Source organism: Pygocentrus nattereri, chromosome 14 (genome assembly GCF_015220715.1).
Source record: "Pygocentrus nattereri isolate fPygNat1 chromosome 14, fPygNat1.pri, whole genome shotgun sequence".
Classification (NCBI taxonomy): Eukaryota; Metazoa; Chordata; class Actinopteri; order Characiformes; family Serrasalmidae; genus Pygocentrus; species Pygocentrus nattereri.
The window spans coordinates 10,184,340-10,472,697 of record NC_051224.1 but is presented as its reverse complement, the minus strand read 5'-3'; the positions used below and the strand labels follow the sequence as shown (position 1 = coordinate 10,472,697).

The 288,358-nt window shown below is 39.7% G+C and overlaps 9 protein-coding genes across 12 annotated transcripts; 3 read left to right on the top strand and 6 right to left on the bottom strand.

Moving 5' to 3' along the window:
- Nucleotides 1-7,109: 7,109 nt before the first annotated feature.
- mosmoa (modulator of smoothened a) lies at nucleotides 7,110-38,530 on the bottom strand. The gene is made up of 3 exons (XM_017685160.2): nucleotides 37,588-38,530; nucleotides 18,376-18,588; nucleotides 7,110-9,390 (listed from the first exon to the last, which is right to left on the bottom strand). The coding sequence occupies exons 1-3, from the start codon at nucleotides 37,691-37,693 to the stop codon at nucleotides 9,206-9,208; spliced, it is 504 nt and encodes a 167-aa protein (XP_017540649.1). The 5' UTR covers nucleotides 37,694-38,530; the 3' UTR covers nucleotides 7,110-9,205.
- Nucleotides 38,531-40,465: 1,935 nt separating this feature from the next.
- On the bottom strand, nucleotides 40,466-52,071 carry LOC108412913 (cytochrome b-c1 complex subunit 2, mitochondrial). Its single transcript, XM_017685151.2, has 14 exons — nucleotides 51,914-52,071; nucleotides 49,244-49,342; nucleotides 47,751-47,900; nucleotides 47,153-47,217; nucleotides 46,964-47,020; nucleotides 45,002-45,126; nucleotides 44,799-44,896; nucleotides 43,726-43,783; nucleotides 43,328-43,423; nucleotides 42,196-42,395; nucleotides 42,014-42,094; nucleotides 41,491-41,567; nucleotides 41,033-41,186; nucleotides 40,466-40,736 (listed from the first exon to the last, which is right to left on the bottom strand). Exons 1-14 carry the CDS (start codon nucleotides 51,989-51,991, stop codon nucleotides 40,653-40,655), a joined length of 1,422 nt encoding a protein of 473 aa, XP_017540640.1. The 5' UTR covers nucleotides 51,992-52,071; the 3' UTR covers nucleotides 40,466-40,652.
- A 1,181-nt stretch (nucleotides 52,072-53,252) lies between these two features.
- LOC108412268 (small nuclear ribonucleoprotein 13) lies at nucleotides 53,253-55,702 on the top strand. The gene is made up of 3 exons (XM_017684225.2): nucleotides 53,253-53,514; nucleotides 54,776-54,896; nucleotides 55,026-55,702. Exons 1-3 carry the CDS (start codon nucleotides 53,512-53,514, stop codon nucleotides 55,286-55,288), a joined length of 387 nt encoding a protein of 128 aa, XP_017539714.1. The 5' UTR covers nucleotides 53,253-53,511; the 3' UTR covers nucleotides 55,289-55,702.
- An 879-nt stretch (nucleotides 55,703-56,581) lies between these two features.
- On the bottom strand, nucleotides 56,582-70,486 carry si:ch211-256e16.3 (kelch-like protein 20). 3 transcript variants are annotated; one of them, XM_037544760.1, is made up of 11 exons: nucleotides 70,373-70,486; nucleotides 67,754-68,040; nucleotides 66,599-66,925; nucleotides 66,134-66,277; nucleotides 63,121-63,307; nucleotides 62,242-62,388; nucleotides 61,853-61,981; nucleotides 61,180-61,356; nucleotides 60,948-61,094; nucleotides 60,674-60,839; nucleotides 57,398-57,569 (listed from the first exon to the last, which is right to left on the bottom strand). In XM_037544760.1, exons 2-11 carry the CDS (start codon nucleotides 68,021-68,023, stop codon nucleotides 57,398-57,400), a joined length of 1,866 nt encoding a protein of 621 aa, XP_037400657.1. In that variant the 5' UTR covers nucleotides 68,024-68,040; nucleotides 70,373-70,486. The 3 variants fall into 3 exon arrangements, with proteins under 3 accessions (XP_037400658.1, XP_037400657.1, XP_017540626.1); XM_017685137.2 differs by lacking the exon at nucleotides 70,373-70,486 and adding an exon at nucleotides 70,063-70,160; XM_037544761.1 differs by lacking the exon at nucleotides 70,373-70,486 and having other exon boundaries at nucleotides 56,582-57,569; nucleotides 67,754-68,023.
- Nucleotides 70,487-76,301: 5,815 nt separating this feature from the next.
- Nucleotides 76,302-81,110, bottom strand: anks4b (ankyrin repeat and sterile alpha motif domain containing 4B). Its single transcript, XM_017684212.2, has 2 exons — nucleotides 80,853-81,110; nucleotides 76,302-77,917 (listed from the first exon to the last, which is right to left on the bottom strand). Exons 1-2 carry the CDS (start codon nucleotides 81,011-81,013, stop codon nucleotides 76,786-76,788), a joined length of 1,293 nt encoding a protein of 430 aa, XP_017539701.1. The 5' UTR covers nucleotides 81,014-81,110; the 3' UTR covers nucleotides 76,302-76,785.
- Nucleotides 81,111-83,391: 2,281 nt separating this feature from the next.
- LOC108412891 (peroxisomal membrane protein PMP34) lies at nucleotides 83,392-92,679 on the top strand. The gene is made up of 9 exons (XM_017685124.2): nucleotides 83,392-83,684; nucleotides 84,532-84,592; nucleotides 84,739-84,805; nucleotides 85,246-85,400; nucleotides 88,594-88,710; nucleotides 89,154-89,299; nucleotides 90,284-90,379; nucleotides 90,491-90,573; nucleotides 91,273-92,679. The coding sequence occupies exons 1-9, from the start codon at nucleotides 83,610-83,612 to the stop codon at nucleotides 91,418-91,420; spliced, it is 948 nt and encodes a 315-aa protein (XP_017540613.1). The 5' UTR covers nucleotides 83,392-83,609; the 3' UTR covers nucleotides 91,421-92,679.
- Nucleotides 92,119-99,932, bottom strand: dxo (decapping exoribonuclease). Its single transcript, XM_017685113.2, has 6 exons — nucleotides 98,974-99,932; nucleotides 98,296-98,522; nucleotides 97,833-98,052; nucleotides 97,320-97,455; nucleotides 93,450-93,544; nucleotides 92,119-93,358 (listed from the first exon to the last, which is right to left on the bottom strand). The coding sequence occupies exons 1-6, from the start codon at nucleotides 99,414-99,416 to the stop codon at nucleotides 93,223-93,225; spliced, it is 1,257 nt and encodes a 418-aa protein (XP_017540602.1). The 5' UTR covers nucleotides 99,417-99,932; the 3' UTR covers nucleotides 92,119-93,222.
- Nucleotides 99,933-101,635: 1,703 nt separating this feature from the next.
- Nucleotides 101,636-220,519, bottom strand: pitpnc1a (phosphatidylinositol transfer protein cytoplasmic 1a). The gene is made up of 9 exons (XM_017685106.2): nucleotides 219,797-220,519; nucleotides 155,682-155,830; nucleotides 143,383-143,471; nucleotides 141,922-141,929; nucleotides 132,880-132,951; nucleotides 113,820-113,915; nucleotides 106,802-106,957; nucleotides 106,014-106,077; nucleotides 101,636-103,626 (listed from the first exon to the last, which is right to left on the bottom strand). The coding sequence occupies exons 1-9, from the start codon at nucleotides 219,842-219,844 to the stop codon at nucleotides 103,313-103,315; spliced, it is 996 nt and encodes a 331-aa protein (XP_017540595.1). The 5' UTR covers nucleotides 219,845-220,519; the 3' UTR covers nucleotides 101,636-103,312.
- Nucleotides 220,520-226,800: 6,281 nt separating this feature from the next.
- On the top strand, nucleotides 226,801-288,034 carry helz (helicase with zinc finger). Of its 2 annotated transcripts, none has more exons than XM_017685098.2 (31): nucleotides 226,801-226,949; nucleotides 230,262-230,468; nucleotides 230,952-230,988; nucleotides 231,618-231,742; nucleotides 232,771-232,827; nucleotides 233,073-233,121; nucleotides 233,293-233,368; nucleotides 234,771-234,969; nucleotides 235,260-235,367; nucleotides 237,992-238,292; nucleotides 239,440-239,707; nucleotides 240,485-240,824; nucleotides 243,228-243,358; nucleotides 244,396-244,575; nucleotides 244,823-244,924; nucleotides 247,026-247,204; nucleotides 251,522-251,640; nucleotides 255,003-255,148; nucleotides 256,026-256,173; nucleotides 256,776-256,959; nucleotides 260,838-261,066; nucleotides 265,808-266,012; nucleotides 273,742-273,793; nucleotides 279,848-280,032; nucleotides 280,704-280,905; nucleotides 281,599-281,681; nucleotides 282,431-282,899; nucleotides 283,160-283,403; nucleotides 283,956-284,466; nucleotides 285,905-286,151; nucleotides 287,113-288,034. In XM_017685098.2, exons 2-31 carry the CDS (start codon nucleotides 230,280-230,282, stop codon nucleotides 287,466-287,468), a joined length of 5,721 nt encoding a protein of 1,906 aa, XP_017540587.1. In that variant the 5' UTR covers nucleotides 226,801-226,949; nucleotides 230,262-230,279; the 3' UTR covers nucleotides 287,469-288,034. The 2 variants fall into 2 exon arrangements, with proteins under 2 accessions (XP_017540587.1, XP_017540576.1); XM_017685087.2 differs by having other exon boundaries at nucleotides 226,802-226,949; nucleotides 280,704-280,911.
- Nucleotides 288,035-288,358: the final 324 nt, after the last annotated feature.

Sequence of the window (288,358 nt, the reverse complement as noted above, 5' to 3'; positions counted from 1 at the left end):
TCCAAGACTTCTTTGTTGTCTAAAGTTTGTGTCTTTAGATTTGTACAGAAGCTATAAGAGGCTAATTAGCTAACAAGTAATGAAAGCTTGCCAGAAGCATCGCTGGAGGGCCATGGTCAATGCTGCTAGTTTGTCATGTTGTTCTAGCAGCAGAATTACAAGTACCTCCAGTGCTTTCACCTCCGGTGTGAGACACAGATGCGTTGTCATGCTGTTTCTTTTGACGTCTTACCCAGCCAGCCGCCTCGCTCTCGTCTTCTTTGCCATCCGCCTTTGAGTTTGTTAATGCGTCGCTCTATTTCTTCTAACTTGGCTGCCGCCTCCTGCTTCTGACACCAATGTAACGTTGGCATAGAAGAAAACACAGAAAACATTGCACATACAGGCAAATGCTTTTTTTTTTTATTTTGAACAACCACGTCAACAAGTAACAAGCACCAAGAAATGCCCAGCCCAGTGCTAACATGATACACAGGGAGGACGCAAAAGTAGGAGTAGACACTTCTAACCTCTAGTTAACTGAAAAGTCCATCCTCCTCTGACAAATTGCACTAATAAACACAACTACACTTATCCATCCCCTCCTATTACCTTCATCTGTTAATGTTGATGAAAACTCATCAGATAAAATATTACAGCAGTATCGGTGCATAATGAGGAGACAGAGCTGGACATGTTGCTGCTTATAAGTAGGAATAACTAGGAATAGCTGAAGCATTTGGGAAATGGAAACTGAAACTGGAGAGCAGCGACTCTCTGATAACCAGTAGGAAGTGCTGTCACATCCCTGTCACTGTTCTTGCCCTCAAATTTTTGGTGTTTTAGTTTGTTTGGCCTTTTTTACATCAGTAAAGTTAGCTAGCTGACAGGCTAACTGGCTTGATTACTTTGTTAACGTTTCAGGTGTGCGCATATGGTTGGCTAGGTAACAGACATGACTGACTACTTTGATCAACTAAGTTAAGATTTCCTAATTGGAGTTAGAAGAATATTATGAATGTTAGAACTGTTGTTCTGTAATAGCTTCTGTCCTAAACTGAAGTTGTCATGGTAACTAAAAATATAAGATTTCAGAGTTTCTGTAATATGGCTCCTCTGAATGGAGAGACTAAGATACTCAAACCTGAAGGCCAAATTACTATTTAAAAACATGTTTGAAATCACTCATAAAAACGGTGACATTTTCAGAAATGGCTTGTAACGTTTTGCTTAATATCGCAAATAAATAAATAAATAATTTAAAAAAAAGGGGGGGGGGGGCGTTCTGGCTACTGCACTTGGACAGAGGAGTTGAGCATTACGAGCTTTCCCATTCATATTTCAAGCAGTGACTGGTCTCATTTACCACGTCTCTGGCTTCTTTTTGTTGATCATGTTTAGTTTACTGACCGAGTTGGTTAGTTATTTACCTTCTGATTTTCCTTCAGTTCTCAGTTGTTGCGCGGTTAGTGGAGGTTTTCTCTACTCGGTGACGCACTGAGTGACTGCGTTCAGTTCCCGCATGGCACGCCGTCGTTGGCTCCGTGTTGCTATGGAAACCGGCTCCATCCACGTTGATCTACAGCACCCACTGAACGGCAGTAACTGGCTACCTAGTTAGCATGATCGCCTTCTCTCGCATTCAAGTAAACTGCCACTCCAGAGTGTTTTTTATCAGTGAAAACTAGGCTGTAGTAGGATAATTTATGATCGTTCAAATTCATCAGTGGGTCGTTTTGTAAAAATACCTAAGAAAGATGGTGAGTGGGGTGGGAGCGCGTTCGACCCACTCCCAATGCGTGAGAGTTGGCAACCCTGTCACTTGCCTACAAACTTGTCATATAGACCTGCTTATGGTTTCTGACACTGTGTGTCATACTGTTACCTGAAAAAGAATATTACCCAAACTAAAAAAACGAATAAAATAAAAAGTCAGGCTTCAAAATGGTAGCAATACTGTTTATAGCTGAGACACACTTTCATCCAGTTTTATAGGCAACAGTATGTCATTGTGTCTAAAACTGCAAAAGCCTATTAAATTATTATTATTATGCTTAACAGCTCAGCATGGTTTAACGCAAGCGTGTTATGATTTCGATATTCATTTAGCTAACATTGTCAACCCATTCACTTCCATATCTACTTTAGCCTTGTAGCACCAGTACAGAGCTAAAAAAGCAAAGATTGTCTCTTTTGAGCGACCGCATTTAAGGATAAGATAGATTAAGGATAAACTTGTTCTCCAAACCAGTGCAGTTCCTGTTGTGCTCACTACAGGTACTCAACTGGTGCTGCTACAAAGCAGCCTTTCCTCTTATCAAACCTCTGAGCTGTACAATCAAGGACTGAAAAAAGACATTGGTAAAGAATTGGATGAAAGCAGGCAATCACTGCAAGACGTGGGAAGAAAGGTTTGTGCTGTTGTTTTTCAGCCCTCTACCCCAGAGCACCAATTCAGCTAATTTTAGCAGCCTCAATGAGAAACTGATTGATCCACTCAGAGACTTGAAGATGGGTCTGAATGAAGTGGATATGAACATGTAAAAGTGATGTGTGAGAAAGCAGTGCACCGTTTCTTGAGCCTGCTGCAGGACACACACTTCACTAGCCTATTCATGGCTCGTGACTCACAACAGCGAGGCCCGGCAGAACAAAGTCCCTGAATTCTGTTCTCTAATGGTGCTCAGGTACAATTCACCATGAATAAAATACAAGTGCAATAAAAACCTGATTTTGTAACATACTGTGCCCTTGTGAGAAGATGCCGCCTTCTAGAAAAAAAGATGTTTTGACATTCTTTGTTCAATAAAAATAAAAACAATTAAATTTCCACCACCAGGTTTCACTGGGGATGCAAACTAAAACATTCATTGTCTGTAGCATTTCAGCACTTCATCCGTCCATCTTCAGCCGTCATGATTACTTGATTTTAAAAAAAGATCAATTAAAATGAACCATCCATGACAATAATGGACGCTTTAAAGGGCCCATATCATGGAAAACTGGGCTTTCCTCATGAAAGAATTTGTACTATGTAAACATTATAAAAGTTTTTAAAAATGTACCATATATAGAATCCATGGAAATTAAACTACTAAAACAGCCTGTTTTGAACTTATTTTTGTGATGTAATAAAAACCAACATATTTACATATATCCAACTATACAGCCTATAGTACTTCACAAAGATAAATCAAGAAGCAATTAAAAAGACACCTTAAAATATGCATGTTAAAAAAACTATATGACCAAAATGCATATTTTTTTTTCAGTCCTGACTACCTTTGAATGAGGCACAATACAAGGCAGGCAATCAAAACAGAGCTCATTTGCACATATCTTAAAGGTACAGTAACAAATACAACCTTACTCATTCTAAAGGAAACAGAGATGTTGGAAAGTGGTCATGCAATTTGTTTTACTACATAAATTAACTCATATCATAGGTGGAGAATATAACTGAAAATGTGGATGAATATGGATCTTTTTTACATTAAGACAAAGATCATGATGGACATCGTTTATATGCATTCTGGCCATGTAGTGTTTACACACACATAGTTTAAGATGTCTTTTTAAATGCTTCATGACTTATCTTTCTCAAATGAAGTGCACTTGGTATATTTAAACAGGATGGCATGGTCTGTTATTTTTTCATTAAGGCTATTTGTACTGTTTAGACTGTACTTAGTTGATTAATCATCAAAATAATTAGTACCATATCTGATTACTAATATAATAGTAACAACCCAAATTTTGTATGGTGCTTGTGTACAACGGAAGGACACTAAAACAGACTTTGAACAAGCCGATCTGCAGGCCTCAAAATAGACATGACTGAGATCCTTTGAAACACAGCAAATCAGAAACCAAAATACTCCAGAATTTATTGGAGGTTTATTTTTTCCATGTATTTTTTGGCATTGGCCACCCCTGTAGAAAGAGGCAGATTGGTGTCTATTCCCACATCCAACACAGAACAGTGGAGCGGTTCAATCTGTCCCTCTGCGGTCCCTCGAGGCTCCCGGGCGACTAATAGAAGCACAAACTGTTCTCAAACTCACCCACTCAGCCAACGAGTCCCGCACAGTAAAACAGCCCTATCACCATCAGATATCAAGCTTCAGAGAAATTAATGAGGGATGAAAATAAGCTTCCTACAAGATTAGCATCCAGCACTACGCCGATGTACGTCATGAATTACGTAAAACATCGAGTTATAAACATATTCAGTTAACTCTTTCAGGTAGCATTATACTGAGCTTGGTGCCATCAAACAGAACAGTTCACAGTTACCACAATGAGCCTTTGAACAGAAACTGAAGTCAAGTTACAGTGATGGCTGATGATTTAAATGCCAAGTTGTCAAACATTACTGCTTATTCTTAACTGCACACTCTGAAGGTCCCCAACTTGTCATATGGAAGTATGATCATAGAAGAAAAAAAAATTCATTAGTATAGAACATACCATTATTTAAGTGGTATATTACATTACGTAATGTTAAAGGGCTCATATCCCCCATTTTCTTGCATACTATTCTTGCCTGAGGTGCATTTATTACACAGTGTGGGTTTATAATTCATTTATATATGACCATTATCTAACCTCTCTTTATCCTTTAGAATTAAACTGGCTGTTTGTTAATGTCTCTTTAAGAGTGATATACAGTATCTTTCAAGAGTGAGTACACCCCTCACATTTCTGCAAATATTTTATTATATATTTTCATGGGACAACACTATATATGCACACTATGAATCTTAGATATAACTTAAAGTAGTCAGTGTACAGCTTTTATAGCAGTATAGATTTACTGTCCTCTGAAAATAATACACAGCCATTAATGGCTAAATACCTGGCAACACAAGTGAGTACACCTTTAGACATTAATGGCTGTGTGTTGAGTTCTTTCCAGAGGACAGTAAATCTGCACTGCTATACAAGCTGTACACTGACTACTTTAAGTTATATCTAAGATTCATTTCTATAGTGTTCTCCCATGAAAAGATATAATAAAATATTTGTAGAAATGTGAGTGTGTACTTTTGTGAGATACTGTACACGACCTCTGTTCTGATTGGCTGCCCTGTACTGTATCACATTCAAAACAACAATCCAACCAGGTCCACTTCTAATAACTTCAGCATGAATGGGTGGGGCTAAACTGCTGTAGGCTGAATAGGTAGATATATGTAAATACTTTGATTTATGACATCACAAAAACACTAACAAATATTGGCTCTTTGCAGCTTAGTTTCCATACATGGATTGTGTACACTTGAATGGTACACTTTGAAACTTTAACAGTGTTTACATCCTACATCAAACTCATATTTTGAAGAAAGCGAGAAAAACGTGTTTTTTCACAATATTGGCCTTTTAAATGGTTATTCACACTCAGAGCTCATAAACTGACCCAGCTATTTACTTATATGGTGTAGTTCCAGAAAAAAAACAGCATCTGCCCTCCTGAAAGAACCCTAAATAGGCAGGATATACAAATATACAAGTCAAAGAGAAAAATAACAGACAATTTGATGTTGCACATTTTACAACATCTTGCTATGAGGATCCACTGTTAATTTGGTCACCTTTCTTCAGAGGTTTCATAAAGCTTGCCTGAGAATTCTGGTTTGGGTTTTTCTGACCATTGCAAAACATCTAACAGCCAGAACCAGAACAGTGCATCAGTATTTGTGATATTAAAGGAAGCGTGAAACAAAAACCTTTCATGAACAAATTGAATTGTTATTGGATCAGAGATCCTAGAAACCTACACCAGTTGGATTCGTGTTGGATTTGTTCTCTGTATGATGCCTGCATACAAAGGAAAGTTATTAACACAAATTTGAAGCTGATCGCTAGGCTTCTGCAAGCCCATCTTCTCTCACAGCCCTGTGATTACCACAAACAGAGAAAACCCATTTAAAGAGAGAGCACTCAGACATCCAGTACTTAACTTATGATCACATCACCTAAGACCACAAAGCATTCAGAGAGTACTACAGCACAATGGTGTTCAGCAGCTCTGCAGTCACTGTAATGGACACTGGCACATCACTTCTGTCAGAAGCTGGTATTGGAGAAAGAAATGGAGATAGAAAAGGAATCTCTGGTTGCAATCTGAAAGAAAAGAAAGAAAAAAAAAAAAAAAAAAAAAAAAAAGTCCAGTTAAGGCCAGGGCACAACAGTAACCAGACTGCTGAAGAAAGATGGGCTAGAGTGTGCTGGGCTTAAAGTTTGATGAGCTTAAAAAGATCTTGGCAGCTGAGAATGATCCTTCACATTGCTTTCTCAGAAACACAAGGCGTCCTGGGAAAGCAGCTTGGTTTGAGATTCTTCACTGACAGTACTGTGCAAAATTCAAAGGGCATTTAACTTCCCCTCAAAACGGCAATTACATCATACATCAGTATCGGGGGGAAAAAAAAAAGAAAAAAAAAAACCCTGAAACATTTTAACAAAAAAATTACACAAAACCCAATATGACTAAATACAATTTCAGTATGTAGTGTGTCTACCCTGTGCCTTTACTTCCATTCATATGTCCACTTTTTGGGTAAAGCCTTCCCACAACAGTGGAGGCTGTTGTAGCCAGAAAGAGGGGACCAACTCCATATTATTGCCCATGGTTTTGAAATAGAATGTCTAACAAGCTCATACAGATGTTGGGCTCAGGCGTCCACATACTTATGGCCATAAAGTGTATACCATGATTACTAACAGTAATGGGAACATAATGTTGTATTACTAGACATAATCTGTCATGACAACATACGACATCTGCTATATGTTTAAGGCATGGTTAAGTCTGTCATATAGCAGGGTTCAAGTAAAGTGTTACCCATTTTCTGAGTAGGCTATATTGTAGAAATCAGTACTTCAAGAACACTGACAAACTGCATGTTTCATTACGAAGACAGAATAATAAAGCCTGTTTAACTGGATTTAGCGCAGCCCTGTTATATGAAAGTGAATAAAAATCACTTAACAAAAGCTCAGAAAAACAAACTTCAGTGTGTGTTGTGAAAATGTTGTAGTGACGTTACATTTGTTGCCATATCACGCACCCATATTTACCAGTGAACAAGTATCGGTTTAAGTAAAGCTCACTTAACAGCAACCAGTAAGGCTTTTTAATGCCTTTTATTGTATACAGTGAAATATCGAAACAAAGTGAAGCAGAACAAAAACAGTTGTTTTGCCAGTAATATGAATCTGTTAACAGTAACTGTGCACAAGGAATGCTAAAACATCCTTCGATAGATAATACTGTTATTCATACATTTATTTTTCCCTTATGTAACCATAAATAATAACTATTCAATACCCTTTAATGTAAAGTCATTTTTATTTCTTTGAATTCAATTTTATGACTTTTTTTTTCCTAAATTCAAAGCAGGAGAAGCCAGATGTATGTGATGTCTTCCACTCCTGCCTAACTCTTTTCCATTATACATTAGAACAGACCCTGCAGCTTATTCTCAAATACTGAGGTCCTATAATAAACAGATCATTTATTTTGCCAACTCTACAGGCCCAAGAAAGGAAGCTATGATCTCCTGTACTTGGGGTTCAAAACAAATGCAGATTGGCTTTTTCGCCAACCATGAAAACAACACAAACACTCCCAGGAAAAGGACACTCTTACAAAAGAGCTTGTGAAATTAAATAAAAAGTAATGTAAAGGCAATTTTTAAAATGACTTTTCTTAGATAAAGGTTTGGGGTGGTGGAGTGGGTCAAAAACGAAGCAATAAGAACAATATATTTCATGAAGAACGAAACTTCTCTAGGGAAATGTTAACCTTCATTTGATTAATCCAAAATCAATCATCAAAGACCATACAAATCATGTTTCAATTGATCTTCAATATACATGACACACGGTTTTAAAATAGGGATTATTTCAAAAACTGAAGCAAAGCAAACAGAACTGATGTCACTCATACACATTGGTTTTCTCCTGTTATTCAGTGTCAGATAAATAAATTGCAATGATCACAGCATTTTCAGCAAAATGTCTCTGACCAAGGCAAGAGATAACTTACAGGGAACACGCTGTCATCGTCAGCAAAGAGAAAAAGTTGAGGTAAGGAGTTCTGTTTTTTTGTACATCTGCGATGCTTCACCTACTAATGGCTATACCTCACAGTGCTCCCTATAACAGAGTCCTGCCCTTAGTATTCATACAACTAAAATGACTTATGGCACATTAGCAAATGAAAAGCAAAACAAATTCAGAGTCAGAAGTACAAATCAAGACAAGAAAAAGGTGACTGGGTTAAAGGACAAAGCACATCTCTTTCTCTCTCTCTCAAAGACTGAACTTATAGGGCCCAGGATTCACATGAGGGCAGGTAGGAGTTTCATTTTGGTCACCAGATCCAGAGGTGTGTCCATATCGGTATAAGTGTATGCATGTGTGTATTTATGTGTTTATGTATGTATGTATGTAACAGGTTTCCCAGGCAACGAGGTTTAACACGGTGAGGCACGGCCTCATAGGGTCCTGACCGGCAGTCCTAGTGCTTTTGTCTTTTGTCATGTGTTTCTATCAAAATTTGTGTTTTTCACTTTGTTCTATCATCACATATTCAAACACTGTTCCCTTTACTCTTTCGGATCTCAGGCTGGGGTGACTCCAGTGAGTGCAGTACAGAGACTGAAGGGGGAGCTGTGGCTCCACTTTCATCCTGAGCGTCTCCTGTTCCTGTGGGATGGAGCTCTGCTTCAGGGCCCCCCTCATGCCTCAGCCTGGCCTTTTCACAGCAGCCAGCCATTCCTCTCCAGGGGGGGTGACAGATCCCTACAAAACTACAAAGCTGGAGTGAATGAGTGGGAACTGAGCAAAACTCCTCGGAACGGAAAAATAAGCATGAAATCTCAAATGCCTTCGCAGGTCACGAAGTAGAAGACCATCCGAACTGCATGACGATGCAAATACCACTGGCATCCACCATCGCTCCCTGTCCGCACGTGTCCTCAGATCCTCCGAAGTGCAACAAAAAGGAAGATCTAAATAAGCTCAGGTTGGTTCTGGGCAGAGTAGACTAAGAGGCGTTAGCTTTGCAGTGAGTGCATTGTCATTGTGTGAGTTTATCGGTTATTCGGTTGCGTTACCACCCCAATTCCGAAGCCCCTTCTCGGTGAGCGCTGCTAGTTTTCGTTCCTCTTTGCAAACAAAAAAACAATCCTCAGCTGATTCCGGAGGAGATGTGTCCTCAGCCAGGCAAGCAAACTTTCCCCGCAAACAGTAGCCCTACTATTGTGAAAAAGATGGACAGCACAAAAAGCACGTAAGAGGAGCCCACCACTGTGTTGTTGGGCAGCTTATAGGGCTGCCCACCCACTTCGTTAATGTAGAATCCAATAGGGAAGATGAGAGCCGCCATACAGAACAAGATCACTGTGGAGAAAGAGAGAGAAAAGAAACAGAACGTTACAATCTCAGCACTGAAAACATCTCAAGTATTCAGACAGTAAATCATTCGATGTTGGCCCGACTCTAAGAATGAGCAGAGCTCCTAGAGAGAATGTAGGTTTTAAATCATCCAGCAGATGACAGTGCTGACACCAAGCAAACACCTGGAATGTCCGAACTAGACCTTCAGTGCTCCAAACTCTGACCTCTTGCATTTTAGACCCTTAGAAACAGTCGCTCAGGATAAGCTAATCTACAATGGGCATGAAAGCTTTTAGAAAGGATTGAGGATCAGCAGCTGCACAAAGGCACTTAAGTGGAGACTCAATTTAATCTCAACGCCCATTAGCGAGATAATAACGTCTTTCAGGAAGCCACTAAGCTACAATTAAACATGTCAGCCTTGACGGGAGAATGGGAGAGTGAGAGAGCGAGAGAGAGAGCGAGAGCGAGAGAGAAAGAAATTTACCTAAAATAACCAAACAGTAATGAAAACACTGTCTTCGGAAAGAGGGTGTTTCATAAGGCACTTCAGCTGCTTCAGTCTCTTCAGACAGCATGAGTGGGAGGAGGAGAGGTCTGAAGGACTGAAGGTCATGCTTTCACCAGAGTGTAAAAGAGCCACTTCCTGCAGCACAGAATGCCTGCTGCAGTGCTGACCCAACTGCACAGGTAGCACCTCAGCTGTAGAGCACTTTCAAAACAGACATGCTCAATGCATTTACAATCAGTCCCACAAAACAGTGCAGTCAATTCATAACTTGCACAGAAAATTAAAAAAGGGCAGAAGAAACATTTCAAAATAAATAAAAGCATGAAAAGATATATGATGGATCATGACAGATCATTATGTCTAGGTGGCTATTCTCATATTATGCAGGACACCAGGGGCCTGTGTGATAGGGTAATGTTATCAGGTATTGTTGATGACAGAAGTAACCTGATGGTGATGTGTAAAAGGCAATAAATGCCATTTTGGTAAAAGAACTGAGAGAATGACTAATTTACCATTAAACCGCTTGAAAATACATTGGGAAACTAGGGTTCACATTTAAGAAGCGTGCAGGCTTGCGCACCAGTAGTCAGAGAGCGAGAGAGAGCAAGAGAGTACGAGAGAGAGTAAGAGAGGCTTAAAAAACTGCCTGTGTTATTTCTCTCTGCTACACACTGTAATGCTAGCTTTACTGCATGTGTTCCCCTTAATTTAATAAATAAATGCAGATGTGCTGTGGAACTTCAGCTCACCTCAAAGTGACTCGATGCAGTTAATAAAAGAAGCTAAAATGGCCGAATGTTAGCATAGAGTAATTAAGTTAACTCTAACCTGTAGAGAAAATTCCTCTGATACTTGTCTACAGCCAGTGTGCAGTATTTTCTGTACAGAATACATGTCCTGGTGTTTAGTGCAATGATGAAAATGCTGCTGTAATTATGGAAAATGTGTTTTTAAAGTGGAAAGCGTGTAGACATGGCTTTGGAAGTCACTTACAGTCTGAAGTTTCTCCAGCAGGGAGTGCTATTAGCACACAAGTTGCCATGATTCTGTGGCAGAAGAAGCTCATGAACACATTTGGTGTAACATTCATCATCATGACAGACAAAGTAGTTCTCAAAACATGTTGGGCTCCTAAGTATCATGTTACTTAATATGTTAGTTGTATTGAAGATAACTAGAAAACGTTAACTAGAAAATACCACAGTACTTATTTTTCAGCTATCAGCCTGGCCAAGTACTGCAAAATAGCGATTATCTCTGCAAACAAAGAATTAATTACCTATATTTTGAATAATTATAAAAATGTGAAGAACTGACTAACTGTTTCCTCTTACTTTGCCACCATCACTCCATCTGGCAACACAACTGCTCAGAGATGAGCATTTTTCTAGGCTTACGAGACGGTTTCTATTTGCATCCACTAGCCAACTGAAATTGTCCAGGAGGCTGATATTACCCTACTGACTGAAGATATGATTTGGTAAAAATCAGCTTATAAATTATTTCTGGTTAAAATAAAATGGGCAAAGCTGTCTTAAGTTACCCTACAGGCTACTGTTACTTTAGCCTACTACTGTTATTAGGCTGGGCCATATCAATTTTTTTTTGGTGACTCCAGAGAACCATGTTAAGTCAGTAAAGCGAACTGGCATGTTTCACAACGAAAGATATTCTGTATGAAAAGGCTGCAGCACAGCTTTATCTGTTAGGCTGTGTGCCTTACTCTAAGGAAGGACTGAGACTAGGCTGCCAACATCTGGGACTGAGTCAATCAGGCCCATCTCAGGAAGTGCCTCATTTTTCTTAGCCCTCCAATCACCGCTTAGCGACAATTACCAGCCACTTTGCAGTATTGTACATTTATATTTTGGTCAAGAGATGGACCTGTGTGGCTTTTAAAAGACACCATACCATGACAGAGGGCACAATGTAGTTTTCTACCCATCTCCAAAGCCAAAAATAAACTCAAGCATGTCAGTTTGGATTCATCGTTATGTCAAATCTGCTATATTCTGTCATCTGGTCCTGCCTTACACACACTGACTGCTGTGAAAGGCTCCAGAAATTCATGGTCACACTGCATACTACTGCTCTCTCAAACACTGTCACAGGCTACATAAAAAAAGAAAAACAGATGAGATGTACATGCTTTCCTTTTTGTGCATCTTAAAGCCATGGACGGTGCTTTTTCTGACATTTAAATTGCCCAACTTGAAAGCCATTTTAACAGATGCAATCTATCAGCAATTTCCAGCACTCTATAGCAACAATCTATAGCCTTTCAGCTTTTAACACTCAATTCAATTAAGACATGACTAGCTAATGAGGTGAGTCAGATGTGTAGTCAGGCAGACTGCTGCAATACTGTGGCCCATTAAGACGGGTCTGACACGTGTCATTAAGTTTTATAAATGATGCGTGGTCTCCTTAACTGACATCCTCAACAACAACCATCAGCTCTGTTAACTAATCACTGCTGCCCTACAGGACAACTTGGGCACAATTAGTCATATATATCTATATAATAAATGTAAACTGACCTCTGCACTGGGTCAATCTATGCTTCAGCAACCTCTTAGCTAATTTTATCTACCTAGATAAGAGGCCTACATCCTTCTTACCTTCAGGTTGGTTCTGGGTAGCACTGCCAAGAGGGAGAGCAGACGACAGCTAATATTTATGTCTGTCTCTGCTGACATGCCATATGTTTGCCTGATGCAGGCCAGGACGGCGGCGGAAGCCATGACACCTACAGGGCCAGCGTGAATGTGGCCTGTTCAAGGAAGGGTTAGGGCCAGGCGTGGCAGGCTTGTACAGTGGGGGTCTGTGCCGCACACACAAAGCACCTCTTTCAGTTGAAGGTGGCCCGTGGCCAGCAGCTGCCATGGCTCTGCTACCTGTGGAAGCCCTCCCTAGAGACTGCGGCTCTACTCAAGTCTCAAATGAACATTTCTAAAGACCCTCGACCTGACCTTCCTGTCGTCTGCTTCACAGCTTATCAGTGTTCTTTGAAATAATGGTAATGGACTAGGGTTAGGGTTAGGGTTAGTGGCCAGTGCTTCTCTTTATAGGTGACTACTGGACATACAGCATTTGGTAGTAGTGAGATTTATAACGGTATGTATCACATGGGGGGTACAACAGTGCTGGGTCTGAGCCAAAAACCATTATGTCATCAGTATAGAAAAATGCACTGACTGTATTCCTTGAGTGGAAGAAAAGCAATAACAGAGTACAGCAGGACATAAGGCTCCATAGAACATAGCTGGGTATGGTTTTTGTATCCAGATAAATGTGCTGACCCAGAAAACAGCTGGGTAGAGCTGGACTTGGTGTGAACTTCATAATTAATTTTTCCCTTGATTTGCTTGTTCTGTTGACGGAACATGTTTATGAACATGTTCGAGTCCAATGCTCACACCACACTGTCTTCTGTACATTTTTAAATCCCCTCTGTCTACCTCACTAAGAAAACAAAGAGGGAGCAAAATGTTCCTTTAAGAAAAGTGTTTCAACTGTGCTGGACACAGCATTTACATTTATTTTTGCACTGTCCTGAGGTGAGCTTTGAGACTCACTGGCCTTTTCCCAGCAAGCACAGCATTCAATCTCACATGACTGTAAGGGTCCTAACACACTCCATGTAATTCTCTCATCATTGCAAGGAACATAGCTCAGTCCTTGAAGTGGAATAACACTCATTTTCACCTTCCACTTATGCATCACTACACAATAGGGACAGTAACTTTCTCTTCATGATATTAGCAACCAAACCGATCAGCGTTTTCAGTAATATCACAGTATTATCAAAATGTACTTGAATTTCTGCCTACATAACAAGATGACATCTCATTACATGTCAGGCACACCTCCAAGCTGCTCAACAAAGAAATAATGGGCTCATCAAGCAAAGATGACATTTACTCAAGACAAAACAGGGATATCCGTGTGAAACGGTTAACCAAGCTACTCATAATAAACACTCATTAAGCACAACATAAGAGTTAGAAAACTACACAGTCTAACAGTTTTTTTGACAGGCTAATTTTTTTGTGCAGCAATTCCAGTGCTCTCCCAGGCTTCTCCTTTACACATGTTCCCCCTTTTCAGATCCATGCTTCTGCTTCACAGCACTACAATAACCACAAGTTCTTCTTTCTGAACAAATTTTAACAGAAAGACACTTACTGTAAAGCACTAGAGTCTTACTCGGTCAAGTGAATCACGAAACTCATGTTCTTCAGTACTAAATAAATACAGAGAATTTGGCAAAATTTGACTGACTATTAGACAGTGATTAATTGTTAACCAATAAATATCAAGACTACAGACATGACCCATGGAAACATCAAACAGCTCTGTACTGTATTACAATCTAGGCTTTAGTGAATGGGGGAGGGAAAAAAAAACAAACAAAAAAAAAAAAAAAAAACCACAGCCCAATATAACAGGTGAGATGGTAACGTAGCCTACTTACTTTGATTTACCACATATTATTAGCCCAAGTTAGACACATCGGTGCTGGTTTCATTTAAACATCAATCAATATGAAGTTCTTTTGAGCCTTTTTTTGTTATGAGACCAACTACACAGGCTAACCATTAGCTAAGAAACATATTTGTGGTCTAAAGTTTAAGGCTACACTCAGCAAAAGCAACACTGGGGGGGTGGGTCAGAAGCCACAAACTACATTCAGGATGGTTTCATCTCCGCTATATCATCAGTGACCGCACTGCTACAGGATTAAATTAAGTGGAATTGAGGAGTCAACTCCATTGTCTCCAGCAGCAGTAGTTGGGAGTTGGAGTAGGTTCCAGAAAACCTGGAGTTTTGCATCATTGATTAGAGAGTTATCAGAACAAGCTGTACTCATGTATACACTTCAGAAAAGGCCCTAAAGTTGAATGAAAAACCTATTTTCTATCTGAAAAATATCTGAATTTCAATTATTGGATTTATTTAATTTATTGGAAATTAGATGAAATTTTTAACCAAAATGCATTGGTTGAACATTTATATACCTGTCTGGTTTACTAACAAAAGATTTCAGAAGTGGTGTAGTCTGTTTGAACTAGGGTTGCACAACAGGCTGGATAATTTTTTACTGCAGCATTGGCCTGTACAATACTGATATTGTAGAGGGCTGTAACATGCAATTGGCCTCTGTCCAATCACGGTCATTCTTTGAGTGTTTCAACAAATCATGGTATTGATCCCACAAATGTAAATAATTTGTCAAAATAACACAAGCCCGTCTTTAATCATATTACATCAGGGGTTTTAACACATGACAAGGCACATCATATGGCAATAATACGCAACACAATGTTTTGTTCCCCTTTGACTCTCGACTCTGAAACAAAGGTCCCAAAACGATTCCTTGTCTGAATGTACATTTCTAAAACCTTTAACTACAGAACCTTTCCATTATGTAGAGGTTCAATCAGATTGGAATCTGTCATACCCACTCTCATAAGCACAGATCAGGACATCAAAGAAAAATACAATACACTAATTGTCATTTTCAGTGTATACAACTCAAAGATGTTCTAAAGAAAACGGTTAATAGTGGACATTTCTACAATCACACTCCCCCTCTCTACTTAAAACTACACTCACTTAAACCTTAAATCACAAATATATAAACTTATAGCCTCAAAGGACAACACTATCTTACTCCCAATTGAAAAATGGACCGCAGATATAAAAAACATGCAATGTCAACTGGCAAAATACATGCAGTGACATCCTCTCTGTCCAGAAATTCAAAACTCCATCTAATTCAATATAAAACCCCTCACAGAACATATATTACAGCCTCTAAACTACACCATATGGTATTCAGTCACAGTGATAAATGCCAACATTGTCCAGCTTTAATAGACAACTACGATCATGCTTTCTGGAATTGTCCCCCGATCCAGCAGTTTTGATCAGAGGTCATTGACAGGCCATCAGATATTTTTGGCCTCATCATCCCTTTATATCCCACTGTAGCGCTACTTAACCTTTCTTCACTTTCAGCACCCAATCACCTCAAATCCTTTACATTCATATCACTTATCATTGCCAAAAAAGTTATACTGCTGAACTGGAAGGACAGAACCAAAATTTCAATAAAGCTTTGGCTTAACCTCCTCACGGATCACTGCAACTTGAAAAGACTTGCAGCAAATTTAAAAAATAAAATAACTGAGGAAACCTAGTCACAATTTTTACAATATATTGAGAGCTGACTTCTCTCTCCAAACTCATCAGGTTTGGTGTTTGGAGGGGTGCTGGGTGGTTGTGGTGCCACAACACCTTACATCTATATAATGATTAATAAACGATGAGTTGTGACATTAATAGTGAAGTGAAAAGGAGAAAAGAAAAGAAAAGAAAAAAAAAAAATAATAAAAAATGTCCCCTGGAACGGGGGGGGGGGGATTGCGAAGGGTGGGCTGGTGTGGCCAAGGAATGTTGGTCCAGGAATATATTATATAAATGATGAAAGAAAAAAAAAAGGTTCTTTAAGTTTTAAAACCTTCTTTAAACTCACATCTCACTTACAAATATTATTCTTTAAAGAACTATACAGTGAAAAGTGGTTCTTGTACAGAATCACTCCAAAGGACTTTCTGGCACCTATATTTTTAAGAGCATCATGCAGCACTATTTTAAACCACTGACCTGTTCCCATTAGCTTTGTTGTGGCCTTTGAAGCCTCTTGAAAGAGCTGGATGTTTGCGTTGTTATCAGCTGAAACAGTTTTCTCTTGGCGTTAACAGCAAGTTTTAGCATTTGTATATAATACTGATATTACGATGAGGTGCTAAACGGGTTGCATTTTTGATACATCACTGGACAGTGGAATAGGAAAACGGACCTATAGCCTAGCCCTTAAGGCACAGCGATTAAGAACTGTCCTCAAAAACCTGATAATAGCTATTTGCAGCAATTATTTCTTTATGGCACTGCTTGGGCAGTCTGCTACATGTCATCTGGCACCACGAGATCTGATTATCTGATTACATGACCAAAAATAACTCGACATTTACACTCACAGAAAACTATTAATTTCAGCTGATGTTCTTTGTACTAACCAACAGTGATGCCATATTTAAATAGAGATCCCCTTTAAAGCCTACCACACATGGTCATGTTGATGGTCCTTGCCTGTGGGGGGTGCTCTACTTATAGAGCTGTTAGACTTCAAAACAGGCCAGTCACCACCCCCACATAATGACCGGCGAGGAAAAGACAAGTGAGTCATTGAGGATCGGAGATAGTGAACTGAACCTGGACAATTGGGAACATTTCTTTCCTGTTGCCAAGGCAACCATGCCACTATGTATGTATCTCTCAACATGCACTGATGGCATAAAGAGGGAAAAAAAAGAAACAGAAAATCTGGATCTCTTTGTGAAATTCAGCTGTATTGGTTAAAGCACTTTGATGAAATGATATGTTAAAATGTGGAGCTTTATCTTAGTAACTTTGTGTCAACCGTTAACAAATTCCTGCCATTCTGTCCATCTCATTCTCTTTATTTCCCATAAAACGCTATAAGTTCAGCCAAACATTATTGTATCCTGAGGGATGAACACAACTGAAAAGTTTTTATAGGAAAGACAAAGTGGCCCTAAAACAGCTTGAGAAGAGCGAGTAAAGACAATAGCTTCCAGTGAAGGGGCACACCAGATGCCATCCACATGGGCCTCAGATGCACAAACTCACACCTTAACACATTGCAGAATAACCAATTCAACACACAGTAGACCCAAAACACTATTTTTCAAAAAAATGTAAGTGTATGTTAAACCTGATCAATCTAATTTGCACAGTCGCATCACTAGAGGCAGTGAAAATCCTATTTTGGCAAGCAGTCCCATCCTGGGGAGAGTGGGCTAGAGCCCAGCTGCTTGGGGAGGGAGAGGCTGGTGTTGAGAAGAGTGTTATTCCAAGGAAATGATGCCATGTTACAGAGAAGGGGGGGAGGGGTCCCTGCTGAGAAACAGCCACTGCCTGAGATGGAGGAACAATCAAACTGCAGGAGTGGCAGACATCTCAGTTTTGGAAATGCAAAGATCATTTTAACAGTATCCAAATCGCAATCAAATGTTCAGCCTTGGTGGGAATTTGAACACTAAATAAGCAATTAGCACAATGGTTCTGTTCACATTAGAGTTGCACAAATGAGTTTTTTGCCTAAATGTAGACACACCTGAGGTTTTCAAATCGGATTTCAGCCACTTCTGATGTAATCCTAGAAATACTTGAAATAAGGCAAAACATGCAATTTTCATTCTATTTTACCTGTAGACAGGTACATACCATCCAGTATTAGAAACGTGTTCGCAGCAGGTAACTTGCATCATGAATTATCAGATTTGGTGTTGTGCGGGTTGCAGATCCCTAGTTATTAATGCACACAAATAGCTGAAGTAAGCCTATTCATGCATCAGTATGCAAGAGTTACAATAGACACTTACTTCCTGTGAAGGCGATCCACCGCGCATACTTTGTGGCTTCTCGGCGCCAGTGTGATGCCACCAACAGGCCACAGGTGACTGTGAGGGAGATGATGCCCATGATGATGAAGAAGAGTGTGGTGACCCACTCTGGAGGCAACCGAGGGGGGATACAGGTTCTGTCTCGCCCGTGGATGGTCTGACACTGCCTCACCAAACCCACAGTCAGTGCACCTGAAACAGACCCAGCAAAGATTAGATGAACTGTACAACGCTCTTAATTATTACATGTACGCAATCAAACACTCCTAGCAATGTTCCAACATCTAGTAAAGCCTTCCCAGAAGAGTAGAGGCTGTTAAAGCAATATACCACAAATAAGGGCAGACAATGTAATGTAAATTTAGGGATGTTTTAGCAGTCTCTCTTCTCCCGCTGAGTAGAACACTAAGGAAACATATGGAAGGAACATCCAGTGTCTTTGGGTTAGCATTTAACCTAGTGCAGACAGCAGCCCTGCTAACTGCGCTTCATTTTCCTTTTGCACCCCCAGTGCTGACACTGCATCGGCTGCATCAGATGATGCTCTAGTCTGCAGCTTCTCAATTCTTCTCATCCAATAGCATGAATGACTGATAGCATAATATTTCTCAAATTTCAGCAGTGTCTGAGAGTTACAGAAGCATCTAAAAATGTTTTTTAATAAAACAAAATAAAAACACAAAAAACATAAAACACACCATACTGAGATATATAATGAAATTGTCAGGAACTTTTTATATACCACATAGATTTTTGGCCTGAGGGTGAAAGGCTGGAAGGGTAAAGGCCCAGAAAACACGTGGCACAGAGAAGCTCTTGATCATAAGCATACTTTCAAGTAAGAGTAGACCCGAGGCAAAGAGAACAAACAAGATTATAAATAAATAAATAAATAAAAGACAGACGCAAGAGAGATGGAGCTTGTGACTTGATCATTCACGAAGCCCCAGGAGACGAGAGACCTCAAAGTGTTGCTGCTGACATGCACACCCATACAAATGCACTCACAGAAAAGATTTAAAATGAGACAAGCTTAGAATCCGTCACTTGCTCATGAAGAGATTGTCTTCACAACCTGCAGGTCAATAAGATGTCACAAAAGTCTTACAATACAGAGACACAGAGCAATGAAAACAAAGGGCATTCATTACATCTTAAAACCTGTATAGAGAGCATGTAGGGTGATGAAAACCCAGTGTTTGACTGTTTTCACTTTTAGCCCAACGTTATTCTCATGTCTATTGAGAGAACTAATGAATTATGCAGTGTCTGGGAATAACCACGATAGCCATCAAAGCTTACCAGGACAATCTGAAGAGTAGTGTTACATGCCATTTGCTAGAAACATCTAAGCATCTGAAAATAAGTACACTCTCCTACAGAGAACACTTTTATATCACATTTAAGTGCATTCGTTGTGCCATTTAACACAAACGTTTGTGTATGACCGTATGTTGTGCCAATCAATATGCCTGTATCAATATTCATGAAATTACTTTCAGGTAAATGTGAAACAGTTGCTGCACACAAGCCTGAGAATGCAATATTCACAACCATTGGTCAACACTACCTATTGCCCAGTACCCCCTGGCCACGCATTTCACATTTTTGCCACTACAAATGCAGAGGCTGTGGCCACATGCCTTGGATTTTTTTCTCCTTTTAGCAAATCACCAGGTCAGCGGACAGCTAATTTTCACCCTCCAGCATGACATCCAGAGCCTGTATGATTGGATACAGAATAAAGTGCATCGAATCATATTTACCAACTTTAACATTAACCTTTCCGCTGCAAAAGCTAATGTGACAGAAGCATCAACTTATATCTAGAACTTCGTTTTAGCAATGTTTTATGTAATGTAATCAGATAACGAATGACGACTGGAGGGAGAGGGGTGAAGAATGAGAAAGCTCAAAGTGGCCTAGAACAATGAATTCATGTGGCTGGAGTGTGACTTTGAGAAGGGTGTGACGTTCTCTTGAGAATTTCATCAGTTTCCTCAACAAGCAGATATCACAACTTCATTCTTTACCAGAAGAAACTCATTTAGTAACAACATTCAAAAGCCCGGCCAGAAGTGGGGCAGCAGGATTGAATAATGAGGAAAAAAAAAAATCCATCTGTATTGTGGATCATTCTCTGGTTTGGGGAAAATTAAATGAACATATGTTTAAATATGATTGTTATATGTTATAAGTAATGTCAACTGTTAATACTATGAATACACAATATACATGTCTGCAAATGTGCTCCAACAGTCAATTACAGGACATTTGCAGTCAGCTCCTAGTATTTTTCCAAAAGGCTGCATTGGAGAAGGTATTGCATTCTGATCTGTCCTGCATGTTGTGCTTTCAGGAGAAACTCAGCACAGACTGAAGTTAATTCTAATGACCAGGTTTTGTCTGAACTAGTAGAAATGAATTAGTTAGGAACCAGTTGTTATTAGCACTCATCCATAAGTATTTTGCTTAGGTAGTATCTTGCTTAAGTCTTTGTAGTGTTGATTTGTGTTGTAGTGCTGTGTTAATGAGCTGTAAGTGATCTATGGCATACATTAGTGAGCATTTTGTTTTTGCTGATAATTTTACAGCCACTTACTCGTTCACACATGCACAGGATATGAGGCTGTTTATGTGGCATCAATATGCGTTTTAGGTAATCAGATCACAGCCGGTCAAAAAGGCGTAAAGGCAAAAATGTGAAATCATGATACCTCTAGATGTTTGTCATAACAGCTGTAATTGACAAAGTAGTGCCACATTTAAAAATACTATCAAAAACTATGAATAAAATGTGATTATGAATAAGATGATTTCACATACTGTGCTGTACTAAACCAAATAAACAGGAGTAATTAAGCTCTTTTTTTAATCAAACATGCAGTTGGTCAGTGTGGTTGGAATATTGTCATAATGTCCACCCCACATGTAAACAGACAGGACCTTTTGCAACTGGATTAGATCAGATTGCAAACTACATTCAGAGGTGGTCAGAGACAGGTCTCTGCCATGCTCAACCCCAGTGGAAGTGTACTGCATTTTCTCTATCTGCATGCAACTAACCACAAATTCATCTGCAGAGAGAGGATAAACAATGAAACACCAGATGAAGGATGTGAGGCTGAAGTTATTTGAAGGCATTAATGAAAGCTCCACACCAAGCTAGCTGAGCTGTATCGCAAGAGGAAAAAGAAAATAGAAGTAAAACTAAAAAGACATATGCTTGGCTGTGCTAGGAAAAATCCGATGCCATCTGGTCATAAAGGGAGGTATAATAGTAAAAAGTGTAAACAGAATCCAGTCAAAATGTATCCAGATATGATCCAGACATAACATGCATGATAAAATAAGGTGTAAACCGCCTGTGAGTCTTCATGCTGACTAGTGCATGTGCCATGATTATGATTAATGATTAAATGGGAAACATTTACTTCACTGTCTCCTCCTTCTCAGAGCAAACCACACCTATTACAGAATTGTTAAAGCAATATTTATTTGTTTTATTAATTATTATTGTAGTAAACAAATCATTATGGTAAACACTTCAAAATTGTAAAAACCTTTCCCCCTGATTTATCTCTTAATCACTGCAATTATTTTAAGTTTGCATATAAGTTTAAGTTTGTTGTAGGTCTGGGATGCTGTGCCATCATATCATTTCGTGGCACCTGTATGCCGATATTTATCATATTGTGAAGTAGTCAGCCCCATTTCTGACACACACCACTGAACTCCCTCCAGATTAGTTTTTATTACAGTTTCTATTTACTTGCAAGAGGAAGACCAACACAAATAGTACATGGAAGATACGTTATAGCCTCTGAATGAAGACCGCATGGCAAATCAACCAGGTAGGTGTTTCTAATAAAGCGGCCAGTAAGTATTCACAGTGAGTTAAAAACACCAGCAACACGAGCTAGTATGTGTGTTTCAGCCACAACAAACACTTACCAACATGCCACAAGTATATTAGCGCTGTGCTAAGAACCCAAATTATATCTGCTGACTGGTGGCCATATGGTAGCTCCTTTCCAAAAATGGACGATGTAGCGGTGAGCTGATATTGTGCAGGTTGACACAGGCTACAGTCTGTTCTTTTAAACCTTTACTGTGCACCATATAAAGCAGACATCTATAGTAAAACTGTACACTGTATTTAATAAACAGGCAAACTGGCAACTGTGAAATGGAGCAGGTGGACGTGTATGGCTTCACACGCTTTAATAGAACTGTACTACTGGTCATCAGGAAAGTTAAAACATTACTGAAGAAAATAAGGTTATATAAAAAGTCATGCATTATGCAAGTTGCTGTTGCTTAAAATAACTAAGCACTCTCTGAATGCAGTGTTCTCAGGACATGGGCAATAATTTTGTCCACATTTGTTACAAGGGTGTCCTTATAATGAACTGCAGCCTGACAAAGATTAATCCTCACAAAATTATATAACAGCTTCTTGACAAAGTTGCTCCTTTACAAGTGATGGTATTGGAGCATTGGACATGCTGCTACTGGTGACCCTGGAAGATAAAGACACAGCGAGCTAATGTAGCTCTCCCAGATCACATAGTGAGATTTCTGTAGTGCTGAGGTTGCATAAAGTGGAAATATCACAGGAACTGTTTAGTGCATTATATAGAGAAAACTTCTGCTAGTTTGCAAGTCTGCAAGTTAATCTTTAAGTTTGATTAAGTGTTTGTTTCAGCTGTACGCATATTGACAGTTGCTTGGTAACAGACATGACAGTTGACTTGTCTGTGTAGGTTTAGACTTCTAAACTTTTAAGACGCTGTAAGAAAAGGCGCAATTCCTACATCAAGATAATATTTACTTCTGTAATATGAATTTGGGAAAAAACTTCTCTTGACCTATCAGATCTGAAGACATTTACGTTATTACTGACATTACTGATTTGCTTTGATATAAGGCTATGTTGTATTACCATTATTTTAATAATTACATTTAATGGTTTATAGTGTCCAAAAGCCTCAACTGGGTCTCAGTGTTTCAACATTTACACAATATAGGCACGCAGTAGTTTTGATGGTGCAAAACAGATTCAACAGAAAAAATTAGTTGGGTTGAAAAGAATTTCTTACGATAGCAAAGAAATGCAGTACTGCACCCAGAGGGTGTTTCATAATGCACTTCAGGAGAAAGTGTCTGTGTTACTGTAATACACTTAAAAACAGCCAGAGGATTCAGTGGAATGGTGGCACACAGACACACAGAGGAATAGAGGAAATCCTGGCCTCCTCTACAACACCCTAAAACACAGCTGGGAGAATAACAACTTTGCAGCTCAGTCCTTCCTGCACTTCACCAACTGGAGAGTATAGCAACAGTCAATATGACGAGGACTTGACTTCTCTGAGGCATCGCTCAGGCATAGGATGACAAAAGTTTACATCCGTTTAGAGTTTATTTAAAAGCAATGTCAATGTAGATCAACAGAATTTATTTTTAGCGGTGCACTGATTAGGCATGCATGGTATCATAATCATATCAGTAATGTAAAGAATTCTTTACATTTAAAGAATGCTTTACAAGCGTCTTCGCTATCACAATGATCTTTTGACAGATGATTTAACCGAAATTTGTTTATGAATTTATTGTACTTAACACTTTTACTGCATTTGTAACACCATAGAAATAAAATGTTTATTCTTCATAATGCTAATCCACACAGATGTAATCCTCATTTACACATAAGCTTTAGTAACAGCATCAGCAGATATGTACATGAAAAATAATGAATATCAGCTTTTTTGGGGGGAATCATATACATCACATTTGTTTTCTTTGAAGCTCACACTGTGTAGCCTAAAAAAACACACACACACACACACACACACACACACACACACACACACACACAGTACCTTCTTTTAGCCAAAATGGTAACATGCATAACATTATACTCATTGATGGGCCACCCCAGCATATCAATGAAAAAAATCAGTTGACTACTAACAGCTAGCATTGATCAAATAAGGCACTAAAAAGTAATAAACGCTGAAAGGGGCAACTCGCTATTTAGCAGAATGAATTATACATAATTATGCTACTGTGGGGTAACTGTAGAAATGCCATTCAAATAAATCACAGAAAAATAAAATGACAGATCGACATAATACTTGTTAAATGTGTGAAGCCAAAAGTCTCTTGGCTTCTTCCTTCTTCCATCTACCAACATCCAACCTGAAGATGCCCTCTTCCCTACATGCAAAAACCTTCAGATTAATGGACCCCTCAAACAACAGCCTCGAAGACCAGTCCTATCAAAACACCTCAGACAAACAAAGCCATGAGACAATTTGGATGACCAGCACCTTTATAAAAGAATACTGTATAAAGTGAAAATGTAACAGTCTGCTATGCACTGTGATTTACCCTGACTAACTTACATAATCTAAAGCGTAGTTCTGTTTTTGGCTTGAAGGATTGGTTCTCCCCGTCATCCAGCCCCTCAACTCATTATGTCCATGCTCTAATGCTTTCCTCCAAACTCAGTCATGTAGACCTATGTTGGAGTTTGATAATAGGAAAAAGTGCCTGGTGAAAAAGAAGTTTAAGAGCTTGATAAAGACCTGTGTCTGCATCCTGTAAACATTCCCCACAGCACCCTGCAGTCCTCCCGCTGCTTCACAACTTCACTCAAATTCCAGCCTTACAAACAGCTGGCATGCCACAGTGCAATTTCAGACAAGCAGGCTTTAAACACAAACACACACACACACACACACACACACACACAATTTTGGATGAGCTTTCTGCAGCTACACATCTGGATAAATAAACCTGGAACATTACATTTGAAGTCAAAGCACTGAAGCAGCATAATTTCCCAGCAGTCCTCACCAGCAAGAACACCTGTCATTGTAGGGAAGCCTCAGATATGAGAAATGACCTACTGACAATAACAATTAATAAATATTATTGCAAAAATTTCATCAGCACTACTAATTTGACAGGGGTCTATAGCAATGGCTCTCAATCCAATACCTCAGGGACACCGATGTGTCGATACTTATGAATTTACTTTTACATGGCGCATGTATGAGCAAGTGAAAGACACTGCATTCAATCCAGAGACTGGAGCATTTTGCAATATTCAACACACGTGCTCTAAAAATTAGTGGTAAGCTCTAGTTTTATTTGTATAAATGGCTGTTGAATTATTCATTTATCATTCTGTGCAGGAATGAAATCAGTATATTTAACCACTTGTTATAGCATGCACGATAGTTGTGTACTCAAGTTAGTTTTACAGATTCAGTTTAGTTCATGGTTATAGTGAGTTATTAGTTTGTAGCTGCTGTGATTAGCTCTTAGCATTTATGGTTTATCTTTACCACCCTGGGTGATACTTTAATGCTGTTAAATACTAAACAAATGGTGTGGTTGCCCTGCATGTGATCTGCAGCACGTTAGCGAACATTTAATTGTTCAGTGATCATTTTATAGCCACAGATTCTCTTTCACATGCATATGCCCAAAAACAAGCACTGAGCAGTGCTGAAAACAGAGTAAAAGTGCAGAAAGTTCACTCCTCTGCCTCTCTGTGCTCTGACTAGGACCTCAGAGTGAACCACAAAAACATGAATGTAAATATTCATCAAAAATGTGATGTTTTGCTATTGTATCGTGTCATGCCACTTGCATCATAATACATATTGCATCAAGAAGCTGCTAACAATGCCCATCCCTGCAGGCACCATAGTTTCACTATACGCTGGAGCAAAAAAAAAAAAAAAAAAAAAAAAAAATCAGCACCGTATGGCAGTCCCTGAGAACTGGCTTGAGAATTTTGAGAACCACTGGCCTACACAATTCAACAAAGCATACAGACCTTATATTCACTTGAGAAAACATGTAAAACACAACTAAAAGTATGTGTGCGTGTTGAAAGGCTGAAAGGGGTGGGGACAGCAGGGAGCAACCTCACACATTTTACTTCAAATCATTTTAAAAAGTATCTCAGCAAGATTGGTATTTTTCTTCAGTGAACCTGCAAATCTCTGCTGCTATACTGCTTTAAACTTTCCCCATGGGAGGTGGTTAATTTTAACAGTCACTAAATTCAAACAGTATTAATTCAACATAATTCTTTTTTTTAGATTTTGTGAACTGTTATACCTCTATAAAATAAATGATTAGTGAATAAATGATAAAATAATCAAAAAAATCTAATAAAAAAAATAAGAAGAAGAAAAATAGGAGAACTAAAATCCGCATGATAAACATATTACAGTAGCAGTATGTTAGGGATTATGCATGGAAGCTTATGAAAAAGTGATTTTTAATTTACACAAAAGACATATGGTCTTCTCCCATTGCGCCTCTTAGAGGTTACTGTTTGGAGGCTGTCCTTTAGCCTGGTTAGCTCTTACAGCTGTGCACAGTTGTGCTTCAAAATGGTGCTATTTTACAGCCACCAACTAAAATACCATAGGTGTAAATTCTGTGACACAAACAACTCTGCAATAAAAAAATAAAAAATAAAAAAAAAAACACTTGCAATGAAAAACACTACTTTTAAAGTTAAAAAATTATCTTCAGGGTGAATACTGAAGTATCTGACGATTGCTGTCTTAACTCACAGATGAGGTTGCTAAAGGAATAAGAGAAGATGACCAAAAGCACTTCAACCTGTTTATCCACATTAAAAATCTGTTATGTTTCACCTGTAAAATTGCATTTATTAAAAATGTTACAATAATATTCAAGTGCAATAATTTTCAAATTAATAAAAAAAAACTTTTTAAAATATACACTCGTGTATTCAAATTGAAATCTACACGAATAAATCAAACTGTGCTGAAATAGCAGATTATGATGCACTGAATCATTTCCTAATGACTTTAAATCAAAGTGAGGTTCGGGAGTTAGTGAGGTCAGGTAGATGCAATTCACAAGAACGCCTTCTCCCTAGCCCATCCTGACAGGGTCTAATGACCTCATCACCAGATCAGCCTCCTGCTCAGCTCCTGCATTTGCTGCAGCAGGAAATGCTTCCTGAGCATTGCTATTCTCTCATTAGTGCTGGGCGAGCTGAGCTGGAGATAGGAAGCGCTATGGGGATGAGTCAAGCCGCCTATGTGAACCCTTGTGGGTGGAAAGCGGAGGGTGTGCGTGTGTGTGTGTCGCTCCAGGCTTTCGCTTTTTACCTCACCGTACAAGAACATGGATAGACACGCACATATATTCATGAACCATCAATGAGAAAGAAATACATGTCATTAAAGATGCTGTACTTTAAATTCCAAAAACAGACTTACAATGATATCCAAACAAGAATAAACAATTCTTTGACTGGTAAGTACCAATGAGTTTTCTCGCTGACAGAGGACAATCACATGCATTTGATGAAGTAATGCATAATGCTTCAGTGAATATTTTGATCAGTGGAATAATGAGTCAATGGTATTTACAAAAATGGTCTTTTCGTCTCCTTCTCAAATCCTACCTCTGAATCTCTATTTATCAAATAGAATAGAGGTTCTTAAAAGACTCTTTCATATGCTTTTATGCTCCATCTACGGTCAAAATCAAATAGGAACACAATTTCCTAAATCAAATTGAGCCTCTTATATTGTACCAATTGCATATTTTATATGATATGAACACACACAAAATATATGTGTGTTTTATATATATATAATATACACACACACACACACACACACACACACATACACACACTGCTCAAAAAAATAAAGGGAACACAAACAACACAATATAACTCCAAGAAAATCAAACTTCTGTGAAATCAAACTGTCCACTTAGGAAGCAACACTGACTGACAATCAATTTCACATGCTGTTGTGCAAATGGAATAGACAACGGGTGGAAATCATTGGCGATTAGCAAGACACACTCAATAAAGGAGTGGTTCTGCAGGTGGGGACCACAGACCACTTCTCAGTACCTTTCTGCTTTCTGGCTGATGTTTTGGTCACTTTTGAATGTTGGTGGTGCTTTCACACTCGTGGTAGCATGAGACGGACTCTACAACCCACACAAGTGGCTCAGGTAGTGCAGCTCATCCAGGATGGCACATCAATGCGAGCTGTGGCAAGAAAGTTTGCTGTGTCTGTCAGCGTAATGTCCAGAGGCTGGAGGCGCTACCAGGAGACAGGCCAGTACACCAGGAGACGTGGAGGAGGCCGTAGGAGGGCAACAATCCAGCAGCAGGAACGCTACCTCCGCCTTTGTGCAAGGAGGCACAGGAGGAGCACTGCCAGAGCCCTGCAAAATGACCTCCAGCAGGCCACAAACGTGCATGTGTCTGCACAAACGGTTAGAAACCGACTCCATAAGGATGGTATGAGGGCCCGACGTCCACAGATGGGGGTTGTGCTCACAGCCCAACACCGTGCAGGACGCTTGGCATTTGCCAGAGAACACCAGGATTGGCAAATTCGCCACTGGCGCCCTCTGCTCTTCACAGATGAAAGCAGGTTCACACTGAGCACGTGACAGACGTGACAGAGTCTGGAGACGCTGTGGAGAGCGATCTGCTGCCTGCAACATCCTTCAGCATGACCGGTTTGGCAGTGGGTCAGTAATGGTGTGGGGTGGCATTTCTTTGGAGGGCCACACAGCCCTCCATGTGCTCGCCAGAGGTAGCCTGACTGCCATTAGGTACCGAGATGAGATCCTACAGACCCCTTGTTAGACCATATGCTGGTGCGGTTGGCCCTGGGTTCCTACTAATGTAGGACAATGCTAGACCTCATGTGGCTGGAGTGTGTCAGCAGTTCCTGCAAGATGAAGTCATTGAAGCTATGGACTGGCCCGCCCGTTCCCCAGACCTGAATCCGATTGAGCACATCTGGGACATCATGTCTCGCTCCATCCACCAACGCCACGTTGCACCACAGACTGTCCAGGAGTTGGCGGATGCTTTAGTCCAGGTCTGGGAGGAGATCCCTCAGGAGACCATCCACCACCTCATCAGGAGCAAGCCCAGACGTTGTAGGGAGGTCATACAGGCACGTGGAAGCCATACACAATACTGAGCCTCATTTTGACTTGTTTTAAGGACACTACATCAAAGTTGGATCAGCCTGTAGTGTGTTTTTCCACTTTAATTATGTGTGTGACTCCAAATCCAGGCCTCCATTGGTTAATAAATTTGATTTCCATTGAGAATTTTTGTGTGATTTTGTTGTCAGCACATTCAACTTTGTACAGAACAAAGTATTCAATGAGAATATTTTCATTCAGATCTAGGATGTGTTTGAGTGTTCCCTTTGTTTTTTTAAGCAGTGTGTGTGTGTGTGTGTGTGTGTGTGTGTGTGTGTGTGTGTATATATATATATATATATATATATATATATATATATATATATATATATATATATATATATATATATATATATAAAAAAAACACACACACACACACTCTGTCATAACCCAGCCTTGCAACTGTGGCAGGCATGAAGAGCATTTTACAAACTTTCAATACTTGTTGGCATTTCTGACCTGTTAGTTCTCAAAATAACCCTTGTAAATAATAATTTTCACATTTAATAATTAACCATTAATTACACAATTTTAAGCAGGTTTGTTCAAGTTCAAAATCCGGTAGAACACAACAGCATATCAATAGTCAAGCCTAGGGATGCACTGTTAAATAATCAGTAAATGATGCCCTTAATGAAATACAGCTTTTTGATGAGTCATTTCTCTCAATTAAATATTATTTGTTTTTGAGTTTGTGTTGTTTTTACTATTCTAATCAAGTATTTTTATTTGCCTAGGTGGCCACTTTTATCATCATAAAAAACTGCATTTAGTGCAAGATGCAGGCTGAGTTAAGCTACGTCATGCGGCTCTCAGTCCAGTCCTGGTCAGTCCTAAAGCAGGGGTTCCCAATCCCAGTGTTGGTGATCCCATGCTCTGCACATTTTTTTGTTTTCCTTAATTCACTCCCGTACCAGTCTACAACGAGCTTGTTAATTATTCCAGGAGTTGAATCAAATATGCTTCATCAGACAAATCACAAAAAAGTGTATATTATGGGGTTGCCAGAGCTGGGAATGGACTCCCCTTGCCTAAGGAGTCACTGGCTAAAGTTAATTTTACCCCTACACCAGACTCGTGTAGACAGAGACTGACCACAATGGCAGCAGAGCTGGTGTTTCCCTCCTTTAGCACTGCCAGAACACACCACAACAAGCAGGACTGAGGCTCTGAGCTCCAATTTTGTCATAACCCCCTTACCAGAGCCTTGTAACACTAGACGATTGATAAAACTTGTCGCGTCTCCATGGTATACCAGCCACTTATGGCACATTTGCATTGAGACAGGTGTCAAGGCAACATGCCTCAAAATACTTCAAACCCAACATGTAAATGCCACAGCTCAATTGACTGGTTTTAAATCTGGAGACATGTGAATGGTCAACTAGCAGAAAAGTAACTTGCAGAATTCAGAAACGAGTGCAACCACCTTGCTGTTTTTTCACTCACAGTTGTGCAAGTGTCCTGTAGGCTACATATTAGAGAGCAGCTTGAGATCAGTGGGAGGGATTGGCATTTACATGGTGGCGCTTATTTCACCGTGGATAGAAATGGCACCTTTAAAAATGCCTGACAGATCCAAAACAATATATTACTGTACACAATCAAGCAGCACATAGCAAGCAGAGAGGCGTATTAATCATTCTGCTCACACTGAGTGCTACCGGGAACGAAAGGCTGGGAGGGATTTTTGTTTTCAAAATGTCACGACCACCAACTCGCGTTTTGTTGCCGTGAGATCGCAGATTGTTAGTCACGGACTGGGTTTGAAGGGTTTCTATTGTGTAATCTCCAGTGTTTGCTGGAGCTCTTGTCTGTACACTGCCATTTCTATTTCAATGAAACAACAGAACAGGTACACACTCTAAACTTGGGATGGAAAAGACCATTTCCCATTCAGTTAACAGGTTTCAGCACCTGAATAATACTGGAGTCTCATTACTGCATAGCTGGTCTTCAAAGGGGATGAACTGGAAACCACCTCAAAGCAGTGGGGGACTGTGTTAAAATGGCTGTCAAGAATTACTTTAGTGCTGTCAAATAATAAAAAATTTTGATCAATTTGATTAAGAGTATTGTACTTTTGTGGCAGAACTATTTTTCCTCATACCAAATAAGAATAAGTGTAAATTTTTATCAGATACCCTTTGTCACAGCCCTGCACTACACAACCTAAAGTGTTAGCCCAAACTACCAATACCAGTACTACTAGTATTGTGGAGTACATGGATTATAAACATTGGAGCCCCTGCTGTCAAAAATGTGTTTTTTTTATTGTTAAATCCTCTTGGATGGCTTATTATTATATAGACTGATATTTGTATAAAATGTGTAACCATAGTGCAGAGTTCACAATTTCCCTTTAAAGCTTTCATAGTATATCTGAAAAAGTCATTTATCAAGCACCACATAGAAGCTTAGTTTTGTATGTCACAAACAAGCTATGTCTGCGCTCACAGCTTGGGAACATGCATTCACAAACAGACTGAAATTGGACTGTTAGCTTTAGCTACTTTTACTTCATATCTTTTGACCACCAGAGGCTACCATTAGCTTAGCAAGAATGCTAAACCACCAACAATTCCAGTTCACTGACACCACACACAATTTACAGATGCATGTTTAGAGGACAAAGACTGAAATCTGAGCAAATGAAACAGAGTGACTGGTAATGGGGTGACAAAGGCAGCATCTCTGATTATTAAAGTTACAGTAGGAGCTTTGTTTTTGCTCTGCCTCGTCTTACTTGCTCAGTCTGCTACAAGACAGCTGCAGGGTAGTAAGTGCAAGGGTGGGTACAGAAACAGGGCAGCAAGGGGGCATTGACAATTTGCATAAATGTGCATATTCATAGATCTTTGCATTCTTAATGAGTGTTGAGGTTTAGGGATGATCTTATGCCATTTTTAGTAGCTCCTGGGGCATTACAATAATACAAAGCATTATTCTACTTTTTTTCACTTGACAGATTTGTTTTAAACTATGATTTTAAGGTATTTAAAACACTGCTTTTGACAGTTTGTGGCCCATCTACCATAATTTAGCAAATGCTAACAGTATTGCATTAGCCACAGGCAGTAAGCAGTTAAACTTTACTTCTGTGTTCCACTAATCTAAAGAGAATCAAAGCCCAAAACCTGCCATTAAAATGTTCCAGCTGTCTGATTGCTTCTGTAGCTACCCAGTCCTGATCAATCAGGGCAGTTTATGAATTAAGGATATTTTTCCTTCCAGACATAACTGGCTTCATGAACCAAGTCACATGTCACATCTCTTTAGCTTTACTGAGATTTCTAAAATCTACAACTGACCTGACAGCTCCATTAAAAGTAACACACTGGCAGCAAAGCCTATAACAAGAGGCATAATTAATCTGCAGCCTGGCCTAGTTAAAAAAGCTATGCTGAAGGCAACATTACAGTCTACCAGTCACGCTAAGAATGTGCATGTGTGGGAGTAAAATCATTGTGATACATCTATGGTTTACCAAAAGTGCTGACCTCAGAGGCAGGGAAACAGTACTCCATTTAAAACGGCACATCACAGTCAGACATCAAAACAGCTGATGAAACCAGTGAAGGAAATGAGGTTAAGATATTCTCACTGATACACACCATTCTGAGGTGAGAAAAGCTCAACAGACAATAATCATTTGAGGCACTGACTTTAACTCTCAGTATTACTTGTGTGTTGGGTCCTCTGCATACAGTCAGGTGACCGTGTGATGTTTCACAGTTTCTGCTTCACAATATTCAAAGACCAGAAGGCAAAGCAGCAGTAGCAGCACTGAAATAAATCACCCACGCGTTCCAAAGGTCACATGCGAAAGTTAGGCAAAACGGCATAAAAGCACTACAGGGGAGTAGCAAGTAGAAAAAGAACAGCAGAAATGACCACAAGCTGCTGCAGAGTTGACCACACAGGAGTACAGGCAGGAAGCAATTGGGCTGCTTGGCCAGTGCTGAATTCTAAGTAAATATGAACATCATTACACACTCAGTCATATCAACAGCACTTGCACAAGGTCGATTCTGACTGTACTTTAAGAAATGGAAACGTTTCCAAAAACATTATCAATATCACACTTGAAGACACCTTTGTACCGAAAATGCTTCCAGCAAAAAAGGACAAAGATATGGATTCAAGTGATATCCATAAAAAGTGAAATTAGTAAAATATTTGCAAGATCAGGTTTTTCCTTTTTGTATTGTCTCAAATGGGCATTTAATCAGCTACATCATAAAAAAAAAGCTTTCTTCTATCTATCTATACATATTCAAATGTAAGTCTTTTTTCACATCCACTTAAATGCAGATCAATGCTTCACAGTATCCGTTCAGTCCCCAGGCAGTAACAACCATGACAATTAGATTTCACACAGAAACTAAATGACATCCACTACCACATTTTTTGTTAAAAAAAAAGAGGGGAAAAAAGGCAAGTTAAGCTTTCAAGGCCCCAACAAGAGCAACATTGTCTTCCTTGAAAACCTTGATGTCTAAAAGCAACTCTCAAATTAACAGGCATTAACCATTAGACTCTTTAATAAACCATGTGATCAGCAAAATGTGATTCAGGCAACATAACGTTCTATCGTTCACCCAGGCCTATGTGGACATCAAACATTGGGATAACTTGGGATTTACCTACAGCCATCAGCACTTCAAAAATAAGCAGGAATAAAATAACTAAAGGTCAGATTAAAATAGGTCCACCCACAGCCTCTAGAGGTAGACTAGTCGGCACAAAATTACTTTCTATAAAATGACGTTAACTGTCTCCGGAGAGAGCATTCTAATTTTGCTTCATCCCGGTCCTCAGCAGGAAGGGCAGAGCCACGGACACTTCACTGTCGATAGCTGGTAGAGGAAGGAAAAAAGGTGACAATGGCTTATACAAGGCTCATTCATTGAAGAATTTCCTTCAGAGATGCTGCATAATGTGAACTAGCTGCCTGAATTATGAATCCTAATGGTGACGTTGTATGCACAAGCCATTTCTTCTAAGTATTGTGACTTTTCAAATATTTCACAGTATTAGATGACTTCTGAAGCTTACATTAATGAAGTTAAAATGAACCTATACTTCATGAGTGCTACTATTCTATGTTGAAAGAACCTCTTACAAGACAACAGTCCACTGACTGGAGTGTTTTGTTGTCTTATGCTTCTTTTAAAAGGGATCCATGAGAATCTTACAAGGCACAATCCAGAACAGACACCTACTACTTCATATCTTGATTCTTTATGATTTCCACTTTCAAAAGAATCTGAGGCATACAGTAAAGGATATACACCACAGTTATTTTTTTATTTCTGCACAATGAAATCATTAAGCTATAAACAAAGTAATTCAGAGTGGGTTGATGTCAAATGCTCAGTTCTTTAAAAAAAAAGAATTCTTCACATAAGAACCAGAGCCCGACAGAACCAGACAACTGAAGAATTTACCTACCTCAGAGTAAACCTACCTCAGAGAAAGTTATACTACCTGGAGCCGGAGACATTATTTAACAACACTTGGGACAGCGTTTCAGCCTAAAACATTTCTGCCACAAATGGAGGCGAAAAAGGTACATTTTTTTCCCCCCAGACTTACAACTATTTTACCATCTTTATTGATATTACCCATATCAATATTACTAAGAAGACGTGCAGGTTCACTGGTCATTTTGAATAGTAAATAAAACTACACAAGTTTACAGTCTACACAAAACAATTTCACATAATTTCACTCAATGACTGTTTACATCTCAACAACAAAATTATGCTGAAATCCTGCCAAATTGGTGGATGTCCCTTTTGAATGTTAGGTCCTGGATTCCATGAGCAAAAGGCCGCAAAACAGAACAAAAAGGTAAGAACAAACTGCTTGGGCAAAGGGAGACCTATTTTACTGGGACTATAATATCCTGCTAAACCAGAAAAGCAGTTGTAAATTTCATTGTACACAGATGCAGCCAACTGGCCAGTACTATTCAGGTTAATGGAGACTGCTAGTTCTGTTTCTGTCAGCAGTTACAGAAGAGAGAAGCACTCATAGCCGCTGCTTGTCACTTCAAACACAAACTATCACACCATCAAGTGCAACTATTACACCAACTCTGTGGTTTCACAATGAGTAAAAACTCTCCCAACACTGATCTTTACTCAGCAATTGATACAGACATAGAAGCATGAAAGTACTGTCATCTACAAGGTACATTTTGGTTTTGCAAACAGAATAGTTTCAGTACAGAGTTGCTGACTATAATATTAGATCGACTCCATCACAAGCTACTATAACATTTAAGGGGGACAAGAAAGGATTCATTTAAATAAATGACCACATGCAAAAATGTATTTTTTTTTTAATGGGGAAGTCTAAATTACAGAGAAATTTTACAAGGTATGTAATCATTGCGATGTAAACAAGGTCATTCAGAGTGATTTGATGTGAAATGAGGCATTATACAGAAACTTGCTGACTGATTTTTTTACAGTGCTGATGCTAGCAACCAGAGATCACGATGTATGCAACGGTAGTAATTTTATTTACCATCAAAAATCATAGTAAATCCACATGTCTTCCAAGTTGCTATTTGTAATGCTGATAATAGTAAAATAGAGAAAAATCTCTCCACCATGACTGAATTTAACAATACATGTTTTAGGCCAAAACCTCATCAGATCACATATTTAAAACCATATTATACAAAAGCTTTCTGTGACATGGCTTTTAAAGTTAGCTAATGCTACAGACATCTGGTTCTAAACAGCAGCACTGTGAGCAAGTCTGGCACTGTAATATTTTTTTAGAAGAGTGCATTTCACATCAAACCACTGAGAGGTGCTTTGTTTACATCTCAACGGCAAAGTATTTTTATATTTAAAAAAAATTAATAAATCAACGTAGTTCCCTTGACATGCAGCGCAATAAAATGCAAGTATTCATGTCAGTTACCATAAACCTAGATTATGTGTTATAAGGATTAGATATTACAAAATACAAAAAGGACAAACCTGGGGTCATGGTCACCTTAAATAGTACCTGAATGCTGGAACCCGAAGCCAATAGCATAAAATAGTTTTTTCTGAGGCTTCAAGTGGTTTGCTCGTTTGCTTGCCTGTGTACATTGCTGAAAAACTGCCAATGCAGATGCCAAAGAAGCACCTGAAAGGCAAGAGGCCTATACAAAACAGCTGTATAAACACCAGGTCTGGCTACTAGTTCATATTCTGTACAAACATGCATGCTCTAAAACGAAAATTAGTGGACAACAAATCATAAGGCCCTTAAGACTGAATCAAGGAGAAAGGTGTCAAAGTGGCACATTCTTCTTGCAAATGAAAAGAGTCAGAATGAACCTGACCTGATTCATCACGACACCATATGACATGTAAATGAGCAAAAGAGAAGCCTTGGTGCAATCCGGCTGAATTCACTGGATTGTGGTTGAACCCTTGCTGACCCACTTATAGGGCTGCCCAGCATAGCGAACAAAGCGCATCTGTCTATCAATAGCCAGCCTCTGTTTTGAAGTAAATAAAAACGAACAACTGTATATGGACATCGAAACGCATTTAACGTATGTATTTAACTAGGCCTCTCCGATCAACACCGTGGAATGTCTTAAGATTTTAGTACCACTACTTGAACGTAGCAGTCTCTCGGGGATAAAACTGAGGTAAATATTCTGTAGCTGGACGAATATAAGCTCTAAAACGCCTGTTCTTTTTTGGAGTCCATTTAGGAAAAGTGACCGTTAATGGAGTTCAATAGAAAATAAATAAAAAGCATCTGGCCTAAGGGTCGTGACAAATCGGACCTTTAAAGGAGGCGTGTGCTGCTAGCACAGGCCTACAAATGCAGCACTGTCTTAAGACACAGTGCCGTCCTATCAGGTGTCTGGAGGAGACAATGGAAAAATAATGCTGATGGAAAGAGAGATAAGAATTGTGTAGATTTGTCTTAAAGATTAGGCTTGTTACATCCGACAGGGAAAGCCTCCCACATTAGAGACTAGAGCTATGGGGATGAGGTAACCTTTTTAAATGTGAAAAATACTTTTCAACAGACAGATGATGCTGATACTCCGGGTTAAAACACACACACACACACACACACACACAATAACGCTGCTTAGCACGATAAACAACGACGACTCGAATGGCTTACCTGCCGACTCGCCTGTGTTGATCCAGTCTGGATTTGCAATGCTAGCTATGGCAAAAATATCCGCAGCCAGAAAGAGGCACCCTGAAATTATGGTCAGTTTATCCATCTCAGTTTGTGTCGAAACTGGAAATGTGTGAGGAAAATCTGAGGAGAGCCCTTTCACCCCACCGGTTCGTCAGGTAGCCCGATGGTTAGCAGTTCGGCTCGCCTCCCTCCCGACAAAACAGACCCGAATCTGAGGCAAACCTTCCCATCCAGTTTCGCCACATTATCGCAAGATATGGCTTCCGCGGTTACAGTCCATCTTTGCGCCACACTCAGAGAGCAGAATTACATCGCCAAAACGGTATTTTCTCAGTAATATGTCGCTAACAAAAAGCCAACAGCTGGCGCCTAGCACAGCAGCTAAGCTAGCGCGCTATGGAGCTGCTGCTGCTTCGGGAATCCACTGCGCGAACGGCGGGCCTGCGGCGGCTCGACGCCCAAATATCCATCCGGACAGACGTTTTAAAGGAGGTCGTTTGACAGTAAAACTGTATGGACGATGTAGAAATATCAGAATGGCACACTGGAAGCCGTTCCCTTACGTTCGGCGATACCGTTAGGCGAGCGGAGAGCCATCCTCCTCCCTCTCACTCGGCTTATTCATGCCCCCCCACCCCCCATTTTCCTCTGCTCGAGTCGCATCTGCATGAAGAGCAAAGCAGGCTGCGAGCTGTCCGTCCCGCCGTATCCTCGATACCGCTCACCACAGAGGCACTGAAACTCGGCCGTGTTTGTGACTCAGCTTTCATCGAGTGTCTAAATGGACAAAGCCTCCAGTTTAGGCAATAACAACGCGAAGCATGAGGGGGGGGTACAGCGTGAGATAGAATCGCCCGATGCCCGAGCCCGTTCTCAGATGACATGGAGCAGCAGCCTGCTGGTCTCTCTTACACACATACAACGGTCTTCCAACATCGCGTTCAGCGACTCTTGTTCTCGCGAGATCTGAGAAAATGGCTATAATATTGAGTTCACTGAGCCGACTTTTCTAGCTGTCCTATTCAGCAAATCACTGGTCATCAAGTCAAATCAATTTTGTTCTTACGTGCTTATAATGATAAAATTACTAGCAAAAATCAGCCACGCTATAAGAGGGAAAAAAGGTAATGCTATGTATTTAATAAAAATAGATAATTAAAAAGACAGTCCAGCCAAGAGGATGTTACTATTGGAGTTAGCACGTTTAAAAATGTTAGTTTTAATGTGTTTCACAGCGTTTTGTCCATGGGTTTTTCTGTAAGGACTCTTATTCTGTAGATGGGGCTAGCCCGCTGGCTGTGTTCTGTGTAGATTAAGAACTAAGAGCCAGTCTAATGCTGTGTCTGAAATGGTTCCCTATGTTGGAAAATGTGGATCACCAGATAGGGAACAGAATTTGTGATGATAGTAAACAGTTATGGAAACTAGCACTATACGTGTTTGCTCAGTACTTACAAACATATCAGTGCATTACCGGTATCCACTATCCCCCAAGTGTACTCCTACTTATTGTGGAGTACTGTGGGATTGTTGGAATGCACTGGATCTTCTGAACTCTTTTCAGACACCACTACAAAATGATGGAACCCCAAAAATAGTGCACTGTACAGTGAATAGGGCAGTTTTGGACGCAGCTTAATGCTGACGACTGAAAGAACAGGATGTAGCTTAGGCTTAGAGCGAACCGTTAGACAAAACCCTCTATGTACAGAGTAGCTGTGGCCAACAACAGCTCACTAACAAAGCAGCACTTCTTGTGTGTAAGTTGTATTTTCTTTCATTGTAATGAATGGCACAATATATTATACTGTGAGATTTTATGAAGTTAAATATAGTGAATTATTATTACTCAAATTGTATTAAAAGTCTTCAGTCTATAGCACAAAACATGTGTAGGCCACAAAAAAAGTTTCATTCAGTTGGCCTGCTTTATCAAAAAGAACGGAAACAATCTGCTCACAAGTTGGGCATTACTACTATTATGTGCACAAGGTCTTAAAATCACAAATCAGCTTTAATATTTTTCCATTTGTACATAAGTCTGGTGCAGGCTCAAAGTTAAATTTGACTCAATTTTCACATCACTTCATCATTATATATATATATATTCACAAAACAATCCACCAAATTCTCCAAATCTCCAAATTAGAGGATTTTAGAAGAAGCTTGATGGAAACATCCATCTTTTTTCACCTTATTCATCACTATTGATTCAGTCTGGGATTCCTTTAATTGCAAGCCTTTTGTGCATAAGGGGTTCAGCATCAATGATAATCTTAGTTAATGTTAGTTACTTCCTTCACTTTCTGAGCCAGCTGGCATATTTAGCCGTCATCGTCAACTGAACCATCCCCATAGGTCACAACATGCCCATTAGTTTGGCTTAAAATGGCTGCCTATTGAGGCCAACAGCAGACTGAATTCACAGAGCAAAACAAAAGAACGATTCAGAAAGGAGGAACACTTAAAATAAAAAAACTGAACATATGAAGTCACATTTTGCAATACTTTCACACGAGTTCAACTTCAGAGCCCCCCCCCCCCCATGTTATTTTTTTTTTTAGAGAGTTCAATCTTCATATTTGGACATTCCCTGCTTGAGCATTTAGAGAATAATTACTCTTTTACTCTTAATTGAGTCAGATCCTTACTGAAGTGGAATGAAGCAGCAATGCATATTATTATATAATTGGTGAATCCATGAATGCAGCCTAATACAGCAGCAGTGATGACTCAAACAGTGTTTCCCCCTGGTGGCAGAGAAGCCTTATACTCAGCAACTGCCTTAGATGTGAGTTTATATCTGAAGCATAAATACTCCAGAAGGTCACGGAGTAAAAGAACAAGCAAAAACTTATGTAGCCAATGTAGAGTTTAATGAATTTACAACAGATATACAGTGAAACTGGCAAAATGTATATTTCCTACACCTGATAAACATTTTTTTCAGAACAAACCTCAACCAGTAGTGACAAGTGACAAAACCACTGTCAATAGCAATGATAAGTTAATGTTCTGGTATTTTTCAATATTGTTCACCCTCATAATTCATCCACAAATGGTGTATTTACAAGGTGCCCTCTGCTTGCCATCGTCTTCTTGCTCTGGACAAACTTCTTCGCAGCCTACATTAACAAAAAAAGACAAGATACAGTGAGTATGACACAGGATTTAGATTTTGCAGATGCTGCAGGGATTTGCAATAAGCTCAGATATGCATAACAGCTCTAAAGGCATTTACAAAGACAATAAGATCCACCAAATAAAAGCAGAAATGATTAAAACAACTAAACACACTCACATTCTCACATTTTTTATGATTATTTGGCCACAAATCCTTTTTTTGTGGACTAAGTAACATAATTTAAAATAATCTTAAAAAAACAACAAAAAAAAAAAAAAAAAACATTAGTTCACATACATTGATAACGTCACTGGATGTCACAGAGTCAATGTCCTTGGCCACAACTTCTGGTGAGCTGTAAGCTCCACTGGTCAGAGCCTGAATGCCTATCTCCTCCAGCAAACTATCTGAACTCTCCAGAACCATGAGGTACTCAGTCTTAAGCTGGCCCCTACAACCAAATCAAAAGAACAGCAGACATGTTATTTAACTGGCCTTTTCTTCTACAAACAAGCAATTCACTGTAACAGGGTACTGCCTTGTTTAACAGCTACACTGTTAATTATTTAGCAATTCTCAGACTGGCACACTAGCATTTGCATTCCAACATGGAGTCATGCAGTTTTGATATAGGAAATCTCATCCGGATACATATAGGGTCCAGACATCCACAAGAGGTTAGTGGGAAGAGGCTTACTGCAAGAGACTGTAATGGAGAACAGTCTCCGCACTGAATCAATAGTAATTGTGCTCACTTTGCTCTGGTGAGATCCTCTGCAGAAATGGCTCCCCCAGCCACTGCACTCACCTGGGCCATGGCAGCTTTGATGACCTGCAGAGGTTGGATAGACAGATACAGATACAGATAGCATTCAACAATTTACAAATTTCAATGTTTGATTCGATGCAGTGATGTCTTAATGTGATACTTTTTATACAGCAAAAAACAGCATTCGACATTATAAAAGCACGTTTTCCTTCACTAAAGTTGTACTCTATAGTGTGTAATATGTTACACAAGCTTGCACTCTAGCCACAAGCTAACATGCTAGTCATAACGATACAATACAATATGATATCTACGGTTTTGTTACATTCCCAATAAGCAGACAGTTAAACAAATAAATTAAAAACTTTTTATGAACTGATCTCTAACCTGACAAGTTTATAAAAGTTTCTAAAATATAAATATAAAAATGATTTCAGATCAGTTTTACATTTGATGCTAAAGGCTTTCAAAGGCTTTATGACAGCAAAAAAACAGAGTTCAGCACTCACCTCCCTGGTGGAGTCAGCTTGTGCAATCGTATACAGTCCAAAGAGGCCTGAGTCAGAGTAAGAGGCATTGAAAGCTGTGGCCTTCGAGAGAGGAACACACAATTGATTAGGAACAGCTACATCCGAAAATCACTCATTTCTGTGGATTCATGTCTAAAAACTGTCTATTATGTATCACTGACATCAAAGGGCTGCGTGGTTGTCTTGGCAATGCCCTGGCTGAGTTTGCTGGTCACGTTGGAGCCTCTCTTGACCTGAGGGCCGGCTCCCAAAAGCTGCTGAAGCAGGCTAAAGGCGTTGGCTTCCGCTGTGCCACTCGCAGCCCCCTCACAAGCTATTAGTGTGTGCGTCAGACTGTCTCCATTCTGGACACGCAGCTCACCTACACACACACACACACACACACACACACACACACACACACACACACACACACACACACACACACACACACACACACACACACACACACACACACACACACACACACACACAAACACAAACACTAACTGAACTACCTTGTTAACTAAACAATTGAGTGTTAATTAACTGGAGTAATAATCAAGGCTGAAACAAGTACAGTTCCATGGTTTGTTCAGTTGAAAACCTCCCTTTTATAGCATGCTTTCTCTGACTGATACCGTCTGCATAGTGGCTTCATATTTCCACATACACTGTATTTCTGTACACAATCTCATTGTGATTCATACTTTGTGTTGTATTATTGTTTTATTTCTCCTTTTATATTTTCTGATATTAAATATTTGTTTATGTACATTTTTTGTTCAATTTTACAGTGACCTTGGAAGGATATCATGAAAGACACCCATGAAAAAAAGTTGTCATTATCATCATCCATTTGTTCAATGCATTCTTAACTATGCCTTTAGAAATGTAGCAAAAATTGACTGCAGCTGGGAACCATCCATGTATTTCATTATTTTGAATCATTGAATAAAATAGACTTGATAGACACAGTAAATATCAAAATCACCAAAAAATTCAATCAGAAGTACACGTGCCTAAGGTGAATAAATTCAAAACAAAAACAACAAAACAGCAAATAAGTTGTTCAGACCAGCTGATGGAAACTATGCATAAGTTGGACAGAAACCTGGCTAGTGATGTCTTTTTGCATTTTCAGTCTAATGTAAAAAAAAAATATCACAAATCATCACAGATACAACCATTTTTCAAGGCTGTATAAACAAAAGCAGTTATTCTCCACACTAAATCTTAACCAACCTCATAACACCCTGATTTGAGAGCATTCAAGTTCAAACATTATACTATTCTGCACAGTGGTGGCCTCACCTCCATGGTAAATGGCCTTGTCTCCAGGTGTTCCTTCCCCTTTGTGGACATCAAGGTACTGCTCTGCAACCTGCTTCAAAGCAGAATGGCTGACTCCTATATAAGGAGAAGGAAAAAGAGATGAAATTACAGCAGGGAAATTAAGCTTTATCCTGCACACAGTATCGACAGCAGCACTGCAGCTCCGGAAATACACTAAGTAATGTAATTTAATACTCATACTCCATGTTTACATATAGATCAACTCAGAAGCAGACTCCCATTCCAGGGTAATGAGAAAATCAGAATTATGAGAGCTGATGAATGTAGCACAGTTACATATCACAGGAGGCTGTATGCTAAACACCGTTTATGAAAAGGAGTTAAGATGACAACAAATGAACAAACAAGATACCCACCTAATCCAACTAAAGCCATTCTTGCACTTTTGTAATTGTTTGCAAAAAATTCTTGCATCTACAAATAAGTAAAAACAAAATGTTATTCAGTTACAGTTTGGCCAAAAATTAAACATTCACAATTTCTTTACTCTTGTCTCAAAAGTACTCTAACAAAGCAAGTTTTATGTCTGAAGTTTTCCATGATTTATGAGGCTAAATGAAGCTAACTAGTAATGGAAGCCAATATTTGCACACTTGACTGACTACATTAAGCTGTCAGGTAATCTTAAACAGAATTTCTGAAATGTACATTTTGACATTGCTTAATGTACTGTAATGTTATTTTAAAAGGTGCAATTTGTAAGATTTAGCTACTAGAGTTAGCATGCTGTCCAGCTTTCCCTGGACTGTCCTGTTTCATTATACCACTGTGTACCTTAAGAGGTGATAATGAGTCACCGTAGCATTGAGTGTGCTATCAGTCCAACATGAGGGAAAGAAGAGGTAGCACTGCCTCGGGCCATATTCTAAAATCTTGCCAATCATGTGGAATGTACCTCCCCAGTTAAACCAATTAAGGATATATAGCCAATGAAAGGAACAGTAAACATAAAGCTTGAAGCTTTTGGCAAGCAACCATTTTCACCACCGCCACCCCTCCCACCTAGAAACCATGTTCGGGAGCAAAGAAAAGAAGTGACATAAACAGAAGCAGAACAAGTATTCACATTGGCATTGATTTCCACTACTGGAGACAGCTCTTGGTAATTAAAGGGATGAAGTTTGATGCTAAACTTGCAATGTTTCTTCTAGACTGGTAAGGAGGGGAGAAGTAAAAAGGGATGAGGATGGACTGTGCATTTCCCCGTTTCTTACGACTGGGGTGGACACCACACCTTTCTGGTGATATGTTGCCCGTTATTTATTTGGAGTGTAGAGTATGAATGACAGGTTGTGTCAATTTAAATTTTGGTGAACAGACTTTTTCTGGAAGAATCAAATCCCCTTTGCTCTTAACAATAGCCTGTATTTATTCAGATGCATCTCATGGTAATCAACAGCATAATCAACAGTACTTCATTAAGACTTACATGGTCTCCAGTGATCTTTCCAACCCTGTAGTCTGGACAGTACAGAGAGTTTGACAGGGCATTTTTATATGCTGCTTGATGCAGCTTCTCAAAGATACCTAGGCAAGCAAAATACATCATAACTAACCATTTCAAAAGCGCACACAGAGAACCAAATATGTTTGTATGTTCTTCAAAACAAAAAGAGTGTAGAGGACACTGACTTGTCTGGACACATTGCTCCGCCAGGGCCTTGTCTATCTTCACTCTGGACGTGAGCTCAGACACTTCCCAGGGCCTGAATTCAGGAGCAGTCGTCACACTGATCAGGTATTCTATGACGCTGTCACTGTGATGGACACAGAAAGAATGCACAATAAACGTGGAGCATCAGCAACAAGCACAATAGCACAGGCTATTGGATAAAAGCTTAGAACACACACACTTGCCATTGTGAGCCAAGAGTTGCCACAGTGTATTTACACTGATTAACCATATAGGTGGACTTTGTAGGTATACAATTCTTGACTTGATCTGTCGTTGCACAATTTATCAGCCACCCTATACCCCTTCTGTCAACTTAAAGGGTAGTCCACAGAACCAGCACTGGCCAGATACAATTCAAGTGGTGGAGCATTCTTGGCACAGCAGTGTATGCTTACTGTCCACTTAATTAGACACACCTACTATATGTTTGTGCAAATGGTAAGTCTACAGTTACCTTTTCTCCATGAGCTGTGTTCATCAGCAGTCATCTTCTAGCCCCAGAACCACTGATTTTTTTTTGGTTGGCAGACTATTCCCAACCCAACATGAATAGTGAGGTGATTAAAAACCCCAGCAATGCCACTTCATCTGATGTATGAAACTGCTGTGCTGACAATGATCCATCAAGTAATGTCTAGTCAGTGGTGGTCCTATGATTATCCTTTTCCACTGATGGACAGGGCAGACATGGCTGATTTATTGTGCAGGAAAAGATGGGCCACAGTTAGGGTGTGTTCCCACAGGTTTGGTTTGATTAAAGTAAACACTGGTGTAATCGCTCTGTTTACAAGGTTCGTTAGATCAAGTGAACATGCTGCCATGCAATCCCTCTGTGGTACACTTAATAAGTGGGCTGAGACCCCTTGAGGAGGTCTATTTCGATTCACTTCCAAATTAAAGGTGACGCAGTTTGTTTGAAATATGGATGCAAAACAGACCAAACACAGTAAAAATCTCCAGCTCTTCTCTATACATCTTCTTGGGTACGTGGAGCAGACGCATTTTAGACACCATTTTGACATGTTTATCACGTCCTTATAAGCTCAGTAATCACAGAACAGATAATTAAAGTATTGAAGTGTGGCTTAGGCATGTTTCAAGCATTATAAAATATGCTATATAGGCTAAACACATATGCCTGTACAATTAAATTATATATTATCACACTAAGGGTTCAACATTTTCTGAAAGCAGAAAGACACTCAAGGCCATTTCTTTTTACGTGGATCAGACTCAAAATATTTACTGGACATTATCCCAGTTATTGTCACCAAATGTACATGACTTTTTTGTCCACACAACTTTTGTTTACATCTATTGGTTAAGGGGTGTGACACAGCCAAAATAGTGCATCACAATACTTAGACTTTTTTTTTTTACAATAAGCGATATGCATCAAGATAGTTTTTTCGAAGTTTGCTAAGTTGGAACAGACCAAAAAAGTTACACCAGTGCCAAATTTAAAAAATACAAACAAAAACAATGAAAACTTTTATTTAATGTTTTCCTGCACTCACTGCACCAAATCCAATTAAATAGGCCTAATTATGCTCCTCTTTGTAAGTTAGTCAGTATTCAAGCAGCAACGATATTCACAATATACTCAGAAAATAATACTGTGATATTATTTATTTAAAATATGGTTATATTGCTTCTACCTCTAATTTGGTTCAATGCAAAATATGCCAATGTGAATCCTAAGTGAACCACAACTAAAATGCAACAACGTTTTGGTCCAGACCAAGAGATCTGAACTACAACTGTAAACACACCCTCAGTATTGTACCCATATGCTTGATGTTCCTAATAAAAAAGATAATTGATAAGTGTACCTATAATACAGTACAATATATATAATATAATATAATAAATTGCAACTCTGTATAGTAAATGTTGTTAAACAGGACACAGATACTTACAAATCATCCCTTAGAAAGTCTAGAGAATAGACCATGTGTTCCCTTGTTGATGTTACACTGCAATCAAAAATGAGACAGCAGTAAGACAGTAAGAGAAGTGAAGTTGTTCTTTATCCTAATCAGCATGAAAATGTGCCTATGATTAATTTATAGCAGGCCACATGAAAAACATGGAAGGGCTGAACCAACCTCAAAGTGCTCCCTAAAGCCTCCAACCCTCGACTGATCTTGAATGCAGACACTCCTTTAGTGGTCTGAAAATTAAAAAGACATTTGCTTGTTTTCTGGTGAAATGTAATTTTTACCTTGTGGATGGACACAGATTTGAAGCTGTTTCGAACCATAGTACTCTGTCATTAGAGATTTCCTTCTGAAAATCTTTTGCAGCCCAGGAAAATCTTAATCTATGTGTGGAAAAGGCAAGTTTAGGAAGTTGTCTCAAGGCTTGAGAGATATTATTCTTAAAAAATGTTTTAAAGTACCACATGATTATATGGAGTAAATAATCCATATAAATATATGGAGTTTAATCATACAAAATAAGATACAACAAGAAGGCAACTTAGCTGCAAATGGTTCTCTCTGCAGGGCTGCAGGTCTGGTGCCCATTCCATTTCAAATATGAAGATTAATTGTTAATTTGAAGACTAAACTGTTAGTACCCAGTTTCTATTCACAGCTACTGAATATTCCAAAAGCCTCCTCTTGAATCTCATGCTTTCACACAGTGGCAACTAAAGAGATCCTTCAAATGTAAAAGCTTAAAATGTAAAAGCTTCAATTGTACCAGATTGCTTGCTAAGCGCAGTAAGTGAGTGACTCCAAGGTTCCCCACAGGTTCATAGCGACTGCCGGCTTTCACAAATACACCGATTTTGGAGACGGGAGAGTATGTCTCAAGGGAAGCAACAATAAGACCACTGGGAAGCTTAGAGACCTAAAACACAGGACAAACAAAAGCCTTTAAAACATAAAAGGATACAAGCAAGCAAAAGCTTGCACTGATCTGAACTGCATACAAAAAAGAACCACTTAACTAGTGTTGCACATGTATCATAATACAATAATTCACAGCTTTTTCAATGTTGTGATAGGTAGGTAGGTAGGTAGGTAGATACTTTATTAATCCATAAGGAAACTTTGCAAGATGTGGTATATACAGTATCAGTATGTGGTATATACTGTAGTATGTGGTATATACAGTATCAGTATGTGGTATATACTGTAGTATGTGGTATATACTGTATCAGTATGTGGTATATACTGTAGTATGTGGTATATACAGTATCAGTGCTCCACCATTTGATGTTCAATTTTTTATTTATATAAACTAAAATTACACTGAACTAGTATTGTGCCTACTGGCCAGTCAAATTAATCGCACTGATATGATAGGCAGAGACACTCTATTAGCATATCTAAAACAGGGGAGGAGAAGACTTGACATATATGACCTTATGCTTCTAAAAACAATCAACAGATACAACAGAGTCTGTTTTTGTTTTAAACACAGTGCGATGAATGATAAAAATACAAAACCCAAACCCTAAAGCTAACGAAAGCTAATGGAATACTAAATCCATTTAGTTTTCTATACATTATTAACAGGAGACCAGGATGTAGCAGAGGATGAAATAAAACGTACAGAGCACTCATTAAGAGTTTGGATTCCTCTTTCTTCATGCCATAATTCCACAAACATATGATTGGTTTTATGCAACAATCTAAGTCATAAATCATTTTAACACTACTATTTTTGATCCATTCAACCCAATTAAAAACAGTCTGTTTTTGTTACAATATATATATATATATATATATATGAAATATGTCATTGATTTTTGTTGTGATTGGCTGCTCTGTATTGACTGACATTCAAAAAGCAGTCCAGCTTGAAACATAACTTCAGTGTGAAGCGACTAAACTGTGTCTAAATAGGTGTTAGTTTCTGTGACATCACAGAAACAATGTATTCAAAAAAGGCTTTTTGGGCCCTTTAATGTATTGAAGGGTAGCACTTACTGCTGTCCCTAACAGACACTCGTAGCTGACAACACTGTGTCTACATGGAAGTGGAACTATCATCCTTCACACCTAATGATGGTCAAATGTAGTCTCAAATAACTGGCCATACCTGACCAATAGAAACTCAGAATAGAATATACAGCTAGTTGCCTAATTAATGGAAATGGAATTTGAGATTTGTGAAGTGAGTGGCAACAGTAAACTGTGTTGGGAATAACAAGTGTGGGGTAAAATGAGGAGAGTAAACAGCTGTACCTGAACACCCTGTGCAAGGCGGCCAACGGACAAGGGCGGCTTGGGAGAAACCAGTGGCTCAGTCAGAGGGGCGACCCTTGTGGCAGCATAGCATCGTTTCTGTGGTGAACAACAGTATAACAGTTTCGTACAGCTAACTTATTTGCTGGATGCATCAAGTAAGATAAGTAAAAAAGCAATTCCTGAACAAAATATCAAACTGAAATCTGTTTGGAGCAAACAAACCAAACCATGGCTGTGAATCACCTTTTTAGTCAATGCTTATCTATAAAGGACATGAGAAATACAGTCTGAAAGCAGACAACCAACATCTGTGGAAAACTCTTTAAATAGCAATATTACATTCACTATTTGTGCAATATAGGTGGATTAGGCAATGTCACAGATTACAGTGGTACTTTTAAACTTGTGCACTGGTAAAAACACCGGATTATTACAGGGACTTGTAAAAAGACTGCATCACAAGGTTCATCACAATGCATTATTCATATGATGGAACGGTTCTTCTAAGATTACAATACTTTATAGACGTGGACTTCCGCTAATTTCACAGGCATACAGAGTGTTTCACTGCTAGATGGTGCATTATAGTTGATAATGGTAAAAGAGTAATAAATGTGAAGGACTTTGTCACATGGTGCGAGCGGAACCACCTGCAGCTCTATGTTACAAAGACAAACGAACTGGTGGTGGACCTGAGGAGGTACAAGGCATCGGTGACCCCTGTGTCCATCAGCGGGGTCAGTGTGGACACTGTGGATGATCACAAATATCTGGGTGTGTATATTGACAATAAACTGGACTGAGGTAAGAACACTGATGCCCTCTACAGGAAGGGCCAAAGTCATCTCTATTTTCTGAAGCGCCTGAGGTCCTTCAACATCTGCCGGACTATGCTCAGGATCTTCTATGAGTCTGTGGTGGCGAGTGCTATCCTCTATGCTGTTGCATGCTGGGGAAGCAGGCTGAGGGTGGCAGATGCCAACAGACTCAACAAATTGATCCGCAAGGCCGGCGATGTTGTGGGTGTGGAGCTGGACTCGCTGAAGGCAGTGTTGGAGAGGAGGACACTGTCTAAACTGCAGGCCATTATGAACAATGGCTCCCACCCACTCTACGACACAGTGATGAGACACAAGAGCTCATTCAGCTCAAGACTCATCGTACCAAAATGCACCACAGAGCGCCACAGGAGGTCATTCTTACCTGTGGCCATCAAACTCTATAACTCCTCCCTCAGTGTGTGATTCACAAAACTCAATACGAAACTGTTCATATGTGCAATAATAACAATTGTGTGTGCAATAACTCAGAGAGACACTAACTTAATTTAAATAATTGTAATTGCTTTATACCTGATGTTTCACATTACTATTACAATCACTGCCACCTTACTATATTCTTAAGTACTTAAATCTGGTGTATATACTGTAAATTCTCTATATTGTCTTAAATTATTAGTAAAGTGTTTGTTTTTACATAAATGGCTGCAACTGTAACAACTGCAATTTCCCCCTGGGATCAATAAAGGAATCTGAATCTGAAATCCAAAAACATGTTTTCTCTGGATGCCATCCTGCCTTCCAATAACTTGCATGTACCTGGCGATTATGAACTGATTAGAATGCATACGTTTTAGGCCCAAACCTCTCAAAAGCAGCAGAAAACAAGCTCTTCAGCATCGGGTAACCGTTTTATACAGAAGCTACCTTTCTGTGAGGCAGTTTTTAGAGGCAATAACATGAGTCATACATCTGGTTTCTGTCAACAGCACTGGGAACTACACTGATTCTAACTATGTTTCTCAAGAAGCATCAACATTTGCATAGATATTTGCATGTAATTGAACATCAACTACATCTTGCATAACTCATTCACAGGGTTTTCACTAAAGACACTTGATAAAACGCAGTAACAGTAGCACAGTTTTCCTCGGATGTTCACGGTCAGGTTCACTTCCGATTTTTTCCCCCACCCATTCGGTAGTTTTTGACAAGATTGAAGAGTTTGCACCGAAGAGACTTAGTTTTCCAGCGTTTTGAGGCTGTTATAAAGACACATTTCCAAAAGTTGCACTTTCTTGTCATATCTCAATCCAGTCAAACCGTAACACTAACACAGACTTTCGGTTCGCGATATCGAACCAGCTGACAGGAGCCTCGGCTAACAGCGAGTACCAGCGTCCTCGATGTCCCTCATGACTTTAGCTAGCAGGCTAACTGACGCTAATCTGTGTTCTTTCATTGTAGGAGTTTGAAGGAAACCTAACTTCGAGAAAACCGAGGCGTTGTGTAGCAGTAAGACTAGTTTACCGGCTAACCGGTCTTTTTCCAGAAACACAAGACGTGCAATGACCTTCAGCGAATGAAACTCGACATTTCGCCGCGCTTGAATGTAAATCACAGTACATATGGCACTTTTTTGGGCTCTCGCCTCAAATGTACTCTAAACAGCTCTTTTTGGCGGTTGTAAATGTCGATATTTAAAACAACCAGCAAGATAACTGACACCGGTTAGCAGATGAGCTAACCTAGTTAGCGGTTAGCTGCCTAGCCTTTTCTAGACGGACAGACTAGCCTGCAGCTAACGGAATACCAAATCCAGCCTTATAGTTTTCTATATCGTATTATCTGCATACTGGGATGTAGCAGAGGATGAAATAAAACGTACAGAGAGCTGATTAAGAGTTTGGATTCCTCTCATGACTGCGGTCCCTTCTTTCTTCAGCCAGCAGGCAAAGGCAGACATAGACGGGCGACCTGACACGGAGCAGTCGCAGCTCTCATGAGTTCCGCAGTGACGTGTGGAGACGGTACATTTACAGGCTGGACTGGAGGAGCGCAAGCCTGAACGGCCCTGTGCAGAACGATGCAAATTCCAGAGGATTTCTATCCAGGAGGTGGCTATTTATCATTTATACGCCAGTGCTTTGCGTATTATGCACATTTTTTATGTATTATGCGCCTGCCGTATGTAGTATACATCTTAAGAGGCTTTAGACTCCTGGCTACGAATGACTGGTGAACCTCTTCGAGTCAGAAGCGTCAGAAGTTTGCATGGTTATGTATGTAGTTAGTATGTATGCAGCATGCATTATTAGGCAGTGTGCCTCTGTAGTATGTAGTACCTTTATATTTAGGTATAGGATGCATCTACACAATGTAATTTAGTATGCATTATTATATGGCAGGCAGTAAGCATCTTTAATATGTATCATGTTTCTAGCGTGTGTATATTTGTTAGTGTAGTATTAATCTATCAAGTGCATTGTGCATTATTAAATTACACAAATATGGTACGTAATATGCACTTTTACCATATAGTATGCATCTATAGAATGTAGTATGCAATAATATGTATGCATCACATGTTATTACGTATTATGGTTTATGCACTTATTCGTAGTATGGCTATAGAATGCAGTATGCTTTAATCTATAATATATTCATGTGCTGAACAGAGATTGGATTTTTATGTAGTGGGTAATATACTTTCTGTAGTGTGCGTTTACATTTAGTATAGAATATATATATATATATATATATATATATATATATATATATATATATATATATATATATATATATATATACATATATATAATGCATTATACTTCATTGTATAGTACATAGTATACTATATGTAATATGCATATTTAGTATGTGTACATGTATACAATGTATGCATACTTAGCGTATAGTATGCATTAATATTTAGAATGCATACTTACGATATAGGTCGCATCTATAGAATGTATTATGTATGTATTCGTCGTGTCAAGTATTAATAGAAAGCATACATTTCTATTTAGTATGTGGTAGACATCTATGGGACGCAGATGATGCTACAGGGCATTCAGATGATGCTGAATGAAACTTCCTTTTCTGTCTGCTTTCGTTTATTTGTCCTGATCCTCAATGCACACTACGTCTAAGTGACTACCGCAGGGCTTTAGGGCGCCGTTTGGGACAGGGCCTCAGGAAGGACGATGTGGGGATCCAGACCCACGTGAGTGCAATACCAAGAAGCTCCACAAGAGAGCAATCTTAGCAAACTCTGCGAAACCCACACGCCGAGAAAAATCCAGAGAGGAACTGATCTGCGATACCAAGTAACGCTCGTAGCGCTGCTGTTAAATCACATTAATAATCACTTTCAGCGTTTAACTCGGTTCTCACTTGAAGCAGATTAATTGTCCTCCGTGAAGCACACGCCGAGAGGACGACCAGACACCTTGTTCGCGTGATCTACGAACTCCAGCAGGAATAATGGTGGGTCATCTTCTACCGCGTGTGGAGCTCGCACGTTGTTCTGAGGCCGGTAGCTTAGCTTAGCTTAGTTAGCTTTACTGTAGATACTAACAGGCATGGCCAGTGTCCTCAGGTCGTAGTTTATTAACTTGAACACAGTTAGATCGTGTTAGTTATGAATTTAGAGTCGTTGTAAAATGATTAATCTGCCGTTTCGTTTAATTAGCTAGATGTAGCTGGTTTGTTAATGTTCTGTGTTTGCGGGAAATCTAACGCTAACTTAGGAAGTGAGCCTCGAGGCATAGACACTGATACGAAGCTGGAGTCAGCTTTTTGTCCGAATTCTCCCTTTCTACCTTAAATAGTGCAGCATTTACGTTTTGGTGCCTCAATGTAACGGCTGCGCGATTTAAGGTGGAACTGGAAAATTCAAAGAAGGAGCTGGTGAACACGAAGCGTCGTGGAATGAACTTTGGCAGCATTAGAAAAAGATTAACTAGACAATAATACACATTCTGGACAATCTAGGTGAAGTAATGACACAGTAATATTATTGCAAGAAATACGAGTTCTATACTATTAACGTCGGCCAAGACTTTGGGTTAGGTGTCCAGATTTTGCTCCTCTGCGTTAGCGCTGGAGCCACGAGGGTAACGATTCTAACAACCATTAGCTGCTTAAGCTAGCCGGCTAGTTAGATTTTTTCCAGAGAATATGTTTTAAGTGACTGTCGAATTGCGTGCTGTATTCAGTTTGCTGAACAAAAATGACGGGGGAATTCACAGAGGAAAAATATAATTAAACGACGTAAAATCCAGAGTGGTTTGAGTTGAAATGCTCTGTTCTAGAAAAGCTCACCAAGTAAGAATTGTTCACAGTGGTGATGATGGGAACCAGGCGTCCAACGCTAAAACTCCCTCACAGAAAATGACTACTTGCGGTTACAGATATGTCCGAGGCATTTTTAAAAGAAAGCATAGCATGAAATGTTAGACTCCAGTGCTAAATTAAGGAAAATATGTACACCAAACATGTTTTGGTTGATCGACCGACTACATGTAGGGTAAGTGTATCATTGTAGAAATTGGTTCTTTCCCTCCTCACAAAAATATTGTTTTAATATACTTTGCCCACCAACTTGTCACAATGTCCAACTGTAGTTACCTGGCTAACATTTACCTGCCTCATTCTCAGATTATGTGCTTGAAATGGGTCGCGTTAAATGCGTTAAGCAAGCTAAATGCAATATTGTATATTAATATTTAACACAATTGCCTTGCAGACTGAACCAGAAGTGAACCCAAAGGCGTACCCTCTGGCTGATGCTACTTTGACCAAAACCATTCTAGACTTGGTACAACAAGCAGCCAATTACAAACAGCTGAGAAAAGGAGCCAATGAAGGCAAGTGGAACATAGTCTATACCTAAAGCTGCAAATGTGTTTCTAATGTCCTAAAATTTCTTATCACTGATATTTGATGCTTTGTGTCGATCGTTTTATATCTAATGAAGGCTGTGTTCTTTTCTTTAGCCACTAAAACTCTGAATCGTGGCATCTCAGAGTTCATTGTGATGGCTGCCGATGCAGAGCCTCTGGAGATTATTCTTCATCTGCCTCTGCTGTGCGAGGACAAGAACGTCCCTTATGTGTTCGTGCGCTCAAAGCAGGCCTTGGGCCGAGCATGTGGGGTGTCCCGGCCTGTGATAGCCACCTCAGTCACCATAAAGGAAGGCTCACAGCTGAAGCCTCAGATACAGTCTGTGCAGATGGCCATTGAGAGACTGCTGGTTTAAGGCTGTGGGAACTCATCAGTCTGTATGATTTATTTTATACAGCACATATGCTTATATGGCCTCATGTTTGTTTTGTTTTTTTTATTTGCTTTTGTTTTTTTCCTCTCTTATTTTTAAGATGGGACACCACCAGGAGGTGGTGTTTTTCTTCCCCTTGTTTTCTCATTCTATTCAGTTATATTTTCCTTTCTTTCAAAATGGCCAGATTTTAAAATGTTCCCTGTTTTTTCAAAGCATTGTGCTCACATGGAACCATTTTTGTTTTTGCTAGCTTAACGGTCCTGAAAGCTGTTTTATTTTATTTTTTTTAATTGTAAAACTAGTAGTATGTCAACATGGTGATGCATACAAGTCTACATGAATCTCCTCTGATGACATTATTTTCATATTTGTAATAAACAAAATTCTCACCTATATTGTGCATACATACTTTAAAGCTAGTGAAAACGATTCCATTCTGGAGAGGTGGCCCTGAGGGGCTGTGCCCATATCTGTGCAGCATAATTCCAAAATATCTTAAAGAACAAACCACTTTGAAGAAGCACCTTTTTTTTCAAGAATATATACATTGTTGGGAGTAGACTTGCACACTTTACACATTTAAGAAATATCACTACTACAAACAATATGAAAAAGTAACTATCGCTATCTTTATGAACATGCTTATTCACCTTGTATGTTGTACCTTGAAGATGGGTGGACGTTTCAAAAAACAGTTTTGGGGTTGATTTTTGGTGGTGGGCTGTTTGCTGGCAAATGCAGGCTAACATTACCACCAGGAAGGCAACTGTCTTATTGCAGATGTATATAAATAGAAATCATTTCTATAATGTAGACTTGTCAGATTACAGGTACAACTTATCAGATGAGGAGAAATGTAAGTTGAAGGTTAATTCAGAAAGGTAGCTTGCTATCCAATAACGTTATTTCAGTTTTAACTTCTTTTCTCTAGCCAAAAGGTAAAACCATGTCTGTGGTGCCTGTTCAATTCTAAATGAAGATTTGAACCCTAGCACTTTGGACTGGGTGAACTTTGCAGAGATTTCTAATGATTTTGATGTATTTAAGCAATGCATGCTGGGTATTGTAGTGAGACAACACAAACAAAACATTTGATGCTGAATTTTGCCATACCAATGAAGCTATGATGTAATGCAGCACTACAGAACAGAGCATAACATGACAAGCAAGATATCTGACTAGTTTTGGGCTGGAATGTCCCTTTAAATAGTAGAGGCTGCAGGAAACTACTTAATTTCAATTCTGAATATAAATACACGTGACACGCCAACATTAACCCTGAATACTTTTTTATTAACACATACTACTCAAAATACATCACTGACAAATTTTGAAGACATAATACCATTCTGAATGTGTAGGCTATGTTCGATTACTCGTAGCAATCTTGAATCGTAATGGAAAATTAAGAAATTTATCAGGTAATTTGAGAAAGTACTGCTGATTAGAAAGTCAATTCACAAGTTCAGTGGCTGACATCAAGTGTACAGCTGTATATAATATATACCTATATGTGAAAGTGTTTGTGTCAAATTGATGTCACTTAAGTTGAAATGCTGTAAAATTAAAGTTAGTATTAATTGGGAATGGTTCCTATATAATCAACTAGATAACATACTTCCATAAAATGTCTAACATATCCTAATAAATACAAAAACCACCATTCAAATAGGGGTACAAAAATACTTCACAACTGCAACTGATAAGGGCAAAACCACATCAGTATTCCACAATCATGGTGCTCATAGCTAACACATGTAGGAACCCTGTATACCTTTTTTCACAGATTCAGGTGGGTGATGTACATGACACTGTGGGTAAACATACACTCTTACACATGACCACTGACTTCTATCCATCCATGGTTGTGGAATGGACCCAAAGGACAGATTACCACACAACTAGTTTCTTAAGACCTGTCAGTGGGTCCTTTTTCCACAGCCAAGCGGCAAACTGAAAACTACATTCGGCACGAGCACTTCAAGAGCAGCCCTCCTGGCCTTCTCTTGCACACGCAGATGCAGTGTTTGCTGGGTGTGGTAGGCACACAGAGCATGAGGCTTAAATGCACCAGGTACCTTGATTCCCTCAGTCCACAGGGAACTCCGTCTCAGATGCAGCACCAGGGTGACTGGCAGCATGCGTGTCTTTCCTCAGCTGTAGTGACACACAACTCAACCAGCTCCGACTGGTTGGCATCTCACCCACAATTTCCCAGGCGTCAGTCTCTTCACAGTACCGCTCAATGGTGTCATGGTACCTGAGTGGGAAGAAGTATGCACATAGCTTACCATTAGAGAATAGACACATTTTAGAAGATTAGATCAGTTGCACAAACCTGAGTCCATTACCCAGAGAAACTTTGGTTGCTTTTTGAAGTGTCCGCCACAATCAACAAGCTTACAAAAGTTACATCGAGCAGCAACTTCATTAAATCTACCTATCTTGCACCTACACTTTGTCCATTTTATCAGGTCCACTTTCTAAATAGGTACACTTGGTAGTTCTACAATTACAGACTGCAGTCCATCTGTTTCTCTGCATACTCTAAAAGCCCTCTTTCACTCTGTTCTTAAATGGTGAGGTTCTTAAATGGTGAGGTCCTTAACGGGACCACCACACAGCAGGTATTATGTGGGTGGTGGATCATTCTCAGCACTGCAGTGACCCTGACATGACGGTGGTATGTGTTAGTGTGTGTTGCGCTGGCATGAATGGATGAGATACAGAGCTATTACAGGAGCATATCACTGTCCACAGTTAGGCACACCTACTTTGTTGGTCCACCTTGTAGATGTAAAATCAGAGACAGTAGCTCACCTGTTGCTGCAGTTTGTCAGTCATCCTCTAGTCCTTCATTGGTGGACACTGTAAGCTAAATATTTCTGGTTGGTGGTTCCCCATTGTGGGACTTATAAAGGATTATTTTATCTTATTCTCAATCCAGCAGTGACACAGATGTGTTTAAAAACTCACACTAACACACCATTACCACGGCAGTGTCACTGCAGTGCTGAGATTCATCCACTCTCCAAATAATACCTGCTCAGTGGTGGTTCTGTGAGGGTTCTGATCATTTAAGAAGTTATGCAGAGAAGCAGATGAACTACAATCTGCAACTGCAGAACTAAAAAGTGCACCAATATGGTAATGAGTGTAGATACAAGGAGATATTTTTAAAGTAAGTGGCTAGTTGGTGTAAAAAGGTAGACAAATGTACAACCCCAATTCCAATGAAGTTGGGACGTTGTGTAAAACATAAATAAAAACAAAATACAATGAATTGCAAATCCTTTTCAACCTATATTCAATTGAATACACTACAAAGACAATATATTTAATGTTCAAACGGATAAACTTTATTGTTTTTTGCAAATCATTTTGAATTTGATGCCTGCAACACGTTCCAAAGAAGTTGGGACAGGGGCAACAAAAGACTGGGAAAGTTGAGGAATGCTCAAAAACACCTGTTTGGAACATTTCACAGGTGAACAGGTTAATTGGAAACAGGTGAGTGACATGATTGGGTATAAAGGGAGCATACCTGAAAGGCTCAGTTGTTCACAAGCAAGGATGGGGCGAGGTTCACCACTCTGTGAACAACTGCGTGAACAACAGTTTAAGAACAATGTTTCTCAACCTGCATTTCATCATCTACAGTCCATAATATCATCAAAAGATTCAGAGAATCTGGAGAAATCTCTGCAAGTAAGCGGCAAGGCAGAAAACCAACAGTGAATGCCCGTGACCTTCGATCCCTCAGCACTGCATTAAAAACCGACATCATTCTGTAACGGATATTCCCACATGGGCTCAGGAACACTTCAGAAAACCACTGTCAGTGAACACAGTTCGTCGCTCCATCTACAAGTGCAAGTTAAAACTCTGCCATGCAAAGCGAAAGCCATATATCAACAACACCCAGAAATGCTGCCGGCTTCTCTGGGCCTGAGCTCATCTGAGATGGACTGACGCAAAGTGGAAAAGTGTCCTGTGGTCTGACGAGTCCACATTTCAAATTGTTTTCGGAAATCATGGACGTCATGTCCTCCGGGTCAAAGAGGAAAAGGACTGTCTGGATTGTTATCAGTGCAAAGTTCAAAAGCCAGCATCTCTGGTGGTATGTGGGGGTGTTAGTGCCCATGGCATGAGTAACTTGCACATCTGTGAAGGCACCATTAATGCTGAAAGGTACATACAGGTTTTGGAGCAACATATGCTGCCATCCAAGCAACGTCTTTTTCAGGGACGTCCTGCTTATTTCAGCAAGACAATGCCAAGCCACATTCTGCACGTGTTACAACAGAGTGGCTTCGTAGTAAAAGAGTGCGGGTACTAGACTGGCCTGCCTGCAGTCCAGACTTGTCTCCCACTGAAAACGTGTGCTGCATTATGAAGCGCAAAATACGACAACGGAGACACCGGACTGTTGAGCAACTGAAGTTGTACATCAAGCAAGAATGGGAAAGAATTCCACCTACAAAGCTCCAACAATTAGTGCCCTCAGTTCCCAAACGCTTATTGAGTGTTGTTAAAAGGAAAGGTGATGTAACACAGTGGTAAACACGCCCCTGTCCCAACTTCTTTGGAATGTGTAGCAGGCATCAAATTCAAAATTAGTGAATATTTGCAAAAAACAATAAAGTTTATCCGTTCAAACATTAAATATCTTGTCTTTGTAGTGTATTCAGTTGAATATAGGTTGAAAAGGATTTGCAATTCATTGTATTTTGTTTTTATTTATGTTTTACACAATGTCCCAACTTCACTGGAATTGGGGTTGTAATATTAGGAGTCTTGCCCAAGGACTCTTATTAGTGTGGCAGTAGTTTTCCTGCCTGGACAGTTAATCAAACCTTAAGTCTACTGTGTGTTTTCCTCTATGCCATCACTACACTGGCATTCATACCCATACTATAACCTCTATACTTGGTGTCTACGTCCATCCAGAGTCCAAAAAACTCAAAAAACCTAAATTTAACTCGACAGATCTGACTTATGAATTGTCGTATAAATATTCTTAGCTGTTCCAGTGCAAGGACACCATTTTTTAGTGCATTTTTTCCCTACAAAGTAACGCTACAAATAACCATTAACAAAAAAAGGCTTTGCAATCTTTTGCAAAGATTAAGAGTAGCACCAGACCTAATTAAACTTTTAAAACATCCTCCGAGGCCTATAGAAAAAATTAATGCAATCTGGAAAAACTCAGATATCTATCACTTCAAGGGGATATGGTGGTACAAGAACTACATACTGATAAACATTCATATAAACATACACAGACTAACTATGACTGGAGAAGACAACAAACATAGAAGTTGGACACTCAGTTTTATTACTTTATCTGGCATCATGTCTGACCTGTCCCAGCCCTCTTCTCCTCCCAACACATAGATCTTCCCGTCCACAACTGCCACCCCAGGCCTATAGCGCCGTTCCTTCATCGGAGCACACATAGTCCACTTGTTGCTCTTCGGGTCATAGCATTCCACTTTGTCTGTGTTTTCGGTGGATGCATGCCAGCCACCTTGGCAGAAGAAGAACTGAAGTAAATGCCAAATACAATCCAAATAGGAGGTAATGGCATACAAAATAACTGTCAAGCATATCTCATAAACAACTGTTTCCTTTTCACCTATTACATAGATCTTGCCCTTCAGGGTGCAGGCTGCGGAGCCGGAGCGGGCAATCTGCATGGAGGCAACTTCTGTCCACACATGAGTTTTAGGGTTGTAGACTTGTGCTAGGTCAGTTCCGTCCCCATCTTCCAAAACAGCGCCTCCTGCATTTTATTATGACTTTTCATTAGAGCCCAAAGACACCTGGTTTTGAAAGGCCAAGCAACATGTGTAAACTGAATACACTACCTGTGACATAAAGTAAACCATCCAGTGCAACGACAGCAGGACTGGTGACAGCCATTTTGACAGACTCCAGAAACTGCCAGGTGTTAGTGTGAGGATTGTAACACTCGACTGAGTCCAGACGAGAGCGACCCTCCCAGCCTCCTACCGCAAAGACATATCCATCCAGCATCACCAGACCTGTGGGGAGTCAAAACAAGTTAAACAACTCAACCCTCTACAACACCAGACTCTGAAACAGAGACTATTTCTGTTCAGTTAAAGTGCTACCTGTTTAAAATTGTCATAATAGAGTTCAGTGCAGGTAAAACAAACGTTAGCTAGATTTTACATGTAGTAACAAAGTGGAAATTTAGTTGCCGGAAGTTTTTCCATCAAACTGAGTTACAGAAAAAGAGAGTCCTTCTTATATATTTATATAATTTCCTGCAAAAAACCTGCTGCTGCATACCATTTTCTTTTAAAAACTCATCATCAACGTTTTCATCAATAACTTTTTTAGCTGTGTACACAGTTTTGTTCGGTTTTTCCTACTTTTTCCAATCCTACTAATAAAATTCCTGCCTGAATCCCTGATTAAAATGACAAATGCAGCTAAAATGCGTGGAGTGACTCTGTAAGAGACTATGAGAGTAGAATGCCTGAAGAAACAGGTGATATGTTTTCTCAGCCTCACCTAATTCTGATCTTGCCACATTCATGGGGGCCATCTCTAACCAAGAATCAAAGCAGGGGTCATAGCGCCACATCTCTCTGCTGGCTGAGCCATCTGGGAATTCTCCTCCAGCCAGATACAGCATGCAGCCTGCTCAGACACAAGTCAGGATAACCAACATCACTCAGAAAGGCAAGCTGGAAAATAAAACACTTCAGAATGAGAAATGGTCATAAGTAGCCTTTAGCTTAAGTTCAACACCTGGCTTGTACAACAGAGACTGAGTTTGATCAAAGCTATGTAGTTTGACAGTTGAAAATGACTCAAAAACAACACACAACACACTGCAGTAACAGTGTAACAGAGCTCAAGTGACAAGAATTAGACAAACTATGTAAACAAACACTCACCTGACACCACTAAGCCGTGCTTACTCACAGCAAAGGGAAGGCAGGCCAGGCTTTTCCATTGACTGGTTAAAGGGTCAAAGCTCTCCACACTCCGCAGCACGACCTTATCATCCTCCCCTCCTACCGTCACTATTACTTCAGCTGTGCCTGTCAGAGAGAGAGAGAAACACACACTGAGTCTGGGTTTGAACTCTTTGAACAGCTGTAAACTTAACACTAATGAAGCATAAACCACAAGGTCAAATATAGACATGACTTCTCTTAAAGCAACGACTCAGCCCATAATCTAATTCACACAATTTTCTCCAAAAAGAAATTTCTCCAAGAGATTTGCAAATGATCAGAAAAGTGTATTGTGGTGCAATTTATTATAATACAATAAAATACTATCATATTTCCACCACTAATTCTAATGTAGACATCAAGTAATAGACGTTTAGTGGCAACAGTTTAGCATCATGCAAACTGCTTGTCTAAAGAATTACAAATTTGCCTTAAAATGTATTGAATTAAGTAATCTCCAACAGAAAGGGCTGTCATGATAACTCAATCATTTATTCTCTCAATAAAACAGCTGTGATTACTTCATAGTTTGAATGATACACTGGATGTCTGCAGGTCAATAGAAACTGTTTTCAGCAGTTAGAAGATTATACACAAGGGGGAGCTATTAGCACGCAAATCGCTTCTGTGAGCATCACTGAAAGGGAGGAAACCCACACGGTTTCAAATACACACAGTAGTTACAAATTAGTGTATATAAGGTAATATTAAATATTTGAGTGCATAGGACATGAATCTTCAAAATAATCACTAGATTCCTGTATTAGTAATATAATCAATAGTGACAGGCCTAGCGTGAATTGGTGTTTGCCATACCTGTGGCCCTACGAGGCCGAGCGCGAGGGCTGTAGAGTTCTCCTCTGCGGTCCTGGAGCAGAAGGTAGTCCTTGGCTTCAGAGATCAGTTTTTGGCACTTCAGAGACTCCTTCACCACATCCAGAGACTCGATTACATCATGAATGTAATAGGGGCTTATGAACGGCAGTCGGATGTGTTCAAGCACCTTCAGATCACACACACGCACCACACGTCATCATTATACACTCTGGGTTCATAAGTGTACTAGAAAAGCAAAATGCACTGCTTCTTAAATGGAAAAATCATTCTTGCGCAAATAATACAAATGTGATAAATTGTGATTAACTAAACAAAATAATGTGATTTACAGTGAATATTTCAATCCTTTGACAGACCAACAAAATAATAAAGCTGTATTATTAACAAAATAATAAAAGGTGCATTGATCAGAAAGTGGCTATTCAACTTGATCAATTATATTACATCATAACAAATTAGATTCAATACATTACAAATACATTTTTGCTTTTATTGTGGATATTCCACCACGGTTTTAATAGTTCCTCCTGTCACATTTGTGTATTCAGTGTCTTTTATTAAAAAACTATGCACTGCACCAAAATAATGGAATCAATGGTGGTTGGACTCCATTGCGCAGCAAATGATTTTTTAATGAATTGTAATTGAAATCAAGTTATTGTGAGACATCATCTGATATGTTTCAAAGTATAGTTTAAGTATACAAACAAGCAAACACAAACACCCTTATGTGTATATGACTAAGTTCATACACCAAACACCACTGTGTTAATCCTTCACATATCCCCATGCCTCAAAAGAGACAGCTGCACTCATCTGCCTACGGTGATCCTGCTTCTCCATTGAGTTGTATGGATCTGGGGACTAAACATAATGCACTCCTCTTCATGCTGCTGCACTACAGTAAAACTACACTGCACTCATCAATCTATACTATGACACATATTTGAGGCCTCTTTAATTTTGTGCTAATGTAGTTAACAAGTGATGGAAGCTTACACCCAGTAATTATGCTAACTGTATGCCTCAGTCATCAAGGACTCCAACACAGTTTGTAATATTGTTTCTAACACTATAATACTGCGCAAAAGTCAGAGACCACCCTTTACTAATGTCAAAATGGCCATTAAGCACAAGTAGTTCATTTTTTAAGAGATCTTTCTGAAGTGATTCCATATAATACACTTGCATAATGAAGGGAAAATCTAATGAAATTAAGTGGACAAAACCTAGATTTCTAGAGACATGGTAGACCCTGAAAACTGTCAACATCAGATAAACAGTCCTTAAAGCTTTCATCTTTGAGAGAGAGGAGAATATCGAACTCCACTCTTCATTCAGATCTGGAAAAAAAAAATCCACAGATGTTTCTGTCCATCCTTCCACTGAGAGAATATCACTCAACACTATGAGTCTGGAAGGATGTACAGATGTCAAGGAGCCATTACTGAGAAATGAAAATAGAGCAATGGACTGACCACAACAGAGTTCAGACCTCAACAGCAGTAAATATGTTTGGGATCAATAGGAGAAGCAGAAAATGCAACTAACTTCTGAGACTGAACTGTAGAGGTGTAGAAAAATATCTCTGCAGATTAGTCTGAAAACAATTCTCCAGAAAAGAATGCAAGCTGCAATAAAGCCAAAGGGTGAACACATTAATACTGAAAATGTGATACTATGTTTATTCATATGGATTCTGCGTAATTTTCTGTTAAATATATTTTCCATTTTGGTCCTAGCCCAGAAAAGGATGGCATGCCCACTCTAGGTAAGGGGAAAGGACTTGCCCCAAACGCAAAGCGGGAAAGTGTCCTGTGGTCTGACGAGTCCACATTTCAAATACTTTTTGGAAATCATGGACGTCGTGTCCTCCGGGCCAAAGAGGAAAAGGACTGTCTGGATTGTTATCAGTGCAAGTTCAAAAGCCAGCATCTCTGATGGTATGGGGGTGTTAGTGCTCATGGCATGGGTAACTTGCACATCTGTGAAGGCACCATTAATGCTGAAAGGTACATACAGGTTTTGGAGCAACATATGCTGCCTTCAAAGCAACATCTTTTTCAGGGACGTCCTGCTTATTTCAGCAAGACAATGCCAAGCCACATTCTGCACGTGTTACAACAGCGTGGCTTCGTAGTAAAAGAGTGCGGGTCATAGACTGGCCTGCCTGCAGTCCAGACCTGTCTCCCACTGAAAACGTGTGCCGCATTATGAAGCACAAAATACGACAACGGAGACACCGGACTGTTGAGCAACTGAAGTTGTACATCAAGCAAGATTGGGAAAGAATTCCACCTACAAAGTTTCAACAATTAGTGTCCTCAGTTCCCAAACTCTTATTGAGTGTTGTTAAAAGGAAAGGTGATGTAACACAGTGGTAAACATGCCCCTGTCCCAACTTCTTTGGAATGTGTTGCAGGCATCAAATTCAAAATGAGTGAATATTTGCAAAAAACAATAAAGTTTATTCGTTTGAACATTAAATATCTTGTCTTTGTAGTGTATTCAATTGAATATAGGTTGAAAAGGATTTGCAAATCATTGTATTATGTTTTTATTTATGTTTTACACAACGTCCCAACTTCATTGGAATTGGGGTTGTAAATAAACAAAGGGCTCTGACTGTTGCACAGTATTATATGTGATACTGTAATGTAAAAATGGACAAACATAAGATGAAATTAAACCTCCAATACAGTTACAACTAAAACTGTTTAGTTATGCAACATACTTTTGTCCATTTTTATAGATTGCAGTATGACACACAGAGCTAAAAGCCACATAAGCAAGTCTAGTGAGTTTAATAAATTTAAGATGAACAAATTTTGACCATCACTTTGAGCCTGACTTCTACAGCATGAGGAGGCCTCTTACCAAGCCTTCCTCTATGGGTCCTCTTCTCCATTAACATAAATATCTACTTATCCTCAAAGCAAGTTGCTCTCTTCATTATACTCCACTGGATATAAGGCATTCACACAGAACTCACCTTTTCAAAGCTTTGCCTGCGGGAGGCACTTTTCTCCAACCAGAGCATGGCAGCTTCAAATACAGTCTCCTCCTTTGGCACGTTGAGGTGATCACTGGAGATAATTTCAGTGAGTTTATCGGCACACAGGGAGAGGAATTCCTCCTGTAAGAGCAAACCAAAATAGATAAATGAGATGTGCTGATTCTGAGACTGATGCATTAAGACTGATAATAAACAAAATTCACCTGGATATATATATATATATATATATATATATATATATATATATATATATATATATATATATATATAAAAAATATAATTTTTGTTTTAAGCACAGTGTTTTAGTTATATAATTTGTTATGACAAGTGTGCGAAATACTGTTAACCATCGTCCATTGGTGAAAACACAATGCTTCTCAAAAAAAACTTAGTATTTGGTTTCAACAAAGTATCTGTGAAAAACTGTCCTGTTGATCTCACCTGCTGGCAGACAGTGCTAAAATGCTGCTGGATGTATTCCATACTGCGGCGCTCCAGCTCCTTACATGAGTGAGCCTCAGCGAAGCAGTGAATGCCCACACAGTTGATTTCATCCATCTGGCGTTCCATAAACCTGCAGCAGGCCTCACGCACAGCCCTCACGTCCAGAAGGTTGGCAGCAGCCAGCAGGGCCTGCACGTTGGCCTTGGAGATCACTACCTCCGCCGTATAGGCATAGCTGACCAGCATGCCAATCATCTGCGGCTCCACACCATTGATGGCCACGCGCTCTTGCCGTGACTCCATCAGGTCAGTGGAAAACATGGCCTGTGAGAGTTGTGGAGAGATAGCTATAACAGAAATTGAACAGCAACTTCCTGTCTATCGGTATTAGCAAGGTTTTGACCAATAAGCAAATTCACTTCAAACCATTCACAAATGTCAATGTCCATTAGACAGTGCAAAAAACTTTGGTGGGTATGCCCCACAGAAAAATGATGAATCAATATACTTTGAAAACTAAATTGTTACTCTTGAATTCAATGCTAGATTAAAGAAATATTCAGGAATTATTCTTTGGATTCCGCTGTGCTTAACCGTCAGATCTTATAGAATTTGGTAAATCCTACTACTTTGGCAACTAGGCATTTGTTTTATAGTAATAAAGGTGTCTGCATTATAAGATATTATACATTAAATGAAACACATCATATTTCAAAAACACACTGCTCGTGTTTAACAAAATAATTTATACTAAAGGAAAAGACACATTTCAGTTACAATGGCTAACTTCTCTATATTGTCTGCATGGCCAAACTGATGCCCAGTCTAGCAGGTACTTTGCTGGGGTTGATGGAGTGAGAGAAACAAAGTTATTCTTCCTACACTAAGTACAGACACACATCACCCAGGGCACATGAACTAAGCTTCTGCTGCTGGAGATCCCAGTCATTTTCCCCAGCATTTTCTATCAGTGCATTCATCAAGAAATGTTTACATAATGTAAAGAGCTGATAAACTATGCTTGGGACAAATGATTATCTGGCACACATTATGCTGTCAAGTTGAGTTTAAACTGTAATTAGTTCAGAATCCACTGACATGAACTCCACCTTTGTGGCTTCCCATTTGCTTGCTTCAAGAACAGATTTTTACCTGAAAGTAAGAGCTGAAGGAGGCCAGCACGATGCGATGACATGGAAACTCCTGTCCTCCACAACAGAGAGTGACATCGCAGAAGGCGTTGTTAAGCCGTAGGCTGTTCAGTCCTTCCAGCACCTTGTTGGGGTGACGAGGCTCCACAAACACATAGTCTTCATTGTCCAAACTTCCGAGTGGCAGGCCAGGGTCCTCAAAACATGGCGAGGGTGGCAGCGTAGCCGTAGCAGGGGAAGCAGTCAGCATATTTACGGCCATGATTTCCATTCTGACGCTATTGCAGGCTGTAAGAGCAAAACAGAATATTTTGACTGCATATAAAAAACATTGCTTGTAGTGGTCGTTTCCAATTACTTTCCTTATGATGAAGAACTACAGTAATTCTACATGAAATTCTACAGGATCTAAGACTACAATATTACACTACAAAATACTGTGCAATTATAATTAGGGATGATCCTACAGTTATTTCATACACAGGTAAAAATGTTAGAGTGTTATATATGTTAAAAGTGAAGAAAATTTCACATGATATTGGCCTTTAAAATATATTAAAAATGCCATTCAAAATGTTCGTAGCCTAACCACAACGAGCCACTTACAAGTAACATACACACAAACACTTACAAAGCAAATAGCTTTTCAACATATATATTTAATTTACCATAGGATGAAGGCTTTCTTGTCAGAAACAAAATCTTTAATAAACAATCGCTTGAATTTGTACACAGATTCTCCCCCACTGTGTCTGACCTAATGCTTTCTGCCTTTGTCTTCTTACGACATCAGTATGTTGACACATAGCGTTATGGAAAATAAGGGATAACCTACATCTACACTGCCTTCAAAAGACAGCCAAATGACACAACCTCAGCAGGCAGTGCTTTAAACATTCAGTTCAGACATGACCGGGTGTTATACTGATGTGCCTAAACAATATTCAATACATAAATACAATAAATAAATACATTCTTATGATATGCTTCACAATATTCACTTTTTCTGGGGTTTTTTTTAAGTCAGAAGAGACAAAAAGGGCCAACAGTGCCACATAAAAAAGAAAAAATAACTACCAAGAACTCTGCATTAAGTCCAACTAACCAGGAATAACTAATACAGAGAAATTTGCTGACCCTGATTTTCATTACAGTAGTAGTGACAGAAACCAGAGGAACATCTGAACAAAACTGATTACTATTATGAGCCACAGTGGCCATGACAGCAGCTCTTAAGGGTGTGAAAATAGGTGAGCATCATAATCCAGAGTATATATATATTGAGAGAGAATATTTTGTGACCAGCACATATATTTTGCATACAAGAGAAGTTCTTTCTGTTTGATTTTTCTTTTTTATACAATCTTACACAAAAAATAAAAAATAATAGTAATAAAATAAAAGGAAGGTGTTCAGACAGGTCAGTCCACTCAACACTGGTGGAATCATTAAAACGTAAGGTGGACAATATGACCAGTTACAGCACGTTATGTCACAATTTGCTTTTCTGAGCATATTATGGATACTGTCATTACTTACAGAGCACTGACTTGCTTCATTTTTATAAGAGAGTACGAATAATTCTAGTTACTTGGATCGGGATCAGTGGTGAACATGAATAGCGAATAAAAATTACAATATTTTTCATTTTAGTTCTTTTTGTCTGCTTCAAGCACAATAAACCCTAAATATCATGATATTCGTCATGTATCAAGAAAAGGTTTTGAGGTATCATGATATTTTTTTACAGGGAGCAACACAGAAATCTTGTAGTTTCTGATAACAATGCTGTGGGTCATTGAGCAATGCTTTCTCACAGTTTTAAGATTTTTCACAGGTCTACACTGATCTAAATCAATAGTACTGATGAAAGACATTAAAGATGTGCTACAAGTCAGCGTTCGTTCTTTATTTAAAGCCTCTAAACACACAGATGCTCTCCTCAACTGCCTGTGGCTTATACATGTCAGACCATGGGCGTGCACCGTAAACACCCTGCCGTAAGAAATGATTTCCCTTATATGTGCAGTCAGCACGTTAGTTACCCTTACGCCGTTAATACACCTAATTAACTGAGGACCTGCTCTAACATGAGCCGATAAACTCGCAGATAAACGGACTAATGTAGAGGTCTGTCCGCCGTTAAGCTCCTGGTCCAGGGGGAGCTGACACGAACTGTTACTACAGCTGCTGATCCGACACATTAAAGCTTTAATGTTCGTTTGAACCTCTTCATTTACAGATGTCGACGACACGACACGCACGAAAACCCAGCGATAAAACAGCCACGACAACACAACGTGGTCTTACCTGAAAAACGTCATTTTAGTTAACAAAACAGAATATAATCCTCACATCTCGACCTCAAACTGTTTGTGAGTCGTGACGCCATCTCTTCTTCAATGAGAGCAGAAAGTGTTGAGTACAAACACACGCGGCTGCCTAGCGCCACCTACAGTTTCTAGAAACTACAGGTACAAATAACGCTGTTTTTGTTGTATTTAACTGCAAATTAAACCTTAAACCTTAGTGGTACAGTGGCAAAAGAAAAGACAAGGGATGCTATAACTTCAGTTCGAAAATGCTCTTTATTTTTGTACAATGCAGAAAAGCCACTCACCTCAGCATCGGTGTGTGGGGGGGGGTCTCATGGTGACCCCGACCCTCCTTTACACCAAACAACCCATTTCTCACCCCCACCCTTCCATAGCACAGAGAAAACACGCGCTCACAACTGATCGCGCAAACATAAACAACAACACAAAGAGGCCGCCCGGCAAGGGGCGGGGCTACGGCGGGGCTATACTTTGCATACCACGCCCCTCTCTGAAAAGAGCACAAGGCTGTATATGATTTACATAAATTGGAGCTCTAAAGCGCAAAAAACAACAGTTTTACGGTGTTACAGGACAGGTTTGAGTATTAACATATATGAGCTAAATTAACTACCAGACAAAAAAGTGAAGACAGCTCCCGAACAAGGCAAAAAAATGATTACAAATTGTTTTACATGATATGGGCCATCACATTATTTTCCAAAACACAATTAAATGGTCTCAGTCTAACCATAATAAATCGCTTATAAATAGTATGTAGACAAATGCTTAAAAAACACATTGTTTCTAAACCGCTCACCCCTCGGAGGGGTGGTGCTGAAGCCTATCCCAGCGGAAGGCGGGACACGGCCTGGACAGGTCGCTTACAAAACAAAGCTGTTCAAAATATAGATTTTATTTACGACAGGATGAAGGCTCTACTAGCTATTTCTTTCTAACTTTTTATTTACATATCCAGGGTGCAACTGAAAAAGATTTTGGAAAAAATATGAAGTATGTTTTGTAAAGTCTGTATTTGTATCTGTTTACAGAAGGACAGTTTACAAGGCGCTCGAGGGGCCTCTCCCTGACCTACATTTACATTTACAGCATTTAGCAGACCCCTTATCCAGAGCGACTTACAAGAAGTGCTTCGTCTATCTTTGACTATCTTTGCTAGATACCAATAGGTTAGAGAGACCTCTCTGTGCACAGGGCTGAGGCAACTTATATAAACTTTGAGCCTCTATCCAGGTCTTTGGTCTGTCTGCATCACAGGAATGTCTGCTGATCTTTATGAGTGGCACATGCTCTGCAAGCCGAGACTGAGAGGCTTGTTATGTTCGGGAGTTGTCTTCAGCAAGTAATCTGCCTGAGAGAATGCTCAAAGGTGCAGTACCAACAGCTGAAATGAGGAGGGGTCTGGAGATGGAGGCAGCAATGGAGTATGCCAAGATAAAAAATGTAAATTGTTACTCCTGTGGCCTCCTGACCCACCCTGACATCCCTTGGCTTGCTTCTTCCCCATACGACAAGGTGTCTGGCCCTCTTGGAAACCCACCATTTGGTTTAGTGGAGTTCAAGTGCCCTAATGTGCCCAGCTTTGTGGACTGCAAATACATTGTAATGAAGAATGACTCACTCATCCTGAAAACACAGCTTGCCTATTACTGGCGAGTTTGAGGCCAGCATCTCATTTCAGGCTCAGAGTGGTGTGATTTTGTTGAGTGCACACATTTGTCTCAGAAAGTGTCTATAGGAAACCACAGGTGTTGTCACAAATAAGACAGAATGGTGAACGCTTCTACTATTATGTGTATTCACTGCAGGCTGCTACATTTCAATACACTCTTGAACAGTGACACGAGTTCTGCATTAATGAATTTGAATAAAGATTTGTTTTCTTTTTGAATGGAAACGATGTGATTCTTCAAGAGGTTCGTACTGATAGCTGCTTAGCAAACAAGTGACAATCTATAAAGTGATGATGCTTCCCATGCTGGAAATGTGGACTTCAGACTGAAGCCAAGGTGTGAAATATTCCAAACCCCCTAATTAACCTCTTGGACTTCCTGAATGTCTCAAAGTGAAATTCTGAAAATCATTTGCATGATGCAAATTCAGGGAACGGTCATTGTCAGCCCAATTTCCCAAGAGCCTGGTTTCTCAGAAAAAGACAAAAAAGAAGGTGTAAGATCTCAGTTAATGTGTAGAAGTGCACATTACCACACTATAAAAGAGCATTTTCCAAGAGAAAAACTGTTAAACCAAACATCTTGCTGCCATTAAAACTAGCATTAGTGCTGCTATGGCGAGTGAGTTAGCAGTCAGTCAACATGGGACCCTGTGGATACCAGGGAGTATTTCACACACTGGCTGGAACAGCTTGTTTAGTTTCTTCCAATTAGCCTCTCAACATGAACTCAAAGGTGTGCCACCTCCTGAGTTTTCTGTACCTGTCCTCCTGGTATCTGCTGCTCTTTTGAGAGGAATGGTGGATAGTAGAGGACCCTTGTCTGCCATCACAGCCATGTCCTTTCTTAGTAGGTCTTGAACGCCTGAGCACCTAAACAGTTCCTTGTCCCTTTGGATCCTACACAGATGTTTGATACAAAGGTAACTGCTCCATGTGGCACTATCACAATCAGGCCCTTCAGGGTGTTATGTGATTTATAGCTACAGAGTACATCACAGCAGTAGACTGGTTTGGTGTTGGAGATCTGTGCATTGGAGGATGACCTGTGGCAAACAACATGACTTTTTCTCATTTTTTCTCCCCCTTGTACCCTGTTCATCTTTTAGGATATTACAGTAGCTAACACCATCATCCCACACGCAAGCAAGAATGCCACTGTTATTTGTTTACCTGGATGCCACTGCCAGTTGCATACAATCACTGATTATAACTTTACTGGTCTTCATACTTTGTTATCCCCTTTTTCTTCAATGGCAAGGACCACCACAGAGCAGTTATTATTCAGTCTGTCTTGTCAGTTAATGCTTTATTAGCAGCTACTTAGTTTGCTGTCAATAAAATGTTCCATTCTTTCAGTACAGCCAGTATATTTCTCTTAATTTTGTGAATTTTACAGTCTTTAGCTCCTCCACACATCCCACTGCAGCTTGTGATCTGCACTATTTCACCCTGAGCAACGTGAATGATGCTGCTACACAAAGGCATTGCATTCTCTCTAAAAATGTCAGTTATGCAATTTTTCTATAGACACAAAACATAACATATGTACCCCTAAATGTGGACTGTTGCTAGTTTTTTACTTTCTCTTTTTTACTTAGAAATTCAAATATTTTTTGTTTGTTTTCTCTCAGTCTTTTTTTTGTTTGTTTTTCTTGATTTTTTTTACTCTAGTGTTTTGCATGACTTGTGCTGTTAATTGTTACTGCACTATTTTGTATGATATGTCTACTGGACCCCAGGAATAATAGTGTCTTTCACAATTGCAGCTAACGGGGGGTCCTAAATATAAACAAAATAAACAAAAATACTGCACAAGACAGTGATGGCATCAGTTATATATAGAGTTGATGGTGCAAACCCCATCTCCAGAAAAGTTGCAACATTTTGTAAAATATTACGATAAAAATAAGAATCTATGATTTGTTCATTCTCTTGAACATTTCTTTAACTGGCAAAAGTACAAAGAAAAGATTTCCAATGTTTTCACTAACCAGTTGTATTTTGTAGATAGACGTTAGGGCATTACAAAATGTCTCAGCTTTTCTGGAGATGGGGTTTGTACATTAATGAGGCAAAATTGAAATCAACCAAACAAGAACTCAAGTTAAATGACTCAGCGCACAGGCTACCAGCTTTAAGCTTAAACCTCAGAACTAGAGCAGCATTAATGTATAATTCTCTCCTTCCAACTGGACTTTAACTAAAGTTAATTAATTTGAATGCTCCATTTATAGCTTTTGAGGGACAACTGTGAAACATAAGGCAATGGCAGTTGTATAATTTCTTTCAACTAATGCTTTTCTATTGATTTAAAGGCCAAACTATCCATATAGGAACTGTTAAATCTGTGCACAATTAAATGTAATCCTTTTTGCATTCAAATCACTTGTGTGTTTGCAGTCACAAAGTGCGTACACATGAAGGAAAAGGGAAAAGTCTGCAGTTACTAATTGCATGTACACTATATTGTCAAAAGTATTCAGTCACCCATCCAAATCATTGAATTCAGGTGTTCCAATCAGTTCTATGGCCACAGGTGTATAAAACCAAATACCTAGGCATACGGACTGCTTCTACAAACATTTATGAAAGAATGGGTCGCTCTCAGGAGCTCAGTAAATTCTAGCATGGTATCATGATAGGATGCCACCTGTGCAACAAGTCCAGTCATGAAATTTCCTCGCTACTAAATATTCCATAGTCAACTGTCAGTGGTATTGTAACAAAGTGGAAGCGATTGGGAACGACAGCAACTCAGCCACGAAGTGGTTGACCACACAAAATGACACAACAGGGTCAGCGGATGCTGAGGCACATAGTGCTCAGAGGTCGTCAACTTTCTGCAGAGTCAATCACTACAGACCTCCAAACTTCATGTGGCCTTCAGATGAGCTCAAGAACAGCATAGAGAGCTTCATGGAATGGGTTTCCATGGCCAAGCAACTGCATCCAAGCCTTACATCACCAAGTGCAATGCAAAGCATAGAATGCAGTAGTGTAAAGCACCGTCACTGGACTCTAGAACAGTGTTCTCTGGAGTGACGAATCACGCTTCTCCGTCTGGCAGTGTGATGGATGACACTGGGTTTGGTGGTTGCCAGGAGAACAGTACTTGTCTGACTGCATTGTGCCGAATGTAAAGTTTGGTGGAGGGGCAATTATGGTGTGGGGTTGTTTTTCAGGAGTTGGGCTCTTAATGCTTCAGCAGACCAAGAGATTTTGGACAACGTCATGCTTCCAACTTTGTGGGAACAGTTTGGGGATGGCTCCTTCCTGTTCCAACATGACTGCGCACTAGTGCACAAAGCAAGGTCCATAAAGACATGGATGAGTGAGTTTGGTGTGGAAGAACTTGATTGGCTACCAGAGAGTCCTGACCTCAACCCAATAGAACACCTTTGGGATGAATTAGAGTGGAGACTGCGAGCCAGGCCTTCTCACCAACATCAGTGTCTGACTTCACAAATGTGCATCTGGAAAAATGGTCAAAAAGTCCCATAAAAACACTCCGAAACTTTGTGGAAAGCCTTCCCAGAAGAGCTGAAGCTGTTATAGCTGCAAAGGGTGGGCCGACATCATATTAAACCCTATGGATTAAGAATGGGACGTCACTCAATTCATATGCGTGCAAAGACGAGTGAATACTTTTGGAAATATAGTGTATATTTAATTAAACTGTATTTGAAAGTAAAAGCTGTCATTTAAATCAGCCTAGACTGACCAACTCAGTTTTAAAGTATTAAATCAATATTAAAGGATTCATATCCTTGATTTTTCTTGTATTGTATTTTTTTTCTGTGGTCCACTAACTATATTTGTGATATGTCTTATTTCAAATCTCTCTTTATTATTTAGAATTAAACAGGCTGTTTTTATAAATATTCCTTTCAGATGTAAATGACCTCTTTTCATGTTTAATATGTATTGCTGCCTCATTCAAAAAGCAGTCTAGGCTGAAACACCCCTTTTAACTGAAGTCTGAATAGGCAGGGTTAAACTGTTGTATGCAGAATAGGTGGATAAATGTAAATACATTGGTTTTAGTGACATCACAAAAACAATAAATTCAAAACAGGCTTCTTAATAATTTAAGTATGTGTAGACCATCTATAGCTAAGTGAGACTTCTTTAATCCCACAAACGAGGAAATTCCACCGCTGCTTTTAACCCATCCATGAAGTGAAACACCACATACACACAAGTGAGCACACACACACACACTAGGGGGCAGTGAGCACACTTGCCCGGAGCAGTGTGCAGCCCTATCCACAGCACCCAGGGAGCAATTGGGGGTTAGGTGTCTTGCTCATGGACACCTCAGTCATGTGCTCTTAGCACTGGCAATTGAACCGGCAACCTTCCGGTCACAGGGCCAGTTCCATAACCTCCAGCCCACGACTGCCCCCGGGACCACTAAATAGGGGCAGGTGATAGGAGACCATCAAAACTGTATATGGATGCCATAGCTGTGTATAATCATCAGCATAGCTCTTGAGAAAAATGGGTAAAGGAGAGAAAATGTACATATGTCAGATTTATTTGTAAGGAATTTTAAATGGCAAATAATACAAGACAAGAATTTGCTGATTTTTTTCTATAATAAAGTATTTTACATATTTTATTACCAACATCTTACATTTACAGTAAATTATTTCAATATTTGAAAAGCTGTGAAACAGTGTGACGAGGAATAAGCAGTTGAATCACTTAGAGTTTCAGATAAATGACACTGGAAACATTCATACACAGTGGTGTACAGACGTTTGGGCACCTCTGGTTAAATTACACATTTTGTTGACTTTTTAAATGAAAAAGAGTTAGATGACACACCCTCTACAGAGAACACACTTCTGTACATTTTACTGCATGATTATTGTTTATCTGCTTAACAAATTCTCTGCACTAAAACATTTGCGGAAAAATATTTCAGCTTATTCCCTGGAGAGAATTTGTACTTATTTTCACAAATAAAATCAGCAAAAGGGGTTCAAACTGTTGCGTATGAATGTACGTATGGTGGCATTACAGGAAGGTGTCCTTAATGACACCAGGCTGCTCCAAGGCTGCTTTCCTTCTAGCTGCTGCTTCTAGAATCTTCTTGCGAGGTCCCAGCTGGATCCGGATGCTTTTTAGATCATCATCTGAGCAGAGCATGAGGGCTTCAAGGTCCAACTGCTCACGGACGAACACAGGGGCAAAGTCCAGTAGGTTAACAGAATTAAGGAAAGCGTCCAGGGGTGAAGTCTCCTCTTCATCCTCGTCCAGTCCGAGCTCCTCCTGCTTCCAAGGCAGCTGCGAGTCCTCTTCTGAATAGTCCTCCAATCCTTCATCTTCTGTCTCAAACACCTCCTTGCGGATGAGGTATCCTAGGTCCTCTGTGTCGCCACTGGGGAATTCATCTGGCTCAATGCCCATTTCCATGGAGAAATTCTTTCGGAAAACCATGTTCCCGAGGCCGGGTCTTTTGAAAATGGACTCCTTCACTTGACCAGCACCTTCTTCATCTTTTTCATCTTTGAAACCTCCCATTCCATCTTCATCATCCTCGTTTTCATCCAGCTCGTTGAAGACATCTGTGAAGTCTGGCTTTTCTGCATTTCCATTCTCCTGCTTTACATATATAACATTGCTGTCCCCTTGTCTAGACACAGTTTCCTTGTCCTTCTTTCCAAACTTGCGCTGGAGGGTTCCCTTGATCGTTGCCTTGATAGACCCAGTTGTGTCTGAGGCGATGAGCTTTGAGAACTGCTCATTGACGTTGTTCATTGTGCCTGTGCTGGAGAGAGAAGACATGCTGGCTTCGGAGACAGAGCCACCACCACGATACATCTTGTCCATCTTACTCTGATGCCTCTTCTTGACCTTCTCGCACAGCTTCACCCTGCGCTCCGCATCTTTGACTGCCTGCTCCTTTAAGCGAGCCACTTTCTTTGCATTCTGGTGGGTCTGCTGAGAGGCGGCGTTGTCTAGGAAGCGGACACAATTCATCTGATCCCTGGAGGCAGCCACATCCATAGGAGTGTGGAAGTCATTGTCCAAAGCGAAGAGATTGGCTCCGAAGTTCACCAGGAAGCTAAGGATGTGCATGTGCCCGTTGGAGGCTGCATGGTGTAAGGGTGTGTTCCCCCAGATATCACTTCTGTCAGGATCTCCACTGTAAAACAAACACACAGTGTATCATTTAGATCTAAGGAGTCATCTGTGTATTCTTATATTCTTTCTTGTATTCTTTAACAACCTTGCACAACCTTGTGTTTAATTTGGGAATTATATACAGAATCTATAAAGATTGTGCTGTATCTTTGACATGCTTTATTAGTCCAATTGCATAACAACTTGTCATTCATTCCTAACTTGATACCATCCTGTCAGATGTTTTCATTCAAATCACAGCTGTCATATGATAACTTCTTATTGAAAAACACCAGCTGGCCTTTAAGATGTGTGAATATTTAGTGATGATAAAAATGATCCAAATTACTGCGAAAATCATCTCATTGCATTAACATGCATTCAAAGAATGATTTACGCCAACATATATACTCCTCTTAGCCCAAACATAGCTATTTGGAAAAGGCATATTTGGTGTCTGAATTTGCTATGAAGCTAATAGACCTAGTACAAAACTGAAGAAGACAACTTCAAACATCAAACATGTATTTGCCAATTGACTGTGCTTCTGGTGATTGGAGAATTGTATAAACTTGATTTTTTAGCCAATCATTCATTTAAAAGTAAGAATTAAAAAAAAAACTCTCTTCTAAAGTTACAATTTTAAAAAATATGGCATCTTGTTACAGCAACAAGGAACTGTAGGTCTTTACCATCTGCTTTATTATAGCTTAAATATCGTCTAACATAACAGCAAGTTAATCTGTAATCCATTAAGAGCGAAGGTCAATGTGAGGTCCAGCCATGCACGTAAAATCTGAGATAACAATATCTGCATCCGCTTATTTCTGTGTGTGTAGCATCTTTCCATAGTAATAACAGCTCAGCGCTGATAACGAAGGTTATTTCCAAGTCATCAGTAGCTGTCTACCTAAACCTGACATGGAAAATGGCCCTATTATAATAATCCCATTGGGGACCCCTGGTCAAATTACATATTTTGATGATTTTTGAAGAGACAAAAAGTGAACACAGCCTCTGCAGCAAACTACTAAACAATTTTTGTAAATGTTAATATGCAGCTACTGCAAATCGGATTGATTTAAAAATACTTCGAAATAAATTAAATGGTAATTGTGGCATGTGCCGAAGTCTAGACACCTTACGAAATTAGTACTGAGTAGCACCTCTCTGTCAGATATCACAGCTTACAGACACTTTTTGAAGCCAGCAAGGAGTCTCTCTGTTTTTGTTTCAGGAATTGTCACCCACTTTTTCATGGGTAGTTCTGCAATATTTTTGGGTTGTCTACATACAGATTTTCAAGTGCGAATGTGAGGGGCATTCCAAAAGCTTCAGCTTGTGTTTCTTGCAGTAGTTCATGGTAGATTTTGGGGTTTGTTGTAGATCATCGTCATGCTGTACAAGCCAGCCTCTTTTCAGCTTCAGTCCCTTGACTGGCTGCGCTACATTTTCTTCCAGAACTTGCCGATATTTAGTGGAATTCATCCTTCCATCTACCCATACAATACCCCCCCCCCCCCCCCCCCCCCCCCCCATATTTTAACGATGGCAAGATGTTCTTTTTCATTTGACAACACCTGTTTCCCAATGTCTCTGGCTTATCTAGATGTTGTTTTACATTCTTTACATGTTGACTTTTGAGATGAAGTTGCAGGTCAGGTTTCCTTTTGATGACACTTAACCCTTCCTTTAGGATCTTTTTTATTGGAGTTAAGCTTTGACTTTCTATTTCTAGACAGTAGAAATTGTGAGCTGGAAGCACTTTGATATATTTTTATAGCTTTGCCTGCTTTGTAGGCATCAATACATTTCATTTTCAGACCCTCAGCCAGCTGTTTAGAGGAACCCATAGTTGTTGAGTGTTAGCAGGAGATTTAAAGAGTCAGAGAATGTATGATGTCCTAGAATTGTCATCAGCTGACAATGTCTGACCTGCCTAACCAGTCCTAACAAGTCAATTAAGGCCTAATAAGTCCAGATTTTACAACTGGAAGGGTGTCAAAACTTTGGCACATTCTGGAAATTTTATCTATTTTTTTTCTTTTTCTTTTAAATTAATCACATTAACCTAACTGTTCATTAATATTTGCAGAAAAATGTTATTTTAGGGGAAGTTGTGTTGACATTTTACTGTTGACTTTCAACAAAATTTTTAAAAATCAACAAAATATGTCATTTGGGCACATTTACATACAACTGTTCAAGCTTTGTGGAACCATCAATACTGAAAAAGCTACAGAAGCATGAGAAGCCCTATTGTTTCTTATTTACATAATTCATTTGCCTCATTAAACACTTGGCATTGCTTATGGGAATACTAAGCAGGAATAGAGAATGGCAGATTGTAACACACTGAAACAGAAAAATGAGGCCATGATAATCTCTGGCAATCTGCAAGGATGAGCCTTGTTTATTGAGTTATGAAAGACAGAAATGGTGAATTTTAAACGTATTCACATCATACACACGCCTGGCTGTAATGTTTATAGACCGGAAGTGACCAGACTTACCATTCTTTTAAAGAGATAAAGTAGAATTATGGCTACCTTTGCACTAAGTGAAGTAATCTGAAGTATCCAATGACAAAAAAGGACACATCTGAGCATGCTGAAAAGCTTGCAGAAAACAAAATGTTATCTTGTGAGGTTAATTACAAGATTTCTTTTAAACAATACAACAAAACTATAACTTACTATGATACCTAATTTCTATTTACACATATCCTAAAAAATGTCCCTCTTCTTTTGCAACCAGTGCAAGACAAATCATGTCTAGTCTCTTTTCCTAAATACCTTAGATTTTTTTGTTAAGTCATGAGACACTACTATTTTCCCTCCAGTGGTATAAACAGAGTCTGTTAATCTGCTCAACTACTGGAACTGATTCATCCAAAATATATAACCTACAGTATGCATGTATGGTGAAGTGAACAAAGAGTAGAAAATAAAGCTCACCCTCTGCTACAGATAAGCTGAAGAGCCTCCAGTCGCCCATGGTAAGCTGCCCACAGAGTGGGTGTCATGCCATCCTCGTCAGGGGTGTTCAAATCCTTTTTAGTGGCCTCCTTTAAGAGATCCAAATAGCCATCAATGGCTGCTTTATGATATCTTGACATGACTGTGACAGATACTAGCAGGTTTTGAACAAAAGATTCGACTGTAATCAGGCACGCAGCTTCAGAAGAACATTTTCAGACCCCTCTCTTCTCTCTCTGCGCATCCAAAAGGAGAAGTATGTGGGGCTGAATTGCCCAGCCAGGGCGTCATTACCACTTAGTCAGAGCCATAAAACAAAGCAAAGTCCACCATTTGCTGTGACACTTTTCCACAGGGATACATTTTTGCTTCTCTTCATTGTTTTGTATGATAAAAATTAAATGTCATAAAACAGCCATATACTTGTTTATTAGGGCTGCACATTGTCACAATAACAATTAACAAATTATATTTTGTGCACAATATCACTGTAATTATATCACTTTTTGATTGTGTCATCGGCCTTCGCAGTATGGATAGTAGAACTGAGTGATATGTAAATGAACCTTTAACCAATCACTGAATGTTTTATTTTGTGCTTTGAATATCATGACCAATTACAGATATTCCCTGGATGTTTTTGGGAAGAATCAAGCCATTAACACACCCACCCACACACACACACACACTCACACCCACACACACACATCCCATCCTAAAACTATAGACAGTAATATGGAGTTAGTCCTCCTTTGAACCTATAACAGCTTCTACTCTTCTAGGAAGTGTGTCTGTGGGACTTTACAGTGCCCATTACAGAGCATCTGTGAGGTCAGACACTGATGTTGGGTGAGAGTGCCTGGCTCGCACTCTCTGTTCTAGTTCACCCCAAAGATGATTGATGGGGTTGAGGTCAGGGCTCTGTTAAGTTCTTCCACACCAAACTCACCCAATCATGCTTTTATGGACCATGCTTTGTGTACTGGGGCTCAGTCATGCTGTAACAGAAAAGGTCCTTCCCAAACTGTTCCACAAAGTTACAAAGTTGTTTTGGTAAGCCAAAGCAAGTTCTCCCTTCACTGTAACTAACAATAATAGCACTTACAGTTGACAGGGGCAGATCTAGCAGGACAGATATTTCACAAACTGGCTTGTGCCAAAGGTGAGATCCAATGACAGTGCCCTGTTTAAAGTCACTTTTAAAGTTCTTCAGCACAACTCATTCTACTGCCAGTGGTTGTCTATCGCAATTGCAAGGTCATGTGCTTAATTTGATCCACCTGTTAGCAAAGGGTGTGGCTGAAATGTCCCAATATCTTTGTCCATATCATGTGTATTTCTATATTCACTTTTACATATTGGAAAAAAATATGTAAAATATGCCATAACCTTTGCACAGGCCACATTTTATGCTTTATTTTTTCCCAATTATAATAAATACAGCAAATAAAAGTAATTGAGCTTTAAAATGTGCAGAAGGGTGGTCCCTGTAGAGGATGTTTTAGTGTGTTTTCAATATAAAAACCAAACAAACATGTAATTCAACCAGTCATTAGTAATAAATATAGTCATTATTTGGAGATACTTAGTCAAAATGTCAATAACAATTATTTTGAGAGTCTAAGTTAATATTCAGAGAAAATAATTACGACAAGATTCTTTGTTGAAAGTTTGACAAGCTTCTGCTATGAACAGAGGAGGAGAAAAAGAAACTGCAACACACAGCAATATGTACGATGTGGAACGTAACTAGAATATTAATCTACAGCCTTTTTGCTGATCACCTTTGGGAATAGTTTACTGGGAACATTTTTCCACAACATTTATCACAGTGACCTTTCCCCCGCACCAATCAGCTGCCTTAGTTTACTTATTAGGTTTCACACCTTGTCCGATCTAAAAACATCAAAACACTGGAAACAAAGCAACGACAGACCACCATGCTGAAAATCAAAAACAAATATATAAATAAAGAAGAAAATAAATAAATTAATTAATTAATAAATAAAACAAAAGTCTGTATATTTAATTGGGGAATCACCTGAGTACATTGATACTTATGTGTAAATATGCACAACACAGTCAAAATATTCACTGAAATTCAGGCTGACCTTCACATTTCAGATGGACCTCAGCATTTTCAGACCTAAGCCAGTTTTGAATTTGTCCATGCTTCTATCTTTTCACACTGAAAGAAAACATGCTTCATTGTTATTCCGACAAAAATTCATCCCTTTTGCTTTTGGTAAAATCGAATAGACCGAATATCTTTTCCTAACATGCTTAGCCATCTCCTCCTTGTAATCTGTTAGAACATATGTGCTTCTCAGTTGACTAGGTTAGTAATTCTTTAACAAATTTTTCTCCTGAATTTGGTGTTTACCTCCTCTGACCTAAAATTACAGCCACGTGTCTGCAGTACGGCGCCGTCTACTGTCGCCCACACGAACTTCACATTTAGGCCGCCATGGCCGTTCCCAGCAGCACACCCGGGCGGCAGATGGCGATCTCGAGTCATGTTACAGCAAACGACCAGAGCCGGTTAATGGACAACGCGGAAATGCGGGGCAGGTACTGAACCGTCGGTTGTTCGTTCTGACCACTGTTGTCATCCGTGAGAATGGACTGAAAATCCCAAAGGGAGCTAGAAGCTTCTCAGGACCAGCCGTTTCCATCTTAAACCGCTCAGAGTCGCATTCATTAGCTGCTTTCTGCTGCTCAGAGACCGCGAGCAGAATGTCTGAGAATGACGGAGCAGCTGTGGGTCTTCTGTCTTATGAGACTCTTGTCCACGCCGTGGCAGGAGCGATGGTAAGAGAACTCACCTCGACTACAGAGCAGCCTTACTTCACCCTTAGCAGTTCGTTTTAACGACAAATCTAGCAACATACAAATGTTCTGATAAGCTAGGAAGAGTTGACCCATGCAGATTTAAACAGACTGAATGTAAAGCGCGGCTGGGCGATATTCTGTAGTTATTTTGGTAATAGTCACAATTCTTAAGCGTATAAAATGCTGTGTGACATTACAAACCCACATTTATCCAGATTCCCCTTGTAATTCAGCTACTTTAGGGTTCACTCATTCCTAACCCAGTGCACACACATGCACAACATGTAGAATCTCACTAGATTGGGAGGGAGGGATGGATAGATTGGGACTTTGGAGCCTGACGTTACCATACCTAATGACAAGCGTCGGCCAGAGGGGTATTTAAAAAAAAAAAAAACTCCACTACAGCCAAATTTCAAAAACCCAAAAGTGTGAAAACAACATTCTTCCTTCAGTATTTCATATAGTGTGCCGCACTTCATGCAGTTAAACAGGACAGATTATGCTCTTTCTCCATGGCACATGGAAGGAGCAGGCACTGACCTTTGTCTGTTATATGCTCAAAAAAAGCATATCATTAAGTTATCACAATAACAATAAATGTCATCATATTGCCCACCCAACAGTTAGAGATGTCTTTGTGTGTCCAGATCTAATCATCAAACGTCAGTAGGTGATCTCACTAATGCTCTTGTGGCTGAATGCAATCAAATTAATTAATTTTAAAATGAATAATGACTTATGATTCTGAGACCTGATTGATCAGGATATTCATTAGAATCTGAGCCCTTGTTCGTAGTGACCAGTTATTGTATGTTGTTCACAGGGCAGTATGACCGCAATGACTGTGTTTTTCCCTCTGGACACAGCCAGAATTAGACTTCAGGGTGAGTTGCAGACATATTGTTAAATGATAAGTTGTTTTACTGGTATGACTTTGCTATGGAGGGGGTGTGAGTTCATCTTGATTGTTGCTTAAGAATTTACTGTTTGGTACTACAATGAATAAATTAACTAAGTTCTCATGATTCAGTGGACGAGACCCGGAAGTCCAAATCCACCCCTGTCATTCTGGCTGAGATAGCAAAAGAAGAGGGGATGTAAGTATTAAAAATCAGCTGATATTAAGGCTGCACACAGTTATACAAATATTTGATTTAATAATAATACATTACACTTCTATAGCACTTTTCAAGAACTCAGACGGTTTTTATAGAACAGCTTGTTTGTGAAGTTCTGTTGCCCTAATGCAAATGTTTACACTGCTAATGTTTATGCTGCCAGGCCAACCAGTTACTGACCTTTATTGTAGCGGTATAGGCTGGCCTGGTAAGAGAAGCAGTTTGTTGACTTTTGACCAAATAAAATGACATTGACCAGTATTGTCAGTGGTCAGAATGGATCCTTACATTTTGTATTGGTGTTAAAATGTGTATATCAGCTGGCTAATAATGTTAACCTTATGGTATAAAGTGGACAAATTTCACAGTTTTATACTGTCATGTAACATGTTACCCTTGTTTCCTCTTTGATTGTGCAGAATGTCTCTCTATCGTGGCTGGTTTCCTGTAATCTCCAGCCTGTGCTGTTCTAATTTTGTCTACTTCTACACTTTCAACTGCCTGAAGCGAGTGTTGGTCACAGGCAAGCAGCAGTCCAGGCCTAGCAAAGATCTGGCCATGGGCTTCATCTCAGGTGCGAAACACACGTGTTTTGTATAATCAGAGCTCAATTTAAAGAAAAAAAGTCCATCTCCTTTTGATGAATGCGATTTAATTTAGGGTGCCATATCAATATTCACTTTTCATTTGTTATGCTACGGGGTGTTTGAGATATCACTCACATCCTTTGTCAGGATTGGCAGTTTGCGTTTGTCTTGCCACAAAAACAAAGTTTCACCTTCTGGTGGTTGGCTTTTAAGGTGGTTGGCTAGTTTTTTTTGGTGCACTTGGCAACCCTGCTTACTATAGGAAATGGTCAAAAATACAGCATGATGCAAAACAAAACAACAAAAATAAGTATGATAAATGGTGTAAACTAAACACAGGTCTTTGTTAAATATGAAAACTGGTGATATGTTATAATCGAATAAATAATATTTAATCAAATAGAAAGTAAAAAAATAATATAAAAGTAATGGCATCCCCACTGCATCTTCAGAATGAGAACTGCTAACTTAGTGACTTTACTGCCAGCAGCACTGCCGATGCTACAGTGAGGTGTTCTGACATCATGCCATGACTTTCTAGATGTTGCTGGTAACTACTGTGAGTTTTTTTTTTTGTTTTTTTTTTTAATTATAAATTAAATACTCATTCAACAGCAAACATGTAGGTAAATTGTCTACCAATGAATATAGAGAGCAGTATTAAGTAGTTAATATCTTCCAATTTTGGATGGAAGCGGGCTACTTTGTACAGCTGAACATGTTGCCACAAAATAGCTCAGAGTCTGAACAGGAATGTAAGTAATCGCAGTGCTAACTGATTCAAGGGTTTCAAGGTTTCAAGGTTTCAAGGAGATTTTATTGTCATTCGCATCACATGGTACATGAGGTGGAACGAAATTAAGATCTCATGGTCCAGTTTACACCCAAGAGCTGTTATTAAAATAGATAAATAAATAGAAGTACACAAGAGAGGGAGAGTAGGAAGTTAGCAGCAATATGAAGTCCAGAGTGCAAGTTTGCTATAGCAGCATGATATTGACTTAGAGCAGTGGATAAAGTGTCTAGATAAAGTGTCTCAGTGCGGTTTAAAGTGACAGTGCCTGTAACAGTACTTGTTCTTGTAAGTGTCAGTTGGAATTTAGGAGCCTTACAGCTTCTGGTATGAAGCTGTTTCTGAGTCTGGTTGTTTTGCACTTGATGCTCCGCAGCCTCCTGCCTGAGGGGAGCGGGACAAAAAGTGCATGTGCTGGGTGGGTGGGATCCTTCCTGATGCAGGTAGCCCTTTTCCTGCATCTGGAGGTGTAAATGTCTGTGGTGCTGGGGAGGCTGACTCCAGCAATCCTCTGTGCAGCCTTCACCACCCTCTGCAGTGCTTTCCTATCTGCAGCAGAGCAGCTTCCATGCCACACGTTGATGCTGGAGCACACGACGCTCTCCACCACACATCTGTAGAAGGAGGTGAGGACTGCCCTCCCGAGTCCAGCTCGTCTCAGCCTCCTGAGGAAGTAGAGCCGCTGATGTGCCTTCCTGACCAGAGTGGAAGTGTTGTTGCTCCAGGTGAGGTTGCTGCTCAGGTGCACACCCAAGTACCTGTAGCTGTCGACCACTTCCACCTCAGAACCTCCAATGTGCAGAGGGAGGTGGTCATGATGGCCCCTTCTGAAGTCCACAATCATCTCCTTCGTCTTCTTTACGTTGATGCAGAGGTTGTTTTCTCTGCACCAACCCTCCAGGTGTTCCACCTCCTGCCTGTAGTTGGACTCATCTCTGTTTGTGATGCATCCAACCACTGCTGTGTCGTCCGCAAACTTCACCATATGACAGCCTGGATGGATAGGTGAGCAGTCATATGTAAGCAGTGTAAACAGGAGGGGGCTCAACACACAGCCCTGAGGGGAGCCAGTGCTGAGGGTTATGGTGGGGGAGGAGATGTTGTGGATCCTCACAGACTGCGGCCTGTTGGTCAGGAAGTCTAGGACCCAGTTGCACATGGAAGAGCTCAGTCCAAGTGAGGAGAGTTTTGTTATCAGGGTCTGAGGAATCATGGTGTTGAAAGCAGATGTGAAGTCCACAAAGAGCATACGATCATAGGAATCCTTCTGCTCCAGGTGGGTGAGGGCAGTGTGGACCACAGAGGAGATGGCATCCTCTGTGGATCGATTCCTCCTGTACGCATACTGGTGTGGATCCACAGTGACGTTGATGGTGGCTTTGATGTGGGTCTGAACCAGTCTTTCAAAGCACTTTGTTACTATCGGCGTGAGGGCCACTGGCCGGTAGTCATTTAGACCCGTCACTGCAGAGCTCTTGGGGACCGGGATGATGGTGGCAGTCTTCATGCAAGAGGGGACTGCTGCCTGGATGAGGGAGGCGTTAAAGATGTCCGCCAGGACGTCCGAGAGCTGGTCGGCGAAGTCTCTTAGCACCCTTCCGGGGATGTTGTCCGGGCCAGCAGCTTTCCGGGGGTTGATCCTCCTCAGCGTCCTTCTTACTTCTGCTGGTGATGAAAGCAGAGCTAACACAGATGGTTTGATTTCAGATCTCAGGCTGAAACAATATGTGTGTCTTCAAATACTGTATATACAAATACATTCGAATACAATGATTAAATGATTATCATAAAAAATAAAGTGGTTAGCTCATTATATAAGACATACTTTGTTCAAAGAGAATATGTAATTATAAGCAATCTAATTATAATTTAGAGTGACAGGCTTGAGTAGGGCTGAAATATATCATTGTTATATTGAAATCACAATTTTAAAGACTACAGTTTATATTAAAATTTATAACATTGTGTTGAATTTTAAGTGAGGGAATTTAACCTAATAGCATCACAAATTCTGATGAGACAGACCAATAAGAAGCAAACAAATGTGATATCATAACTACAACTAACTGGCAGTCTTTTGGCTCTACATTCAGTGTTCAGGCTTCAAGCCAGAAGAACTGTATTTGGGGGTGTTCTTGGTCTTGACCTTATTTTATAGAAAACAATTGGAATTTAAATCACAATCACAATATTGGTGAGAGAAATCACAATTAAGTATTTTCTCCTACCTTAGGCTTGACAACTAACTTGCTTATGCAAAGAAAGTCAGAAAAATTGCAAGGAAAAGTTGGAGACACCGCAACACCAGCAGAAGTAAAATGTCCTGCTTTTAGCTTCTTTAAGAATTGTAAACTCTCTAACTCGATATGTTCTGATATCTTCTACAGGGGCCGTGAACGTGCTCCTGACCACACCGATGTGGGTGGTGAACACTCGGCTGAAGCTGCAGGGAGTAAAATTCCGGAATGAGGAACTCCACCAGACCCACTACAAAGGCATTTTTGGTCAGTCTGAAGAGCACCGAAGAACACCTTACACAATCATTACTCCACTGAGGTATAGACTGTCAATGGAAACATGCATACCTCATCCACAAAATCAAAAAACTGTGGTCTGTTTTCTGTTGATCTGTGCACTGCCCACAAATGCATTGTTTCAAAGCTACATTTGTGTCACAAGTCAGAAGCTTTAAAAAACAAAAAAATCAAAATTCACATTTAATCTAATGGCAAAAATCGCACAGTTCAGTTTTTGTTCAGATTCAAACTTGAAGGAGTAGCTACAAAAGAAGACATTTGTGAGCAGAGCATAAATAGGCCAATAAACTGAAATTCCTAGTTTAATTGTTGGTTATTGTAGCTGAATGTAGTCTTTTAACAACAGGAACTGCAGCATAACCACAACATATACAGCATAAATTTAAAAGATTTTTCTACTCCTCTCCAAGATGCTTTCTCCCAGATCATAGCTAAAGAGGGAGTGGGGACTCTGTGGAACGGCACGCTCCCATCCCTGGTGTTGGTGTTCAATCCAGCAGTGCAGTTTATGTTCTATGAGGCCATGAAAAGGAGGGCAGGCCAAGGAGGAAGGAAGGTGAGCTGATTAGTATTTGTTATTCTACAGGACAGAAAATGATATACGGGAACCATTATAATTTAAGAGTCTTTTTTGGTCATTTAACTTGGCTAATAATTTGCCTAATAAGCCACCTTGCTAGTTAGATTAACTTAATGGCTGACACAAAACAAAACACACTGTTTTACACCTGGTCTCACACAAATGTATACATGTATCGTCAAGCAAAGCTTATATTTTTCTATGTTGAGTGTGAAAATACAAGCAAAAACGCTAATAGTGGTAGGCTTAGCTTCCTAAATTGGTCTGTCACCTTAGTAAACAGTTTACAAAGTAATAATTCTAAAAATAGCAATCAACACATCAAAATACCATCACATTCTGGTGGACTTACTATTGAAGCAATAGTGCTTGGTGACTCTCACTGCCTGTAAGAGTAAACGATTTTCCAGATAGTTGTTAGCTTCTGTAGCTAAGTGTTATAATAAGACAGAGACCCCCTCACTGTGACTAAAATGATTTATTGCAACTCTGCCTGTTTTTAAAAGCTGGAAACTGGGCGAATGTGCCATCACTTACTTGGGAACATTAGACGTTTCAGCCACATACAAGATTTTAATACAGTTGCCATGGTTTTTTTTCTGTTTACTGTTCCTTAAATTGAGCCAATTCCATGCTGACTGGATGTAAGTTATCCACCTGAAACTATAGCAAATCTTACGCTTACAAACTTTCTGGTCTGATATGTGCCAGGGAACACAAACATCAGCATTTTAATGTTGTCATTTGGCTTTATACTGATCTAGAATAAGACTAGAGAAACCATGGAGACTGGGACAGTATATTCTAGAGACTCCAAACGCCGAACACCAAATATTTGGATTTGCATTTGTTGGAGAACACTGGGTTACGCTGCTTTGGGCTCAGGCTATCAATTAATAACTTCCTCAATATTTATCTGCATTCTTTGTGCTGAAAATGCTGGACTTTGTTGGCTTACAGATTTCATCAGTTGAGATCTTCCTCATTGGTGCCATTGCCAAAGCTATCGCAACCTCCGCCACTTATCCACTGCAGACCGTCCAGGCTATTCTGAGGGTAAACACATTCTTCATTAGTTTATCACTGAATCTGGAGATTACCTTCTGAGCTTGACATTTAGTGTAAATTGCTCATATGCCACCTTCTTTGCTGTGGTTTCTTCTTCAGTTTGGCCAATACAAATCACAAGAGAAAGGGGGTCTGATGGGCAGCTTACGTAATGTGGTGGATTTACTAATGGACAGAATCAAGTAAGTTTATATGCACAAAACTGTACCAGCACTGCATATGATACAAGACGGCTCTTCGTAGGTACTTTAGTTAAGGCAAAGGTAAAATTTAGAACCATCATAACTCAAATAACCTTTTGAATGTTTGAATGGTTCTTTGCCGAGTTAATTTGTTCTTCTCTCTGATGAAGAAACAGTTGTTAATGCTTCTTGAATCTTTTAAAAATGGTTCTCTAGTAAAGATATTCCATTTACCATACCATTTACCCGTTTTGCCTGAAGTGTATAAACTGGTTACTGATAGTGATTAATCTGTAGGAATGTAAAATACATGAGTACATTAATGTGTCAGTCTGAGTGTTTTAAATACATCAATTTAATATTAGGATTGATTATAATTGATTTAGAATTTTTCAATAATGTACGTGGTGATTTTATGGTCAAAAATATTCAAACAATAGTAAAGCGTACTATATTTTTACATTGTTTTCACTACTTTAGAAATAGTCCCCCTCAGTCACATTTCTGTATTCAGGGTCTTCTTAAAAATAATTCTGAATGATGTTGAAATTAGAGATTTCATGAAGCATTAAATTATTTCCTAAATAACTGCAACCAAAACTATATTGAGGACAGAGATTTACTCCCCTGGTAAGTTGTGCAGGCATTTGTCCTTGAAGAATAACCCTCTTGTCCTTCTTGTTCTTATCTCTTTCACAGGAGAAATGGAGTGATAGGCTTGTACAAAGGTCTGGAGGCCAAGCTTTTACAGACGGTCCTGACAGCAGCTCTTATGTTTGTGGTGTATGAGAAGATTGCTGCAGTAACCTTCAAACTGATGGGCCTCAGTAAGAAACTAAAGCACTAAGATCTGTGGCCTTATAACAGTAAAGCCCTGAACCAGATACAGCCTTATTACTTACCTACCTCTCTAACCTGACTCAGGCACATGCCACATACTAAGTCGTACTAACTATGGCTTAATAATCCTGCGAGTCTTATCGACAGGGGTTCACAAAGTTTCAGTGTTCAAGTAAACATCACAAGCATTTTTGTGTCATTCAGAGCAAAATGATGGGCCTTTAGTGCTCTTTGTATTCCAAGATGGACAACTGTTAACAGCTGCACTTATTATAGGTATTTGCATGATCTTGATTATATAAACCATATTTACAGTGCACTTTTTTTTTTTTTAATTGTTCATAAAACAACTCTGATGCACATTCTCCATTTTGGTACTGACCATCAGTACATGTGACCAGTAAAGGGAGAAGAAGGCACTGTTTGTAGAAAAGAATGTACTTAACAGCACTGCTGACTTTTTTTATGCCACGCCTCAAAAGATCTGTATATGTCCTTGTATTAAATGCCCGAGTTAAATGTATCATTATACATGTGCAGTTAGTTTAGAAACTTAAAGTGGTGTAAAAGATTAACAATACCCATTTTACTCGTGTTTTATAAACATTTAATTTGTTTGACAGTTTTGTATGTGGACATATGTATGACACTTTGTAAATGCCAAGTATAAAAAAAAGTTTACTTTCATGTAAAATTAATATGTAATCACCATCACTTAATTTTTATTATCCAACAAATTATTCTACAGATTACTGAAGCTGGGGTTAGTCAATCAGAGCTACTTATACAATATAAACATGTTTACATTATAATATCAGTCTTCGCACTTGAATACCTTGTGTGTGATTCACCTTTGTTTGTGCAACTTTTTTTTCCTTTAATTTACTTGAATGTAATTTTTTTTGGTCGTGTTGAAATATCAGATATAGATTCCACTTGTAATAAAAAGTAGTTTTGTAGGGGGAAAAAAAAACCCTTGTTCATGCGTGCCTTATAAATCAAGAAACAATGAGGGTAACATACTGAATCTTACAACAAATTGTTTATTTACATTTAGCTTAATACAATTTATGTATAAAAGAGAGACTTAAGTGTGTATTGCTTTGTATTCTTGGATAGTTTGTTTATGAGACTTTAAAAGGCCCATACCCTACAGCTCAGAGGTTTTTACAAGGTTATATACCAAAAATCAGTCCTAATTCATTTTGACATGACCATTTTCCAACGTTTTCTCATCCCTTACAATTAAAAAGGATGTTCTTGGTGCTCTGCCTGTAAGACTGATATTGCTTGTATTGTGCATCATTCAAAAAGCGGTCCAGGCTGAAACACTCACTGTAACTTCAGAGTAAATGGGTGGGGCTAAACTGCTATAAGCTGAATAGGGAGATATGTAAATATTTCTTCTTGTGACATCACAAAAACAAGGCATTCAAAACAGGCTGTTTTTGCAGCAACAATCCTTACATCCTATGTTAAATGTTGATGAAGATTTTGGTTTTCCATGATACAGGCTCTTTAAAATGATTTTTGACCATATTAATACAACTTTGATAACAGCATACATAGAAATCTTAAACAATATGAGACACAGCCAGACCAAAGTGAACAAGGCCTGCTGGCATTTCTTAATATACCAAACAACTTCAAATTGGGTGGTAAAATTGTACCACAGCATTGGTTTACAATTACACATCACAGGGCCAACGTTATTTAATCCATTGATAAGAAACTTGTTGACCCACAGAAAGGCACAACCAGCTTCAGCAGTTAAATACATACAGATAACAGTTCATTTTCAGGGTTACGTTACTGGCGTGTCTCTGGATTGCGTTGGCTTGCCATTTCCTTAATATACCAGTCTGGCAAAAATGTATATTCAGAGTCTTTGTGAACAGAGAAGGTCACATCTCTGTGTGGTTCCCAAGCAAACAGGTACACTAATCTGAAACAAAATGTTAGGAAAAGATAAGCATGTATGCTCCACAATCAAGAGAAAGATACAAGTAAATCTGTGTAACAAGCAAAGTCCATACCTTGGGTCATCCTCCTTTACAACAGATTTCACAAAGGACAGGAAATCACTGCAGAAGTTCATGCAGACTGTTGGCTTCCAGCAGTTGTACTCATTCTATAAGGGAAATAGTGATTTACATACCTCATTTCCTATTATGATATCAGTGAGAAATTATTGCAAAAATTATACTGAAAATATTTAAAAACTAGAGCTGTAGATATGCACTGCAATGATGTAACAATGCTTTGTTTAGAAAGGACATTCTATTAATTGTGCCATGTAACCCTAACTGCACGGTTTAAACAGTCTGCAAATAATAATCACAAATCAACTCACTGCAGTGGTCCTCCTGTCTACCAACTCTAGCGTCATTAACCAAAAACATTAACCACCATCATGGTTATAATCATTTTGCTTAATTCAAATTATGTTCAAAATATCATAAAAATACAATTTATGGGACTGGGTTCGCAGTTTAGTATCAAATTACGGGCTGAATATATCATTACACCCCAATTTAAAAGCATTATACATTATATTGATAAGACATTTTACCAAACAAAACAAGAGTTTAAATAATTATGAAATTATCGGCACTGTTCCGACACATTCTGTAGCAGTACACTATTAACTCCCACTGTGATTATAAAAAAGACAGATATGATAATCTTGGCCTCTCCATGGATCACCACCTTATCGTGGTGGAGGGGTTTGCGTGCTTGAATGATCCTAGGAGCTATCTTGTCTGGAGCAAAAGCTCCTGGTAGGGTCTCCCATGGCAAACTGGTCCTAGGTGATAGGTCAGACAAAGTGTGATCCATAATAACCCCTATGAAAAGACAAGAACAGGATTTGTGTACCCTGGCCGGGTACAGGGTTACCGGGGCCCCACCCTGGAGCCAGGCCTGGGGGAGGGGCTCGCCAGCGAACGTCTGGTGGCCGGGCATTTACTCATGGTGCCCGGCCGGGCCCAGCCCGATGGAGTTACATGAGTTCCCATCGACCCACCACCAATGGGAGAGGCAGTAGTAGGGGTTCGGTGCTTTGTGGATCGGGCAGTGTCCGAAGGCGTGAGCCTTGGCGTTCTGATCCTCGGTTGCTGAAACTGGCTTTTGGAACTTGGAACGTTACCTCACTGGCGGGGAAGGAGCCCGAGTTGGTGCGCGAGGTTGAGAGATACCAGCTAGATATAGTCGGGCTCACCTCAACACACAGCTTGGGCTCTGGGTCCAATCTCCTTGAGAGGGGCTGGACTTTATTCTTTTCTGGAGTTGGCCATGGTGAGAGGCGGCGGGCAGGTGTGGTGACTTCTGTGCAAACCACAGTTTGTCCATCAAGAACACCATGTTTGAACACAAGGATGTCCATAAGTGCACATGGCACCAGGACACCCTAGGCCGCAGTTCATGATTGACTTTGTAGTCGTGTCATCGGACTTGTGGCCATGTGTTTTGGACACTCGGGTAAAGAGAGGAGCTGAGCTGTCAACTGATCCCCACCTGGTGGTGAGTTGGTTCAGGTGGTGGGGGAAGATGCTGGTCAGACCAGGCAAGCCCAAACGTATAGTGAGGGTTTGCTGGGAACGTCTGGCAGAAGAACCTGTCAGATTGATCTTCAACTCACACCTCCGTCAGAACTTTGACCAGATATCGGGGGAGGTGGGGGACATTGACTCAGAATGGGCCATGTTCCGTTCCTCCATTGTTGAAGCGGCTGACTGTAGCTGTGGCCGTAAGGTAGTTGGTGCCTGTCGGGGCGGTAATCCTCGAACCCGGTGGTGGACACCCCAGGTGAGAGATGCCGTCAAGCTGAAGAAGGAGTCCTACCGGGCATGGTTGGCCTGTGGGACACCAGAGGCAGCTGGCAGGTATCGACAGGCCAAGCGATTTGTGGCTTCAGTCGTCGCCAAGGCAAAAACCTGTGTATGGGAGGAGTTTGGTGAGGCCTTGGAAAGTGACTACGTCGGTCCGAAAAGATTCTGGCAAACCGTCAGGCGACTCAGAAGGGGAAAGCAGTGTGCTACTAGCACTGTATATAGTGGAGATGGTGTGCTGCTGACTTCGACTGAAGACGTCATTGGGCGGTGGAAGGAATACTTTGAGGACCTTCTCAATCCCACCGACACGTTCTCCAGTGAGGAGGCAGAGTCTGGGGACATGGGAATAGGCTTGTCCATTACTGAGGCCGAAGTCGCTAAGGTAGTTAATAAGCTCCTTGGTGGCAAGGCTCCAGGGGTGGATGAGATCTGCCCTGAGTTCCTCAAGGCTCTGGATGTTGTGGGGCTGTCTTGGCTGACACGCCTTTTCAACATTGCGTGGACATCGGGGGCGGTGCCACTGGATTGGCAGACTGGGGTGGTGGTGCCTCTTTTTAAAAAAGGGGACCGGAGGGTGTGTTCCAACTACAGGGGAATCACACTCCTCAGCCTCCCTGGTAAGGTCTATGCAGGGGTACTGGAGTCCGGCTTATAGTTGAACTTCAGATCCAGGAGGAGCAGTGCGGGTTCCGTCCTGGTCGTGGAACACTGGACCAACTCTTCACCCTCTCCACGATTCTGGAGGGTTCATGGGAGTTTGCCCAACCAGTCCACATGTGCTTTGTGGATCTGGAGAAGGCATTAGACTGTGTTCCCCAGGGTATTCTGTGGGAGGTGCTTCGGGAGTACGGGGTACATGGCTCTTTGCTACGAGCCATTCAGGCCCTGTACAAACAAAGCAGGAGTTTGGTTCGCATGGCCGGCAGTAAGTCAGACTCGTTCCCAGTGAGAGTTGGGCTGCCCTTTGTCACCGATTCTATTCATAATTTTTATGGATAGAATTTCTAGGCGCAGTCAGGGGATGGAGGGTGTCCGGTTTGGTGAACTCAGGGTCACATCGCTGCTGTTTGCAGATGATGTGGTCCTATTGGGGACATCAGGCCGCGAACTTCAACTTTCGCTGGATCAGTTTGCAGCCGAGTGTGAAGCGGCCGGGATGAGAATCAGTACCTCCAAATCCGAGACCATGGTTCTCAGACGGAAAAGGGTGGAGAGCCCTCTCTGGGTCGGGGATAGGCTCTTGCCTGAAGTGGAGGAGTTCAAGTATCTCGGGGTCTTGTTCACGAGTGATGGTACAAGGGAGCGGGAGATTGACAGGCGGATTGGTGCTGGGTCAACAGTGATGCAGGCTCTTTACCGGTCTGTTGTGGTAAAGAAAGAGCTGAGCCATAAGGCAAGGCTCTCGATTTACCGGTCGATCTACGTTCCCACCCTCACCTATGGTCATGAGCTTTGAGTAATGACCGAAAGAATAAGATCGCGAATACAAGCGGCTGAAATGAATTTCCTCTGCAGGGTGTCTGGACTCTCCCTTAGAGATAGGATGAGAAGTTCAGTCATCCGGGAGGGACTCTGAGTACAGCCGCTGCTTCTTCACATCGAGAGGAGTCAGCCGAGGTGGTTCGAGCATCTGGTTAGGATGCCTCCTGGACGCCTCCCTCGGGAGGTGTCACAGGCAAGTCCACCTGGGAGGAGACCCCGGGGAAGACCCAGGACTATATCACCCAGCTGGTCTGGGAGCACCTCGGAATCCTCCTTGGAGAGTTAGTGGAAGTGGCTGGGGAAAGGGAGGTCTGGGCCTCATTGCTTAGGATGCTGCCCCCGCGACCCGAACCCCGGAGAAGCGGAAGATAATGGATGGATGGATGGATGGATGATAATCTTGGTCATCAAAGTCATTAAAAATCTAAACAATACAAGTGTTAGTGTTTTATACCCAAAAAAATTGATTTAAAATATTAAATCCGGTAATCACCCCATTCATAACCATACATTTCCAGATTTCCTTTTATATCATCCTAATTTGAAGGGATAGTCTCTTACTTTATAGTCAAGTTATTAATCCAAACAAACCTTGATGAGCTGGGATATTTTAGAGATGTGGAACGTCTCTACGGAAACCACTACTCCATCATGGTCTCGAAAGCCAGCAACTATTCGTGGAACTCCAGGAAGAAATGACTGTGCCCACCATTTGAGCAGCTTGTATCTATGAGAGAAATATAATACATTTTTTTTCTTTTATTGGCAAAATGACTAACACAAAGACAGCACTATGCTTACATGTCAGTCAAATAATAGTCACAATCACTATTTGAGGAATAAAAAATAAACCCTAGCTTAATATTAATATGTTCTATCAACCAATATCAACCAAAAAAAAAAAAAAAAAAAACAAACAAATTAAGACTACATCTAGTGGCCAAAAATCAGCAAAACCATAAGGACAGTCCAAAGCAGGGGTGTCTAACTCTAACTTTAGAGAAAAAAGGTCCAGTGTAGCTGCAGCACACCTCAATTGCTCTGCACTGCAGCCACACTGGCACTTTATGGATAAGACAGACCACCCCTGGTCTAAATGCACACCTGTGGAAGTTACTGCGCTGTTTTGGGGTACAGATTTCAGCAGAAGTTTTGAGCTCAACGTAGCAGGCTGGAGCTGGAGGAGATTTGGGGTCTTTGTCCCGACAGTCCACCTCCCCAGAGAAAAGCAGCTTATGATCAGCCAGACGAGTCTGGACCACAGTGCAGAAAGCCTCATTTGTGTTGACCACTCCACATCCATCTGGAACACTATGCACATCATCTAAAAAGAAGAGAAAAGCAAAAATATTAAAGAGGTTTGTTAACTGCTGTAGAGGGTTTACTTTTTAGCTAGCTTACTGTCCAGAATCAAAAAAGCAAACATCAAATATATCTTGACTGATCAACAACATCTGAGGTAGTTGGAAAGGTATGTAAATTTGACATTTTGCCAAACTGTCACTTTGAGAGCTTCTTTCAAACTAGAATTTTTTTCAATCCATTTTGAAAGTCACTGTTATAATACCTGCACAGACGTACTGCTCAAACTTATAACCCCAGTACATCATCTCCTCATGCCTCTCCGTGCGGTTCTCTCTGTTCACTCGGGCAGCCTCCGTCTCCATTTCACTGATGTAAAGAGTGCCACCGAACCTCGACACTGCCAGCAGCCATCCCTCCTGAGTCTCATATGGAGTGGTCAACAGCTTGGTTAAATGGCCTCGCCATGTCACGAAGTCTACACCTAGAGTGCTGGAGATTAATGTGGTTCAGTATTTTCTGGCACACAGCCCAAGACAGGCCTTTTTTCAAACAGTAAGAGAGTCTGATGTGTTTTTTTTTTTTTTAGAATTTGAATTCAGTTTTTGGGATGTCATAAAAACCACATATATCCCCCTTCTAGTGTAGGAAGGGGGCAGATGGTCCTATTCAGCCTAAAGCAGTTTAGCCCTGCCAGTGCACACTGAAGTTAGAAGGTTTTAGCTCTGACTGCTTCTTAAATAAAATACAACACAGGGCCAATCAGAACAAATGTCATTTACATATATCAAGGAACAGTAACAAAAATAGCCTGTATATTAGTGAGAAGGATAAGGAGAAAATGAATGTACTTTTGTCATTTAAGGACAAGACAAAAAAAACTGCAGAAAACAAGCCCATTTAAGAGCCAACGGATCATGAGGTAACTAGCGAACATCCTTACCAGGGTGGTGATGTGGCAGCATTTCTTGAGTGGAGTTTGACTCTGTTCTCCAGAATCCACCGTAATAAATGGTCAAGCCTCTCTTTCACACTTTCATCCCTTTTTATAAAGCGGTCGTGGTGACCGTCTCTCAGGTTTAGTTTAGGGCTTTTACCAGGGTCGGAGTAATACCGGAGCTGCCTGGAGTCGCTGAAAAAGTTACGCTCTGAATCCAGAGAGAAGCATCCTACTTCCACAGGCTGTTTGTATACTGGAAAGTCCCGCTCGTACAGTTGTCTCCGTGTACTCAGGGACTGGGGAACTGAACAAAATGTTTGACCACCTGGTCGAAAACGTTTAGAAGCACATCCCTCAGCGTCTCTGTCTCTTTTATGCTGGTACGAGGCGCCTTTACCGCTTCGGGGAGCGTCTGGGTGCCGTGCTTTATCGCGGCGATGCTCCATGTTTTAATAATTTGCTACTGATAATTTGCTACCATTTCATACCCAGACACTGACTCGTATCACGACTTAATACAAGCTCTTTAACCATTCTGATGCATTGTGGAGGATTTACAATGAGGTATATCCAATAACAGCTCGCTATAGCAGACGTTACGTACATGTAACTTATCTAGCTAGCTAACGCTACCAAAGCTACCAAAACACAGCATTAGCTAGCACTGGCCACTCAACGAGTTACCTCAATTTCTCTGCTGTTTTAGCTACAGCTCAGAAATATACGTTAATAGATAAAGCCGCTTACACTCTTAATGTTAAAAAGCACACATAGAAGATTTATGAAGTTAAAAGCGGTCTGGGCAAAAGACGATACTGTCTCAGCAATGAATGCTTAGCTATTTTGATTTTTATGGGAAGACCCGTGACCCCACCGGCAGCAACTGGCTTTCAAAATAAAAGACATACAACTACAAATTATTAGTAAAAGTATAAAGTATTGTTTGTTTGTTTTGCTGTGAATGTTAAACACGTTACTATATAATTGGTGGCATTGCATGTATACTTATAGAAAATATATATTTCGATGGAATCGCAGGATGTATTAGACACACGCACATATGTGTATAACATAAATGCATCTAGCCTAGAGAAGCGGAAGAGAACAAAAAGGTCCGTTAAGCATTGTTCTTCTCTTTTTAAGTTGGTCTAAAAACAAAATGCTAAAAGACAGAAAGAAAGTAGTGCGAGCAACAGTAAAGCAGTCCAGTCGGTGCTAGAAAAAAAACAATGAAATTAAACAGAAAGATGAAACTGAACAAAAAGATTCCTAGAACTTTGTCGTTGGAGGACTATTCGACAGACTCCTCCCAAACAGTACGGAGCCCCGCGAGTGACATCCTGCATAATAAAAATAATGCGCGGCCAAACTTAGTAAGGTGTGGGAACCAGATAAGTAAGTCGTGAACACGACTTCACGCTTTACTAAGTCATGGCCACGACTTGATCATCTCATTCCCACACTTTACTGAGTCGTGGCCATGCATTATTTTTATTTATACAGGATGCCACCAGCGGGGCTCCGTAGTTTTTAGCTTAATGATGTGCAGTTGTGTTGTTGGTACTATTCTGTGCTGGGCTGTGGGTTTAGTTTGGTGCAGTGTTAGTGCTACTGTGAAGGTACGGAGCCCGCTGGTGATATCCTGCATAAATAAAAATAAGTCATGGCCACGACTTAGTAAAGTATAGGAACGAGATCCTAATACGTGGCCATGACTTAGTAAGCCATGATCTTGTTCACACACCTTACTAAGTCATGGCCATGCATTATTTTTTATTTATAGAGGATGTCACCAGCAAGGCTCTGTAGTGAAGAGAAAGTGTATGGCTAAGAAAGATATATATATATATATATATATATATATATATATATATATATATATATATACACACACACACATATGTATATATACTAAGCTCTACAGAGTATATATAAGCTCTATAGAGTAATTTAGTCACAAATATCACAACATATTGTCAATATTATTTGTGTGAATGTATTATATTACATATTTCATGTTAGTTTTACTTAGATCGGGTGAAGAAGGCAATTCCTATGCTGATTATTTCTATTTGGTTTATTATTTAATTGAAGTAAAACACATCAGAGTAGTTCAGACTATTCTAACCACGTCTGCTTTCTGATCAATAAACCAAAGTCTTTCCTGTCTTCTTCGCTTGTGATCAGAGGCTAATTACAAATTCTTGCAGGCTTGAAGAACTACAGCTGTAAGGGATTAGAGAGAAACTTGATCACTAAATCCTGCTTTAAAAGCTTTGTCCACTAGAGGGAGTACAAGATACATTTAATCTCTCCAACTAAACTTGACAAAAATGGGCTGTGGAGCTGTGCAACTGCGTTCTCTGGAGTGCCACATCATCAAATACCTGTGATGTGGGGCAGCATTTGTGACCGAGAACTAGTCATCCAATATCAGTACCTGACCTCACTAATGCTGTAATGCCTTAATGCAATCAAATCCTCACTAGTGCTGCAACATCTAGTGTAAAGCCTTCCCAGAAGAGTAGAGGCTGTTACTCCAACAAACTGCAGCAGTGAGCACAAACTCCTTGTTAATATCCATGACTTCACAAGAAATGCTGGATAAGGACTCTACAAACTTTAGACATATAGTGGACGTGGAACTAAAGCAAAGTCACGACAGTTCCAGTAGAGAGAAAAAGCTTTATTTTCACAATGGATGTTCACATCAAGAAGTATGGGTTGTTATGATGATCAGCTTCCATAGAAAATAATGTGTATTCTGAAAGAACAGATATGCATGAACTAGCGAGAATAAAGAGCCTTTCAGTTTGCAAAGTACACAGCGTCCAGCAGCAAGCACTTCTTATACATTTTATACAGCAACCCGCAGATATCCTGAAACGCATTCCTAAAAGAACAAAGTTTTTCTATTCATATACTACAATTCATTACATACCGTTGAACCATGGAAATACTTTAAAATATGGTACAATTAATTAGCTTACATGATAGAATACTACTTAAACTGACACATGGCAGTCCATAAATCCAGCAACAGACTGAGACATGAATAGCAGGATCAAGTTCATTTTAGGACATTATAGTAAGGAATAAGGAGTTATAGGCATCGTTTTTCAGCTCTGCAGAGCAACCAGTCAAAGCCAGAGTAGGAAGTGTTAAAAAAATGAAGCTTTATATTATTAGAAACTGTTGTATAGCTATTGTAATCATATGTTCAGCAACACTCTGAACATAGCAAACATAAACCGAAAAGATGGGACAATGAATCTGTTACCAGACAGGGGTGTCAAAAAGCCAGTCCAGTTAAACAGAAAATAAACAACCAAACAGAAAACCACAAGTATATTCACTGAGAAGAACAGCAGAACAGCTCAACAAAACACTAACGATTTACTTGAAATGTGGTATATAATACTGACATAACCATACCATAAACATGTTATGTCATATGCTTGAGTTGTCATGTCAGATTATATAACTCTGTCATGCGACCATTACTGGTTATTGTCCTGACAGATGCCACAATGTTTGATGTCACGACAGCGTATGTCACATATTTTTTTTGCTGTATTCTCTAGTGATCAGACATGTCATAACAGTCATAACGGGTACATGACACTTCTATTAATGCAAATAATCTGTAAAAACAGCACTAATTCATGACAGCATATGACATCTGCCGTGACATGTTCATGGCATGGTTATGTCAATGTTATGTAGCAGCGTTCAAGTAAAATATTACCAAGAAAGCACTGGAAAAAGAGTCCTTCTCAGAAATTTATTCAAGGAGGACCAGTAAAAGCAAGTAGTTACTGTCGTATCAAACCTTGTAACTTAATTTTTCTTTTTTTTTTTTTCCACCCCATTTGAAAAATGGTCCAAAATGACTTGGGATAATTTCCCTTCAAGTTACCATGTTTGAGATACATGGTTTTCTTAGACCAGCAACTAAATACTTTTTATTTTGCACTCGAATTGTAGACACTTGAATAGTCCTTCTGAAAAGACAAAACTACAGAAGCCTGGAAACTACAAGAATTTCAAAAACTCAATCTCTACGTCAAACCAATGACTCCTGAGATATCATTAACAGTGGACTAAAATGCTTCTGAAAAGTTGGTGCGCTCTTCGGCCCTACTGTAGTTCCTGGCTGAGTTCCTGTGTAGCGTTTGAGGTTGGAGAGGTTGGAAAGCCACTTTGCGAGTGTGTTTGGGCATCTGAGCGTCTCCTCCCCCTCCTTCTCTCACTCTCCTTGTTTAAGCAGAGACTGGCTTGTTCATCTGTGTCTAGTGGACACGTTTCTGCATTCGTGAACTCTGGCCCATCCCACTGGGGGTCATTCAGGCTGAGCAGAGCTGGAGCCCCAGGAGAAGAGACTGGGTAGCCTGTAGCCGGAGTCCCTTCTGCCTGGGTCCGGAAGAGTGAGGGTCTCTGGGGCTGATTTCTTCCGTGGTCTGTCTTTGGGCACGGAAAGGAAGTCTGGAGCCTCAGTGGACAGCGGGGTGGACGGAGCGCTAGAGGGTCCGCTGCGGCCGCAGCCCGGCAGGGGCGTCTCGCTGATGGAGATGGCTGGAGGGAAGGTCCCCAGCTTCTTATTGGTGGCCTCCTGAGTGGCACGCTCATACTCTCTCACCTCCTCCATCGTCATGTCTTTCAGAGAACACAAAAAGTCTCTTAGTCACACTACAAAGCAGAAGAGAAAAATTGTGAAGAACACTTTCTGAAAACTGAAGAAATATGGGGGGAAAAAAGTCGTTGTGAAGTCGATTGGCAAGGACAAAAGCTCTTTTTAAATGTGGTGATGGAAAATGCAAGACTAAATGCATGGATCATGACATCTGTCAAACTTCTGTCCTGCAATCCCACACTGTTTGCTAGTAAGAATGGTGGAAAGGCTTAGTGATGTGGTGGTAAAGAAAAAGCGTATATATATATATATATATATATATATATATGGACCATTCTACCCAATTAGTTCCAGTTAAGTATTCAGACCATAAATGCCTCACATTATATTATGATCTATACAAGGCAAGGCATTAACTAAGAGAGCAGTTAGCTACAGATTTACTAAATTACCATGTATAGGGTTTCTAGTAGGAGGTGGTTGTCCCAAATATTTTCCATTGCTGTTCTTAAAAAAATCTTTTAAAGTGGAATAAAAAGATTAAAAAGAAATTGCTGTTCATTATCCGGTCACTACTGAAACACAAAAGCTGTATTCTATTCCACAGGGTCCCTAAGTGTTTTTAGTGGTTCGTGTTTTTGAGCTCTATTTAAAATGAGCTAAATTGTTACAACAGTAACAGTCACCAATGAAACATCTGGTCAAGTATCAGTAGTGTTATTATTCTTATGGTAGTGACCAAAAAATGTTCAATCATTCATTTTTTTATATATAAAAAAAAACATGATTAAAGTATAGGGTCACTTAAAGCAAAAGGAATTTAGTCTATAGTTCAATTCAGTTAAAAGTCCAAAAGGTGTTAGCATCACCACTGATATTAAATGAAGACATCTGAAAGGAGGAAATGATTTTCAAACAAATAGGGGGTTATTTCCCTAAAAAAGGGGGGTTATTCAGCATATTAATGCACTGATGGTAGGGCCTTTGTAACATGGCACAAAAATATAGTTTGCCAAAAAAAGGGTTAAATGAACTGATGCACAAATGAAGACATGCCGTTGCCCATTATAAAGAAATGATTACACACAACATACATTGAATTTGCTTAACAAGGTAACATGTCCCATTATGTACAGTGTCACTGAGAGCATAAAGTAGAGGTCTGCTACCCGATCCAAGTCTGATGGGGCCGGATAAAATGTTGAAAAAATTTTGACCCAACCAGGCTTGGGCTTGTTTTCTAATGATTACATGATTTTTTTAATGCAGTAGTTTTAGTATATAACTGTGTTCAGAATAGCAGAGTTTAGACAGTGGGTGAACATGCTCCTGATCAAAACCATGCATGAAGATTAACGATATAGTTTTAGACACACCAAGGATGATGAGAGGGTTAGTGGAAAGGTCACCTTGGTTGTTAATCTTGCCCGAAGTGTGTTAAGACTTTCTGCAGTAGCAGCAGTAGCTTGAGGAACTTTAGTGCTGCAGGGCTAATAGATGACCAGAGACGGTGGATGCTGTTCTCTGCCAGGTACAATCAGCAATTCCACAAAATATACTGACAAATGAATACTGTTTCTTTAGGACAGATGTGTTTATCCAGCATGGCATTTTCCACTGACCAACACAAGCTCTTAATAACAAAGCAAAGCACTGTAAAGCTGTGTCAGTGATCATCCATCTCTGTTAATGTTAGTGTATGCATGTGGCTTCGGTTCAGATTCAGGTTTCAGTTTAGCAGTACCAGTTGGGCCTGACTGAGTCTCAAAAGGTGTGGGTTGGGAATGGGCTTGTAAGCTTTAACTGATGTATGCTTTATTTTATAACACTGGCAATGTAGAGAACACAATGCTCAGTGGCGGACAGCTACAAACATACAACACACAAAGTTAGAGAAGACTAATAGATTAAAGGCTCTTAAAGGCAATTACAATCAGCCGCAAAATCAAAACAGAAAATCAGCAACCAATTTACTGTTTTTATTTTGGCTGAACTGAGTGGCAGGTTTAGGAGGTAAATACTGTGAGGCAGGTAAGAACACTGTATATGTAGTATTTGAATGTTGCTGCTACACCTATACCAACACGTTGTAGCATAATTATGCATGACTGATTGTGCAAAACAGCCAGGTGCCTTTAACTTACAGCATAGCCCTTCATTTACTAATAAATAACTGATTTAAAATTTAAAATGCCAGTTTAGCCCATTAATGAGCAAAAAATGGTATTTATATTGCATTTTTGGGGGTGGAGGTTACATCACTGGCTATCTGCCACGATCATGATCAGTACATCCGTAATACTATGCAATTAGTTTGAATCCTGTTGCCAAAGTACTATAAAAAATTATAGCCAACAAAGCACAGCCTTGCAAAATCCTGACAATAAGCTCTGATATTCAGTCTACCTACCAATCCACTCATCCACCCAAGCGAAGGCCTGTCTGTGACCCAGTAACAGGACGTCTCTGATCACCTTTAGAGACAAAGAGAGAGAGAGAACAACTGGTCAGGAAGACTTCGTTAGTTCACAGCAACACGAAGACAAGGCCAGTGGATATGATTAATATACGTCACAGCTAGTATGTCTATATGACTAAAGGATGCAGTTGGATATGGGGAGGAAAGGAATCCTCAGGCAAGGGCGAACAGCACTGAGGGACACTTGGGAGAGGGGAAAAAGGGGGTATGGGGAGCATGTAGGAGAAGAACATCAATGTTGTGGACACAAGTGCATTTCAGCAGAATAACTAGGACTGTATGGATCCTATGTTTTAACTACATTAGTGCTGTAAAGAAGGTCAATGTTTTACAGGTCTAAAATTGTAAATCACAATATAAGGGGACTTTAGGGATCTACCTTCTACCTTCACTCATCCATCATAATATCCATTATAGACAATTTTCCAAAAAAAAAAATCTTGCGCAAATGTTAGGGCACAGTTTTATTTTTTCCCATTAAGTAAACTCCACAAATAAAAGAAATTGTGTACTAAGATTAACAGAAAATGTCAATTTTAAGTTTGTTTCCTGTAGTGATGTATTATCTTATTTCCACTTCAACCAAATGTAATTTGAGCTGCCCACATTTTGCATACAATTAAATGACCAATTAGCCTAAATATGGTAGATGTACCTAATAAACCATCATCTTTGTGAACATGCTACCCTTTTACGAAGAAAAAAAATGAAGAAAAAACCTTGTGGACAAATTGCTCCACACGTGTCTGCAGCCCCCACACCTCGAACTTCACCGAAACCAGCTTATAGGAGCACATGATGGGGTCTTGCGTGTCCCTCCAGCCCTCCTGCAGCAAACCTCGTGCCGTTTTCTCTGACTTAAAGTAGCGCAGGTCCTAGAGAAGATTTAAACAGTGTACAAAAAACATCTCAGTAATGATTCCCTCCCATGAGTCTTTGAGTCTACCCACTTCCCTCTGAATCAATACAACTACTGCCTTTTAAACCTCAGCATGGGTCTCGTCTATATTCATGCTGCACATAAACTATCTAGATGCACATTTCGTCAGCTACTTTAATGATGTATCTCACAGTATATCGTCATCCATTTCAATCTGCTTAAGCAATGAAGGGGCTACCCATACACGCTGAATGACAATGAGGCCTTACATCAGTCACTGTTCTATAATTAATGGCTGTGTTCATCGGAAGGCATTTTGTGGGACGACTTGTGGAGTGGCACAATAGGAGGTCCCTCTTTATCTTCATCTCGCAGGCTGCCATTAATCAAACATTTTCTTTTAAACTAATGAGTCCGACTCTCATGTTCGGGAAGACAGATTGCCTATAAACAGAGAAGTGCGTCATCTTACACTGCCAATCAAGTCTTTAGTTGTTTGAGGGATGATCACTGCAATTTTAAGAAAAAAATGCTTTCTTATCAGCTCTTTTCAAGTGTTGTTTTCCCCCTCATGGACTGATTAATATCTTTTTACCTAGGTTTTATATTTCTGATCTTTCTCACTCCCAGGTAGCTGGGAAAGACTTGCAACTGTACATCTGCAGGTTTCCAAAAACGTTGTTGGGTAAGGGGTAAATCAAAAAAGAGGTCATTAAATCATGCTGGGGTGTAAAAGGAGCCTCCAAGAAAGCCTAGTTGTTTATGAGCAAGGACAGGTCAAACTTCACCACTTTTTCAGGGACATGTTATTTCAACATGACAATGGCAAACCCATTTCTACATGTGTTACAACTGCATGCCTACATATTCAGAGAGTGCAGGTGCTACACTGGCCTGCCTGCAGTCCAGAACTGTCTCCCATTGAAACTGGGAGGCACATCAAGTGCAAAATAAGGAAGAATGGCAAAAAAACGCTTCCAAAACTGGATTAAATGGTGTCCCCAAAAAGTAACTGTGTTGTTAAAAGTAAAGTGCTGTAAATTGGTAATAAACATGTTCATTTGTGGAACGTGTTGCAGGAATCAAATCTGGAATGAGTGTATATTTACAACAAACAAAACAAATAAAGTTCATAAGGTAAAACATCAAATGTCACGTTTTTGTACTGTTATCAATATACAGGACAAATACAATTTACTAAACACTGCGTTCTGTTTTTATGAGCATTTCAAATACTGACCCAAATCTTTGCACAAGACCACAATAAATAAACACTGAACAAAGCATTATTTATCCCATAGTTCAATGCACTGGTGACATGTTTCTGAAATATCAGGAAGAACGTTAACATGACAAGCATGTCAGCAACACTCTCACAAATATATGATACATGTCTACACATATGCAGTCTTAAAGAATGCTTGAGCACTTTGATAAATTCAGAAATACATCACTTATGCAATGTGCACTTCAGAAAAAGCACAAGCCTCTCAAAAATCAATTACATGGCAACTGCAACATGAAACAGTATAATCCCAATATGAATTTCATCCATATCATGCACAGCCTCACTCCACTGTGCTCACACCGCAGAAGCACTCTGATAATAACCATAAAATCAAAACTGTAAATGTGTTATTTGGTGGTTACTTATAGTGATGAAAAATGACTGATAGCTGACTGAATCCCTGTACTTCACGCAGTATCGTTTCTGTGGGGTGTTTGAGAAAATTACATGTATCATGTGAGCAGATTCTGTATGTAAGTAAACACAAAGTGACTGAAAGCATCAGTGTTTTCTGTTTAAACAAGTTAGCAATTAGAGTACTCAATGATATAAATGACAGAGCTCTTTCAGTCATTCACTCTCAAACTCATTTATACTTTCATAAACAGGAAGCCAGGCAGACTGACTGAAACCCGAGCCGCTCTAGCTCACTCCGTTTGCCACTTTTTCACTAATGCTTTCACTTCTATGCTCATGTACCAGGGCAGCAATGTACGCTACTCAACCTAAATATTAATTCATTTCTAATTATTTTGCAGGGTTTTTTTTTAATGAAATCCATCAATGCAAAGACCAAGTTTAATGAATCTATTCGACAATTTGAAGAGTAATAGACTGATACAATGTGAGTACGTTTAAAGAAGGGGTTAAGGGCTTGTGGAGGGAAACGGAGTTGGGTTCCAACACTGTTCAACTTGCCATTATGCTGTTTATGTGAGATATCGATAATTCATATCCCCTCCTATGAAGATGTGCTTTTTGAAGGTTCTTTGGGACAGGCCAATAAATTATTACATCCAGTAGAAATGCACTTTTTTAATCCTACATATTTAAAATAAAAATGGAGCAAGAAAGGAGTTTAACTCTTAGAAGTCACAGTTATCATAAAAGATTCTTCAGATTGATGGAGACTGTGCTGAAAAGAGTTCTTTATAGCACCAGGCTTATTACAATAGAAGAACCCTTTTTGGTGCCATATAGAACCATCGATAGCACAAACTCCATTAATCTGAAGAACCTTTTATGAAGCAAAGAACCCTTTAATCATGCAAAGGTTCTATACAAAACAATTTTCTTCACTAAAGAAAGTGTATAGTGTAACTTTATATGAATTATTTCTCATAATTTACTGAAACAAACAGAGAGATTATGTTTAAAGTGCAGAGTCTAAATATTTATGCATTTGTAAGTAGAAAAAAGAATTTGATGAAAATGACTATTAATATTAATATTATTCATATTATTATGCATGCAGTCTTATTTTGAGGATAGGAAAACAGCATCTAACAGCATCTTGACATCTACAGATCTTTTCAAGGCAAAGCAAGTTTATTTATATAGCACTTTTCAAACACTGCTGTCTTACAAATTGCTTTACAAATGAAAAAAGTCAGAAAATACAGAGTTCTTAAAAAAATCATAATAAATGAGAATAGAAATGATTAATAGTTAAATAAAATCAAATTTTTTTAAAAGTGCCATTACAGAGGAAAAGGGTCTAGTAATGCCAACAGTGTTTAAACTGAGCTGAAAGCTGCTCAAATAGGAACGTTGTGAGCCTGGATTTAAAAGTGTCCATTGTCGGGGCTCTTCTAATGCTCTCTGTCAACTGGTTCCATTTAAGAGCAGCATAGTAGCCAAATGTTGCTCCTCCATGTTTAGTCTTTACCTTCGGCAGGACCAACTGACTAGGTTCTAATGATCTGAGTGTTCTGCTCGACTCATATTGCTGCAGCATATGAAATAAATATCCTGACCCTATACCATTAAGTGACTTACAGACCAGTAATAGTACCTTAAAGTCTAGGTGTAACAGACTGGTAATGTAAGGATTTAAGAATGGGCTGTGATGTTCCCTTCTTTTACTTCTAGTATGACTCTGGCAGCTGTATTCTGAATCAGCTGAAGCTGTTTGATGGTATTTTTTGGTAGTGCAGTTAGGAGACTATTACAGTAATCAATCTTGCTAGACATAAATGTTGCAGCCAAGTTTCTCCAGATCTGCTTTAGTCAGAGAATTTAGATTTTAGGGCTCATAAATACTGCAAAACGTTTTGTCCCATTCAATCAGTGGTGTGCTCAAAGCACTTACAGTGTGAGTCAAGGGGACTGCAGTTGTTTGGGGAGTGGGCCAAGTAGATCTGACTAATAGTGTTGGGATGTCTTCTCACAGTGATGCGATGGACAGAAAAAAATGGATTTTCCACATCTGAATCAACAGTGGAGCTTGATTTTCTCCTCTCTCTCTCAAAGATGAAAGTACTGCTCTTCTGAAAGTGACAGTTTTAGTGCTCTACCAGGTCTTAGGAGTCTCATTTTCTCTGAATAGTTTCAGCATTTTTTGAAGTTTTAGATTTTTTGAGTTTTTCTTTTCACCTTCCCCTTTTTATGTAAAAGGAACATCTTATAATTAAATAAAAATATCTTCTGAAAAATAAGTAACTTGTACTTAATAGCCTTGTTGATGGGAAATTAATAAAGGAATCATGGTGTCTGACTTTTGCACATTACTGTAAATTGTTCAAAACTATGTTATTCATTTTACAATTACATTTGAATAGTATAGCAAAACAAAAGTAATAACTCAAGCTCTAAGGGTTACGCAAGAGAAGATGTTCACTCTGATGTTAAATGTGTATGTCGGTAAGACACAACAAAATATGCCAAGGGATTATGGCACAAGTTGAGTGATCACTTTAGCAGGAGATTACAGAAGAGTGGTTATCCTTTTCCCACAGAGTCTAATAATAGATCACTGCTAATTGTTCCTCCACTGACCACTCAGCCTCAGGTAGAACAGACTGCTGCTAAAGCAAAATAACACTTGGCCACATTCCAGGCCTTCATTCTTACCTTCAGAGAGAAAGACAGAGAAAGAGAGAGAGAGAGAGAGAGAGAGAGAGAGAGAGAGAGAGAGAGAGAGAGAGAGAGCATCAGTACAGCGGTACTATGATAGACAGGTGTTGGCGAATGGCTAGTGGCCAACTGAGCAGCCAGTGAAGTTGTGAAGAAGCTGCCTGTAAAAGCCGGGTGATAGCACTGTTGTGGTTGTGCGTGTAGGTGTGTGTGCACTTATGTCACAGCATGAGCAGCATCAACACCTTCCACCCACCAGTGTCTGGAATGACAGGGACACATGTTCTCTTAGATCAGAACCAGCAACCCATTATAGAGAAAGTAATTCAATAGCAAGACAAACATACTCGTGTCTCTCTTTTCTGCTTCTGACAGAAACAACCATGTAGCTCCAAAGATGGATCTGTACTTTTCTCTGCAACTTACATCAAATGTCTGTGTTAATAATGGTTTTGCAAGTCATTACACTGAGCCTTCAAGGGTGAATGTACTCGCTGGTATGTTGATTCAGTTCATATGGTTTGGTGACCACTTGTATTTTGTCCTAACTTGAAGTGATTGTTTGGGACAGAGCACCACTGGTTCATCCCCTTTTAATAAAAAATAATGCATGTCTGCAACTTACCAAGGTGTGGGAAATGAACCGTAAAGTGTGGTCTGGCCACAATTTAAGATGTGGGAACAAGTTAGTTATGTTGCTGCCACTACTTAGTGTGACTTTACACATCGAAACCTACATGAACGTAAATTGCACTTGAGCATAATGTAACGTGTCCTGCAACTCACATACAACTCAATAGTTGCATCCATCCATGACACAAGTTTCAGGGAACAGCCTATCAAAATGCTGATAAAATCATGTGTTCCTGTCCAAGGACAAGTTTGACTGGACAGTTGAAAAGGATAACAAGCCCTGACTCATTCAAGATTCAAGATTGGTAGTTTTTCATTTTATTGGTCTCCTGAGCCATGACCAAAAACGCTTAGTTTCTCAAAGCTGCGTTAACCAGCCAGCTAACACTTACACCTGTTCAAATGGCTGCCTGTGCTTCTGTTTATTCACTTTTCTTAGCCTGCTGTTATCACCATTTACCTAACTCAATTCATTTTCTCTTCGCTTGATGTCACCTAATTTTGCACAGAGCTCAGACTCACTTGGGATCCAAAGGATGAAAGCAATTACAGAAGACTTGAGATATGCTCCTTTATAAACCTTTCGTTCTACTAAGACACGAGTCAGGCATGATGTAGGCTGCAACAGCTACTTGAACATTAACATATTCAGAACAGACAAAAAAAAACCTGAAAGCATCTGTTTTCTGTTTAAACAAGTTAGCAAATAGAGTATTCAGTGTCATAAAAGTCAGAGCTCTTTTAGCGATTCACTCTCAAACTCCTTTAGACTCCTTCATACACAGGAAGCCAAGCAGACTAAGGAATGAATAGGGAAAAGGATGGATTAGAATCCTGTGCCCATGCCTTAGGACACGCTTTATTTTGATTAAAAAGGGATGTCACCAACAGGGCCACATAATTTGGCTAGAAGTTACACAGTTGCTCACACAATTATCCTCTTAACCCTGACATCATGTTTAGTTTTGCACCGGAGCTATGAGGCTAATGTAACTAACAAGTAAAGCACTATAATTAATTGATTAATTAATTAAGTGCCCCTTATTAGTCCCACAATGGGGAAATTTAACCTCCGCATTTAACCCATCCATCAAGTGAAACACCACAAACACATTACTGAGCACACACACACACTAGGGGGCAGTGAGCATACTTGCCCAGAGCGGTGGGCAGCCCTATCCACAGCACCCGGGGAGCAGTTGGGGGTTAGGTGTCTTGCTCAAGGACACCTCAGTTACAGGCTGTTGGCTCTGGGGATTGAACCGGTGACCTTCCAGCAGTCCAATCCTGGCTGCTCTTTTCTCTCCCTTTTCAGGTGTTTATCCATATTCTTCACTAGTATATAATGTATATGTCTTCATTTGGTTCTTCTTCTTTGCTGTTTTTTCACTAGTTTTTCTACCTCCTTGTCATCTTAATTCCTGCCTATATATCCTTGGCCTCTTTCCTCATTACTTAATAAGCTTAATAAGGTCTCTTTAACTGGCATTATTGCAGTGCAGTATGTGAAATGTTATCTTTGTCTTAGCAATTATTTTTTGTTTCTTACAATTTTTCATTTTTCAAACCATGTCATGAGGTTTTTTACTACATCAGCTAACCCTAAGTACCAACCATCTTGAACTGTGACCAATTTTGCCCATTTACACAGATAACCAGTCTGCCAAGAGGAGTCAACTTCAATTTATTTTCACACAACAGAAAACACATTAACACAGGATTAACCCAAAGTGTTGTCCATTCTAGGACATATGGAGAAACATGGAGCTGATCCTAACAATCTATTCAGCAGGAAACTGATCCCACATCAAAACCCTTATTTTGACAGGCTGCATACAGGCGTCTTTGTCTGCTCTCGTACCTCTGACTCTTTGTAGTAGCGCTCTGGGATCTCATCATATGCGATGTCGACGAAACACACCTCAGTGTCCTCGTCTCTGGGTTCACCGTCAAAGATCTGGAGCAAAAAGATATAACAAACGACAAAGATCAGTCCTTCAGTAGAGCAGCATTGGAGGAGCGTAGTCTACTGCCTTAATATTAGCATCCTTATTTGATACACTGTTGGGCATCTGTGGGCAGGCATAGGTGTATGATTCAGTCCAATGCATTTGTCTAAGCTCTGAAATCATTTCGGATAAAAATGAGAGATCATGTGAATCCAGTATTAGAGTCAGGCTGATACTAGTAAAAAATGCTGGATCAGATGTCAGAGGAGAAAAGAATGAATCTGATCTGATCAAACCTGGACTCAAATATTACACAACTACTTGTAGTGCAACATATATCAAAGTAGAGTGGGTCTCGTGAACAACAGGTGCCACATGTAGCCTAGTCTTGCAAGTCTGTCTTCTGCTGTCTTCAGAGAGTCTGGTACACTTCATCCCCTATGCGGCCAAGAACTGCCTACTTTAAGAGGAAATGACCATTTGACTGGCCTGTCCAATAACCAGACCACAGACACACAGACCACTGTTGCGTGATCAGTAAGGGCAGGACATTTTCAAAATGAGAAAGTTACAGTGGAGTTTGTGAAAGGAAGTTACAGTGGAGTTTGTGAAAGGAAGTTACAGTGGAGTTTGTGAAAGGAAGTTACAGTAGAGTTTGTGAAAGGAAGTTACAGAGGAGTTTGAGAAAGAAGGTTACAGTGGAGTTTGTGAAAGGAAGTTACAGTGGAGTTTGTGAAAGGAAGTTACAGTGGAGTTTGAGAAAGAAAGTTACAGTGGAGTTTGAGAAAGAAAGTTACAGTGGAGTTTGTGAAATGAAGTTACAGTGGAGTTTGTGAAATGAAGTTACAGAGGAGTTTGAGAAAGAAAGTTACAGTGGAGTTTGTGAAAGGAAGTTACAGTAGAGTTTGTGAAAGGAAGTTACAGAGGAGTTTGAGAAAGAAGGTTACAGTGGAGTTTGTGAAAGGAAGTTACAGTGGAGTTTGTGAAAGGAAGTTACAGTGGAGTTTGAGAAAGAAAGTTACAGTGGAGTTTGAGAAAGGAAGTTACAGTGGAGTTTGTGAAAGGAAGTTACAGTGGAGTTTGTAAAATGAAGTTACAGTGGAGTTTGTGAAATGAAGTTACAGAGGAGTTTGAGAAAGAAAGTTACAGTGGAGTTTGTGAAAGGAAGTTACAGTGGAGTTTGTGAAAGAAAGTTACAGTGGAGTTTGAGAAAGAAAGTTACAGTGGAGTTTGTGAAAGGAAGTTACAGTGGAGTTTGTGAAAGCGAGTGACTGTACAGTATGGAGTTCAGGGTGAAGTTTGTTCTACTGAGGACACTTAAGCAGTGAGGCCTGGCCTTATGGCTGTGTTTAACAGTGGCGAACTGAGAGTATTAGAGCTGAGCTTCCAGATGGGACAATAATATGTCAATAGCCCGTCGAAAACAAGGATTAAAAAACAACTCTATAATAATGTTAATTTCTACTATGGGGCTCTAGGTCTATGTTGGCGCTAAGCTAATGGCAGTTTGCATGAACACTTTTTGTTCTTACAGCTTTGGCTGTATCTGCCTAAATACCACAGAGAAACAAATCTTGATTGTGTAATTTTCCATCATCTCAACACTTTAACCCCTTTGTTTCCAACTAAAATTTATACATGAAATAGGACTCAGAATACCTGCATGATGTTTATATTACATAAAAATGAACTAAAAATTACACATATGTATAAGGCCTAGAAGAGTCTGAGAGTTCCCCGTTGGTGTTTATATTTTAAGAAAGGACAATTTGGGAAGTCTGTATTTCTAAATCAAGGTATACAGGTAATTAGGAGTTATGTCCTTTGAAACCTGGAATGCAAGAAACAGAACTTTGTATCTGGTTTTCACTTTATCAGTAAACCTGTTGAGTCACATGGGTGAACCTCAGGAGGTTATGGAGCAGACAAACCACAGCAGAATTCTCTGTACAGGGGAAATGGCGTATGATGGAAGACTTGAAAGGAGGGAATTGCAGTGGTTGACTAGGGCTTAAACAAGACGTCTCGGCAGTCAGGAATGACCATATTTTAACACTTAGCGGTATTTAAAGAAAATAAAATTTTGGATCAGCATCAGCCGGCACTCCAGGTTTCCGAGTCCGAAATAAAAAGCGAAGTCACCTAGTAAAGTCCTAGTGGACTGTTTGTTGGTGTTGTTCCTTTTCTGGCCACTAGGAGGAGCTCTGGGTTTCTGGCTAAGGACCTGAGTATGTAAGTAGGTAGATGTTTTCTATTGCATAAGCTGAAGATTTCTCACTCCTGCTCTTGCTCATGTTGTGCCTCCAGAGTGTTTGGAGCCTCACAAAGGCTTTAATGGTTTAAGAGCGCGCCTCTGCATCAAAGCATCCAGTGAGAACTCTGCTCTCTGCCTGTCAACAAGAGGCGTTGTAAGGCACCCGAGACCTTATCAATACAGATCATCAAGGGGCCTCTACATTTACACCGCAAAACCACTTTAATACAGAAGCAGTAAATATACCAGCGGCTTCAAAAGGGAATAGATTGGGAGAAAATGGAAAGGAAGAGGAAGAAGAAAAGACACGTGGACCAGGGCAGGGTCACTCTGTAATGAGGAAAGAGGCCAAGGATATATAGGCAGGAATTAAAATGACAAGGAGGCAGAAAAACTAGTGAAAAAACAGCATATAAGAAGAACCAAATGCAGACATATACATTATATGCTGGTGAAGAATATGGATAAACACCTGAAAACGGAGAAAAAAATGATGAGAGCAGCCAGAAAGATCAACACAAATGATAATAATCCACCTCTATCCTGCTAATTAACCTTCACTCTAATCTCTCGTGCTCTGGTATGTTATGAGAAGGCAGAGAACACACAGACAGAGAGAGTGAGAAATAATCCTGCATTAAGAAAGAGCAGCTCTTCTGCAGCAGAACATACTGTTCTCACGCGCTTACACTACAAGCAGTAATGGCCTTCAGTGTCAACGCTGAAAGCCTAGCTTAGCATAACAGTTCAAAGCAGGACAGGCAGCCGCGAAGACAGCACGTAGATGTGATAATGTTACATCTGATAAGACTCCAGAGAGGGGAGGGGAATATGATGCCACATAGATGCCTACAGTGTGGTAGAGAATAGAATCCAATCTGTATGTCAGTTGGCCTATGAAATCAGCCAATGATAAAGTATCATAGCTTTATCACTATTAATAAAAGCATCAATGTTATCTGGAAGTCACATGTTTTAAACTGTATTATTCAGCAGATTCTTAAATGTGATTGAGCCATATTCAAAGCTGTAGACCATATGACTACATGAGTTCTATAATGCTGGAAGTTATTAAAAATCTTTGTGGTGTTCATGGAATAGGCTCATCTTTGACTTATCTATAGCTTAAAGCTGGCAGAAGTACTTTGAATATTATTAATGATAAATTCAATTATTTATTGAACAATTGGTTTATTTTAGCGAATGTTTACCTAATGGCTTATTGTTTAAGTGAACATCTGACATAAGACAAATTGAGATAAGGGAAAACTTAATACTTTGTAGCCCTTGTACCTTCTAGACTTCTTGGCAATCGCCAGCTACTAGTATTATCGCAGAAATGCGGACTAAACTAGTAAACTTGAACACTAAATATTAAAATAAAACTAAAACTGAAGAAAAATAAGAGCGAACCAACAGAACACACACACACACACACACACAAAAAGCTAGGAGAAGCTCTGCTATATAATATCTTATATTTATTATATCCATTTCCTACATTTTATTGTGCTTTTCCCTTGAGGTCATATAACTTTAGCGTGGTTTTATGATTCAAAATGATTCAATTTTACACAAGCAATTTCCAGCCCTTGTTTTACCCCTTAGAATCAAACAGGCTGCTTTTGTTGCTGTGCTTTTAAGACTGATATGAGATAAATGAGCTCTGTTCTGAATAGCTGCCCTGTATTGTACCTCAAAAAGCATTAAGAGCTGAATTAGAAATGTGAACAGGCAGAGCTAAACTGCTGTAGGCTGAATAGATAGAAATGTGCAAAACAGTTGTTTCTCATATCACAGAAACAATGGTTTCAAAATTGTTTTCACAGCACAGTTTCTGTGTACAGACTGTATGGACTGGGTGGTAAATGGTACGTTTTGAAAGTTTAACCATGTTCAATCCTGCTTCAGACATTTAAAAGAAGTTTTTCCATGATATTTAACAGTCAAGGACCGACAATTTACAGTGGGCAACTAACAAGCATATCAGTCAGTAAAGTACATTTAAGTAATTTCTGACCATTAACAATTGTATTTACCAATGTTATCAATTAGCAGAATTTTTAGGTCTGTGAAACTGGTATCTGTATTGGTGACAAAATGTTCATATTGTTCAGGGAACCCTAGTCCAGAACAACAATCTGATCTTTAAAGCAGCCTTGTCAATCAACTGGAAGATAAACTTGGCCTTCAAAATGTTAAATACAGAAAAGTCAATGTAAACTCTTGCTCCTCTGTTAGACGGAGAGGGTTGTGTGTAGCCCTGCAGGTGCAGTCACAGCCGTAATGAAGGAGGCTTTCAGCATTTCAAACATCTGCTGCCTGCTGACTTTACAACACACACAGACTCTGCTCTCATCTCTGCCGCACCTGGTGAACTAGGAAAGCAGCAATACGGGAACTTTGGTTCAATTTCTAATTTCTGAAATCTTTTAAGCCCATATCTGACAAAGCTGATACATATTATTATATTAAAATATTAAAAAGCCAGGCTAGGTGTACCTGGATTAGCATTACAGAGAAACTCTTCACATTTATATCTAACAATATATACAGATATGTTTCTGATATCATTGTGCATATTATTCAGAAATATATGAGACACATTTGACAGTGTTGCATTTATGCTCTTTCTACAACCACCAGCCACTTTATTAGAAACACCTACCTTGTAGATTTTGCTGGTGTACAGTAAGAGACTGTTGTCTGTCTGTTGTTACAGAACTGCTCTTGGCTGAATATTTTTGGGTGGTGGACCACTTTCAACCAGTGGCACTAATATCTGGTCAGCAAGAGTACTGTGGTCAGTAACTGACCAATGATGAATAGAGGGCGGCTGACTAAGTGTCAGGACAAATTGCATCACCACAAAGGTCACCGTCTGAAATTGTAACAATACATAGTGGTACCAATCATTTTTACGGCCAAAAGGCTTATTTTTATTAGCCTTGTTTTAACATAAGCCAAGGAACATTTTTCAGGGGGTGCTAATGGACACATGAAAAAGGGTAAATCAACACATGAAATACACAAGACATTTCCAGTACTTTCTCTTAATAATTGTTACAATGAAAATAACATTATTTGCACTTAAACAGGCCAAACTGGCTTTTTGAATTCTTGAAGTATCAGTTGCCGATTTACATGATATTAACATAGCATGAATAAACAACAGTGCCACACTGACAGTAAGAGGTGACTCGCGATTGAGTACAAAAAGTCTTGCTTAGTTATGCTACAACCTTTTTGGTATAAGTATAGCCACGGTATTGGAACACAGCGCCAAAAGTCCACTTACCTGACTTACATTATTTACCTTGTAAAAAATAAAAAATCTGCCTATTCTAATCACGTATCCTGACTCTATAGAGGAATTATAAGGTACCTTAATCTCAGAAAATGCCCAGTGAGTGCAGGTACATAGGTATTTCCAATAAAGAGAACACTGTGTGTGTAACTGTATCAGAAATGTTCACAGCAGGAAAAGAAGCTGTGTCAAGCAGTATCACAGGCTATGTAGTCAAGCACATTCATTTACAGACTGACAATACACAAAAAATGTTCCTCAGAGGAATCCTGAACAAAAACTAAATGCAGTCAAGTTATGAATACGGCTGGCTGATTGAGTACCTAAAAAACTGAAAGAAAAAAAAAAAAAAAAATCACACTGTGTTCTATGCTGAAAAAAGAAATGTACAAACACCAGACAAGCCCCAGTGGATAAGAAAATCATCCTGTGTCAACATCATCTCCATCATTATTCACAGACTCAACCCACAGGCATCATTTAATCAGGTATTACATTTCACGCCATCATTCCTCAGGTACTCGAGAATCAGACCTCACTGCCTCAATTCTCTAAAGTCTTATCAATCAGCCCTCAGATATCATGCCTTAGGCACCACAACAACTAATAAGCCCTCAGCTTTCATCATTCAAGTATCATTGTTTACAGATTCAATCCTCAGGCATCATCTTTCCCGTTCAAGTATCAAAGCTCATTGCCTTCGGCCTCAGTTCTCACTCAAAGTCTCAGGCACTTGAGGTATGATATTCAAGAGGCAGGACATCAGGATGAGAATGATGAAAAATGGATACTTTTAAGATCACATTTGAAGGCGAGTGATGTTATAGCGATAACACACGACCTCAAGTGTTCTATTGCTTTTATACAACAGTTAAACAAATAAAGTAAGAAATGAATGAATTGAGCCGTGAATGTGGCGTTTAATGTTTTAATGTCAGCAGCTCCTTCCTCCAAAATATAGTTCCTTAACAAGCGGCTTGTTCACTCAATCGCTGCACGGCCTGCAGTTCGTTCTCCAGCTCTTTACACTAAACTACGAAACTATCATCACCACTGAGCAGCTTTCTTGTTTTTTTATTATGGCAGTTTTATGGCTCAGTCTGATTTGGTCAGACTCTGAGGATCAGACTACACATTTGGCAAATGGTATTTGGTTGATTTCGTGCTGATTTCAGTTTGTTTAGCTGTTCTTCTGTCACAACTGCTGACTGAAAAGCTGCTCAGTGGTGACAAACATTTGGGAATTTAGTGCAGTCTCATCTTCAGAGTCTGACCAAATCGGCTGCCAGTCAAATGTGATCTTAAAAGTATCCATTTTCTGTTTGTGTGCAAAGTAAGAAGTAGAAACTCATCAAACTTGTTGCTTAGCAGCGGTGTCTTAGCGAAGTGATACCATTCAGCTTGTGAATGGTCAGGCCGGAACTAACTGTTGTAAAATCTGACATAGCACCAAGCCACTTGTTAAGGAACTATAATCTGGCTGGAGGAACTGCTGACATTAACACACACTAAATACCACATTCACAGCACAATTTATTTATTTCTTACTTTATTTATTTGTTGTGTAAAAGCAGCAGAACACAAGAGGGAGTGTGTTATCGCAAATAACATCACAGCCGTGACGTTACTTCGAGATAACACACTCCCCTCTCCTGTTCTATTGCTTAAATAAATGTATTTTATATAATAATGTTTTCTATTATAAATTGTAAAACATATGTTACAAATATATGTATGTATGTGTACATCTGTCCCATATTTAAAAATGGCTCACTTTTAATAAATTGGCACGCATGTCACATATATGGCCCTATGTGACCAAGATAACTTGGATATATGGGAAATCCACATATGCTAAGTTGAAACTGATATGTGATTTTATATTTAACATGTCATATTTGAAACTCATATATCGCTTTATTTCTGATTTCTGTGTGGGCTTACTTCTTCACAAGAATAACAAAAAAGTTCTGAAACGGAGACGGGAAGAAGAGGGATAACAACTGCAGCCACTTTAAGTGAGGAGGTTTCTTCAACAGTGACCAGACTGCTTCAGTGACTATAAGTATGTTTACATCGCAAATAGCAAATAGCCCATGGTCATTCTTTTCATCATAAAATGACAACTGTCTTGTTGGTACATCACTCCACAACCACATTTCTGGAGAAAACATACAGTGCCGGACAGGTGATGTACTACATCTACAACACTATACCAATGTACACAAAACTAACTCCATTAAAGCTCTGGTGTCTGAGAGCACAGCTGCGTAGAGAGTGGACTAACTATTTTCATTACTATGAAGCAAATCACTTCTTTAAAATTTCGCTAAAATGCAGCAGGTTTAGTTTTGAAGACCACAACTGCACATGTAGATTTGAAGGTTAGTCTGAAGCCCTAAGATGATGGGCATTTTACAAGGGGAGTTGAGGTAATGTAATTTTACAACAGGACGTCTGCAATGTTTATGTCCAGTTGCGAAGGGTTAAAAAAATCTCAGTATAAATAACTGAGATAGGAGCGGCTACTCGATTTACACACTGCCTTTACTTGAGACATGAGCAGAAAATAGGTTAAAACAATTCATTTAGTTTACCCAAACCCTCCTTCTTTGTCATTAGTATCATCATTCACTTGAGAATTCATAGCCAACATCACTGCATAAAAGCTAACACTTTTCTGAGTATTTTAACATCTGTTACAGTTCTTTTTTTTAGAACTAAAATTTTTATTGAATTTTTAACAACAGAGCAGGTCATACAACTGTACTTCAGATGGTAATTAGAGAGCATTGTGCTGACATTCAGTAAAATAAAATAAACATCTCAAAATATTGTTTTACAACAGGTTCCATTTGGTTTCAGCATCACATAAATCAAGAGTAGGAAAAATAAATGAATGATTAAATAAAATAGCTACTTGAAGTGGCAAGGTCGCGGTACCCAACATTCCAGCAACACGTTTACTAACTGGGGCATTACCTGAGTAGTGCTCTAGCACAGTCCCACCGTAAACTGAAAATATGCTTTTGGAGTCTTAGTAAGTATGTTATTTTTTCCATTTGGTACAGTTCGCCAACTTTTTGGACCCAAGCATTGTAGGTGGGTGGCTCTAATTGCATCCACTTAATAGTAATGCATTTCAAGGCTGCTACAAAAAAGATATTTAAGAGATATAATTTAGCTCTACCCTGTATACCTGCTGGAAAGATACCGAGTAATGCGACGGTGGGATCCTTTGGTATGACTTCCTGGAGGATCTGATTTATAGTCCTATACACCTTGTCCCAAAAGATTTGTAATTTAGGGCATGACCAGAAGATGTGTGTGTGGTTAGGTATTGCTGTGCCACAGTTTCTCCAACATAAGCTCGGTACTCTAGGGTCCATCTTAGCGACAACATCCGGTGTCCTGAAATATCTGCTGATAATTTTCCACTTAAATTCCCGCCACATATTTGAATTTGTAGTTTGATGTACCTCTGTCCATGCCCCCCCCCACATTTCATCAGTAATGGTTTTGGCCGTCTCTGCCTCCCATCTTTGTTTTGTTTGAACAGGTTCATGTCGACTCATTGATAAAAATACCTTGTAAAATTTTGTTATCAAATTCTTATCCCTTTCACCTTTTTGAAATTGGGTTAAGAGATTTTCTATTGGTGTGGGGTTCAGCACTCTTTCCCATTCTTTGTGTGTAGTCAGAAAAGAGCGCAACTGTAAATATCTAAAGAAATCATTTTTTTGAAGTTGAAAATGTCTACATAGTTGTTCAAAGGACATAAGGTTGTTTGTATCAATTAACTGATGAATAGACATGAGCCCCTGATCAGCCCATTTTGCAAAGCCTTTATCTAAGCTGTTAGGAGTGAAGGATTTAATATGTCCAATGCTAGTTAAAATTGAAAGTGCTTTAGGCAACTTAAATGCAGCTCTAACTTTATTCCAAATGTTGAGTGTGGTTCTAGTCCACAATGACAGACCCTTTATTGAAATATCTAGAAATGGCAAGACCTTTAACGGCTCAGGGCTCATTGTTTGTTCAATGCTCAGCCATCGTGTATGAGTGTCGTTTTGGATCCATGAGATTAATGGCTTTAATTGAGCTGCCCAAAAATAGTATTTTAGAACAGGAAGATTGAGTCCCCCTTCTGCCTTACTTCTTTGGATTGTTTTGTATTTTATCCGGGGGCGCTTATTTTGCCATATAAATTTTGAGATTATTTTATCCAATTCAACAAATGTGGATTTAGGAATTACTATTGGTAACATTTGGAATAGATATAGCAATCTTGGAAGAACATTCATACGAATAGTTTCTATACGGCCAAAAAGGGAGAGAGGTAACGCTGCCCATCGCTCTAGATCCTTTTTGATTATGTCCAATATTTTACTGTAATTAGCGTGAAACAGATCATGTAATGAAAAAGGGATATTAATACCTAGGTATTTGATGCCCTCTTTAGACCACTTAAAACCACTTTGTTGCTTTACCATCAGTGGGACATTGCCATTGACATCCATTGCCTCTGTCTTATCAACATTTATTTTATAGCCAGAAAAATGTCCATATATGGAAATCACTCCCTTTAAGTGTGGTATTGATGATGCAGGCTCTGTCAAATATAATAGAACATCATCTGCGTATAGTGAGATTTTATGTTCTTCTGTGCCAATCAAAATTCCTCTAATGCCGTCATCATCCCTAATAAGTTGGGCCAGCGGTTCGATACTTATTGCAAATAAAAGGGGTGACAGAGGGCATCCTTGCCTACAGCCGCGCTCTAGGTTAAACCTTGCTGATCTAAAACCATTGACTTTGACAGCTGCCTGCGGGGATGAATAGAGTGTGTGTATCCAATCTACAAAATTGGGCCCAAATTTAAACCTCTTTAATGTCTGAATTAGGTATTTCCATGACACGCGATCAAATGCCTTTTGGGCATCTAAAGAGATTATAGTTGTGTTAGACTTCTTCTCTTTTTGGTGAGATATAATGTTCAATAGACGACGTAGGTTATTTCCATAGTGCCTCCCAGTAATAAATCCGGTTTGATCTGGATGTATAATTTGGGTTATTATGTAATTTAATCGTCTAGCGAGTATAGTTGTTAGAATACGTACGTCTCCATTGAGCATAGACAATGGTCTATATGAACCACAATTAGTAGGGTCCTTGCCTTCTTTATGCAACACTACTATTGTTGCATCAGACCACGATGGTGCCATTGTTTTGGTTTCTAGAGCATAGCGATATGCATCCAACAAAGGCGGAGTGAGGATATCTCCAAAACATTTATAGAATTCATTTATGAAACCATCTGGTCCAGGACACTTATTATTCTTGAGGGATGAAATGACTTGTTTTATTTCTCCTTCCTCAATTGGCCTATCCAATTCTTTAGCTACTGTATCCGGTAACTCAGAAACATTTATATTTCGTAAGTAATTTGCTATACTGGCCTCATCAGAACAGGTATCAGTATCTTGGTACAAGATTTTATAAAACTCTGCAAACGTTTCAGCTATTTCTCTCGGTTTTACAATAGATTTATCTCCTAGATTTAACTTCTGAACTACGTTTGAGGATTGCTGTTTTTTAAGTCTAAAGGCTAATAGTCTACTTGCCCTATTTCCATTTTCATAATACTGTTGTTTGACAAAACGTAGGTTTCCCTCAATCTTTTCTGATAATAAGGCCTGGAGTTCTCTGCGGGTTGTATTTAGATCATTCAAAATATTGGGTGATCTACCCTGTTTATGCTTATATTCCAGAACTCTTATTCTTTCCTCTAATTCTTGCTGTTTGGCTGCCTTTTGCCCTTTTCTTGCTGTTGCATAAGAGATGATACTGCCTCTTAAATAAGCCTTTGCACAATCCCACAACATAATAGGGGATGTTTCAGGTGTTCTATTTGTATCTAAATAATTCTTAAACTCTGTTTTGATGAGAGCAATGAAATCCTTATCATTAAGAAGGGAGGCGTTAAGTCTCCATTGCCTAAATGGTGTAGTCAGGCCTATGTCCCACTGGATCACAACAGGTGCATGATCCGAGATTGTAATGGGCAATATTGTAATGTCTTCGATTCTGTGTAACTCAGCTTTAGCCGTGAAAAAGTAATCAATCCGAGAGTAAGATGCATGTCTGTTCGAATAAAAGGTGAAGTTTCTCTTTTTGGGAAATTTGGACCGCCATATATCCACCAATCCGGCTTCTGTGGATAGGTTTTTAAGCATTTTACCCATTCTAGATATGGGTGTTTGAGAAATGGGTTGTCTGTCTAAGTTTGACATGACACAATTAAAATCTCCGCCCATAATCAGCAGACCGGAACTGTATTCTGCAATTGTGTTAAATACTGACTTGACAAACCCCGGTATGTCTTCGTTGGGAGCGTAAACATTTATAAATGATACTGCTGTTCCATCAATTGTCCCATTTACCAATATAAGTCTGCCCTCCCTGTCTTTATGTACCAATGTTTCGGTGAAATTAATTTGCCTATGTATTAATATGGCCACACCCCTTTTCCTACCAGAACAATGTGATGAGTAATAAACTTTGTCAGCCCAAGACTTTCTCAAATTCTTATGTTCATCATCTGATAGGTGTGTTTCCTGTAGAAACGCTACTTGACACCTTGATTGGCTGAGTTGCAATAATGTTTTCTTCCTTTTGGTTAGACTATGGAGACCCTTCACATTATAACTTATTACGGTTAATGTGCTCATGGCTATTTTATAAGATATCTGACATTAAGAAATTGTGTTGGAGGCAAAGACAACCAGCTGACATACAGGACTGGTCATTTGGGTAAGGTAAATGCCAAAGCCCAAAATAAAGACATAAAATGCGGGTGCCACGACGTTGCCAAACAATACTTCCAAACCTTGCAAGAGTGACATACACATGCTCTGTTGCTTGTTTAAGTGTAGTTAGATCCTCGGGGAACAGAAGGATCAGAACGCAAAAAACACAACTTTCTCTAACTTTACATGTTACTAACATGATGCAGAATGTGGGTTTAAGTCCCTAGCCACTACCCTAGAGCGGCAAAAAACACAGGCCACAAAGATTGGCTGTGTGCAATACCAGTGATAGGAGAAAATATAAAGAAAGAATGTATAGGAGTTCAAGCTCCTGCAGATATAAGTAAATGTACATACTTTAACGACATATGAGATCTTCAAAAAATATTCATACAAAACGTGTAAGGCTATTCTAGCTTTAACTGTACATAAGGGGAGTAGTTAAACGCAACACTGTTGAGCATTTTTCCTGAAACTTACCATTATGGAAAAACAAAGCGTTCATACTCACAATTATTAATTGAAAAGGCAACTTAAACCAAAGGCAAAACAATGTTCGAGCATTAGGGTGCAAGTTGCCTCAACGTAGCTTTTAGTGCAAGTTTAAGTTTCAGTGTCTGTAGTGGGGAGAATAGTCTCTTTAATGTAATCCATGGCTTTTATGGGATCTCGAAATTCCTTACTGTCCTCTTTATAGGTGATTTTAAATCTTGCTGGATAAAGTAATCCAAAGCGCACGTCGCCCCGTCCTCGTAGAGCTTTCCGTGCATCCGTGAAAGCAGCTCGAGCTTTGGTGACGCTGGCAGTGTAATCTGGAAATATCGCGATCCTTTTGCCATTGTAGGTCAGCGGGGCATGGTCCCTGGCTCTTCTCAGAATGTCAGCGGCATCTCCGTCGTTATGCAGCTTAGCAATGATAACGCGGGGACTGTCTCGCGGTTTCTTGGATGTAGATGTTCGGTGTGAGCGGTCGACTTTTACGTCCCGATCCATCTTCAGCACTTCTTTGATCATTTTGGAGACCTCGTTAGGGCTAGCGGAATTCGGCCGCTCGTCAATGCCGGCTATGCGAATGTTTCCGCGCCTCATTCTTCCCTCCATATCCTCACACTTGTCCCGTAGCTTCGCTAGCTCGCTCTGGAGTTCAGTTACAGTGGTCTGCAATGTAGATACCTCATCAGACCACGTTGATAGTCCACTTTTCACGTCTTCAATGTCTGTTTTCATAGAGGTGATTTCTGCTCGTGTTGTGGTAGCGTTGCTAGCAATTTCGGCTCGCGCTGCTTTAATGTCGGCCTTAAGAGCATCGAGGTCTTCAGACAGCGCACCCCGTATTTCTTCTCTTATGATTTTGGAAATATCACCTCGAATGGAGGCTAAAATCTCAGCTTTTACCTCCTCACTCATGCCCGAGCTTTTGCGTTGTGGGTCTTTCTCTTCTAGTGTGCGCTGCCTCGTCGATCTAGTGCTAGCTGCTAGCTTTGATGTGTTGCAGTCGTACTTAAATTTGCGAAGTTTATCTGCCATTTAGCGACGAGCGTCAGATATTGTTTATCCTTCTGAAGCTCGAAACTTTTAACGACTGATGTTGGTCACGTTCTGTATGAATTGGTCGTTTTTAACAGTGAAATGTTAGGAAATCTGCAGGAGCTCTGAAATACTCGTCTCTACTCCGTCTTGGCTCGCTAGCGCCCCCACATCTGTTACAGTTCTGAGATTGAGGTTGTAAACTTGAGGCCGTACAGTCCACATCAGCTTGATATTAGCCACAGAGAAATCAAGTAAATGATTCTTCAAGTGTCCCCATACTTAAGAAGCTTCTTTTCTACAGAATACTATTGCATTTCTAACCAATTCAATTTGCACTGGATTAATATAACCTGAGCCTTTTTTCTATGGCTCATTTTACAAAAGGTAAAAGGCTCTGGAATCTTTTACTGCTATGGGAGCTTGCAGGCCATAAAAAGGACTGACATGGTGCATTCGGATGAGACTAAATTCACAGATTTTATATTACATTATCCGACCTCACCTTGTAAAACTAATCTGGTCTGAATAGGCCTTAAGGCTAGTTTCATACCTACTTTGTTTGCCACACCGGAGTTTGTGTGTTTGTTACATTGTATATTTTAGTTTGCCTCCATTAAATGACCTATTTTTATTTCAACCCAGATTTGTCACTCCCATATATTCTTGATCAAATGTGTTGTGGTACTCATTGCATTGCATTAAAATAAAAGACACAGAATGTCTACCGCAAACAGAGTCTGGCCCAGCCTTTCAAAAACAAGTGCTGTGCTGCCATTATTAGCAACAGAAGCTTATACTGCTCAGCCTGATTCAAGAACAATTAAAGCCTTGATAAAGAGTAAAAATGTTAATCAGGCTGGTAACATAAACAGAGCAACACTGATCTGGACTGAATAAGCATGCCCAGATGATAAAATGCCCACATGTTGCTTACATTTTCTGCCTACGACTTATTTCATTGGTCTACCCTGTCACGTTTTTAGCCATGGGAAACCTGCAGGTGTTTTTTTTTTCCTGTTGATGTTGCTCCGTCCTGAACGCCACAACACAGCTTTTATAATCTCTCATGACAACGTTCACATTCATTTGTCAAAACTCAAAAAGCTTTTTTCACATTCTGGTATAAAGTGCATTCTACAGGCCTACGTCTCAAGAATACTCAGGATAGACGAGTTCTAGTTGAAAACGCTGAACGTTTTTAAACACTGGAATGCACATATGACAGGTCAACATAACCCACCAACTGTCATTAACTAAATCCTGGAATTTCATAGTAAAAAAATCTTTATAATTTTTTTTTTTTTTTTACATTTAACAGGTTTTGGTATTACTGCCACACATTTCCATAAGTCTAATAAAAATGATGTAATATACCTAAAAATGTTATATACCCTGATAAGCCACTTTATTAGCTCTTGGCTAGGTGGAATCGGAAATTAGACGAATTAAAACATGACGTGGGAGGAGTTCGATCAGATTCAGCCGTACCCACTGGACTTCTGGTTCAGCAGTGACAACAATCTACACATATTGCCATCGCAAAAACCAAAAACTAGGTGTAGCACCCTGCCCACTAACATTGACAGACGGATAACAAGCCTATCCTTACATCAAGATGCAACGTACATTAGCACGGCTTAAAGAGTCCCAGAAAAAAAAACTAGTTTGTTTCGCTTGTGCTACTGATTGAACTGCAGAGGCCGTATTACAGAAACTTCTTATCTTTTTTTTTGACAAGAATTTTCATAAATGCATATTACAGAACGGCAATTTAGGGCTTCTTATAATAAAATAAAAAAGGAAACATTTGCTGTGATGTGACAAAAAGACTGGAACAAATGCTATGATTGTAGGCTCTTGCAGGCTAACCTTCTTTTCTCTCTCTTTTTACCTTTTATTTTTGAAATGTCATCCTTTGCACTAAATCGTAGTATAAAGTATGTACAGAAAACAGGGATAGATGGACCAGTGGGACAGGGAGGAATGGGGTTTGGGTTGTTTTTGATTTCCTGTAGTTTTGTAATGTTGTGATAAAGCTTCATTAACAGGAATGCAGCTTGATTAACAGGAAACAAAAAAAATTATCACAAAAAAAAAACCCAATACAAATAAAAATAGTGGACTTTGAGAGAAAAGTCGCAATATTTTGAGAAAAAAAGCCATACTATTTTGAGGAAAAAAGTCGTAATATTTTAAGGAAAAAGTCGTAGAATTATGAAATTCAAGTGGCATTTATACCAGGAAAGGTTGCAATATTGTGGCCAACGGCTTTGCAAAGTGAAGGCAGCACCTCCTCGTGTTAAAATGAGGGGCGTTGAGTTGGTGGAGTTCTACTTTCATATCGATTCACCATTAAAGAAACACTCAGTCTCTCTGTCTCTCCTGCACATAAGCACCAGCCTGTTATAGTACAAGAAACGGCGGAGCAGGAAACTGTGTTTAGAACGAAGAGCCAGTCGGACTCTGAGGAATCCGTCTGTCTGTGTTGTTGAAGGAGAATCGCAGGCAGGGTCGTCTACACGGCTATTGGGGGCTACATCTCCATGCCATTCAAGTGGGCATGAACTTTCACAGACAGTGAGAACGACCATCAAAAAGATCCACAAGGAGACAGGAGTGAGTGGAACTCCAGCACGCCAGCACAGCAACCAAGACTCAATGCATTATGACAGCCCCCCACAGTTAGCCCACTTTATCCTTAAAATATTATGCCTTTTTTCTCAAAATATTACGACTTTATTCTCAAAATGTTACGTCTTTTTTCCTCAAAGTCTACTATTATTATTTTTTATTAACAGTGGTCCTACAATGTCGTCAAAAGAAGCAAAATTTTACAAAATGAGAGGACAAAGTTACTCTGTGTTGTATGATTATTTTCATTAAAATCAGTTTTTTTTGTTATATAAAAAAGTTATATAAAAAAAGCATGTACGCACAGATAGAGCACAGAAAACCGATATAATCAATAATCCCAAATTTACCAAAAACCACAGGAAATACCATCCAATTATTAATTATTATTATATCATCCTAATTATTTTTAGCTATTACACAGGCCTATTTTGTACTGTTTATCCGACAGTGTAAGAACAGACCTACTAGATTAACAGCTATTAAATTCCATATAAAAATAACTATAGGCAATATCCATTAATCATAAAAAGCATTTGGCCTGCTACAGGATGAAGAGGCTGAAGTTAAGCCTGTTGTAAAAATACTGTGCGGACCACAGACCTAGAAGTGTACGCTTGGCAACTAACAATGACACACAAGGATGTCTTGATATAGCCACTGTAGACGAGGTGACATCAGCAACGCTATGAGTGAGTAACAAACATGGCGCAGACAGCTCAACACCCTCCATAGTGATAGCGCCTCTCAGGCTGGAAGTAGGCCAAGCCTATCAGAATGAGCAGTTCTGCCAAGACTCAGTCCAGGACAAGTCACAGGTCAGAGAATAGAATAATGAATAATTCTGGGGCTTTTGCTGCACTTTCACTTAGATCTCTTGTCTGCGATAGTTTCCACAGTGATAGCAAGGGAGCAAAAATGTATAAGCATTAAAATAAAACAAGAGGAAAAACGTTATAAGCAGGAAGGCTGTGTTCTTTTAATCTTTAATGAGCTAATACTTCATATCCCCATGCCATGTAAAGGAGATAATATTAAGAGGGGGGCAGCACCAATTCCCTCTTCAGGCTATGTGGACTCAGTAAATAGAAACAGTGAGACAGTGAAGCAGCCACTAAAATATCTCAAATAGAAGCTAGACTCTATTTCCTCTGGCTAAGTGCTAGCAAAGCTTTTTGTCATACAACAAGCAGATAGAGTCGTTACCCATACTAATTATTGAGTTCAGGTGTTTCAGCCACACCCATTGCTACCCTGTTTATAAAATAAAGCACATAGCCTTGCAGTCTGCAAGTGCTATTATTGTGAACCGGAAGCATCTAGGAGCATACTTACATACTTAGTCACAAAAGTCACTGAGGTAGAACACACACAAATTCTCAGAGAAGGGCCACCAAGTCTTGAAGCACACATGTGAAAAATGGTCTATTCTCTGCTGTATCACTCACTACAGACTTTCAAACTGACCCTGGAAGCAACATCAGCACAAAATGGTGCACTGTGACCTTCATGAAGTGGGTTTCCATGGCACAGCAGCTGCATACAAGCCTAAAGGCATGTTATGCAAAGCCAAGTATCAACTGGAGTGGTGTAAAGCATGTCTCCACTAGACTCTTTAGCAGCAGAAATGGGTTCTCCAGAGTGATGAACCATTCTTCACTATCTGGCATTCTTATGCACAAATCTGGGTTTGCCAAGAGATCAGCTTCTACCGGAGCACACAGAGTCAACAGAGAAGTTTGGTTGAGGAGGGATAATGGTCTGGGGCTGCTTTTCAGGGTTTGGGCCCAACAACTTCACAATTTTGTGGCAACGTATTTTATATATATATATATTTATATATATATATATATATATATATATATATATATATATATATATATATATATATATATATATATATATATATATCGCCCTTGGAGAGCTAGTGGAAGTGGCTGGGGAAAGGGAGGTCTGGGCCTCATTGCTTAGGATGCTGCCCCCGCGACCCGAACCCCGAAGAAGTGGAAGATAATGGATGGATGGATGGATGGATGGATGGATGGATGGATGGATGGATGGATGGATATATAAAATCTTGCATCTTGGTGACTGGACCAATGGAAATAGTTTAAAATGATCAAAACCAACTGAAATTGTGTTGCATTAACCTATTAAAAGTTTAGAACCTTTACCGATATTTATTTTTAGCTGGCTAAAATCATTAGGCTTTCTAAACCTCCTGAAGGCCTATGAGGGTTCCCTACTGAAAATAAATGGGCAAAAACTGAAAATAAGAAATGGTTATGCACAAGAAGAAACGAAACATATCACATTTACACTTTCCCAAAGTCAGGACCATTTTGTCCTGAATATTATTCCTCTGCCAGGTTTTGTGAATTTTGAGCTAAAAGTAAATTAAACTAAACACATACAGACAAATACCACTTGTACTTACTCACATTGTCATTGCTGCCATTGTTGTCCTCATATTTTGTCTCTATGTGGATGGAGAACTTTGGCAAGAAAGAGCACTGTAGACAAAAAAAAAAACAAAGATGGGTTCATTCAAATTGACATTGCAATATTTAACAGATTTTCAAACTGACAACATTTAAACTGATTCCCTGATTCCCATTCAGTATTTTCTACACTGGACCATGTAATAAAACTCAAAAGTGCTACTGATAAACAAGCGCTATGTAGACTTCTGAAGGCCACAGTACACAAATCCAGCATACTCCAACAAATCTAAACTTTGGGTTCGTGCGTCACATTTGCATAACTGTTAGAAGTCTCTTCAATGTTCTCACACATTTAAATTGTTCTAGAAAGTTCACCTATATACACACACTGTTCTAGAAAGTTCACACCTATTCAAAATGTTATAGAATGATCGCCCCTATTCACACAGTTCTAAAAAGTTCAATCATATTCACTCTATTCTCATTCACATCATTCTTGAATGTTTATTCCCATTCACACTGTTCTAAAATGGTAGTTCCCATTTAAAGAATTTTCCAGAATGTTCTCTTCCACTTACTACTCACAAGTTCATCCTCAGTCCCACTGTTCTAGAATGTTCTCGCTATTCACACTATAATATTATGTTTCCTTTAAATGACACTATTTTGTAATGCCCTCGCTCATTCACACGCCCTTAGACTGTACTGTAATGTTCCCTCCCACTCACACTTTATGGGCTCTTTTCTGGAACAGTATAAATCCAGCTACACACATTATCCTTGTTTGAGAACATTGTGCTATTTTGTCATGGGCTTTAAACCACTAACATGAGTCATTCAAAGTTTACACTGGTGGAAACCCAGCAACACCATTTGCAGAACCATGTCACAATCAAAACCAAAGAAACGACGGCTTGCAGTACACATTCAGAACAACGCTGAACCCATTTGCACCACAGCAACTCTGCCCCACTTCAGGACCTTGGAGAGCAACCGCTCACAGGGCATTCTGATCTCTAAGCAATAGCAGTCTCTACTACAGACTGCCTGAAAACATATTCTTAAAATTCCGTTCCATTTTATTTGTATGGTACTTTTTGCATGGGGATGGGGTGTGGGGCGGACAGCTTTACAGGAACCGTGGTCCAGACTAAGGGTGGGCAAAAAGGCAAAAATATAACATCAAGACACTTTTCATGGCTCAGTGTGCTTGTTTACTTTATAACGCAAGACCGAACTAAGACTTCAAAACACACTGAAACTGAATGCATATGCAGTACTGTGCAAAACCTTTAGGCACCTGAGAAAGTACAATGAAAAGGTATTTCTCTGGTCAGCAAGCTTTAATTAGCTTAGAAAAACTTCAAGCGTACAATAGATAAAAATACCATTAATACAATAAGTAGTAATTTTGCGTGTGCCAATATTTTTGTTTAACCCTTTCTAAGCCTCTTCTCATGGCAGCCCATTATTTATTATAGTTATCAGTCAATACCTGGTTCAGCTGATCAAAAGCTGCTGATGGAATTTAATAGACCCAAGCGATGGCTGGGGCTACCAAGTAGACATCTGAAACCAACCATGGCTCTTCAAACTAGCGCACAAGATACGAACTACACTGCTAAAAAAGGGCAAGGAATGATGGGGATGAAAAACATTTTTGGTACTACATAGAGCCCTTTTCAAAAAGGTTCTATATAGAACCATAAACCACACATTATCAATCTGAGGAACAATTTAATCATACAATGTGTTTTTGTGCGTTTATGGTTCCACATAGAATCACTTTCTTTACAAACGAACCCTTGGTTAAGATTTGGACCAGAGTTAGGACTAAGACCAGGGACAGGGTTGGGTTTAGGTTTTGGACTGAGGTTAATGTTAGGCTTGGGATTAGAGCCAGGATCAGAGTTAAAGATTTTAGTCAATTTAGATGACATTTAGTTGAATGTAATTTGAAAGCAAATTAAGTATTTACAAAGCATGGAAAGTGGACTATCTAAATCAAGTGTTACCATTTATTCTAATATGTTGTGTTTATGGAAGTACAAACACACACATATTGCCATAACAAATGGACTGAAATAATGTGTTTAGATGCCTACAACTTTTGCACAGCACTGAGTATCTACTTGTCTGCTGGTTCAAGTGTTTTAAATCAACAATGATTGAGTACGTGCTCTGACGGAAAGATTACTCTGTAATACCCTTGGATGAGCTATCACGAAGAGGCAAGCTGTGCAACAGCCACAGCTTTTTAAAGGTCTAAGGACAAATTTGGACCAGATGGTTGAGATTCAGTGACCATATCAATAGCATATGGCACAGCTTGTAGGCAGGCATCCACTCTTGCTGAGGAAAAACAACATTTTTTTTTAGATTGTTTATGAGGACTGACTATTCACAACTCAATTCCAGATCCAAAGGCACAACTTAAGTCCACTCGGGGCTTGCTGCTGCAGGATCCAGGGCCAGTAAAGTTCCGTCGGGCCGCTGTTTAACACCTCCCGCTGCTATTCTCACAGGGTGGGCTGCCACGCTTCGTGACGGCTGCATTTTATCAGCCTGGTGTGTGGCAGCCGGCTGTAATGATGAGCTATTTTCCGGCCTGTTGGATTTACAGCCCCACTGTTCTCTGCGCTCTCCCTCTCCCTTCCTCCATCCTTCCCCCCACTCCTCCCTCTACTCTGCGCACAACCCGTGGCTGCTGGAGTCCCCTGGAGACCCGGCACACCGCGCCCTGATTAGATTAACTCCAGCTCCAGCAATCACTACAGAGATCAATAGGGCTCAGATTATGTAACCGTTGGAAAGAAGGATGGGGTGCGGCAAAAGTGCGTAAGGGAAAAGATCAAAGACGGCTTCAGTGCACAAGAAGAGGAGAAGACAGCAGAGAAAAGGTAAGAATCACGGCAGTAACTAATGCACCAGCAATTTGTTAATAACTCCACTCACCATTGCCAGACCGAAGGGGGAAAGGGATAGAGGGAGAGAGAGAGGAAGGGAGAGAAGGGAGAGAGAGAGAGAGAGAGAGAGAGAGAGAGAGAGAGAGAGAGAGAGAGAGAGAGAGAGAGAGAGACACACATCTGGCAGGCCAAGATAGCAGTGTGGCTGTATATCACATTGATTTGAAATCCTTACTCGCCATTAGGATTGTCACTATATATTACATAAGTAATCAAGTAATCTACCAATTAGCTTGACTATTAATTGGATAACCAGTTTTAGCATTTGATTATCTGCTTAATCAAGCAATAAAAATGGATTTAACTTTGCAAAAAAACCTTGCAGAGGCTTCCTAAATATCTTATTGTACAAATCTCAATTCCATGAAAGTTAGCAAAACATGTGAGATGCTGATATAAACAGAAAGCAATGATTAGTACATTCTGTTTGACCTGCATCAATTGGGTGATGGTACAAAAACATGACACTTGAAGTCTTAGAATATGCACTCATTCCAACTTTGATGCCTGCAACATATTCCAAAAAAGTTGGAACAAGAGCATGTTTACCATTACATTTTTACAACCATCAGTAAATGTTTGGGGGCTAAAGGCAGTTTAGAAAACAGAAATCTTTGTCACATACAAATCAGCTGCAGGTCTTTTATATGTCATGTTTTAGTGTTCTTAATGTGCTACATGGTTTCAATAGGAGACAAATCTGAGATGCAGGCCGGCTCTTGTAGCACATGCACAATATGCACTATTGAGATTAGATCGCATGTAGAAGAGGGATACTGTCATTACTGGACATTTCACTCCTGTATTAACCAGCCATGTCAGTAATTTGAAGATTCCTGGCAGCTTTTACCTGCTCTAAAATTAGTTGTATATTAACCCTGTCCAATCCCTGTATAGAATTCCAATGCAAGTTTTTTGCATGGAAGCTCTCAAAGAAGAATTTACTTGAATTCTCTGCAGTCCAAATCAAGCCAACATGTTTCGTGAACTATGAACATCAAAAAATAAAATGGCAGAAAAAAGGACCAATTGGTCCTAACCACCTACCCAGCTGTTTGCAAACATGACATTACCTTGGAAATTTACAGCCAGCAATCAACATCACTGCGTAGAATCCAACTTTTTTCTGCCATTTTATTTTTTGATGTTCATAGTCCACAATCCAATCAACTGAACATACGCATTGAATATTTTTGGTATGACAGCAACGTGTAAACTGAGTAACCACTCCCATCTCTGCAATTTATACCAGGACTTCTTACCGCATGTGAATGGGTCATGAACATTGCCGACATCCTGTGGTAACATTAACACAACTCATCTACCAGAAAAAAACTATTCTGGTCTGAATAGCACTTAAGAAGCCTTTAAAGCATTTGTTAAAGTACTTGCTGCACTATCTATAGTGGAAAGGAAAATTCAAACAAGAAGCTGGTGAATATGAAGTTAACTTGAGAATTGTCCAAATTATGCTAATCAAACCAGTTTTTTTCCAGTTCGGAGACATGCCTTTTTACATTGATGGTTGTTACTTTTAGGAGCATCAAGGATAGTGTTAAACAGAAATATAGAAACCGTTCCTGTTATCATGCATTTTATAGCAGTAATCAGACTGCATTGGATGCACGGCACGTATCACCTTGTAGAGAAATAAGAATATTAATATGCGCATCATGACACACATACATTTTGCCCATTATTATTACACTTGACTGTGTTCTGAAACAGGAGATGAAGGCGAGGATGAGTGTTCCAGCTCAAGCTGAACGCTCTCAGCTCACCATTTCAAGCAGCTTGGACAATCAACCACCCAAGTTCAGCGAAACAAACCAATAATACAATGTTTTTTCCAGTTATGGGGACCTTTTCCCTTTTTTTGTGTTCATGTCCATGGTTATCACTGTTCGGAATATCACAGATTGTATTATACAAAACTATACAAACGTTTCCCTATACCACACATCGTATAAAATGAAATCCAACTGTATTCGATTCACAGCGTGTATCATTTCACAACTCCCATATAGAAAAAATTTATATTAGAATGTGTATCGTGACACTTCTACAGCGTGGCACTGGTATCTTAGTGGACAGCTTCCAGGGGGCTGAACAGATTGTCCTGGCTTAGTGGACGAAGCGTATGGCACACACCCACCCAAATCAGTTGGCATCTAATCAAACTCATTACTAGACCCACCCTGCTCTAATGATCTGTATAGCGCAGATGTGGAGCATGGAATTTTTCATACCAACACAAGAAGCTAGGAGTACATGTTTATTGAATATCAAATCGCAGGTGGATGCTTTATATTATGTCTGTCCTCAATAGTACATTTACTGTATAATCATACATGAAATAAAACATTAATTGTGGTACGCTGTGAAGGAACAGACGATACTCTTTACACATTAAGCTGTTTCTGGTACTACCACATTTAATTCACAGGACTATTAGAGGACAAATCTCAAAAGTCTAGTGTTTCAGGTGTGTGACAAACAGCTGTTTCCGCTGCCAACAGGTCTAAAACATTCAAGACTCTCAAAAGTGTTTCTACTCCAAAGTAATTTTTTCTAAAGGAAAATCATTCTTATTGTCCCTTTAAGCTTGGCACACTCCTGATGCCCTCTCCACTCTCCATTAGACTCAATGGAGCTCTTCTCCTCTCATGCCCAGACCTAATGCTGATTATGCTAATGCTATTACCTCAGCGCAGCACGCTTCTGCCCAGAAAGATTATACCACAGTGCTTTTAGTTTGGTTCAGAAATTTATGTTTCTGCTCATCTCTATCCAGCCATGTTGCTCAGTCATATCTTAAGGCCTGACTTGGTTGTGGAAGGCGTAAAACCTACAGGTCTGAGGCTAAACATAAATAAGACCCTGCACAGAGAACCAGACAAAGCTTGTTTTATATACAAAATAGGATTTATTCACATCTAGACCTCGTTTTGTGAAGCTGATATTGTTAGATGAAGTATAAAAAGGAATCTGAAGATGGGAAAACAGGACAAAGACTTCATTATCTGTGATCTTACTGTTGCTCTGTAGACAGCATGACCTTAATGTGGAAGCTATTTCTATTAACCTCCTATTATTATTATTTTTTGACAATACAGGTGAAAGTCAGAGACCACCCCTTGATTTGTTTCAAAACAGCAGTTAAGTACAAATTACTATTTTTTCAGCTTAATCTGAAGATTAGCTATAACATTATTCGCATGCATTTGAAAGAGGAAAGTCAAAAGAATGTTTTCAAAACAACAATGCAAGACCTGGTACACAAACCTGTCGTCATCACAAACAGTACAGGTTTCATTTTTGAGAGATTTTGTGAGTGAGATTACTTGTAAGAGCAGAGAACACAATTGACTTCTAAGACTGAACCTAGATGGGATATTGCTGCAGATTTCTTTGAAAACCCTTAAGTCTAGACGACTAGACACCCTAAACACTGAAAAATGATATTTAGTTGTTGATCTTTCTGTGAAATTTTCTATCAAACAAATGCTGACATTTTTTTCTGATGCTGGCAAATGAATGAATGCCTGGAAATTAAATAAATAATTGTGGACTCAGAAATTTATACACAAATATGTAGCCTAACGAATCACTTTGGGAGCATGAAAAGTGGTGTGTGATTACATAAACAGCCTTGCCGTCTTCATTTAGAAGTCTTTAATGCTTACATTTAATGCCCTGTTTTAAATGTCCTGTTGCCCTTCCCTGAAGTGCTTAACATGGCCTCGGTCAGGAGCCAAACAGAGTTCACTGTGGCTTACTGTTTTATGCACATTAAGTGTAACCTGGTAAATAAATAAACAAATAAATGTATAAATAGAAGGCAGCAATAGCCTTTGCCCAAATGGTTCAATAACACAAACTGGAAATCTACTTTACTGGAAATCATTTTGTGAGGAACTTCGTGAGGAACTGATTTGTGATACATTAAACTGTTCAACTGGCCTTGAAGAAGCTGCTATTGAAGTGGTGGAATTGCAATGTTCTTATCTTAGTAAAGCGTGCACACAGATACACTCACTCCACAGGGAGCGTGACTGTATGCCTCACTTAATCACAAGGAGAGAAGCTTCCCTTTCAGCACAGGAGGGCTGAGTACAGAGTGTGAAGAACTTTGTACAGAACTGCATAAAGGGAAGAACTTATTTAAGGTACATGAGTACCTTAACACCACTGCTGTACCTTTGAGAGTACATTTACATTGTCTGTACTTTGATGAACTTTTTCTCTGACAGTGCATGAGTGGATAAAACAGGTATATGTTATTTTCAATAATTTTATAACATCCTTTTCATTGTGTAAATGCAGGTCTCAAATGAACCTGAACAGGAAAACCATGACTGAACACCGTTTTGAGTTTCACATATTATATTATATATATAATATATTATATATATAATGGTTATGCTGCCTTAAAATTCCGAGTTGACTGAATTTTGAACAGCAAGGTAATGGAACAAGAATCTGTGTTTCATGACCTTTCAAATTATTATGCAAAGTTCAAATCACCCAAAGTTTCAAAATTTTCAGTCAGCCCACACACTGACTTTAAAAAAAATTAAAAAGTGCTGGTTTTAACTTAAGCAGCACAGCTTTCGTGCTCTTGCTCTCATGAATTCTTGTTACAGTGAAGACTCTTGGAGAGAATGTTAGCTTTAAACTTTGGTGTTGCTTTTGTTAGTTTGTTGCTTGTTGATTTATTCATAGGTTTCCAAACGCTGTCTAATGCAGTCTGCCAAATTGCTGGCACTGCTGCATCAATGGTGTGTTTTGCTTATACAGTTATACTTCAGACTTCAGATATACTTTAGTGATTAAGTCACATCAGTAGGTGGAAATAAAATTTATTGAGAGATCATCGCTGGAAGCTTAAAAATGTATATGAACCAGAGTCAAAGCAACAGTGCGCAACCAGCTGGGCTTCAGCCTGCACTGATACAGATCATTCAAAGGGTTAAACTAGGAAAATTCATTTACAGTGTTAAACATATCAGTGGAGTTCATACTCTAATGCGTTAACATGAAGAATTTAGGAGTCATCTTTGACACTAATCTGTCATTTAATCCACCAAAAGTGTAGCCAGACAGCCTTTTTTCACCTTAAGAACATTAAGAATGAGAATACTGCACTGCAGTTGAGACCCCTATTCATGCCTTTGAGAGCTCAAGAATAGACCATTGTAATGTTGTCCCTGCTCAGAGTTTGAACAGGTTACAGTGTGTGCTAAATTCAGCAACTAGTGTTCTTACCTATACTAGACCCTGGGATAACATTAGGCTTACCTTAATGCATGGACATTGTATCATATATAAAAAAGTACAGGGAGCCAAAGTAATTTTCCTTGTTTTTAAACCCCTCCATGACCTGCTCCACCCTTTTATCTATGCAGTCATGCTCTCCCTGACATATCTTTCATTCTTCTGTTACTCGTTTGCTTTAGCCTCCAAACTGTTGGTGATGGGGCATTTAGTGTTGCTGGCTCAAAGTTTTAGAACAGTCTCCCCCATGAACTGCACAATTGTACGACATTGTCTACTTATCATCCAACCTCAAAACTCATCTTTTTCACTTGGCATTTGGTTTATTTCACTCATTTTCTTTTTTTTCCCCTTCTTTTATTTACCTTGTTGATATTCTTCTGAATTTACTATTGTGCTGGTCTTGTAATGTTTCATTGCAGTCTTACTTAACACTGTCCTTGGGTGATTTAAAAAGCAGCTCTAAATAGATTTTTATCATTATTATTTTTATGTAGTAGTAGTAGTAATAGTGGTAGTAGTAGTATTGTGCTAATAACATTAACTTAATCGGCACTGGAAATATGTCATTTATTAATATTGGGGTTCTATCAGTGATGTCTACACTAATATTGATAAATTCATGTACTCTTAATATTGGTTGATTTTACTGGTCAACAAACATATAGGCTGGGCCCTAGAAGAACCAATAGCACATACAGTGCTCATGATGGCACTGTATAGCTGAAGGTCTCAAACAAAGCAGCAATGACAGTTTCTAATTTCAAGAAGAAGAAAAAAAAAGTACAGTACTCACTGTGTACTCTGAGTTCCATAGGCAGGTTCAACATGGGGGGAGAGAGAGAGAGAGAGAGAGAGAGAGAGAGAGAAATTAAAACCAAGTAAAAATAAATTCATGCAAATCGTGAACAATGAAAGTCCAAGCAAATCGAAAACAGAGGACTGTATCTACACTGTATTGTTATATGCCCCCAAATCCACAGCATTAATTAGCGCTGAGCAAAGCTAATTTGACAAGTGGTGTATAACAATTACTAATGAAAGATTTTTTAAGTTCTTGTAATAGTTCATTGACTCATTTTTCATTACTTTTAGGGCTTTTATCTAGCATTTCAACTGAGGGAGACTGAACATACAGTACTGTGCGAAAGTCTTAGGCACCCAAGACACATTTTCAAAATCTATTTATTTGTGTAGTTTGTGTTTATTTGCTGAGAAAAGTGTTAATATTTGAATAAACAAAATTTCTAGAATATTAATTAATAATTATTTTATATATAATTGTGATTTTGTGGATGCTAGTGTGTTTGTTTAACCATTTTCGAACCTCTCCTCAAGGAAGCCCAGTATTATATGTAGTTAAATAGCATTAACATTACACGCATAGGCTCAAAAAGGTCTGGCTCTATGTTTTGGTTAAAGTCAGACGTTACAATTATGAAGATTTGACGACAATAGCAGATAATTCTGCTTAATTCCTCAGAAGACATGTCCTTACCAACTTTTGACTTTTCTTTGAATAGTTTTTCAATGCACTTGCGAACATCAAATTCATGAACTTGGGACATGGACCCAAGGCACAACTGGCATTACAAATCATTCTTTTAAAAAATGTGTGCAGTTACTCATTTCTGCCAGAGAGGTCTCCAAATCCCCAAAGCTTACATACTGCAGCTATAAGGACAACATGTTTTTAAATACAGCCTATATATCAACAGAGAAAAATAATGAAACATAGGGGGGGTCTACTAAACTGCTATTGCAAACCCTATTTTGGAATCAAAAAGTGAATGTAACAATTCATTACATAAGCACATAAAAAGACCAAATACCCTTCTCAAAGGCTAATAACTTATTATTACTCTTAGTCAAAATAAGTAACATAATAAGTCATGATTTTTACTTACTAAGTCAAAATATCAAGAAGACATTATTTTGAGAACTTGAGAATTTTTCTTCCTAAATGGCAGAAAAAGGCTTCCATACAAAAAAACAAACAAACAAAAAAAAAACTGGGGGTTATATGTGCGGGTCATATCTGAATTCTGAAGTTGCGAATTTGGGCATGAAAGTTCTTAATGCATAACGTTTACATAATTGTAAAACTGCAACATAATTGACCGCCCCCATCAGGGCACAGTGTCAGTAGACTGTAATCAACACCTCTTTTTTCTGTAAGTCAGCCCCAAAAAGTACTGAAACAGATACCACCAGAGATGTGTGTTATTAATGGTGCAGGTTGGGGTGTGCAGGTTACCAGTGACAGTGTAGGGATAATAGTTCCACGCCTTCTCAGTCACATAGAAGATCTTGGGAACTACTGCTCGTGCCCAGCTGGGTAGCTTGCTGAAAAAGAGAGAGAACAATTATAATAAGGAGGGATGCACAAAGACTTTCTGGGCTGATAATGGAAATCGCAGTTTAACACATTGCTGCCTATGCTGCATACTGCCTTTAGTCTTCAGTGCATTTCTTGTTTGCTGCACCTCACAGGAGCATTTGTTTCGAATGAATTGTGATGTCCTTTGCCGAAACCGTGAAAAAAATCCACTTTGCAGCATCAAAATGAGTCAGTGTGTGCACAAGCAAAGATGCGGTGTCAAATTAACCAGTACAATTATCAGCTGTAATCCAAATGTCAGACCAATAATTATCATTTATATTGCCCATTTATCAGCCAATAATACATTGGCTGCAAATAACACTTCCTTAAATGAGAGGAGATAGCGTACCAAGCTATCAGCTCAATCTGCTGTGCTATGGGCTGCAAGAACAGTAATAAAAGCAGTCTAAGAGCATCTGTGAGGGATTGCTAATGGTTGCTCTAGGGAGAAACGGCTCATTTACATTGATCTAAAGCCGGACCATTCAACCATGATCTCGAGATGAACAATTTGAATATGCAGCTGCAGCTCTACTTGATAAAGCTGAGCGATAGAAAAGATTGCAATAAAATATCTACATACTCTACAATATGTCATGCAAAATACTAAAACACTGTGCTGAACCTTTGAACGAATGTGAATATCTGAGTTATTTTAAACAATTACTCACATTTGATGGAATACATTAATGCCCTGGTTCATCCAAACACCCACCTTAAACATCTAAGCTTGGTCATGAATGCAATTTAATTAAGTGCAATTAAAAAATGATTTGCTCAGACGTCCCAGTCCATTTTTTCCTCCCAAGTCCCAATATGAGTCCTTGAATCCTTTCATAAATAGGTTTTGGCTATCCCTAATGGCCTGTTCAGAGTTTCTTCTTAGTTCTTTTAGCTCACACATACCTGAAATTCAACAGTGTGACAGTGACACACCGCAGGCTATACATCACCCTCATATTGAGCACTGCTGATAGTACATCCAATCCAATATTTCCATTTTCATAGCTAAAACAGTTATTTTTTTTAATCAATCTGATGATTTTGGCTACTAGTTACTTCAAATCACTTTATACTTGATATGTACATGTTGGTACACACTCGAAATACTTATTTTAAACAGAGGTGCCCCATCCTGGTCCTGGAGATCTACCAACCTGCAAAGTTTAGCTCTGCCCTAATCTAACCCACTTGACTCACATAATGAAGGTCTTTAGGGGCATATAAATATTAGAGCCAGATGTGCTGGATCTGAACTCTCCAAGATCTCCAGGACCAGGATTGAAAACCTCAACATCAAGTTGCTCCACAACAAAAGTAGCCAAAAGCGGCGCGGCACAGCTAGCACAACACTTAACAATGCTGCTTGTTTTACTTTTTATACTCTTCTGGTGGCCAACTCAAAGCATATCAGCCACAGATACTCATATTTTATACGCGGACTGTTTAACTGCACTTTAACCGTATTTCAAAATAAGTTAGAAAAATGTGATTATTAATATTTAAAAATGGAAAAGCAATTCAAAAACAACTAGGACTTTTACCTGTTCCTAAAAAACCATGCACTTCAATGCATCGGTTACCAGTAAGACTGGAAAGAAAGTTTTGTTTAAGCTAATTATTTTATGCTACTTGGTATTACAATTGTTTTATTTGTTTGTTTGAACATTTCTTTAACAACAACAACAACAACAACAACTACAACAACATGATGATAATAGTAAAACAATTGCTTTAATCCTTCCTAATTCTTATAAAGATTATATTCAACAGAGTATTTGAAAGTCAAAACATTTCATAGTTGCAGCCCTAGATCAGCCATCTGTAGTGGTTTGACAGAAGGCTCATATGAATATTGCTGCCCTCTGCAATATCAATATTGCAAAGGCAATGATTAACAAACAATATACTATGCATTCCTAAAGTTGAACACAGAAACAGGCACGTGGGTTACCAATTTTCTTGCACCACCAAAGCCTGAGGCAGCAGTTCGCACCTTTTATCCTCTTCTAACTCACAATCAAATTGCCTACTCAGGCTAAACTCTCCAGAATATAGAGGAGTTCATTCCAGCATGTTCTGACTGATGGGAATTTGGGGGAATAGGGTGCAGCTCCATTGTAAAGTAGGGTGAGGAGAGAAATTTACATCCAGATGAATTCAGTGACTGAAAATAGTGTCAGTTCCACCCCCCCTGCTGTGTTCCGAATACAGCGGATGCAGAGGGGTCGATTTAGGCCCGGAGCCAGTGACGAACGTCTGGCCAGCAGGAGTAAGTGAACATTTATGCTGGCTGCTCATATTCCGCAAGTGTATGATTTTGCACACCTGCTATGGTGCACTGGATGGACACGCTGCACAGAGAACATCAGGTAGCCCATAAAGATGCAAATCAGTCATATAACAGAATCTGAATAAAGCTGCATTTACTGCCAGTGTAATTCCAGAGGAGATGAAATGCATCAATTATACTACTTGCTATTCTCAGATCATATTAAACTCTGGACATTGGCTAGTGCTGAATTATTTTTGTAGTTGATTCCTTCTTTAAACTCTAAATATATTGCCACAGGCGTGTCAAAACCTCATAACTAGTCCTAAAGCCGAGATCATTCGAGTCAAGACTAAGACTTTTGGAGTCGAAGTCAAGTCAGAGAGACAGTTTAGGATTACATGAATAAATAAATAAACTTAGAGGCTGTACAAATTCATTAAAAATAATACAGAAATTAGCTTGTGACTTAATTCAACTCAGCATTCTGATACTAATGCCAGTGTGCAGAAAACAATGTGTTCTTTGATTAGATAATAAAGGAGGGCTTTTTTTCCCTGTAAGCTAATCTGAGTGCAGATTTTATTGCAGACAGCAGACATAGGGATGTTGATATTTGATGCTGATGTGGGGTTAATACGGGTGTTGTGTTGTCAAAGACTGGACCACTACAACACTACTCAAACTGTTTGCTTCATGATGAACAGACCAAGAGAAACGTATAAAATCACTTCACTTTATCTTTCACTTTACAGTCAAGTTACAAATGTTTTTCTCCTCCTATAAGCAGCTGGTGAATTAACCTGTACTTAAGCTCAGTGTAATTCCATAAGGGATTAATTGCATCGAATATATAACATGCTGTTATTAATTGATACTAGTTTGGGGAAATGAGTTATAGCACCGTATTATTACTGCAATTGATTTCTTCAACCGTCTGTTGAAAAACAAATATACTGTATGTTTACCAGTGCTGTGAAAAAACCAGAGACCACTGTTAAAATTTCTAGTCAAAATGGAACTTCAGTAACAGGAAAAAAAAAAGAAGAAAAAAAAAAACAGAAAATGGCCTTGGCAAATAAATATAATATCGAGTTTTTCAGTATTTACTGTGGGCATGCTTTGCCTTTATTACAGCTTCCCATCTTTTTGATTGGAATTGCTTTTATTTTTCAAAGAAATCTGCAGGATTACTTTTCTGCACTTCTAAAGTTCAGCTTTGAAAGACTCTCTGGACAACTTCTTTGCTTGGTTTGCAAATTGTCTTCTTTTTTTGTCTGTTTTCTTTTCTTGGTAAAAGCTTCTAAAAACACTGCACATCCTTTTTAAGACTCATAATAATGAGTTGTCTCATGAATTGTATTTTTAACATGTATTTTAGATCTAAAGCAAGAGTGAAGCTTTCTCCTCTCTCTGAAAAATAAAAGCCTTAAGTACTGTTTATCTGATGGTGACAGTTTTGGTGGTCTACCAGGTCTTGCACAGATGTTAGAAGTCCCCTTTTCCCCATAATTTGTTCATAATTTCTGGAACTCTTGTTCCCCCCACCCCCATATTTTTTCTTTGTCTTTCCCTTTCATTAATACTATTGGATTATGTTATATCTAACATCTTTAAATGAATCTCCTGAAAAATGAATCGCTTGTACTTAATGGCTGTTTCGACTGGTATTTAATAAAGGGTGCCCTGTGCTGTGTATAGAAGTCACGTTTACTGAACTGATGCCATTCTGTGATGCCAAAAACAGTATTCCACACATAATCAGTGGGTTATTGCTTGTCACTACACACACATTCACACAGGCAGGCAGGTGGCCAGTGGGCGTAAACGCAGGTACAGCTCCTCAGAGCCAAAACTCAAATTAAACACCATCTTATACAAGCCCGACCTCACCCGCCTCTCTTCCCACGCACTTCTCCAGGCTGCCGCCACCCTCTCCTCCGTCTCTCTTTTCATCTTAAAGCCTTTCTTTTGTTTTCTCCCAAGTTCCCTCCGTCTTTCAATTTGCATACGTTCCTCTGTTCTTCCAAATCTGCATGCCTTTCATCCCCCCCACCGCCAATCCTCTTATCCAGTTAGTCCAACATCAGTCATAGAGAAATGAGCAATGATGGCTCTGAACGCCACGCCTGACACAGTCGTAGTTCACAAGCACCTTAAAAGGATGGTAGAAAGAAGGTATCTGATTGATCCACTGGTGAAGGCACAGGAATAAAGCCACTAGAACAAACTACATCACAGACTGGCACTGATTGCCTCTTCTGTCTTGGCACTGAAGGATATTTCAGAGCTAATTGACCTGTCTGTGTTCTATACTCTAACCTCGCAACAGTTGCTAAATAAAACAAGTGTGTAACCAACAAGGAGGAGCAGGATGCAAGTGCAAGAGAGCTTCACTGTCAGGAATTGAGGGAAACCAGTAGACATAGTAGGCATATTGATATAGGGATAATACTAAACAATAGTGATGCCAAAAACGAGTGAGGCACTTTTCAATGTTTCAAATCTTTTGTAGATCTTATGTTCAAGGCAGGGCAGTGGGTAGCGCTGTTGCCTCACAGAAATACTGTGTTCGATTACCTGGCCAGGTAATAATTGTGTGGGTTTCCTCTGGGTGCTCCGGTTTCCTTCCAATGACATGCAGTCAGGCATACGGGAGATACAAAATTGCCCTTAGGTGTGTGTGTAGGTGTGTCCATCCTATGATGGTTGATAGACTGGGGATCTGTTCTGGCTGCAGCACCTCCCCGTGACCCAGGATGATAACCCAGGTTTCAAAATAGTTCAAAATGAACATTCTCTGTGTCATTCTGAATTCAGCTCTCTCCAAAAGAGTTGATTCTTTGACTCCAACGAAAGTCAAGGTTTACTCTTGGCCAATAAGCCGAACTGCTTGGAGTCGACTCTTTGATTCTGTAAACTCCATTGTTTGTTTTTTTTTAAAATCACAATTAGCTTGAGAGACATTTTTATGGATGTGTGTGTAAAGCAAGAAAGAGTTTGAGTAGCATAGGTTTGTTCAATTGCCAACATTTACAATGTTCCAACGCTGCTCATCTTCTGTAAGCACAAACTCTGCTTTGCTACTTTTCGACATGCCTGCCTCTACACTACACTGTAACTCTGTTATGGAAAAGCAAGCCCTTCCTTTTTTCATGACTAGGTTTGCAAAAAACAACAACTGGAAATGGTATTAAGAACAATAAATAAATAAATAAATAAATAAATAACACTTTTCACAGAGCGTTGTGGAAAAGAGGATGAAGTTGAGGTTCACCATTCAAATTTTGTATTTCACCTTAAACGGTTAGTTATATTCTGGCGTCTGCACAGTTGGAAGATGTGATCGCTAAGCTTAATAGAACAGATGCCAGAGACATGCCTATAAATGCAAACAACAAATGTATGAACGATTCTACTTTATGCACAGATATATTGCAAATCCCCCCATTTAAAATTAATACCTCACACTACATTCTGTAAAAGCCAGCCTCTTTTACTTTTCACTTGGTGCTGGATATTGTTATTAGTAGAAAGACAGACAATTCTTGGGCTGGATACAGCAGGGTTTCCAGACTGCAACCAGAAACTTTTTTGCTGTCATTTGTCGCACTTGATTCTTCTAGCGTATAAAGCCTGTTTGCAACCTGCTATCACGATTGCTCCAATAAAGCACTGCAGTGTGAACTGACTGAACCCAGTGACACAGGCTTCTATTACTCTTCTCTATCCCTCAAAGGAACAAGCCAATCAAAGACCCTGGAGGGAGCAGACTTTGGTTCAATAACCGCTGTTATTCTCCAGGCATGCTGAACAGGAAACAGTGAGAGCCAGAGCATAACATCCCATATTACTGTCTCATATAATTTTATATATTTATATATAATATACAGTATATTTATTTATCTTGTTTTTTTTGTTTTGTTTTTTCCTTTTAAATGTAACTTTACCATATAAGCCGGTACAGCTGAAATGCACAGGACATCAATATCTGCTGATTATTGAATATTGGTCAACAGATATATTAGTTAGGCTGGAGTAAGAGTCAGTGTGGCTCTTGAGGAAAGCACAATGTGGGTATGCATACTAAAAGCCAGATGCATTAAGCCATTTGTGCCGGATTCCAGGTGTAAAAAGGATGTGCTTTGCATGAAACTAGTGCCCAAGCCTAAATGTGCAGTTAATGCACGGAACGCATGAGAAAACACAAAATGCATTTCTCCTCCTCATACATAAGCATTAGAGGCAGCTCTAATTGTATAAAAATTGTGCAAAATAGTGTGGAGATACTGGAACTGAAGACATATTCTGTTTGAGAAGTTTGCACAACTAGTGACAAGCAGTTCTAAAACAGAATTTTACCCTTGTGAAAGCATTATTTTAATTCTTAGAACTCCTAAGCCTTGTTTCACACATACCACATCTGCATCATGTTGAGGAACACCTTGCTTTTATTTTGGTGCTCATGTAAACTAAGTAGAACATGCACACAAGTAGAACGTGAAGTAAAATCCAGTAAAATAAAACATGAAAACAAAAAATAAAATAAATAAAAATACCAAAATGCAAATTCTATTATTCATAGTCATTATCACACAAAAGAGCAGTTAAAACTTTAATGTTTTATACAGATTTTCCGGTAGTCCCATAAGCTACAAATGACTAACCAATGACAATCCAGAGGGTAAACAACTGTAACATGTCTTTCACAATAGTTTAACTAAGCAAATCTTTTACAGATTTAACTGTGTTTTCACTTGAAAAAACTGAACCGCTTCACATCTCACACAATGTATACGTAAATGGCTAATTGATATGTAGCAGTCACGTGGCTGCATTGCTCATGACACTGTTGTAAATCTTTCTCCACACCAAAGAGGAGAGCCAGGAGACCGAGATGCAAAGTGACATTCTTTCTTGTGCACACATAAGCATCCAAACCATTCCAGTGGTCTGGTCAGTCTGTTCAGTAGGTCGGTCTGAGAAATGTTCTAGCATGCAGGCTTTTAAATTTTAGATTTCTCCTGCAGTTACAGGTACAGGTGCATAAGTCAGGATACACGTACAACCAAACGTTGAGGGAGGCATCTGCAAACCACATGATCCGTCACTGAAAACAGAAAAGAATTGAAACTAAAGAACAGTACTATATCCTTGTTATTAAACTTGCATTTTCTCTGTGTCTGGCTAGATGATGGGCAGTTTTTATCTTTCGCTTCATCTTCTTAAACCTGTTGCCTCACATGCAGTTGTATGATTAGCTACAGTCTTAGTAAATAATGCAATAAGATTTGAGAGGCCATGTGCTGGTAAATGAAGCAATAAGCCAAGAGAGACCATGTACTACAGAGATTTTACCATTAAGTGGTTTGGCAACTGTTGGCTATGGTTGCCAAGCAGCATCCATTCACCATTCAAAGATAATTCTATGAACGTCAAAATGTTTTTAATATCGTATCATATTAATGTTTTACACAACTTGAACAAATCAGATTTCAGAACCGTAACTATCCATTTTATAATTTCAGGCAGATTTTGTGGCTGCATGATGACACATTAGGCATTTTGCTTCTCATATCACATACATACATCTGTGCCTCAGAACGCACTAGCCAGCAGCCTGGCTGCATCTCCGAATCTGCTGGGGTCTGTGGCCATTTCCTCGCTCACCCCTGTTAAACTGCACAGGGAGTCCATGATCACAGCTGAGCTGAAGGAGTGTTCCTGTACTGAGCGTGGGCTGCAAACTCCCGCTGGACCCACCAACCCCCTACTGGGCTTGGCGAGCTTTAGAGACAGAGCTCTTTCAATGGCCAAAGCAGTGGCAGTTCTGGAGGGAGGCTGAGGGATAAAAGGCTGTGCTTTCAAGCTCAGCTGTCCATCACATCACACTAGTTCACTCTGTCAGCTCTTTGTTTTAGTCTTTGATGTTTTTTTCTGAATAGCTGCTTAAACAGTTGCTTTCTCTCTGGTAGCTCACCACCGACTCAGTCACACTGTGATTCCAGCTGCTGAAGGTAGCATCAGAAAAGCTGTCTGCCGGGTTCCTGCTTTTTACTATCAAGAAAAAGATTTAATGTATTATTCAACTCCACTGCTTTTATCATTGAGAGATTTCTCAAATTAGAAAACAATAGGCAGGCTCGGATATAAGGCTGTCAGTCTCTTTCATAGCATGTACAACAACACCTTTCAAACTGATAAACTTGCTTTTCACAGGTGCATTGGACCAAACAAAAAGAATAAAACTCAAAGAAAATCAAACATTACCAGGAAAAAACATCTGGCAACACTTCATTTGAAGACAACCTACTAGGGCTACATAAGCCACGCATAAGCACAGAATGACATATTTATAAAGCAATATTTGAGGCTATATGAATAATGCATGAATAATAATTAATCACCAAATAACATATGGTGTTTTATGAAGGTAATGGCATTGCATTGACATCAAGGGCCTTAATCTAAAGCGAGAGATATATACTAGTGTTACAAAGCACCATTCTCTGGTAATGCAACATCCCTGCTCAAATCAAATGTTTGTTTCTAAATGAAAATCATCTAAAATATCCTCTACAGAAAACACACTTAAACATGTCCATTTAGCAAATATTACAATACAGTTTCAATTGCACAAAAAAAAAAGTATAAAATGTGTCATAACTTTTACACAGGCTAATACTATTAATTCTGCAGTATCAGCAATTGTGCATAAAAGAGATACAGCACTGCTGTGTCAGATCCACTCATTCCAGCACAACACAGACTAACACTCTGCCACTACGTCAGTGTCACTGAGAATAATATCTTCTATGTGATGGTCATGTGGGGGTCCTGACCACTGAAGAACAAGGTAAAAGGGGGCTAACAAAGTATGCAGAGAAACAGATTGACTACAGTCTGTAACTGTAGAACTACAAAGTGCAGCTATACAGTAAGTGGAGCTGATAAAATGGAATAAGAGGGTAGTTAATGTGAAGGAGGTGTTTCAGAAAATATGCATGAAAACGATTGTGTGTGTTCAGTGGAAATAAAATCATCGGCAGCACTGATTTATGGTATGATAGTCCCTTTGTTTCATAACAGTGTTATAAATGGAACAAATATTACTTTAGTGTAAGTCCTGTTACATCAAGTCAATGCCATTTAGTTTAAAAAAACATGTTTTGCAAATAATGGCACAAGATGTTCATTAATACTAAAGTACTGCTTTATAAATACATAATTCAATGCATATGCATGAGTTATGAAGTCCCAAATGCAGGCAGTCTTCCAGTAAAATGTTACAGAGAATTCATACACTATAAGAAGCTCACAGATAGATGCACTAAAGAAAATATTTTAAATAAATGCTTTGTTTATTAAAATGTGCTTTCCCCTAGCAGAACATCTTATTGACTTTTTCCACAGGGAATTGCAACCTTCTCAATTCCACTTAAAGGATTTGTGTGTGTTTATGTACCAAAAGAAATTACAATTCATTTTGATATGACTACTTCCCAAACTGTGTTCAGTAAAATCCCTTTTAAACAAGCTGTTTTTGTTACAGTGTCTTCAAGACTGATCTATGTAAATGACCTTTTCTGGTTGGCTGCTCTGCATTGTGCCTCATTTCAAAAACAATCCAGGCTGCAATACAGTCCTTATTACTTCAGCATGAGTTACACTGTCTTCCCTCACTAGGACAACACAACTGTGACAGTTAAAACGGACTGTTTTTGCAGCTTAGTTTCCTTATATGGACTGTGAGAGTGAAAGATACATTGTGAAGCTTTACCAGTGTTACTATATCAAACTCATTTAACCTCTTGAATCCTACGCTTATTGTTTTTTGCTTTGAAATATAACAAAAAATATCTAATACATCTGCAGGCAACAATCTGCGGGGTCCAAGCACAAGTCAGCTCACTAAAGTCTAACACAATGGACTGGGGTCTTTTCGTAGACAGGGGAAATGGAAACATTATATGATGTCAGAGTTTATCAAAGGTCCTTCATATATTATGACTGTTGAGTTTTGTACAGACTGACTGGCACATCGTGACCATGTTTTTTTACAAATGTCGATTTTGTTTTGAGAGTCAGGCTCCTACAGATAATTTGTTACCAGTTTCATGAGGACTGGATGAAAGAAAATGCAAAATATCTTAATTTTTTTCCTCTGTCGTTTTGAGTTTTTGAAGAATTCTGTATTAGTACGAGCCAAGCACCCAGATTTGTCAATATGTGGTGTAAAAGGTATGAGCCAAAACATAAAACACTTTGCTGTAGCGTCCCCTTCACACCAATCACACTCCTCTCATGTGCCTGAGTAGCAAAAGGAAGCACTATACGCTGGCCAAGTTTCATGTCTGTAGGCCTTACCTTTGGTGCTTGGACCCCTGAATATTAGGAATAAAGTTAAAATGAAACTGCAATAAAACATTTATGTTTTGCAGTTATGAGGCTGAGAAACTAAAGTATGAGTAACACATATACTACAGACTATACAGAAGATCAGGGAAAACTCAAATGTTCTTTTTTGTGTATATTATAAACAAGGGTACTTTAAAAACCATTGTATGAGCATTTGTATACTAACCTTTGTGAAGACATTTAAATGGGCCAGGATTCTTTTCTAACCATTTGCAACAGAAAAGATAATAAATAATAGCTTCCGTACCTTTAAATATGTCTGTTTTATACTCAGTTGGGCTTTGCTCTGGAAAGTCGCATACTGAAGGTAATTGTGCACTGGCGAAATGCTGCATGTAACAGAGAGAAATGTGTCCTCTGCACTGTCTCTGTATCATCCTGAAGTTGGCACAGGGGTAAAAGGGAGGCCACTCTCTCTGCTGTAGCTCTCTTTAATGACCACTCGGCCCTCTCCATGAAAGCAATTGAGCTTAAAAGCTAAACTACAGAGCTACAATAGATTCCATTGCCATTCTTTTCAAATGGCCTCATCTTTCAGGCTGTGGAGAAAACATGCTTGCTAAGGGCACCAGAATGTTAAGAATTCTCTTCTTGAACTACATGCATGGGTTCATGTGTAAAGATACTTGAGGACCAGATGAATCAGGAAAATTTAAGTGGCATCATGAGCCTCTGAAGCTATGCACAATCTTCAGTTCAATTATGCACTCGATCTATGCCAGTTGACCATTGTCCTTACAACTGACCAAGAAGTGAGTTACACACACCGTCATTTGTAGAGTTTCTCCTAATTATAGAGAATTAGAGAAATTATACAGAATAAGAAAACTTGGTCTAAATAAAAGAGAGACGAGTGGCTACGCAATTTACGCCCTCCTTCACTCCAGAAAAGAGTAAATAAGATGTTAAAATGTTTTTTTATCCATTTTTCTGTTTATCCTAACCATTTGCCTTTCTGTATTAAGTGAATGCAATGTATTATCAGCATCACCATTAGCCTTTCACAACAAACAGCTGCACATGTGAGAGAGGACAATAATGTTACATATATCACTGCTGTCAAAACAAAATCTTATATCTCCATTTTTGACATTTTTTTAGTTTTTGATATAATCTGAAAGTACCGGTTGCCCTTTACATTGTGTGTAAATTTCATCATGAATGGACAAACAGCAACGGCTGAAAATGACTTGCAAAAAAGTCTGGTTCCATTGACTTACATTAAAAGTAAAGCAGATTCCTTCCTTCTCCTGTAAAGCTATCTTTTTGGAGATACAAGGTTTTGTTCCAACAGCAATGATATACAACGTTACTTAGATAAAAAGCACCAAAATCTTTACTGACACAGGAGTGCGCATTCGCCTTCAGACAGGACTAAAATAATGTCGGTAATAATTCCATTACCCCACTGTCCAAATAGGGCTTTAGTTGACTTGTCAATGTAGAGGAGAGAGTTGTATAAATGAGCTGTTGTGATACTCACTTGTTGAGATAGACACGTTTCTCCGTGAACTGCCCAGGCCCATGGTTGGGGTCTTCGAATGGCTCGTTCTGCACCACTTCCACTCCCTCACCTCTCTCACTCTGCTCATGGCTGTGCTTGCTGATCATATACAGCTGACCAATCCTGTACTGGAAACACAGGCAACCACATGGTTAGAACCACTACCACCAGAAGCATCATAAGCAATGCTGTTCTTCAACACGTGGGCATATTCTCTACTCTGGGTAGTATTTTAGCATTTTGCTACATCCTACACAAACAGCCATCACACTCACAAGAACAATCACACTGCCGTCCACTAACACAGTGAGGTCATAGACACTCATGTTCACAATGCATCCAAAAATGAAATCATTGCTATTATTGTATGGACTTAATATAACATTTTTAGCAATATGATGTTCCCCACAGGAATGTTACCCATGGGAATGCCAAACCCAGCAAAGCAGTCAAAGCAATCTCCAGTTTCACCTTGCAAAGTCCTTCCTCTCCTAGATCTACTCAGACGCAGCAAGGTTAAATGGGGTTAACCTGGACAGCTGAACAGCATTACACAAACCATTTTCAGCCCTCAACGCAAAGTCATGAAGGGTGAGCTTTAGAATTACATTCCCATGTAGGAATATCATCAAGAAAATGGACTAGCACCATGTAAATGCCTTCATGCATGGATGTCATGACTGGGCCTTGGGCCACTGTTGCTAGATTTTCACTGGGAATCCTCCATGAATAAGCAACGAGCCATCTAATCAATGTATACATGAGAGGAGGTATGGAATGCTTTTTTTGCCAAAATGACTGAGCCTCTTGACATTATAATTTGACACATTTGAAAAAGTTCACAGCCTCCTTTCCACACTGCTGTGCTGATGGATGTTGGGCAGAGACTTAGTGGAGAATCAGTTTCTACACCTTCTTAGGATTTTTGGAATGTTTTCAATTGTTGAAAGTGGGCCTGTCACAAAAAATACATAATCACATTTAACTGTGATTCACAATTATATTTTTTCAAAGTTTCAAAGTCCTATGTTTATGTCACAATAATTTAATTGGTTTAATGAGTTATTAGTTTGACACAAAAGCATGTAAATAGAAAGAAGTGGAAAATGCCTTAATCCTTTAAAAGGGCGGTGGTGAGTACTACCACACTTATACAGTTACAGACATCCACACCAGTGTTCTACCACACTCATACAGTAACACAGACATCCACACCAGAGTTCTACTACACTTATACAGTAACACAGACATCTACACCAGAGTTCTACCACACCTCCACACCACAGTTCTGTCACACTTACACAGTAGTACAGACATTAACAGAGTTCTACCACACTCATACAGTAACACGGACATCTACACCAGAGTTCTACTACACTTATACAGTAGCACAGACATCAACACCAGAGTTCTACCACATTTACAGTAACACAGACATCCACACCAGAGTTCTACTACACTTATACAGTAACACAGACATCCACACCAGAGTTCTACCACACTTATACAGTAACACAGACATCCACACCAGAGTTCTACTACACTTATACAGTAACACAGACATCTACACCAGAGTTCTACCACTTATACAGTAACTTATACCACATTTACCACACATACAGTAACAGACATCAACACCACAGTTCTACCTCATTTATACAGTAACACAGACATCCACACCAGAGTTCTACCACACTTATACAGTAACACAGACCTCCACACCACAGTTCTACCAGACTTATACAGTAACACAGACATCCACAGTTTGTGTCTGGTAGCAGAGCCGCACCAGACTGTGATGGTGGTGTTAATGACTGACTCTATATTGGCCTTGTAGAACTGAACCAGCAGTCCTACATTGTGAAAGATAACAACTATGGGAAACTAATTTCAGAACAGCTTAAATAATTGTGATCCCCTCAAATAATTGCGATCAGGCAATTATGTGATCATTGTGACAGTCACAATGTTACTGGAGACACACAGCTAGAAGCAAGCTTTAAAAAAAATACAATGATACCAACCTTAATCAGTACACTATAAAAAAAAAAAACGACAATGACAACAACAACGACAACAACAACATTATAACCTTTTTATAAGTTTGGTCCATTATTTTATCATGAAGTTCTAAATTCTTTGTTTAGACAATAAAAACATACTAAAACCAAATCAAATTCCTGCTGTGGCTTTTACTAAGCTATATGCTCTCTAACAATACTGGGTAACAGTATCTGAGCATCATGCTGTTTTCACCTTCACCTTTTCCATTTGCTGCTGCCTGCTTTCTCAGTTACAGCTCTTTGTTTGATTAATGAGCTATTGCCCCATTGTTCCCTCATAGTAAGCAAACAGAAACGGGGGAAAAAAGCACGTGAGAAAGCAGCACAGAGGTCAAAGTGGTGGTGAATAATTCATGGCGCCTCTTCACTCTGTGTGTGCTGGATAGACATGGAGGGGAATGAGTGGGGTGCAGGTACAGGGGCGAAGACTACAAGAGAGTCAAATTAAAGAGAAGAAGCATGAACGTTGTTTTCAAAAGCAGTTGCATTTGTGGGGATAAACAAAACAAAAACAAAAAAGCAACAAAACAAAGCTAGGAACAAGAAAAGCCAGCCTTGCTTAAAATAATGTCAGGTGACTTTTCCAGAACAGCCACCTTGAGTCAAATACATTTTAACTTGAATAAGTCAACTCCATATTAATGTCCATGGTTTTGGAATGGGATGTCCAATAAGTAAAAAAAAAAAAAAAAAGAAGTTGAAAACTAATAAGATAAGTTTCCTTTCTGGAAATGTGCTTCGTATGGTTAACATTTACAATACTGCATAAGATTCTGTTTGGTGCTATTTTAAGACAAGGAAAAAAAACAAAAAAACAAGCTATTATCAAGTTTGTAAAATACTCTAGTAATGCTTCATTGTATGTCAGCATTCCTAATGCTAAATGACATCTACATAAACCTTTCATGACAAATAAACCTATATAAACAATAACAAAGGCAACACATCTCAGACATCATAGAGGTTGTTTCCTTCAAGTTGACTGACATTCGTTGGAATAAGCCTATACGAATATCTATATAGGCTTATGAAATGTTTAAGTAGGTGTGGTGTAATTTTATGAACGCTGCCCTTCAGTGAAGTGTTACCAGAAATCGTTTAGCCCAGAGCAGCAGCACTCTATGCTGCTACACTCTCAGAAGCAGTGAAACTCTCACTGGGGCAGGAGCCCTCTTATTACTGGGGTGGTACCCTCAAGGGTACATCTGAATATCTTTAGTCAGGGATCATAACTACCACAATTCATTGAATTTACATTTTCTAAGTTGGACTGACTCCACACACCCCTCCTCTCCACACGTCTCCTCCAGAATTTTATTTTATTCTGTTTTAAAACATTAGGTTATGAAAAGTACAAAAAACACACTTAAGGTTCACAACTGAACCTTAAAACCAGTGTTGAACCTTTACGGACACATTTACACTGTTTGTATCTCAATGAATGAAAATGTATCTGCACAGAACCTTTATTTCTAACAGTGTACATGATACTAGGATCCTAGATGATGGTAGGATTTATTTGGAAAGAAAAAAAATCATAACACTGAATTTCATCAATACCACCCAGCACAAGCTTAAACGTTGGTCTGTAAAAAGCTTTTGATTCAGCAGTTTTTTCTTTGCTTTTGTTTTTCTGAGGCAGGTTCTGATGCCAGCAGACTGTCTAAGCTCAGTGTTGCTCTGCTGTCCTGTGAGGGCCTGTGTTTTCGGGCAATGGAGTTATGCAACATCAGCTCCTGTTCGGCTTTACTCTGAGTGCTCTCCAGAGCCGCTCTGAGTAAACTGGCTTTGTTGGTTCTGAGAAACCTCTCTCGTTCTCGCTCTAATTACAAATAAAGAGAAGTCTGTCAGTCTTGACAAACTGAAAAATCCTGTTTAACGATGAGCACAAGTACTGTATAATGTCACTGCTGGAAAAAACTCCAATCTCCAAAAGAAGTAAAATCATTAGACAGAAAAAACTTCTAAACCCTGCTTCAATGTGCCATTCGCTACCCAGTCCATAGTCCATATTTGTAAACCAAGCTGTAGAAATCTCATCTCATTTTGAAATAACTACTTTTGTGACATCACCAAAAGCACTGCATTTACATGTATCTGTCTATTTAGTCTACAGAAGTCTAGCTCCGCCCATTTACAATTAAGTTATAGGGAGCATTTCAGCCCAGACTGAATGAAGGGAGAAATCAGGAGGATGAAATACAACAAAAGACATAGGATACGGCTCTTTTAATATTCATTTAAGCTGCACTATGTAATTTTTTTTATTAAAACTGAAAGAAGTAGCATTACTGAGTTAAGAGAAGAAAAAACATGCCACAATATGGTGTGTGTGCACTGCTGTGACTCACCCAGTAAAGCCTGAAGTAGAAATAAAAAGCAGTAATAAAAAAGTGAGAGATGTCAGGTTGGATTTCATGGGAGTTTTTCGACAATGTCGCACATCTTTATGTACAAGCACATTTTTAAAAATAAGGTCTGGCGTAATGGGCTAGGTACATGAGTAGTGGGCATGGCTCAGTGTTTACCTGAACAGCACTGTAAGTTCTGTAGTGAACAGAACAAGATTCAGCTCCACATGGAGACAACAGAACAACAAACCCAGTCCATCCCTGCAGCGTCACTTTCTGAAAAAGCTACGAATCATAAATCCAGAAGTGAAGACAGTTGGCAAGCAAAACGGGAGGGCAAAAGAGTTAAAGCTAAAACAAGAATAAACATCAGGCTGGTTTTCCAGAGGTGGTTGGTTTTCTGCCTTGCCGCTTACTTGCATAGATTTCTCCAGATTCTCTGAATCTTTTGATGATATTATGGACTGTAGATGATGATAATCCCTAAACGTTCTTAAACTGTTGGACTATTTGCTCACGCACTTGTTCACAAAGTGGTGAACCTCGCCCCATCCTTGCTTGTGAACGACTGAGCCTTTTAGGCATGCTCCCTTTATACCCAATCATGACCTGTTTCCAATTAACCCATTCACCTGTGGAATGTTCCAAACAGGTGTTTTCATGAGTATTCCTCAACTTTCCCAGTCTTTTGTTGCCCCAGTCCCAACTTCTTTGGAACATGTTGCAGGCATCAAATTCCAAATGAGTGAATATTTGTAAAAAACAAAGTTTATCTGTTTGAACATTAAATATATTGTCTTTGTACTGTATTCAATTGAATATAGGTTGAAAAGGATTTGCAAATCATCATATTCTGTTTTTATTTATGTTTTACACAACGTCCCAACTTCATTGGAATTTGGGTTGTATTTTACTTTCTAAAAATGTAAGGCATTTTAGTGGTTTGCCAGCAAGGTACCAAAAATAGTCTCCCAGATTATCGAATACTCTTTTTTAACATGCTCTCAAACATCAGATTCAGCGCAGCTAGGGACTTTCGCTTCTCCACAGAGCTCCATGCACCACCATAGGGCAGATAAGGTGAGCTGCCCTTGATAGGATTACTCTGAGTCAGATAAGACTGGATCTGGACTTCTGGTAGGGTCCATCAGTTCTCCACATAGTTCCATGCCCCAGCATAGGGCAGATCCACTCCATGGAGGGATAACTCTGGGTCAGGCTAAACCTGATCAACATGCCTGTTAGGGTCTTCCAGTTGTCTAGAGAGTTGCATGCACCACCACAGGGCAAATATTGTTAACACTGTCTAAGAGGACAGCTTGGGGAAGGGGTCCATTGCACAAACGATGTTATAAAATGTACTTCCTTACATTACACACAGTTACACATTTCAACCACAGAGGTCTCCAAATCCCCCAAACTTGCAGTCTGGTTTAAAATGAACAATTTTATTCCCAAGAATTCAGAATACTTTTTTTGATACCATCACCGTGAAACATTAACGCAATGTAAGGGGCAGCTGGCGTTTTCAAACGGAGTAAAGAAAAATGCATAATGGTTACAAGGTTATGACTACAATATGTTCCAGCTACTTTATGTTACTTCTGGTACAGATCTGCTGAAACAACTCCATCTGAGAGTGCTACTCCACCTTTCAGTCCTCCAGGGAAAGAGAATGGTAGCTCTATGATCACAAATGTAATTGCCCAAAGCTGCAGGCTGTGGCAAATGTTTAATACAGACTATAAAGCAAATCTGTTACTGATTTGCTTCCTGCAGTTTTTCCTCTTGAAATATCTACCATCTACCTCGCCTTAAAAGCCAATCTGTCTAGCCAAGCATTCAGAAGAATCAATACAGGAACACCCTGTACAATAACAAAGGCCTTAAAACCACCATGCAGTTGGGGCTCCACTTTCCGCTTCACTGAATTACCCTTGCTTGAGTCGTTTCTTTTCTCACTTTTTAGAAGTGGTCAGTGCCCTCAGATGAAACAGCCAAAAGAGTTAATGGTGCAATCATAACGGTCAATGGTGTTAGGCTGAAGGCAAAGACAGCTTGAGAGCTGTAATGTTGCAGTGGTTCAGTGTTCTGATGGAGTTTTGCTCGTTCATAATCTAACATCTTACAATCAGCAGTTACAGCAATCAGAGAAAGAGAGAGCAACAGTGTCTTTTAGAGAGATTTTTTTCCCCTGTGATATCACTTATATTTCTGGGTATTTCCAGATTAGGTTTCTCTTCAAAACAGTCTTCTGTGTAATAAAGGCTCCATCTGTGATGACAGAGCCTCAGGTTATGTTTTCAAGATGACAGATTGAAATTCCATTTCATCTTCTGGCATGAAAAAGCCTGCAGCTCAGCTTCTAGGCATGCTCTGGTTCCCACTAAAAATTCTCCATAGTAACTGTTTGGAACAGGGGTCTCAGAGCTTAACAATGTACTCATATCCACTGTAGTAAAAACATTCACTTTGTACTTCCACTAATCTAGTCATTGGTCACGCTACAAGGCCACCGACCTAACAGGTAGTGATGCACCACAATGAGAATTTAATAGATAGACCAATAGATAATAATTTGCAGCTGAAACTGAAACCGAAATTCATGTGCCACTTCGCTGAAACAAACTGAAAACCAAAAGGTTTTTTTTTTTTTAATTCAATTTTGGAATAAATGGTACAGCTTTTCACAAACTCCTAGGGCATATTCAGAGTATATTCATAAACAGTACAGTTCAACATTTTGTTGCAATTATAAAACCTTTTTGAAGCATTAATTAATTGAATACATTTGTTAATGTAATTATAAAATACAGAGAGATTGCGCAGTCTTAAGCAATGGCATTCATTCATATGTTATAAAAATTGTATGAAATAATAATAAAAATAATAATTGTATGAAAACTATGCATCTTATCCAAAAAAAAAAAAAAAAAAAGTATACAAGTATACAATTCCCAATCCAACAACAACAACAAGCAATCACCAATTAATTGAAAGCTTCCTCAGTAATGTTTAGTGCATACGTCATGATATGATCATGAGTAAACTGAAATACACGTTCCTTCTTTTCAGGGAACAAATATATTTCCAAGCATACAGTATTGAAAAGATAACCATATTTCATTTGCTATCAGCCACCTAGCTTCATTAAGACTTCACTAATTCACTACGACCAGCATGCATTGTTACCGTAGAACAACGGCAAACAGAAGAGCTTCACCTAGTGGCATGAAACCAGAATAATAGTGCAAGCTTAATGTCATATTCAGTAGATAAAGTTCATGCCTAATGTCACGTAGGAAATCACTGTAAAGTCTTGGAGCGGCTACAGCAAAAGACATAAGAGGATATGTGTAAGATCTCCATTACCAAATTAGAAAGGAGCATTTCCAGAACTGAAATGTTGTTAAACCAAACATTTTGCTGCCATTTATGCTAGCATAAGCGCCGTTATGGCAAGTTAGTCATTTTGCACACTGGCTATAAAGTATACTTATACACCATCTTGCCTTTCTGCACATCTTGAAATAGAAATAAAACAGTAAAAGAAACAAAGAACTTAAAGAAGCTTAAAGAGCAACATGTGAAAACCACATTTCCTCATCAATGTATTATAGAGAAGAGCTCCAGCACAGAGGACAAAAAAAAAAAAAAAAAAAAAAAAAAAAAAAAAAGGACTGAGCATCAGCCACTTCAGAGACTGGGCAGGAAAAATTATTCACACACTCATCACAGCATACAGACTTGACACAATTAAAAGTCAACTGTAGCTTAAGACACATTCATATTCTACCACAGTGCAGCTAATTACAATGCTGGAAGGTTTGCGTGGCCATGGAGACGAGGAAAATAACTCCAATCTGATTGACAAGAACAATTATGTGCTATGAGCTGCTTTAATATGGAGTCCTGTGGTAGACATTTGTGATGTATCCATTTTCATGCTCTGATCGTTTTCAGATGACAGCTAGTATTGTGATCTAAAGCTTAAAGCCTATCAGCACACACTGAAGTATGTCCACCTGTAGGAGAGATAAGGGTGGGACGGTTACTGGTTTTAATGATGTAATGATGGTTCTTCAAGGTTTCTTTTGTGAAGAAAATGGTTCTATATAGAATCATGAACACACAAAGAGCCCTCGGTGTGACTAAACAGGTTTTTGATTTGTAAAATAGTTATTTAGAGTGATGGAGAATGTCTTGTGTATGGCTCTATATAGAAACATCTACAGCATATTCTCTATTAATCCGAAGAACCTTTTATGATGCAAAGGGTTCTTTGAATGTTCATGGTTCTATATAGAACCATTTTCTTCACAAAAGAACCAGGACAGAATGACAAAGTTCCACAAAGGGTTCTTTGATTGAAAATAGTACAAAGACAACATATCAGATGTTGAAACTGAGAAATTTTATTGTTTTTGGAAAAATATTTGCCCAATTTGAATTCTGAACAACACGTTCCAAAAAAGTTGGGACTGGGGCATGTCTACTACTGTGTTTCATCACCTATTCTTTTAACAGCACTTGGTACACATTTGGGAACTGAGGAGACCATCTGCTGTAGCTTTGAAAGTGAAATCTTTTCTTATTTTTCTTATTTCTTCTTAGATATAGAATTGCAGCTTCTTAACAGTTCTGGATCTCCGTTGTCATATTTTTTATTTCATAATGCGCCAAATGTTGTCAGTGGGTGACCGGTCTGGACTGCAGGCAACCAGTTTAGCACCCGGATTCTTTTACTACAAAGTCATGCTGTTGTAATACATGCAGAATGTGGTTTGGCATCATCTTGCTGAAATAAGCAAGGCCTTCCCTGAAAAAGACGCATTAATGGTGCCTTCACTGATGTGCATGTCACTCATGCCATGTACACTAATCCACTCCTATATCATCATGAATACTGGCTCTTCAACTGTGCACTCATAAAAAGCTGAGTGGTCTTTAGCCCTGAGGAAACATGTCCGTGATTTCCATAAATAATTTCAAATTTCAAATTTTGATATGTCAAACCACAGGACACTTTTCTACTTACTCTCAGTTCATTTAAAATGAGCTTGGTCCCAGAGAAGGCAGCAGCGTTTCTGGATCCTGTTTATGTAGTTTCTTCATTGCATTTTAGAGCTTTGTGGATGCAGCACTGAACTGTTTTCACAGACAGTGGTTTTCAGAAGTGTTTCAGAAGTGCCCGTGCAGCGATTTTCACTAGAGAATCATGTCTGATTTTAATGCAGGGCCCAATCATGTTACTGACCTGTTGTTAATCAACCACCATGTGTTTTTTTCTGTTTTAATTAACATTTCACAACTTTTGTTGCCCTGTTTTCAAAAACTATAAAATCTCTCAGTTTAAACATATGTTGTGTCGGAACTATTTACAATTAAATATAGGGTTTAAATGATTTGCACATCACTGCCTTTTGTTTTTACTTATATTTTGCAAAGTATCCCAACTTTTTTGGAAATGGGTTATAGATTTTTGATTTTAGTAACTATTTCTGGCCTGAGTACTGATGGCTTGTTGAAAACAAAAGCTGTCAATAAAAACAAATGCTTTTAGTCCTGAATCTGTGGCGCTCATCAAAGTGGAAATGTTAAGCACCATCATTAAGCAAATCACTTCGTGTCAACCTACCGACGACAAAAAAAACAAACAAACAAACAAAAAAAACAACAACAAACAACAATCCAAAGCTCAATGTTAAAGGTCCACCTGGCTGTCCCTGACACCACAATAGTGTGCAATGCTCATTAAAAGAGTCTTTTTTTTTTAATGAATTAATTTTTTTTATGTATTCTATCTTATGAAAAGACATAACTGAAGATTAAAGATCTAAGTGTTAAACATAAGTTTTATTAAAAACTCAAAATGTTCTGCATTTTAATAGAAATAATTTATTCTTAAAAATTCAAAAACTAATTGAATTAAAAGATGTCTTATTTTATTAGTTGCCTTGAGAAATCACTAATCGTTAAGCATCTGAAGGTAATGGTTATTGCCATTCACTCATGCTAGTTTGTTTATCCAGACCATTAAAAGCAAGAAATTTGACACAACTGGTCCTTCACAATCTTAAGAGTGTGAAGAACCTTTTACAAGCTTAAAAGAACCTTCTCATAATATAAAGGTTCTTTACTTAAACCCAAATGTAAGGGTTCTTCATAGACCAACTACATTTCTATCTTTCACATATACACACTTATACATCTTTGATTCTCTAAATAATCTGATTCAGAATTCTGAAAGCTTCCTTTACAATCATGCATTTCACAAAGTAGTTCATTAAAAACATCCACTGAAAGCTTGTTTGGGGAAACGAAAGTGGTTCTTCTATGGCATTGCTCCAAACAACCCTTTAAGGCACTTTTAAAAGTGTAAATGATATGGTATAAATAGTAGGGATGCACTGATATGGGAATTGTGGGCCAATGCAGATAAGCAATTATTTTGCACAAATATGTTACTGATACATAAACAAATTAGACTAAATTCACCTGGATTAGCATTAAAAATACATGCAAACAATAGCCCTGCACCACCTAAACATTCTAGACATATTGATCAAAACTAAAAATGTGTCCTTTGTCATGTCATTTTTTAAAATCAATTATCTGTCAAGATTTATTTGATTCTGATATCATGGACCTTTGCTTTAGTGCATTTTAAACATTCATATCATGATTTTTTTTGTGCTATTTGCATCAGTGATGAAGAGATTCTCCCTTGGAAGCTTATAAAAATTATAAAAATGAAGCACATAAAAATCACTATCCTCCAAACTGAGGTCCAAACTGCCTCTGGAATCAACATTAGCAGAGGAACTGTTTGTCTGGAGCTTTGCACAATAGGTTTCTATGGCCAAGCAGCTTCATACAAGCCTAAGATCACTATGTGCAATACCTAGTGTCGGCTGGAGTGATGTAAAGCACGTTGGCACTGGACTCTGGAGCAGTGGAAAATGTGCTCTGTGGAGTGATTAATCATGCTTCATTATCTGACTGTCTGATGGATGCACCTGGGTTTGGCAGATGCCAGGGGAGTGCTACCTACTGGAATGCACAGTGCCAACAGTAAAGTTTGGTGGAGGGGGATTATGGTTTGGGGCTGTTTCTCAAAGTTAGGGCTCAGGCAATAAGTAATGTTAATGCTACAGCATACAAAGACATCTTAAACAAACAATTACCCCACTTCCCTTTTCCCGCCGTATCTGTTCCAGCATCATTGTGTCCCTAAAGTCCCTAAAATTTATTAGGTACATAAATACATGGTTTTGTGAACAAGCAAAACAGTAGGTTTACGTAGGGATGCATCAATGCGGGAACTGTGGGCCCATACAGATCAGATTAAGTGACCTTATTAGTCCCACAATGGGGAAATTTCACCTCCACATTTAATCCATCCCTGAAGTGAAACACCACATACACACTATTGAGCACACACACACTAGGGGGCAGTGAGCACACTTGGCCGGAGCGGTGGGCAGCCCTATCCGCAACGCCCGGGGAGCAAGTTGGGGGTTAGGTGTCATGCTCAAGGACACATCAGTCATCACTGTCAGCACTGGGGATCGAACCAGCGACCTTCTGGTCACAGGGCTGGTTCCCTAACCTGCAGCCTATGACTGCCCATTGATATTGGATATTTTCCAATTGCCAACGATGATGCATAAACTACAATGTACAAACAGACTAGCTCCAGGTAGTCAACATCCATAGATAAATATAACATTTTGTGGAGGATTACAAATACACTAAATTAAAATGCAGAAACTTAAAATGCAGACATTTTAGCACAGGAGCTCAACAGCATTTACATTTACGGCATTTGACAGACACTCTTATCCAGATCGACTTTCAATTTTATAATTTTTTTACATAGGTAGGTGAAGGTATTGTTAGGAGTCTTGCCCAAGGACTCTTATTGGTATAGTGCAGGGTGCTTACCCCAGGCGGGGGATTGAACCCCAGTCTCCAGCGTAGAAGGCAGAGGTGTTATCCACTACACTACACCAACCACAGCAGATAAAAATACTGCTTTTTCAGACAATTTACAATACAGGTAATCAAATACTGGTCTGAAATTTTGATCAGATCATGCTTGTTTTTAGTTTTTAAATGTCAATATCAATATTATCATTCAAACCTTTTCGTTTTCCTTATCGTTCAACTTTGAAGACACTGACAAAAATGTACTTAATGTCTTAAATTTAACATTTGCAAAAATAAAAAAGAGGAACACTGGGATCAAATAACAAAAACAAACGAATAACATAATGGAATAATAGGTTAATAGCCAAACATCTACTTGTTACTACTACTTTTACTGCCTTTTTATGATCTATGCAGTTGTGTTCAGTGTTGATGAATTAAGCCTTTATGATACAATACACTCAGAAAAGCATATTGTGATATAATTTACTTCAATAATATTGTCATATTGCCCATTTACACGACATATAAAACCCACACTCATCAGTTAATGATTAATCAAAACTAACAGAACAATGTCAGGCCTCTGAATTTGTTGCTTATGGATGTTTCATGGAGTTAATCTAAATGTGAGTAAATAAAATCTCAAGCAGTTGAAAGTAGTGCTGGTCAGTTTTCAACTAACCAGTCGCATTCAGTCAGTGCCATATCCAGTTTGGATTGTTTTGGCATAATAACTATGAGGTTTGTAGAATGGCAGTTTTAATTTGGTATTCACATGTCTACTGAGTGAAATCAACCCCCCCCCCCCCCCCCCCCCCACACACACTTCAAGGAGACCCTAAACAATGGCATAAATTAACATAGTCTTAAATAATGCAGCCATTAATGCAGCCTGCAGTGCAGCCACTTTCATGTGGTTTTCAAAGTTCTGCCAGGTTGTTTGCTATTGCTAAGCTTGTTGCTACTTAATAATGCACTGGCTGTTTAGGTGGAGCCTCCAATGTGTGTGTGTGTGTGTGTGTGTGTGTGTGTGTGTGTGTGTGTGTGTGTGTGTGTGTGTGTGTGTGTGTGTGTGTGTGCAGGATCAGAGAAAGCAGGCTGGGAGAGTTACAGTTTATCTATACGTGCGAGAGTGTGCGGTCGTGTCTGCGGGGAGCAATTTGCTGTTGGTGTACTGCAGCAGTAGAGTCTGCACTGACAGCAGGGTGAAGGGGATTGATGCAGTGGGTGTGTGTGCGTACGTGCATGTATGGGGGTGGACCCCGGCAAGGTGCCCTTTTCCCCCTCAGAAAATGCTGCCTGTGTCAGGTAGGCTGATTGGAGCGTTCCCCAGCACATAGCTGTGCTATCTCCAGCCCATCCATCACTGCTGCAGAGAGAGAGTGCAGGCTCAGCACTAAAACACCCCATAACACAGCTCAATGAAGTGTAGTGTATATATATATATATATATATATATATATATATATATATATATATGTATATATATAGAGAGAGAGAGAGAGAGAGAGCTTTATGAATACTCAAATAATATTAAAATCCAATCAGCTAAAATATGGTGTAATCCTTTAATAATCCTTTAAAAGTTAGATGCATCATGTCAGATTGAGATTTCCACATTATGTCATGTCTTTTACATACGTCACATGGACACGCGCGAAAAGAAGGCATGGCTTGATGTTTAGGTCTCAAATGTAAAATGAACTCTGACTTCTCTCTGAACACTTTTTCAACACACTCGCAATAATCAGATTTAGCCGCTTGGAGACGGGGTCCAAAGCTCAAAGAGAAACATGATGTTATGGATATTATTAGTATTGCCTAATCTAATTTTCCCCACCCACTTGTTCACAGTGATGTAACCAAAAATCAGGTTTTAGAGGTGGGCAAAAATCACATGAAAGATTACAAGAAAAAAATGGATAGCTCCTCTGAACGGATTCAGGAGAGAAGAGTGGACGGCTGAAAAGTCCCAAGGCCCTGACAATTGCTCTGCCACAGAAGCTGATAAAATAAGGTAGAATGTCTGGTAGAATGCACAGCCAAAAACCATAATACAGTTAAACAGCTCCAGGAGTGCGAGTTGAATGTAAACACATACCAAGGTAGGATATTTGTGTACCCTATTTATTCTTAACCATTGTTTATGCAAGAGAACAACCACAGGGGAACTGTGTGCTCTCCTGATACATGTTTATAGCAGAAAGGTGGCCAAAAGTATGTGGACACCCTCCTAATGAATGAGTTCAGGTCTTTCATCCACAGCCATTGCTAACAGGAGTGTCAAATCAAGCACACAGCCATTCAATCTCCACAAACACTGGCAGCACATATACTGTATTCCTTGTTCATGCTGTTGTTCTTTGCATTTCTTGTTTTTCCTTACAATGTTGAAAGTCCTATGGGGACTTCAGTTATTATGTAATGAATGCTGCTTTCTGATTTGAGAATCTTTCAGTCAACCTCAAAATCACATGCAAAAATTAACTAAATAAATAAATAAGTTAGTCTTTGGATATCTGTTTCTTTAGGGCCCTTGGACTCATTATAATTGGCTCCCATCCCCCTCAACTCACCACCTTACTGTGCCCTCATATCTCATACAAGTTGTTTTCACAAAATGCAAGCTATACAGACTGGATTGTCAGTGAAATAACAGGAAGAGGAAAGTATTAAAATTTATTGAAAAGAGTCAGCGTCTTCTTCCTATAATACCGTGTGATAAATGAGCGCGGCACAAATTCTCATATGGAAGAGTCAGTAAGTGTCTACAGCGAAAATGACTTGCGCACTCAAGATAGGGAAAACAATTCTCTTAGTTCGAGCTACTTTCGAAACTCATCTGGTGAATTTTTTTCCCACACATCGACATAAAGAAAAAAAAAAACTTTGTTTAAACGCATTTGCAGTCCATTTGATGCAATGAGGGCAAGAAAGAAACCTGCACCTACACTCCTGTCTCCGACTCGCTCATTTACATTTGAGACACTTTAAGATTGATGAATTTTAAAGAGCACAGCAGCAGCAAGTGTCGTCCTTAGGATTACAGCTTTAGACGGAACTGCGTCTGAGGGCTTGTTGCTTGGCAACCGTACACAGCAACCGCACCGGTTGGCCTTAACCACAGGTAGACTGTGAAGAACTCTTATGAGTAAAATCCATAAGAATTCCACACCAATGCTTCAGCAGAGTTAACTGAGGGAGTGAATGGTCATATAACGCCTCAGCGGGATTAAGTAGCCTGAGCACTGTTTCACACAGTGTGTGTGTGTCTCTCACTCGCAGAGTGCACTGTGGTATCAGCGGCACCAGACAGCTTTCACTTTACACATAAGTGCACTCAGTGACGTCCGAGTCCATGTGGAAAAATACTGCATGTTCTCATTCAATCTCTCTCTCTCTCTCTCTCTCTCTCTCTCTCTCTCTCTCTCTCTCTCTCTCTCTCTCCATATATATGAATATCAAGCGGCCTGTGCAGGGAATGCAATTAAAAGTCTCCTGCTTCTCAGTCTTTCATGTCACAGATGGTCTGTTTGCACAACCAAAAAACACACACTTGCTGTCAATGCTGTGTCATATATAAAGGCAAAGAGCACAAATTCCCCAACATTCAACGTTTGACCGGCGATCAGCAATCTGTACCATAACTGTAACACATTTTTCATGTAACCTTCCCGACCATGACTGTCTGCAGCCCAGTACAGAACTTTTCCACCAGTGTGGAACAGTCCTTACTGTTTGCAGTATTCTTCAATGAATTAAACAGATAGAAAGCCTCTGACCTGATGCAAGGTCTGGTTTAGTGAAGAGCTCATGCATCTCATAGTTCCTCAATATGAGAAAATAAAACTTTACAGAGAAGCTGATGTGCATGTCAAAAATCCTTATTCACAATTCGATTTAGAACTTTCTTGATTATCCAGACTTCCGAAAACTTTGACTCACCGCTACATACTACATCAAACTCTTAAATCAAAAAAACGTGAAGAACAATCAGTTTTCTATGATACTAAAATATGAGTACAGGACAAATCAGTGACTTTCACTGTCCTAAGAAACAACAGGCACAGCAGTGTTCTTGGAAGTGTATACAGACACCTATCGACATAGATGATACGCAGCCGTACTACCACCAACAGTGTTGCATAGAGGCAATCGCTCTCTCCTCATTTGATTGTGGTGCAAAAGTCTGCTGTGTTATCAGCATCGGTCAAAAGATGTCAGTGGCAAGTTACTGATAAATGTAAGAAAGGTTTGTTTTTGAAGTCTGTGTATTTGATAATTGGTTTGGCTGTTGTCAAAACCACTAGACTATTACTAGACTATTTGTTTAAGATTGAGGTATTCCTGACTTGATCATTTCCGATATTTGATATCACAACTGAAGCTGAAATTACTGAAAATGTGAGACTGACAACAATGCAGCTTATCCAATTATTCACTCACCCGAAATGAAAATGGGGTCATATGAACGACTTCTTTTTTTAGAATGATCAAAACATTTGCTCAGCATTTAGCAGCAAAGCTGGTAGTGTGCAATCTAGCTAGAGTATGTGCGCTGTGCAGAGTGGGTAGTGTGGGAGTGGAGCAGTGTAATTTTGCTTGGAGTGCAGAGCGACTTTTCAGAAAAAGGGTGATGGTGTTCTCTTTTTTGGCAGCCTGACTGCTACAACTCACACATGACTGCCATTCATACACCGCACTGTGGAGCTGTTCAGCAGAGCCACATACTGCAATTTATACAGACATTATACACAAAGATATACAGTCTCAGGTCACCCATTTTACTATGTTAATGATAAAGATGATTGTGTTAAAAGCATGTGCATTTATTTACTTTTTGGCTTGAGATTGGGCATCACTTTAAGCCTATAGTTTCCAAGAAAAGCCTGTGTAGCACAGATTGTTCAATAACAAATGAATGAATTAAAGTGAGTGGCGTCTTGTTCTTATGTTCAAGACTTGAAATAAATATCATAAGAATAAATCATTAGGAGTGCAGGCGGAGCGAGGTTTCTCTGATATGTAAGGGAGGAGCGGGAATAGAAAACCCAGAGCGGAGCTGGACAGGAATGATTACAGAACGGCTTGAGTGAGGAGCAGAAATGCCTGCCACTGTCTACATACACTGAAGCTAGCGGCAAAATGCTGCTATGCCGCGATATGGCAGCATATCTTGGATTTATTGAAATTCAAATTTAAATGCAAACTTGACAATATAAATACAAATTTAAAAATGCTACAATGCTACTACAATGTAACACCCATTACATCAGCAACTTACTTCGCCTTGCAGTTTCTTACTATTCTCCACTATCGTTCATTATTGTGTAGGTCTTCAACTCTGTAACCCATGCATTAATAATACACGTGCAGTCATTTGCAAGGCTAATAAAGCATATTTAATTGAATTGAGTTGAATTGAATAGGGGGAAAAAAAGAGTTCTCTGTGTGTCTGGTGGATGTCTCAGTAGAGATTTAAATTAGGGTCTGTGGAGGCTGAGAGCAAGCACGATTGTTACATAAGGTTCTACAACTGATCTCTCTCGCTCTCTCCCTCCTCCTCTCTCCCTCCTTCTCTCTCTCTCTCTCTCTCTCTCTCTCTCTCGTTAGTGTGTAACCCCAGAAGAGGAAGTGAGCACCACTGGACTCCACATGCATTTTAATTTTATTTCAGTGCAGGCTCAGAGATGGAGAGGCCAGCGCTCCCCTGCACCGTGTAGCCTTGCTCTCAGACTCTAATGAAGTCATTAACTCAGGCAGCAGCCAGCCACCACGACCCGCGTACAAGCCGCCACCCTCTGGCCTAGCAGGAAGCATGTTTATTTTAAGGCATAAAATCGAATTTATTGACTTTGCCACTGAACGGAAAGCACTCTGTCTTCTACACAGACTGCTCTTATTTTGGGTCAACTTCACTGGACGTGTGCAAGGTCACGAGAAAGAAATGAGAAATACGTCTTGAATAATATGCTTGTAAACAACCACATGAAGGAACAGCTGGCACATATTAAGGGGCAATGAAGTTGAATTGATTTTTGACAGAACGAAAAAGCTTTGTGATACCTGTGTGTATAAGCTGAGCTGGCAGCCTGCACTGCAATTCCAATTGTTCTGAACACTTTTTGATTAGTAATAACAGTTAATAATAATAATAATAATAATAATAATAATAATATTATTATTATTATTATTATGTTATTATTATTATATTACTAATAACCAAGGTATTATTCTAGCTGAGAACAAATTAAGGAAAGCTTGACTGTAGCATCAAAATAAACATCAGTATTGCAGAAGAGAGCTCTTATTTTTTAAGGAAGCGTAATCATGTGGTTTATCTGATGTTGCAGTTTTCTTTATTATGCTCTTTGATGGGGTAACAGGCTAAGTTGAGTCTGACATATATAAAGATAACCTGATATTACGGCTGGGCGATAAATCTATCTTTCATTGATAAAACAATGAAAATTGTTTGATCGATTTTTGATATAATACACCATTCTCATACTTCCTTGTTTTAGCAAAAGCCCTGGTGGCGTTTTCTACTGCACGGAAAGTGACAGTACTCTATTGTCGCCAGAAGAGGGCGCACTTCCGAGTTTCTCGACACAATTAGGGAGGGAGGGGGCGATAAAAAGTAAAATAAGTTGATCGATATAGTTTAGTAACATCTGAAACATGGAGTTATATTAATGATAATGTTATTAATAATAACATCCCATGTCTGAGTGGAGCGACCAGCGATCTGTTCTTCTGTGCATGTGTGAGTGATGAGATAAGTGGCGGAGCTGTACTGTCCTACAGTGAACTCACCTCTTTCTGTACATCCTAAACAATATGTTCTGTTAAATCACATCGGCTCCACAAAACTAAAGCGCTGTTACAGCACTGGGACAGTCATATTGCATTCCCAAGCAACGAAAGTGAAAGAAAGAAGTGGTTTCATGTTAGTTAGTCCTGATTTAAACAAAAGGTAAACTAAGGAAGCTGTGAGGTATTGGAGAGCGGGAGAAAGCTATCTTCCCAGGCTAGATGTTTTTATCAGCTGTGATATGCTCTGACATGGATGTGGTAGGAGTGATGGCAGTAAGGCAGAATGATCCATCGTTGATGTTGTTGAGAAACTATACAGTTTAGTACTGTTGTGTGCTTGTCTTCTGATTGAATACTGTCTTTCTGCTGGTAATGATAGGCTCTTAGACGTAGCTTAGACTGTTAGTTACAAGGCTGTCTTGTTGTATCTAGTGCTTAATTGTAATTACTAGTTTCAGGTATGGTTTCGGGTTAGCCAAAGACACTGACACTGCCACTGCCAGCTCCACCTGATACTGACCTTTGTTACTTTGTTAGGTGATGTTTCTAGTTATATAATTTCTGTTAAAAGGCAAAGACCTTGTTCTCCTGTAATTTCCCATCTAAATGTAATGACCTTCGCACACCTCTAAAACATCATATGATTTTTTTGATGACGTCACCATGCGCCAGTGGGTGGGCAGATATTACTAAAAATAAATAAATAAATAAAACATAAATAAATAATCTGGTATGAAAAATGTGGGCCAATGCCGATTTCCGATATTTTTCATGTGTGGTTGTAGGCACAGGTTTGAGCACTAAGTTACGTGTTTTGTTGATCCAAGTGAAAATAAGCTGATAAATCCTCTGCAAGGTATATATTTAACTCACTGATATATGGCCTTTTAGAGCTAATTTTCTGTGCACAACTTCTATTTATTTGCTGAGGTTAAAATATAAAATGTGCCTTAACTTTTGCAGAGATCACATTTTACATGTTTTTCCCCCCAGTATGTTAAACATGGCAAATAAACAGCAATTACAATATGCAGAAGTGTGTTCTCTGTAGCGCAGAGTACCTTCAGTGGCCTATATTGATAGTAAGTATTACAGGGCAAACACCTTAATCACACTTATCTTATTCTAATAATTTGCACAGAATGGTGTCAGCCGAATTGTACAGTCTGGATCACTTTTTTCTTCCTGAGTTGACTTTTGGCTGGGAAGTTGTCATCACAGTTTCTGTGTATGGTTCAAAAATGCCTTCCAACGGTCCCCTTCTTCGGAAGTGCGATGGCTACTTGGCAAATCAGCATTGCATTTTTAGCATTGCAAAAAAAATAATAAAAAAATAGTCCTCCTCCCACTCTGCATAGAAGAGGGGTACGGGTTCTTTGCGCAAGGTCTCGCACTCATCTTCTGAAAGATTCAGTGTAGGTTACAAATGTAAAAATGGAGCAACACCAACAGGCTACAAATACATGCAAACTCACAGCAGTGCTTTAGGCGGTTGTGGCATCATAATGGTAACAAGCAGTAAATTAAGCAGTAAATTAAACTGGCCACATTTCATGTCAGTAAATAACGCTGACCTGTCCACCACCAGAAGCAGTAAGAAAAGTGTTTAAATTTGATAGCCTGTATGAATGAGGTGTGATCTATCGACATGCACTGTGCGTTCAACTGACCAATAATGTTCGACATATTGGGCACCCCTGATGTAGAGGATGTGTTAACTTAATTTCCCTTAGGGCAGATTTGTGTCACACAAAAAATTCCAAATCGTGAAAGAATTAGTTCAGTTAAAATGAGCCATCTCTGAACATTTAATATGACACAGCGACCAATTTGCTCTCTGACCAAAAACAGCCTACAATATAATTCTGGCAGTTGCAGAAATTTAGGTCCAAAATCTTGTGCAGTGTGACAACAGCTGAGATACATGTCTAAAGACAACTAACTAAGCACAAAAAATGATGTGTGTGCGCGAGAGAGAGAGATAGTAAGAAATCCTATGGACAAAATGTAACCACTCTCTGTGGAACAGAGTGAATCATGGAAGTAAACAGCCAAGTCACAACCAGGAAAATAATAAATTAACTCAACATTGATTTAATTCATCTACATACAGTAGCCAAAGACCACGTTGAAGGCCAAGAGTCAATGAAGAATAAGAGTCCATGGGGCACAGGAGCAAAAACTAGACCACAGAGAAGGGGAAATATCCCGGTCAGATGTTTCTTCTGCTTCATGCTGAAGGGAAAATCAGAATGTGGCACAAGCATGGAGTCATCTGTCTCCTGGTGTCAACACTAGTGATAGTGTGATGGTGAACTTTGACATCCTTGACACCCATGGATGAACATCTGAATGGCACAATGTATCTGAACAGTCTGTAATATCTGTCATGGCTATAAGTTGTCAACACTCAGAAGGACAAACCTATCACGAACAAGACCGAGAGCTTTTTATTGCTTTAGCGGCCTGCAAAGTCTCCTAATCTCAATCCTATTAAGCACCTTCGCAATGAGGTGGAAAGGGCTGTACACAGCAAGACTGTGCGGCAATCCATTGCACAATACAATTATTTTTACATGGTACAACATTACGACACAATCAGTGCACACCCAGTCAGAGTCACGCTCTTCTAAAGACCAAAGGATACTCAACAAGGTAAAGACAGCAGTTAAAGCAGCATTATGCAAGAACTGGCATGTTTTGCTCTTGGAGTCCCCCTACAGTCACAGAGTGTATTGTGCAAGTCAAAGGATACAGAATCCATCTCCCCTATGCATGTACTCCCGTCACACAGGCTTAAGGACACTACAGAGTTCTATGGGTAAACAACTGAAATCACAACTGAAACCTGCAGCCTCCATATGCCTGCAAGACATGCAAGACCAAGGGGAGTCAGATTATGCCGGGGAGTCTGGAATTCGGCACAATACCGGAAAAGACAACTTCAGAAAAGAAAGAACGATGCCAAATTACAAGATAGAATAATATAACAGTAGTATAATAGAATTTTATTATGGGAGGTTGCAAATTTTTAATCTCTATTTGGTGTGAAATTAACAAAAACTGACCAAATTTTTTTTTTTTCGTTGTGAGATTAATTTATTTCCTTACTTGCTAGCTTGAAATAGAACTAAGAGTTTAGATCACTTTTGGCATGTGGAAAAACTAGGTCACAGCCTACATCACAATCTTTCATAAATTAGCCGGGATATACTTGTGCTTGTTGCTGTCAGATTTTTCATTATTTTCCCTTTCCTTTTATGTCTTTTAGCTGTCATCTACGATTAAAGGCCAGTCCGAGGTTCCCTCTTGTCCAGTTTCTTGCTCAGGCACTCTGTCTTATTCCTCTTCCTCTCTTCCTCTGACCAAGACTTCTTCTTATTCTTTTGGCAGCCTCAGCTATGATGTCCATACTAGGAATACTGAGCTACTTCTCATAGCTTGCTGAGAAGCCATAGTTGTTTGTGTGTGACGTGGTGCCGTAAAGCAAGAGGTCTCAAACCCACTCATCTAAATGATTTTAAGCTGTTATTTCAAGTCAATATGAGACGTTAGCTCATTAGCTTATTTGCTTAGGCAGCCTTCATCAGTCATCCAGCATGAAATCTGACTGACATCTGTGAACAATAAAACATTTTAAGTGCATTCTCTGAATCCTGATATCCTTTTAGGCAACACCAGTGCTATCAACTAAAAATGTAAGCCTGCAGCCCTACAATATCTTCATCCAAAGTCCATTTTTTGCATTTTTACCATTGTTTTTCCTTACCCGTGACTGACCCGATATCTGTTCACATGTCTGTATATCAAAATTTTCTCTGGTACCTCAAAAACTGGCTCCCTTATCCAGGGTGGACATACATGCCAAGACTTTAAAAGGGTCAATCTGTATGTGAAGAAAAATTCTTAAGCATGTCTCTCGATATTGCTATTTCACACTTTCAGCAGAGGGAAGTGAGGCAGAGAGAAGAGTGAGGAGCTCATTATGGCTCTCTTCCTGGAGCTGTACACTATAGATCATTCTCGCTTTTTCCTCTAGCACTCACACCTTTAATGGCATTCAGAATGAGATAGAGAAGGAGAGAATGAAAGATAAAATAAGACCCAGAGGAGTGATAAATACACAGCCAAATGGAACCACTGTTTCATTAGAGCCACTTGAGGAACAGAGGAATCTACAACACAAGGGAACCGCTGGACCTTTAGGACTTCCAAGGAAATCAATATATTCCATTATATATGAGGATTCTACCATGCATATATTGGTCCTCTTTAAGTAGGTTCAAGAAGGTTATGATTCAAAGGAATCAAGATGAGACCAAAGACAACAAACTATGCTGCAAAAAAATATTTGACCTTTTACACCTTGTTATAGAGATTTAATCAGGCTCAACAATTTTCTGTCCAAGCCTAACCTGACCCAAACCATATCAAGTTTTGAGTTTAAACTCAGCCACAACAAACCTTTTCCCAAACCCAACTCAACCCAAACCACGTCATCAACTTTTGAGTTTTGAGTCCAATAAAAGTCTGTCTGAAACTGACCTGAACTGACCCATCAACTAAAGTGCTGAATTGAATATTGGAATGATTACCCTGATTAAGCTACAGAGGCCCTCCCTGATAGCAAATTTCACTTGGTATGCGTCATCACATGGAAGGAAAATGTGTCACCACTTCCAATTCACAATGACTTCAATTACTCCCAGAGTGTCATGAACATTTGCCTCTCTTATCTTGGTACGTGGTGACCTCATTTCAGTACCGAGATGTGTGAAACCTTAGTTGACAGACGAGATATGCATGTATCCATGAGTAAAGGTACTAAAGCACCATTACCCAAGGGCATGAGGATGGATATATTTTAATTCACTTTGCAGCCTGCTAATTGGACCTAATCTTGACACATTAGTAACAGATTTAAAGATATCACAGATGGAATGAAAGTGTGTCACCAGCGGAAACCAATGAACATTCAGAACAGTATACAAGTTTGACGTTGAAAGAGCCGTGATTCTAATGTGTGTAAATGAACTTTCAGGGCCTCTAGGTGGCAATGAAAAATAACTCTTTGGTTAGCCAAACCAGCCAATATGTGAGGTATTAACATGGATTCACTGTTCTTATCATGCTCTTTTGCAGAGCCCTTGAAACAGGAGCTAACAGCTGTCAGCACAATTCAGAAAGATTTTGTGTTCTTAGCCACTGGCCAGTTTGGGTCCTCAGATGTGTACATGACAGCAGTTAAAGGCACTGATTCAGGACAAATGGAAGCAGAGGGATTAGCAGCCTACTGTAAAAAGAGATGACTCATCTCAGTCACCAACAAGTAAACTTGAATATAACAGGAAAAATCAGTTATCCTGGCTGAGTTTCCGATTACTGGGCCTACTTGGCCATGACATAAGCAAAGCAGGTATAGTTGACCTTTTGGTTAAACTGGAAAACGTGGCTGACATGGACCTGATTTGGCTAGGTTTACTTGGTTACTTATTCTACAGAAACAGTCAAAAACCTTTTAAAATCCAAATTTGAATGAACTATTACTGTTCAATGTTTAAGATGGCTATAATTTATCTGCTAACATTGTTGGACCCATTTCGGTCACTTGTCCTGTACACGTTTGGGCTGCACTATATGTTATGATGATTATCAGTTATATTGCAACACTGATCTCTGCAATGCTGATACCGCATAGGGCTGCAAATGAGCACTCTAAAGTTGTGTTTGTGTCCTCACTGAAAAAACTTCCGTGCCTCATAGCAAAATTGGCCAAAATACATGTACAATGGTGGTACACAGCACTTCCAGAAGTGTGTTTTTGTTCAAATATAAGTGCTTTTTTATATAAATAGGCACACCTGGGCTTCAACCATGACCATTCAGTCATGAAAAACAACATCCAGATTATCCCACTGTAGCAGCCAACAGCAAAGGAACTATTGATGAAAAACGGAACTATTGTCAGGAACATTCCACTAGATGCTGCGATCATTGAAAACACTGAAAACAATGGAAAATATATGGTTTGCCATCGACCATCTACTACTAACATATAAACAGTGTTTTATTGTGTGTTTTTCTATGAGCATCTTGAACAATCACAGATAATGCAGATGAGTAGTTGAAAGTGTTTGGATGAATCAAAGGATTCACCTGATTAAAAAAAAAGACAAAAATATCACAAGTCAGTCTTTAACCACATCACGTCAGAGATTCATGTGTTTTTCATTTATTGTAACTTACACAACTGTTAGTTTAGGTGATGCAATCTGATTGGTTGTTCTACTACATGTGATAACAGCACATTTTTTCACAATAACTATCATTTTGCTGAGCTCCAGTTGCTGAGTAGCAACTCTGATTACTTTTACCGAGTTTTTAGTTTATCACATATGGATACACTGATGAAAATGGATACACTAGATAAATTCAGGACTACATCAAACTCTGAACTGCTCCTAATCAAGATTTTCCGTCACCAGTGGAGATGCTTTAACAACTAAACTAATTAGCCAGAAACAAACAGAATACAAATCAGCAATTGAGATGGGCTGTGAAATGCTTTACAGACAAAATGGTATTCAGCTTAAGCAGCTTAGAAAATGAATGAATAAAAAAAAAAATGAATCAAAAGTTATATACAATAACATATTTTGCTAGTGCTTTTAAACTATTATCAATATGTAGCGATATGACTATAATTCTGATTTTTTTTTTTTTCGTTTCTTTGGTTTCCCATTACAGTGCCATCATTCAGCTAGCTCTGGATGTTGTGCCCACACCAATCTTGAGTATCCCTTAGTGGTTTTCCTTGATAGTGTTTTGGTAATAGGCTATGTGAGCTCACCATTCTTTTATAACGAGCCAGACATCTCAAGGACTACAGTAGAAACAGAGCACATCGGCACAGACCTTAAACATATCGACCTTAAAACTTGGTGTACCCTTGTCCGCACTGCTAAGGAATGCACCTCCATCAGGTGCTTTGTCTGTTTGTGCATAGAGTCAGGACCACGTTTTTCAGAGCAAAGCACGTTCTTTTAGACCACAGAAGCTTAATATGCCTGAATGCACTTACAAGACGGTTCAGACGCCCCATCAGGATGACTCTATGATGGTCCTGTGGGCATGTCAAAATGTTTCCATAAAAGACCTCTGCACAGATGCTGTTTGAGCCTCTTCCCATATGTTTTCAAGATTCAACCATCTGGATATCAGTGAGATGTGCAGAGGGCACTGCTGACACGCTCTGTAGCATAGCCTACAGGTCATCACTCCCAGACCTCGTGTTTCAGCCTTGAAAGCTAAGCCCTGAAACCTTGTGTGCCACTGGGAAGGTTGTGTCTTCACCAAGAAGTCAATAAGACTAATTTGATGTTTTGACCTACAGCCTTAGTTAATCTTGTTATAAAGAGGTTTAACAAATGAGGTGAAATGAATATTTCCTTGCATTTTTGCTAGAGATGTGCTGTCTGTGCAAAGCTTATATGCAATACGGTGCTTCCACAGTGCCAGCAATGTCAAAAATAGTCTATAGTTTTTAAAAGCACTGTTTTTTCTAACAGTTTGACCTCACTAAAATGCTAGATTTTTTCTCATATTTTCAACTATAATACTAATTTCTATACTGATCTCCTTTTAGTTTAGCTGGTGTTTAACTGTGCATGTTCTTCTCACCATATGGTCTGACCATTCGTCATGTGGAGAAAGTAATGATGACAATAACTGTATTAAATTCACATTAAATGATCTATGTTCTGTAGCCAAAATACAATATGTTCAAGTTAGTAACACTTACACATTTTTAAAAATCAGCTTTATGGCTTTTAGAGGGAAAAAAGTATGCAAACTTTGTGTGAACCTTGTGTAAAATTTATGAACAAGGAAGTAGTGGCATTACAGGACAAACATCTTCATGACAAAATTCAGAAGTTCCTAATTTAAAAGTGACTGTACTAATACAGATACTTCAGCAAAATGTTATGTAGATTAAGACAGTACATATCATTTGCCAGGTAAATTAAGGTCGCACCATATGACGATTTTAAGCCCATGACCAATTGATCTTCATGAAATTTCTCTTCATTCCTTGTTTTTTTATATATATATATATATATATATATATTTAATATATTGTGCACATTGCAAATGCTGGAATTGTTCATGTTAAACTCAGCCTTTTTTATAATTCTTATGTCATTGACTCCAACATATGATTAAGCTGATCAAGATTTTTTTATACACATTTTTGTTCTGCCTTACCACAGGATATCAAGTGTTCTGTACTGTTCTGCTTACAAAGGACAAAAATACACAACAGAGATAATCTTATTGCATAACGTCAAAACATTATAAAACGTTTTTTTTTAAACTGTAATCCCGTAGTGTTCCCGCTTGGCAAGCCAAATTTAAAAACCAGGGGTCTCTGTCCATTTTCATCTCGTTCACATCTTTAAATCTCCTGTGACATCTATTAAACTGAAGGCCAAACACAGGTCTAATGAAATGTTGGCTGAAGTATTGATATTCTGCCACTACCTCTTTTCTCCATGTGATGCATTTAAGGGCCACACTGTGACCCAATTCATTTTCCATCAATTTCCATATTTCATGACATTATTCAATCACCCAGTTCAGTGAGCTGATCCAGGCAAACGAGACTGTGCATAATGCACTGCTTTATACAATTTTACACAACCCAGATTGGAGAGAGCGCCCTCTCAACACACCCCTTGCTCCCATGAAGGGCAAAAGAGCTCAAGTGCTGCAGTGCAGTCTGGCTTTATGTGAACTGCGAAATACCTTGCTATATCATCAGCTCTTCGTGTATAGCAATATTAGGTGCAGTGCCATAATTTATTATAGCTCGTCCTGTACCCTAACCCAAAGATTTTAATGATAATGAAAATGAGAAATTACAAATCTTCCAGGATATTCAACAATAACAAGTACCTGCTAACCTCCAAAACATACAAACAAGCAAGCTACACCTCACACATCCTTTAATAGGCACAACATTACCCAGGTGTAATCATTTCAATATAGCACAATAAATCCACAAAGATGAACAATCAAAACACTGTACTGAAACTCTAATCGCCAACACCCCTTGGCCTCTTCTCTCATTTGCTATCTTTCATGGAAACCAATGTCACTGATCAGAACTAGGCATCTAGACATGTGGACAGGGGCTCATGCTACGCACGCTTGCACTCAAACTGGGCTTCTTCTCTGAGGTCGCTTATTCAATTCAACTTTATTGTCATTATACAATACAGGATAGTACAGTATAACTAAACACTATCGGGCTACTTTTCCAGTAGAGTAGCAAAAGATAAATATAAACTCTAGCTCTTATTTTTAGAACAAGTCTAGACTAAGACTGAACTCAAACAGAACAGTTTCAATGCATTTCAACACTCTTAGCACATAACAGGGGTGCCCAATTCTGGTCCTGGAGACCTGCCACCAAGCACAGTTTATGCTGCCTTCAAGTCCTCCCTGGCAGTTCCTACTCACGACTTCGGAGGTCATAAATACGACTTGATTTGTGTTCGAGTGGTTTTGGTGGAAATTAGTGTTTTTTGGTTTACTTTTATTTTTCTGTTATTAAAGAGAGTATGTTTATATATATTAAATCTGTATTTCCCTGTGTGGATGGTTTCAGTCTGCAGTGTTAATGTTGAGGCTGATGAATAACTGAAATATGGCCAGTTTATCAGCAGCTATCATTGTTTTATGTTGACACGCCACCAACTCAGAAACTCAGAGCTCATTGAAAAACATGAGTTTCTCACTAGTAAATATGACATTGTGGTGCCGTTCATGTGCATTCATCTCGTAAACATGATATTTCCGACACAAGGAAGCATTAGTTCCACCTCTAATTAAGCACACCTGATCCAATTAATGAAGGGCTTTAGGAGCATCTGTATATTAGAGTCAGGTGGGTTGGATCTGAACGCTCCAGGACCAGGATTGAGCACCCATGACATAATATTGAAAATCAAACCAAATCTTTAATTTAAAACTATACTGAACTCTGAAATGTGTGTATCATCACACCTATAATTCAAACGCTTGTACTCAAATCACACTTTTTGGTAACACGTCATGCACAGGGAACACACTTAAATATGGTATTTTCAGCTAATTTTAGAGCATAATTACTGTTAATTTGCTGAGATTACTATATTAGAAAAAAATTAAATATAAATGATAAAATGTGCTGTAACTTTTGCACAGGCCATGTTTTATGTTTTCTTTTATTTCTTTCTCAAGATGTTATACTCACCAAATAAATACTAATTGTAGTGTTAGTAGTTTCACTTAGAAAATCACAAAGTCATTTGACTGAGGCGACCAAACTTTTGCCCATGACTGTATATGTTTGAGCAACTTTTTGCCTTTTAAAATGACACGGTAAAAAGAGTGGGTCCATGTCACAACTGTAGACACAAGTGAAGTGTGCAGGGTATTGTAGAGTGAAGCTCTGCAAGCAGTAGTTTGAGTGACTGAGGACTCTTCCGTCACTGGATTCCGCTGGGTCATTTGTATGACCTTTAAGCCAAGCAATGGTGACTATGGAGACAGCAAGAGAGAGCAATTCTTTCTTTGATATCTAGACTGTAAGGAGGGCTAGACTGACCAAAGGAATTACAGAGCGGTACGTATTGACAATGGTCAGAAAAAAGAAAAAATGTAAGAGTGTGACAATGAAAGGTTAGGTTGGGAGGATGAGGGCTTTTTGATCAAAAAGGTCCCCAGAGAGAGAGAGAGAGTGAGAGAGAAAGCACGGAAGAGATAGAGAGAGAAAGAGATAGAGTGAAAGAGATAAAGAGACAGAAAGAGATAATGAGAGAAAGCGAGAGAGAGAGAGAGAGAGAGGGGTAATGATAGAGATGTGGTTCCTCATTCCCAAGCACTTTCTCCTGACCCAGAGAGCGGTCAGAGCTGAGGCAGACCTCGGCCAACTGCTTTGCACACAGCATCTGGGCTGTTGGGTCAGCAGACTGCCCTGATGACAGAATTGGACGACTGGCCTCGATCTTACCATGATCCTTTATCCCTATCCTGCTTGTGCCAGGACCATTAGAGCTCCACATAATACCATTTCATCCTCATTATCACAACACTGGCCTTTACAATATGCAAATGAGTCGTGTAACCAATCCCAAAATTGACCCTTCCATGCTCTACCTTTCAACGCATTCTTCTGTAGCAGCTGTTTGGAGACTGTCAAGATTTACAGGACCTTAAAAATCTTCAATACAATGCAATTCCATTCAATGACATGCTCCAAAAATTCCAAGAAGCAGCCTGCTCAGAAATGTGTGGGTGTGCCAGCTGAAATAATGATTGACAGCTGTATTTTCTAGGAAACGTACAACCCATCGCCTGTGGCAGTGGCGCACTACACTGTCAATTGATGTGGTTCAGCCACTTCACATTAGTTTATTGCTTTCGACTGCTCTCTGAATGATGAGTAAAAAGTGCAGAACAATGAACAAACTGTCTATTGGTCACTTTAGAGCTCTAATTATACTTTACTTACATTTCACCTGCTATGGTTTTTGTGGTCTGGGTTTAATACAGAGCAGTAAAAGTAAGATGCTGAATGGCACTGTTCTTGGATGTTGGGCGTCAGCCACCTAAAGCCTAGGGTAGCCTTACAAGTCTTATGCAAAATGAATATGGCGGTAATGAATATGGTGTCTGATACCTGCAACATTGTTTTTGAAAGCTTTGAATTATAACTATTTGAGCCCCTGAGCAACGTCTGCCTGAGTCACCACATGTGAGCCACCAGAGCTGCCAAAGACACCAGAGCTCCATCTCTGTTGGCTGTTCTGCACTGTTTTGACCACCATGGAGTTTCATGCTGTGCAAACCTGTACAAACTTCACCTGCATGAACAGACCCTCCTGACGCTGCTGCTGCTATTATATCCAAACTATCTAATTAACCATTACTCTGAATGTTTTTCCCCATTTTGTATTTTAATATTTTATACTAAAGCCGTTTGCTATCCGGTGTTAACCAGAAGAGGATGGGTTCCCCATTTGATCTTGGCTCCTCTCAAGGTTTCTTCCTCTTGCTCTTAGGGAGTTTTTCATTGCCACGGTCACCATTGGCGATGCTCATGGGGGCTTGGACATGAAATTTTTCTGTAAAGCTGCTTTGTAAAAAGTGCTATATAAATAAACTTTCACATGACTTGACTTTGTCCATGGTGGACACGTACATGCAGGGTATTGCAAGGCAAAATAGTTCCTAGTTCCTAGAAGTAAACCTTTTTCAGACTTAATCATTTCAGAATTATTATCATATGCCTATCTTAGACGTCTCAACTCCTGGTTCCTACCACCACCCCTGTAAGGAAATGTGAGTTATTAAGTTTCTCTAGAATGGAGCTTTTAGCATCACTCTAAATGAATGTGCTCACATCTCAACAACTGGCTCTGCAAAAATCGGTGGAATTTCCCTTAGAGGCTGCACAATACTGGCCTTTGTAATACAGATCATCCCAGAAGGCCTCAATATGCAAACAAATCCTGAAACCAATTACAAAACTGTTGTGTGCTGTGAGCGTCCAGATCAATCACAGAAGATCTAGATTGTGTACTGTTTTTGATGAATGAAGGTGTCCAACAAATGTAAATAATATTTGAAGAAAATAATGCAGGCCAATCTACTAGACACACTGCCATTGTAATACGCAGCAACAGAATCATGATGGTATATCATTAAGCCCTGCTGTCCATCCCTCAGCCTCTCTACAATTCAGGATCAAGAAAGGCATTGTGACTGTATGTCCTGGAATACAGCACTATGTGCAACGCAGCACTAAATGTAGGCAGACGAAAGGTCACTGTGCTCATGGAGGGGCAGTGGCGTGGGCAGGCTGGGCTGAAATGTGAGCTAACATTGGGGAATCATATTCTCTATATTCACTGACCCTAATAATACTACTAAGACAGGGCCCACTAACTCACTACCCCTTCTGTCATCAGCCTTCATCACACAACGCCCTCATCACAGTCTCTTTCATTCACTGCCCCTCCTCTGAACTCTCACTCTACCTCTCTCTCACTCACTCTCTGCAAGCTTTTTAAAACCCTGGACAGTCTGTCCTGTTCTTTCAGCAGCTCCTCTGCTCCTACACTACCACTTACATCTCCTGCCACTATTTTCTCTTATTGCAATCTCTCTCTCTCTCTCTCTCTCGTATTCCCTCTTTTATGATTTATTCACAAGGAACAAACCAACAACCCCTACTACATCACTCCCCTTGATCAAGGGAGGGAGAGGGAAAGGGAAAAAAAGAGAGAGAGAGAGAGAGAGAGAGAACAGAGAAAGGGAAGACAGAGAGAAAGATCAAGGGAGAGAGAGAGAGAGACAAAGAGTGAGAGAGAGAGAGAGAGAGAGAGAGAGAGAGAGAGACAAAGAGTGAGAGAGAGAGAGAGAGAGAGAGAGAGAGAGAGAGAGAGAGAAAGAGTGAGAGCAAGAGAGAGAGAGAAACACCAAATTAAAAGACAGGCTCCATAAAACCTCTTATCCTGACAGTCTTCTTCACTTGATCATATTCAGTCTTGTTATCAGGTCGTTTTCTCCCAGAATTCTCCACCATTTGACTTTAATAAGGCATAACTGATGCATTTTCAAGGCTGGCCGAGGATCAAGATGAGGGGGATTTTATTGGAAAGTGTCAGTAAGACGAGACGACGACTCGTTGGAGCTGGTGGATTGACCTCCATTTAGGAATTAGCGTATTAACGGCTTTATTAGAACATTCTCTTCACAATCAAACGTGACCCATTTCTCTCAGATTAAATAGCACTTTGGGTGTTTACAGTGGACTCCTTGGGGAGCAGGTTCTTCATAAGAGCATTTAATTCAGTGCAGGGCCAAGAGCCTGTCAGTAGTCAAGTTCAATTTCCACCCATGAGTTAAAGCAGTTTGACCTGGTGTGTTGTCTGTAATGAGCCTCGGTATATGAGCAGACTGAAGCGAACAGCTGCTGACAGAGAGACAGAGTGAGAGAGTGAGAGAAAGAGGGTAGAGGGAAGAGATGAAAGAAAGAAGAGTAATTTGGTGAAAATGTCACTGGAAGCTCTGGCATGAAGGCTCTGTACATTGCCTTGGCCTTGAGTTTGTCAAGAAAATGCAATGCAGAAATATGCAGAAGAGTGGGAGAAAAAAAAAAAATTCAAAATCACCCACCCCTCCCCCCATCGGTACTCCAAGCAGATGAAGCCAGATTCCTAGTTTTGATCATTTGACAGTGCTTTCTACAAAAGACGGCCACTAAAAGACCCTGTGAAGAAGCTGTAAAGCTACGGCCATAGGACTGGTCACAATCTTGAAATTTTAGCTGACGACTGACTAAAATTGAAATTGTCACCAAATTTTTATACAATCCAAGACATCTGTCAATAAAGAGGCTGTCTGATTTCTTTTGTTTACTTGAATTTATGTTCACCTAACAGACAAAAAAAAACCCACCCAATTCACACTCGACTGCTGTGGAAAAAAAGGGGCTGTGAAAGCTAACAAATGTTGAAAATATCCGTGATCAGCTCTAGTAAGTGCGAGCAGGTGAAAACAGGTCATCAAGAAGGTGAAGTCTGTGGCTAGTGGCTGTTGTGGCTAATGTGCCTTTCTGCATGGCACCACTTCTTATGCTACATTCATGATCTCTTCAGTGTCTTACACTGTCAACGCTACAGTATCAATATTTTATTAATTAGTAACTTCTTTTAAATGTGCATTAAGCACATTAGTAGAGTAACAGTACACTAAAACTCATTTTTAGATCAAAGTCTTTCTTCTGCTATACTTTCACCTGCTATTGTTAATTGCTTTGGATAGGAGTAGCTGCTAAATATGAAACTGTATGTGAAGGTTTTTTTTTGTTTGTTTCACTGGATTTTTACCCCATTTCCTCCCCAGTTTAGATGAGGTCAATTCCCACTCGCTAGGTCTCACCCTATCATACAAAGCTACAGAGCTTGGAGGGTGAAAGCAAGCACTTGCTTTCCCTGAGACATATGAAGCACCACCACATCACTGGCCAGTTCAACACACCTGGAAAAGAACATCCATTTTCTAAGCCGCTTCTCCCTCAGGGTCGCGGGGGTGGTGCTAGAGCCTATCCCAGCGGTCATCGGGCAGAAGGCAGGATACAGAACACTAACAGCAAATCAGCTGACATTCAGTTACATGGGGGAAAAGGAAAAAAAAGCAGGGTCTCTAGTGATTGACACTAAAGACTGATTGAACAGAAGAATGAAATTATAAATCATTCTAATAGTACTGAAAATGAAAAGTAGTGATTAAACACCTTTTGCTCCATTTGCTTTCCATAGCAATGAAGTTCTTGCTCACCAGCTTCTTCTCTGAATTTTCTGTTCCCACTATAAATCATACTGGAGCATATAGGCACTAGCACGTAGCTGCCACACAATTTAGGGTGCAAAGGAACTTTTGAATAAAAAGCTGTCAAATATGAAATGAACTTGGCCTCGTTTGCTTATCTGTGCTGGTCTTCACAGACTTGCTCAGTCCTGATTTTTAACCAAAGATTTTCATTTTCAGTAGCCACCCATATGGTAAAGTCTTATTTGCCTTAGACACCAACTGTGATGTTAATGAAAAGACAAGCAGGACTTTGCAGGGTGTGAATGCTAAACCATGTTCTGTCTTTATGGATCAGGCAGAATGAGCTGAAGCAGAATGGCATCTGGGCTGCTCCACTGGGACAGCATTAGCTCCTGGGTTGTTAGCCTTGCGTCATGCTCGTTGTGTTTCGGAAACACTGTCAGTATCCCAGCAAAGGCATCCGTGGAGAAGCGAGCTGTGCAAATATAGCGCGACCTGCCCATCATATGGAGATACTTTAAATAGCTCTTATATGCTCTGCTGCACAGAAGAGAGTAAAAACAGCAGCCTGCAGCTAGACATTGAAGCATGGGCAAAAAAATAAATAAACAGGTGAAGCTGATTGTAAGCCTTTGGAATTCTACAGGTACACTGTCACTATGGAATGGGAATTACCACTGATGGCCTACTATTAGTCTTGACTGGTTGCAATTTAGGGCAGCGTGTAAACGCTGGTGTTTAATACTGATCCAGGACTAGCTTGTTCTTGCAAGCTTCTGATCTCCAAGATCTACAGATATAGACAAATATTATACTGTGCATTTTATTTTATTGCTGTGCATATTACAACTGCAAAATATCAACAACTCTGTGATAATGATTATTTTGCATTATTTTGATTAAAATGGTTTGTTTGCTGGATCATCTGTCTTTTGGGGTCAGATGTGATCCCAGAATAAGAAAATACATCTGGGGGCAACCTGTTAAAATTTTGGTGCAGGCCTGTGGTAAATCTGCAAAAAGGGGTACTGCCCTCTAAAACTTACCCCAAATCCCTCTAGTCCATTTAGCTTAAATGTAATTCCGATAACTCATCTTTCCCAAATGTGGCTGCCAATTCTTCCAAGTTGCATTGACTCTGGCTGTATCGGCAGTTCAGTGATATCTTTTAAAGCAAAACTATTACTTGGTTTAATGGAACTGTTTTACCCTTCCAAAGAATAAATGTTTATTTTTATTTTTATAACATCCATCCATCCATCCATTTTCTAAGCCGCTTCTCCGTCAGGGTCGCGGGGGGATGCTGGAGCCTATCCCAGCAGTCTTCAGGCGGAAGGCAGGATACACCCTGGACAGGTCGCCAGTCCATCGCAGGGCAGACAGACAGACACAGACAGTCACTCACACCTAGGGGTAATTTAGCATGTCCAATTGGCCTGACTGCATGTCTTTGGACTGTGGGAGGAAACTGGAGAACCCGGAGAAAACCCACGCAGACACGGGGAGAACATGCAAACTCCACACAGAGAGGACCCTGGTCACCCGGCCAGGGAATCGAACCCAGGCCCTCCTCGCTGTGAGGCGACAGCGCTACCCACCACGCCACCGTGCCGCCCATTTTTATAACATGTACATGCTTAATTGGAGTTTTCAGCCATGCTAACTTACACTACATCCATGGTCTACTGACAGGCTTGTTATTTGTTGGACGATGTTGACGTGCACACCATGGTCCCCTACTTTGAGCCTTGCCTTCATAAGGCAAATGTCACACTCAGTTTGTTTCCACCCAAATTTAGTTCTTTGTTGTTCCCAGACATTCTCATCATTAAAAAAATCTCATCTTGAGGCTTTGAGAATGCTCAAGGTTCTCCTGGCCTAAAATAAACCACGTAGTGGTTTGTTTTGACGTCTCATTTGCATTTTGCAGCCTTCTACGTTATCAGTATTGCACGGGCCAACACTGTGATAACGATCCATTGATATATTTTGCACCCTTAGCTCTTCGCTGATTCCAGATCAGCAGATAAAGGGCATTTTAAAAATGCACGTGGAAGCTGCTCTGCTGAGAGGCTTATGACATGGGTCATGGCCAAATGCCATTTTCATATGTATAATGTAGCATAATCAGCACGCTACTCCCTGAGCCATGAAAGAGCCTGCTATTTCTGTCCTGCTCTGACCCAGTTCCTGACCATGACCCTGGCTCTAATCTCCTGTTGACGCATAAAAAAGAATGGAAAACTCTGTGCTCCACCGACACACCTTGTGAAATTTATTCTCGACAGCTGGATGATGTTACCCAACGGCTCAATTGAGCCCTTTCAGGCCTGCCAAAACACAGCAAATACTATGCAGGTCTTCAACGGCCTTTAGTATTGACCACAACGCTGTAATATACTAGCCTGATTGTTTAATATCTGCAGATGAATTATTTTATCATGTAAAATTTAAAATTCATCAGAGGTGACACTTAAGATACATCACCGAGGCATTAGCATGGTCATAATACTGGAATTTCCTATTTCAATACAATACTTTGAAAAGTACCCATATAAGATATTTAGGTCAATACCATTTAAAAAAAAAAAACAAACAAAAAAAAACAGTAATTTCATAACAATGACTGACTGCACCAGAAACTACTTGAAACAGCCAGCAAAGCAACAAATATTTAAAAGTTACCATCATAAAGTTCAGATTAAATTAGAGCTTTAGAAACAGCTGCTGGCTCAACTATATGAGCCACTTAAAAAGGGGCAAGTGGAGTACCTTCACTCCAATTTTCATAAGGTAAAGAGACATTCAGTGTCCTTAAGGTATTTGGACACTCATTTAATCACAGGTAAACTTTAATGACATTCTTTAGAAAATGTTAAAAAAACGATGCTTATTTTGGGACAACAACCTGTTTAGCACAACATCAAACTGATGGTAGACTCTTTGTATGAAGAAAGCAATCAGAAGAAACCGAACAGGACTGCACTACTACTCAGTACTGTAAAGCACAGAGGTGAAAAAAGTCGTCCGTTTCTTTTCCTTAATGCAGCGATGTTGCTGAGCTTGTGTTCATTGATGGGATCGTGAACTCAGAAGTACACAAAGGTATTTTGGATGCAAGCCTGCAGACATCTGCAAACAAACTGGTCATCCAGTAAAAGTGGAGGAACTGGATCAGCAAGACAATCACACACCAGTCATCTGAAAGGACCCATCAAGGTCTAAATGCCATTTGGTCTGACAGTTTAACACAAACATTATTTTAACTATATCTAAGTATAGAGCGAACACCTTTGACTTTTTACTGGAATGAAAAATTGACTTTCTGTGTAAATAACTGTGTGAATAAGAGTTTGAAATTAATATTGATCAAATCCCTGGCTTGCAAGGCCTCCAATACTAATAGTAGCCTAAAATTAACAACAGTAGATGAAAGAGGACAAATGTTTGAGTTTTGTTTTTACACTGAGAGCCTGATACAGTCATAAAATTATCCAAGCAAGGCCTGCCATTACATAGCAAAAGACGCAGACAATCAATATTTGGGACTGATATTCCTTTAGCATAAACTGGATGCTTGTTATGTGAAAAGTTACAAGAATGCCACTCTGACTCACAACTTATATTTAGTGAACATGAGAACATTACAAGAAATAAAGTGCTTAGAGCTTTACACAGTATGCAAAACAGTAACAAACATTTAATTTATCTTAAAGATAACTAAAAGATCAAATAAATTATTTAAATAGCTCTCAATGGCATTTAAGAGTCAGTGGCATTTGTATGAAAAATGGAGCTCAAAAACTTTCAATTCAAAAATATATACACATATTTACACAATTTCATATAAAACATGCATAGTACGAGGTAGTGAGTGTTGAAAGGTCACACATCATGAGTGGAGTTTGCCTTTTTGATACATGGATGCAAACAAGAAAATCCAGATAGAGACTAAATGCTGTATAAAGCCTACACTAACCAAATCCATAGAACTTTAAATGTATAAGCAGTAAAAATATTGTAGCATCTAACCAATCATTAAGTAACAACTGTCACTACTAGGAAAAAGCTAAGGCAACTAAGGAATATGAATATTAATATGTTTATTTCATTTTGTTGTTCAACCAAAAAACATATGTCATGCAATAACAAGCAGTAGCTGGGCGTGCTGAATGCATCATCAGACGCATTCTGTGCTGCACGATTTGATGGAAACAGCCTTTAGTCTAAGAGTAGCAAAGTCTTTGGAAGTATCTGCCATTGCCTATACTTCGAAACAGTGAAAACAGAAATGAAAATGAGCAGAAATGTACTAAATGTAAAATGATAAATTATGATTCTACAAATAATTTACTGTTTTATGGATCAGATATGGGTATAAATAACAAAAGGAAGCATATTCATATGCTGAATACTGATTCTGATGCAGAAACATTTTCATTTACTTTGAATATTTTCATCTTGAATGAAACTAAACCATCTGTGTGAGCCCACTAAACAAAGAGTGAGCAGTAAAAGCAAAAATGTGTTCATCATTTAGAGAAAAAACAGACATAAACTTCGGAAAGATTAAACGAACACAGGTAACTTTCAAAATCAAAGTTAAAAAAAAGAAGAAATAAATTTTTACTACCAAAATATATGGAGTTCCTCTGTATTATTTGTTTTTATTAAAGTATTTCGTGACCATATAAAGTTTCGTGAAAGTATAAAGTATTTCGTGAAAATAGATACAAAAAGTAAGATGACTTTCACTGTTAATCGTGCAAATTATTTGTTAAGTGTTAGGTTCGGACACACATTGTAGACCTATTTTATTTTTCTCTCTCTCATTTTTGGCCTGAGAGTTTTGGTGGCTAAAATTTAACTGCATCTCTAGTCAATATGTATTCAGAAATTTATATTTTTACAGTTCTATCATGCATTAAATAAAGATTTATGTACTGCTCATACTTCAGGAATTAAACACCTGGAAAAAAAACTGACTAATACAAAAGAATGGATTGCGACTGCTGCACATTTCAGCCGCCCCTGAGCACAGGGCTGAATGCAGCACTCTCTCCCTCTCTCCACACACACACACACACACACACACACACACACACACACACACACACACACACACACACACACCAGCTGTGGTAACATATGCATAGAATAATTAGGGGCCAATGGCGGTAACCCAATCAACACTAATGACAACAATCACTTTGTATCCCGCAGCACAACGTCTCAATGTAATGCTCCATGGACACAGCTCCAGGGGACGAAGCATGACAACATTCACAAAATAAAATAAATAAATAAATAAATTAACCACAAAATCCTTATGTTCACAATTTCTCCCTCTGCAAGTGCTCAATTCACATTTATCAGTCAAGCATTAAAAAAAAAAAAAAACAACAAAGTGAAACACCATGAGGATGAATATTCATAAAGGTAGTCAGAGCTTTTCATCAGGTACAAATAAAATCCACTTATCAAACAAAGTGGCAGCTCAATACAGGCTAAGGACACAAACCATTACTGTGACTAATTGGGCAGCTGCAAGATGAATCATTAGGCAGGTTTGACTGGCTGGGGACAGAGAAGTGGCAGACATGGCTAGCAGAGGCATGCTGTTTGAACATTTATCAGAAGGCTTTAGGTTGCAGATCAAGGTACTGGATTCAAGACTAGTTTTTTTTTTTATCCAGATTCTCCATTTAGACCACAAAAACAGTTAGAACAACTTCTCCGAAGGTAGAGATATTTAAGTGTGATTATGATATACCTTGTAATATTTTAAGACTTTTAGTAACTTCTATAATTTAAACCTGTTCAGACAAGTATGACCACGTTCTTTCATAGCAACTGCTGTGAGGTTGGACAAGTTTTACAGAACACCAGCAAAAATATAGAAACGCAGAATTTGTAGCTCAGTTTTTGACAAAAACACAGAACTTCAGGGCACCTCACTATTATTAACATGATAAACAAAAGTGATTACATCCCTCACATTTCTGCAAATATTTTATTTTATCTTTTCATGGGACAACACTATAGAAATGAAACTTGGCTATAACTTAAAGTAGTCAGTGTACAGCTTGTACATCTGTATTGCAGTACAGATTTACTGTCCTCTGGAAAGAACTCAACACAGCCATTAATGTCTAATTAATATCTAAATTTAGTGTTTTGAGTACAATTTACTCATACTGGCCACTGGATATTCAATATGGCACCTCATAGCAAAGAACTCTCTGAGGATGTGAGAAATAGAAATGTCGCTCTCCACAAAGATGTCCGAGGCTATAAAAAAAACTGCTAACACCTTGAAAATGAGCTATAGCATGGAGGCCAAGGTCATACAGCAGTTTTTACAGGTTCCACTCTGAACAGGCCTCATCAGGGTCGACCAAAGAAGTTGAGTCCACATGTTCAGCATCATATCCAGAGGTTAGCTTCAAAACACAGACACATGAGTGCTGCCAGCATTGCTGCAGAGGTTGAAGAAGTGGGAGGTCATCCTGCTCATCAGTGCTCAGACCTTATGCCGCACAATGCATCAACTTGGTCTGCACGGCGGTCATTCCAGAAGGAAGCCTCTTCTGAAGCTGACACACAAAAAAGCCCAGAAACAGTTTGCTGAAGACAAGCAGTCCAAGAATATGGATTACTGGAACCATGTCCTGTGTTCTGACGAGACCAAGATAAACTTATTTGGCTCAGATGGTGCCCAGCACGTGTGGTGGAGCCCTGGTGAGGAGTACCAAGACTACTGTCTCTTGCCAAGATAACACCTCCTTTGCTGTAGGTAAAGGTGATGAACTGGCCAAGTAAGTCTCAAGACCTAAACCCAGTTGAGCACCTGTGGGGCATCCTCAGGCAGAAGAGGAAGGAGTGCAAGGTGTCCAACATCCACTAGCTCCATGATGTCATCATGGAGGAGTGGAAGAGGATTCCAGTAGCAACCTGTGCAGCTCTGGTGAATTCCATGCCCAAGGGGGATAAGGCAGTGCTAGAGAATAATGGTGGACACACAAAATATTCACACTTTGAGCACAATTTGGACATGTTCACTGTGATGTGGACTCACTTGTGTTGCCAGCTATTTAGACATTAATGGCTGTGTGTTGAGTTCTTTCCAGAGGACAGTAAATCTACACTGTTATACAAGCTGTACACTGACTACTTTAAGTTATAGCCAAGTTTCATTTCTATAGTGTTCTCCCATGAAAAGATATAATAAAATATTTGCAGAAATGTGAGGAGTGTACTCACTTTTGTGAGATACTATATATTTTGTGTGCATATAAAAGGTCACACTGTAAGGTAAGATCGAGTGAAGTTTTTTTTTGTGGAGTCAAGCAAACATCAGCAAAGCAGCAAATTAATTTCCAAACTGAGCACTTTAAACTGCAAACTCAGCGTTATATAGTGAAAGTAAACTCCAATCTAAATTGATAAGACTGAATGGGAGTTTTGCCAACATTCAGTAAAGCATGTCCAACCTAAAAATAGCTGAAGCAAAAAACGCATTTGTGGGCAAAGCATAGATAGTGTTCTTATTCAGGAACTAATAAAAATTATTTGGCAAATGCCAGGGAACTAACATCAGTGTTGTCGGTGCAAAATCTCCATTTTTGTTTTCTCCATTGTCGTTTGTCAGTTTTTGGCATAATACCTGAAAATACCTGTTGCGCTTTACATTGTCTGTAGATTTCAGGATTAATGGAAAGAAATAGCCCAAAACAACTTGGAAAGAAGTGCGGGCCCATCGACTTACACTGAAAGTAAAGTTTACTTTTCCATCTCCTCTAAATTTACCATTCTGGGGATACAAGGTTTTGTTCCGACAACAGTGTTATGTAAGTTATGTAGTGATGAGAGTGACAAACTGAAAAGTGGGTTCACATGCACACCCCTAAAAAATTTGATGAACCTTTAAATGTGGCATAGCTACCATTAGCCTACATTATTTCGAGCAAAACTACTTGCATGTGTCGGATCTCATGCCCTTAACTCAGAAATAAATAACCCCCCCCCCCCCCCCCCCCCCCCCCAAAAAAAAAAAAAAAAAAAAAAAAAAAAAAAAATCAACCGGTTTGGTAGAGACATTTGAAAACACAATTTTTTTCCCTATTGCGGCCATCTAAGGGACTTCTCAGGCCAAAAACATGATGCCAATTAAGCTAGATTTTTTGTGTAGCTTCAACTTTAGTTTACTTAGTTTGAAAACGCTGCAGAAAACTCAGGGGCTTTCATTTTACAGTGTGGCTGCTATATACGATAATACATTGGGTTACCCACCCCATGCATCATTTCTGATAGACCAGCAGCAGTGCACTAGTTACCCCTGTAGACAGGGACAAGTTGGGCAGCTATGGGTCAGACTGTGGGTGAGTAACCATTTGTTGGGCACTTCACTAAGAAAAGTTCTCAAGTAGCAGCATCTGTGTGCTGTCACCAGCCCTGCCGCCTCTCTGAACAGCTGACGAATCGATTTCAATTACCCCCACGTCACACCCGGCCAGGCAGCTCCACTGCTGCTGTGCACACACTGCTCAGAGAGAGCTGTTCTGTGTCACTTTGGCATGAGCTTTGCGTTGAATTGCTCCACGACCTATGATGAGAAGCTGCCACAGTGATGGCAGAATGATCTCCAGGGTTTTGGTAGAACATTTTGTTCAAGATTTGCATTGGTGCTCTGTACAGTCAGTCATGGAGGAATATTACAGGGCTCATCAAACAGATGTGAGCTGAGGCCAAATCCTCACAGAGCCAGACCTCTACTTTTATAATCAAACAGCCCGATCAATTTCAAGGCCAAATCTTTGCTGTTAATAAAGATCAAAGCGGCCATCAAGAACAACTCATGTAAGTTAGCTTCTTTAATGCAAATCGCACCAGTGGACAAGAGTTCAATGAAATGCTCATTTTATGTGTTAGTAGGCGTGTAAAATGTGACAGTTGTGCTCATATTTGAGAACAAGTAAGTATATTGCTTTGAAACACCTTAACATGAGCAGGTTCCCAAGCACATGATGTTAAGTATGTCTCTGCCTTCTCAGACACAGCAAGGTCAGCTCTTGTGCAGCTTTTTCATTAAGTACTCTAGCTGATGGTAGCTAGGTCTAGAAACCGTGAAAATATATTTCTCTGGCAAACAAATATGTCGGCACACCACCCACTAAGAAGAAAATACCCATTGTAAAAGATGAGGAGCCTTCATCAGCACCCAGCTCTGGTGTAGTTCATTAGTTCTTCAGAGGAAGCAGTCTCAATTACTCATGCAACACAAAAACCTATGGAATTCCCTTGGCCAGTTTGAATAATAACAATAAAAAATGATTTTTTTAATTTCTCTGTTTGTTATTTTTTGTTCTATTTACACCACTGTTATAATCTAAAACATTAAGCCTTTAGCCCTATAATATATGCAGCAAAATGAGATTTGTTTGCTAACCACTTAACCAAATATCTGCCCATTAACATTAAGTGTCACTACTGGACTGAGCAACAGCCAACAGCATCCTGTGACCACTGATGAGCGACTAGAGGGTGAGTAACACACACTGTGCTGATAAACCTACAAGGCAAGTGGTTTTAATAGAGCGGACAGTGAGTGGACACAGTGGTTCAAAACTCCAGCAGCACTGCTGTGTCTAAACCACTCATACAAGCGCAAAACACACTAAGACACCCCCATCTCTCCATGTCACTTCACCACATAAAAGGGGGCTATCAAGTTAAGTAGAGCAAAAGATGGACTACAGTCTTTAACTGTAGAACTATAAAGTGCACCAATATGGTAAGTGGACCTGATAAAATGGACAGAGCTCCTATTCAACATTTACCTACTGCTGAATCTCATGTCACTGCGCATTTAAGCGAGTATACACAAATCAGTTGAATTCCCAGGGGATCCTTGAATAACCTTTCATATTACATAGACTACACAGAATCTGATACTGCTGCCCTCCATATTCACAAGCACTGCCCCATGTCATACTGGACTCCTGCTCGAGCTTAGTTGTTCAACCCTCCCTACCAAAGCTTGGTTTGCCCAGGACTGGTGGCTGAGGCCTGGCTCAGCAGTCCTGTTGCCTCCTGGAAGAGACGACTTGCACAGGTGGTACAGTCAGCATGGTATTTTCAACACAAACTGCATCTCGCCTACTCGGACATCTGTTGCTTTTGTCTGCAGGGAGGTGCTGTCCATCCTGGCTTACAAAACAGTGATAATGAAGGCTGGCTTGACCTTGTTCTTATGGTCTAACTGATTGGGAGAGCTCAGTGTTCCCTCCACACAGTCCGGAAGAAATGAGGGGGCCCAGCAGCCTTTAGAGTTCTTTGAAACTAAGCCAGTACCTTTTCCCACTTACCCTCTGTTTGAATTCTGTTTTTTAATATGTGCTCGCTGATTTCACCTTTCACAATAGTGCCTAGCAGCTATGTTACAGAGCAAGGGGAGGTGAGCATAGCTAAGAATGGATTTTTCAATGGAAGAACAATTATATTTACATCTCATCCAGAGCGACCTGCAAAAGAGCTTTGTTGGACACTCGGAGAAGGTATCCTAGCTAGAACAGTCCAAACTACCGTTGAACTGAAAGACTGCCAGAAACAAGAGCCAGTGCTGATCCACAATACAGGGACAAGACATAGGCCCAATCCCATTTTACCCCTTGCCCCTAACACCCCTCCATTTTGCGCATTCACATCTAGGGGTAGGGCTGTCCCAACTGTTGTTGAGATGGAGGGGTAGGGTGAAGTATTAGGGCTATTAGGCCCTTCAAACTGAGATTTTTCAGAGGCACACTACAAACAGAGTGTTATGAGAAAATTCCCAGAATGCTATGCGAATCGTCGGCAAGATGGCGGCACAAGCAGCCAAAGAGATGCATAAATGTAAGCATTTCTCTATTTAAAAGCTGCTGAGAACCACTGTAATAGCATTTTATGGTCATTTCCTTCATAACACGCATAAAAATCGCTAGTAATACGCTGATGTCTCGGTCACTACCAAGCAAAACTTCCTGTTCCACCTTAAAAGGTGCAAAAGTTATGTTCTGTTACCTGAGGTTGCCTCACCATTTAAGGTGGAACAGGAAAATTCGAAAAATCGATCGTGAAGCTGGCGATTAGAAAGTTAAGTTCAGCTTCATGTCACCGAAGAATTCTTGGTGGCAATAATAAATAATTGCCCCCCTCTTTGAAGGCGTATGATGCTCTGAATGTATTTAAGCAGTGAGGAGCTGAACTTTCCCCTCCTCTGCTCGGCATATTGGAAATGGCCGGAAAAATCTTGTCTCATCTCTTTATGTAGAAGTCGCTGATGACAACTGATGATGTATCTGGTTCTTGAAGGATTGTCCCATTTCATAGGGGGAAGATTTCAACCACTACCTCTTCTAACTCAGTTTCAAAGGGGAGAGATACACTCGAAAACAAGGGGTAAGGGTAAAAATAAGAAATGGGATTGGGCCAAAGTATGCGTGCAATACAAGACATTTCAATGAGTGATAAGTAAGTGTTAATTTAAATGTTTCACAAAGAGATCTGTCTTCAGTCGGCGTTTGAAGACAGCTGTGCAAACGATCATTAGAAATTCATTCCACCACGAGTGCCAGAACAGAGAGTTTTGACACCTGAGGGCACTTGCCTTTAGTTAGGCTTGCTTTTTAGTGAGGTAATCAGCTTTGACAATTTTCCAATTCAAATCATTTTTAAGAAGCCACAGTACAACGTAAATCCACTTTGTGAAAAACTGCTTCAGCTGGGTTAGTCTTTAAGTTTAGAAGCAAAGGTGCATTTCTCTCCTTTTTTGTTGCTTTGTAGCCCTTAGCCTGCTGTTTAGAAAGTCATGAGCAGTCAAATATAACAGATCTAGTTATCTACGCAAAAGTTAATATGAATGTAGCAAAGTTAAACTTCTGAAATATTGAAGCTAAACTGTGTAAGACTTGGGGACTTAGAGACCTCTCTGGTGGAAATGTGTAATTGCACATATGTGTATAAGAACTTTTTATAATATTGGTTGTGCTTTGTATCCCTTCACTGAGCGGAAGAATCCGATGACCGTGAGTGCGCTGAAAGTGTATTTAAACAGAACTCCGGCAAAACTTGGTGAAGCACGTGTCTTCTGAGGATGCACGTGTTTAGATGTCTAGATGTCTTGAGACCTAAACATCAAGCCACACCTTCACTTATGTAGAGACGTATGATGTGGTCTATTCCCACACCTCTGACTTTATAATTTATGTATTTATTATTTCAGGCTATGCAGAGCGACTCACAGCAGAGCAGATGCCATTTTTCTCCTGACTCTGTAATACTACCTCTTTCAATTTTAACAACAGCAGCAAAAAAAAAAAAAAAAACATTTACAAAAACCAACAGCTTTAAGTCTTAGTGTTATCAAATATATCATCTGGCTTATAAATGGCTGTGCCCACCAGGGAATTATTTCATATTGCATAGATCTCTGGGCATGTTCTGCTGCTGAAGTCAACGTTCATGCTGACTTAACCCCTCACCCCTCCAAGGGGTCATCTTACAAACTTCATTTGAGCTACTGAAACAGCTCTTAAGATGGAGCTGGTGGTTCCCCAGACAAACTGTGAGGGCATGTTGATAAAGACACTTTACAGGCTAGTCTTTATTCCTTTCAAACTGAGGACTGAATGACAAAACATATCATCTTTCAAGTGACCCAAGAAGTGAATCATGCGCTGCCATCAGAACACAAACAGGCTGGGCTACGTGACAGAGCAACATAATGGCTCTTCTCCAGTTCACAGGAACTAAGCAGAGTTTGCTCTGTGGCTGACTTCTGTGTTTTTTGTAGGACCAGAGCTGTGAGAAGTTAAATCCCTCGACTGTCTATCAAGCGCAAGTGTCCACCGAGAAGTCCTCTAAGTGCAGAAAGGTGCTCTCTTAATCAGTCCAGACTTAATTAAGTCTTCAGCAAAAGCTCTGGGACTCCCCTACTGGGCATGCTGATGCCAACAGCAGGGTTCCCCTTGAAGGAGCCTGCCTACTCTTGCATCACATTAAGCCAAAAAAAGAAAAAAGGCAATCACAAGGTTAAAATCTTACCCAGACTATGCGGCTCTGATTTGATGAGAATCATTTGGCATTCAGTTGACTCCCTGATTGGGCCACTTCATTAGCTGTCCTTATTTGGAACAGCACGGGACTACAATGAACCCTAAGCAGGAGCCAAGTGCAGGCTGACTCATCACCTGTAGCCAAGAAAGACTCTCTTGACTTTAAGACAGCCTGGTTCTGACAGTGCTGACATGTCTCTGGGTTGATTAGTCACAAAATCAAGGTACGAGCGCTAATCTGCCACCTAAGTCTTTTTCCCATAACAATGAGCTATCAGGCCTTTTTTCAACATTTCCAGCGAACACAGCTTATCTATTTTGGTTATTAAAATACTGTGGAATTGGTTTCAGCTCATGTAGCATTTCCACATAAAGTATTATGGGCTTTGAGTTTGAAAGTAAAACATGTGAAAGTAACGAGCCCCTTCCCCAAACAAGCCCAGAATCGGTCCTGGGTGTAGACTCAAGCATTCAGGATAGGTGTGAAAACACCATTGGAGTCTCCTCCTGGTTGTTCACTACTGTTAATTTCCTTCCGTGCATTTCATTATTAAACTCTGGCACTTTCTTTGACTAGTCAACTGCTGCTCACAGCACGGCCTAATGGATGCACTAGTCAACAATTCTATGCAGCCCTTCCCCTTACTAGTTTCAATAAGCTACAAGTAGAAATTGAGGCGTTGAGGACCCAGGAGGATGGGTGCAGTGTTCTGGAAGGGAAGCCTTTAAACTTCAGCTTCATATCTTTATTCTTCACTGAGAGGTTACAATCTGAGGTCTTTAGCATTGAGTCAGGAGCAGCTGGATTTGCTGTATGAACCAGGAAAATGTACAGTACATCAATCTCTGGTTTCTGTAATAACAGTGTCATACTCACAGTTCAGCAATCTCATGTATTTTCTGTAAAGAAACATTAGCCATTAGATAGGTCAATGCCAATAGAGATGGAGAAAAAAATCAAGTCAAATCAAAATTAGACTATCACTGCAGCCTAACTACAATTTCTGATGACAGACATTACCTCTTCTTCTTCTTCTTCTTTCGGCTGCTCCCTTTAGGGGTCGCCACAGTGGATCATCTGCCTCCATCTTGCCCTAACCATTGCCTCCTCTACTTTCACACCAACCATCTCCATGTCCACCTTCACTACATCCATAAACCTTCTCTGAGGTCTACCTCTTCTCCTTCTACCCAGCAGCTCCATCTCCAACATTCTTTGACCAATATATCCACTATTCCTCCTCAACACATGTCCAAACCATCTCAACCTGGCCTAATGACAGACATTAGCTCTAATTTTCCCAAATTTTGCCAAAATGTAAGACTCTATACTGACATCTGTACATAGAGGGTGAGAGAAAGTATAGGTCTTTTCACATTTGCTGTAACCTATGTTGTCTTTTTATTGTGTTAAGCTATAGTGTCTTAGAGTTGTGTGCCTTTTGGTGTTTTATTTGCACTGTTCCTCCTGAGGAGAGAACAACCTTGCCTTACCCCTGGGATCTCCCCTGACCCCAGACCCCCTCCCCCCCTCCCCTTCTTCCCCAACCTTTTGATTGTCACCTTCCTCCCCCAAACCCCAGTATCTCTACTTTAACCATGTCAGACCATGTTTTCATCAGACTGGACTGCTGACCAGACTAGAACGGACTGCTGACCAGACTACACTGGTGACACACTGATGACTAAGCTGTGCCCATGCATGATCGTCTGCATACACGTGAATAGGACTAAACTCTTGATCCTGCTGATTGACTGTTGATCAACCACGTTTTATCCATCCTCTATCTGTGGAAATAAACTCCAGTCAACGCTGAAGCGCCAGTCTCCTGACTCTTCTTGTCGAATTTCTAACAAGGGCATCAAATGACAACTGACCGCACTGGAAACACATGCTGTACCTCACTGCACTTACAGTACAAGCAAGAAAGAAAGGCTACAAAGTTCAAATGAACAGCACACTGTGTTTAGGTGTTGCTGAAGTGCCATTAACATTATGCTATGAGAGGCTGACCAGCTGCTCCTGCTGCTCTTCAAGCTGTGCTGTGATATATTTGGCTTCACACATCCATAAATGTGACCCTCCTATATTTGCAACCCTTGTTTTCCTGTCAGCCTGCCAGGATGTTTGCTGCAAAGAAGGTTTGAGGGTAAATGCTTCTTGCCGGGAGACGCAAAGAGATGAGCTGGGCTTCCGGACACACTGCAGCTGATGGAAACATTCTAGAGACAGGGCGTGACAGAGACAAACTGTCCATCTCCGCTGTGGCTCTCTAGTCCAAAATGGGCCAGACCTTCACACCCTGCCTACATTAGCCAACTTCCTAACCAGTTGGAAGATCCAGACGTTCATCCCTCACTCATATAGCTCAGTCATTTTGCATTATTTTTCACATAGTTACTAAATAATAAGCCTATGGATACAGGGCGCACGACCAGAATCGCTCCTTCCACCCAATCAGAATTAAGACAATGCACATTTATTTGGATTGTGTAATAAGCTGAGTAACAAACTGCAAGAGCAAATAAGTAAGATAACATGTATGACTGGTACACTCCTGTTTAGGATTTGATCAATTTGAACATACAAAGAAGCTTAAGAGGTTAAAACCTATTAATTATCTAAACCAGATGCTCTCCTCTTAAACCCTTATCTTTGTGTAAGCTGTAAGGCTATGGAAATGTCAAATAATTCACGAAGTACGAAGGAATCAGCACTGTGCTAGGCAGATGAAGGTGTAAAATCAGACGCATTATCCACAATATCCATGTATGTATGTATGTATGTATGTATGTGTGTGTGTGTGTGTGTGTGTGTGTGTGTGTGTGTGTGTGTGTGTGTGTATATACCGCTTGTGTCACTTACTTATTATTGACGATTATTTTATTTTGATTTTCAGAAATGAATGCTTTCATAAAAAAGCTGCCATAAAAGCTGATATATTAAGAGTGAAGTCTGGCTGAGTTATTGAGTAAGTACCTAAGGTTCAAGCAGCTTGTGATAACTATACTGTTTCCAAAACCAAGTAGTTTGGTGGCAATGGTCAAAACTCAAACTGCACCTCCAACCCTTTGAGTTTCCAGTACAGCTCAGCTTGATCCTTCAAGACGCATGGAAGACAAGCATCAAGACTTTGTTCAGCCTTGGCGCTCAGGTGGTGGAACAAACTCCCACTGGGAGTCTGAACAGCAGACTCTCTTTTTACAGCACTTAAGTTAATCTACTCAACTTAAGTTAAGTACTTATTGAAATGTGTTGTGTTGCACTATGTTTAATTCTGTTTCTTTTTCTCTAGATATCAACACTGGCTTATATGTAAGCTCAGGAGTAGATTTTTCTCTAACCTATGAGTAATTAGTAAAGATACTTTCTCTGAGTAGGCAACAAAGCACTTTTGTAAGTCGCTCTGTATAAGAGCATCCACTAAATGATGCAAAATGTAAATGTTTCAGTGTAGTTAAAAGTGCCCGTTGGTATACATTCTGAACAACATTATAAATGAAAAGCCTTTAGCCAATCCACATGCCTGTTTTATTATTTTAACAAAAATACATTTATAGGCTGTAAACATACACTTTATTAAACACACAGCAAAGACCTATCAAACCATAATTAGGACAAAATTAGCTTACAAGCTTCTAACCTGAAATACATTTTTAGATTTTGAAGGGCTGAAGAAACTGTAATACTATACAGAGCTGATACAAACGGGCCTGGAAGATTTAAAGTCTCTGGACAGACTGTATCCCTGGAGTATGTCGGTTAAAACACTCCTGTTACTAGAGAAGGTAATGAAAAATAATTAGTCGTGCCTCCAATTAAAAAAAAAAAATCTTTTGTTTTCACTTGTATATGTAAGACATAAAATTAATCAGTAGTTGTCTCCAAACGGCATTTCAAAATGAAATGCAGAACACAAAAATGGGAGGTTAACCAAAACACATGGAATCAAATCAAATCATTGTAGTAAGCCTCAAGGCTGTTTAGTTACATTTGGCTTGTAGCTCTAATGTACGTCTTTGCTGTAATTATAATAAGTGTTTTAAAAATTTTAATGAGATTTTAAATCTGAGAGTGGCTTACATCATTTAGCCCCTTACTTCAATGACTCCAATGCTACATAGCATATCTGCCTGGTCAGATCACACACAGTCTTTATAAAGTGCTCGTCTTGCTGTAACAATCAAAGGAAGGCTTACTGGAATTGCTGCTGTCCAGGCCTGCATTATTAGGCCACGGTGTATCCATGGCTACAAAGTGATATAAACCGCTTCTCTCTCCTAACAAAAGGGACTGTAATTAACAGGAGAAAAGAGCAAAGTATATTCAAGCCAGGTGGCCAGTTCAGGTAAAGTTGAACCAATCTTCCAGGCTTTTTTCATCCGAGACCTTCATTAGTGACCCTTTCTTTCAGAATAGGATTTGGATCAGAAAGATATTAAGGTTGTGTGATTTCTTCAGGTTCTTCAATTTTCCTGTCAGTGGCATTTGATTTCATACATTCTTTGGTTCTTCTGTGTTTCTTATCCGCAAAAGCAGTGAAGGGTAGATCTAACAGTTCATCAAGCCACATAAACTGCATGTGCAAAGCCTGTTTCAAAGAATTCAATAAACCCTTCACAGTGTCATATTCTGGAAATAGAGCCTGATTGTAATCAACTTACTCGCCACATCAAGGGGGGTCTGATTTTTGGCCAATAAAATCAGCCAATTTAAGATTTAACAGATTTTTTAGGATTTGCAAAACACTGATGAGCATTAATATTTATAATAAGTTTGCAAAATTAGCCCAAATAAAAGACTGTTTTACATTATAATGAAGAGATATTCCTAATGTGAGAAAAAAAATAAAACACATTTAAAAAAAATTTTAGACCAACCAGAGACTGCTTAACTAACATTATCTGTTGTTTCAATACAGGCAGAAATGTGAACTTTTCGCATGAGGATAACAAATCACAAATATAACTGATGAACTGGTGAAAATGAAAAGCAAGTGCACACACACACACACACACACAAAAAAAAAACAAGACTTCTAGGAAGCTCCATCTCCAGCAACACAATATTTATTTTATTCATAACGAGACTGTGTTTCTGCTGTTTATTTATTTATGAAATGTTTGAGAAATAGCATTATTATTGAGTTGAATCTGAAAATCATATTTGACGGTATACAATAAAGCTGCAATAAAGTATGGCCATAAAATGTGATGTTCAATAAAGTTCTTGGTGTCCGGGTGTGCAATAGGTCTTTATCTTTTTTCTACACAAGTATATTTAACTCCTTAAAACTCCTTTAACTCCTTGGCTGTATAGCAGAGTGGTTAAGTCACTTATTCTACACAATGCATATCAGAGGTTAAAGCCTAGCTCATGAAAGCACACAACGGCTGCAATAATAGACATGGTCCTTGCCAATACTTTCCCACCAATGTAATCGATGTAATATACAGTCTGTTTATCGCAGCCCTTAACAATGTGTTTATCATTAAAAAACTTGATTAGCACAAAAAAAAAATGTGCAGTCATAATTCACAGATGCCACATGATCAGAGAAGTCAGGCAGTGATCTGTCAGTGTTTAACTAAAACTACTAGCATCTGCCTAAAATTATATATAATATATCATATAAAAAAACTATATAAAATGATGTTAGACAATGTCACTAGTTAAAAGGTTCAGCAGCTCGAAACAGATATTGCTGTCTTATAGATTCAGGCATCTGCTGTAGAGACTAGACAAGTAGAAATGCCACAAAATGGTCTTCGCTGTAATGGATGATTCCCATCTGTCTTAATAAATGCACAATGTGACTCAATAAAGCTTACTGGGAGCTCTCTGGTCAGGCTAAATCACAGACTAATGCTGTTAAACCTAAGAGGAGTAAACATCCACTTACAGCAGATGTAGAACATTTAAACACTGTTGTATGTGCTTTAAAGAACCAAAGGCTCCTACAATGTTGTATATAAAGGGATGACTGTGAGACAAATTTAAAGAACAGCTAAAAAGTACAAACCTATAAGTTATAAAAAAAAAATAAAAATAGACATGCTGTTGTGACATACAGTAATCACAGAAACACACTAGACTCCAAGATGCTAAATTAAGCTCTGTGGACGAAGAGCTCTAGAACCAAGGGTTAGGTACAGCAGTTTATAAATTGTACTTTGTACTATGCTGAAACGAAGCCTAACCTTGACAGTGAAATCCACAGAAAAGCCATCTGATGTGCAGAGTTACACAACACAAATGACAGCTAGAGTTACTAAAGGTCCTTGGCGAAGCTCTCCAGCATAATCCCATGTACCACATACAAGGTTGCTGGCATTAGCTATGTTTTGAACTCACTTCACCTGAGAGGCTGCACACTGTGCTACTTCTAATGGCTCACTTAAAAAAAAGCAAGCTAGAAGGGGTGTAAAGCATCAATGCATCATAAAGCACTGATCTAAAAGGTGGCATTTCAACTACATTCATTTTGCAATGCAAACATTTATCAATCACAATAATATGAAATTAAGCATGCGCTTTTTAGCTTAGATTACATTTCCAAGTCATTTGCAAATATTAACATCCAAAAAAAATAATAAAATTTGGTTTACTGTCTGTATTGCACTCCTGTGTCACATCTGTGCAATCCGCCTTCATACTGAGTGTTGTCTGCAGTGTAACAAAAATGAAAAGCTCAGATATTCTGATGCACTTTATTTTTTTCCCTAAAGAAATATACACAAACTAAATTGCAGTGAAGTATGAGTGATTTAAATGAAGGAATAAATGTAATTTACAGGTATATCTTTCGTTCATCAAGGGGCAAACAATGTAAACGTACCCTCAAAAAGGTACAACAGTGGTTTTAAAGTCCAATCTCGTACTTCAAATAAGGTTTTCCCTGGGAAAAAGTACATATTTGTACCTTTTCATCACCAATGTTTCGAAAAAGAACAATAAAATAAAAAGCCTGGAACTGAGATGGGGTGTGTGGATTCAATACAACTTAGAAAATATCATTTCAAATGACTAAAGGTACTGAGAGGGTACCAGCCTAGTGACTACAGCAGTACTGCCCTAGAGACAGTTTCATACTTTTAATGAGTATAGTCATTAAATAGGCTGGCAAACTCAATGATACAAGGATATTAAATATTAAATTCAGTCCTAGAGGGCCGGTGTCCAGCACAGTTTGCTGACTTACCTGTTACAACACCCCTGATTACATCCATCCATCCATCCATCCATTTTCTAAGCCGCTTCTCCGTCAGAAGAATACCCCTGATTACAGTTATATGTTAATTGCCAGGTTAAGTGTGTGTTTTTGAGCAGGGAAACCTCCAAACTGTGCTGGACACTGACTCCCCAGGACCGGAGTTGTGCAAACTTGGACTACAGTGACTGATGGTGTTAATGCTCTCTGATTTTTAAAGGCAATACACTTTATTAGCAAAGCTGTGCATTACAGTAATTTTACCACAGTGCTTCTAAAAATACTAGTTAGTTCGCTCACAGGTACTCGGGTACACCCAGTCTTTGGTTTATGTGGAGAGGGACTGTGATAAGGAGCTGCCCTAATTCTATCTGGCTTGAGGGATCACTTGACATCAGCTTCTTCCAATTTAGTCCCACCCAACTCAAATCCAACCAAGGATACACAATAGTGCAACTACTCCCATTTGAAATCACTAGTAATGGCAAGATTCACCATTTTCTTATTTGGGATTTGTTCTTAGGTAAGAACAGAATCTACACATACTCAAGAGCACAAAGGTGTGAACGATTCTGTGGTTTAAGAACCAGGACTTTTTAGGACCTTCCTCAAAAACAAATTTAAGAAAAATGTTGGTGAATGAGGCCCATTGTTCTTTGTCAATAATCAATAGATTAACAAAATAAGTCGACAGCTCCTATGAACACAGTAATTGCTATTGCACATCAGATCCCTCTCAAGATAAGATCCCCTCTTATCTTGTGACACACATGTACGACCTCCATAAACTGCAGTACTGTTTAGAGTATAGTGTCTGTTAGCCATTTCCATCACTGCAGTGCTGATGGGTTGCCAGGCAGGTCAAGCCTGCATGAAGCTTACAAATGGCTTCTTCTGGCTACCGTGCATTAGACCCGTCCCTGACACTCACACACTGCACACTCAAGCACAATACACAAACACACACTACAAACATGGTAATTGTTTTATAATGACTCCATTATACCTCGCTCTGATGGGATTTCAGGCTCAGGATGCATTAAACATCTGAGTGACACAATAATATTAGGTTTAGTTTATTCTATTTACATAGCGCTAAATAAAGCAGGCCCGGGCTAATTAACCACACAAAAACACACTTACAGAAGTACTTGCAAGACAAGGGCTTCATTTATACAGCGTTTAATCACACTAAAGCTCAATATGCTACGTGAGTGATGCTAAACAGCCACATTTTAGAAGATTAAAGTGATTGTTTCGACATGAGATGCTTCTGTAGTGCTGAAAAGGGATGTATTACATTTTCAGTTAACACTCTAACACTAAACATATATAGGATAGCTGTGTGCCAGAGGAAGCACCAAAGCCTTTTCACACAGTCTAAAAAGTTTGCAGAAGTTCTGGCACCACTGCTGATTTAAATTTTTTTTTTTTATAAAAATGGTCGCAGTTACCTTACATTTATTAAATAGTAACTGGCATATGCAAAACTTTGGACAATTCCTGTATAATCTCAGAGCCTTACTGACTCAATAAGGTTCTTAATTGACTTGTTAGGGGCAAGAACTGTCACTGGGAAATGTCAGCTGATGGCAATTTCATAGTGTAATGAATTCAACTATCATGGGATCCTCTAAACAGAAAATCTGAAATTGAAGCTAACTGATGCCTACAAAGCTGGGAAGGCTATCAAAAGATGTTTCAAAGCACTGTTCAAAATGTCTTCAAAAAAAAAAAAAAAAAGACAGTTAAGGGGAACTGAGGACAAAGAAAACTGAGACAGAACTGCTTTAATTTATGTCTGCCAGAAAGGCAAAGCAAAACCCCCATATGACAGCAAAGTACCAGCAGGAAGGTTTAGTTGACACAGAAGTGCACCGATCTACCGTGCAACTCTGATAAGGAAACCTTATCTGTGACATCACAAGAGTCAACAACTGAAGTATGTGAAACAACACTCAAACAAGCCAGAGGTATTTTAGAAACAAGTGCTGTAGACTGATGAATTAAAAATTGAAGGCCACAATCACCAAAGGCATGTTTGGAGAAAAAAAAGGAGCAACATCTTATGTTAAGAACACCTTGCTAACTGTTAAGCATTGAAGTGAGACTATTATGCTTTGGGGTTGTGTGGCAGCCAGTGAAACAGGAAACACTAACACATGAAACAATAAAACTAACAAAGGAAATACCAGCAAATTCTAGAAGCAAATGTGACATAGCCAGTCAAAAACTGAAGCTGAAAATAGGCAGTCTTCTACAACCACATCTCCAGAAAGGTTGAGACAGAGTGCAAAATGACAATAAAAACTTATATGGAGATCATTTAAACCCTCTTTCATTATTTTTGATTCTCATGTACAATTTTCAGTGCATATTAAAAATCCCATTCAGTCCTGTTCAAAAATACTGCAAAGATCTGAAGGATTTTGTCTTTTCAGAATATAGGAAAAAATTATTCATGCATTTGTCTCACCTTTTTGGACTACTGCAGTGCCTTATTTACTTGCCTTATTCAAGAAGCTTTGGCAAGATTTCAGATTTTTCAAAGTGCAGCTGCTTAGCTCTTAATTAAAACCAGATGTAGGAAACACATCATCCCAGTGCTAGTCTCTCTTCTGGTTGCCAGTCAGGTCTGATATTAAAGTAGTGGTTCTTACTTATAAGGCACAGTGATGCAACCCATTTTATAAATATATTAATTGTTAGTCTCCCTACTCAAGTCTCAGGTCACTGAGACGTACTAATCTGGGGCAGTCGTGGGCTGGAGGTTAGGGATCTGGCCCTGTGACCGGAAGGTTGCCGGTTTGATTCCCAGTGCCAACAGTCCATGACTGAAGTGTCCTTGAGCAAGACACCTAACCCCCAACTGCTCCCCGGGCGCCGTGGATAGGGCTGCCCACCGCTCTGGGCAAGTGTGTGCTCACTGCCCCCTAGTGTGTGTGTTCACTAGTGTGTATATGGTGTTTCACTTCACGGATGGGTTAAATGCGGAGCTGGAATTTCCCCGGTTGTGGGATCAAAAAAGTATCACTTAACTTAATAAAAGACTTCTTGTTCCTAGAACTTAACTGAAGCGAAGGGGAGGCTGCATTTTCTGTGTGTGCACCTAAACCGTGGAACAGTCTCTCTCTCTCTCGATATCTCTGGAACTTCTAGTCCACATCTTCTTTTACGAAACGCCTAAAGACCCACTTCTATTCTCTCAGGTTCGAAGTTTGAGTCATTTATAAATTTCAGAAATTACAGTCAACTGCATACAAATTTAAAAAGGGGGGGGGCTAAATTTTGTTTATAGATTTTATGGTTGATATCAATAATTATCAATAAATCTGTAGGTGGTTTCACTTCTAAATAGAATATTACAACAGCACAACTGGTGCTGAAAATGAAGAAAAATACATTTGCATTGATGTAATATGTTGCATTCATGTAGAAACGATGTTTTAAATCAAGAAAACACAATGCATCACTTCTTTCAAGCAGTTACATGAGAATAGGATTAACAGCCAAATCAACAATTGGTTCACACACACTGTCTTCAAATTATTACTTTATTCAATCGCAATGCTGTGTTTCAGCAGGCTGCAAAATTCTGTACATCTGTGGTGTCACCCAACAGATGGCTTGTAAAAGAACAAAGCTATTGTAATTGTAAAATGGCATTCATTTTTTGGCAATTTAATAAGAAGAGGTGCACGAGATCTGTCGCTAGGCTAGTGTCTCTGCTCACGATCAAAATTTCCTCACTTGCTCTGAGATCTGAAAGAGAAAACATGAATGTGGTCAAGGCAAAGAGCAATGATATTTTAAGTGGATAGCTGAACTTTCTTTGGGTAGAATCAAATTCACCAATTCAAATGGCAAAAAGATATTCAGTAACTGAGACACATGGAATAGAAGATAACAGAAATGGTTAAAAAAATAGGTCAACATGCTAATGCTAGGGTAACAGACAAATGTCAAATCAAACCAACAAGTGATACAAATAACCTCAGTTTAGGCAGATTTTATGTGTTGACATATTTCGTTTCGTATTCAGAATTCAGCTTGAAGGAAACTGATACGCATTTCAATCAACAAAAAGACTTCATCAAAGCTCATGAACAATGCCATATCCTCTCCAAGTCTGCTCATGCATGTCAGAACATGCCTTCCTTTTCACTGTCCTGACTACCCTAAGACGTTTTTTTCTAAGCACTAACTAGGGCTGAGCAATATGACAATATTTTTCACTATCGAGATAAATTGCATAACAATGTGTCATCTGTGAATGTCATCAGAAGTGAACACCTCCCAACTGCATTTTTGAGTAGTTATGGTATTTTTTTTTTTAACATGGCACTATTTTTGGGCATATTGTGTATCATGAAAACTTCTTTTGAAGTATCATGATTATTACATTTTTGCCATATCACCCCACTCTAGCACTAACCCTTCAAAAGAACACTGTATGTGCAAATGTTTGCAGACACCAGCTCATCCATCCATCCATCCATCCATCCATCCATCCGCTTTTTCTTCCGCTTTTCCGGGGTTCGGGTCGCGGGGGCAGCATCTTAAGCAATGAGGCCCAGACCTCCCTTTCCCCAGCCACTTTCACTAGCTCTCTGGGGGGGGATTCCGAGGCGCTCCCAGGCCAGCTGGGCAATATAATCACACCAGCGTGTCCTGGGTCTTCCCCGGGGTCTCCTCCCGAGTGGACTTGCCTGTGACACCTCCCGAGGGAAGCGTCCAGGAGGCATCCTAACCAGATGCCCAAACCACCTCAGCTCGACGTGGAGAAGCAGCGGCTCTACTCCGAGTCCCTCCCGGATGACTGAACTTCTCACCCAATCTCTAAGGGAGAGTCCAGACACCCTACGGAGGAAACTTTTTTTGGCCGCTTGTATTCGCGATCTCGTTCTTTCGGTCATTACCCAAAGCTCATGACCATAGGTGAGGGTGGGAACGTAGATCGACCGGTAAATCGAGAGCCTTGCCTTGTGGCTCAGCTCTTTCTTTACCACAAAAGACCAGTAAAGAGCCCGCATCACTGCTGACCCAGCACCAATCCGCCTGTCTTCTGAAATCAAGGGTATGAACAGGGAGTTTCTCCACTCTTTTGCTGCAGTAACAGCCTCCACTCTTCTGGGTAAACTTTAGACTACATGTTGGAACCAGACTTGGTTGCATTCAGCTACAGGAGCATTAGAGTTGCCAGCTACTGATATTGAATGACTTCTGGATCACAAACTCACTTATCCCAAATGTAGATTGCTTTGGATTGGATTTCTTTCAACCCCACCCCCCCGCAGATGTGTGAGATCAGACATACCGACCTTACGCTGCTACAGAATGTCCCGTCATACTGGCAATGCTTTTCTATAGAGATTAAACAAGATATGTCTCCTTTTCCGCTTTAATAACTGTCACATTATTTATTATCAATTCTATGATATCAATAACCTCTTCTTTTGCATAGGCTTTTGTTTGTGGCCATGGTGATGTCACATATTAAATCAAAATCTTTATCTTTACTGTTGAACAATAAAACCATCATTTTTTTCCATGTTCTGTAGGGGGGGAAAAAAGTATGGCACAATGTTCTATGAATCTTCAGTGGAGGTTCTCACAGCATCAGGAGAATGTTCTCTGCAGAATCTTTCAGAGAACACCTGCAACATTCAGAAAGCTTTCTGAAAATAATAAAATATTGTATACTTCACAAACAAACTAAGAAATATTTTTCATCATCCTACTGGGCAGTCGTTTCCAATTATAGCTGAATCTTCACACATTCAATGATGTTAAGGACTCTGGGGTGGACAGGCCATTGTTCTGAGAATACAAGCCGCTTTTTTGATTCGATTTGCACTGGGCAAATACTGGGCTGTCCTTTCACTTCTGGGAACTGATTTTTATGTAGGCTGAAAGCACAGAAATACAACCTTCAGACAGCTTTAAAAAACTTTCTAAGAATGTTGAGAATATCGAGAAATGGAAACTTTGGTGAAATTTGTTCTCAATGTTCTCAAACCTTTTTCTATATGTAGAAACAGCAATCAACACATTATTAGTGGTAAGTTTGTGTGGTGGATTATGAGCATAAACAGATTGCACATTAGTAAAAAAAAAAATAATAATAATAATCATGAGCATAATCATTTGGCATCCACTGGATATAATCCATTAGACTACATGCAGATCAGTTTTAAAGCCTTATTCTTTAATAAAGACTATTATTTTATGCTTTATTGTGCTATAGATGCATTTCTGAATGGGATATTAGCCAATTAACTAATGAAATTATTATTCCATGTGTACAGGAGGATGTTTGTAATGAGCTTAATTAGGTTATTGGTTGTGATTTTTCATGCTGTTAAGATATGAGCAAATACACATTTGTATTCATGAATGACCGCCCTCAGCGTGGAGGTGTTCCTGCAGCTGAGATTCAGGTATAATTGGATTTTTCCAGGGATGCACTGAGGGGTCCGTTAATCTGTCCTAACTACACCAGATCTATGAACGTGATTTACAACCTGCCACCTTTTCCATGGACAACAGATTTATTCCTAAACTACCATCAGAGGATGCACAAGGATTACATATTAGATCACTGGGTAGGATCCAAGGAGATGTGCCATTTTCAGAGTGATATTATTTTTCTTATTTCCAGTCACAACAGCCATTAAGTACATTTTTTCAGCATTGGAAAGTAAGCAGAACACCGGAAGTGTGTCTACACTTTGACTGTATTACAGCTTCCTTTCTTTTCAGGCAACTTGCGTTCCGTTTTTCAAAGAAATCTGCAGGATATTTTTGCCCACCTCGAAAATTCAGTCTTAGAAATTGGTTGGATTTGTTACTTCTCACACTCCAAATCACGCCAAACACATTCATTGATGTTGACGTCTCTGGGGTGGACAGGCCATCATTCTGAAAACACCAGCAGCTTCGTTGACTTGATTTGCACATTTTCTTCTTTTTTGTCTTTTTTTCTTCTTTTTTTGTCTTTGTTTCTTACTTTTCTTGACCGCTACACATCCTTTCAGACTGATCAGGTTGTTAGGAGTGCCGTTTTCTCTCAATGATCTTTCAATAAATGAACTTCAGTTTTGGAAAGCCTGTTTTTTTTTTTTTCACAAATGTCATTGGCTTTCCCTCTCCTTTTAACTAAACTCAGAAATATCTGAAAATAAAAAAAATATTATTTGTACTTAATGGCTGTTTTGACTGTGAATAAAATAAATGAAGTGTGGTCTCTGACTTTTGCACAATATTGTACATATACGCATGTAAGAAACAACTGAAATTATTTATCGCAATAAAAAAAGTGCATTCTTAATTTTCCTCTTTAACTAAAATAAACTAAAAGGCTAAAGCAAATTTTGAGCTTTACTTTTTGCATTCCTGAATTATAAAGTTTAGTGTGAATTTGATTGTATAATTTGCCATATGTTGATTTAACTGTTGTAGATACTCTGTAGATACAGGAAAGAAAGGCAAAAGCCAGCTGTGAATTTCACCCAGTAAATTTAGAATGCGTTTTCTGTCAGAGTCGGAGTTGTGTGGCCTCAGGGGGCTCGAGTGAAAATCTGAGTTGTTTCTTACGGCCCCCTATACTGATGCTCAATCACCACTTCCAAGCAACTCATCGGCAGATTATGAATAAAATCTGTTCAACACTCATTTCCTCCTCTGAACTCATTTCCAAAGAAGAGCTGATAATAAGCAATGACTAAAGGGTTAATCTTTAATACTTCTTTTAGTTCACATTTTTCCTGCCTCTATTACAGATGGTTTATTAGTTTAATATGAGATTATACCCTGTCAATTATGGTGCTTGCAGTGTTTGAAGGCACTTATTTTGTGCCCGAACAGGAACGGTGGCTCTTCAAGGGCCCGATCTAGAAAAAAGTCCAGAACTGTGAGTTTCTATACTGACTAACTGCCAGAGCAAAGTGAACACTGGAATTGTATAGTGGAGATGTGTTTTAATTTTCAGACAGACACAAGTGGTCACTTGCATAAAACAGTGTGAACTTTAGCCTTATGTTTTCCTTGCTCTGACCTGACCTGCTTAGGATCTCTTCAGGTAAATGTTTAAGTGAAAAGAATTAGTATACGTTTAAGCTTTAGCACTTTCTGACAGTTACAAAATGTAAACTTCAGCTCTGCATGATTAAGCACCTGACTGATTAGGCCTAGTCTTGGATTACACAGGATTTTGAATGAATACTTTCCTTCATAAGGAAAATACAGTCCATAACTAGGCTTAATCCCTGTCCGGGAAACCGGGCCGAGATGTTTCATGCAAGTGACCACTGGTGCTGAAAATTGATGAATACCTCAATACCTAGCTTTAAAAATATCAAGGGCTGCTTAGTTGTGTAAAGGTTAAAATCTTAATAACAAATAATAATAACAGCACTAAGCATCATCGTCCTTGTCAACAAAGGGCAAATTATGGCCGTAATACTGAATTACACTCTCCCTCTAATCTGCTTCCAATCAAAAGTATCACATACACCCAACAGAGTACAGAATACGTGTTTACAAATGACCAAACCGGTCATTTTCCAATATGTTTGGAAAGGACACTTACACACTAGAACACACAAGACTCCAACAGCCACATATTCGACATATTCACATAAGCTGCAAGGAAGGAACGGGAGGGACATCATTAAAAGTGAGACTAAAGCCCTGCAGGCAAAGCTTGAGTTTTTGCCAGAGCCACTTTATCCATTTCATCACAGCATGTCAAACTGGACTGGACGGCCCAGCAACTTCCAGCCACAGTGAATGGACCATTAAATCATGACCTCTCAGTTTCAGCATGAAGTTCCAACAGCACCACCAAGTGGATTTCAGTCCTGCTGAACGGCTTTATTCCAAGCAAAAACAAAGTTAAGGCTGAAATAGAGGCATTTCCCAGTTGTGAGCTCACTCATGACTCCATATGAGCCCCTGCTGCGACCAAGTGATGAGCCTCAGCACAGATGTGGATGCAGCAGCTTTAAAGCCCATAATCACGCCGAGTCTTCCATTCCATTACCCTAATGCACAGCGAGCAAAGGCAAACACAGGACAGCACCACATTCCCTTCACTCCAACTGCTACCATCCTCCCTTTTATCCAAGTTATTACACAGTATAGGACCGAAAAGTAAGCTTTACGTTACAGATACGAAGCTGCTACAACAGTTTACACGCAGAACAGATGATTGTTATGCTCAAGTTATCGTTAGCTTACCTCTTCCACCGTGAGCGGCATACATATCCTGTATTCCTTCAACAACATGGTCCTCCGCTGCGTGTTTCTGCACTTGGTGAATAAAATGAGTAATGGTTATCTATAATAGGTCGAACATTTAGTGGTCGAAAGAGATAAAACCAGAAATTTCTGGACTCCTGACGACGCGGCTGCGGTGGCTGCTGCTGCTGCTGCTGCTGCTGCTTAAGGTCGAGTCGCTTCCTTGGAAACACGTTCACGTTTTGTTTTGTTGCTTAGCATGAAGAGGAAAAGAAGAAGTAACGTCAAGGTTCGGACACGAAGCTTTTTTAGCTTTGTGCTGTCACACCCGAAGCAGAAGACTGGATTTGGTTGATGGAAAAACAGTTTTTGTAGTCTTTCAAACTCGGTCAGAGCAGATGGGTCTTACCCTGCACTTCGCACACCTTTCATGACTAGACTAGCTACCTGTCCCGCTCCGGATACAGCGAGCGTTCAGCAACACTTCACTGCAAACGGCGCATAGCAGCTCTCGGGGACATCGGTTTCCCCTCAGAAAGCGCTTTTCTTCCGTTGTCCTCCAACGAGTCGGGCTGACAAAGCACTCCGTCCTCCTCGGAAGTGAGGCGGGATGCTCGGCGTGCGGATGGGAGGACAGCGTGCTGCTCCACGCTGCATAAGCTAGAAGTGCACTTTCTCCAGCAAACGCTAGGCGGCGCCAAACCGTGTGTTCTCCACTGCAGCGGTCACTTACTCTCAGTTCTTCTCTGGACAGTCCCTGCACTGCAGAGTGCTGTATGTTTCCTTCTATGCCACACCCATACCATACCTATTTTAAAGGGAACCCTGACTGATTTGGGGGGGGGGGTTTACTTTCAGAAGTAACGATGGGGAGGGGTTCACCACTCTGTGAAAGATGGGCAAAAAACATGACTCAGCATAAAAAAGCAAAGAACTTGGGGATTTCATCATCTATGGTACATAATGTCAATAAAAAGATGCAGAGAATCCGGACAAATCTATGTATGCCAAAGACAAGGCCCTCAATCTTTGGGCCCTCAGACAGCACCACATTAAAAACTGATGTGATTCACTAGTGGAAATCACTGCATGCGCCCAGGAACACTTCTATTGTCTGTGAACACAACTTCCCACTGCATCCGCAAAAGTAGGTTAAAACTCTACCATGCAAAGAAGTAACCATATATAAACATGGTTCAGAAATGCCGCCACCTTCTCTGGGCCCAAGCTCATTTAAGATGGACTGAGTCAAAGTGGAAAAGTGTCCTTTAGTCTGATGAATCAACACTTGAAATTCTTTTTGGAAACCATTGACGCCGCATCCTCCGTCCTAAAGAGAAGAAGGACCATCTGGCTTCTTATCAGCACACAGTTCAAAAGACAGCATTTGGTGTGGGGTTGCATTATGGCACATAGCATGGGTAACTTGCACATCTGCAAAGGCACCATTAATGTTGAATGGTATATACAGGTTTTGGAGCAGTATTATGCTGCCATCCAGGTGACAAGACAATGTGAATTTACATTCTGTAAGTATTGCAACAGCATGGCTCCATAGCAAAAGAGTCAAGGAGGTAAACTGGCCTGCCTGCAGTCCATACCTGTCACCTATTGAAAACATTTGCCGACTTATGAAATGAAAAAAATGACAAAGAAGACCCTGAATGATTGTTCAGCTGAAATCCTTTATCAAGCAATAATGAAATGTTCCTCTTTTGAAAACTACAGCAATTGGTCTCCTCAGTTCCTAAATGCTGACAGAATGTTTCGGAAGAAGAGGAGAAACGTGAAAACACTAACAGAAAATGAAAAAAAGTGTCAGAACAAAGACGTTCCCCCAATAATGCCATTATTACAGTCTTCTGCGCATTTCCTCTCTCTATGTCAATCAGCTCTGCTGCACATTCCTAACTAATGTCCGGCTGAAAGATAAACATTTTATCAGAAGTGACTATATACTTTCAAAGCAACATAGTCATTCAGTAAAACTCTTTTTGCCTAAAACCATGTATGTAAACATGAGGCTTGGGGTGGAGTCTCATCCAAATTATTTTAATTTAATTTTACTTTAAAAGATGAGTTAATTTACTTAGGCCTACAATTCTATGTTAAAATAATTATAATTTTACAGTGTTGTACATTTGCCGTTTATTTGCACATGCAATCTCACTCTCTCTCTCTTTCTCTCTCAGAATCTATGGAGTGGTGAATGTGCCCCTGTGTAACATTCTACAGTTTGGGGCTGATTAATAAATATTCAGGGCTCTAGTAGCCCCAGAAACCCAGGCCAGGCAACGCTCCTGTCCTTTTTAAATATGGAAAACTAAGCAAACACCTGGCTTATTATTCAAAATAGACAAAATTCCTCTCTGATTAGGTTATCATTTTTGTTGCCATCAAATAATTGCTCTCTCTCTTTTCCACTGAGGAAGGAACGGCAAGTGAAAGATCTAATTTGACTCAAATATATCATTCAGCTTTCCAGCTTTAGCTAGAATGTAACGTTATAGGAGAACTTTATGAATGTCTTACTTTCTTCACTCCACTGCAACCAAGTGACATCATCACAATGGGGAGAAGGATTTTCGTCTGTTTATCCTTTTTATTAATACAGTAAATAAAACATTTCTTCTATTTTTGTTTGCAACTCATATTTTTAATTATTAATGAGTGCCATCGAGTCAATTGGATATATGGATAGCATTCCTTCAGAATATACTGTCCTGTTTGGGTTTTTAAAGCTTGATTGGGTTAGGGTTAGGGTCCGGGTCCCTGATTGTCTCCATCCATCTTGTCTTGTTGCTGGCCATCCTCTTCCTCTTTTACCTTCAACTGTTCAACATTCCAAATTCTATGACAATCATTTCCATTTTAGTTCAGTTTGACTGCTGCAAAGTTTAAAGCATTTTGCATGTATATGTAAACAAGTCCTTACATTGTCTACATAAGAAAAAAAAATGTAGGTGTCAATTGTTAAATTACATCATCTTTGCAATATAATTACATCAACATTATTTACATGAAGACTGGATATCTATCTCTAGATATCCAATATCTCTAATATCTATGATGTTCAAATACGCTGAAAAAAACTTTTCTTAATTTTTTTTCTCACAATTTCTATGCATAATTCACTGGTTGAGATGTAAACAATGTGCAGTTAAGTGATACTTTTTTAATCCCACAACCGGGGAAATTCCACCTCCGCATTTAAACCATCCGTGAAGTGAAACACCACATACACACTAGTGAATAGACACACACACTAGGGGGCAGTGAGCACACTTGCCCGGAGTGGTGGGCAGCCCTATCCACGGTGCCTGGGGAGCAATTGGGGGGTTAGGTGTCTTGCTCAAGGACACCTCAGTCACGGACTGTCGGTGCTGGGGATCGAACCAGCAACCTTCCGGTCATAGGGCCAGTTCCCTAACCTCCAGCCCATGACTGCCCCCCAGAGGTTGCAATAAGTGTGATGCAAAAATTGCTATTTCATTTAGTATTCAAAACCATCAGTGAACCTACATGTTTTCTGATATGGGGAGCAATTGGGGGTTAGGTGTCTTGCTCAAGGCAACTTTCCTTAGCTGTATGTCTCTGAGGCCTGTGATTTGCATGTTGAGTTTCTCTCTTATTCTTTTGGTTTTGAAATTCCACGGCTCTCGAATGGTGATTTTTTCTGGACTATTCAAGTCTTTGGACCTGACTGAGAGTGATTGTTTCAGGAAAGCGCACCAAAGATGAGGGATGGGGGAGTAGCTTTTTTTGTAGCTAAGATCATAAGATGCCTTTATTATTATTGCGCAGTGTACAATGAAATTGAGCAGCAACAGCACTTTCTACATACAAAACAATAGAAAAAATAAGGCTAAAATAAATAAATCTTATATATATATATAATTTATTTATTTTAGCCTTATTTTTTTTATTGTTTCTTGTCTCTATTGGATCATTCTCAGCACTGCAATAACACTGACATGGTGGTGTGTTAGTGAGTGCTGTGCTGGTCTGAGTGGATCAGACACAGCAGTGCTGCTGGAGTTTTAAACACTGTGTACACTCACTGTTCACTCTATTAGACGCACCTGTGTTGTCGGTTCATCCTGTAGATGCAAATCCAGAGACGACAGCTCATCTCTTGCTGCACAGTATAAGCTAATCGTCTAGTCCTTCATCAGTGGTCACAGGACGCTGCCCACAGGACGCTGTTGGCTGGATATTATTGGTTGGTGGACTGTTTTACAAAATGCACCTATACAGTAAGTGGAGCTGATAAAATGGACAATGAGCACTGAAGCAAGGAGGTGCTGATAATGTTATGCCTGATTGGTTTATCCTCCTGAAATTTTTTAATTGGAGCAGTTTTATTTCAACAGTTGACAATGTTTTGCACAAAATTCTCTGGTTTATAATCAGTCATTTTTGTTGATTTTTATTAGGAAAAACCTGTAATGATAGACTTTGCATTTAGTCTTAATTTTTGTTGGATATCACACCTTTGGGTGTGTAAGTTTGATTGTTGTTTACACTTTTTGGTGATCTTTTTGTATATTTGCAGCTTTTCAGTTGTATATTTCTTTCTGGCACACGATTAAATGCAGTGTCTTGCTCACATTATCAGTTGTGTCAGATAGAGATCCACAACCATTCTGACCATCACACTTTGAAAGTAGCTAAAGAGTAGCTGCTACTTTTCAAAAAGTAGCTAAATAGTAGCCACTACTTTTCAAAAAGTAGCTAAAGAGTAGCCACTACTTTTCAAAAAAGTAGCTAAAAAGTAGCCACTACTTTTCAAAAAATTAGCTAAAAAGTAGCCACTACTTTTAAAAAAGTAGCTAAAAAGTAGCCACTACTTTTCAAAAAGTAGCTAAAAAGTAGCCACTACTTTTCAAAAAGTAGCTAAAAAGTAGCCACTACTTTTCAAAAAGTAGCTAAAGAGTAGCCACTACTTTTCAAAAAGTAGCTAAAAAGTAGCCACTACTTTTCAAAAAGTAGCTAAAAAGTAGCCACTACTTTTCAAAAAGTAGCTAAAGAGTAGCCACTACTTTTCAAAAAGTAGCTAAAAGTAGCCACTACTCTTTCATGTTTACTGACTTAGATTAACCAAATACATTGTGCATATGCAAGAATTTATCTTTATTTTGTCTGTGAACCAATTCTAGTCACTTTTGCTGCTTTTATTCTGTAACAATAAATTAGAAAGTACAAGCACATCTTGTCTAAATTACATCTGAATCGCATAAAAGCATAACTGCTTTGTCTAATCACAGAAAAAGAAATAAATTGGCTCTTTAAAAATGAACAGAATGTTTTTTCAAAATCTGAGTAATTAAATAGTTAAGATGTAAACAAAGTCGTTCAAATGTGAAATACACTATTGTAGAGAAACCTCCCTTGTCTGAATTGGTTACGGAGGTGGTGAGAGAAACCAGATGTCTGAATCAACTAATGCCTGTAAAACCTACAACACAGAAAACTATTACACAACATGGTTACTTATATGCTGCATGATGCATTGTTTCACAGTAGTTGAGAGATGGGATTTTGGCCTAAAATGTATTTAGTTAAAGCCATTCATGGTGGAGAGGTACATGCAGGGCGCTGTAAGGCAAAAATAATACTCAAAGAAAATTGAAGCCATGTGTAGATTAACTAGTGTTTTGGATTGCAAATAAAATGGTTGGATTTGCATTGTAGATACCTTGACCTTTGGTTCCTTTCACCACGACTGTAAAGAAATTGGTCAGATTTCTCTACTATGAAGCAATTCACATCAAACCATTTCATTATGCAAACTTTTATGAAAAAAGCGTTGAATTTTCCTTTAAGCAGATGTTGGGGCCTAGTGTTATGTCCTGAGGTAGCTTGTTGGTCATTTTTAAACCTGTTGACCTCTCAGAATTCGGACGCCAAGGAATGTAGTCTTCTGTGCTGATTCTTATGCGTACAGCAAACCTACGCTGTGTGAAGAGAGAAGCCAACATGAGTCATCAAAACTACCAGTTCAATGTGTTTAAAGGGAAATTCCACCAATGTTTCTAAATTTCTGTGTAATTTAGTTATTAAGATATAAACAAAGTCATACAGGGTGGTTTGATGTGAAATGGTTAATTGTAGAGAAACTTGCCAATTTAGATTTCTTTACAGTGGTGCTGATAGGAATTAAGGATTAAGTTAACAATTAAGTGATACTTTTTTAATCCCACAAACGGGGAAATTCCACCTCCGCATTTAACCCATCCGTGAAGTGAAACACCACATACACACTAGTGAATACAGTGAATATAGTGAATAGACACACACACTAGGGGGCAGTGAGCACACTTGCCCGGAGCGGTGGGCAGCCCTATCCACGGTGCCCGGGGAGCAATTGGGGAGTTAGGTGTCTTGCTCAAGGACACCTCAGTCACGGACTGTCGGCACTGGGGATCGAACCGGCAACCTTCCGGTCACAGGGCCAGTTCCCTAACCTCCAGCCCACGACTGCCCCCCAGAGGTTGCAATAAGTGTGATGCAAAAATTGCTATTTCATTTAGTATTCAAAACCATCAGTGAACCTACAAGTGTTTTTATGTGTTGCTGATCAAGGTAAAATACGTTTTCTTTGCCGCTGTGAGGGCAAAATAGCCCCCTACCCAATGAATGGCCTTTAAAATGTACCTTTTAGCCCAAATCCTTACTGGAAAACTTTCATGAAACAATGTCTTAGACATCAGGCAGCGTAATTCATACCCATATAATGTAATAACCCCCTGAGGAAACTTTCAGAGGCTTTAATAAACACCGCAGGCGTCTGGTTCCTATTACCACCACCATGAACGGTTCACCAGTTTGTCTAGAACGGAGCGTTTCACACCAAACCACGACTCTGTTTACATCTCAGCCACTGAATTATGCACAGGTTTTGAAGACTCAGTAGAATTCCCCTTTAACGTGCAGGTCTTCCACGGGGATATTTGAGCTCAGCACTCCTCGCGTTTGCTCTTCTAAAGGAGCAGAGTCCTGCCACCGCGCAGGCCACAGCGTTCTTGAACGCATTTCTGCTCCTCTGTTGTGCTGGTAGCGGTTCCAGGAAGCCGGGCGCAGAACTATTTGACCATCATGCCGTGCGATAGGCTGACAAGTGGATCCAAGATGGCGTAGAAAGTAAAGCTAGGTAAGCGCAGACTTCCTCCTACACCTTTTCATCCGTGCGCCTCTCAAACATGTGGAACCGGTGGCTCGTCTCGGTTCTCGGACGAAATTATAGACGGTAGCTAACTATACGTGCGAGAAAACCCAAACGAGCGCTGCTCTCTTGCGCAGGAGCTTTCGCAGCACAATAAGGGCCTTAGCCGCGACCCTCCGAGCAGGCTACATAGCGTTAGCTGCCTCGCTAAAGCCACTAGCTGACTCGTCTGGCCGACAACCTCTGAGTTAACGGTGCCGTATCTTTTGCTGGCGTGTTTATGGTGGCGTAGAAGGTATCAGCTGGTTGCATAGTGTGGACATTTTGGCGTTCACTGCTTGGCGTTATGCGAACAGGGCTTTCGGTGGCGTCTGTAGCTCAAGGCCGTGAGAAGCAGCCAGCTACAGCCCGCAGACCGACCGGCGACATCGCGGTTAAGTCGAAGCGGAGCTTGAGTGCTGCGGTGCTGCTTAACCAGCAACGCTTTATTGGGCTCAGAAAGGAAAGGAGGCGAAAGTGGGAGAACTGTAACGGTTCAGTTCAGTTCAGCGTTTACTTGCATAACGCTTTATGCAACAGACGTTGTCCTAATGCAGCCCTGTTTACCGAAATTCAGGTCCAGACTTCCAGAGCCGAGCGATATAGTGAGGGAGAGCTGCACAGAAGCTTGAGGGAGGAAAGACACGAAACGCTAAAAGGAGCCAAGACTCCATCCTGCTCCGGGCCGCCCTGCATAGTGGAGTTGCAATGCCAACAGTCAAATAGTTTATAAGTAGCGGTCTGCGCTGCTGGGTGATTGGGGACTAACGTTAAGTGTGTCGGTGTGTGGCTCTCTGCTGATACCTTGTTGTTCTCCGTCGAGGTACAGTAAGGCTAATGTTAGTAGTTGTGTTTTTTTTCCTCTCGCACTTGATGGACATGCAACATACACACGCCCACACACACATACACGCAGACGGGACATCTATTATTAACTGACCCGGAATCCAAAGATAGGCTGTTTATATTTTTCTAAGTCTCTTGTGTTGCCTTTTTTGGTGTGATCGGGCTTGATTAGATGCGCGGTGCACACGTGTATGTTATAGTTTGTTTACGTACTTGGCGCTGGACAATAGATCGTGTACGCCGAGGTACCGTGATAGTGTTGTGTAAATTCAGAAATGTTCTCCTTACCCTGGATGTCGTCCATCAGCCATTTGCTTCTTCAGTTCTGAACTGGATCTAGGAGGCTATCCTTGCTAACAAACACAGTCAATAGTCACTCAAATCTTTTTTGGAAATACATGCCCGAAACTTCTCACTTATCTGCTCAAACCACATCCAGCCCCTCATTAAGGTCATGCAGCCTTGTCAGTGTGGTTTAGGGCACAGTATGACCTACTGTGAACCTTAAAAATGAACAAAACTTTGGCATGTAGCAACACTGCAGGCACAGTTAGGCAGTTCTGCACAGCATCAGTGTTTTAAGAGTGCCCTCAGCATTCAGCTATAGTTTACAGTAAGGCATGCTGTGTGTGTTTTTTTTTTTTTTTTTTTTTTTTTTTTTTTTTTTTTTTTTTTTTTTTTTGCCAAGCTATTCCTTTAAATGTATTTACAGATAATGAGCATTATAACATTGTTATTCTGTCTATGACTGTAACTTTAAATAGTAGTGTCTTGCCAAGTGGTTTGTTTTTAGGTTCGTGCACTTTGTGTGGTCTCTAAGACCTGACAGTTAACTGCATTGTATGTCATGTGCTGGGTGCTTCAGGTTGTTTTGAAAGAACAGTTTTAAAGACTTAAGAACAAAATAAACAGAAGGTTCACTTTCTGTCATGTCATGCTTAACATTTCCAATTCTTTGTTTCCTTCACTGAGCTTCGGAAACATGGGTGTTTTAACTTTATTAATGCAAAGTGAAATAATGTAATACTGAAATGGCATAATATTTGGAAAGTATTGTAATAATAAATTGTCATTTGTCTTTTGATATCTGACAAAGCTTGGCTAGCATACAGCTCACCTTAGCTCTCAGCTTGCCTTAGTTTATGAGGGAAAGTGTCGTTCCCTTTAAAAGAGCTGGCCTTGATTTAAAAAAAAAAGTTTTTCCTTGATTTAATCTTATTTTATTTATGTCTGTACAAGCTGTAGTGGCTTTTTATAATGAACGTTTCAGGTTTTCAAGTTTAAATAGCATTGCTGTTTGGGCTACATGTATGTAATCCAGTTAAAGCATGGTTTTCTACAGAAAACTGGACTGAAAATTCTTACTCCTATCATTCACAGATAAGAGCAGTGCTCTGTTGTAGTTCATGATGGTGATTTGTGGCGCATTCCTGATTTGCTTGTTTCAGGCTGGAAAATGTGGAAAACTAGTTGGAGAGACATGGTTATACTCCAACTGAGTCCAGCTGGAAATTGCAGTTGCGACCTAATTATTATGGAAAAGGGAAAAATGACTTCAGTCCTTTGTTCAAGACATCTACTCTGAGGCCTCGTGACTTCACATCAGTTGGTCCACAACAACTGTATACTCTTGATGTTAGGCATGGCATAAATACCAGAAGTATGAGAAAGATATTGATGTTTCCACTGTTGGATTTAAAAAAGCTGGACATTTTCTGAAAACATTAATATGTTCTGCTGTCTCTGTATTACCTTTATTTGAAGAAATGATCAGTTATCATTTTCAATCTATTATATTATCGAATGTCATCAGGCTGTTAGAGTGACTGTCCTAGTATGAGGTTTTTCTGGATACATGTTTTTGCTGTCGGTCAAACAGGCGTCTTCTTGGCCTAGATCGTTCCTGAATTGTGTTCTTTAATTGTGCCTTAAAATTTAGCCCAATAAGCCGCAATAAGGATACTCCTTAATTAGCCTTTGTTGGATTATTTAACAGTTATAATGCAGTTATAATGTGTGTCCCGAAGTTCCTACTTACCATATGTAGTGTCTATCCCACATTTCAGTACCTTGGAGATGTTCTAACGTTTGTTTGTAGCAACTAACTGTCCCACAAAGAAGACAAGATGCATATCTGCAGACTGGTGGTCTTAACAAGTGCTTGCGGATTTAATTTTTAAATTTTTTTTTTGTCTAAGTCCGGAAATACACAGCTGAACTGTGCACATAAGCAAGACCACAAACTACAAGTGTTGACTTTGTGGACTCCATGACTCCATGGAGTTCATGTGTGGCTCATGAATAGCTTAATACTTTGCTTTTGAGAGCAGGGAACATCTCCAAACTGTGCAGGTCTGTGGTATTGCTGGACTGAACTTAGACCTTTCCGTATGTCCCACTCCCTATATACAACAGACACTCTGTCCCAGAGTCATGGAGGACAGGAGGCCACAGAAGTCATGTGAAGAAGCCATTGGATCATTAGTGAGGCGGGAGTATGAGGCGGCAGTGGCCCACAGCACAGAGGCCCTGCTGGCCTTAGCGCCGTGCCCCCCAACCCCCAACACGGCCCTCCTCCGCAAGCGCGCTCTGCTCTACCGGATTGCAGCCCTGCTCCAGCTGGTGAGCTCCTTGTGTGCCAGTTCCTCTGCTCAAGATTACTAGCATGCATTTTCTTTGGTCATAGAAATTAGCATGTCCTTTTGAAGTGCATTATTATGTTTTAAAGTTTGTCATTCTTGGGTACATTTGCACTGCCTTGGATTGTGCACAAGATATGAATTAATAGATAGTTAATGCTTAGCAATTGACATTTGGGTTTTATTCATTCATTTTTAACCAAACAGCTGGTAGTGGTTTATATGCAGAATGTTTCCTTATGTTGACAACAGGACTGAATAAGCTAGAGCAAAGATTGGGCATCCAATCTCAAAGGGCCACGGTGTAGTTTGCAGGTTTCTTTTTCAAATGCTTCAAATTTAAGTTGATGAATTGAGTCAGCTTTGTTAGAGCAGGGTAAACATTAGACAGTTCTGTGGCGCTCTGTGACTAGAGTCGCCTATTCCTGAGCTAGAGCGTAACGTCTGGTGTATCTTCCTTCTACAGAAGGACTATGATCAAGCTGATGAGGACTGTAAGCATGGTGAGTTAAATTGAGTTTTTCTTTGAAGAAATGTCCCCATGATGCTTAAGCCTGTAACTTGTAATGTTTATAGAATGACTAGTGCCAACCTACAAGATAAAAAGAAATAATCAGATGTTTTTCCAGACAGTATATCCTTAACACGGGTCAGTAGAAGAGTGTATGATTGGCTCCGTGTGGGTCAGGTGTGCTCTAGTCTTGGTACTATATACCTTGAGGTCTGGATATAATTTTTACATTGTAAATGAATAGACTACCATCTAGTTGTTTTCTCACCATAAAATCCTGCCTGTTGGTACTGCCAGAGTTTGTTTCCAAAACCAGCCCCCTGCGGTGAGCAGCATTAGCTAGCTTGTTAAGTTCCGAGAATAGTGTATGCATAGAAAGAATTATGAAGTTGTTTTTTTGGAGGTGTGCTGGTTTAATTTATTTTTTAAATCATTTAGTACAATGCTTGAATCACCCCATAATTTTTTTAACATGCTTTTTGTGGTGGTGCTTTGCGATTAAAAAAAACACAAAAACAGACAGTCCTACCTCAGGAAACATTGGAAATATTGGACGCTAGGATTGTTAGGATTGTTCTTAAATTGACTTGTCTGTGTGGTGTTTTATTTTTTTGGGTGTAGTGCTTGCTGAGGAGTTGGGGAAGGGAGAAGGGAGTTTCCGGGCTGGGCTTCAGAACATGTTGCTGGATGGAAGCCTACAGGAGGTCTTCAGCATACTCTCAAAAGCGCTGTATGGAGAACCGCTGGTAAATTAACTTTTCTTTTCTTATTAGAGTTGCAGCACTCTTCCAAAGTTTGTAATCACTATTCATAAGTTTGAAATCAGTGAGTGCGTTCACGTGCACTGAATTGTCTGATAACTGCAGAAAATCTAATATGTCAGGAATCCGATCAACATGTTTATATGCGCTTGAGTAATCAGGTAATGGGAAAACTTCGGGTGTATACGAGTAGACAATAATCGGATTTCTGCTTTTCAACCAGCCAATAGACTCACAGAAAATGTGACATAAACATAATGTAAAACTCAAGCTTAATACTGTTTTTTTTTTTTTTCCCTCCAAACATCGTGCCACTTTACCTAAAAATATGAACTTGCATCATCTAGATAATGAAGAATATTTTAATCCTTATTTTGTGTTTGGTTTCAGTGGTGCTTCGGCAGTGTTTTGCAGCCATCTCGTGACATCCACTGTCATTTCTTGTGCATGCACAGACTGAGAAATCCGATAAAAATTGGAGTATGTGTTTACATGCATTGAGAAATCTGATTACTGAACTGAACCAGCTCTCTTTATCAGATTTCTTTATCGGATTTCTAGATCAGAGTATGGTGTTTACATGACCGTTTGAATAATTGGATAACTGCAGAAATCCGGTTACGATTGGATTATTGAGTGCATGTACACCCAGTCAATGTTTTTAGTAGTTTTACTGCAAATAAATCATACTTCACAAAGTTCAAATATACTCAGAAAAGGAAGCTCAGAAAATGTAACATAGGTGTATGTGCATCATTTAATGTTCAAATACATGTATTAACTTTGTGTAAATCTACATTGTATAAGTTGTTGAAGAAATTAAAAATGATTGTCAGGTGATTCCAGATGTTTGAATGGAAGCTTATTTTGAATTTTGGAATTTTGATTAGTGTATCAGACTGTTTCAAATTGACCGTGAAAGCTGTGATGGTTCTAGTCAACTTTTGGGTTAGATAGCTAACTAAATTAAAATATTGTTTGATAAATAAAACATATCTCTCCATCTGTTTAAGAATGGAATTGTGGCTAAGGACATGACAAGGTTGAAAATACTCCTCTCTGAAATTGAGGTAAGTTGATGTTACTTTTGTAAAGGTTATATCTGTATCCTGTATTGAGGCATGTCTAAGCAAGTCTCAGACTATGTGCCATAACATTTTCCCTCTATTCTTTTGTTTTAGTCATGCAGAGCAAGACACTGCTATCTATCCTAGTGTTTTAAATTTAGTTTTACTCAGTTTTATAAGGCTGTGGGTGGTTTTTGGGGCTTTTTCTGAAATACGAGTTTGAGTCATGAAGCTTGTTTGAATGGCAGGCCGTAAACAGCAAGATGGTGACAGAGGTGCCGGAGGAGAGTGAAGAAGGTGAGTTTCTTCTACTGACTGTTTCAGTTTCACAACAAAAATCAAAAGTCCGTTTTCAGCTCTAGTCTTATGACTCGTAGGGCTGCCTGGGCATATGTGCTGACTTACTATCTCTCTCTTTCTCTTCCCCTTTGACTATCTGAATCTTTGTGCGTCTGGCATTCGGCGCAGATGTTCTCGAGGGCTGGCAGTTTCGGCCTCCACCTCGAGGGGTCACTAGCAGTGAGGAGTACACATTGTGCAAAAGGTACGCTCAACCTCCTTCCTTCTGTTTCTGTGCTTGTATAATGTGTGAGTGACCTTTTCTTTTAGTTAACAGAATTACAGTAACTAATAGGAGGTTTTTTCCCCGGTTGCTTTTGCGCAAGGTCTGACGTATGTGAGAATTTGTCATCAGTCTTCTCTAGTACATTTTTTCAGACAGTACATAGGACATATGTTAATAGTCCGCTAAAATTCAGAGCTCTTCTATGTGGCGCGGGGGCTAAATAACTAATGCTGAATTCTGGAAATGTCTTCCAAGTACATTTAAGGGGCAGTTATGGGCTGGAGGTTAGGGAACCAGCCTTGTTCGATTCCCAGAGCTGATGGGACATGACCGAGGTGCCCTTGAGCAAGGCATCTAACCCCCTACTGCTCCCTGGGCGCTGTGGATAGGGCTGCCAACCATTCTGAAAAAGTGTGTTCACTGCCCCCTAGTGTTGTGCGTTCACTAGTCTGTGTGTGGGCATCTCATTGCACAGATGGGTTAAATACGGAGGTCGATTTCCTTGTGAAATTAATAAACGAAATTATTATTATTATTACTTAGTAATCAAGTTGAAGCACTTTAGCAATTGGCAGCCAGAATTATGCACCATAGTAAGTGTTGGCCTGTCACAGTTATAACATAATGGCATAATCACAATTATTTGAGATGAACACTGATTTAGGTTGACCACAATAATTTTTCTTCTGATGTTAAAATTTTTTCCCTAATGTTTTTAGTGTTTAAACTAGCAAGTTAGCAAATATTTTTGCTTATTTTCACTCTAGTGAAAAGCACAGATTTGCTGGACTCCACACGTGAGTCTTTGTAACTATAGACATTTGTGTATTACTGCTAAGTTTGTGGAGCTAAGAAGCAAGATAGGTAATTGTCCAGTTTTGGCACTTTATGCCTGTACTTTAAAAGCTGCATACAGTAAGCAAGAAAAGACAAATTGTTAATTGTAGTAATTCATATAACAATTACTTATCAGCCAAATTTTAATGATTGTGACAGGCCTAGCTAAGAGTTTTATCTGAAAACAAGTATGCATATTAGACCGTAGCTGTATTTCTATAAGGGTGTTTTCACACTTTCAGTGGACCCTTTCAGCAGTTCAGTCAAATGAGCTTTTGGACCTTGGAACTTTTAGACCTACCTTGTTTGGTGTGGACTGCTCCAAATTTTTCTTTAGTCTTTTTTGAGTTTGAACACTCCACCCATGCTCAGGTCTGCTTCAAACAACTGTGGTCTAAAAATTGGGATAGCAGGTGGAAACACGTTTTAGTGATGAATCTCAGCAAATGAGCAAGTTTTGGTATCTGAGCATGTATTTCTGAGTGCACGTCAGAACTGCTGATCTTATCATTGGAAGTTTAAGTGTAACTCTTTTTCTGTACAGGTTTCTAGAGCAGGGTCTGTGTCGGTACGGGGCTCAGTGCACATCAGCCCATTCTCAGGAGGAGCTGACTGAGTGGCAGCGGCGCTATGCCTCCCGACTCATCCGCCTGAAGCAGCAGCAGGAAGGGAAGCACTACACAGAAAACTACATGGAGGCGCTCATCGAGAAGTGGATTAACTCCCTTACACCAGAGAAAGTGGTATGCCATCCAGCAAAGATTTGTTACTGCGTCCACCATTTCATCACGGTCTTTCACAGAGTTCCAAGTTAAAGCAACCATACTATCTACTACTAGTAAAATCTGCATGATTGTGATGGTTTAAAGACTAGTCTACAACGCTATTGAGGAAATTATTGAATCAAATGCTAACTGACCCCAGTGTGATCAGACACAGTTAACATTCCTGCCATTTAAGATGATCTGTTGATGGTGTTGGTTTCCTCATATGGATGTTTCATTTTTTTCCTCCACCTCTGATATCTTTGTAGCTCAATGACTGTGTGGATGGAGTTACAGTGGAACATAGCTCAGATCTGTCAGTCACTGTCAGCACCAAAAAATCATCCCATTCCTGGACGTTCTCACTTTACTGCAAGGTAGGTGCCCATATTATTTCCCATAATACCAAATCTCTTAGAATAACTGGCTTGTTTAGTATTAATAAAATTTTACCATTCAGAAGTAGGGACAATGCAAAGATATGTATCGTTATCATGGTAAATTGTTATCAGCTTTTTTTTTTGAGGATATTGTGGACAGTGGTGCGTGATACACCACTTCTTTTACTGTACTGGTTGAAAACCTTTTTTTAAAAGTAGTTTTAATATTACCGTTATACCCATATGTCACAAATAAACACTACGTACGTACATACATACATACATGCATGCATACATACATACATACATACATACATACATACACACACACACACACACGTGTGTGTGTGTGTGTGTGTGTGTGTGTGTGTGTGTGTGTGTGTGTGTGTATGTAGTGTTTAAGACAAGCTTTCATGTAGTGAGTAGCAGTCTGAGGTAAATTAGTCCACTTTGTTGTTGAACAGACATTAGAATGAGAGTTAAAGAGGGAAAAGAGTTGAAGGAGAAGCCACTCTCTTAGGGGTTATCTTTAGCCAAGCATGTAGATACCACCTATAGCACCCCTCACTCTGCCAGCTGCTTTAGGTGATTCTGTGGTTACAAGCTGAGAGTCTCTGCAGGCTCTAATAGCCTGAATAGCTTGGAATATTTACCACGTTCCAGCTCTATCTGACTGCTGTAAATGAAAGCTTGAGTGCAAGAGAGACAAGACTTTTAGATGTAAAACAACATTCAGCAGCATTTTGGTTGGGCTTCAGAGAAGCTGCTGTGTGCTTTATATATACTCATCTTTGTCTCAGTGGGGTTATAAAGCAATATTGACATCTATCTATTTATTCATTTATTTTTTGCACTTTGCTGTGATATATAACTGCACTTAATTCTATCAATTTTGCCTGTACCACCCACTGCTAGGTGTTCTTGTTGTAGTGGTAATTGTCTAAGGCAGGGGTATTTCATTAAAATTCTGTAAGGTCCAGTTTGAGAGAATTTCCTCAAGCTAAGGTCTAGAACATCATAATGTCTGACTTGCATTATGATTCAGTGCCATGTACTGTATACAGTATGAAGTAGCTTAGTAGTTATATCAACATCAGTCTACAACTGAATATCAAATCAAATAAAGTACAAGTTATTTACATTTATTGTCCCTTTTCTCTTTTTAGTGCAAACCATTTGACCATAACTTCCCTCTGACTCACTTTCTCCTCCAACTGCTTTTTCTCATCTCATCCCTTCTCTGTTTGTGTCACTTACTTGAATCTCCGTGCTAATCGCAATGCAAAGATCTGAGTAGCATCACACGTGATAGTTACAACACATGCAATAGGTCTGCCAGGCTCTCGGGCTGCTAAAGCAGTACCATAAAGGCTAGAAAAGTTATGCCGATTAAATTAGGACAGTGGTCCGTCTGAGTGACCTCTGGTCTAAGGATTTAGTTTGTTGTCGGAGGACTTTTTGAATCCCGATGTTATACAAGAAAGCATAATTTGTCCTGTTAAATTCAGTATAGTGCAATCTGAAATGTATACTTTTTCATTTTTAAAAAGATAATTTTAGATGTAGCACTACTGGAGCATTACAGCTGATCCAACTTTAGGAAAAGGGAAAAAATGATCTAAGCAGATTAAATCCAACCACCATTTATTAATTCAGGCAGTCAATAAGGCAAGGCAATAAGATGTCTTAAGATATACGTAACCCTACTTATCTTGCCTGTTAGTTAATAATACACCATGGGCAAATCTTAATTCTGTTTTTTTTTTTTTTAAACCAATCGAAAGTGTATTGAGAACACTGTGGAAAGGACTGGGACCGGTGGTCACAGAGGTGCTGTATTGTGGCACTTCTTGAGTTGTGTGGAGTAATTGCTTTGCTCAAGGGGACAACGGCAGTGAGCAGAGGAAGAACAGGAACATTAGAGCCAGGAGACCTCCTGTAATAGCAGTGAATTCTTCATTTTTTCCATCAGCTGATAAATACAGTTGGGTCCAAAAATCGTTCTTTTCAAATTTAATGTAGTTTTTCATTACAAATTATGTTCTCTGCATAAGAGTTTACAGAAAGGTGAGAATTTCTTCATATTTGTCCCACTTTTTAATGACTGCATGCGCTTGAGCTGGCACAGACTCTGATCAGTAACGGTGAGAGAAGCCTCTGATGAGTAGATCAGATCACCTAGGAGTTGTGTAAACATGAGCTTCAGTGAAAGATTTTTTTTGTACAAAGACATTAACAAGGTAGCTTCACAAGGCCTTGATGTAGGCATTTCACGCATTTGCTTAAATGTGAACAGTGAGGTAGAAAAATTCTGTTGTTGATTTACAGGATTAATTTAAAACAATCTTAGATTTTCAAAGTGGTCTTAGACTTTTGGACCCCACTGTATATTTGTCACCCCTCTTCAGGATGTATTTTACATCTTGTCTTATTTGCTTAAGCGTTAGGGCCTTACATTCTAAATGCCCCTTAATTGGAAGTGAGCTGAGTAAGGGATGGAGGGTTAGTTATCATCTGTTCATGCCTTGACTTATCTTGGTGTAAAGCCTGCAGAGCTGACTCATTTCCTACTTGATGATCTCCCTATATGACTAAACCCCTCCTCTGCTTGGCATTCCCAGCCCGCTCGCATCCTGCACCGGATCGCCCTCCTGTACGATGCCAACCGGCCACATTTTTCCATCATGGCTGTGTCAGCAGGAGACGCCTCCACCCAGGTGCCCCAGCAGGTGTGTGAAGGCGGATGTCAAGAGTGGAGTGGGGCAGGCCTTGTGCAGAATGGCATGGATCACTGCCTCTACACCGTGGAGGTGGCCTTCAACACCGAGATCTTTGGGACCTTCCGGCAGACTGTGGTCTTTGACTTCGGCTCTGAACCTGTATTAATGCAGAGGGTAATGGTGGATGCAGCGTCCATTGAAGGTACAGTGACGAAGTCCACCACAGGAGATTATTCTTTGCTTACTTTAAAAGGAACACTCAATTTTTAAGCTGATCTCTGTCTATGGCACCTGTAGAGAACCGATGATTTACCATGAACATTATCCTGGATGGATTTTTTTAAAAAAAAGAAAAAAAAAACAAACATTCCAGTTACAGTTGCTTTTCTTCTTTGCTATTGCTCCAGTGTTTGAAAGTTGAGAAACTTAATAAGAACAGCTTTTGTAAAACATTCCCCCATGTCTCTCATCCTAAGGCCTGTATTGTTGGAGGGTAATAGTTGTGTAATGAGGAATGTTTTTGAATTTGCATGTCAGGGTCGTTTATTTCAAATCACAGTTTATTCACCGAAGTCAGAAAACCAATATCTTCTATTATAAGTGACTTCTAAGTCAACATGTTTTAGATCCATGTAAATAAGAAAGCAGAAAACACATTTGTGATCATTAGTTTTAAGAAACGGAATTTCTGACTGGTGCTGTGGCAGCTTTAGAGGGCAGCAGTGAGTAATGTTTGAGCTTAAGTTGTTGGCCTCAGTTGGGAGCTACTAAATATTATTACATGCTAAGCTAGTCAGCCTGTTTGTCCACTTTAGGCTTGTATATCAATAGTTACATACACATAGCTGTGAAGTCTAAAGGTATACCAGTTTTTTTTTTTTGTCTTCGGTCTTTGCAGCAGTCTCGTTACTGAATGAAAATCTTATGGGCTTTCACACTCTTAATTATGTCCTAAAGTTCTGGTGCACTCTGATGTGTCATTACAATAACAGCCCAAACAGGCTACTTATTTGCAGTTCACTGTCCAGCATTATTGGCAAATACAGCCTCTTCAAATTACAGAGCGGTACTGATTTTGCACATTATTATTTAAAATATCTATCAAAACAGATGCTAAGGAAAATCAGCCAGTGTCTAAACAGCATACATGGGGAATAGAAAACCCGAGTGCGGCAGCTTCTTAGTCCGATGTGCTGTGAAGTCTAAGGGAGCGACACACAAAAAGTGGACATGTTGCAAGAAAAAGAAAAATATTGATCCACAATGCTGGAGAAGACTTTGTCACATTAGCACAAAGTCTTTATAAATACATGGGACTGACATTTGCAATGCTCTTGCTTGCCCTGCAGATCTGGAACACTTGTTGCAAGCCCGCCAGCAGCTCCTCATGACAGCAAAACGCTGGGATTCGTCCTGCAAGACTATTGTGGAGTTCGTCCCCAGTGAGAACATGGAGCTGGAGCGTAGCCTGCTGACCCGCTATCAGATTCCACTCTCTGCTGACCAGCTCTTTACCCAGTCTGTGCTGGACAAGTCTCTTACCCGTGAGAACTACCAGTCCCGCCTCCATGACCTGCTCTACATCGAGGAGATCGCTCAGTACAAGGAAGTCAGCAAGTGAGGACTTTTTACCTCTGTGAGGTCTTTCACTTGGTGTTTGTGCAGTATGAGCTTCATGGCAAAGACAAAAATAATCCAGTGTAATTATTTTAAGAGAGGCTCAAATTTCCTACACTCAAGACTACCAGTAGTGAAATATTTTGTTTTGTAAAATTATGATGAAGAAAATGTTTGAACATGCTGCCTTTTTTGCTTGGTTTCTCCCAGTTCTAACCACTAGAGGTCACAATTGATCTTTGTGGCTTGTAAGGAGCGCTGCTGCTTGAATCATTTTTCAGTTTCCAAGGGTATGTGTAAGTAAAGCAGTTGAAGTTATGTAATTAGAGTAAAAATGGGAGCTCAGCCACATTTAATATCATTTGATATTTAATATAAAGTTGAATCTGGTCTTCAGCCGTTAAACAGCAGTAATGTAGGAGTGTGGCGTAGGAGATCACTCTTATTCTCCAAAAATATACTACTTAGATGTCAGTCAGTATGAGCTGAAATGTGCTGTGTCTTCTCAGAGAGTGGATTTCTGCAGGCTTTGCTAAGCCATCAGTGTAGCACAGATAAGATTTGGCATTTAGAACATGCCAGGCCGCTTGGAGCAAAGGTATTTTGACGTCCAATGACAACAATGCCACAACGAATAAAAACAGCCACCACCACTACCACAAAAAAGCCATTTGAGCCTTGCCACTTTTGTTTTGCTTATTTGAGAAGGAGTTGCTTAACCAGATGATGGGCAGCAGTATGTCTGCCACAATATTAAAAGCCTTTGTTTTTTCTCAGGTTCAACATCAAGGTGAATCTGCAGCTAGTCTCCAGCTTCATGCTGACGGGCATCTCTGGAGGTGCCAAGTACGCTCAAAATGGGCAACTGTTTGCACGCTTCAAACTGGCAGAGACGCTTTCAGAGGACACGCTGGCTGGCAGATTGGTAATGACCAAGGTGAACTCTGTGCTCTTGCTGCCTGTGAGTCGGGAGCAGGCAGGCCAGGGTCAGCCCACAAGCACCAAGGAGCGTGTCTACGAGGCTCTGATAGAGGAGAAGACCAAGGACTACATTTTTCTACGAATCTGCAAGGACTGCTGCGAGGAGCTCATTCTGGCGCCTGACAGAGAGCTACAGGTAGGACAGTGATTAGGGCGCCAGTCAAACATCAACCTGTCAGTCAGATTTGTGAGCAAGCTAATCAGCCGTTGGTGATGCACATCCAAAGAGTTTAGTGCTTCAAATGAGTCATGTCTCATGCAGCCTCACACTGCATTTTCCTTTTGTCTTCTTGTTAGACTTGGGTTTTTCTTGCCTTTCTTTTTTTTATTGTTGTTTTCGGTCCAGTTATGCCATTTTTGTGGGTTTATGTACCAAGAGCAGACAATATTTATGAAAATATTTATCATTCAAAAATATCTGGGAAGTTTTTGTAATGGGTGTAACTCAGTTTGGAAGATTAACAGTAGCAGTTGCTGAAGTTTACCAGTTAGCTAACTTGCTAAGCATAAACAGAAATAATACTAAAATGAACAGAATTATGTCAGATGATTTGATATTCTTGAGAGTGTAGTTTTGCATGCAGATCTGTACTAAAATGGTCTGTGTAACTGACATAGTTTGCTGCAGTGAGACTTGTGCACAGCTGTGGTTAGCTGAAGAGCTAACATGACAGGTGTAACGTTGGCTTGGGTGGTGTCTGTTTATTCATACCTTAATACCTTCCTGACATTTCACTGGGGTACATGGTATATTTGTCATTAATAGTCATAAAACCTTTTGCTGTCTTGTCTAGCGTTTACGTTATGTGGTTACCAAGTTTTCAAGCCATTATTCAATAAATGTCTTGCTACCTGTAGAACTACTGATGAAATGATCAATAACTGAAGAGAAACTAGTTAGCATAATGATATTTATGATGGTCGTATGCCCCTTAAATGAACTGAGCTTCAGCTACATTCTGAAGCCTGCAGCATTGAAAGTGGAGTTAGAAAGTCAAAGCTGACTCCAGCTTTGTTAATTTTCTGTTTCTCTACTGCCACAGTCTTACCTAAAGGTATTCCAGAGCAGCACAGCCATTCAGAAGAAAGCACGAAGTTCAGTGACTGGTGTTGGAGTAAAGGCTGAAACACATTACAGAGTGTGTGATTGTTACCTAAACTTTTAAGAATCTGACAAAGCACAGTACCAAGTATACCAAGTCTACGTGGCCTACAAATCATGATATGCATACAGTTCTACATCTTAATTTATATTCATAAAGAAGTGTGAGATTGCAGCAGTTTTCAGGATTTTTCGTGGTTTGATGCGAGACAACTGTGAAGTGCACTACAGTGGACACTCGAGCCTGGCTAATGGGCTGGTATACTAAAGTTTGTTCTTAGGCTAAAGTCTAATGTTATGCCAAAAGACTGCAGGTGTTTTGTTTTTTTTTTGTTTTTTTTTCTAATGTTTACTCCCTTAATAACAACCTAGACTAACACTTATTCAGACTGTAACTGACTACAGAGCGGTGGATGCAGGATTACTGTAAGATCTATGACTCAGCCATTCAGGTAAAGAGCTCCGATTGACATGTTCTACACTGTATGTGTTGCTAATTTGTGACGTACGTTACAGTATTGGTATTCTCTCTTGCTGATACCTTTTCTGTGCTGAAGTGCCACTGTCGGTGGAACCTTAGTATTCATGACATCATGAAAACGGTGAATTCAATATGAGGCTGATTCTGCTGCTTAGCTTTTGTATATGAAATGTGTGCACTGGGCACTGAAGGGTGTTTTTTGAAACTTTAACAGTGTTTCTCCACACTATTGTTTTAAAGTGAGGAGGTTTTGGTTTTCCTTGATATAGGTCCTTTAATTCCCCCTTTTTGCTATCTAAATTGTTAGCACACGCTTAGTGCAGAATTTGGCATTGTTTAATTGTGTATCACACTAAAACTGCTTGTTTGAGGATAAGCTCTCCCACCTCCTCAAAAGCAGCCGATGTTGCTTGAAGCACTAATTGAATTGTGATGGCTGACTCCCAGGGCCCTTTTGTTATAAACGAACCCCATCCGCCTAGCGGGCTGGCTTCCAAAGGACAGGCTTTGGCCTAAATTACCCATGCCTTCCTTCTTAAAGGCAGCGTAGAGATCCCATTCATTACAGCATCTTCCAGCCTCATGCATCCACTACTGTACTTAAGCAGCATTAATGCTAGAGGAACGAACCTTTTTGTCATGTGGAATCCCCCTGGAATCCTTCATGGCTGCCTGGCATAATTTGAAAGGCTCATTAGTGGATTCTAATGCATACTGTTTTGCATATGAGCCTCTGGCTAGGGGTGTTTGTGGGTTCACTCAGTCTAGTAAGCACATTAAACAGGTTGTGAGGACTCCTACAAATTAGCTTGCATTCAGAGATGATTGCGCATTGAATTGCTCAGAAGTCTCATAGGTTTGAAAGACATATAAAAGATCGCAAAGACACTGCAGGCTGAATTAGACTAGTGGGTGTGATTTAGGAGTGTTAATCAGATTCCTGTGTGCTCTGCTAGGTGGAGCTGCAGTTCCAGCTCAACAGGCTGCCTCTGTGTGAAATGCACTATGCTTTGGACCGCCTCCGAGACAACGGCATCCTCTTCCCCGACATTAGCCTCACCCCCACAATCCCCTGGAGCCCCAACAGGTAAGGCAAAGGACCTTCTTGGCCACACACACATTAATGTACCCTTAAAAAAAGGGGGGGTTGAACCAAAAATCAGATTTGCAGAATTATCCTCTTATTCCAAATGGAGTCGATTATTTCGTTTGGTGTCTGAAGTTTGCTTTTTTAGTTTTAAAGTGGAGCTATATGCCTAATAATAATAAGTAATGGAAGCTTATGGCCAGCTAAGCACTATGTAGACTGCATGTCTACAAACCATGCCAAGATATTGAGGAATCTGCTTGTTCTGTTTCTAGCTGTGCAGGTATTGTTTGTCATAAACCACATTAACAAGTCTCCTGGACATTACCAAACAACCTAATAAGATTTGAGATTGTGATGCACCTGAACACTGAGCCAACAATCAGAGATAGCTGACCATAAAATAATATACATTTTACATAAATTATTATGTTGTGTAGGTTACAGACGCTGCTCAAACTGTTTAATTGCATCCATGCTGCAGAAGAATGTGAAGAGCGCAACTAGCATTGTTTATCAATTTCTCTTTTTCACTACCATTGCAATTATTTGTAAGGTATTACACTTTTTTGTAGACCTGTTTCACCTTTGTTAGTTTGGTCTAAAACTTTGGTTGTTGTCTCTCTCTCTCTCTCTCTCTCTCTCTCTCTCTCTCTCTCTCTCTCTCTCTCTCTCTCTCTCTCTCTCTCTCTCTCTCTCTCTCTCTCTCTCTCTCTCTCTCTCTCTCTCTCTCTCTCTCTCTCTCTCTCTCTCTCTCTCTCTCTCTCTCTCTCTCTCTCTCTGCTCAATCGGGTCCAGAAATTTCAGGGCATGCCTAAACCTTCACTGTAAACGTGGTCATGTTTATATAAAAGCACATACATAGACATTTAAGCCTGTCAGTTTCTGTTCGGCCAGTCATTTGTGTTTGTTAGAATATTAAAGTGAGCTTTCCGTTTTTCACTAAATGGAGCTTTATGTCCTTCACTTGGTAAGGGACAGCTGTGTAGTTGTTTGTGTTCCTTGAGATTCTGAAACCCTTCTCTTCCTTGCTGCAGGCAATGGGACGAGCAGCTGGATCCTCGTCTGAACGCCAAACAGAAGGAAGCCATTCTGGCCATCACCACACCCCTTTCCATCAACCTCCCCCCTGTGCTCATCATTGGACCCTATGGCACAGGCAAAACCTTCACATTGGCCCAGGCCGTTAAGCACATCCTTAAGCAGCCTGACACACGGTGAGTACCACCTCTTTGGAAGAACAGGCTGTAAGACCTTTTACCGAGCTCTAACTTGTCTAGCTAGCCATATTCTGACCTTTAAGATTTCCCAGTAGAAATTCTTCATTCTTTAAAGACAGATGTTTTGATGTGATTTCCTTACAATATCTGCTGAAATGTGAAACTTTACAGTTGTCAAACCTCTACAGATGTGCACCCTTTTGTGTTGTGTTTTGAATATGTATGGTACTGTGTGTTTTCTCAGGGTCCTCATCTGCACCCATTCAAACAGTGCCGCAGATCTGTATATAAAGGACTACCTTCATCCATATGTGGAGGCAGGCAATCCTCACGCAAGACCTCTCAGGTAGCACCCATACCCAAAAAGAGCTTGGTGGCATACTGTGTTGCATAAGTGGCATTAATGGGCTTCATAAAAATTCAAGAAATTTCTTTTGTCTTATCATTGTTATTTATACCTAAAGCAGTTGTGGTAGATACAGCTTTTTAAACCTCTTTACCAGAGCTGCACAATATGGACCAAATCTTATGTTGCAGTTTCTGTGCTACAGGTTGTGATTGTGATCTGGCATGCAGTATGCTAAAATGCTTTGGTAAATACTGGGAGCATGGTTTGACCTTACGGATTTTCATTTATTTGGTCATTTGAATGTCTTGATGCATCTGAACCCCATTAAGAATATATAAATATGTGATTGGTTATGGTTTATTTGTTTCTTGCAGACTTTGGCAATATCAGAATTGCTGGGTGGTATAGAAAAAACGAAGCATCACCTTTGTTCCTGTAAATATATCATGGTATCAGATTATGTTAAGTGTGTGTAACATGGTAGCATGGGTATATTAACTTTATACACACCTGACATAACTTGCTTCATTCGGAACAGGTTGTTATTCTGCTCTTTTTACTCAGAAGAAAATCATACACAGTTTTGTTAATATTGAGAAGTACAAACTGCATTTCCAGAAAATAAACTTATTGGTTGTTTAAATATTTTGAATTGTTTTTTTTTTTTTTTTTTAAAGGCACAGAATTCTCCTCCATACTCGAAATGTTATATTAGTAGGAAGTGTGTCATTATCTTCATTATTCTGCCTCAGTCAGTTTATTGGACACTGCAGAGAGCCCCTTAACCGCCATTTAGGAATCCCACTTTATTTGATGTGATCTTGTACGTCATGAATAGCACTAATAGACTATATTGAATCATAAGCTACCTTATATTGCATATTCATGAACGCTTCACACTGCTGGAGTAATGCTATAACTAGTAGGAGATGGCACTCGTTTGCAAATGCTCAGTTTCGTGGTGCAGGAGGCTGAATTTTACTCTCTACAAATAACCAGACCAAATCAAAATGATTCATTGGTTTCTGGGGTTGAAGTGGGACCCCGTTCAAGAGTTTGTAGTAAGCATTTCTTGGCGAATCATTTGAAAATTTGGGCTCAATACATCTCAGGGTTTACCAGCCAACTCAAGCTGAAGAGAACATCTTTCCTGGCACTGCAGATGATACACCCATTTATCTGTAATTTCAAATGACAGTTTTCACTTGAGTCTATTCGGTAATGTAGCTAGCATGAGAATCTAGCAAAATGTGCAGACAGTTTACTTTTTAATCTGTTTTAGCTTGCTAACCTTACATTAGCTACTTACGTTAGCTAACATAACATTAACGTTGACCAAGATCCTTAACAGCTAACAATATGTGTGCTGAAGTTTGCTTCCTGTTCACCAGCACCAGCTGCACCACTGAAGTTAGAACAAGAAAATTTGAACGAGAAGCTGACAAATTCGTAGCTGACTTTAGCATTGTGTTTAAAATATAGTTGTAATGCAAAACCTCTGATTAGCTGGCTAAGGTGTAGGCATCTCAGTATGGTACAGGCTGGAAATCGGATCACATCAAGGTGGCTTTACTTGAATGAGCCTGAAGATCGCAGCCTTGTAGCAGCTTCTCAGCAGTGCAGGTTATGGTCAGCTTTATTTTTAGCTAACTGAAAGTTATGCATTTCAACTAACACAAAGCTGAAGTCAGCTTTTAAGTCGCCAGCTCCTTGTTTGAGTTTTCCCGTTCCACCTTACATTCTGCTTGTGCCCACCTATCCATGTAGTCACGGTTGCTGCAGAGGCTGTCAGTCAGCCTGCTGAGGTCCATGCCCACACAGCAGAAAAGAAAGTACAAAACACTCCCTTTAATGTGTTGCCTGTATGGATACCCTTTGTTTCTTTCTTTTGGGTTTTGTTTGATCAGGAACTGGAGTATGCTTAGACATGTTAGAGAAATAGATTAACAGAAATAAAGCATTTTAAATATCACAGAAAATGGCTACAAGATTCTGGTGGGACTTGTTAATATTGAGCAGCTTTACTGCTTACTCCATCATTCATAAGCTTCTATTAATGATTGTTCCTGGTGTGTTCTTCTCTGTGGTGTGTGAATAGGGTTTACTTCAGGAACCGCTGGGTGAAGACGGTGCACCCGGTGGTACAACAGTATTGCCTGATCTCTGGAGCTTACTTCACCTTCCAGATGCCCACTCGGCAGGACATAGAGCAGCACAGAGTGGTGGTAGTGACACTTAGCACCTCCCAGTACCTCTGTCAGCTTGATCTAGAGCCTGGTGAGTACATATACACGTGTATATATTCGTCTTACTTGAACCAGGTTACTTTTTCGTGTCTGATGACAAAGTTAGTGAGTACCTGTGTTGGTGTGTGGGTTTTTTTTTTTTTTTTTTTAATTTCTACACCTTACTTGAATCTGTGCTTTTACTGCACAAAATCAAAAGAACATAAGCTTGTGCTCTTGCTTTTGCTCTGCTGCACTATTACTCTTGTTCTTGCTCTTTCTTCTGCTCTTTTCTTCCTCTCTGTCCCCTGTGAGCTTGCTGGAGCAGACAAAAAAAGCTGCAGCTAGGTTTTCTGTTGAGCTTAAAATCATGATGAAGACAGTGTTTTTAGCACAAATGCCCAAAAGGCACACAGTAGAACTCCTCTAGCTGATATATGATGGCAAAAAAAAAGAATACATTTTCCCTGAAAGAAGTGTTGGGGTCTGTAACAGTTTATTAGGAGAGGCTAATTCCTGCCTTGTATGTGTCTGCTCGCAGGATCATCTGTTGCTAAGAGACCCAGCTTGCCTGTCTAACACGCTCAGCATCATTAGCTCCCACTGTCGACTCTGCTCCTTTCCTCTCCCCCTTCCTTTTCTTTTCTTTTTTTTTTGCCTCCTCCTTATGTTTTTTTTTTTTTTTTTTAAACTGTTCAGTAAGAGTCAGTGCTGCTGGAGCAACATGACTGAAACACACTCTTGGAGTTGCAGTATTAGCCAGAGGTGCCAAAAGCACAGCGCCGTGACACCTACTCAGTGTCGGATATTCTTTTCTATGGCAGTGGTGTTGTCGAACCACAGGGGACGGCATGGTGTGGGCGATGGAGTGGACACAGGGTGGAGTGGTTGTGTATAGACTTTGCGAGAAGGAAAAGAAGTTCTGTCTTTTATATGTGAAACTGGCTGTGCTTGGTGAAATTTTCATGCAAACCAAAGGAAAAAAATTTCATTTAACTTCATAATTATGCAAAGTAATTTTGAAACATTCAAGGTCAGATGCAGCACGTCTTATTATTCTGTTGGTTAGTTCGTTCGTAAGGTTATATTGTTAGAAATAAAGGTGCTGTGCAGGTACATATTTCGTTCATCAAGGTACAAACAATGTAAATGTACCCTCATAGGTACAACAGTGGTTTTAAGGTCCAGTTGTTTACCTTACATAAGTTTTTTTGCATGTGAAGTACATATTTGTTCCTTTTTCATAATTTCATATTAAAAAAACAGAACAGTCAAGTAAAAGGCCGGGCGATTTCTGAGGGATTTCTGAGAGCGTAGTAGCTGTTGTCTCTTTTTTCAAAAATAGTTAAATTTTACCTCTAGTTAACAAGTTTACTAGCTGGTAGTCTTCATCAATCATAATGTTATTGATGCAACTCGGCTTCCATAATAATTGTTCCCACAGCTGTCATTTTAACATTGGCTAAGTAAGCTAACAGGTTATTGTACGAGTCGGCCGCGTGTCTAAAAAGTTTCAAGTGAATTGCAAAAGGCTTCACCTTAGCAGGGTTTTCATTCAAAAGTTTCACAATTTTGGGCAAATTTCCAAAATCTATAAAAGAAAATGCAAGTTAATGCTTGTTTTACATTAACAGCGACTATGTGTGAACTGAAAATGATATGACATGCTCGCGATGTGCTGTGGCCAAAACAGCATACACAGGATCAAGTGTTACCTATAAATAGAATGGCATATGTGCCAGCCGAATACTAGAGTACACCCAGGCATCTCACTCAACATGCGTGATGTATACAGTAGAGAAGTTTGAACCTTTCTTTTTCCACTACTTTTCGTGTTTCATTTTTACTGATAAACCAAATTTTCCACCTCATCCAAACATGAGGTTTTTGGTAACTACTACTGTAGTAGTGCTGTTCATAAGGCTACATGATGCCTTAAACATTGACGTAGCCCTAAACATTGATGTAGGGTTATAACAATCTTATGGAGATTTCATGCAACCTTATGAACAGAACCCTACAGTAAAGTGTTACCCCCTTTTTTTTTTATTTTTTTATTTTTTTTCTAACTTTTCTGTCCATGTTTTTTGCACCATTTAGAGAACTGGCAAACAAAAAATGCAGACGGGAAACCTGCTATTCAACACAAGTGAAATTTATTTCTGTCCAAGATTCAAGCAGCTAAAATGAACTGTTTCACCATATAAAACATGCCCAAGAGCCAACTGAGAGCTTGATATACTGTGCAGTTTATAGAAGAACAAATAATCTGGTAGTAATCACTTTTGAGGTCTGTGTTTTATTCGGAATTGATGCTAATAACCAAGGTCATTATCTGAGACATTATTATTAGTGCTGGAGAGCCTGTGTGCTGCATATACTGGGTTTTCCTGCTGTGTCCCTCCAGTGCATGTTTTAGCTGAGTTAGATGGCTAACGTAAAATCTCCACTTTGGCTGAATGTGTTTGTTTTAGATAAAGCACTAGAGTGCTGATGAGTAATGCTGGTATATAACTAAACAACGCCACATAACTAAGAGTGTAGATATATTCCTTGTAAATCTTTTTGTTGAATTTCTCTTTGACAGTATCTGCACAAGGGGCTTCCAGTCCTGGTGACCGCACGCAGTGAAATAATATTTTCAGCACTCCACACATGACCCAACCCATTAGGACCTTGCTAATTAGTTAATAAGTTGAATCAGATGTGCAAGATCATATGAATCAGCAAGAGTTTCATTGTGAGGTTGCCAGGATTGGGATTGTCAACCCCTGATATATGTGGTTCTTAAACCTGCCACTCAGGTGTTTGAGACTGATGTCTAGTCAGCGTTCAGTGTTTTGTGCTTTGGTAATTTTCAGGTGTTTTCAGAGAAATGGCTAAAAGACGTTTGCAGCCAGGACTGAAAATGTGGAAATCAGGGGTGCCCAGTTTAGATGCTGGAGAGCTCAGATTCAGTGCCCCTAGCTGTAATTTGTGCATACTGTTAAAGGTGTTGATTACCTGCATCAGATGCGTCAAGGCCACCGGACATTTTTTGTCACGTAACTAAATCAAAACATGCCAGTGCTTCATGACTACGAGCACCGTCCAGTTTCTCAGCGCATCACAGTGCAGCATTTTGCCATTACTATGTTACATTAAAGCCATTGCACAAAGCCACTTGTGGATTAACATTGACAGAGAAAGGCAACCAGCATTTTAGATGAACAGACAAATGGCAATAGTAAATTACTTCAGCAAACGTCGCTATCCTATTCTTTTAGCTTGTATCTTTCACCTCAAAAACATCCAACCATGATGAGTGATGAATGCTTTGTTTTATTGAATTTATACAAGCGAAGTGTAAAAATGAACCTGAACCTGCCTTTTGTCGGCACTCATTCTATAGCAGTGCTCTGTTATTTAATGCTATGCTTGGGTGTGGTGTGTCTGGTGTGCAGTGGCCTTTAGAGTTGGAGCCTCCTGCTTAGATGGTGATATGGCAAAAGTGTAATATTACTTAAAGATTACTTACCTTTCATATTTAAAGATACTTAAATATTACTTAAGATACTTAAAGGAATTTTAACAATATATATGTTACAGTACTTTTTTCAGACATCTGATCAGTTGGGGCAGAGACCCACAAAAAACCCACAGTGCAAATTTTTTTTTTTTAAATTGCCATCAAAACTGTAAGCATGATGATTTTTTTCAATATTTCACATGCTGTGGCTACTCCAGGAGGCTCCAGTCTCCTTAATGTGGGATGTCATCCACAGCTGAGGATGAGGATTAATAATGTTGAGTTAAAATCAGTTACTACGGTCAACTACATATGAAATACAATTGTAATTTAGAAACTTTCACATTCTGATTTTGTTATAATTGCAGTTAGTTATTTAGCCCTAAGAACATTCCTACGAAACCATTTTTTTTCTGCACAAAACTTTTGTGAATGGAAAAAAAATGGGCACATTTTAATAATTGTGTGTTATTACACAATGTAATTGAACCCCACACTCTGAGTACTTTATAGTTTATATAAAGTGACCATGTCAACTTATATCTTCTTCTTCTTCTTCTTCTTCTTCTTCTTCTTCTTCTTCTTCTTCTTCTTCTTCTTCTTCTTCTTCTTCTAAACTGTTTTATCAGATGCTTCTGTCCAGATCACTCTCTCTTAGAGAATTGTTTCAACAAGAGTTGTTTAAGTAAATAACTGTGGGGTGCATTTATGTGTATGAACACTTGCATGTATGTATGGATGCACATTGGCTACAGTTATGAATTATTAATGTCTACTTCTGTGAAGCTCCTCATAATGGATATTTCATAGTGTTTGTATGCATGTGTGTTTGTGTGTGTTCGTCCGTCTGTCCATCCAAAGGGCTCTTCACACACATCCTGTTGGACGAGGCAGCCCAGGCCATGGAGTGTGAGACCATCATGCCACTGGCATTGGCCAGTAAGAGCACACGCATCGTCCTGGCTGGAGACCACATGCAGGTACGGAGATGGACGCATCACTACTGAGAGCACATTAATCCCCCCCCAAAAAAATGCTCCATGTCTGGATGTGACCAGTAAAGCAGTTGACCAGTGTGACAGAGATACATAATGACATTACAAGCACTGCAACCCTTTCCTTATGTCTGCATCCATCACCCTCCTCATGATGCTAATTGTTTTTGCCTTTTGCACGACTGCTGCAGGTTCTTGGCTGAATGCTGATCACAGTGCTAGCGTCATGATTTGTGGAAGCAGGAATAGGATGAACTAAGTTTCTCTGAAGACGGAGTTAGGGAAGGAAGATATGTCCCTAGCTCACAGTCTGCTGATTAGGGCTAGGATGCTAAACGGTTATAAAAAATCAGGACAAAATTATTGGAAAATTATTTAACGCCACAGTTATTTTGTTGTTATGCACTATATTGACAATTATTCACTCACATCAAATAATTGAATTCAGGTGTTCCAATCACATCCATGGCCACAGGTGTATAAAAGCAAGCACCTAGGCATACGGACTTCTTCTACAAACATTTGTGAAAGAATGGGTCGCTCTCAGGAGCTCAGTGAATTCAAGCGTGGTGCCGTGATAGGATGCCACCTGTGCAGCAAGTCCAGTCGTGAAATTTCCTCACTACTAAATATGCCACAATCAACTGTGAGTGGTATTATAACAAAGTGGAAGCGATTGGGAACGGCAGCAACTCAGCAACAAAGTGGTAGGCCATGTATAATGACAGCGCGGGGTCAGCGGATGCTGAGGCGCATAGTGCGCAGAGGTCGCCAACTTTCTGCAGAATCAATCGCTACAGACCTTCAGACTTCTTGTGGCCTTCAGATTAGACTAGAGAACAGTGCGTAAAAAGCTTTCACCAAGTCACCAAGCGCAATACAAAGCGTCAAATGCAGTGGTTTAAAGTTCTCTGGAGTGATTAATCACGCTTTATCGTCTGGCAATCCGATGGACGAGTCTGGGTTTGTCGATTGCAAGGAGAACGGTACTGTCTGACTGCATTGTGCCGAGTGTGAATTTGGTGGAGGAGGAATTATGGTGTGGGGTTGTTTTTCAGGAGTTGGGCTCGGCCCCTTAGTCCCATTGAATGGAACTCCTTAATGCTTCAGCAGACCAAGAGATTTTGGACAATTTCATGCTCCTATTTATGTGGGAACAGTTTGGGCATGGCCCCTGATTGGTGTGGAAGACCTTGACTGGCCTGACCTCAACCTGGGAGAACACCTTTGGGATGAATTAGAGCGGGGACTGCAGTGTCTGACCTCATGGGCTTCTGGAAGAATGGTCAAAAATTCCCATAAACACTATCCTAAACCTTGTGGAAAGCCTTCCCAGAAAGTTGAAGCTGTTATAGCTGCAAAGGGTAGGCTGACATCATATTAAACTCTATGGATTAAGAATGGGATGTCACTCAATTTTATATGCATGTGAAGGCAGACGAGCGAATACTTTTGGCAATATAGTGTATATTCACAGTATATCTTGGGCAATTTTCATTGATACCTGCTGGCTTCTGCTAGCAAGTGTTGGATTCTTAAAGAAACAGGAGTGGAGACTTTGTCGAGGAAACAGAAGTTTAATAAACGTCCGCCTTTCTAACCATGCAAGTCTCACTAAGCTTACACAATGATGGACTCCGTCACCCATGTAAACCACACCTACTTCTTGTCCCTTTGTCTAAATGACTCAAACCCCTCTACTTGGGCGACTGCCTCTACCTTTTTTGTAATCAAAATGTTTCAAAAAATAAATAAAAAAAATATGCAAACTTTTCTGTTGTCTTATAAGGAGGATGATGAAGACATTTGGATACTATTGGTTTACTAAATCCAGGCCAACATAGAAATTACATTCACCTTTGGTTTCCGGAATGGCAGACGGGGGAGACATAAGTATCTATCCCAACAGACGGACACAGGACAGCAAGCAGGCTGCTAATGAACTGCCCTTTAGATAAAACCCTCATATCCTCCCTCACTTCGCCCAGCCTTAATTATTCAGTTCTCACCTCTTGTATGCCTCTGCCTCAGACTATCTGAGGACTTGCTGCTTACGCTACATCAGTGTTTGCTGCTGTGCAAGTGAACAATACAGTGTGAAGGAAGGCCATTCTACTGAAATATTAGTGGGGATTTATGTATATTTTCTGACGTTTTTTAATATTGTGGTTCATAAATGTGTGAATAACTAGTTTTGTGAATGCATTTTTGCATAGTTAAGATATTGAAGCGCATGCCGGCAGGTTTGATGGAAAATAATGACTTTCAGCAGACTCTGGAATTTTGTGCTGCCCTGAGTGTGAAGATCTGTTTGTTAGGCTTTAGGTTTCACTAACAAAAAGGTGTAATGGGTGTTCACTAAGGATGTAAAAGTGTGTTGTGCATATAGGGCTGTTATGGTTAATCGATTAAACACGGTTAAAAAATGTATTAAAATGTACTTTTTGGATCAATGGTTAATTGGCATTTTCAATAAGCATTGTCACTAAGCAATAATGATGGACACTCGTTTCTATGCATTTTTTGCCAGTAGGTCCACATGTTTTATGTTTATATATTTTTAAATGAAAACTTACTTCATTATACTTGTGCTGTGCAGTGTTTGAAAGGTTGCACATGGGTTATTGTTCGATATAGTTTTTTTTTTTTTTTCCCCCAATTGTTTAGCTATTTCTGATGTACTGCTTAGCTACAAGATTTGCTGTCTCTTATAGAGCCAGTGACTGACTCATAGTCATAGTTACAATGTGCATCTTGTGCAAACAAGATAAACAGTAGTTTTTAGTATACACCAAAGTAAATGAAGCAATATTGTACATGGCTGTTGTACATATAAAAATAGTGGAAGAAAGCAGAAAACAATTGAAACACATCATGGGTTTTAGAAAAATGACAAGCTCTTTCTTATAATGAGTGCAGTAATGCAGTTGTGTGTAGTGTTTATCTGAGCTCAGGCTTTGTATGACTTCAGTTAAAAATTCTCAATTCAACTGTAGAAGCAGTGCTATTTAGCACATTTTCACTCTTTCTGGTGGACAGTGTCATCTAGCACAAGTACATAACCAAGTGCACTATAATGTATTATATATATTATATAATGTATAATTTTTAAAATTACCCTGAATGTAATGTGGCACAAATACCATGCATCCACTGGTAGCAGAACTAGGTTTGTCTGTCTTGTTCAATTCAGTTGTATAACTCACATAATTGGCAAAATAATTTGTAGATTTAAGTATTAATTATCAATGTTGACGGACCTGTTTTACTGTGATGAAGATTTACTAAAGTTTCAGCTCATAAAATTGGGCATTTTTTGACTGTGTAATATCCTTTGTTCTCTCCAGCTGAGTCCATTTGTGTACAGTGAGTTTGCACGGGAGAGGAACCTGCATGTGTCTCTACTCGACCGACTGTACGAGCACTATCCCTCAGAGTATCCCTGCAGGATCCTGCTGTGTGAAAACTACCGCTCACATGAGGCAATCATCAAGTAGGTGTGAACTTTTTCACATCGCTCTTCCTGAGGAGACAGACATACAAACACAATACAGGGATATGCTGTTGTGTGGAGACACATACAAACATACAAAATGAATACAGAGCCAGATAGCAACACATTTTGTCATAATGCTCCTGGCTCTCAGTGATATGTGCTGAGAGTGATATGTGACAAAACCTAGCAGAGCAGTTGATTCTTCTTTAGCTCAGACTGATGAAGATGACGTTCCTTGCCACTTTGGCTGCATTCTGGTCTTAATGAAAGTTCCCAATGCCTGCACATATCTTCTGGATGTCTCAGCTTTTTGGAAGTCAGCAAAGAGAAGCAAACTGTCCTTGATTGGTGAGCTTGAGAGCTGAAATGTTAATTAAAACAGATACCTTGAGTGTCTTCTGTACTGAAATTTACATAGCATCTGTTTGTGATGAATCGTTTAGCATAAAATCTACATACATTGTGCTACGGCAGATTTTCTTGGGTTTCATATGGAAGAACAGTGCATTAGCTGTGAAAATGCTGTTGATACTTTTATTGTTCATAAATTGCTTGCAAGAAAGTTCAGGAAATCCAATATAGTTCCTGTTGCATAACTTGAAACAGTTTTTTTTCCTCCCTCCTCTGCAACATAATCTACAGTGGTTCACGTTTATCTTTTGATGACTATCATATCTGATTGCCTCTTTGCTTATGATAACCTGTGTGGCATAGTCTATTATCTCTGACAGACCTGTTAAAGGGCAGTGGTCTGTATTTGAAGCTTTCAGTGTAATTAAATGTGTTATGAATAGTAAAGAAGAATCTGAGCCTATTAAATGACCTTTATGAAGTAGCCAATGCTGACTCTGTAGTTTGCTTCCGGTGGCTGCAGCTATACGTCGGATCTGTTTTACGAGGGCAAGCTGATGGCCAGCGGCAAGCAGCCGCCCCATAAGGACTTCTACCCTCTGACCTTCTTCACGGCCCGTGGGGAGGATGTGCAGGAGAAGAACAGCACGGCCTACTACAACAATGCTGAGGTAGCGCACCGCGCACCAGCCTAGCAAAGACATGCTGTTCTAAACTTGCTCACTCGATAAACTTGATAACATATGTAGTTACATAATGAATTACACATATTTGTAGTGTCGAAGTTTGGAAACAGCACTTCTTCAGCTAGCTGTGAGTTTTGGAGTTTAGATTAATCATTTTGAGCTCTATTTATTATAATTTGTATAAAATGGATTTATTGCCGCGGACAGCTAAGGATTAATTGGGATTACATACACCATTATTGTACATTTGTGAGACAGTATATTTATAACCATATAGACTTTCCCTAAAAAAGTTTAAATCTGCCACCAGTTAGGATTTTTTCTATCACTGTTCAAAATATACACAATGCTTGGTTTCCTCTTGGCTGCACAGTGCTTTTTAAGACCTTGTTTGTTTTTTGAATTGGAGTAATGATGAGGCGTAGCCGATGGGTTACATTCCTAAATCAGAAACGCAACAGCAGCCTTTAGAAATCATGTTACTAATGTAGATAAAATCACAGAAATAGACACTTCTTGTGTGTTCTTTCAGTGTCAAAAAGCAGTGGAGTGTAAACAGTTGTCTGTATGTGCATGTGTGCATATAGGTGTTTGAGATTGTGGAGCGTGTGGAGGAAATGAGGAGGAAGTGGCCAGTGGCCTGGGGCAAGCTTGATGAGGGCAGCATCGGGGTGGTGTCGCCCTATGCTGACCAGGTCTTCCGCATCCGTGCCGAGCTCCGCAAGAAGCGAATGCCTGAGGTCAGCGTGGAAAGAGTGCTCAACGTCCAGGGTGAGTGTGTAAGCATGCTTAGTGCTGAGGACAGACCTAATAACTGCTGAGTTCTCATAATTAAAAGTGATTTACATCATTTTTCTCCCATGCCAAATGTAGTCAATCTGCAAGGATCTTGGAGGTTTGGTTCTTTAATTTTGCAGTGGCATCTTTGCCACAAAAAGCCTGGTGGGGCACAACAAATAGCAACCTACTGGTCAATGAAATGACACACAAGCTTGATCCAAACACAGAAACCCACTCCATCAATGAAATCACAATTTCACAAATTAACATTGTGGTGCTGGAGTTAGTGGAAGTGGACACAGGAATTTGAGTGATATGATAACATTAGATCTCACAAAACCTGATTATACAGCGTTGTGTTATAAATCCAAAGTTATCTAGCAGTATACATTCATTGTGGTCTGCAATTACACCTCCAAAGCAACATTTTAGAGTAAGGAAACATTTCTTTCCAGGCGTTGGGAATAACACGACTTGTACTAATGCAAAATGATTCACCAGGCATGGTCACTGCTTGAAAAGAAAAGCTGTGCGATGATCTTTCATCTGGGCAAACCTGTCAAACTTTTCCACCAATCCATGAAAGAATTCAAGTGATAGCCTAACAAGTGCAGGCAAGGAAAGCAGAAGAGTGTATTTAGCTACACTCCCAGTTAGCCAGGTCTACTTAAAGCACTCTGGATTAAAGGAGCAGTTTTTGTCCTGTCTAGACTGAATGATCTTGAAATCCTCTGGCTGGTGTGGTCCCAAATGTTTAATCTATTAATTTCTGCTCTAATGGCTGGTACCAAATTTAACTTTTATTACATTTTTGACATGACTCATTACATCACCTTACTGTTATGTGACTACCACAACTGATGAGGAATAATGGCTAGCTGTGTAGGAACGGCCATACTGTAAACAACGTTACTAAACATCTGGACATATGTAAATGTTTTTTTTTTTGGCTGCTCTCAGCATGGGGCCATCGTGAGCGTACCCCACAGTTGGTTATTGTAAGCCTGTTTATTAAGCACAATGTGTCTTTTGGTTAGACGATCACTGAAAGGCCAACCACACATTCACCAAATGAAGACTGCTAGGTAGCCTACTGGCATTTACACAACAGGTACAGGAAGATGTTTGGAATGTATCAGACAGCCCTACCACTGTCCTATATAAACGCAGAACAATGTTAGTTACAAAGAATAAAAATTACATTAGTTGTACTGAATTAATGATTGTTTGTTCACTGCTCCACAGTGATATCTGTTGGGGCCAGGCCCCACTGGCCCGTTATGTAGAGATGTCACTTGTCTAATGTTAACAGTTGTAGTAGGCATGGTGTGACTTATTTTTGTGTGTAAAACGGGACAGAAGTACAGACATGAGCCAGATTTTCATTCAGAGTTGGATTCTACAGTTTGTGGCTGTATAACATGCGTTTTATCTATTTTTATAGATAGATTTTCAGTTTGCTCAGTGTTAATTGGTGATGTATATGCTTCTATTACTTGTTATCTAAATTGGCCTCATAGCACCAAAGCTAAATTAACAAATTTTGGACACCGTTGGAAATTTCAGCTGATTGACTGCATTTGGAGCAAAAGAACATTTTTATTAGTTTGATTTTCCATGGCACCTACCATGCATTGCGATAAAAGGTGCTCTGATGTGATCAGTCCAAGACAAAATCAGGTTGCAATCAAAATGAAGCATGAGCAAATTTTCTGACCTACATATTTTGCAGTTTCTGCATTAGTTAATGTACCCAATTAGAGCAGAGACATAAAAAGTGGTGAGAGATTTTGATGCATAGTGCCCAATTACCACACAGCTGATTAAGATCATTGGTCCTAGACCAGCATGAAGAGTCAAGAAAAGAGAAGAGTAACTGCAAGCCCCTTAAGTGCTGTGAGTGTTGGCATGCTTGCAGGAGCGCGGGGATGGTTGAAGAGCTAGATTGGTTTGTGCATAATTGATGAGACGTTTGACTACCTAGGCTATTGAACTGAAATTGCCTTTTGAAGGAGTCCTCAGGTGCTCATTCCTCACAGTAATAATATGATATAATCCTTCGTCTTGTCCAGTGATAATGAAGGCAAATTAGCATTACTTCAGCATCTAAAATCACAGAGAGAACAAGCTTACCATCTGAAGAAGCTTTTCTCTGTCTTAAGTAGATTTAAGTATATAAAACAATTCACCTTATTATTCTTCTGGCCATTGTATTTCAAGGTTTGTGGCCAAAATATCTAGTTTGAGAAAGGAAGTGGCATTCATTGCTGGTTGACTTAGCCAAAACGGTAATGTTCATGTCCCATTAAATGCCTCCGACATGTTCTGGATCAATGTTCAGTCCGCGGCCGTCGCTGCAGGAGAGCGAAACTGAAACTATGGCAAGAACAACGCAATGAGCGTAAAAACCCCCTCAGATGTGGCTTTATAATAACTGCCTGAAAAAAGCTTTTCTAAATAGTTAAAACCCATGCCTGTTGAATATAATACAAAATAACTGTGTTAGAGAGAGAGTGGCAGATGTAGTGCTACACATCTTGCCCAAGGACTATTATTGGTATTAGATTTGGAACGGTATGTGTATTTTACCTGAAACTGTAGGGGCTTTTGGGCATGCAGTTGTACGGAGAATATGTGGTGTGAGGATTAGTGAATGTGTAATGTTGAACCATATTTCACAAATACAAGTTCGATGCATTTCGGTGTGGTGTCTGAAATGCAATAAATGCTGCCTACTCATACAGTATTCTGAGGCAGGAAAACAGTCATGTTCAAATCTAATGTTGGCGTAAAGCACTGCCTGCTGAAGTTCCTCCGTTTGGCTGTTATTTTGAAGGCAGCATAGATGCATCCTCCCATCTAACGCTAACAGATAGAAGTGAACCGTTGGTATCTTGGCAACATTATGACGCATCACTGCCTTTCAGCTGCACCTCAAACATGATTTGGTTGCAGATGCCTTCATTACAATGCTGCCTTCTGAGACCCTGACTTATGAGACAGTTTAGGTAGCGAGGCATCGAGGCGGCTGCCTTCAGTTTCAGTCATCAGCCAGCATAAAATTGTGGCCAGTGGGCGAGTGTAGGTTTTGATGTCTGTATTTAACTGAGTAATGCAGTACTGTATGAAAATGTTTAAGTTCCATATTTTTATAAAGAAGGTACCAAAGTTGGCAGTTGGTAAAATGCTTACCTGGATGTAAATACTATCCCTCCCTACTAGTAAGGGTGTCTCTTCTTTGGGTGGGTTGGGATTAAGCTTTTGTTTACAAATAACCTAAGTGAAACAAATTGTAACATTATTCATAATGCACAATGTTATTTTTTTATTACTCTATTTAATTAGGTTCTTTTTTAATAACATAAGATGTACGTTTCAGTTTTGTAGCCAATTGTGACCTATTGCCTTATAAGGTATCAGTCCTACGTAAAAATATGACTTATGTGAGAATGCATGTTCACGGTTTACATTTTACTGCTTAATACACAACAGACTGCACCAGCTACCTCAGGGGGAACTATAAGACACTAGGTGGATTAAACTGTAACATGCGCTACTATCTTTTCAAAATAAATGAAAATATAATGCTTAGCTTTATGCATCAAGTTTTTTGTTGTAGGTGTGCTGTTTTTTTTTTTTTTTTTTTTGGGGGGGGGGGGGTGTCTCCCTCCCCCCCAGGTACTGAGCTTCTGTGCGCCATTACACCCCTAGTTGTTAGTATAGTATTCATGCTGGGGTGGTGAATCGAGTTCTTTTGAGTGCATATATCTTCTCTGTACTTGCCCAGGGACTACAGTTAGTCAAGTTGTCTAAGCTGTATATAAAATAAACTTTGTGCTACAGTAATTCTCTCTCTCTACTTCCTATAGGTAAGCAGTTTCGAGTGCTGTTCCTGAGCACTGTTCGCACCCGTCACACCTGCAAGCACAAGCAGACTGCCATCAAAAGGAAGGAGCAGCTGGTGGAGGACTCCACAGAAGATCTGGACTATGGCTTCTTGTCCAACTACAAACTTCTCAACACTGCCATCACACGTGCCCAGTCCCTGGTGGCCGTCGTGGGAGACCCTATCGCCCTATGCTCTGTGGGCCGTTGCAGGTAATCAGATACAATCAGTAAGGCAGTCCCGAAATCAATCAGTTGGAGTTAATTTTTTAAACGCACCTTAGGCCGTAAGTCAAGAGGTGATTGAAGATAATTTGAGTGTTTTCTCAGGCAATCATGTTTATAATAGTGCTGCATGGAAGACAGCTGCTGTTATTTTGAGAATGTTATTAATTGTGAGCACATTCGATTTTAATGACTAATCACCATGCTCTGTTAATTCAGAAATGATTGTGATTTGTCAAGCTGCCTGAACACCTGTGATAATTCTCCCAGAGCGTCTGCCATTGATTAGTGCACTCGTAGGGCACGTGCTGAAAAGTCCTGTGATTGGTTGGAGAGCTCATGTGATAGGGTGTTTGGTAACTAAAGATGCCTGATTGTGATGCAGCAGGCAACTCCTCTAATTGGGGGTACATTTACTGCAGCCTTTTCTCAACAAGCTAATTTCAGAAAGCAAAACTGGGACTTTAATTAGTGCACAGCATATTAATTTATATTTTGTTATAGCAGGTTATTAATTGGGTTAATTGGGCAGCCCAGGCAGGAAGCCGAAGCTAGAGGGGCAGAAAACCATGCAGCTCTGAGTGGTTTCCTCATACTGCTGGGTGATTTTGGCGTTAGTCTACACTGTGACACTGGACCGAAGAGGGCCAGATGCTCTATCAGCTTTCGTCCCAGCTCTCGGCCCGACCTGGCATGCTCCAGCCTCATGCTGGGCCCTTTAGCGTCAGGAGCTAGTGAGGAAAACAAACGTGCTTGGCACCTTTTCCCAGGGTGCCGTGGGAGGGAGATGGTGTGAAGCTACTGCACTTGCCACTGACTGACTGATTTACACTGGCTGAGACAGTGCTCTTATTTGGCAGTGTGTTATGTCTGTGTTTGTCTGTAATCATGCTGAAGCACAGAAGATGAAACACAGGAAATGGTTTCATGATTACATGCAGTCACTTGGGGTCAGTCCTCTATGTAATCAGACCTTTGATTTGTAATCTAAGGCACTTTCACTGCTTGTGTGATTCAGACCCATCAAACTTTTCTTTAGTAAGGTCCATTTGTCAGATGTGAACACCACCTGTTCTGTGCACCAATCAAATGAAATGTGGTCCGGCAGAAGTCAGCCTCAATTGCATCCAAATGAACCCAGTTCGCTGTTGGTGGGAACATATTGTTGTGATGGTCCGGACCAAATGAGGGAAATCCGTATCGGAGCATTCTTTTGTACCTTGTTAGTACTGTCCTGTCTGCATAATCTGCTTGTTTGGAAGTCTGATTCTCGATAAGACACTCTTGCAGCATGAGCTACTGTTAATAAGAGTGGACAAGTGATTAAAATGATGACAATGCTTTTCATTTTGGCACGTGAATTGTATTGCCTGAGCGACCTGATTGGTTACATTCAAATGATCAAACCATTTATGAAGTAATAAATATCAAGTAAGGAGGATTATTATTATTATTATTATTATTATTATTATTATTATTATTATTATGACTGAGCATGATACACAGACAAAATCAGTGGTGTTGTCTCTTTATAAGCTGAAGTTGCTTATCGCTGCTGTCAGAACAAAACCTTGTATCCATTTTTGTAGTTTGTCAGTTTTTGACACAATTTGAAAATGCCTGTTGGCCTTTATATTGTGTACAAATTTGATGAAGAATAGACTAAAAGTAGTGACCCAAAATGACTGGCAAAAAAGTCTATTGTTTCCATTGACTTGCATTAAAACTAAAGCAGTTTTTTCTTTTTCTGTAAAGTTATCATTTTGGAGATGCAAGGTTTTCTTCCAACAACAGTGATATGTTCACTCAGTCCAGCATGAAGTGGGTCTTGTCATCAGGGGGTTGGCAGCATTTATTGACTAATTTGCATATTGTGACAGTTTTACTCCACCCTTTCATATTAAGGTTTTAAGGAGCAGCTGTAAGTGCTAAACCAGTCAGAACATAGCTTTTTTTTGTATATTAGTCTTTAGAAACACAGTAACCAAAACAGCCTCTATAATTCTATGGCGTAAAGAGAAGTTGGTACATATAAACATACAAAAATATTTTATCCACCTTTTAAAACACCAAATTATGTCTCCTAATCCTCATGCTGTAACTGTGTTTTTGCCTGTTGTAAAAGACCAACATGTCAGGCTGTAGTTGTAAAATGGCAAGAGTCTTTTTTTTTTTTTTTTCTGCTTGCCATAGCATCTCTGCGTACTTAAAATCCCTAGTGTTGTCCAGCTGTTAAATGCAATTTCATTATCATAGCTGTTTTTAGACTGTTCTATGTAGTTTCCCCTCCTAGGCATTGCTCTTCCAAGCTGATGGTTTTCACTGCTCAGTATAAGATGTGGTGTTGTCAGGGTGTTTGTGGAGGAGAAATGCAGGGTCTGTGTGTGTTTTGTGTTTGCGTATGTTGACACACGGTTCTTGAGAGGACTGTCCATCAGCCGCTGCTCTCCGATCCCTATCCTCCCTAGCTGCAGCTCACTGGTCGCTATGGAGACTGCCGTGCGTCAGCCAATCGTTGGAGCCCGGCTACAGGAAATGTCAAGCTGAAAGGCCCGGCAATTAAATGAATGTGTGTGTGTGTTGTGGTAGGAGGAGATGTGGTCCTCTGAGCCAACCTAATACTCAATAGCATGTTTAACAGCCAGCGCTGGCAACTCAGTAATCTAAAGACCAGCTCCTACCACTTCCTTTCTCCAAAGCATGTTTCTGTACATATCCTGGATTCACCACCAGCAGAGCAGTTTCATCCCTTCCTGTTTGTTTCTGTTGGAGCACCTTAATTTAATTTCAGGCTTAGTTCACATAGCTGCTGTAGCCATCACCTCTGATTTATATCTTTCACTTTCTCATTAAGACTTTGATTAGATGAATCAGATATGCCTCTTCGAAACTTCAGCGCATTATGTGGAACGTTTTTTTTTTTGATCCTAAGGAGATGGGGAGGAGAAGTGCTCTGTCAAACATTTTACACCAGATGGCTCAAAAGATTCAACACTTTTTTTAAAAAAAAATTTTTTTTATCCAACATTTTTACCATACCAGTTTGTGCTTTCATCTACTATGAAATCAAATAATAATGGCTCTTAAAGTATATTTCAAATACAAATACATCTGTGGAAAGTACTGATGGCAAGATAGTGAGGCAAATCTGAATATTTAAAGTATTAATTATGACCTGTATACGTGTTTTGTGCTTCAGTCGTCTATTATGATTGCTACAGTTTAGGTGAAAGGGGCCTCCTAGCAAGCATGGGAAAAAAAAAATCTCTGATCAGTATGAACGTGTCCAGGGTATATCCTGCCTTCCGCCCAATGACAGATGGGATAGGCTCCTGCACCCCCTATGACCCAGAAGGAGAAGCTGTGTGTGTGTGTGTGTGTGTGTGTGTGTGTGTGTGTGTGTGTGTGTGTGTGTGTGTGTGTGTGTGTGATCAGTATGAGAGCTCCAGCAGTGAGCACTTTCACTGAGCATGGTGTAAGGAACTGTTGTGTCCTCTGCCTGCCCCAGCTGCCTCCCAGTCAGAGTTAATGGAGCTTGTCTTCAGAATGGCTCAGAGTTCAGCAGAGATGCAGGACAGTGCCGTCTAGACCATGACGCAAGCCCCCCTTGCTCCTTGCATGAGCATCAGCAATTAGCACTTTTATTTTCCCAAATTAGACAAAATCTTACTTGCGAAAACCCACCACACCATGCTACACGACTGCCCAGTTGAGAATTGGAAGACCTTTGATATCTCAGACACTTATTGAGATTGAGTGCTCTGTGTCCAAAGCCTCTAAAAAGAAGTCTTTGTGGATGCTCTTTGTCTTCATTTTCTGTTGGGAGTTCTGAGGCTGATGTCTCTCCAGCTGTCTTAGTAAATTCTCTTACAAGAGCGACATGAAATGACTTTTTATATGTGGATATGCAACAGTCGGCACACCCTGTTACATTTTCTTGCTGACATTTCTGGACCGAGTGCTTTGCGAGTCGTGATGTCGAAAATGCAAGGCACCCCATTTGTTGATGTAAGATTTTTGTGTTCCATGGGTTCCAGTTATCTGGCTTATATTTAAATCCTATCTTAATAATGAAAATGTACTCCCTGCAGGCTCTCTTAGCTTGGAAAGCTGTGGTATATGAGTGCTTCTCATGCTCTGGCAGTGTGGTATCAAAGCCTGAAAGAGCTCTACCCGCCCCCTCTTCTCATGTTCTCGGCTCTGACTGCTAGTGACAGCCAGTGAGCTTAACAGGTCTTCTTGTGGGCTGCATTCTCATACTAGTTTATTGCATAGTTTTAAAGGGTGTTTCCTTGCTGTTCAACAACTTGGGTATTCTCCAGGCAGTAAAATTGCCTTGACAGCAGGACTTGAAGCTTTCACCTGGATTCTGGTTCCATTTTAGCCATTAGGTTTGTGATTTAAAGATGACCATGAAATTGCAGGATTTTTATGGTAACAATAAAAGGTGTTACTTCAGTTCAGGTTTCTTCTCCAGGAGCAAAGCAGAGTTTGTTACTGTCTTCTTCACACCTAGTCGAACAGTTTTCTCTGGATTTTACAAGCATCTGAAAGACTTTGATGATTGATTAAGTTAGATTGGGGTCAGAAATAAATTCTGCAGGAGAGCATAATGCCAGGAGCAGGTTTGGAGATGCTTGTTTCTAGCAGTGTAATGCACTGTGTACAGTATGCACATCTGTGATTGTGGAACATCCTGCTCATTGTACACATCTGTGTCCATATACAGAAAGTTCTGGGAAACGTTCATCTCCATCTGCCATGAGAACAGCAGTCTGCACGGCATCACATTTGAGCAGATCAAGGCCCAGCTGGAGGCTCTAGAGCTGAAGAAAACCTATGTGCTGAACCCGTTAGCCCCTGAGTTTATCCCCCGTGCCCTGAGACCCCAACGCCCTCAGGGTCCTGGCAAGCACCAGCATTCACCACCAAAGGTAAGAACTGCCACTGTTCTGATATGATATTATATAATGTATAACAACAAATAGTGTCATTTGTAATGTATTGCTGTAATATTATTAAAGAGCTTATAAAGTTTAACAACTAGTTTATTCCTATAATAGGTTTTGCCTACAGATTATCATTCATACATGATTTTCATAGGTGAGAGTAAAGTGGTGATGGGTATAGCCGCTGCGAGTAGGTAGTAGGTAATACTTGGCAGAAGTAGAGAGAGTGAAAATGCAGCACCTGGACAGTCTGTGATGTGCATGTAACAAAAACACAAATTGAAGAGCAACAAATCTGACTGGCACCCTGTGTATTACAAGCTAGATCAGGGGTCGGCATCCCAGATGTGAAGAGTCATTTTGTTCTTTCAACAAAAATCAAACCACCTTGGGATCCACAATTTTGTATGTCTAGTATGTCTCAGTATGTGCTAATGTCCTAGTATAGGCAAAAAAATATGAACACGCATGCAGACTTGCTTTGCTCTGCTTTTAGCTTTAGCAGTAGCTGCTTTCCTAACATCTCCTAACAGAAAACCTCTTCTCAAGTGTGCAGACTGAGAAATCTGATTATTTTACTGCAAAGGGGGATTTATTTATTTTTATTTGTAATTCTGCTGTGGAACCACACCAGGGCAGTAAAAGAGTCGTATGTTGCTGACCCATGAGCTAGAGTATGGAAGCATTTTGGCTTCTGTGAAGTTGAAGGGAAAAGGGACCTGGACAGGAGCCACAGTATATGCAAGTCGTGTCACGTGTCGTGTAAAATATTTTGGAAATGATGAACTTGAGAACCATATTACATGTTTCCCACTTGTTTTCCATCCGGTTGTACTTCCTGCCTACCAGAGAACCACCGAGCGAACAATGTCGAAGCTTTCACAACTTGAAAGCGAAATACAAATTCTTTTGTAACTTTAATTGCCAAGTATTTACGTTCTCAGTCATTGAGAACCTGGACTTTCACACTGTGTTGCACATTGGGAGCTGAGATACAGCGTGCCTCCTTGAAGATGTTTTACTGATGCAGCGATACCCCCCAATCTCTACAACGAGACCCGAACCGAAGTTATGGAATCACTAAATAAAACGGGTAAGACAGCTGTAACGTGCTGTGTGGACAGCCATTGCCACAGAATCTTATTTCTCTGTAACGGCACGTTTTATCACAGATGAGTGTCAGCTAGCGCCTCGTGCTCCAAATAAGAGCAGTGAATGAGAGCCTTCCAATTGACTTGCCACATGACTTCTGCGTGATTTTATTAATAAAAAATGTTTCTAGTAAATTCATTATGGATTGTTACAAATACTTTGCTTTAGAAGTACTAAGTCGTCACACAGTGAGGGGGGAAAAAATAAATTCAATAAAAAAAAAAATGATGCATTGATAATCATTTTCAGTCATTGCATCCCTGCCCTCTAAATCATAATCAAATCGTTAGGTGCCTAGAGATTCCCACCCTTAGTGGGTAGTTGGGAATGCTCAGCAGTAGTAGGGTATGGGGTTTATTGATGATGTTTTTGCAGTAGTAGAGTACGGAGGAAGTTGATATTGCTTGGCAGTAGTAGAATTTTGGGGGTGGGGGGGTTGATAATGCTTGGCAGTACGGCTGTTAACAAATATTCTAACTTCAGTTATATAATCAAGTTGTTAATGTTTGTTTTGGGGGGGGGCAGCGTTAAAAGCAAACTGGGTCAACTTTCCGTAATTGCAGTTTCTGCTTTCTGCTCAGGGAATGCATGCTCATGGGGAAGTTGAATTTGAGGGGAATCCAAGTCTGATGCAATATTCTTGTTGCATTGGTTTGCCCTCTTATGGACATAAAGCACAAAAGTAGATATTCGAATGGTTAATACTTGTTTTGTTGTTTTTGTTTGTTTGTTTGTTATTTATTTATGTTTATTAAAGAGGGAATAATCGTATGCCATTTTTGGCCAGTTTTGACAGCCCTCCTTGGCAGTAGTTTAAAATGCTTGGCAAGTGGTAGTATGTGGTGTAGTTGCTTGGCAGTAGTAGTGTATGGGGGTAGTTAATAATCCTTGGCAGTAGTAGAGTGGGGGGAATAATTGATTATGCTTGGCAGTAGTGCACACTTAAAGATGGTTCTTTAATGGTTATTTAGTAAAGAATACAGTTCTATGTAGAACCACGAAAAAAAAAAACGGCATGGTTTAAAGAGTTCTCTGCATCTTGAAAAGCTTAACAAACTTGTAAAAATAGAAGAACCCTTTTTGGTACCATAAAGAACCCATTCCAAAAGATTCTATTTAGAACCATGTATAACTCCTTCTGCATCAAGCTGAAGATCCATTTCATTAGTAAACTATGAGTAAAGTGTAGAGGATAGCTGGTAATGCTGCACATGAGTAGTGCACAGTAAGTACATGGTAATACTTGACAGTAGGTAGATTATGGGAGTAGTGGTTAACAGTGGTCGAACAGTAGTGAATATAGTGACAGTTGGTAATGCAGTAGTCCACAGGTCCACAGTAAATATTGGGTTATACTTGACTGTAGTAGAATGAGGGATAGTTAATGCTGGACATCAGTGCATGATGGGTAGTAGGTTATGCTTGGCAGTAGTTAGAGTATGGGAGTAGAGAGTAAAACAGTATCGGAGATAGGGATAGCGATACTGGACAGTGATAGTGCATGGTAGGTACTGTGTAAGCCTTGGCAGTAGTAGGCTATGGAGGGTAGTTGGCTGTGCTGGACAGTAGTAGTGTATGGTAGGTAGAAGGTGCTGGGCCATGTGACTTCAAATTAATGTCATGATTAATGGAATATTTACCTTGATTACAATTAAAGATTTTTTTTCCCCTCAAAATTCACTGACAGTTCACTGCACTGTAAATATTCTCTGCATATCTTGATGTAAATCATCTCAACAGCCAGATCAGAATTTGCACGGCTTTTCGTCAATCCAACTCAACATTTGTCGTCATTTCGCACTGCTGAGACCTAATAAACATTTGGGGTAATATTTCTGTACACAAATTAGAAGACACTTGTCCAAACCTCCGTGTTTGAAGCGATTTGAAAGACATGGTCGATTTGCTGCCATAGGGAGGCAGGCTGCTGCATCAGTGAACAGTTAAGTCTGAAAGCGAAGTTTAAAGTATCCGAAGATGCAAACCAAAGAAGTGACCAAACTCTTTTTACGGTGAGCTCTAACACATTCTGGATGATGAGCCCTGCTGTGAGTGAGTGAAGATTCATGATTGCTCCTGTGATGCTGGCGAAGAAGAAACCGAAAGCTTCAGGAGCGACTGATGTTCGTTCATAGTCATGATTGTTTACATCTGGGTTAGCCACATGGAGCAACATGAATCATTGTTCTTTTGCACATACGGGTCAGTTTAGGAGTTGATTTGTTTAGACTGATGTCGCATACAGATCATGTTTTTTAAAAATACTGTGAACAGGCAAAGAAAAAAATCAGATTTGTTGACACGATCAGATTTGGGTCACTTTTGCCTGCTGTGTGAACATAGCCTTAGCTTCGATGTCACACACTGGATGTGGCGGAGTCACATGACTACATGCACAGTAGTAAGTTTTTAAGAAGACAGTATGTGAACACACTAAGTGGGGAAAGAATTTAACAGAATTTTAAAAAAATCGAAATAACCAACATGGGCAAGATTACGTCGATTAGAGGTTCTGAATGTCTGTTTTGATTGCTTTTTCGATTAATTGCCCAGCTTTAGTAGGTAGTGGGCAACACTTGAGTATAGTGGGTAGCACTTGGCAGTAGTAGATTGACTGACTGACTGACTGGTAGTAGATAATGCTTAGCAGTAGTGGAATGAAGGGTAGTAGTTAATATCAGACAGAAGTACTGTATTGTGGGTAATGCTTGGCAGTGTGGGACAGTATGGTGGCTGGTGGATAATGCTTGATAGCAGAAGAGTATGGGGGTTAGTGGGGTTAGTGGGTAACACTGAACAGTAGGGTATGAGTAGTTGGTGATGTTGGATAGCAGCTGCAGAGTCATGCTCTGTCTGTGTGACATTAAGAAAAGTGGTTGGGCTTGGCTGGGAAGTGGGGAGCATCCGTCTGAATATGAGCGTGCAGGAGCGAACCCTCAGATGAATAATACGCTAATCAATCTTGCTCCCTTAGGGGGAGGGAGGTAAACATACCAGAGAAGGTAACTGAGGAGACTTCCCTCCCTCTCTGTTTGTCTCCATCTGCCTTACTATCCTTTTCTCCCCTTTTCCTTCTTTGCCTCTTTGTCTGTCCTCTGAGGTTTGCTTTCTTACTCGCTCTCCTTTTTTATTGTCCATCACTTGTATCTTGTTTCTCTTGTTCCTCTTGTTCTTAGTTTTCTTTTTCTCCTTTGTTCTTTTACTGGTAAAATTATCATGAAAGTAGGTTTGATCTTAGGGTTACTTGGGGTTAGCCGAACTGCCAGAGACCTCAAGAACAACAGCTTGCATGGTTTAATAAAATTGATTTAAAGAATCCTGAGCATTGAACTTAATAAGATGAGTGACTCTTATTCAACATATTCACTCACATGCAGGTGCGTCTTGAATGAACATTCCAAACGTGGCATGTATAATATTGTTTTATATGCAAGTCACACAACATGTCTGTCCTGTTTGTTGTTTTTGCTGGATCTGACAGTTATTCCTCCTGAGAGCTCTCTAATAGCTCAAACCTTGATGTACTTTCCCAGTTCCACCAAACAGGAGCAGAAAAGGCCACCTTTCTATTTGAGGTGATTTGGTTCTGTGATTAATGTGCTCTGTTGCCATGGAGACTGTTCATTTTGAAAGCCAAAGCAACTTTTCTAAATAAAAAGCATGAATGACTAAAGGGGGGGGGGGGTATAATGAACAACTACTGTATTAATAACCACCCGAAACAGGCTCCATTGTGCCAACATATGCGGCTCTGTAAAACAACAGTTTTCAGAGTGGCCTTTGAACATGTTATCATTGTCCTGTGAATCATACCTCTTGTTCTGCTTAATTATAAACACCATCAAATGTTTTGTCCTTTGGCAAATATGCAGATTCTATCAGAATTTATTATGGGTAAAAAGATGGATTTATCAATGCATCTGTTTTTGATTTCTGTAGCCTATATTATATTTTTCTCCTGTATTTGTCATTAAGAAGTACTGTTAGGTTAGCAAAGTCTGAGTTGTTGCCTGAACACTGTACACTTGTGTAATCTTGTTTCACCATGCCTGAATGCCATCTTGCCTTTTATATTTTATGTAAATTTAATGATTGATTTGAAGGGACCAAAAACAGCTTCCCAGAATGACCAGTCTGGTTCCACTGACTTACATTAAATGTAAAGAACATTTTTGCTTCACCTGTAAAATTGTATAATTATCATTTTGGATATATGAGCTTTTGTTCTGGTAATATATCCAAAAACATATATATATGGAATGGATCAGCAGCAGGGTCTGGTAGCGGAAAGGGTGAAGTTATAGAATGGAATCTGTAATGAGTACAAAAACACACAAACCAAGCAAAAAACACAAGGCATAAAGGAATTTTTGACCATTCTTCCAGAAGCGCATTTGTGAGGTCAGACACTGATGTTGGATGGGAAGGCTTGGCTAACAGTCTCCACTCTAATTCATTCCAAAGGTGTTCTGTCGGGTTGAGGTCAGGACTCTGTGGAGGCGAGTCAAGTTCTTCCATGCCAAACTCGCTCATCCATGTCTTTATTGACCTTGATTTGTGCACTGGTGTGTAGTCGTGTTGAAACAGGAAGGGGCCATCCCCAAACTGTTCCCACAAAGTTGGGAACATGAAATTGTCCAAAATCTCTTGGTCTGCTGAAGCATTAAGAACTCCTTTCACTGGAATTAAGCGGCTGAGCCCAACTCCTGGGGGAAAAACAAACCCACCCCATAATCCCCCCTCCACCCAACTTTACACTTGACACAATGCAGTCAGACAAGTACCGTTCTCCTGGAAAGCGCAAAAATTCGCTGGTACTTGTGACTAGTGACAAAGGTTTCATCATCGTCAAACCCAGAGTCATCCATCGAATTGCCAGATGGAGAAGCGGGATTCATCACTCCAGAGAACATGTATCCAGTGCTCTGGAGTCCAGTGGCGGCGTACTGTACACCACTGCATTCAATGCTTTGCATTGGGGTTGGTGATGTAAGGCTTGGATGCAGCTGCTCAGCCATGGCAACCCATTCCATGAAGCTCTCTATGCTGTTTTTGAGCAAATCTGAAGGCCACATGAAGTTTGGAGGTCTGTAGTGATTGACTCTGCAGAAAGGACTTGTCCACGACTGGACTTGTTGCACAGGTGGCATCCTATCACGGTACCATGCAGGAATTCACTGAGCTCCTGAGAGTGACCCATTCTTTCACAAATGTTTGTAGAAGCAGTCTGCATGCATAGGTGCTTGCTTTTATACACCTGTGGCCATGGAAGTGATTGGAACACCAGAGTTAAATGATTTGGATGGGTGAGTGAATATTTTTGCCAATATACAGTGTGTGTGTGTGTGTGTGTGTGTGTGTGTGTGTGTGTGTGTATATATATGTGAGTATGTCTGTTTTTCTATGGCACATACTACTTATCTGCTATTCAGATGACAAGTGCTATAATCTGTGAACAGCGATTCCCTGAGTGGCTTTAAGAGCAATCGAGCTGACCCCTGAACACCAGCACTCACGGCCTCTAGGACTCAGACCAATCCTCACATCAATCGCTGAATAGGTCGCTGATGCTGTTGGCACGTCATTCTGTGTGCACACAAATGACATTGATCCGTCGTGAAAAGGCATGCCTTCCTGTGGGATTACATCAATGGGCTCTGATTTGGGAAGCTAGTGCTGCTAAAGCAAGGCGCCAGAGCCTGTGGAAACAGATTGTTTTGCATATAAGCCAAGAGAAAGAGGCACCGCACACACAACGGTGCTTGGTGTTATTTGCCTACACTTCAAGTGGTCTCTGTTAACCCCCCCACCCCCCCAACTTTTTTTCACCCACACTCAGTCTACTCCCCTTTGCACTCTCCATCTCCACACATGACCAGAAGTACTCAACCACGTAGAATAAAGCTAATGTTACTGTTGTGATGAAGTAGTGTTGTCTTAAGGCTGTTTGTTTCTTGGAGAGCACCATTGGAAATAACCAAGAGCAAAGGCCAAAAAGGCCTCCATTTTTAACCCTTTTGCCCTTGTAAAACATGTTTGGTGGCAAAAAAGATGCATTTGACGAATGCAAATTTGGCTAGCTAACAGACTGGTTAATGTCAGTTAAAACATTAGCCAGCCAGCAAGCAAGCTAACCAAACCAATTTTGGATGCTGCTGCTGATTTACTGTTCTCAGTAATTTTTGCTCATGCTTTGATCTTTTGGTGCTGTGTATACACTGCTTAATTTGTACATTGTCTGGCTTTGTGATCAAACAGCTAGTTAGTATTCTGATTAAGTTGAGGTGTTATTTGGTATATTTCACAAAGTGCATCCATTTATGTATAAAATGATCATTCATTTATGTACAATATGTTCGTGAGAGCAAATAGTGCACTGTTGGAAGGCTTCTGTACTGTGTCGCCTTTTGTCTCAGTAGACTAGATGTACAAGACCCCACCTCCAACCCATGTCTAACCCCAATCCCTCTGCTGTGATAGATACAGAACAGGGGGCCAAATGCCTGTTTTCTGTCCCCTCTTTCACTTCTTCACTTAACCTCTCCTCTTCTTCTCACCTTAGGCGAAAGGACCGCTTGCCAATCACGCAGAGCACTTCCCTCCTGAAGGCTTCGGTAAGTCTCTTGTTGACCTCTCATCCTGTCGTTCTTGGACATATTGACTTATCCTCAGTGCATGACTTGGTGGGGCCAGCATGTTCTGATATTGGTGTCTTGGTGCTTTCATGAATTTGATTCGCTGCTCCCATTCACCACAGTCTGTTGTTCTTTCATGGTAAAAACATCAGTTTAATGTAATTCTAAAATATGATGTTTATTGTTTAAATTCTGTTTATAATACACAAACACTAAGCTAATTTCAGGGTTTTATCAAAACAGGTCAATTTTGTCAGTTCTTCTGAAGCTGTATCAAGTTAGCAAAGACTGCCAAGACGCTAAGTGATGACTTTTTCAGTTTTCCGTGACTTAATGCAGATTTATTTCTGGATGTTGTAGCTGTCACTACTACCATTGATGTCTAAAATTTTGGCAAGTTTCTCATCATTTGGTGATTTTATCAGAGTCATTAGTTGGAGATAAATCGTTAATCAGCAAGCCTAAAGTCAAGGACACTACCAATTAAAATATTAAAAAAAACTGATGGTTTCTAATTAAGCTGTGTTAAGAGCAATTATAAAATACTTTATATGTGCACTCATGAGCATACATGTCAATAGAATTCTGTATTATTGCACTGAGATATTAAAGTGTGTTTCTTATATGGATGGCGAAACACGGTATTGATGTGTTGGGCCAGGCATAAGCATGTGTGTGAAAAGTAAGCGGTCTGTAATGGTACTAAACATACCTTACATACAGTGGGGAAAATAAGTATTTGATACGCTGCTGATTTTGCAAGTTTTCCCACCTACAAATAATGGAGAGGTCTGTAATTTTTATCGTAGGTACACTTCACATTGTATGATTTTTAAATAATTAATTTGCATTTTATTGCATGTTATTTGATACAATAGAAAAACAGAACTGAATATTTGGTACAGATACCTTTTGTTTGCAATTACAGAGGTCAGACGTTTCCTGTAGTTCTTGACCAAGTTTGCACACACTGCAACAGGGATTTTGGCCCACTCCATACAGGTTTTCTCCAGATCTTTCAGGTTTCAGAGCTGTTGCTCGGCAACGTTGAGTTTCAGCTCCCTCCAAAGATTTTCTATTGGGTTCAGGTCTGGAGACTGTCTAGGCCACTCCAGGACCTTGAAATGCTTATTATGGAGCCACTCCTTAGTTGCCCTGGCTGTGTGTTTCGGGTCATTGTCATGCTGGAAGACCCAGCCACGACCCATCTTCAATGCTCTTACTGAGGGATAGAGGTTTGTTGGCCAAAATCTTGTGATACATGGCTCCATCCATCCTCCCTTCAATACACTGCAGTCATCCTGTCCCCTTTGCAAAAAGCACTTCCAAAGTATGATGTTTCCACCCCCATGCTTTACAGTTGGGATGGTGTTCTTGGGGTTGTACTCATCCTTCATCTTCCTCCAAACACAGTGAGTGGAGTTGATACCAAAGAGTTCTATTTTGGTCTCATCTGACCAGGTCCTCCCATGTAGTTCTGGGCTGATTCCTGACCTTTCTCGGAATCATCCTTACCTCACGAGGCGAGATCTTGCATGGAGCCCCAGACCGAGGAAGATTGACAGTCATCTTGTGTTTCTTTTTTTCTAATAATTGCACCAACAGTTGTTGCCTTCTCACCAAGCTGCTTGCCTATTGTCCTGTAGCCTATCCCAGCTTTGTGCAGGTCTACAGTTTTGTCCCTGTGTCCTTAGACAGCTCTTTGGTCTTGGCCATGGTGGAGAGGTTGGAGTGTGATTGAGTATGTGGACAATTGTCTTTTATACAGGTAACTAGTTCAAATAGGTGCAATTAATGCAGGTAATGAGTGCAGAGTAGGAGGGCTTCTTAAAGAAAAACTAACAGGTCTGTGAGAGCTTTAATTCTTGCTGGTTGGTAGGTGATCAAATATTTATTTCAATAAAATACAAATTAATTATTTAAAAATCATACAATTTGATTTTCTGGATTTAAAAAAAAAAAAATTACAGACCTCTCCATTTTTGTAGGTGGGAAAACTTGCAAAATCAGCAGTGCATCAAATACTTATTTTCCCCACTGTAAGTACCAGACTAACAACTAAAAATATATTCTTGATTACATTTTTTTATCTATCAGTAAAGGTATCATCTAATTTAACACAACTGCTAAAATTCCTACCACTAAATTGTATTTCTACATTATCAAAACATTTAGATCAAAGTTCTCTTTTCAACCATGTGATATGCTGTTGTGACTAACTTGATCAACTTAGAATCAGCTTCACTGTTCATTCATTGTATGCAGATGTCCAGATGCCCTAGTGACTTGTCGTGACACTTGAGCATCTGTTTTCTAGAAGTTGTAGTTTCAATGAAAAAGAAGCAACTCTTATCTTGCTTATTTTGATATCCCATACAAACTTTACAGCATATACCAAGGGGTCAAAAAGCGCAAAATGAAAAGATCATTTATGCATGGCAGGGGGTTAAAAATTCAAGTGAGTTTGACCTCAGTTACATTGATCTGTTAATACATTGCACCCCCACCCTAACATGAAGTTGCCCCACCAGGCAAGTTATTTTTCTTGCTGTACCACTATTTATAGCTGAGTGCTTCAGTTTTAGTACATCTGTCTACTAAAACCAATGTCTTATTGTACTCTCATGCAAACAGTTGGAAAAACATTCCTTACCTTGAATCATAAACCCACCTGTTTGATTAGGTATGTGTTTTTTCTGTTTTTTTTTTTTTGTTTTTTTTAATTGGAAAAGCACATTTTAAATATTTTTTTAGCAGATAGCATTGGTTAGACATTTGTTTTATGTGTGGTTTAAAAGTTAATTGGTTCATCATTACATCCCTAGTGCCGAATGTGGATTTTGTGACCACTGAAATGCCATATTGCCCCCAGGTTAAGTCAGGAGGCAGAGAAGGGTATGGATCTAACTTTTTAATGTATTCACATTTTGCAGTTTCACCTGGAGTGTACTTACAGCAGTGCTTCTCGTCTGAGGTCAGAAAGTGTTAGCAGCTGTTTAGGGGAAGTATGTTTCCTGCTTTTGCCCTCTGATAGGAGTGTTTGGACACATTTTTGGTGTGGTTTGTGAGTGCTGTCGCTGTGAATCGAGGGCATTAGTTTGTAGATCACTGCTCCAGTGATCGCTGAAGCAGAAAAGAGAGAGAGAAGTCTCAGTTTTGCAGTCACTCGGTCTGAGGGAGTGAAAGTGTTGATCAGTCAAGTGTATCCAGCATCCTCCCAGCTCCACTTTTCTCCCAATCAAAACATGAGCCCTATGTTATTATGTGGCGCTAGCTCCAATTTACTCAGAATTACTCCTCTGGATTGCTGTGTGTTTTGAGCAAATGACCGTGTGTGTGTGTGTGTGTGTGTGCGCACACGTATGTGCGTGTGTGTTTGTGTTAGAGATGGTCATGGGCTAATCATGAGATGTCAACTAGAGCTGCCACGATGAATTTTACTGACTTTGAATACAGTTCGAAAGGAAATTGATTTCATTTGCCAGACCTGCTGTCTGAATGTGTGATGCATTGCTCATTTGCAAATGTTAGCTTGCTGCCCATGTATGCATATCATAGACCTAATATTATTATGAAACATTCCTTTGTCAGCTGTATATTTCCACCCAAGCAGCTATAGCGGTGTAGACATGGCTGAATACGAAGAGGTTGTTAAAGGAATTAGTCAGTTTCATTTTCATCTGTAGTGCTCAGATGATGACTAGAAATAATGTGAACACAGCCATGTTTTTGTGGAAAATGTTTAGTCTTTAGTCAAATGGTACTTGTAAATTAAGCAGTAAATCTCTGATTCATTCCTTCAGAGGTTTTCCAGAGAGAAAAAATTGTGGTAATTTGTTGTGTGGGTTGAGTTTTCGTAGTTTTCTGTTTGACTGCGCATGGATTTCAGAATTCCTAAAAATTAACTGACCAGAACTACTCATTTTATTTTTTGCTCCAGTGTTTGAAAATTAGGCAAAACTTCATAAGAACAGCTTTTAGTTGAACAGTCTCTTAGGTCTGTCTCATCCCAAGGTCTATGTGGTTGGTTGTAGTTTCAAATGAGTGTTTTCTAGATTTTCCAGATTTAATTTATTTAAATGTATTCATGGAATCAGTTAACTTTTGTAAGAAGTTTGGAGTTTCTGTTCATTTCTAAGCAGGGGAGAGTGGGGAATAACCTAACACAAAGGTCGAATCCCATTTCTTATTTTTATAACTTTTGAATCTTCCCTAAGAACCAAACTTCAAACAAAAAACATTACTTCATTAACAGGCTACAGAGGTAGGTGACCCTGCCAGTCTGCAGTGATAGCAGAGGAGCGGTAAAGTTCAGCAAACTCACTGCTGGGCATCATATGCTTTCAAAGAGGAGGGATGTTGAAAATGATTCATTATCACTCGCCCCTAATTCTTTGGTGATATAAAGCTGAAATCAACTTTTGGTCAGTTGTGCAGCCATCATGCCTCTTTTTCTCATAACACTTTGTTTTGAAAAACGCCTTAAGTGCGATTGTAGCTCTAACACTTTGCCCTACCACTCTATCTCAACAAAAATTGGGACACACTAACCCGAGACATGAATGCGCAAAAAAGAGGGCTAAGAGGTAGGGGTACATCTCTACTCCAAATAAAATTTTGTGTAATTTAGCTCCCCCTGCACCAATCATTTATGGAAAATTTGGTAGGAAATTGAAATTTCTGCACTCCTGCCAACTGTAATTGGCTGGAGTTATGACAGGGGGGACCAATTGTTGAATGCACAATGAATTCTGTACTGTTTTATGTTTGGACCAGATTAGCTCTCCCAACCTAAATACATTGAAATATATACATCAAAATTAAAGTGATTACTCAATCGTGAGTCAGTGGCCCTCTTCAGTCTTTGTATTAACATCTGTCTCGAGAGATGTGACCATACAACTGTTTTCACTTGGCATTTCCATGTGTCTCAAATGCGTCTCCAATGACTGAATATGATGTAATTTTGTGGCTGGAGAAAGAGTACCACCCACATTTACAGCATCAGTCTCTTGCCCTTGTTCATATAAATGTAAGGGCTAATGCAACAGTTTAGTTCGCACAGATTACTAAAGCAATGTAAGCGTACGAGAGAGGAGACAAAAAATAAACTGTGCAGCTGCTTTCTTCTCTGCTGTGATGATGCTGATTAAGGTGGTCCATTACTGCTGTCAGAAGAGGTATCGAGACCCTTTACCGTTCATACAACAGGATATGTGGTTATGTGGCCTTGACCAACTCCAAATGTGGTTTAGGTGATCGGGTCCCAATGTGTCTCTGTGACGCATTGTACCCTGTTCACTTATGATCAGATCACCCAGGATGCAGATTTAATTCCAAGTGTTAACTGGGCCAAATGCGGGCAGATTTATTACTACAAAGTAGAAGTGCATACATTTAAAAAAAAAAAAAAAAAAAAAAATTCTTATACTCATTGTCAGTATGGTTATTTCATATGCTTAAAAATCTTATAGCCAGCAATAGGATGAATAAAATGATATTTAACTTTCACACAGCTCACAAATAAATAGTTGCTTTTTTATGTACAAAAACCAGCTTCAGGGTGAATCTCAAGAAATATATTTGATTGCTGTTAGAATTCACAGGTGAGGTGGATATGGGAATACGAAATTACCAAGAGCATGTACTTGAATATGTTTCATTATTTAAAATAACATTGTTACGTTTTTACCCCACATGAAGTTACTCCCCGCTCTCCCCTTCAGCAAAGCATTTTAAAATTTTGGCAGTTGATGGTACAACACAGATGTAGCAGGGAGTTTGAAAATGTTTGTTTATTTGCTTCATCTGAGAAGCAAACATTGGAGACCTGTTTGGATTCCATTTTAGTAATCATCAAAGTCAATAACAGGATTCAAACGGGAAGCATTCACACCCCCAATATTGTTGCATGTGTTCATGTCAAATAGCGGCTGCAACCATTACCAGCATGCACTGATTACTGCGTGCTTTGAAGGTTTGTGTAATTATCTGTCTGAGCCTTTTCTCCCTAATGTCTTGCTGTGTCTGCAGTTCAGCCAAGTGCTGCTGTGTTGATGGGAAATCCCATCCAGGCTTTCACTCCACCCGGAGGAGGAGCACCTGCTGGCGGGAAGTCCCCCAGCCCTGTCCAGCGCATTGACCCCCACACTGGAGCCAGCATCCTCTACGTGCCTGCTGTTTATGGAGGCAACATGGTCATGCCCGTGCCTCTGCCGGTGAGTGCTGGACAGCTAGTCCTCACACTTTGGAGCACTAGTCCTAGTCATTTCAGGAAACTACCCTGTTTTATAAGAGTATTGACGTATGGCCATGTGCTGTTAACATGCCCCCTGGTTAAAAACAGTGGGCAGTTATAACCATACACCCTCCCTGATGGATGTTTGCCAGTGTTAATGAACCATTAGGTTAAATATGTATGTGTGTATGTAAACCGTGATTGGAGTCCTCCTACTGCTTTCTGTTCAGTTTCTTGTTTTGCTCAGATCTGCTTCTATGCCTGACAGACAGCTTGTTTGCCAGTATGTCCTTAAGGTTCACTTGTTTAAATAAGTCAACAAGCTATTTGACTGACACTTTACAGCAGGGGTATTTAATTCAAATAGTGTAAGGTCCAGTTAAAGAGAATTTCCTCAAGCAAAGGTCTGGAACATGATAATATCTTAACTTGCGTAATGATTCAGTGGCATCTATGTATCCATGTTTATCGGTATCTGTAGTTTATCGGTTATAGGTCCAGGTCCGTATAGGACAGGGTCTGGGTCCGGACTCGGACCACGGTCCACCTATTAGTGACCTCTGCTTTACAGTGACCAAAAAGGAGGGGCTGGGGGATAATGCAGTGCTCAGCCAAATCTTAGCCATTCTTATTTTCCGTGCATACTCTCAGTTACCGTGGCCAAGCTACCAAAGCCGCTTTGCTATGGACCCCCGCATCATGAGCCACCCGGCAACTATGGCGGCTTATAACCTGAACCTGCGGCCAGCAGCCAGTCGAGCGTCTCCTGTTCTGTATGGCCTGAGTCAGCCTTCTCCACTCGGACTTGCACAGGCACCCACCGCCGACAAGGAGCTGCTACAGGAACCCAGTGGTAACGGTACTGTAGTCTCTGCTTTGGCTGTTTTTTAGCAACGTGTTCTACAGTATGTTAGTCATAGTATTTTTTTGGACATGAAATGAAAGAGCTGGAAGAAAGGACTGCATGATCTGTCAGAATTGCCCATCACCAGAGTTTGTAGACACTTACTGTAAATGAGCTTGTGTGATGTGAGCTCTGGATGCATGTTGAAGGGGGTGGGGTGTAATAATGTGTCTTACATAAGGTGCTTGCTATGAGTGAGCTATCTGTACTTGTAGCTGTAGCCTGCTTAAAATATCCAAAAAGCTGCAGAGTGTAGGCTATTTGACACAAGGTCTGATGTTCTGCCAGCAGTGTTTTGGCAAGCTTTACACTTGCCTCAGACTTTCATTTGAAAAGAGTGAATAGTTTCCAACATTATTTACTTTTGTGCAGAAGGACATATGTTTGTCATAATTGCCTATTGCACAAAATCTTGGCTGCAGCTGGACAGATTTTTGAAATGCAGCTGTGGTCTTCAGAATATTCTGTGGTGTTTTGCTGCATTTGTGTTTGCAAAAATACATCATGCCATTTGGTTAATTTGGTTGAGCATCTCCTTGCCTAAAAGCAGAGCTGGTATGGTGGGGAGCTTTCACACAGTGCTATTTTGCGTGACCCGCTGGTTTGTGGCTCTAATGTACTGATGTGCCATACTCATCACAGGGAAGGTTGATATTAATGGAAAAGTGGAGCATAGCAGGCTGCTGACACCTGAAAGAAAAGCCCCTGAACTGAAAGAGAAACAGGTATCTATTTTTCCTTCCATTATTAGATAGCTTTTCCACCTCTAGCTCTCAGCTTTTATTTGTTATTAAAATGTGAACTATTACAAAAGTAATTCCTCCCTTAATATCCCATTCTTATTACATACAAAGACATATTCTTTAGTAACTACTGGGACTTCAGTGTAAACTGTTTGAGCTATTCTTAGGTTATAGAAGTAATAAAACTGGGTGCCCATGGCCTGTTATGGGGTTAAATCTGTGTGAGAGCCATTATAGTGCCTGCAAGATGATATGGACAAAAAGCGTTAGTTATTGATATTGATATTGATATAGTTAGATATGATATTGTGATTGCAAAATAATTGCATATATATTGTAGTATCTCATTTTTTGTAACATAAACTTTGTGAATAAAATGTGAAAACTGGCACAGTTTGCCAGCTTAAGCAGTGCAGATAAATACACTTTCTTTTTCCCCTCCCTCTCTCTATAGAATTACAAATACAGTAAAATGACAAAGTGAGATATTGCAGCACGTTTGCCCAGGATCAGCTTAATGTTTTACTCTTCTGAAGTATGATAAATAGTGCATGAAATATCGGTCAAATCTAAACATCTGTCTGAAGCAGATGATTTTATTTAAAGCGAATATCTGCTGATACTGATATGATTATCATTGTGTGTCCTTGATAAAAATGTACACTCTGCAGCATTAGCCATTTACTAATGTCATTGATTCTGAGTGTTATTATGGGTGCCCTCTTTCTCAGGGAGAGCCTGAGCCAGTTCAGAACAAAAGCCCTGAGACCCACCTAGGCTTCCCTGCCAGCCGCCTCCTTCGCAAAGAAGCGCCAGCTCAGCGTTCACTCAACTTCCACCTGGCCCCACCCCACCCAGCCTTCCCTCCCCATCCTCCCGGCGCTCCCTTTCCACAGCAGTATGGCCTCCCCAGGCCCCCTCTTCGCATGCAGGCTCAGCACCCAGGGCCCATGCACCCACAGCCCTCCGCCTTCCCTCCCTCCTTTTTCGGCGGCCACCCACTGGGCCAGCGAAGCCTGCAGTCCCCTGGGCTAGAGGGGCTGGAAGGAGGGGAGGGCCTGGTGGGGGCTGTGCCTGAGGAACTGAAGAGTGTAGTGCGAGGTCTACCCCCTCAGCCACAACCGCAACCACATCAGCAACCCACACGCCTCAACAGCTTTGGGGAGGAGAGCCTGGATTCTCTGCTGGGAGATGCTCTGGGTAAGCCCAGCTTTTTAATGTGGTGCGGTCTGTGATTGAATGTTGCTTTGGTACTTTTTAAAAAATATTTTTTGTTGCTATTTATTGTTAATATTGAGAATAGTTTTTGGCCAGTCTCAGTTCTGACTGGTTTTCAGTATTGCACTGTATCATATCTGCATGACCACACTTTCATCATAGATTTTAAACACATACTCTCCACCGCACGCATCCACATGTGCTCTGATAGCTGTGAATTTTTTTTCCTTCGTCTTTCTCAGACGGACAGAGCTGTTCAGGGCTAGATTCTCTGGGTCCCCAACAGCAGCAGCAACAGCAGGCAGCACGTCTGGGACAGTGGAACGAACCAGGGCCCTTCCTGCAGGGTGCTGGGCCTCCGTTCCCTCTGGCCCAGCAGCTGGCACATCTTGGCCAACCAGGTCTGCGGCTCCCACAGCAGCTCCTCCGGGCCAACTGGGGCCTGGACCCCACGCCAGAAGACGAGCCCCGACCACCCATGCCCAGGTCAGTCACAGTTCCAGCACAAGTCCTAGACAAAGCTGGACATGTTTGATGTTGTAGGCAGGTGTAATGACAAACTAGGGCTTGATTGACATGAACAATTTTTTCCCACAACTTTTGTGTAATTGTATATAGACTGTATACCAATACAATTGTTAAACAGTGCTTTATGGCTGAGTGAGCTTTCAGTTGGAAATTATGAATTGTCAAATACAATTCAGTTCTTCTAAATAAGACCACTGCATTTCATTGGCAAGATTTTTGATGTCGAGGAATCTGTGAAACTTCAATATCAGATGACTATCAGCCAAACCATGCATCATGAGCCCTAGATAATTTTGAGATGAATTAGGAGAATAAAATGAGGTCTGTGATTTTTACCCCCCATTTCTCTTCTCTCTCTCTCTCTCTCTCTCTCTCTCTCTCTCTCTCTCTCTCTCTCTCTCTCTCTCTCTCTCTCTCTCTCTCTCTTCCTCTTCCTCTTCCTCTTCCTCTTCCTCTTCCTCTTCCTATCTCTCTCTCTTCCTGCCCTCTACCCATTCTCCTTGTCTGAAGGTATCCTGGACTGCTGCGTGAGATGCTCCCTCAGGAGCCGTTCGAGCAGCGGGAAGCTGTTAACATGCCGCCCCCACAGTCCCGGCTGCTGCAGTACAGGCAGGTCCAGCAGCCCCGCAGCCCAGGAGAACTACCTTCTCCCTCCTCCACCACTTCTAGCACCCACAACCATACATCGACCCTAGGGGCCTTCCCTTATCCAGAGACCAGCCGCGATCTCCCCTCCACCATGCAACCCTTCCACCAGCATCAGGCCTTCAGCCAGGCCGCCTTTTCCCTGCCCCCTGAGCACACAGCTGCCCCCCTGCCTGTCAAATACCTCCTTCCTGAAGCCCACTGGCCTCATGCTGGCCTGCAGCAGAGTCAGGTGTTGGGCCCACCTCTGCCCTTCGGCCTGCAGTCTATAGGCCCTCGGCAGGAGCAGGGCCCTCTCGGGCAGCTGCAGCACCAGCAGCAGAAACAGCAGCAGCAGCTCCAGGCCCAACAGAGTACCCTGCACAGTGTAGAAGAGGTGAGGCCATTTGTGGTGTCTGCTATAGTGTTTAGAAATGGCACTTCATCACCTTCCTTTTCAGTATCAATGCCAATAGCCATATCAAAACCTTGAGTATCAGCTGATACTGTTTTGTCTTTAAAAAAAAAAAAAAACTACTATAGCCATATGTGCAGCTTGCCACCTTTTGGTGAAATTTACCATTCAGAATGCTGAATGTGCCGTTCTTGTGAATGGTGTAGATTTTAAACAGGTTTTAACTCGTCAAGGGGTCTGCAGTCAGCAGAGTGTTCTGAGAGAGAAACTGCAGATAGTGTTTAATTTTTGCCTGCCAGTCAGAGCAAAAGTAATGTTATAAACAAGAAAAGAGACCCATGTTTCTCGAGTGGTGAAGTGTTTTGCTTGTTTGGACTGTCATAACTGCTTTGAGAGTGAACATCTGCAAATTACATTGCAAGCGGCAATCATCTGGATCCAGAGCAAATGAGCAGTTTTTTAGAATGGCCACTATAATGCTTGTGGACTGCTAGATTTTCTTTTTACACGTTGACCTTTTGGTATATAAAGCAACAGATTTTTAAGTCAAAATACCTAGAATAAAGGACAATATTTGGACATGAGCTGCACCAGCATGTCATGTTAAAATGATTGAAATTTTCTGCTAGGAACAATGTAGCCAGCTCCCACTAAAGGGGACCAATTTCTGTATTTTTATTTATTTTTAATTGAAAGAGGCATGTTACTTAAGACAGCAGTGTTAAAGTACTCTTCTCAGACTGCTCCAACAAAATACTCCACTACCCTGCAGCAAAAAAATACATAGTAACATGACATACAAAAATGTTTTAAATTTTTTTATTCAGTTAAAGTTTTACAGTGCAAATGTGCAAATTTAAATACAGGTTTTATAATGTTATACTTTCATATGGCAAATATAATGAAAATCAATCTTAGATGTGCTACAAAGTTGTTTTTTTTTTTTTTTTTTCCTGATACCAGATCCAGTGTTTTCTATTCCCTAAATAGCAGTATTGGTTTTCAGATAGGTGGTAATCTAATGTGAATTGCCATGAAGGTTATCAGGTGTAATGGAGCGAGTTGGACATTACTGATTTAGTGAGGGTTCACTGGTAGTCACAATATGGAATTTCTAGGCTGATTATTATACCTGATACTAATACTGATACCAGTGATCATCATTTTCCTTTTGTGCATTTTAAAACACTGTAAGCTTTTTATAAATTACAGTAATGAGGTTAAAACTCTAAAGATATCATTCATTTTTACTCTGCCTTGTCACAGCAGTTAGATGTTAGATGTCTTGCCCAAAGACTTTTATTGGCATAGCAGTGGTTTTCCTCTTTCTTATCAGCAGTTATACATTTTTTCCATTTATTGAAAAAAGATCAATTTTGCTTTTCCTCTCTCCCGTCCTCGTTCTCTTCTTCCCATTCAGTATGAACCACGAGGACCTGGTCGGCCACTGTACCAGAGGTGCATCTCTTCCAGCTCTCCTCAGCCGTACCCAGAGAGCATGGTCCCGTGTAAGGACCCTCAGGACCACCCCACGCCCTCCTACAGATACCCCCCAGCAGACTTGTGGCCTGGCACCAGTTGCCCCGCCCCCATCTCGGGCCCTGCTCCTCTCCACAACATTCCATGCAATGGAGCGAGCCACCTCGTCCCTCACAGGGACATTTTAGGTGAGTTAGTAAAAGACTGAAGCGTGCCTGTAGTTTTTTTTTTTTTTTTTTTTTTTTTTCCCCTTCCCCCCCAGGACTGTAGTGTATTCCTTTGAGGAGGATGTCCTCATCCTTTGCAATCAAACATCATTAGTTACAGTAATAATGACACTCCAGAAGGGAACACAGCAACAGATTGTGTGAGAAGAGTGACGAACTTGAGGTTTTTCCTCATTGACTCTTCCATTGACTTCACTGTCAGAAAGAAATTATATGCATAATTGCTATGTAAACTTCAGAAAGAAACAAATAAAAAAAAAACTTTTAATGGAATTATTTTTTTCTATAGACTAATTTGAAAATTGTGCAGAAAAACACAATTAAAGATGCAGGGTTCTTGCATGACAGTGATGACATATTGTAGTGTAAATTTTAGCCATGTCAAATGACTTTGTGTTTACCCACTTGTAAACACTTGCCACTTGTAATATAGTAAATTTTGTCTCAGTAAGATGTATCCATATTGGGAAATTTCACCTCTGCGTTTAACCCATCCGTGAAGCGAAACACCACACACACACACACATGAACACACTTGCCCAGAGTGGTGGGCAGACCTATGCACAGCACCCAGGGAGCAATTGGGGTTTAGGTGTCTTGCTCAAGGGCACCTCAGTCATGTACTGTCAGCTCTGGGGATCTAACCTCCAGCCCATGACTGCCCCAAATATCAAAATGTTTCAAGTACTTCATTTATTTGTTTATTTAGGAACAACCAGTTGCCCTTTACATTGTGTAAACATTTAATGACTAACGGGCCTGTAAAGATCTCTTAAATATGAACTATGCTTTATATGACTAGGTGCATTTAATAACAAGGTAAAAATAAGCACACACATGCTGTGTTACATGTTTTAAAACTCTGAATCCTTGCTGAACAGTTTGACATTACCTGTAACAGTGCCTGCTGTTCCTCTTCCAGTTTCTAAGGCGATGAACGCTGTGGAGGAGCACAGTCAGGCCGAATGTCTACAGCAGCCGCCCCACCCCACTAGCCTCACATCTCTCCAGCACCATGGACAGTTCCCACCCCTCATGCCCAGCAAGCAGACGCCTCCAGACCCCGGAGGAGGGGGCAACACCAGCCCAGGAGGCCCCCAGGCCTCTACTCACTCCAAGCCCCCCACCATGTCCTACGCCAGCGCCCTTCGAGCCCCCCCAAAACCCCGGCCACTGCCCGAACAGGTCAAAAAGAACAGCGACCCCATCTCTCTGTTAAAAGACCTTAGCATAGGGAGTTCAAATAGTAGCAATGGGTATTACTCGTATTTTAAATAAGTGACTATATATATGAGATATATACACCTGTTAAAGTGAAAATGATTTAAAAAAAATAGAATAACAATCTAAAAAAAAAACTCAACAGTAAAAAAAAATGTCTTTTGATTTTGTCAGTTAGTTAGACTTTTGCGTTTTATTATTTTTTACTTACTTTAGTTAGTTGGTTCTTTTACAGTTTGACATCTGTGGTTTTACAAACGGAAATCAGCATATATATCAAGAAATACCAAAATGTTGAAGAAAAACACACAAAAAAATTTATGAAAACAAAAAAGATTTTTAAAAACACAGTGAATTGGTTGACCACTTAGCTGCCTGTCTTTCTTTTCCTCTAATTATGTCTGCTCTATTTGCATCTACTATCAAAAGTAAACTTGTTGAAGTGATTTTTTCCCCCCAGCTGGCTTTTTTAATCATGAGTTCCTTAATCATTATAGGTGTGTTTTCTTGTGCCAGCAGCTCAGTGGTGAACCAACTCAGACAAAAATATTATAAAAAGTTGTATAGCTGTAGACAAACTTTTCTCAAACTGTACATAAGAATAAAGGAATAAAAGAGATGAATGCTGTGTGCTTCATTTCGCATACCACAGATAAATGAACCGGCGTCTTGTGTTTGTTGCACCACAGAGAAGGAAGAAGGTGAAGAAGGTGAGAAGGAAGCTCTTATTTGTAGGGAGGCACTGATGTGGGCCAGTGATGACATGCAGTGTTTTTCATGTTCTGCTGATGGCCATACAAAAACTTAGGATGTAGAAATTTGGCTATCTCCTTGGATTAGATTTACAGAGAAAATGACACTTATTTGCAGTATTTATATACAATAAATACATCAAATTATTGGTATAAAGTATCGATCAAATATAAACACATGTCCAATATTTATTT

Excerpts from the sequence above, each read along its gene's own strand:
- mosmoa (XM_017685160.2), bottom strand. The coding sequence starts at position 37,693 with ATGGATAAACTGACCATAATTTCAGGGTGCCTCTTTCTGGCTGCGGAT. Across the intron at positions 18,589-37,587 it reads CAACACAGGCGAGTCGGCAG|GTGCACTGACTGTGGGTTTG; the intron begins GTAAGCCATTCG and ends GGTCTGTTTCAG. Across the intron at positions 9,391-18,375 it reads GTGGATCGCCTTCACAGGAA|TGATCTTGTTCTGTATGGCG; the intron begins GTAAGTGTCTAT and ends CTTTCTCCACAG.
- LOC108412913 (XM_017685151.2), bottom strand. The coding sequence starts at position 51,991 with ATGTCTGCCTTTGCCTGCTGGCTGAAGAAAGAAGGGACCGCAGTCATG. Across the intron at positions 43,424-43,725 it reads AATGGCTTTAGTTGGATTAG|GAGTCAGCCATTCTGCTTTG; the intron begins GTGGGTATCTTG and ends CTCCTTATATAG. Across the intron at positions 41,187-41,490 it reads GAGGATCTCACCAGAGCAAA|GGGCCAGCTTAAGACTGAGT; the intron begins GTGAGCACAATT and ends ATTTGGTTGTAG.
- LOC108412268 (XM_017684225.2), top strand. Across the intron at positions 54,897-55,025 it reads GAGAAAAGGAGCCAATGAAG|CCACTAAAACTCTGAATCGT; the intron begins GCAAGTGGAACA and ends TCTTTTCTTTAG.
- si:ch211-256e16.3 (XM_037544760.1), bottom strand. The coding sequence starts at position 68,023 with ATGGAAATCATGGCCGTAAATATGCTGACTGCTTCCCCTGCTACGGCT. Across the intron at positions 61,982-62,241 it reads GCACGGCTTAGTGGTGTCAG|GCTGCATGCTGTATCTGGCT; the intron begins GTGAGTGTTTGT and ends GTGTCTGAGCAG. Across the intron at positions 61,095-61,179 it reads TGGTTTACTTTATGTCACAG|GAGGCGCTGTTTTGGAAGAT; the intron begins GTAGTGTATTCA and ends AATAAAATGCAG.
- anks4b (XM_017684212.2), bottom strand. The coding sequence starts at position 81,013 with ATGTCAAGATATCATAAAGCAGCCATTGATGGCTATTTGGATCTCTTA. Across the intron at positions 77,918-80,852 it reads CAGCTTATCTGTAGCAGAGG|TGGAGATCCTGACAGAAGTG; the intron begins GTGAGCTTTATT and ends TTTGTTTTACAG.
- LOC108412891 (XM_017685124.2), top strand. The coding sequence starts at position 83,610 with ATGTCTGAGAATGACGGAGCAGCTGTGGGTCTTCTGTCTTATGAGACT. Across the intron at positions 84,806-85,245 it reads ATAGCAAAAGAAGAGGGGAT|AATGTCTCTCTATCGTGGCT; the intron begins GTAAGTATTAAA and ends TTGATTGTGCAG. Across the intron at positions 85,401-88,593 it reads GGCCATGGGCTTCATCTCAG|GGGCCGTGAACGTGCTCCTG; the intron begins GTGCGAAACACA and ends TATCTTCTACAG.
- dxo (XM_017685113.2), bottom strand. The coding sequence starts at position 99,416 with ATGGAGCATCGCCGCGATAAAGCACGGCACCCAGACGCTCCCCGAAGC. Across the intron at positions 98,053-98,295 it reads TGAGCAGTACGTCTGTGCAG|ATGATGTGCATAGTGTTCCA; the intron begins GTATTATAACAG and ends TCTTCTTTTTAG. Across the intron at positions 93,359-93,449 it reads GTAAAGGAGGATGACCCAAG|ATTAGTGTACCTGTTTGCTT; the intron begins GTATGGACTTTG and ends ATTTTGTTTCAG.
- pitpnc1a (XM_017685106.2), bottom strand. The coding sequence starts at position 219,844 with ATGTTGTTGAAGGAATACAGGATATGTATGCCGCTCACGGTGGAAGAG. Across the intron at positions 155,831-219,796 it reads TGCCGCTCACGGTGGAAGAG|TACAGGATTGGTCAGCTGTA; the intron begins GTAAGCTAACGA and ends CTGTGTTTCCAG. Across the intron at positions 113,916-132,879 it reads ACAATGGCAGCAATGACAAT|ATCTTTGACGGTGAACCCAG; the intron begins GTGAGTAAGTAC and ends TTTTTGCTCCAG.
- helz (XM_017685087.2), top strand. The coding sequence starts at position 230,280 with ATGGAGGACAGGAGGCCACAGAAGTCATGTGAAGAAGCCATTGGATCA. Across the intron at positions 238,293-239,439 it reads GGATGCAGCGTCCATTGAAG|ATCTGGAACACTTGTTGCAA; the intron begins GTACAGTGACGA and ends CTTGCCCTGCAG. Across the intron at positions 273,794-279,847 it reads CTTCCCTCCTGAAGGCTTCG|TTCAGCCAAGTGCTGCTGTG; the intron begins GTAAGTCTCTTG and ends CTGTGTCTGCAG.